The 288,358-nt window shown below is 35.1% G+C and overlaps 12 protein-coding genes, 1 long non-coding RNA gene and 1 pseudogene across 19 annotated transcripts; 11 read left to right on the forward strand and 3 right to left on the reverse strand.

The window, feature by feature from the left end:
- The first annotated feature begins 11,504 nt into the window (after positions 1-11,504).
- LOC130051201 (multidrug resistance-associated protein 1-like) lies at positions 11,505-41,679 on the forward strand. Its single transcript, XM_056152650.1, has 8 exons — positions 11,505-11,691; positions 13,030-13,229; positions 20,242-20,368; positions 20,598-20,699; positions 21,332-21,478; positions 21,634-21,792; positions 23,657-23,823; positions 41,370-41,679. Exons 1-8 carry the CDS (start codon positions 11,539-11,541, stop codon positions 41,482-41,484), a joined length of 1,170 nt encoding a protein of 389 aa, XP_056008625.1. The 5' UTR covers positions 11,505-11,538; the 3' UTR covers positions 41,485-41,679.
- Positions 41,680-47,223: 5,544 nt separating this feature from the next.
- LOC130047407 (multidrug resistance-associated protein 1-like) lies at positions 47,224-88,324 on the forward strand. The gene is given in 27 exon segments (XM_056142341.1): positions 47,224-47,256; positions 47,912-48,088; positions 48,381-48,497; positions 52,625-52,647; positions 59,631-59,849; positions 61,798-61,984; positions 63,194-63,233; positions 63,236-63,513; positions 63,775-63,912; positions 66,709-66,934; positions 67,013-67,076; positions 67,689-67,815; positions 69,126-69,302; positions 71,801-71,968; positions 72,103-72,280; positions 72,714-72,792; positions 75,070-75,223; positions 75,888-76,125; positions 77,024-77,334; positions 81,346-81,545; positions 82,463-82,589; positions 82,798-82,899; positions 84,343-84,489; positions 84,656-84,814; positions 85,302-85,468; positions 85,977-86,171; positions 88,105-88,324. Coding segments are annotated over 27 exon segments (4,146 nt in total). The 3' UTR covers positions 88,220-88,324.
- A 3,927-nt stretch (positions 88,325-92,251) lies between these two features.
- Positions 92,252-135,302, forward strand: LOC125664126 (ATP-binding cassette sub-family C member 3-like). Its single transcript, XM_056152652.1, has 29 exons — positions 92,252-92,352; positions 93,414-93,590; positions 94,055-94,171; positions 95,263-95,391; positions 97,777-97,887; positions 107,396-107,457; positions 108,507-108,641; positions 109,221-109,439; positions 109,933-110,119; positions 111,212-111,532; positions 112,939-113,076; positions 114,851-115,076; positions 115,188-115,251; positions 116,038-116,164; positions 116,450-116,626; positions 118,164-118,331; positions 118,485-118,662; positions 119,078-119,132; positions 121,720-121,873; positions 123,240-123,477; positions 126,538-126,848; positions 128,026-128,225; positions 129,413-129,539; positions 129,970-130,071; positions 130,711-130,857; positions 131,016-131,174; positions 131,464-131,630; positions 131,765-131,959; positions 135,088-135,302. Exons 1-29 carry the CDS (start codon positions 92,320-92,322, stop codon positions 135,200-135,202), a joined length of 4,539 nt encoding a protein of 1,512 aa, XP_056008627.1. The 5' UTR covers positions 92,252-92,319; the 3' UTR covers positions 135,203-135,302.
- A 7,229-nt stretch (positions 135,303-142,531) lies between these two features.
- Positions 142,532-153,172, forward strand: LOC125664119 (mediator of RNA polymerase II transcription subunit 19-like). 2 transcript variants are annotated; one of them, XM_056152653.1, is made up of 8 exons: positions 142,545-142,768; positions 144,813-144,969; positions 145,123-145,222; positions 146,748-146,847; positions 147,371-147,420; positions 147,830-147,848; positions 152,569-152,670; positions 152,966-153,172. In XM_056152653.1, exons 1-8 carry the CDS (start codon positions 142,582-142,584, stop codon positions 152,977-152,979), a joined length of 729 nt encoding a protein of 242 aa, XP_056008628.1. In that variant the 5' UTR covers positions 142,545-142,581; the 3' UTR covers positions 152,980-153,172. The 2 variants fall into 2 exon arrangements, with proteins under 2 accessions (XP_048752622.1, XP_056008628.1); XM_048896665.2 differs by lacking the exons at positions 147,371-147,420; positions 147,830-147,848 and having other exon boundaries at positions 142,532-142,768.
- A 4,092-nt stretch (positions 153,173-157,264) lies between these two features.
- Positions 157,265-164,674, reverse strand: LOC125664118 (60S ribosomal protein L6-like). The gene is made up of 5 exons (XM_048896664.2): positions 164,100-164,674; positions 162,593-162,733; positions 160,529-160,577; positions 158,355-158,539; positions 157,265-157,454 (listed from the first exon to the last, which is right to left on the reverse strand). Exons 1-5 carry the CDS (start codon positions 164,247-164,249, stop codon positions 157,293-157,295), a joined length of 687 nt encoding a protein of 228 aa, XP_048752621.1. The 5' UTR covers positions 164,250-164,674; the 3' UTR covers positions 157,265-157,292.
- On the forward strand, positions 164,670-171,531 carry LOC125664120 (uncharacterized). 3 transcript variants are annotated; one of them, XM_048896668.2, is made up of 9 exons: positions 164,673-164,752; positions 166,686-166,768; positions 166,934-167,004; positions 167,621-167,731; positions 168,279-168,381; positions 170,145-170,205; positions 170,793-170,943; positions 171,094-171,192; positions 171,276-171,531. In XM_048896668.2, the coding sequence occupies exons 1-8, from the start codon at positions 164,737-164,739 to the stop codon at positions 171,155-171,157; spliced, it is 660 nt and encodes a 219-aa protein (XP_048752625.1). In that variant the 5' UTR covers positions 164,673-164,736; the 3' UTR covers positions 171,158-171,192; positions 171,276-171,531. The 3 variants fall into 3 exon arrangements, with proteins under 3 accessions (XP_056008631.1, XP_048752625.1, XP_056008630.1); XM_056152656.1 differs by having other exon boundaries at positions 164,670-164,752; positions 171,094-171,531; XM_056152655.1 differs by having other exon boundaries at positions 170,793-171,531.
- Positions 171,532-174,557: 3,026 nt separating this feature from the next.
- Positions 174,558-180,684, reverse strand: LOC125664115 (uncharacterized). 3 transcript variants are annotated; one of them, XM_048896659.2, is made up of 8 exons: positions 180,502-180,657; positions 180,239-180,358; positions 179,617-179,809; positions 179,269-179,459; positions 178,475-178,592; positions 176,920-177,116; positions 176,371-176,523; positions 174,558-175,322 (listed from the first exon to the last, which is right to left on the reverse strand). In XM_048896659.2, the coding sequence occupies exons 3-8, from the start codon at positions 179,750-179,752 to the stop codon at positions 174,801-174,803; spliced, it is 1,317 nt and encodes a 438-aa protein (XP_048752616.2). In that variant the 5' UTR covers positions 179,753-179,809; positions 180,239-180,358; positions 180,502-180,657; the 3' UTR covers positions 174,558-174,800. The 3 variants fall into 3 exon arrangements, with proteins under 3 accessions (XP_048752616.2, XP_048752615.2, XP_048752617.2); XM_048896658.2 differs by lacking the exon at positions 180,239-180,358 and having other exon boundaries at positions 180,502-180,684; XM_048896660.2 differs by lacking the exons at positions 180,239-180,358; positions 180,502-180,657 and having other exon boundaries at positions 179,702-179,809.
- Positions 178,791-179,442, forward strand: LOC130051202 (uncharacterized). The gene is made up of 2 exons (XR_008799593.1): positions 178,791-178,838; positions 178,869-179,442. It is a non-coding gene; the product is annotated as an uncharacterized LOC130051202 (long non-coding RNA).
- A 159-nt stretch (positions 180,685-180,843) lies between the features above and the next one.
- LOC125653144 (uncharacterized) lies at positions 180,844-193,030 on the forward strand. 2 transcript variants are annotated; one of them, XM_056152657.1, is made up of 9 exons: positions 180,844-180,921; positions 182,206-182,636; positions 184,141-184,366; positions 184,898-185,068; positions 185,326-185,485; positions 185,921-186,051; positions 186,305-186,412; positions 190,874-191,015; positions 191,707-193,030. In XM_056152657.1, the coding sequence occupies exons 2-9, from the start codon at positions 182,404-182,406 to the stop codon at positions 191,835-191,837; spliced, it is 1,302 nt and encodes a 433-aa protein (XP_056008632.1). In that variant the 5' UTR covers positions 180,844-180,921; positions 182,206-182,403; the 3' UTR covers positions 191,838-193,030. The 2 variants fall into 2 exon arrangements, with proteins under 2 accessions (XP_056008632.1, XP_056008633.1); XM_056152658.1 differs by having other exon boundaries at positions 180,878-180,921; positions 181,642-182,636.
- Positions 181,649-182,173, forward strand: LOC125664390 (tRNA-specific adenosine deaminase 2-like). Its single transcript, XM_048897138.1, has one exon. The coding sequence runs from the start codon at positions 181,649-181,651 to the stop codon at positions 182,171-182,173; it is 525 nt and encodes a 174-aa protein (XP_048753095.1).
- Positions 193,031-196,706: 3,676 nt separating the features above from the next.
- On the forward strand, positions 196,707-199,419 carry LOC125664121 (prokineticin-1-like). The gene is made up of 3 exons (XM_048896669.2): positions 196,707-196,868; positions 197,903-198,038; positions 198,935-199,419. The coding sequence occupies exons 1-3, from the start codon at positions 196,812-196,814 to the stop codon at positions 199,054-199,056; spliced, it is 315 nt and encodes a 104-aa protein (XP_048752626.2). The 5' UTR covers positions 196,707-196,811; the 3' UTR covers positions 199,057-199,419.
- A 1,970-nt stretch (positions 199,420-201,389) lies between these two features.
- Positions 201,390-220,736, reverse strand: LOC125664114 (pre-rRNA 2'-O-ribose RNA methyltransferase FTSJ3-like). Its single transcript, XM_056152659.1, has 19 exons — positions 220,540-220,736; positions 220,075-220,227; positions 217,397-217,476; positions 217,145-217,244; positions 216,332-216,644; positions 214,964-215,072; positions 213,880-213,980; positions 213,574-213,648; positions 212,280-212,369; positions 211,732-211,867; positions 210,977-211,179; positions 209,166-209,265; positions 208,374-208,467; positions 207,508-207,783; positions 205,938-206,040; positions 205,041-205,125; positions 204,857-204,949; positions 204,575-204,669; positions 201,390-202,052 (listed from the first exon to the last, which is right to left on the reverse strand). The coding sequence occupies exons 1-19, from the start codon at positions 220,604-220,606 to the stop codon at positions 201,809-201,811; spliced, it is 2,517 nt and encodes an 838-aa protein (XP_056008634.1). The 5' UTR covers positions 220,607-220,736; the 3' UTR covers positions 201,390-201,808.
- A 2,366-nt stretch (positions 220,737-223,102) lies between these two features.
- On the forward strand, positions 223,103-228,686 carry LOC125664113 (carbonyl reductase [NADPH] 1-like). Its single transcript, XM_056152660.1, has 2 exons — positions 223,103-223,247; positions 227,706-228,686. The coding sequence occupies exons 1-2, from the start codon at positions 223,227-223,229 to the stop codon at positions 228,531-228,533; spliced, it is 849 nt and encodes a 282-aa protein (XP_056008635.1). The 5' UTR covers positions 223,103-223,226; the 3' UTR covers positions 228,534-228,686.
- A 17,273-nt stretch (positions 228,687-245,959) lies between these two features.
- Positions 245,960-251,201, forward strand: LOC130047409 (carbonyl reductase [NADPH] 1-like; annotated as a pseudogene).
- Positions 251,202-288,358: the final 37,157 nt, after the last annotated feature.

Below are 288,358 nucleotides of genomic sequence, written 5' to 3' on the forward strand. Positions count from 1 at the left end.
AGATGGATACCGCATATATTGTCAGATGACCAAAAACGGGTACGAGTACAAACCGCAAAGCAATTGCTCAAAATGTTTTCCAAATTCAATCAAAGGCAATTTGCAAACATTGTTACTGGTGACGAAACCTGGGTTCACTATTTCGAACCAGTAAGAAAAATTGGAAACAAAATATGGCTAACTAAACACGGTAGAAAGTCTGTAGTTGCCAAAAGAACCATCAACACAATGAATGTTCTTTATTGCATATTCTTCTCATGTGATGGTATAGCCGCACAAATTCCGGTGCAAAAGTGTTAAAGATCGGTATTACCGAGGTGTTAAACTACAAAAGCTCAAGAAATAATATCATAAACGACACCCTGTGTCAGGATTTCGGCATGTTCGTCTAATTCATGATAATGCTCCATCACATACATTTGCCACACCCACCATACTCCCCAGATCTAGCCCATGCACCTTTTTCCTTTTTCCAAAACTTAAAAAGTTCTTATCTGGTCCTTGTTACAAGTATCGACAAGCCCTTGGATCAGCCATCAGTCAGTGCCGCAGAGGTGTACCTAAATCATAGTGTCGTGACGCATTTCAGAAATGAATTCAGAGATATGTATTTCAAACCGTGGAACATATTTTGAAGGGATGCAATGTTTATTTCACTATCTGAGTCGAATGCTTTTGAGATATCGTACAATACACATTGCATATCGAACATCCCTCGCACAAAACATTGCATGATAGTTAATGATCAAATGTCAATAGACCTACGTTTTTCTGATTTGTTGTTTGTATAACATTCAGTATGATAAAACAAATATTGCATGTAGTTGAGGATAACATAGAAATTTTCACCTGCGAAAACAATTATGAAACGAGGTGTAGCATGCAATATCTATATATCATATCTATTTCAGACACAACTAGGTCAGAGTTCAAAATTGTAACTTTAAAATTAGAAATTCTGCAAAACAAATATCGACATATTTCTTAGAAAAGCTAAAATTAAGATGATTTCCCAAATTCAAAACATTAACTTGAAAACTAAACTGAAACATTTTATTTATATACAGTAAACATTACAGGACATGTATGGCATGTCAAACGTTGCACTATTTGATCTTTTCCATTTGTATTGTATAATTTTCCATTTGTATTGTATAATTTTCCATTTGTATTATATATTTTCCATTTGCATTGTATAATTTTTCATTTGCATTTTATAATTTCCATCTGCATTGTCAATTTTTTAAAATTTGTATTCTATATTTTCTATTCATATTGTATAATTTACCATTTGTATTCTATATTTTCCATTTGTATTATATGATTTTTTCGTTTGCATTCATTTGTATAATTTCCATTTGCATTACAAAAATTTTCATTTGTATTGTATCCGAGGGATTGTTTATTTTGATTTATTACGAAGGATTTCATTCGTTTAGGTCCCACTTATATTTAGCCGTCACAAGCCGTAGGCCGGTGACGTACCACAAATCGACTTAATATGCTCAGCGCACAGTAGCGTAGCAGTGGAGGTTCTTTTACGTGGCAACACCTGTCGCAACACGGGGTGTCTGCTTTTAAGGTCACATTATCAGTGATTCTCACTTCTAAATAGCCATGCGTTTGGGGAAGTATTACATGTAGCTATATTTACGTTAAAGGTTTAATGCAGCCATGACACGAGTAGAACTCGAACATGCGACCTAACGGCTATGTACCAAAGGGTGTAGCCTATCACTGAACTACCGCGACCGGTTCCATATAGGACTAGTTGAACATACATGTATGTAGCTAGCAATGACGAATCTTGCGCCGGGCGAACCCCCCCCCCCCCCTCCCCTTCACAAATATGATATTTTGTTTATTTTGTATAGAAATGTCGAAAAAAGCATGAATGTACCTTTTATTTTATCAGAACGGACTTGTTTCTGGGTACTTCGCCACACCCCCCCCCCCCCACCAACTAGACTTTGCCCTGGACTCACTAGGGGTCTTAGACAGTCCCCACACATCCAGCAGTTTACTGCATCCTTTCGTTCAGATTTATCTAGATCAGCCAGGGACTAGTTTGAATGTGCTGATCACAATAGGCGCATAAAAGCAATTAATTGGGGGTGGGGGTGGGGGTGTTATCCCGCCATTGCATTTAGTAAAAATGTTGTACATTCCTGCGAAACGTGGCTCCTGAACTTGACCTCTTCAACATCTCGCGCATTACCGAATTCTATAAACGATAACTCAAGATTAATCCAATGAATAGTTGTAACAAACTCGATGTTAAACCTAAGGGTCCCCTGAATCTACTGAATTCTGACTAAATTAAATGTGCATGCTTTTCTGAACAGTTCTATAAAATAGATCATGTTGGGGGTGGGGGGCTGGATTCGTCATTGCTAGCAACGACTGCCAAAAGTTTATAGACAAATGGCGGACGTCAATGTCTAAACGTCAACGTAATTACATATTTTCAGTGGCTATGAAATTACAAAGAGAATAAATCTTACCTCAGTATTTTGTTATATATCCCTTTGATCTGATCATTTTCAACATTCTGGAAGGTAGGGATCGATAGAGGTTTCGTATGTAAGTAACGGGTATGTTAATCCAGATGTCATTTATATTTCTCTCCAAGTCAGTGACATTGTTTATATTAGAAAGTCTGCGTTTCAGTTTATTTTTCAACAGAAACCAAATGTTTTCAATTATATTTGCATCAGGTGACTGTGCTGGCCAAAACATACCTGGAATTCTGTTTATTTGTTTATATTCTTGTACAATTCGGGCACGGTGAACCGGGGAATTGTCATCGTTAGTAGGAAAATTTTTCACTACAGCCGGCCACAATTGTTCTTCAAGGATATCAATATATTTATTTGCATTAATGTTGCCATTAACCACCGTTAGTGTGCCATCTCCATTCCAGGTAATGCATCCCCACAACATTAAACTCATAGCAGGTTTCGGTGGTGCGCCGGGGCTGATGCACGCTGGTAACCATTCTTCTCCTGCCTTTCTCCAAATATAAACTCGATTGTTTTGTCCCAAAACAACTTTACATTCATCAGAGAAGATCACTTTCGACCAGTTATAGTCAACAGTCCACCGTCGTTTACCTCTCGCCCATGCCACACGGTTTTTCCTATTTTGTTCCCGAATCCTAATTTTCTTCCTGCATACACGTCGATGGTACTTATTTGTTGACAAATAACGATGAATTGATCTTCCAGATACGGGAACGTGCCTACCTTGATTAAATTGTCCTGTTATGTCTTTTAACGGAATGGTACGGTTAAATTTTACAAGCCGCAATACATGTAGTTGGCGATCGTCTCTAACGTCCATTTTTCTGGGACGTCCCGATTTTTTTAGCATTTCCCGCATTTCCTCGAATTTCACACCGTTTTACAACAGCATACACGGTTTTCCGGTCCATTTTCAATACCCTAGCAGTTTCAGAATAATTTCCCGTTTGTCTGTAACTGTCTACGACAATTTGTTTCACAGCTGTCGATAAACTCTTAGACTTTCCCATAGCTACATTCAGAAGCTTGTATCAGACGATCATCAAATAAATATACCAACATATGACGTCACATATGACGACACAATACCCTGTACTTATATGTGGAATGCATACGGAATCCCACTTCCGTGAAGTTGGAATTTAGATCCGCCATTTTGTCTATAAACTTTTAGCAGGTGGCTGTACATATTTTTAAAAATAACTAGTCCCGCATGGACTTGGTTGCGGTAGCTCGGTGATATATCGCTTGGTTTGTGGGCGGGAGGTCGTGAGTTCGATCCCCTCTCCTGCCATTGTCGCATCAAACCTAAAACATAAACATAGGTAGTGATTGTTCCTTTGCCAAACACTTGACATTTAAAATTGAGAATCACGGGTCTTTCCTATATTACCTTAAAACCAGATATCCTGTGTTGCGGCAGGTGTTGACACGTTAAAGAACCCTCATTGTTACGGCCCTGTGCGCTAAGCACGTCTACATCAGTAAACAATTCTGAAAGCAAAGTTAGATAATGAAATCTATCGTAACAAATCAAAATGAACAATCCCTCCGATGCAATACTAATGAAAAATTATACAATACAAATGAAAAATATAGAATACAAATGAAAAATTATACAATACAAATGAAAATTATACAATACAAATGAAAATTTATGCAATGCAAATGTAAGATATAGAATGCAAATGGAAAATTATACAATACAAATGGAAAATATCAAATATTGCAACGTTTGACATGCCATAGACATGTTAGAATCTAGATATCTGACGTCATTGTAAAGATTGATAAATCCCGCGTTGGTTTTGGCATTGAATTTATCTATATACCTGGCATATCCCACTCTAAGTATTGGTGGATGTACCAGTCAGATTGTTGGTCAAGATAAAACAAATCCTCTTTTTTGAACTTCGTATAAACTCAAAAATGATCTTGAAAAAGTAAAAGTAAGGCTGTTAATGTTTCCCGTCACTGAAGTGGGATTTTCACTGATAATAACTGTTGAAAACAGTACCGCGTTACCGTACTTACAACAGATGCAACGTCACCGCGACATTTAGTATTAAATCCGCAGAGTGTAGGCTTACCTGGATAATATGGACCTAGTGATATGAATCAACTGTGTAAAAATACAAACTTCTGGGTAAGTGTGGAGTTTAAGGACTCGGTCTAAGACTCTAGTGTTTACTTTGCACTGTATGTAATGAATTTACCAACATATTTTCATAGTCGTGCTGTATATACTAATGTATCTACAGAACGCTCCGTGTAGTTTGCAGACAAAAATATTATCATACTTGATCGTAATAATCTATTTTTCCTCTGCTACAACAAATTGACATATTTATAAGTTATTTCCTTTTCAAAAATTGCAAGATTGCATACAAAAATGGAACTGCATGCCCTCAATCTGAAATAAAGATTGGCTGTTTATAATATTTAAAAACCAGTAAACAATATTTCAAATTTGCACACTTTTCGAACCCTGTTGCTATTGTTATCTATTCATAATAGTCGTAACAAGTTATGTAATCAGTCTTCATGCTTTATAAATACAAATGATTAATAGACAAATATATTTCATCTAAAGGTAACACTAGACTTTGATTATTGAAAATCCTTCAAACTCCTCGTTTGGTCCCTTATGCTCTTGTTGCAGGAATGGAGACTGGACTAATACAAGTCGCATAGTCTTAAGTTTAGCTATCTGAACAATTACTATTCAACCGAACTGGAATGAATTATTATCAAAAATATTTAACTAAAATGTATGTAGGGATAGTAGTTCACATTTAGACATTATTGTGTAAGCATGAACATGAACCGGAATTCGACTTGAAAGACTACCTAAGATGGCTACGTCAACGAACAAGGTCATTAAAAACTCTGAGTTTTCGGGTCGTATAGGGTTTTAATGAACATTCAAAGGTATGTTTCGACACAAGTATAGTGGAAAAAATATGTTAAGATTTTTTTTATCTTAACTTTATCAGACGGCAATACAATAATACAACGATGAAAGGTGAAGATAACAAACAGTGATCAATCTCCTAACTCCTATAAGCAATACAAAAGAGATAGTTGGGCAAACTCGGACTTCTGGAGATACCAAAGGTGGGATCAGGTGCCTAGGAGGAGTAAGCACCTCCCGTCAACCAGTCATGCCCGTCATGACCCTTATATCCTGATCAGGTAAACGGAGTTAGTCGTACAGTGTGCCAATAGCATCGTAACAACCTATCATTGGGTTAAATGCTGTCTGACGTGTTTCATACCGATTGTTAGGCCGTTCTTGGCACGCTGATTTTGACGATGGATAACTCCATTTACCTCACATTTCTGGTGTATCCAGGGGTCCGTGTTTGCCCAACTATCTATTTTGTATTGCTTGTAGGAGTTAATAGATTGATCACTGTTCGTTATTTTCACCTTTCATGAAGCACGTCAGACAGCATTTGACCCAATGATGGGTTGTATTTGGCAAACTATATCATTATATCGACCATGGAATTAAAATAAATAAATAAATAAATGAAAACAAATAAATATCAAGCAAAATCGATTCGCATGGCGGACTTACGGAACAAAGCGATAAATGATACCTTAATTGTGTAATTCGTCAGGTCAGCGAATGGTTGCCAAATCTAGCTAGAACTCGAAACACTGAAAAATTACGAATATATAATTTGATAATGAACAAAGTCCTCCGATGGCTGAGGTTCTCGAACTAATTATACCTCATATCAAATGATATATATATATATATATATATATATATATAATTCAATAAAAAAGCAGGAAAATATGCAGTTCCAAAATATATTTAAATCACTAGCGCTTTCTGGATTTTAACATCCATCCTCAGGTGAATACAAATTAATAATGAATACAAAGTTGTTTATCTTAGAGACGTCTATTGTGACGTCATGATAGTCTTTGCGAGGAGGGAATAGATACATGACGTCATGATACTGTATTATGACGTCATGTATCTATTCCCTCCTCGCTAAGACTATCATGATGTCATATATGTCGTATATTTTCCTGCTTTTTTATTGAATTATTTTGACTGTGTGATATCAACTCTTTCTATTTGGATTATATATATATATATATATATATATATATATATATATATATATATATATATATATAAAGCACAGAAATAGCAATGAACTCTTAAATGAACATAACTGCCCTAAGTGAAGAAATGTTTAATATAAAGCACAGAAAATTTCACTTTATTTGGATACCCACCTTTGCCCCTACCAGGGATTGAACTCACAACCTGCGGAGCCAAATCTCCTAGCAGCATGTAACCAGCGCTCTAGAGCGCTAGACCATCTAGGCAAGTCATAAAACTTGCTTTCGTTGACGATGAAATTCTCGCCACGCTGGTTACATGCTGATAGATTTGGTTCTGCAGGTCGTGAGTTCAACCCCGGGTAGGGGCATAAGCATATATATATATATATATATATATATATGTGTGTGTGTATGTGTGTGTGTGTGTGTGTGTGTGTGTGTGTGTGTGTGTGTTAGCGGGGAAAAACTGTGCATTATAAAATTTAGTATAATTTTTCTATATTTATTGTTTATATTTATAAAATCTAAACAATCGATAAAGGTGATGTTTTTGAACAATATCGGATAATACCTGACTCAGATGCACGGACTTGTTCATGGTTAGTGAACACATTTTGTTTATTGAGGTGTTCGTACACACTAGTTTTACTGGCCAATGCTGTTTGGAGTAAAAAATTCAAAAGGTTTGTTTGGACACTATTCGTTAAGGAAAACACTTTAGTTTTGACAAATGTACCCTTCTCTCAAGCCACGACTCAGCGAAAACCGAAATAATCGTGCTGTTGGGATGCTTCAAGCTGGAATGGCACAAAATATCGTAGTAGGACACTTTGGAGTTCATCGGAACACCATCCAGTCATTATGGAGACGTTTCCAACAATCTGGTAACACTCGGGATCGACCACGTTCTGGGCGTCCTCCTGGGACGTCGTGTCGACAGGACAACCACATTAGACTTGTGCACCTGAGAAATCGCTTCCAGACAGCAAGGTTGACTGCTTGTAGCATTCCTATACTTCGACGTATCAGTCCAAGAACTGTGCGTAATCGTCTGCGCTAGCACAACATCAGACCAAGACGTCCAGCGGTGCGCTCAATACTGCTTCAACGTCGTCGTATCGCTAGACTAGCATGACATTATTCAGCACCATGTGATATCCTTCATACAGAGACGGCAAAATCACATCAATCTGCAGCAAGACAACACAAGGCCACATGTTGCACGTGTAGTCAGGGACTTTTTTGATCAACAGAATGTCGATGTCTTGCCTTGGCCAGCTGTTCCCCCGATTTATCGCCGATCAAGCAAGTCTGGGATGAAATGGAACGACGTCAACGCCGTTTACCAAATCAGCCAGCGACATTGTCTGATTTGGGCTAGGCTTTAACCAACATTTGGAATAACATCCCTCAAGCATTTCTGAATACTTTAGTGGCATCAATGAGACGCCGTTGTCAAGCATGAGTGAATGCAAATGGTGGTCACATGCGTTAATAACTTTGTTAATTCAAGTTCGAATACCATTGTCTTTTGAGTGTGCTGAAATTGACGTTAAGATTAATGGATTATGAAATGTTGCAACGAATTCATTTGTTAACAGTATTACAAAAAATGAAATTTGTTCATTGTTATTTTTAATATTTTTCATATATCAAATAATGCACAGTTTCTTTTTCCACTAGTATATATGAAATATCTCAATAGGTGAAGTGGAAGCGGTTTATGACCTACTTCAGAAGCATTGGTCTGGGATACTGCGTCTTGTTGGTGATCTTATTTGGCTTGAGTGAATGCATGACTCTAGTGGGAAATATTTGGCTGAGCAGGTGGACAGATGACCCTGTCATGAAATCAGCCAAAGGAACCACGAATGGCAGCAGCAATGTTTATGAAAAGAATATATATTTCGTTGGAAGTTATTTAGGATTTGGACTAGGGCAAAGTATATTACATTACATTACTGTCTCTAGTTTTCTTCTACTATGTTATGCTATTCATGTTATTGTTTTCGAGGTTCCTTCAGATATGTAGACTAATAGATTCAACATATTTAAATAAGCACACGAAAGGTGAAGATAATGAACAGTGATCAATCTCATAACTCTTATAAGCAATACCAAATAGAGTTGGGAAAACACAGACCCATGGATATACTAGAGATGAGATCAGGTGCCTAGGAGAAGTAAGCATCCCATGTCGACCTGTCACATCCGCACTAAGCACTATATTTTGATCAGATAAGTTATCCTTAGTCAAAATCAGTGTGGCAAGAACGGCCTAACATTCGGTCTGAAACACGTCAGACAGCATTTGACCTAATGATAGGTTACACTGGCAAACAAGATCGTTATAAGGAGCATAGAAGTTGCGATATGCTGACTTTAAACGAGACTGTTGGAACCCCTGCACCATCAACTTGTTTGTCAGTTGCCTGCTTTGATGAGCACACTCTAACGTATCGAATCAGTTGAGATACATAAACACCATATGCATATGATAATGGAATATTGCTACATAAATATGGGAAGTTGACGATGGAGAAGCTGAAATCATCCCGTTGGTCATAACGTTGAGTTGTTATTTTGCCATTTATATTTACTTTCAATAAATTATCTAGGCATAAAGCAAAAGTGGACGACTCTGTGATGTCTTTTATTTCGAGTTCACTGGGATATATCGAATCGACATATGAATGAAAATTATTATTGTCAATAGTCAAAACGTTGTCGATATACATGTATCTAAATGTCGAATTGAGGGCCACGGCAAAAGTAAAGCTATCCAAATCATGTCAAGTTGCTAAAATGACACTTCACAATTTTGTTATTTTGTCACCAAAATCCATCTTGCTCTACTGATGTATTCATTAGTTAAACAAAATTAGGCTATTTAATGCCAAAGTGATGATTTTCCTTTCTAATGTAGCATGATCGTATCAGTCACATGACCCTATATTAATTTATTTCGAAGTCCCTGTAATAAATCGATTCGGGGTCAATGGGAAATGCCACGGCTTTGAAGTAATAAAGTAATTAGCGAGATAAGCAATGTCACATTCCCTTGCACAATGCAAAAATTCCTAACACCATTAATATTTGAGGAAAATGTGAAGTACATAATTGTATAATCAATTACTATACAAATTAGTTTACATTGTTGTTCTTTCTTTAATATATATCAATATCATTGCATATGTCACCAAAACATGAAAATGAAAACATGACAGATAATTAACATAGAGATAAGAGCTACCGCTAAAGACTTATTTAAAGTTGAGAATCAGAATAATGTTGGAGATTTAAAGACATCAAAGTTGTACAATTTCTGATAAACTCTGGTAAAGAGTCCCATAGAGTTGGTGCTGAAGCAATAAAAGATCCTCTAAAATATTCTGGTTTGGCTCCTGTAACAAAAATGAAATTATTAGAGATATATCTTGTATTTCACCTCAATTACAAAACTTAAAAGATAAACAGATTTGGTGTCATGTAATGTAAAACTTAAAACATTCAGATACGCTGGTGTCGTTTGATGTGATGCTTAAATGACTAGAATAATTTGTTGATAGGTAAAATAGATAGAGATTTGGTTTGGCGAATTGTTTGTTTGTTTTACGAAGAGTTTTCGCTCATACTGAGACATCCAGGTTACAATTGATGTTAACACTCATTGAGACACTTTGTTGAGTTGAATTACCCTTGCTGATCTCCTCAGTAGTTTAGAAACCCCGTCAATACTTGTCTTGTTCTTCGCATCATGGTATACTGTGCAACTATAATTTGAATAAGGAAAACATGATATTGTACATTTTGAGTAGTGCTGCCTACATAAAAAGTACTCAAATTCCTTTAGATACCTAGTTTCTGACCAAATGTCTACAAAGACATCCATATGATAAGACTATGTAAGACATTCGTCGATGTAAACACTTAGTGACACATTTGATATTTTCCGTACTTTGTTAAAGTTTAGAGTATTTTTCAAAAAGTGCTCGAGTATGATAGCACAAATCCATAGAAATGTTACCTTTCCCCATGAACAAAGGAAAATACAAATAGAGACATGTTTCTTTTCCAGGATTATTACACAATGAAAAGGTGAAGGTAAAGAACAATGATCCATTTCATAATAATATCAGGAAACAATCCTTATCTTGCACTTGTGCCAAGTCTTTTTAACACGTTTGACTTTCTTATTCTAGCCAAATAATCACAAAATTACACTATATATATAAACTTGGAGAGTTTTCCATTTTGACTACGGATAACTCCGTTTACTTTATCAAGATATAGGACTAATGACGGGTATGACCGGTCGACAGGGGGTGCGTACTCCAAGACTTAAAGACTTTTAGTTTCTAACATGTTTTTCAATCGAATGGTCAAAGGTCAGTGCCCTGGCTATCCTGAACATTTGATAGTGGTAAAAATCTGTATAGGAGTTGTGAGATGAATGACTGTTCGTAATTTTCACCTTTTCAATATTATGACCCCCCCCCCTCGATATGACTACAGACTTGTACGTCGTGACGTATTGTTTCATTGTGGTGTCATCTAGTTTGATGTACACTGCGACATCTCCCTGTATATTACTGATTATTCCCGAAGAGCATTTTATATGATGCAAAAGGAACTCTGCTTTTTCAACAGCTTCAAAGAAATTGAATATAGGGATTACCTTAACTAGCAAACGTTTTATGCTATTCCTTTAGAATAGCAGGTTAATATGTAATACTGTAAATGTAAAGAATAGTTCCCTCTATTTTCAGTAACCTTTATGGTGTTATATGGAATCGTTTGTTTACTAAGAACAATCGATGCATCTCGTACAATACATGCTAACCTGTTGCACACAACTCTGTGCTGCCCAATCAGCTTCTTCGACACAACTCCATCGGGTCGGATCATTAACCGTTTCTCTCAGGATATGGAAGTAGTGGACACCACATTACCGCTTGGTTTGGAGGAACTCCTTTTCAGTATAACATCAATTGTAGGAGTTATGGCTGCCATTACATACAGCTCCTCCTGGTTCCTGCTGGCTGTTATCCCACTCGGCATGATATACTACTTTATAATGGTACTACTGTTTCTAAATACGGCGTATATTTAGGGAAGATGACAATTCTGGTTCGTTGGTTAAAGGAACATTCATTGTTATTTCATATAGAATTAAGACCTCTGTGTCGAAATTTTATGTCCATAGCGTAAACGTTTCATCGTATGCATGAAAGGGGAAGATAAAAAACAGTGATCAATCTCATAACTCCTATAAGCAATACAAAATAGAAAGTTGGGCAAACGCGGACCGCTGGATATACCAGAGGTGGGATCAGGTGCCTAGGAAGAGTAAACATCCCCAGTCGACCGGTCACACCCGCCGTGAGCCCTATATCTTGATCAGGTAAACGGAGTTATCCATAGTCAAAATCAGTGTGCCAAGAACGGCCAAACAATCTGTATGAAACACGTCAGACAGCATTTCACCAAATGTTAGGCTTTATTGGCAAACTAGATCATTATACACCATGGAATTTGTGAAATGCTTACTTTGTTGAAACCCCTGCATTATCAAATTGTTTGTCATTAGCTTGCCTCGATTTAAAAACTGATCATACGCAAACCAAGCTCAGTTCTGCACTGGAAAAGAAGACGTGTAAATTTCTTTAAAATGTAAAAATAGAACCCCTTGGTTTAATCTGACTCAGTCACGCATAGTTTGCTTCCAATTTGGACGGAATCAAACTACTATGAAATTCCCCAAATTATATGATTAAGCTCCATTTCTACATAACCTTTCCTCATCAGGTCATTGAGTAAGTGAACCTGAACAAAGATAGTGACATTCTGAATGAACGTAATTGATGTTGATAACCTTGTAGATGTTTTCTGTGTAAGTCAAGTGTTCAACAAACCTAAGTTAAAACATTTATTGGTGTGTGTATGTATCTTTTCCTTTACGTTTCGATGCCAGAGAACTGAAATCAAAGAAGTTACACATTCAAACTCCACTGTAGGGACATGTCTGAATCGTAATGAAAGTGTTTATCATTAGACGTGAAAGTCGGTGCGAACACTGTCTAAATTTCACTTTTTTCTTAACATGCAGTGTAGCTTTCATATTTGCGGCACATCACCGAAGACTGGTGACGTCTCGATATGGAGGAAATATTCTGCTTTGACACCATCACTAAGCAAACAAAATAACGATCCACAGTTAATATATATGTCATTATATTTTAAAATATACAAAACGCACATCCACTTATTCGTGTAGGCATAAAGTCAAGTCTAGGTCAATATCAGGGGTTGAAATAAGATGCCATATTAAACATTTTTTTACTGAATTAATTTGAGATTTGTATCTATGTGTGAATTTATCTGCAGAAACCATTATCTACTTTTTTATTGCATACAGAGTTTCTATCTGCCAGCATGCAGGCAATTGAGGAGAATAATCTCAATCAATACATCCCCAATCTACAGTTATTTTAGTGAGACCTTGGCTGGTGCTAGTGTTATCAGGGCATTTGACAAGGAGAACCAATTTATGATTGTGATGCAGAAGAAAGTGGATGACTTTCATCGGGCTGACTGGGCTGATATTGCCATCAATGGGTTGAGTATTCGTTTTATTCAATTTTTACTAGTTTTCTTATAACATTTTGAAATATTCCTTCTTACGGAAGATTGCATGACATAAGTCTTTGGACTTTTACCATATCTCTGAGAATAGCACACTCATATAGATACATGTATGTAAAGTGAAAGTATTCACTTATGAAGATAGTTTTATGTTACTTTGCACACTTATATACAAATATCAAAAATCTGTATCAGAAATCAAATCTTTGGAGTTTACACGTAGAAGAAATATAGTATGAAATGCTATAGAATCTCAATATATATGAGGCTCATGGGTTATAGTGCTTTACAATGCAATATACTTGTCCTTTTCATTCATATTATTTACTAGATATTATCCCACTGATCATGAAAGATATCAGATTATAGTAAAACAACATTAATGGAATAGGTATGTTTGCTGATACGTTTTATAAGTCAAGTTATATAATTGTAATTGTAATTAAACGATATACATGTATATAGCATCCTATCAACATTAGTTCTCTAAAGCGCTTTACAAATGTGAGAGAAAAGATAATATCAAATCGATGTGCACATATATGTGAATAAAATTTTCACAGTGTCTGAATTAAAATGCATAATTATCATTATTAATATGTGGCGCCTAATTTAATGATATAATTACCCTCATAACATATAAAATCATTTAAAACAACCCCTAGGAATAATTAAATACATAGAAAGGACATAAGTATAATAACAAACTACAGTTCAAATAGCAACTGAAGGTAGGTTTTTCCATAAAAATGTAACAGCACTTTAAGAGCTGTAATGTAAGGGCACTAAGTATGTAAAAAAATAATAATCACAAATTAAAAGCTAATCTAAAATGATGCGTTTTGAGGTCCGCTTTAAAACTAGAAAGTGAAGTACAATGTTTGAGTTTAAAAGGCAGCCAGTTTCAGAGACTCGATGCGGCCTTATCCAAACGTCGATTCCCATATGTTTTCGTACGTGTCCGAGGTACCTGGAGAAGATGCAGAGATTCGGATCTTAGTGATCGTGTGGGATTATAAACTGCAAGGATATCCTTTATATAAACTGGAGATAGGTTGTTGAGATATTTGAAAGCATGAAGAAGGATCTTATATTGAATTACTGGTATGTATTCAACTGGGAGCCAGTGAAGATCTTAGAACAGGAGTTGAGCGTGCTATTAATCTTGCAGCTGTGTTTTGTGCCCTCTGACGTTTGTTGGTGTGTTGAGAATGAACAACATAAAGGAATGCATTTCCATAATCTAATCTGGATGTAACTAACTAGATTACTAGATTTTTACATGCTTCATCATTCATAAATAGACGGATACAGTCAATTCTGCGAATGTTCACATATGCTGAGCGGGAAAGAGAGATACAGTGTTTTTTCACTGTAAGGGATTTGTCAAAGAATACGCCTAATTTTTTTCAGAAAGACGAATCTCTTACAACACAGTCACCAAATTCAAGATCAAAACTGCTCATATAATTAAAACTGTGTTTTGGTGCAAAACCTACAATTTCAGTTTTATCTTCATTGAGTTTGAGGAGATTGATACTCACCCACATACGTATGTCCGATAAACAAGGTAGAGTCTTTGAGACATATCGGTCGGATTGTCACCAGTTCAACAATGATATATATCTGGGTGTCATCGGCGTATATATGATTCGTCATATCATGAAGTCTGCACACTTCCCCTAAGGGTTTTTGAAAAAATACAATAGATTGTCGGACCCAGGACCGAGCCTTGCGGTACACCACATTCAAGGGGACAAGCATCGGACAACGATGAACCAATGACAACACGTTGATATATATCACTAAAATAGGATTTAATCCATTTCAACGCAGATCCAGTGATACCAAACATGTTGTCCATACGTTGCAATAGGATATTGTGGTCAAAGACATCGAAAGCCGCAGAGAGGTCGAGGAATACAAGGATAGCGCAACTGCTACTGTCAAATGCACATACGATGTCTTTATGTTCCTTCATTAGTGCAGTTTCTGTAGAGTGTTCCGTTCTGTATGCGGACTGAAAATTGTCATGCAGTTGATGCATCTCCAGATAAGATTCTACTCGTTTTACAATAACCTTTTCAAAAATCTTCGAAACGAACAAGAGATTTGACACAGGGCTATTGTTTTTTGAAAATGTCTTTGTCAAGCGCTGGCTTTTTCAGTACCGGTCGAACGGTTGACTACTTAAAGTAACTAAGAAGAATGGATTCCAACAGCGACTTGTTTATGATTGAAGAGATGGATGACAAGAAACTCCCAATGCATTATTTCAATAGATGCGCAGGAACTGGGTCCAATTCACAAGATTTGGCTGCTGGGTTTATATGCAGTTTTCTAATTTCTCCTGTAGTTGCAGGTGCAGATTTCGTGAGGTGTTCACCATCAAATGGAATATCAGAGCAAAAAGGATCTATTGCGTCATTGTCCCAAAAAAAAATAGATTTGCAAACTGATAAATGGATATTGCTTATTTTTCCATGAAAATATTTAACAAAGTTTTCCGATAAATCATTTCCTTCAGAAGATGAAGGTAAAATGGGTTCGGACGTGTTATCCATGAGCCGATTCGTCAGACAATAGAACTTCTTAGAACCACTGTCACACTCGGTTATTTTGTGTGAATAATATTCCTTTTTACACTGAGTCAAGGATTTGCTGTATGTTCGAACTGAGTCCTTATATATTTGATGGTGGATAGTTAAACGTGTCTGTCGCCATGTACGTTCTGTTTTTCGCTTAGTTCGTTTTAGCATATGAAGTTCCTCTGTAAACCACTGCGTATTATGTCTAACGATCGCATTTCTTCCTTGCAATGATGCGTAGTCATTTATCACATCACGGATACTCTTATTGTAAAGGCCACCCATGCCTTCGATTGGAATATCGCTCTTCCTTTTTGATAACTGGGACTAGATGTCCAGGCAAAACTTGTCGGGTTCAATTTTGTGTATTTTGCGAAAAGAAGAAGACTTCCGTCGTTTTGTAGGTTTTTGTACTTTGAGGATGGAATGAATGCCTTTATGATAACAAAATGAAACGCCTTTTGTGTCACATATGAGTTGATTATCAACGGTTGGAGCTAAATTCAGGATTGTGCTGCCATCTCTGGTAATAAATACGTCCAGTATATGTCTGTGTACATTAGAAGGATCAGTTAACCATTTGAAGATGGAAATTCATGTCACCTGTGATAATGGGTTCGCCCGATGAAACAACATGGCGACTTACATAGTGCGACCATTCATTGAACAATTCAGAAAGCTGTTGTGATGTTGGCCGATAGACAATGCATATTAGATATCGACAGGGGGATGTTTACTCCTCCTAAGCACCTGATCCCACCTCTGATCTGTCAGGGGTCCGTGTTTGCCCAACTATCTATTTTGTATTGCTTGTAGGAATTATGAGATTGATCATTATCTTCACCTTTCATATTTCAAGTTGTGTGTAAACACCGTGCATTCCATGTGCTCAAAATTATGGAACGAATCATCTAACTAATTGAGTGGAACTAAGATTTTTTTTGGTAAATGAATGTTACACTACCACCTTAAGGGTTCTTTCTGGGTACGTAGAGTATATCATAACCATCTGGAACGAGTTATCCTATATCACTATGTTGTCTGTGTCACTTCCGAGCCATGTTACAGTTAACGCCAAGGCATCGATGCCGTTTGATATTATGTGATAACAAAGCGCTAGTGATTTATTTTTCACTGATCGGGCATTCAAAGTATATAAACTAATATTTTTTGCAGACTTTGCAGGTTGTCCTAGTTAAACTGAAATAAGGTTTGCATTGTTCACATATTTGCATGATTCACGATAAACAGGATGATGTACCGAAACGATAGAATTTATTGCATTCGTCGAATTATCATGACATAAATTTAACTTTTCCAATCAAGCACATGGGATAGATTCACATGGTTCATCAGTAACTTTAACGGGAGATAAGGGATTGTTGAGTATATCACCCGTGATATAAACCAGACTGTGTGGATATGTCTGATGAACCTTCGACTACCCTTTGTCCCTCTTCTCACACAAGGATTTTTCGTACGACCTGTCACTCCAACGATACTTGGTCTTGTAAAACGCATCGTATGGCAATTATATATCTAGTTGTGTACGAAAATACCTTCAGCGATTTTTCAATACAATGCAAAAACAAAAGAAAGATATTTTGTACTAGTAAATGTCGCAGTAATATACCAGGAGCGACTTATTAATACAATGCAAATACAGGAGAAAGTTAATTTGTACTATTAAAAGTCGCAGTAAAGTCACGTATCAGTGAACATAAGAATTAAAACCATTTACTAAAACTTTCAATTAAAATACAAGGGATTTGAGAGAAAAGTTTCATTTGTTGGCTTTAATAAGTTATTACCTAAAAGCTCAATAAATTTTTAAAATGTAACTGTAGCAATAAATGAGAAATCACGTAAAATCGTCAGAGGTGAAGCTGCCATGTCATAGCGCTAACACATTCCTAAAATCAAGCAGAGTCTGACCTTGAACCCATGGATTTTTCCCTTGATTGTACAACGCTGATTTTAAACTACCCTGGTTGTTTGTAGATTTATGATTTTTTTCAATACGTAGAGAAAATATAACACCCAATTTTCTTAACCATCTTTATATGAAATTCCAATCCCTATTATGATCTTCTCTTGATTAAGGGAAGTAACAATTTTGTATAGCTTCAGAAAACCTTAATCTACACTACTTGAGGTCATTGATATAACATTTTGATTACTGTTGAATCATTTCATTTTGTGAATGCTTAATTTTCGTGGATTTCGTAGGTACTCCTATCCCACAAATTTGAAACCAACGAAAATCGCGGTCTACTTGAATGTACAAGTCATGAGAATGCTTAAATTTCAATTTAACAAATTGCCCCTTTCTGGTACTCACGTTGAAGATAGAATACCAATTTTCCATAAAAGTATTCCTTCATAAATATTTTAAAACTGTACTGTGATCACCTTCAAGTTGACTCATGCTTGACCTCAAACCTACATCACATGTGGATCTTTGCATATTACTGAAGAAATATTTTCCACAGTATAGTATTATGAATAGTCAAACTGATAAACGTGAAACAGAAAACAGCTTACGACAAACATATTAAATGAAAGGTGAAGGTAACGAACACTGATCAATCTCATAACTCCTAAATGGAATCCAAAATAAAGATTTCGGCTAACACGGACCCAGAGATGGGATCAGAAACCTGTGATGAAAAAGCATCCCCTGTCGACCGGTCACACCCGTCGTGGGTCCTATACCTTGATGAAATAAACGGTGGAATCTGTAGGCAAAAGCAGTGTGCCAAGAACGGTCCAACAATCGGTATGAAAACGTCAGACAGCATTGGACCCAATGATAAGTTGCATTGGCAAATAGATAGAATTTACAAAATGCTGACTTGAAACGAGACTGTTGAAGCTCCTGTAACATCGATATATTTGTAAGTAGCCTGCCTCGATTTAAAAACTGATCGTGCGCATAAGAAGCTCTTGTGTATCAAATCAGTTCAGAGATATAAACACCACATGCAGGTGATATTGGAATATTGCTACATAAATATTGCAAGTTGACGATGGAGAAGCTGACATCATCCCGTTTGTCATAGAGTTCAGTTGTTAGGTTGTCGTTAATATTTATTTCCAAGATGGTATCTAAGTATAAAACAGATGTGGAGGACGCTTTGGATCCACATTTGATTTACACCACTTCTGGAATAAGTTGTGGCACAGTACGTTTTGAGTTTCTCCTTGATATTTTCGTGAGGAGCAAAGATAGTGGCGCATGATAAAACATTTACTTGATCTAGCAATGTGTCTTTATAAGGATTTTTGTGAAGTGTAGAAATCCAAAATAGGTACGGTAAGAAATATTCATCTATCCCATTACTGGGATATTAAATGTGTGTAAAACTGAATCAAAATTTTGAAGAATTAACTTATTGCAGTATAAATACGATTACCAAATGTGGAATTAATGTCACATGCATTTAAAATACAGTTGTAATAATGAGTCTTACAAACAAATACAACGTTAAAAGCTTAGATATCATTTAAAGTCAGCATTTCACCAATCATATGGTCGTTATAACGAACTAGATTGCCAATACAACCTCTCAATGGGTAAAATACTGTCTGACATGTTTCATACCAATTGTTCAGCCGTTCTTGACACACGGAATTTGACTACTAATTACTCTGCTTGCTTAATTAAGATATAGGACTTATAGCGGGTTTGACCGGTTGACAGAGGGTGCTACTCTTCCTAAGCACCTGATCCCACCTCTGATATATCTAGCTATCCGTGTATCCCCAACACTCTACTTTGTATTCCTTATATGAATTATGAAATTGATCACTATACGTTATCTTCACCTTTTTATCATATATGTAATAGAACATCCCGAAGTAAAGGATGTCCTTTTCAGGATACAAGAATTACTGTTTCACCAAGGATTTCATTTTAGTGTGTGCAAAAAAGGCAAATCAATAAACACATATAAAGACATAATATATAACCAATTCTAAATTAAAATTCAAAATTTGTAAGTATTTTGACTAAGAATTTTACCCAAAAATTAAATCAAGACATCCTCTAAAATGTCGAAATTAACAAAAACTGTAGAGAATACGGTAAACCAACTTTTATTCGCGGCTACTTTATTTCTCGATTCACCTGTGATAAACTGGTTCGCGACGAGTATTTTCGTGATCGAGCCTTTTCATTACATATGACAGATATTGAAAGACTGTTTCGTTAATCTCGCAAAATTTCCTCGCACGCAAATCAAAGTTGGTTTACAGTATTCCACAATCATAGATATCTAATCATCATTCACTTTCTATATTTAAAAAAAAATGAAAATCATAAAACTAAATAAGGCTATGAAATACTCTTCATTGTTTCCATGATATGTCTTGATGAATTTCATTGACATTAACAGCTGGAGAAGTGTACACGTGAATTTGCTGGGCTGTTTGGTCATTTTAGCGGCCTGCCTGGTTGCAGTAGGTACCAAAGATAGCATTGGTGCCGGAACGGCTGGACTCTCAGTTACCTACTCTCTAAATGTAAGTCAAAGAAAAGTTTTCTCATTTCACTCTTTCATGTGGTGATCTATATGATAAAAAGTTTTGTGAATCAGAGGTAGTTACATGTGTTTCAATATTTACTTGAATAGACTTAAATAAGAAAATTAGACTGTTCATCGTTATGAATTACCATACGTCCCTCTATTAATATGCATGATCTATAGCACTAGACTTTCGATTTACAATTACTGTGTTGCACTTTTGCAAGATAATAATCATGATGAATTGGTTGGTATACGTGCTGACTGTGGTAGAGACTAATGCTGTATCGGTGGAACGGATTGCTGAGTACACAGAGAAAAAATCGGAGGTAAGGGACTATAAAAGATGCCTCATTTACTCTATACTAAATGTACATGATTAACTACGTATTATCATGGACATCCACTAACATTTAGTCATTAACGAATATTTGTTGTATCGTTGTTAGTGGTGTTTGATAAAAACCTATTACATGCAAGTGCAAATTCAAACTTGAGATCAAAACATATACTTATGATAGAAACAACTCGAATCAAAAAATGTATAGATATATAAAATATCTACCATGTTTGTATTGTGCAATGAAAGCACGCAGGAATATTCGGCTTGTAATTCTAAGTTCTCTACATGTAATTCGGTTCTTTTCCTAATCCATGGGTATTAATGATCTCTTTTCTTTTTCAGAAGATTTTGTCTCACTTGAAAATATAGTGTAATTAATGATTTAGGACTCAAAACCTTTATAAGATTTTCACGATTTCCATTATTTGATAACTTTAAAGATAATCTCTCCTTAAAGTCTCGTAAAATTTCCAATTCGCAGAAAAAGCAGTATATGTTGTCATATGACCTCCTTATGGGTTAGAAAAGGGCAAATACTGGCACAACTCTGAAAGAATCATCGATATCTGACATACTCATTTATATGTTTTTGCGCTCAAAAAAATCTTTTTGCTTTAGGCTGATCTAATTAATATTGATCACCGACCTTCCGAAAACTGGCCAGGTCAAGGTCAGGTCACTCTGTCCTCTTACTCTACAAGATACAGATCCCAGCTAGACTTGGTACTGAGAAATATCAATGTTACCGTCAAACCAGGAGAAAAGGTAAAATAAATGGTCATTTAAAAACTCAGCTGGCAAAATTATTTAAATCGTGAGATTACTAATTTAGCATTGTTGCACGGTTCTTAGATATTTGTTTTCACATAAACATTACGTGCTATTCTTTGATTTTGAGAAATGTTACCATTTGGGTTTAGGTTGGCATTGTGGGGAGAACAGGGGCAGGTAAATCTTCCTTGACTCTGTCTCTGTTCCGCTTGATAGAACCAGTCTCTGGGGACATTGAGATTGATGGAGAAAGGTTAACAGATCTTGGTCTTCATGATTGTAGGTCTAACCTGACTATTTTACCCCAGGTATGTATGTATATAGAATTTATAAGACCGATTAGTATTGGTCATTGTGATTAAGGAAAACGTATCGGTAGCAATGATATCGGGTGTTGAAATCTGAAATATCGCATAGAAATGGAATTGTAAATCATATAGTTCCAAAACTATATCTGAAGAATTGTATAACAAACCACATTAATATTATTAACCGTATGGTCCTAACAATACATCTGAAGAGAAATAACAATTTCATGAATTTGTATTTGTATTTGATCTACACTAAGTGGCCAAAAGTATTGCAACAAACATGGCCGACGTCATTGCTTGATCAGTTGAGTAGGCATATTTCGAAACCAATTATAACAATAAATAATTATTGTACTTACTTTTGTTTGTTAGTATTTAGTGGCATAACCTTTCTGTATTATCACTTGGCGTAATCTTGTCGGAATTGATGCATACAGGCTTTGTATATATACTTGAGATAGGCCATTCCATATCCTGGTCACTGTAGCAATTAAGTCTTGTTTACTTTTGATCTGATCTATCTCTCGATTGAGTTTAATTTTAATGCAACGCCAGACATTTTCTATAATGTTCAGATCTGGGGATTGTGCGGGCCAAGTAAATTTCTGAATTCCATTTTCCTGTTTCCATGCAGATGTCTGTCTTGACGAATGGGGGGTAGCATTGTCATCTTGGAATATAAAAGGTCTATTTCCAAAAACTTTTGCAACTACTGGCCAAAGATGAGTATCAAGTAATTCTGTATACTTGAGTGAGTTCAAATTACCATCAACAGGCACGATTATACCAATTCCATCGTAAGTTATACATCCCCAAAACATGAAACTTACTTTGACTGGCGATTTACGCTGATTCATGCAGTATGGTTTCCACTTTTCCGAGGCCTTTCTCCATAAACTAACAGAGTTATTCTGTCCAATTACCACCTGTGTTTCATCAGAAAATATAACTTTCTGCCACTGTTCATTTATCCAGTGTCTCTTATTTCTACACCACAAAATTCGCCGTTGTCGATTCACTTTACTGATGGTCAGAGTCTTCTGAATTTTCCCCCTTCTATAGCCTTCCTGTTTTAATCTACGGCGAACAGTTCTATTTGATACTTTTACAGACACTGTGTTGTTAAAAGATGTTGTAATATCACGTAGATATTGTCTCCTATTCGTTTTTACCAGTCTGAAAATTTTACGATCGCCCCTGTCATCAGTCAGTCTTGGCCTGCCACTTCTCCGGTTGTTTTTTACACTTCCCGATTCATTAAATTTCTTTAAAATTCTCCCAACAGTACTTCGATGTATTCCTATTGTTTCGCTGATTTTGTTGTTATTCAATCCCCTTAAGTTTAAATCTACGATTAATTCTTTAACATCTGATGATAACTCTTGTTTTTTCTTTGACATTATTTACATTCGTTACAATACCGGAAATCGTCTGCTGTTCCGTAATTATTCACGGTTCCTCTCAACAATCATACCCACGTAAATGTTTACCCAGGATTTTATGTTCCAACACGTTATCTATCCTAATTAAAATAGAATATAAATACCGAGACGACGTTTACGGAGACGACGTCGGCCATGTTTGTTGCAATACTTTTGGCCATTCAGTGTAGAAGAATAAATAAGGAATTGTAGTGTGTTGATATCGCTAAATTCGTAATATTATTGCACCTACGAAGAACCCCAGATCAACCTCAGAGGTGAAATGAAATCATGAATTGACTTTCTTAACATGTTGTAATTGTGTAAAATCAATATCCATAATTTTATACTGGATATATGAGTGAACATTAATAAGAAAATAATGAGAAACAGAGGGGGAACTGGTACACATTTGTTTTAGGTTTGAGTATATTTGTTAGGACCCTGTGTTGTTTTCTGGTACCCTGAGGATGAACGTTGACCCTATGGATGAGTACACGGATGAAGAGATCTGGAATGCCTTAGATCATGCTCATCTGAAATCATACGTTCAATCTCTCTCTACTGGTTTAGACTCAGAGTGCGGGGAAAGGGGAGAAAATCTCAGGTACTATGATGTTTTGTTTTTTCTGCCCTGTTATTGTTTAATAAGAGATCTGTTGATACTGAACTGAAAACGGAAACTGCCATTCACCTACGTGTAAAAGTGCTCGAAAAGGGGAGGACAATAAATAAGATTGTCGGTATCCCACAACTTAAGAAAAACCTTATACATCATTCCAGAAATATCTCTTAAAATGTTATTGCATTTTCAGTGTGGGTCAAAAGCAGTTAGTTTGTTTGGTAAGGTCTGTACTTAGTAAAACAAAGATTTTAATTCTGGATGAAGCAACGGCAGCTGTTGATTTGGAGACAGATGATCTGATACAGAGGACAATACGCGAGGAGTTCCGAGAATGCACAGTGCTGACCATTGCACACAGACTTAACACAGTGATGGACTATGACAGATATACAATATAATTAACACAGTGATGGACTATGACAGGTATACAATATAATTAACACAGTGACAGGTATACAATATAATTAACACAGTGACAGGTATACAATATAATTAACACAGTGACAGATATACAATATAATAAACACAGTGATGAACTATGACAGGTATACAATATAATTAACACAGTGACAGGTACATGTATACAATATAATTAACACAGTGATGAACTATGACAGGTATACAATATAATTAACACAGTGATGAACTATGACAGGTATACAATATAATTAACACAGTGATGGACTATGACAGGTATACAATATAATTAACACAGTGATGGACTATGACAGGTATACAATATAATTAACACAGTGATGGACTATGACAGGTATACAATATAATTAACACAGTGATGGACTATGACAGGTATACAATATAATTAACACAGTGATGGATTATGACAGGTATACAATATAATTAACACAGAGAAGGACTATGACAGGTATACAATATAATTAACACAGTGATGGACTATGACAGATATACAATATAATTAACACAGTGATGGACTATGACATGTATACAATATACTTAACACAGTGATGGACTATGACAGATATACAATATAATTAACACAGTGATGGACTATGACAGGTATACAATATAATTAACACAGTGACAGGTATACAATATAATTAACACAGTGACAGGTATACAATATAATTAACACAGTGATGGACTATGACAGGTATACAATATAATTAACACAGTGATGGACTATGACAGGTATACAATATAATTAACACAGTGATGAACTATGACATATATACAATATAATTAACACAGTGATGAACTATGACAAGTATACAATATAATTAACACAGTTACAGGTACATGTATACAATATAATTAACACAGTGACAGGTATACAATATAATTAACACAGTGATGGACTATGACAGGTATACAATATAATTAACACAATGATGAACTATGACAGATATACAATATAATTAACACAGTGATGGACTATGACAGGTATACACTATAATTAACACAGTGATGAACTATGACATATATACAATATAATTAACACAGTGATGGACTATGACAGGTATACAATATAATTAACACAGTGATGGACTATGACATGTATACAATATAATTAACACAGTGACAGGTATACAATATAATTAATACAGTGATGGACTATGACAGGTATACAATATAATTAACACAGTGATGGACTATGACATGTATACAATATAATTAACACAGTGATGGACTATGACAGGTATACAATATAATTAACACAGTGATGAACTATGACAGGTATACAATATAATTAACACAGTGATGGACTATGACAGGTATACAATATAATTAACACAGTGATGGACTATGACAGGTATACAATATAATTAACACAGTGATGAACTATGACATGTATACAATATAATTAACACAGTGACAGGTACATGTATACAATATAATTAACACAGTGATGGACTATGACAGGTATACAATATAATTAACACAGTGATGAACTATGACAGGTATACAATATAATTAACACAGTGATGAACTATGACAGATATACAATATAATTAACACAGTGATGGACTATGACAGGTATACAATATAATTAACACAGTGACAGGTATACAATATAATTAACACAGTGACAGGTATACAATATAATTAACACAGTGATGGACTATGACAGGTATACAATATAATTAACACAGTGATGGACTATGACATGTATACAATATAATTAACACAGTGACAGGTATACAATATAATTAACACAGTGATGGACTATGACAGGTATACAATATAATTAACACAGTGATGGACTATGACATGTATACAATATAATTAACACAGTGATGGACTATGACAGATATACAATATAATTAACACAGTGATGGACTATGACAGGTATACAATATAATTAACACAGTGACAGGTACATGTATACAATATAATTAACACAGTGATGGACTATGACAGATATACAATATAATTAACACAGTGATGGACTATGACAGGTATACAATATAATTAACACAGTGATGAACTATGACAGGTATACAATATAATTAACACAGTGATGGACTATGACAGGTATACAATATAATTAACACAGTGATGAACTATGACAGGTATACAATATAATTAACACAGTGATGAACTATGACATGTATACAATATAATTAACACAGTGACAGGTACATGTATACAATATAATTAACACAGTGACAGGTACATGTATACAATATAATTAACACAGTGATGGACTATAACAGGTATACAATATAATTAACACAGTGATGGACTATGACAGGTATACAATATAATTAACACAGTGATGGACTATGACAGATATACAATATAATTAACACAGTGACAGGTACATGTATACAATATAATTAACACAGTGACAGGTACATGTATACAACATAATTAACACAGTGATGGACTATGACAGATATACAATATAATTAACACAGTGATGGACTATGACAGATATACAATATAATTAACACAGTGACAGGTACATGTATACAATATAATTAACACAGTGACAGGTACATGTATACAATATAATTAACACAGTGATGGACTATGACAGATATACAATATAATTAACACAGTGATGAACTATGACATGTATACAATATAATTAACACAGTGACAGGTACAGATATACAATATAATTAACACAGTGATAGACTATGACAGGTATACAATATAATTAACACAGTGATGAACTATGACAGATATACAATATAATTAACACAGTGATGGACTATGACAGGTATACAATATAATTAACACAGTGATGGACTATGACAGGTATACAATATAATTAACACAGTGATGGACTATGACAGGTATACAACATAATTAACACAGTGACAGGTATACAATATAATTAACACAGTGATGGACTATGACAGATATACAATATAATTAACACAGTGATGGACTATGACAGGTATACAATATAATTAACACAGTCATGGACTATGACAGGTATACAATATAATTAACACAGTGATGGACTATGACATGTATACAATATAATTAACACAGTGATGGACTATGACAGGTATACAATATAATTAACACAGTGATGGACTATGACAGGTATACAATATAATTAACACAGTGACAGGTATACAATATAATTAACACAGTGATGAACTATGACAGATATACAATATAATTAACACAGTGATGGACTATGACAGGTATACAATATAATTAACACAGTGACAGGTACATGTATACAATATAATTAACACAGTGATGGACTATGACAGATATACAATATAATTAACACAGTGATGGACTATGACAGGTATACAATATAATTAACACAGTGATGAACTATGACAGGTATACAATATAATTAACACAGTGATGGACTATGACAGGTATACAATATAATTAACACAGTGATGGACTATGACAGGTATACAATATAATTAACACAGTGACAGGTATACAATATAATTAACACAGTGATGAACTATGACAGATATACAATATAATTAACACAGTGATGGACTATGACAGGTATACAATATAATTAACACAGTGACAGGTACATGTATACAATATAATTAACACAGTGATGGACTATGACAGATATACAATATAATTAACACAGTGATGGACTATGACAGATATACAATATAATTAACACAGTGATGGACTATGACAGGTATACAATATAATTAACACAGTGATGAACTATGACAGGTATACAATATAATTAACACAGTGATGGACTATGACAGGTATACAATATAATTAACACAGTGATGAACTATGACAGGTATACAATATAATTAACACAGTGATGAACTATGACATGTATACAATATAATTAACACAGTGACAGGTACATGTATACAATATAATTAACACAGTGACAGGTACATGTATACAATATAATTAACACAGTGACAGGTACATGTATACAATATAATTAACACAGTGATGGACTATAACAGGTATACAATATAATTAACACAGTGATGGACTATGACAGGTATACAATATAATTAACACAGTGATGGACTATGACAGATATACAATATAATTAACACAGTGACAGGTACATGTATACAATATAATTAACACAGTGACAGGTACATGTATACAATATAATTAACACAGTGATGGACTATGACAGATATACAATATAATTAACACAGTGACAGGTACATGTATACAATATAATTAACACAGTGACAGGTACATGTATACAATATAATTAACACAGTGATGGACTATGACAGATATACAATATAATTAACACAGTGATGAACTATGACATGTATACAATATAATTAACACAGTGACAGGTACAGATATACAATATAATTAACACAGTGACAGGTACATGTATACAATATAATTAACACAGTGACAGGTACATGTATACAATATAATTAACACAGTGATGGACTATAACAGGTATACAATATAATTAACACAGTGATGGACTATGACAGGTATACAATATAATTAACACAGTGATGAACTATGACAGGTATACAATATAATTAACACAGTGATGGACTATGACAGGTATACAATATAATTAACACAGTGATGAACTATGACAGGTATACAATATAATTAACACAGTGATGAACTATGACATGTATACAATATAATTAACACAGTGACAGGTACATGTATACAATATAATTAACACAGTGACAGGTACATGTATACAATATAATTAACACAGTGATGGACTATAACAGGTATACAATATAATTAACACAGTGATGGACTATGACAGGTATACAATATAATTAACACAGTGATGGACTATGACAGATATACAATATAATTAACACAGTGACAGGTACATGTATACAATATAATTAACACAGTGACAGGTACATGTATACAACATAATTAACACAGTGATGGACTATGACAGATATACAATATAATTAACACAGTGATGGACTATGACAGATATACAATATAATTAACACAGTGACAGGTACATGTATACAATATAATTAACACAGTGACAGGTACATGTATACAATATAATTAACACAGTGATGGACTATGACAGATATACAATATAATTAACACAGTGATGAACTATGACATGTATACAATATAATTAACACAGTGACAGGTACAGATATACAATATAATTAACACAGTGATAGACTATGACAGGTATACAATATAATTAACACAGTGATGAACTATGACAGATATACAATATAATTAACACAGTGATGGACTATGACAGGTATACAATATAATTAACACAGTGATGGACTATGACAGGTATACAATATAATTAACACAGTGATGGACTATGACAGGTATACAATATAATTAACACAGTGACAGGTATACAATATAATTAACACAGTGATGGACTATGACAGATATACAATATAATTAACACAGTGATGGACTATGACAGGTATACAATATAATTAACACAGTCATGGACTATGACAGGTATACAATATAATTAACACAGTGATGGACTATGACATGTATACAATATAATTAACACAGTGATGGACTATGACAGGTATACAATATAATTAACACAGTGATGGACTATGACAGGTATACAATATAATTAACACAGTGACAGGTATACAATATAATTAACACAGTGATGAACTATGACAGATATACAATATAATTAACACAGTGATGGACTATGACAGGTATACAATATAATTAACACAGTGACAGGTACATGTATACAATATAATTAACACAGTGATGGACTATGACAGATATACAATATAATTAACACAGTGATAGACTATGACAGGTATACAATATAATTAACACAGTGATGAACTATGACAGGTATACAATATAATTAACACAGTGATGGACTATGACAGGTATACAATATAATTAACACAGTGATGGACTATGACAGGTATACAATATAATTAACACAGTGACAGGTATACAATATAATTAACACAGTGATGAACTATGACAGATATACAATATAATTAACACAGTGATGGACTATGACAGGTATACAATATAATTAACACAGTGACAGGTACATGTATACAATATAATTAACACAGTGATGGACTATGACAGATATACAATATAATTAACACAGTGATGGACTATGACAGATATACAATATAATTAACACAGTGATGGACTATGACAGGTATACAATATAATTAACACAGTGATGAACTATGACAGGTATACAATATAATTAACACAGTGATGGACTATGACAGGTATACAATATAATTAACACAGTGATGAACTATGACAGGTATACAATATAATTAACACAGTGATGAACTATGACATGTATACAATATAATTAACACAGTGACAGGTACATGTATACAATATAATTAACACAGTGACAGGTACATGTATACAATATAATTAACACAGTGACAGGTACATGTATACAATATAATTAACACAGTGATGGACTATAACAGGTATACAATATAATTAACACAGTGATGGACTATGACAGGTATACAATATAATTAACACAGTGATGGACTATGACAGATATACAATATAATTAACACAGTGACAGGTACATGTATACAATATAATTAACACAGTGACAGGTACATGTATACAATATAATTAACACAGTGATGGACTATGACAGATATACAATATAATTAACACAGTGACAGGTACATGTATACAATATAATTAACACAGTGACAGGTACATGTAGACAATATAATTAACACAGTGATGGACTATGACAGATATACAATATAATTAACACAGTGATGAACTATGACATGTATACAATATAATTAACACAGTGACAGGTACAGATATACAATATAATTAACACAGTGATAGACTATGACAGGTATACAATATAATTAACAGTGATGAACTATGACAGATATACAATATAATTAACACAGTGATGGACTATGACAGGTATACAATATAATTAACACAGTGATGGACTATGACAGGTATACAATATAATTAACACAGTGATGGACTATGACAGGTATACAATATAATTAACACAGTGACAGGTATACAATATAATTAACACAGTGATGGACTATGACAGATATACAATATAATTAACACAGTGATGGACTATGACAGGTATACAATATAATTAACACAGTCATGGACTATGACAGGTATACAATATAATTAACACAGTGATGGACTATGACATGTATACAATATAATTAACACAGTGATGGACTATGACAGGTATACAATATAATTAACACAGTCATGGACTATGACAGGTATACAATATAATTAACACAGTGATGGACTATGACAGGTATACAATATAATTAACACAGTGACAGGTATACAATATAATTAACACAGTGATGAACTATGACAGATATACAATATAATTAACACAGTGATGGACTATGACATGTATACAATATAATTAACACAGTGATGGACTATGACAGGTATACAATATAATTAACACAGTGATGGACTATGACAGGTATACAATATAATTAACACAGTGATGGACTATGACATGTATACAATATAATTAACACAGTGATGGACTATGACAGGTATACAATATAATTAACACAGTGATGGACTATGACAGATATACAATATTATTAACACAGTGATGGACTATGACAGATATACAATATAATTAACACAGTGATGGACTATGACAGGTATACAATATAATTAACACAGTGATGGACTATGACAGGTATACAATATAATTAACACAGTGATGGACTATGACAGGTATACAATATAATTAACACAGTGATGAACTATGACAGGTATACAATATAATTAACACAGTGATGGACTATGACAGGTATACAATATAATTAACACAGTGATGGACTATGACAGGTATACACTATAATTAACACAGTGATGGACTATGACATGTATACAATATAATTAACACAGTGATGGACTATGACAGGTATACAATATAATTAACACAGTGATGAACTATGACAGGTATACAATATAATTAACACAGTGATGGACTATGACAGGTATACAATATAATTAACACAGTGACAGGTATACAATATAATTAACACAGTGACAGGTATACAATATAATTAACACAGTGACAGGTATACAATATAATTAACACAGTGATGAACTATGACAGGTATACAATATAATTAACACAGTGATGGACTATGACAGGTATACAATATAATTAGCACAGTGACAGGTACATGTATACAATATAATTAACACAGTGATGAACTATGACAGGTATACAATATAATTAACACAGTAATGAACTATGACAGATATACAATATAATTAACACAGTGATGGACTATGACAGGTATACAATATAATTAACACAGTGACAGGTATACAATATAATTAACACAGTGACAGGTATACAATATAATTAACACAGTGATGGACTATGACAGGTATACAATATAATTAACACAGTGATGGACTATGACATGTATACAATATAATTAACACAGTGATGGACTATGACAGGTATACAATATAATTAACACAGTGATGAACTATGACAGGTATACAATATAATTAACACAGTGATGAACTATGACAGATATACAATATAATTAACACAGTGATGGACTATGACAGGTATACAATATAATTAACACAGTGATGGACTATGACAGATATACAATATAATTAACACAGTGATGGACTATGACAGGTATACAATATAATTAACACAGTGATGGACTATGACAGGTATACAATATAATTAACACAGTGATGGACTATGACAGATATACAATATAATTAACAGAGTGATGAACTATGACAGGTATACAATATAATTAACACAGTGATGGACTATGACATGTATACAATATAATTAACACATTGATGAACTATGACATGTATACAATATAATTAACACAGTGATGGACTATGACAGGTATACAATATAATTAACACAGTGATGGACTATGACATGTATACAATATAATTAACACAGTGATGGACTATGACATGTATACAATATAATTAACACAGTGATGGACTATGACATGTATACAATATAATTAACACAGTGACAGGTATACAATATAATTAACACAGTGACAGGTATACAATATAATTAACACACTGATGGACTATGACAGGTATACAATATAATTAACACAGTGATGGACTATGACAGGTATACAATATAATTAACACAGTGACAGGTATACAATATAATTAACACAGTGACAGGTATACAATATAATTAACACAGTGATGGACTATGACAGGTATACAATATAATTAACACAGTGACAGGTACATGTATACAATATAATTAACACAGTGATGAACTATGACAGGTATACAATATAATTAACACAGTGATGAACTATGACAGGTATACAATATGATTAACACAGTGATGGACTATGACAGGTATACAATATAATTAACACAGTGATGGACTATGACAGGTATACAATATAATTAACACAGTGATGAACTATGACAGGTATACAATATACTAAACACAGTGATGGACTATGACAGGTATACAATATAATTAACACAGTGAGGAACTATGACAGATATACAATATAATTAACACAGTGATGAACTATGACAGATATACAATATAATTAACACAGTGATGGACTATGACAGGTATACAATATAATTAACACAGTGACAGGTATACAAGATAATTAACACAGTGACAGGTATACAATATAATTAACACAGTGACAGGTATACAATATAATTAACACAGTGATGAACTATGACAGGTATACAATATTATTAACACAGTGATGGACTATGACAGATATACAATATAATTAACACAGTGATGGACTATGACAAGTATACAATATAATTAACACAGTGATGGACTATGACAGGTATACAATATAATTAACACAGTGATGGACTATGACAGGTATACAATATAATTAACACAGTGATGGACTATGACAGGTATACAATATAATTAACACAGTGATGGACTATGACAGGTATACAATATAATTAACACAGTGACAGGTATACAATATAATTAACACAGTGACAGGTATACAATATAATTAACACAGTGACAGGTATACAATATAATTAACACAGTGATGAACTATGACAGGTATACAATATAATTAACACAGTGATGGACTATGACAGGTATACAATATAATTAGCACAGTGACAGGTACATGTATACAATATAATTAACACAGTGATGAACTATGACAGGTATACAATATAATTAACACAGTAATGAACTATGACAGATATACAATATAATTAACACAGTGATGGACTATGACAGGTATACAATATAATTAACACAGTGACAGGTATACAATATAATTAACACAGTGACAGGTATACAATATAATTAACACAGTGATGGACTATGACAGGTATACAATATAATTAACACAGTGATGGACTATGACAGGTATACAATATAATTAACACAGTGATGGACTATGACATGTATACAATATAATTAACACAGTGATGGACTATGACAGGTATACAATATAATTAACACAGTGATGAACTATGACAGGTATACAATATAATTAACATAGTGATGGACTATGACAGGTATACAATATAATTAACACAGTGACAGGTATACAATATAATTAACACAGTGACAGGTATACAATATAATTAACACAGTGACAGGTATACAATATAATTAACACAGTGATGAACTATGACAGGTATACAATATAATTAACACAGTGATGGACTATGACAGGTATACAATATAATTAGCACAGTGACAGGTACATGTATACAATATAATTAACACAGTGATGAACTATGACAGGTATACAATATAATTAACACAGTAATGAACTATGACAGATATACAATATAATTAACACAGTGATGGACTATGACAGGTATACAATATAATTAACACAGTGACAGGTATACAATATAATTAACACAGTGACAGGTATACAATATAATTAACACAGTGATGGACTATGACAGGTATACAATATAATTAACACAGTGATGGACTATGACATGTATACAATATAATTAACACAGTGATGGACTATGACAGGTATACAATATAATTAACACAGTGATGAACTATGACAGGTATACAATATAATTAACACAGTGATGAACTATGACAGATATACAATATAATTAACACAGTGATGGACTATGACAGGTATACAATATAATTAACACAGTGATGGACTATGACAGATATACAATATAATTAACACAGTGATGGACTATGACAGGTATACAATATAATTAACACAGTGATGGACTATGACAGGTATACAATATAATTAACACAGTGATGGACTATGACAGATATACAATATAATTAACAGAGTGATGAACTATGACAGGTATACAATATAATTAACACAGTGATGGACTATGACATGTATACAATATAATTAACACATTGATGAACTATGACAGGTATACAATATAATTAACACAGTGATGGACTATGACAGGTATACAATATAATTAACACAGTGATGGACTATGACATGTATACAATATAATTAACACAGTGATGGACTATGACATGTATAAAATATAATTAACACAGTGATGGACTATGACATGTATACAATATAATTAACACAGTGACAGGTATACAATATAATTAACACAGTGACAGGTATACAATATAATTAACACACTGATGGACTATGACAGGTATACAATATAATTAACACAGTGATGGACTATGACAGGTATACAATATAATTAACACAGTGACAGGTATACAATATAATTAACACAGTGACAGGTATACAATATAATTAACACAGTGATGGACTATGACAGGTATACAATATAATTAACACAGTGTTAGGTACATGTATACAATATAATTAACACAGTGATGAACTATGACAGGTATACAATATAATTAACACAGTGATGAACTATGACAGGTATACAATATAATTAACACAGTGATGGACTATGACAGGTATACAATATAATTAACACAGTGATGGACTATGACAGGTATACAATATAATTAACACAGTGATGAACTATGACAGGTATACAATATACTAAACACAGTGATGGACTATGACAGGTATACAATATAATTAACACAGTGAGGAACTATGACAGATATACAATATAATTAACACAGTGATGAACTATGACAGATATACAATATAATTAACACAGTGATGGACTATGACAGGTATACAATATAATTAACACAGTGACAGGTATACAAGATAATTAACACAGTGACAGGTATACAATATAATTAACACAGTGACAGGTATACAATATAATTAACACAGTGATGAACTATGACAGGTGTACAATATTATTAACACAGTGATGGACTATGACAGATATACAATATAATTAACACAGTGATGGACTATGACAAGTATACAATATAATTAACACAGTGATGGACTATGACAGGTATACAATATAATTAAAACAGTGAGAGACTATGACAGGTATACAATATAATTAACACAGTGATGGACTATGACAGGTATACAATATAATTAACACAGTGATGGACTATGACAGGTATACAATATAATTAACACAGTGACAGGTATACAATATAATTAACACAGTGACAGGTATACAATATAATTAACACAGTGACAGGTATACAATATAATTAACACAGTGATGAACTATGACAGGTATACAATATAATTAACACAGTGATGGACTATGACAGGTATACAATATAATTAGCACAGTGACAGGTACATGTATACAATATAATTAACACAGTGATGAACTATGACAGGTATACAATATAATTAACACAGTAATGAACTATGACAGATATACAATATAATTAACACAGTGATGGACTATGACAGGTATACAATATAATTAACACAGTGACAGGTATACAATATAATTAACACAGTGACAGGTATACAATATAATTAACACAGTGATGGACTATGACAGGTATACAATATAATTAACACAGTGACAGGTACATGTATACAATATAATTAACACAGTGATGAACTATGACAGGTATACAATATAATTAACACAGTGATGAACTATGACAGGTATACAATATAATTAACACAGTGATGGACTATGACAGGTATACAATATAATTAACACAGTGATGGACTATGACAGGTATACAATATAATTAACACAGTGATGAACTATGACAGGTATACAATATACTTAACACAGTGATGAACTATGACAGGTATACAATATAATTAACACAGTGAGGAACTATGACAGATATACAATATAATTAACACAGTGATGAACTATGACAGATATACAATATAATTAACACAGTGATGGACTATGACAGGTATACAATATAATTAACACAGTGACAGGTATACAATATAATTAACACAGTGACAGGTATACAATATAATTAACACAGTGACAGGTATACAATATAATTAACACAGTGATGAACTATGACAGGTATACAATATAATTAACACAGTGATGAACTATGACAGGTATACAATATAATTAACACAGTGATGGACTATGACAGGTATACAATATAATTAACATAGTGATGAACTATGACATGTATACAATATAATTAACACAGTGACAGGTATACAATATAATGAACACAGAGATGGACTATGACAGGTATACAATATAATTAACACAGTGATGGACTATGACAAGTATACAATATAATTAACACAGTGATGGACTATGACAGGTATACAATATAATTAACACAGTGATGGACTATGACAGGTATACAATATATTTAACACAGTGACAGGTACATGTATACAATATAATGAACACAGAGATGGACTATGACAGGTATACAATATAATTAACACAGTGATGGACTATGACAGGTATACAATATAATTAACACAGTGATGGACTATGACAGGTATACAATATACTTAACACAGTGACAGGTATACAATATAATTAACACAGTGATGGACTATGACAGGTATACAATATATTAACACAGTGATGGACTATGAGATGTATACAATATAATTAACACAGTGACAGGTACATGTATACAATATAATGAACACGGAGATGGACTATGACAGGTATACAATATAATTAACACAGTGATGGACTATGACAAGTATACAATATAATTAACACAGTGATGAACTATGACATGTATACAATATAATTAACACAGTGATGAACTATGAGAGGTATACAATATAATTAACACAGTGATGGACTATGACATGTATACAATATAATTAACACAGTGACAGGTACATGTATACAATATAATTAACACAGTGATGAACTATGACAGGTATACAATATAATTAACACAGTGATGGACTATGACAGGTATACAATATAATTAACACAGTGATGAACTATGACAGGTATACAATATAATTAACACAGTGATGGACTATGACATGTATACAATATAATTAACACAGTGATGAACTATGACATGTATACAATATAATTAACACAGTGATGGACTATGACATGTATACAATATAATTAACACAGTGATGAACTATGACAGGTATACAATATAATTAACACAGTGACAGGTACAGGTATACAATATAATTAACACAGTGACAGGTATACAATATAATTAACACAGTGACAGGTATACAATATAATTAACACAGGTACATGTAAACAATATAATTAACACAGTGATGAACTATGACAGGTATACAATATAATTAACACAGTGATGAACTATGACAGGTATACAATATAATTAACACAGTGATGAACTATGACAGGTATACAATATAATTAAGACAGTGATGGACTATGACAGGTATACAATATAATTAACACAGTGATGAACTATGACATGTATACAATATAATTAACACAGTGACAGGTATACAATATAATGAACACAGAGATGGACTATGACAGGTATACAATATAATTAACACAGTGATGGACTATGACAAGTATAGAATATAATTAACACAGTGATGGACTATGACAGGTATACAATATAATTAACACAGTGATGGACTATGACAGGTATACAATATAATTAACACAGTGACAGGTACATGTATACAATATAATGAACACAGAGATGGACTATGACAGGTATACAATATAATTAACACAATGATGGACTATGACAGGTATACAATATAATTAACACAGTGATGGACTATGACAGGTATACAATATACTTAACACAGTGACAGGTATACAATATAATTAACACAGTGATGGACTATGACAGGTATACAATATATTAACACAGTGATGGACTATGACAGGTATACAATATAATTAACACAGTGACAGGTATACAATATAATTAACACAGTGATGGACTATGACATGTATACAATATAATTAACACAGTGATGAACTATGACATGTATACAATATAATTAACACAGTGATGGACTATGACAGGTATAAAATATATTAACACAGTGATGGACTATGACAGGTATACAATATAATTAACACAAAGACAGGTATACAATATAATTAACACAGTGATTGACTATGACAGGTATACAATATAATTAACACAGTGACAGGTATACAATATAATTAACACAGTGATGGACTATGACATGTATACAATATAATTAACACAGTGATGAACTATGACATGTATACAATATAATTAACACAGTGATGGACTATGACATGTATACAATATAACTAACACAGTGATGGACTATGACAGGTATACAATATAATTAACACAGTGATGGACTATGACAGGTATACAATATAATTAACACAGTGATGAACTATGACAGGTATACACTATAATTAACACAGTGATGGACTATGACAGGTATACAATATAATTAACACAGTGATGGACTATGACAGATATACAATATAATTAACACAGTGATGGACTATGACAGATATACAATATAATTAACACAGTGATGGACTATGACAGGTATACAATATAATTAACACAGTGATGGACTATGACATGTATACAATATAATTAACACAGTGATGGACTATGACAGGTATACAATATAATTAACACAGTGATGGACTATGACAGGTATACAATATAATTAACACAGTGACAGGTACATGTATGCAATATAATTAACACAGTGATGGACTATGACAGGTATACAATATAATTAAGACAGTGATGGACTATGACAGGTATACAATATAATTAACACAGTGACCGGTACAGGTATACAATATAATTAACACAGTGACAGGTATACAATATAATTAACACAGTGACAGGTATACAATATAATTAACACAGTGATGGACTATGACAGGTATACAATATAATTAACACAGTGATGGACTATGACAGGTATACAATATAATTAACACAGTGATGAACTATGACAGGTATACAATATAATTAACACAGTGATGGACTATGACAGATATACAACATAATTTAAAGAGAACCCTGATTACTATGGTCACGAGCGCTTAGCTGTTTTTCACCTAGTGACGATTCAATTTCAGTTAGAAAGTTCTCGTCTCGACGGGATATGATACAAAGAACAATAACAACACACATACACACATATATATATACTTGCCTAGATGGTGGAGCGGTCTAGCGCGCTGGTTGCATGCTGCTAGATTTGTTTCCGCAGGTCGTGAGTTCAACCCCGGGTAGGGGCGGAAGTGGGTATCCAAATAAAGTGAAATGTTCTCATATATATATATATATATATATATATATATATATATATATATATATATCATACACACATAACTCCGATAAAGAATACGAAACTAAGAGTTGGGTAAACACGGACTCCTGGGCATACCAGATGTGAATCTGGTGCTAGATGGAGTAAAGGTTTCCCCTTGACCGACCACACCCGCCGTGAGCCCTATATCTTTTTAAGGTAAACGGAATAATCCGTAGTCACAATCAGATTGTAAACAACGGCCTAACAAATTGTATGAAAGGTAAGACAGCATATGGCAACCCAAATCGTTATATAGAGCGCAGAATTTGCGAAACAAAAGATATAAAGAAATTCAGCTCTCCTTCGATGCTGATATCATACTCCATATAAGAAACTCTATTGGGCCGTTGAATAAAATTTTGGCGAAGCTATTTCCTTAATTCAGGAAGTGCTTGTAAAAATACGTTTACATTTCGTTTTCAGGATTATGGTTCTTGACGAAGGAGGTATGCTGGAGTATGACACACCACAGAATCTTCTTGCGGACGACAAAAGCATGTTTCATGAACTTGCCAAAAATGCTGGATTAATTAAATAGGAAAAAAGATATGCAAAAAATACTTGTATCTTTATATTTCTCATGAAATCAACACATTTGTATATTTTGATATTGACGAAGCGAATTATGTTAAAGTAATGTATATTTCTTTGCAATAGTGGGGAAATGTAGCATGTCATTTCTTAATCCAACATGGGAGAAAAGCATCTACATAAAAGTACAATAAATTCAACATTGTTTGTAATCTCGTTTGTAATCTGTTTATGATACTTTCAGGGGGAAATAGTTTCTAGAGAAATAAGTTTATAATTATTTCATCACATCTACAACTCGGACTTTGGTATCTATAACTTAGCATATTGTATAACGTGATCTACAAGTCAGACTTTGCAACATATAGCTTAACGGTATATTACTTGACAATTGACTCGAAGGTGGTTGATCCACTTATTGGACTTGGTATAAGCCACAGTCAACAATTTGATGATTCTTATAAATAATACAAAATTGGGAGTAGGGGAAACACCGACCTATAAGATCAAATAGGGGTTACCAGTTGCCTAGGAGGAGTAAGTATCACATGCTGATTACTTATACTGGCTGTGAGTCCTCTATCATGATCAGGCAAAGGTGTAATCCGTACGCGGGTATGTTAAGGCAGGTCATACTTCATTTATGCACGTAAACTGCATAATTTTAAAAATCTGTCTTACACAGAGAGAGGGAGCTACTAACTCTTAAAAACTATTTTGGTTGTTTACATGAGAACATTTTGTATCATAACAACATGACAAACATGTGCTTCCGTATGACGTCATTGCATGACTGTTATAAATAGATTATGGAAGTACCTTAATAGAAAATGTAAAAGTAGCACATTATCCCAAGATTTAAATATTGGTCTAACTGGCGATAATGACGGTAAAATACCCATAGTATATCAGAATTACTGATAGAATCCTACCACTGTCAATAAGAAATAATTATTGAACATTTAAACACGAAACCATCTAGCCCATGTTTTACATTTTGCATGATGCTATGCAGTTTTCTTTAAACGTTTTCTTAACAGACGATTCTATCAGTAATTGCCGTGAACATTAGTTTATGACCTTTCAAACGGTGTATAAAAAGTCTCTAAAAGTATGCGACCTAATGTGCTACTTTTGCAGTTTTATTTCAGTGTGTGACAGAGGAAAATCGGATCGGCATGCTAAATGGAATGTTTTCTCCGTTAAACAAAATTGTCAATAAATTATATCAACATACTTCTTAATATCAATAAATTCTCAGCGTTCCACATATATATTCCATATATCCCATGTCATATATTTCAAATATTCCACATTTTCTCGATATTTGCATGGCACACATAAACAAATTCCTTGCATGTGTCAACGTCACTCGATGTATAGTCATGACGTCATCAGTTTACTTTCATATCGATCAGACAGAAATTACACAACAACAGTCTAGCATTTCGAATTTCGTTGGATCTTAGTAGCTGCAGAGTTTATTTTTTGCATAAATAAAACTTAAATAAAACACAAAATCGGAATTTAATATATACTTAGTGATATACTTATTTCAATTATGACGTCACATTGTTTCACGGATTTTATCCCAATAAAAATGCTCATAACCTGCCTTAAAGTACCTGCGTAGTCAAAATTAGCATGTAAAGCAATGCTATTATACAAGTCAGACGACATTCGATGCGATGACAGGTTGTATCTCCAAATAACATCATTATAACTGTCATCAATAATTATAACTAAACATTGCGAAATGCTGACTTGAAGACGTTTAAAAACCTTGTATCATCAAATCCTTTGTATGTAACCTGCATCAGATTAAAATTTGATCATATGTAAACATGCGCTCTGGTATGGAATCACACGAGAGACATAAACACCATATGTAGGTTATAATGGATAGAAATCGTAGACGTCTACAGATAGGTAGAGATAGTGGGAAGATGAAGAAGCTGAAGTAATCCCGTCTCTCGTTAAGTCGAGTTGACAGTTTTCCTTTCTCGTCTATGTGCAGTACATTGTCTACACATGAGACAGATGTGAAATAATATGGTGTCTTTTATTTCGATATCACTGCAATATATAAAAAGAGATTTCCTCTTCGCATCTAGAAGCTTCAGTAAATATTTTACATTATATGTATGCAAAAAGTAATCCGCTAATAGAGAAATAGATTTTTAAAACCATATTGTCACCTCTGAATGCAATTATGCATTTATAATGTGTAGGTAACAATGTTTGACACGTGAATAAAATGATACACTGTTAATATATAGCTACCAAAGTCAGACATGGTGATCAATAGATAAATTGCAAAACTACAAATACAAAACTCGGATCTGTGGTTCATATGATACACTGGTAAGCTGTAGACTTGCTGTTTTGTGGAAAATACATAGCAAATAATTTTGTTTCTATTTATTGATTCAAATATATGTTATTAATGGAATTCAGTTGAATAAGGTTAACATGTTATAATCTTCCAGCTAAACAGTTTCAGTATCTATAGTGTAACTTCCTTCCACACGAATGATGCGCTCTAAGCCTTTCTTAAACTTCTGGTCAAACGTTATGTTGTGGTACAACTGGCCATCGCAGATAAAGTGCCTTTGCAGTCCATCTATTGAACTAGCGGTGAGTTCAGAAGAACGCAGCGATCAATAATATCCAAAATGTCCCGGATAAGTTTTAAAATCTGGATTTCGGGCTGCTCATGGTAGTGTCGACTTTGTATGCAAAACAAGTAAAGCTTTTTAAAAAAAGCTTGCCGTCTTTAGCAGCAACTCTATAGAGCGAAGTTTAATTATGTCCCTTGTCTTCATTATTGAATTGAGCTAAAATAAATAATCTCACGGACATCATGCCTACAAAGCTGTGTCCTGACTCCCATTGTAAAAGTTTGCATTTATGAAGGGTATATGTACTGGAAATCAAAATCTCTGTTCCCTGTATTAGCACTGATTAAAGCCTCTATATCAAATGAAACTGAGATTTTCAGTGTGCATATCAAAATATTTATTTTTTAACAAAGTTATGAAACAAAACAAACTAAAAAGATTTTAAATTGCTCAAATTTGCATAAAAATTATTCTTGCATATTGTACAGTACAACTGCTTTAGAAATTAACCAGGATAAAGACCTGAGAATATTGTAATAGTTTTGCCAAAAATTATATCATAAAATACATAGAGTTTGATGGAAAAGATTAATAATTGTAAGGAAAAAAATTTTTCTGAAGGAATAGGATAGTTTTAGAACAGATGTGTTGAAAAAACAAAAACTTTAAGTTTACCTGATACAGACAGGGGTAATTTTAAGCAACATAATATGTAATGAAATGTTACTATTCTATTCTTTCTTAAGATTAGCAAAGTTCTCAAATGCCACTGATAATACAAACAAAAATGGTTGCATTGGAATCATTGATTGTCAATTAAAATTATCCCAAAACACAAGCAATCAAAACAAAAAACGGCGTGTTTTTCTGTATGCAAAAATGAAAACATTGCTGTAAACGAAGTAACCATAGAAATGCTTTGTATTAGTTGCTTTAAAAAAGTAATGTGTCAATTTCATGAATTGCATTTTTCTTTTGTTCGTATTGTCGATTTTTTTAAGATTGAAAATCTTGAAAAATTGTTAAGTCGTACGAAAATTAGAACACCAGAAAATTATCTCCCTTGCCTTGAAGAGCATTTCAACCAATGAAATAATTGAAAATTTTCACTTCGTGCACTTTCTACCAATGCAAAAAGAGAGGAAGTGCAAAGTCCGAAGACTGTAAAACACTTCAACTCTGTATACCGTCTTCCAAGGAAGACGGTAATAATGTTTCACAGGATGAACACAATGTGATCTGATATTGTCATCCATGGAAATTGCCCTTGTTTGAAAGGGTAATAGGTAAAAGTTGCAATACAAAACTTGCAAAAAGAATGCACCTTTCATAATTTTGTGCCTAGCGTTGTCCTTAACTGTGATAAGATTTATTTTACAATCGTAGGAAACAACCTCATACCAGAACTGATTCACCAGCGAACGAAATAGTATTTACAATATTTCGATTAGCATATCGCCATACACACTTTCATGCATGAAAGGTGAAAATAACGAACATCGATCAATTTCATATTTCCTATAAGCAATATAAAATAGAGAGTTGGGCAGACACGGACCCCTGGATATATCAGAGATGGGATCAGGCACCTAGGAGGAGTAAATATCCCCTGTCGATCGGTCACACCTGCCATGAGCCCTTTACCTTGATCAGGTACACGAACTTATCTGTAGTCAAAAACAGTGTTCCAAGATCGGCCTAACAATCGGTATTAAACAAGTCAAACAGCAGTTGACCCAATGATAGGTTGTATTGGCAAACTAGATCGTTATAACGACCAAATAATTTGCGAAATACTGACTTTAAACCAGACTGTTGAAAACCATGTACAATCAAGTCTTTGTATGTGGCCTGTCTAGATTTAAAAACTGATCAAACATGGAACAAGATTTTGTGTATCGAATCAGTTGAAAGATATAAACAACACATACAAGGGATAATGGAATATCGCTACATAGATATCGGAAGTTGATCCTCACAAATAGGCAGGCACATTGCCTTAGAATAAAAAAAATGAAAGTATTTAACATTTGGATGAAAATGTACGCACCTATGTTAAGGTTATCTGATGGTCTAAAAATGACACATTACAAATCAGTTATTACGCATATAATTTAAAGTTTTTTATTGGTCCATTTCCATCTATAATTTTTTTTACAATCAGTTTTTCAAAGTTATTAATTTTCCTAATTAATTTCTTAATTAATTTCCCCTAATTACATGATTGAAAACATTTGCATGTAAAAGAAAATTGTAAGAAGATTATTTAGAATATAAACACGTATAGTGGTACGCCTAAATTACATTTGCAACTCGTAGATAACCCCACGCATATCACAGGGATTCCAACATGATGAATATCACATAAATACAACTGTCTAGATTTAGGACCGAAACAGCAAAAAACAAGAAATTGCTAAGAAGTATTTGATATCTATATTCCTCTTTAACTGAAGACACGACACTGTAGTAATAAAATATACAGCTTTACACCGAAAAGGCTATCGATGATCTCTGACCTCTGAAAGTTTGAACTGGACACGTGACTGTCATGTGATTAGTGCATTAGAAATGGCCGAGTGACAAATGTTTGTAAATACCGATTTAGAATGAAATCATTCTTGTTAAAACAAGTGAAATAACGTATGAAACGTCGTAAAACCTCATAAATACATGTTTGCGATTATTTAACAGCATTTATCGGATATCGGATCAGACAATTTTTAGGCTAGATATAAACGATCCTATGCAAAAAGGTGATTGAATTTTGTAATATGAATTAAAACGTTTCTTGTACATGTTCTAAAGATGCTCATGTAAGTAATGCTTTTATATTACAGGCATTACACATATTTCACTGGCATCACATTATGTCGTTATGACAGACAGACGGACGAACAGACATACGACAGAAAAAAGTGATCAGAATAGCTCAATAGCGTTTACAGCTCGAGTGAGCTAAAACGTAACAGCAAGGCTAATGATGTTTGTGTCACTCACGTGGGATTTTCATTGATAACAATACCTCGTTACTGTACTTTATGATATCCGAAACAGGATGCAGTATCCCCACGGCATAGTATTAACTGCATGTCAGCTTACATGGATAATGTGAAGCTAGTGATATGAATCAACTGTGCAGAAATACAAACTTCTGGGTAAGTGTGGAGTTTAAACTCTCAGAAGTACTTTGTACTTTATTTTGTGAATTTACCCATATTATAATATTCGTGTTGTACATGTATATGATAATATATCTGCACAACTGTTTTTTTTTTTTGTTTTTTTTTTGTTGTTGTTGTTGTTTTTTGTTTTTTGTTTTTTTTTTGTTTTTGTTGGTTTTTTTGTAATTTGCAGAACAATAGAACTATTTAACACTAATGTTTACATTTTGTCAATAAATTACAGCAACATTGTGGAATTTATCATGCCCACAATCTATCTTTCATTGTCAAACATAAGACGTAACTTTGGTCTTAAATAACGGAAATATGAAAAGAAAATATTACTTCACATGTAACATATACCCTCATGTTATGACACTTCCGCTGTCATTTACTTCACATGTAACATATACCCTCATGTTACGACACTTCCGCTGTCATTTGTTCGTTGATCTGTGATGACATGTATCATAGATGTAAATTAAAACATTCAATCTTTTCCCGATTTCATATTCAGATTACTTTCTTAAAGAAAGCTAATAAAGCTAACAAAATTTATGAAGTACAAAATGTGATATTTTATTTACTTATAAAAAATCAATCATCTGGACTGGATCTCCTAATGCTGTTTTTGTGTTCATTGATACAGGACTGGAACCATACCGTGCGTGGGAGCCAGCCATTATTTACTCCATGTTTTCTGTCCACGGTTCCTGTGTGGGTGATACACGGCTGGATATGGATTATCTCCCCTTTCTATATGTATTACCTGTTCAATACGAAGACAAACTCCAACCCTATCAACTGGAGAATCATTCTAAAGACTGTACGTGGGGGAAATACCAGTCTAAATCGTGTTCACTAGACTGAATAGAAGAGTGTGATCATTTTTATTTGTTGCTAGGTTATATATTTTCCTATGTCTCCCTTTTTTCTGTGTGACATTAGCTCCTTTGCCTTAAACAAAAAAAGTTATATGTCATTTCAGGATGATATTTTAGAAGTAAATACTATGCACACTATATCTTAAGATTTTGATATTAAATTCTGTACATGTTTTCTATATTATGTATTGTGCAGTTTAAGTCTTGGTATTTTGCTATCTTTTTTTTTTTTAGATTCTCCAAGCAGTAAACACGGTGCTCCTGATTGTACAGTGGGCTCTGGAGTACACGCCTCAGCATTCTCTCTGGAACGCAGCAGTTTTAGGCTTTACTCTGCAAATCTGTACACAGGTAATAGAAATACCCTTATTGTTTGGAAAGTTTTCTTCTCATTCTCATTATTTATTTTAATCCCAACATGTACTTATTTAGATATTCAAAGACATGCAATTATACGAATAGAACAATTTGATAGCGATTACAAAATTTGATTGACCATATTTTCATGTTGTGGGGACTTTGTTTGTCGGTATTTTTTTTCAAGAAGATATAGATTGATGTACGTGAAATAAAATAGAACATTAATAATAGACTGATAATCGCTCAGCATATATAGTATGATATTGCAAAGTAAACAAGCCTGAGTCTGCATTCATGTGTGTTGTCATTTTCCTTGTATGTAGTCTTGAGAGACTTACATCTTGAGCGTATGATCTTGTAACTGAAACTAACATTCTTTTATATATATTTAGTTGAATATAATCGTCAATACAAAATGTTGTAAATGAAAGGTTTAATTGATAAAATAGTCTACCTATCACAAGTGCAAAATTACAATATTGAATGATAGGTGAAGATAACGAACAGTGATCAATCTCATAACTCCTATAAGTAATACAACATGAATAGGTGGGCAACCACGGACCCCTGGACATACCGGTGGTGGTATCAGCAATAGTATGCGACATTTATTCCCATGGTTTCACTGTTTATATATCTATCACATTTTCCACTACTTAGACTATTTACTCCGTACAATATTGTTGATCTAGTGCTTACAAAACAGGCAGCCTAATGCCTAGTGCAAATAAATTGAGACTGTCCCCTCCCCCATTACTTTTAACAGTGGTTGTACATGAAAAGAATATAAGCTTGAAAGTTATTAATAACAAATATTTCGCCAAGCCTAACTTCAAGTGAAATATTAATATACAACTTCAAGGGCGCCTACCTCAAAATTAAGATTGGCTTCACCCCTCCATATTTCTACAAGAGTTAGGAACATGAATAGCTTTTAATTGCAGTCTTTGCAAAAGAAAAATTCATTGACAGGTTTTTGAGCAGTGCTTCATTTAGTACCTGGACCACCCTGTTTTTGAGTACTAATGTCTACCCAAAATCCTTAAATTTTCCCAATTTCTTATTCTATGGTTATGTTTAAGCATGTCATTATTATATATTTTATATTTTGCATATATTCTAAAGATTATTGTAAAAGATATAGATAAAAATTCCATCAAATTATTTTTTTGAATTGAAAATCGAAATGATCTTTTAAAATTCACAATTTTCGAAAAGGGGGTAATTCAAAGATTATTATTATTTTTGATTTCAAACATTTCGGTTGAGCATCACTGAAGAGACATTATTTATCGAAATGCGCATCTGGTGCATCAAAATTGGTACCGTATAAGTTTTACATCTCCCTTGTATACCTAGAAAGTGACCATGAAATTGCTTGTAGGAGTTATGAGATTGATCACTGTTCGTTATCTTCACCTTGCATGAAAAAAAGAATAAAAAATTTAATGACTAATTATTTTTGGCCACATCATCCCGCATGTCAGTCTTTCTATTGTTTTTCAGTTTTTGGTATGTTACTACATTCTCACGGAGCGGTGGAAAGGTTTTGTTACATCCGGGGTTTTATTTACATATTGGACAGTAGCAATCATCATTAATGTGGTTCCACTTTACAACAAAATTCTTAAACAGGTATGTATATCTTTGGTGCTTTTTTAATGTAAATATATAAAGAATTTCTTGTATCGGACATCATGCAACACTGTCATGTATCGTAAACATGGTCACTTATAGTTTACGTCAGTGTTGTTTAGGATGTCTGGAATTAAAATAGAAAAAGTGAAGATAAATAGTGATAAATCTAACAAGTCCAACAACGAATACAAAATAAAACGTACGGCATACACGGACCCTGGACACACCAGAGGTGAGATTAGGTGAGTAGGAGAAGTAAGCATCCCCTGTCGATCGGTTTCACCCGCCGTGCCCCTCTATTTTGATCAGTAGTCAAATTCGATGTGTAAAGAACGTCCTAACAATTGGTATGTAAAACGTCAAATGACATTCGACATAACAACAACTTGTAGTTACACATAATATCATTATTACAACCATAGAATTTTCCAAATGCTGACTTCGAATGAGGCTGTTGAACTCCCAATTCATTTATTTAGATTATTCATTTCAGTTAGATCTATGTGATAGTATCATGCATCGGTATCGGAAATGACAATAATATACTCGAACTTGAAGTAATGTTGGTCTCAATATCTTAACTATAACTAGATTTTAGCCAATTAAAATGTCTGCTGGGATCATACTGAAGAATGTATACTCTTTCTAGGCACTTGATCCCACTTCTTGTATATCCAGGGGTTCGTTTTTGCACAACTCTCTATTTTGCAGTACCTTTACAGAAAAACGATAATGTATGAACTGTTTACTGAATGTATCGCTGGATATATCCACTGATGTGACTACAATGTATGTACGATATTTATCATAACACATCAATGACTACAAATTGTCTGCTACACTGGATTCTATTGACGTTTATCTACCTACAAAACCAATATCTAGCCCAGGCTACAGCTTAGTAAATACACCGACCGCCACGCTTGTACCGACCCACATTTCCGTAACATGTTATTGTTATAACATGTCAAATGCACCATAAGCATGGCGCTACACGTGTTTCATGCCTAATCCCAATTTCTTCATTTCCTGTAACCCTCTTGTTTATATCCTGAGGTTAATTGTTCCAGAGTACAGGTTCATATCTATAAATAGCACAATTGTGTGCAGCATGTACAGTGTACTTACAATGCATCTGAATTTTGTTACTCGGTTTTAAGCCATTCAAATAGAATTGAAAGGATTTCAATAAAACCCGTTTTAGGGTATGATTTGTTGAAAGTTAGATATCAACATAACGGATAAATCGGCTAATAAACAGAGTATCATCGGCAGTCAAAAAACATTAATTTTGTTAATTCTTTGCTCTGTTTAGATATAGATGACCTTATATACTAACAAACTGACGAGCATTCAGAGACTACAAATCACTAGTAAGATTCTCCAAATCTGATCATGTCCAGATAACAGTTTCCACCAAGACTCCCCAAATATAAGCATTTCCAAAACACAAATCTCCACCAGGCTCCCAAATCTTATTATGTTCAGAGCACTGATCTTTCTCCAAAACTTCACAATTCTAATTTACCAGAACACAAGTCTGATCATGTGTAGAACATAAATCTCAACCAAGACTTTCCAAATCTATTTGTGACAAAAAAAATCTCTACCAAGAATACAAATCTCCGCTCCAATAAAGTTGTCTCTATTCGTCACGAACTATTCTGGATACTGAGTCATCTGTCACTGAAATCTCGTCTGTCACATTGGAATTGTATATCCTTGGGAAGATCTGTTTTGAACTATGGTATATCAAGGATGGAAAGTTTTCATCCGCTTTCAATTAAAAGAACGAACTGATCCTCTAACGAAAATACATGTATATTGTTCATTTAACTTTTAGTAATCTGTATATATGCAGACTGTCTTCAGGAGCGTATAGAAATGTATTCAGAATGTCAAATTAATCAAACAGGTATGTGCATCAAGTAATGCGATCAAATGCGGTCCAAACATTAAACAGTGGAGAGGGATTTTCATTGACTGTTAGTGGCATTGTCCCTATGTTTTCATTCCTATTCCTGTTCTCTCAACATACTCTCAAAGTGGGCGTATTTGTGTCAGGGGCGGTGCAATATATAATATGCACATGATTTAATGCAATTAGATTTTTGTTGAACACAGAAAACATGCTATTTCATGAACTGAATATCAAATGGTCTTATGCAAAGTGAAGATAACGAACAGTGATCAATCTCATAACTCCTACAAGCAATACAAAATAGATAGTTGGGCAAACACGGACCCCTGGACATACCAGAGGTGGGATCAGGTGCCTAGGAGGAGTAAGCATCCCCTGTTGACCGGTCACACCCGCCGTGAGCCCCATATCCTGATCAGGTAAACGGAGTTATCTAAACACAACTTTGCAGATTTTTTGTGTATATTCCAGGAACATATTCGGAGTACATGGCTGTTTACCTCGTTTTGTGCTATGTATGTGGTACTGTGGACACAATGGTTTTTGTCTTGCTTGGCAGATATCCCCATACCTAATGGTGAGGTAAGAACTAATGCATCAACTAAAACAGGAATACCTTAAACTCCACTCCAAGCATGGCGAGATTTCAGGTTAACTAAGGTGCAGAAGTATACAATATACATATTTTACTTTGATGCTGAATGTGGCGATGTAGAGGGAACATGCTGAAGATTTTATTTAAGGTGCAGTGCAAAGTAACGTTAATAGAAGTTCTAGTTGCAGCAAATATACAGGGATGAAAATGTATATTTTGATATTATTAACCGAACAAGTTCATGTTTCTGAACAAGTCCTTTAATTTGATTAGTAACCCAAGCATGGCATCAAAGCAGGTTTTTTTTGTTATCTTAGTGCTTTTCTAAAACAGCGGATCAATGATATATATCTTTTATCGTTTTTCGTGAAGAAAATATGAAGATCGCGAACAGTGATCAATCTCGTAACTCCTATAACGAATAGAAAATAGGGAATTTGGCAAACACGGAACCTGGATATACCAGGTGGCATCAGGTGCCAAGGACGAGTACATATCCCTATTTACCGGCCACACGCCGTGAGACCTATATCTTAATCAGGCAAACAGAGTAAGCCGTACTCAGAACGTGTCAAGAACTGCCTAACATTTGGTATGAAATACGTCAGATAGCATTTTCCCCAAAGATATTCTATTTTGTCATGTGCTTTCGAATGAAGTATTTTTGGTAGTACATGTATGATTTTCTCCATCTATCCAAACAGGATAGGATACACCTTGGCATCTAGACATATTCCAATAGTCGTCTGTGTACAACACACAAAGTATTCCGTACTTCAGCTCAAAACCGCTTTCGACGATGAGGATAATCTCTTTTTCCATATAGTCAATATATATCCCATTGGTATCATACCGGTATCCAGTGAATATATTTTTCATGAAAAGGTGAAAATAAGAAACAGTGATCCATCTCATACGAAATGGCTAATTGATATACGAGTCGTGGGATCAGGTATCTAGGAGATTGATTGAATGAATAATTTTTAACGTCCCTCTCGAGAATATTTCACTCATATGGAGACGTCACCACTGCCGGTGAAAGGCTGCAAATTTTAGGCCTATGTTCGGCGCTTCTGACCATTGCTCAGGGAGGGATCTTTATCGTGTCACAGCTGCTATGACACAGGACCTTGGTTTTTACGGTCTCATCCGAAGGACCGCCCTATTTACTTGCATCTTATGACAAGCAAGGGATACTGAGGATCTATTCTAGCCCGGATCCCCACAGGATATCTAGGAGATAAGTTGTAATGAAGGTTTATAACACTGCTATCGTTTCATGAAAATTCAACGAGTCCAGAATACCAAGGACAGGAAAAGGGAACACAACTAAGTTTCTAGATTAAATCCGATGATAAATGTAGAATAATCCAACATGCTAACAAATGCAATTTTTTATTATGAATTATTTATCAAACAAACACAATAGATCAAAAAGCGAACAAAAATCATATGAAATAGATAAACCTTGCTCTGATCTTTTGTTTCTAATTTTATTGAAGCAAAACTTCAAAATCCTTTTTAGAAATACAACCAATTTTGATATTCTAAGGACAAACTTTCTTTGAAAACTGGGTTGTAGTATTGACTAAACTCCATTTACTGGTATTATTGATTGATTGTTTATTGCTTAACGTCCCTCTTGAGAATATTTCACACATGTAGAGACGGGACCATTGCTGGTGAAGAGCTACAAATTTTAGGCCTATGCTTGTCGCTTACGGTCTTTAAGCAGGGAGGGATCGTTATCGTGCCACACCTGCTGCGACATGGGGCCTCGGTCTTTGTGGTCTCCTCCGAAGGACCGCCCCATTTAATCGCCTATTACGAGAAGCAAGGGGTACTGAGGACCTATTCTGGCCTGGATCCCCACGGGTTTGAGTAGTATGAAGTTAAGGCATGCCGCATACATCTTCATGAATATGTGTAATTCCTGTATGCTGCCAAAATACAAATGCCACAAAGAAAACAAAGCAGTTGCCTGTATATATTACTGTGTATCTACGGTATTCTTAAATGAGTTAAACTTCATAGTTTACATTTTCAACTGAATGACTATTTCATTTGAAAGTCTTTTTTGCCCTGATCATTATGTAGTTCATCCCTAAGTACCCGTGAAGAAACTCTAATAAGATTTTCCTATGTTTTATCAACATTTCTAAGCATATGACCTCTCAAGCATCTATGTTTCAAAATTCAATTTACTAGTGAATGTTTCTAATTAAAAAACGAAACTGTGCAGAACAATATTTTACAATCATGTAATAGCTATAGCTGAAACTTATTAGATGAAAAAAAATCTTAATTAGAAAGGACGTGTTCAGAAAAATGTTGAGTTAGTAAGCCAAACATGATGATATTGCTGATCGAAGGGTAAACGATCAGTGAGCAAAAGCAGAGCTGAGACGAATGATTAAGTAACAAACATTGGATGAGCAGAGAGTAAACATAGGAAATGAAATAAGAGAACGTGTCCTGTCTAATGTTTCAAAAGAGCTTAAATCTGGAATAGACAATATGTATGTTCATTTACCTAAAGATATGTCTTGTAAAACTTGTTAAATTCCTTTGCAGGCGAGTAGTCCTTATTCCACATCTTCCTTTCCGTCCAGAATGCTGTTTTCCTGGATCTTTAGGTAGGTGGTGTAACTCTATTTATAGAAAGTGTTTATACGGGTTGTATCAAATAATCATTTTACCACTATGATAGAAACTTTGATATATGATGTGGATGTGGCACGCGTAACCTATATAAGAGACTGTATGACAAACGGGATGATTTCAGCTTCTCCATCGTCAACGTCCCATATTTATGTAGCAATATTCCATTATCACCTGCATATGGTGTTTATATATCTCAACTGATTCGATATGCAAGAGCTTGTTCTGGGTATAGTCGGTTTTTAAATCGAGGTAAGCTACTGACAAACAAGTTCATGGTACAGGGATTTCAACCGTCTCGATTGAAGTTAGTATTTCGCAAATTCTATGGTCGTTATTACGATCTAGTTCGTCAATACAGCCTCGTATTGGGTCAAATGCTGTCTGACGTGTTTCATATCGATTGTTAAGCCGTTCTTGGCACACTGATTTTGACTGCGGATAACTCCGTTTACCTGATCAGGATATGGGGCTCACGGTGGGTGTGACCGGTCAACAGAGGATGCTTACTCCTCCTAGGCACCTGATCCCACCTCTGGTGTGTCCAGGGGTCCGTGTTTCCCCAACTATCTATTTTGTATTGCTTGGAGGAGTTATGAGATTGATCACTGTTCGTTATCTTCACCTTGCATAAGTATGTCATTTGGACATTATAAATTCATTAAACGTCGATGAAATCCCTTCATTGAGTTGTACTTTTCTATTTCAGTAGAATGTGTGTACACAGTGACATAACAAAGGCATGCTTTAAAAATCATCTCATTGACACATGGACTATGCACTTATAGCATCTAAAAGTAATATAGAATCAAATATACCGGTAGCGATAACTCATTGATTAATAAGTTCGCTTCGTAGTCAAGAATTCGTGAGTTCGAGCCCTGATTCTGCCAGGGCCAGGTCAAACCTAAGACGTAAGCATATGTAGAAATACCTCCTTCGCCAAACATTCGAGATTTACAAGTGAGAGTCAAAGATCTTTCGGGTATGACCTTAAAACTAAGGTACCTTATTACGACATGCGTTAATACGTTAATGAACTCGCTGCTCCTAAGATTCAAACATAAATCTTAATGCATATAGTACTATATAGTACTTGACATACACATGCAGTCATCTCAGTATGATTGAAACATTCTGGAAGAGACGTAAAATACACAAGCAAACTATTCAAATTTATATTAAATGAAAAGGTGACGATAACGACCAGTGATCAATCTCATAATAGTGAGATTAAACACTGTTCCTTATCTTCGCCTTTCCTATAAGGAATACAAAACAGAGAGTTTAGCACAGACTGAACCCAAGATATACCAGAGATTAAATCAGGTGTCTGGGAGGTATAATCATCCCCTGTTGAAAGCCATACCCGTCGTTAGCCCTATATCTTGTTCAGGTAAACGGAGTAATCCGTAGTCAAAATCAGTGTAATGGCCTAATGATAGGTATAAACAGCATTTAACCCAATTGTTATTATTGTTGAAACTCCTGTAAAATCAACTTGTTTCTCAGTAACCTGCCTTGATTTAAAAACCTATCAATACGCAGAACAAGCTCTTGCATATCAAATCAGTTGATATACACAAACACCATATGCTGGCGATAATTGAATTTGACAACTCTTGTCAAACAATATTGTAGGAATCTGTAAAGGAATGGAATTTTTCGTTCATATGTTTTTTCATGTAAAGTGCTTGCGATATATCCAGAGAAATCTATTGTAGAAAGTTGAAAGGTGGTTGATCTTAACCTTTTTCTTGGACCACTGTTAGTATTTTAGGTTTACATGTGTGACTCAATTCTTGCGATGTTTAAAACGTTCCCCCAGGACAATTCGGTTACAAATTCTCAAACAGATCTAGTACACACACATCTTACACTTTGTAAATTCATGTTTGTTTAAACCATATTCAGACACCTAAAAGTGTAATATACTACTCAAAATTTGATAAGGATCGTTAGGTTATATTTGTGTAATTTACCACTAACATAACAAAAGACATAAATTTGACTCAGAAACGTGTTTACTCAGGTTATGAATGAAAATCCATGAACGGCATGAACTTTTATCAATACGGAATGCTTGAAATCTGATAACAACACCAAAAGGCATTTCATTACAAAAGTTAACAGCAAACCAGAGAAAGAATTACACAGTTTTTGGGGATAGTCCATCATTACACTTAGTCGATGAAGTGTCAATACCGGGTATGGCCTCCCCCTTGCATCAATGACGGCTTGACGACGTCGAGCCATGCTGTCAATAAGCACCCGGATGTTTCCAATGGGAAGGTTGTTCCACTCTTCCACGAGGGTGTTTCCGAGCTCTGCCAAAGTCGTGGGATGTACTCTACGGCGTGAAAGGGCAACCTGCAGCATGTTCCTTACATGCTCAATCGGGTTCAAGTCCGGCGAGCGCGCTGTCCAGTCCATACGGACAATTGTCTCCTGCTGAAGGTACTGCTTCACCACCTGGCGCGATGAGGACGGGCGTTATCATCCATCAGGATGAACTCAGGGCCAACAGCACCAGCGTAGACTCTGACGTAAACTTCGAGGATCTCATCCCGGTACCGCACCCCCGTCATTGTTCCTCTCTCCTGGACATGAAGATCTGTTCTTCCATCCCTGCTGATTCCACCCCAGACCATGATGGAACCACCACCATAACGGTCATGTTCACTGATGTTGGTATCATGGAAACGCTCACGTTGTCGTCACCACACTCGGTACCTCCTGTCTGTAAAGTCCAAACAATACCTGGACTCATCGGTGAACAGAACTTGAACCCAATCGTTCTGTGTCCAAGTGACATGATCTTCAACCCAGTCCAATCGCTCCCGCCGGTGTCGAACAATCAGAGGGACTCGAACATTGTGAAGCCGATTCCGTATCGTCTGAGTGGACACATTCACCCCCGAGGCGTTCAGGAGGGCGTTACGTAGGCTGGTTGCTGTCCAGAAGGGATGGTGTCGTGCCTGAAGAGCCACAAAATGGTCTTGGCGTTGGTTTGTCGACCTCTGACGACCACCCCCATGTCGGTGTGCTGCTGTACCAAAACTCTGCTGTCGGTTCCAGGCCCTGTTTACAACGCTCTGACTGACGTTTAGTGCATTTGCAACGTCACGTTGTGAATAGCCAGTCTCAAGCATTCCAATACATCTGCCCAGTTGTTCTGTCGTCAGGCGACGCCTTACACGTTGAGGGGGCATTGTGTTGATAAACACAGTATAAACACTCAAGTGTGTTTGAAATTTTAGAAAGAATCAGACACCGATGCCTGAGTGAAAATCGTGCAATGGTAGCAAAAGCATAAACTGTGATGAGAAACGCATTTCCCATGGCATGAGATGCACGTGCAAGTTTGTTGAAGACATTTTTGATTTCACTTGGACACAATATTGCCAGTTATGCAGTTATTAATTCTTTAAACAGAAAAATATCTATGATCCTTATCAAATTTAGAGTAGTATAAAATGATGTTGTGGTCTTCGCCAATGTTTGTTACATTTCATTCACATTCAGGTTTAAAATTTGTAATAAGTTTTTGATAGGGTTTAATTGACTTTTTTTTTTACTAAAGCAAAATTATTACATGTTGCAAAACAGACTTTTAATGAGAGGCTACAGAAGACCCCTAACGAAGAAGGATATCATTCCTATGGATTCCAGAGACAACGCGGGCTTCTTATTGTCAAAATATCAAAATTATTGGAAAACTTGTGAGAATACTTCTAAGAAAGGGTAAGAAAATTGCATATTAGTATCAATTTGATGCCCTTTGACAAACGTGCCTTATTAATACATGCATAAGTACATGTGTCTTCTACCAAGAATTCATTAAACAATATAGAAGATAAACATAAAGAACTAAAGAATAAGAAACCACAGTCGGCCGTGTGAGGTAACCGAAAGCAGGGTTAGGATTACTCGTAGCCATGTTAATGAAACGTAGGTAATATAATATGAAAGTTGGGGGAGGAAAAAAAAACCTCGGCCGAATATAGCCAGGAAAACCTTGCTCTCTGTAGTAAAAATGTATTTGGATAGTTAAATGGATATAGCGTGGAGGTGAATAGCATTCAATGAACAATGTTTATTAGTGACATTTCCCATTCACCATTTTGGCTACTTTTCATCTGTATCACGCATTGATTAACACTAGCAAACAGAATGATAGCCAAACCAAGAGTAACCAACTGGTGAAAATCTAATCTAGCGTTTTATTTTCCTGTCCGAATACGAAATAGTATTTCTTATAATTCTCTTTGATGAAATGTAAAGCTAAACTACCTTATTTCCTTTAAAGTTGCATCGAAAGAGGAAATGATTTGCCTGTGTTAGATAATGTTGGACAGTCCTTGCTTACGATGAATGATGTTGGAGATAATGTCCATCCTGAATACCATTTTCCCCAGCATTCTCTTTTGAGAACTCTAATCAAAATGTTTGGTCTGGAGTTCTTAATGTTTCATCTACTTGCCATGGCCATTGTTGTCTGTAAAATGATTAACCCTCAGTTACTCAGGTGAGACGTCGCTTTGTGTGACATACATTTTATGCTTGCAATTGAAAATATTTGATATTTGATTCTCTAACTTTTACTCTTGTTTATTTATTGTCATGTTCAAAATGACAAATTACTTATTTGTTGGATATTAATGTTTGTATACAGTATTATTATATACTTTCAATTTCATTTCCTCTTTTTTCTTTAAAAGCTTGCGGGCATATATCACACGATATATGCCCGGAAACATTCCGGCCCACAAACATTACGTCACAAGCAATACACAAGCAAATTACTACGTCGTTAATTTTCAATTTTTTCGTGTTTTTCATCTTTTACTCAGTTAAACCAATAAAGAAATTGATAAAAATAAATTATTGTTAGTTTCTAAATGAAATTGAAAGTACATAATAAAAAGGTTATAGACTTTGTATGGGAAAATATGACGACCTCTTTTTTTGTCGCGGACGGACCTCGCAAGCTCGGTCCGTGTACACGCCAAAAAACTCGGTCGTCATATTTTCCCATATAAAGTCTATAACCTATAATTATTTTCCTAATATTTTGATTCCCCCGCATGGTTTAGTCATGCAGTTAGCATTGCAATGGTAATAACTAGTTCTAATTGTAACGGGGACCGTTACAGATGTTCCCCAAACCTCCCCCAATTAAAAAGTGATGTCCTTGTGAATCTATAGGAAAAAATCATTTTATTTTATCCTTTAATTACATGTAGTACGTTCAATATGGTCATTTCAGTACCAAGAAATGAAAGAAAGCGTTGCACGTGCATACACGCGCATGCGTGTACGATTCCGAATTTTTGTTTATGTCGTTCAACAGGCATTTGTATCATATACCCACAGTATGAATTTCGTAACCTTTCCACCACATATAATGAAGTTATAGCGATTTCAAAATCGTCCAATCAGAATTCAGCACACGTGCATACATGTGCTGAGCAGTAATTCTAACCACAGCAATTTGTAAGGAGTACCAAGACACATCTAAATCCCTAATATCAATAGAATTTGATGAAAAACAAAAACGTTATCGTACTTTAAATATTGAACATTTGAAAAACGTTGCACGCGCATGCACGTGTGCGTTGGCATTTTTTGTTACACCAAAATATAGATACACATATTGTCTACGTATGCTGTGAATATCATCTCATTCGCTTCATAAATAAGATAGTTACAGACGTTTTAGTACTATCCAATCAAAATGAAGCGCACGTGCATGCGCGTGCAAATTGGTAATTTTGACCATGCAAATCAGTTAAGGGTCTCAATATCTACTTATGATATGAATATCAAGCCATTTCAATGAAGAACAAAAAAGTTAGACTGATTCCAAAGTTAGAGTACAAATTTTGTAATGCACGTGCACGCGCATGCGTGCGCGTGCAGACAAAATAAATATCATTTTTGATATCTACAAATGATATACTACCATCATATCTAGCTTTCATATCGATCCCTTTAATATTCTGATTTTCCATTTTTTGTACCAAAATTGCAATGCACGAGCGCGCGCGTGCATGCACGTGAAGACAAAATGACTATCACTATGCACATCTACAAACGCTATACTATCATCCTGGAAAGTTTCATATCGATCCCTTTTGTAGTTTCTGAGAACACTACCGGACAAAAAAGTACCGGAGAAAAAGAATAATAATAATAATAAGAAGAAACAGAGTAAAAACAATATGTTCCCAAACTTTGTTTGGGGAACATAATAATACCATGTCCGTATTATGTAAATAACAGGTAACCATATCTTAAAGCTAAAATGAAGTGAAAACACAAAGTAAAAGGTGCTTATAACCAGGAGGAAATTCAAAGTTGTTTGTAGTATTGCGTAACCGAAGTTTTATGACGTATAGAATTAAACAAAAAATGAACATATCAATTGATATCTCATTTTCATTGGACAATATTTTATGTTTTGTGTATTTCAGATTACTCCTTGATTTTATAGCAGAGCCCCAGGGTGAGAATAATCAGCTGTGGTGGGGATATTTCCTTGCTGTATCTCTGTTTCTCGTATCAGTAACACAATCCATGTGTTTCAGCCATTATTTATACACCTCCATGAACTTGGGCAGAAGAGTCAGCGCTACTCTTATGTCTGCACTGTATAAAAAGGTAGGGGAAATTCACCCACACTCACAAATTGTTCAGCATATAAATCATGTGTTTCAGAGTGTTTTTCTGTAACCACCGAAGCCTTGAATACTGATCCAGAAATAGAATACCTGGATTTATGACAAAATTTACAGTATATTAATCTGAAGTCGGATTGTCTATATATCAGGAGGTTTCTGGACTTCTGTTCCACCCTTACAATTGACGTATTTCCTCACACATTTTGAATATAAGCCACCTTTAATCATATAGACCAGTTACAATTTATACAGTTTCGGAGCAGTAAACCTATAACATCATAGATATCCCCCTTATACTGCTGGATGGTCTTTTCCGCCTCCTTCAAAAAGGACTGACATAATTGGAAATTTCAATATATCAATATTGGGGTTTAGGAAATGTTAAGCTGCATATAGCACACAGGGTAACAGTACATAACATATGCGAGTCATGTCACCAGAATTCAGGAACAAAGGCAATTGTAATCATCAAATTTCTTGCATAGGATAAACAACATATATTGAGAGAGAGAGAGAGAGAGAGAGAGAGAGAGAGAGAGAGAGAGAGAGAGAGAGAGAGAAGTAATATAAAACTCACTAATTAAAACATAATATTAATACAATTTGTGGTTTAAAAAAAACGAATTCCGTCACCTGATTTTACAATAAATTCGTAACCATGTTCACCATACTGTGGCAATTTATTAGATTGTACGTGCCTTACATTCTTAAATTCATTCTCCAGTTTATATGTATCAACATTTTGCCGCGAGTTACGTCCTTTTGCGTGGTCAACCAAAGATCAATCGGTGAAAAACCAAACATTACAAAAAGCAAGACTTTATTACTGTTAGGTTGTCTCACCCTGGGGGGACATTATTGTAGTTTACTGCAATTGATGGGAAAATAAAATTGTCAAAGCTACAGATAAAAATAATATCAACGGCCAACGTAAGGAAATACTATTTTTACCCGAGAAGATTGTGGGCAAGGGACATAACTTGTGCGAAATGTTGATACGTGTATTGAATTTGTATGTTCAAGTCACCAGAGTATGGATCCGTATTTCGTCACCTGATTGGTAAAGTTAGATTAATACAAAAAATATTGCGATTTTCGGAATTTGCGACATCTTTTTATAGTGATTGATTAGAAATTTACAGTAGAATCTGATCACAATGTGTTATGACATCATTTTGATCACATTTAGGTATTGACAATCAGCCATCATTCGAAGCAGTCCTCATCAGTTGAGAAATCTTGAATTTGATGTCAGTTGATACCTCTACTATACGAAATGTTATAATGTCTCTTGGAATATGGTTTGAAAGCCTTCTGGAGATCATACTCTCAATCTACTTTCTGTATGACATCCTTGGCTATGCCACATTTGCAGGATGTGGCGTATTGGTACTGTTGATGCCTATGAATGTATTCCTAAGCTCGAGATTATTTATGGTGATGCAGAAGCACATGAAACTCAAAGACGACCGAATAGATCTCCTATCAGAGGTGATCCACGGTATCAAGGTAAGTGATATCAAGACAACTCTTCAGCAACTTTAACCATTGTCAAAATATCTAAACGATTATCTCACCTTAAGCAATAACGCAGCAGAGCTTTTCTGATCCCAGTATAATCTGCATGTCGATGCAAATACTGGCCTATTTCTCTCCAAATAGTCCATCTCTTTCAATTGCAATTGTAAATTACACGTATTACATCCTATCCATTCCACCATGATAAGAATTACTTCGAGTGCACAAATGATTTAAATAACTTTTTTGCAGGTCTTAAAGCTGTATACCTGGGAAATCGTTTTCAAGGACAAAGTTATTGACAAGAGAAATTTAGAGTTGAGGAAACTCTTTAATCTGAAAGTCTTGGAAAGAATTGTTGAAACCTTTTTCCACATAACGCCCTTTCTGGTATGCAAATATTTGTAATGCTGATTTTTTAACTCACCCGAGCCATAGTGTTAACTTGGGTTTTCTGATCAAAATTTGCTCCCAGTTATCGTAGTCAGCGTTTTGTCATTGAGGTATGTTTCCAACTGATTTAGCCAGATCCAGTTCCCTATACAACACTTGCGATGAAGTAACCTTCGATATAGGAGATCAATGTGAGTTTAAGGGGTTTGATCCTTTGTAATAGGAGATAATTAGGAAAAGCTGAAATTAGACTAGGCTACAGTATTACAAATGTATTTCTAGGAACACTAAACCAGAAAAGGTAAATTATGTAGCTACCAATGATGAAAATGTGGAGTTGCAGGAAAGAAGTCATGTATAATTTGATGGATCTGAATTATTTAATTTTTTACACATCATGTCATTGTGTAAAAATTGCCGTACACTATTATTGTTTTACAAACAATAATGAAAGGAAAGTGCAATATTAATCATATGCACGGATTAAAAAGGAAAATGTGGTAATAATTTTAAGCATGGATTTTTGACGAGAGCTGTTTTCCTTTTCTAAATGTTATAAGTTTGAATAATTATGTATATAATTTGCCATGGTATAGATTTGGATAGGTTAATGAAACAAATCATCGAGTTATTGAATGAAATTTGCTAAATTCCTTAACGTGAGTTATGTTAAACTTGATGTTGATTTTGATCTAATATCATATATTACTACTACATAAAATCATTACTCATACATTACTGTTAAAAAGAGTAACGTGACATCGCTTGAGTCAGACGTGTTCAACGAAGCTCTCGTCGATTTGATCAAAATTATGCATTGCATCTGGATTTAGATATCTTATTTCGTGCTTTTCATGATGTTAATAATTTAAAACTAAATAAATCACGTGGTTTAGATGGCTTATCCAATAAATTATACCGATGCTTCTGGAATCAAATTAAAGACTTATTACATATATATGACACACTAAAATATTTATAAAGATGATAAATTAAGCTAAACACAAAGATTAGCTGTAATTTTTCTAATATTTTGATTTTGACTGCGGATAACTCCGTTTACCTGATCAGGATATGGGGCTCACGGCGGATGTGACCGGTCAACAGGGGATGCTTACTCCTCCTAGGCACCTGATCCCACCTCTGGTGTGTCCAGGGGTCCGTGTTTGCCCAACTATCTATTTTGTATTGCTTGTAGGAGTTATGAGATTGATCAATGTTCGTTATCTTCACCTTGAATTTGATAAAAGGAGATACAAGACTTGAAAAACTATAGTCCAAGAAGCTTAACTAACACTGGCTATAAACTTTTATCATTCATATTTGCAAAGACTTCAAAATGTTTCAAATAATCCATTAAATAAACATCAGTCCGAGTATATCAAAGGTGGATATAATGGAGAGAATGCTACACTAATTCTAGACATTTTAGAACACTGAGAAGAATGAACAGATGAAGGGATTTTGTTTTTTGTAAATTTTGAAAAAAAAAAGCTTTTGACTTTGTCGAATAGAACTTCATGTTCAAAACATTAACAAAATTGAAATTTAAAGAAAAGTGTCTAAATGAGTTAAAATATTGTATACAAACCCAATATTTAGGTTAGAAAAATAGTGGTTGGATGTCTGAAACCTGCAATATGAAACGAGGGATATGACAGGTGTGTACAATTCAAGCAATATAATATCGATTTCTACCTGAACTCCTGGTTATGAAACTAAAAAAAGGAATAAACAAGTATTTGGAATATAAACCTTAATTGGCTGAGGAAGTAAAACTTGATCACCATGTAAATGATCTCACTTTAATTAAAAAATTTAAACAAGCTTTGAAAAAAATTAAAATATTCTGTAAAAATGCAGTATGAAAGGTGAAGATAACGATCAGTGATCAATCTCATAACTCCTATAAGCAATACAAAATAGATAGTTGGGCAAACACGAACCCCTGGATATATCAGAGGTGGATCAGGTGCCTAGGAGGAGTAAGCATCCCCTGTCGACCGGTCACACCCGCCGTGAGCCCTGTATCCTGATCAGGTAAACGGAGTCATCCGTAGTCAAAATCTAAAGTAAATACTTGAAAAGACACAACAAAAGAAAGTTGGGTATAGTAGTAAACAATGAGTCTTTAAGATGTTTAGGAATATACTTAGGATAAGAAATAGTGTTACCGCAAAAATTGGATAGATAAATGTGAAAATATGGAACAACGTTTTGAAATAAGAAAGTTAACAATCATTGAAAAGAAAGAAATCATAAATACTTTAGGTTTTAGTAAATTTATTTACATAGCATCTATATTACCAATTCCAGGAACTGATATTTTCAAACGAATAAACAAAAGCATTTGAACTTTCTGTTGAGTAAACAAGACTGTATAAAAAGTAGGTCATTATTTGCACACTGATTGTGACTACGGATAACTCCATTTACCTGATCAAAATATGGGGCTCACGGCGATAGTGACCGTTCGACAGGGGATGCTTATTCCTTCTAGGCACCTGGTCCCAACTCTGGTATACCCAGGGGTCCGTGTTTTCCCAACTCACCATTCTGTATTCCTTATAGGAGTTATGAGATTCATCAATATTTTTATATTTAATTTTTGTGTTAAGGTTAGCGCTGTCTTTTGCCCATTAATTATTTACATTTATAATTAACACTGAGCTACATTTTGTACCCGTTAAATCATTTACTAGCACAGAAAAGGAAGTAATTGAGTTCCTATAAAGTAATTATGATCTTTCCCAAATTTCAGCTGTGATAAACGTTTATTGTTTTACTTTGTAGGTCATATCTATAGTGTTTCTCACATACATACATATCAGTGATACACCTCTGGATGCCAAGAAAGTATTTGTCTCCCTTTCCCTATTCAACGTATTGAAATACTCCGTTGATGACTTGAATTATTCTGTTCCATATAACTTGAAATTTGTTGTGGCTTTGAAGAGAATCGATACCTTTCTAAACAAAATGGATATCCAGGAGGATAATGTTGAAAGATGTCAACAAGGTAAGATCTCTTCTTAGAAATCAGGAACCATCAGAAGTATATTTCAATATAAAATAACACACTTTTATCACTTCTCAGGGAAAGCAGTTAATATCATCGACGGGGAGTTTGCTTGGGGCATCAACGGCAGTTTATTGAAAGAGTGAGTTTCCACAAATATTTGTTCTTAGTATAAGTGAAAGATGAAGATAATGAACATTGATCAATCTCATAACTTCTATAAGCAATACAAAATAGAGATTTGTGCTAACACGGACCCCTGGATGTATCAGAGGTGGGATCAGGTGTCTAAAGGAATAAGCACCCCCTGTTGACCAGTCACACCCACCGTTAACCCTATATCATGATAAAATGAATCGGTGAAGATTCACTAACATTTGCTTTCAGTGAAAGTTAATTGACGATGCTACCGTTGAGACAGATCTAGAAATTTCTCCAACGAAAGTGTGTTCCATCCCATGCGATTTTTAAGGATTTAATTAAACTAGGAACTAACATTTGGTAATCCAACTGATACTCCATGTTCTCTTTCCAACGAATTTTTTTTTTCAAAATCATATATTCAAGGCGATGGATGATACTTGCGTTTGTTAAACGAAATGCATCGATTAATAATAAGAAGAATTTGAGAAATGCTGACTTTCGACGATACTGTTGTATACAGTGGGTATTACTTTCAGGTATTTTAGTCTATTACATAATTTAAAACATAGTACACATATTTGTTCATTTTGATAATGTTCTATCTATTAAGAGTGAATATAGCGATTCCAGAGGGAGGCCTTGTCGCAGTAGTTGGACAGGTGGGACAAGGGAAATCTTCTTTGTTGTCAGCCATTTTGGGGGAAATGATAAAAATAAAGGGAAAAGTCAGCGTCAAGGTTAGTGCTAATTTCTTTGATAGTAGTACAAGAAAATGAAAGGTGAAGATAACGAACAGTGATCAATCTCATAACTCCTACATGCGATACAAAATAGATAGGTGGGCAAACACGGATCCCTGGGCACACCAGAGGTGGGATCAGGTGCCTAGGAGGAGTAAGCATCCCCTGTTAACCGCTCACATCCGCCGTGAGCCCTATATCTTGATCAGGTAAACGGAGTTATCCGCAGTCAAAATCAGTGTGCCAAGAACGGCTTAAAATCGGAATGAAACACGTCAGACAGCATTTGACTCTATGATAGGTTGTATTGACGAACCTAGATCGTTATAACGACCATAAAATTTGCGAAATGCTGACTTCAATCCCGACTGTAGAAACCCCTGTACCATCAACTTGTTTCTCACTAGCTTACCTCGATTTAAAAACTGGCTATACGCAGAACAAGCACTTGCATATCGAATCAGTTGAGATATATAAACACCATATGCAGGTGATAATGGAATATTGCTATATAAATATGGGAAGTTGACGACGGAGAAGCTGAAATCATCCCGTTGTCATGTAGTTGAATTGTCAGTTTGCCGTTAATGTCTACTTTCAATATAATATCTAAGTATGAAGCAGAAGTGGACAACTCTGTGGTGTCCTTTATTTCGAGCTCATAGGGAAATGCAAATAAACGTTCGTAGACGTACTGTAAAGGGGATATTTTCTTGAGCTTTATTTTCGTTTAATTCAGTACTATCTTTAAATACACCCTAGGTAATTGTTTATCACCGACTTCAATACGAAGTATCCACATGTATTACCCCGTTTAGCTTGTCAAAGCTGATTAGTCAAATGTCACTAATCCCCAAACAAGACCCAGATAGTCTAAGCATAAACTGCCTTTGATAAGGTGTATCTTATCTTGGTCAACATTTAATACACACATATATATCATCATTACAGGTGACAGTATTTATTTCAATACCTAAAATGGAAATTTCAATTAGAGATATAAAACACAATATATTCGAAGAGGGCTGTTCTCGAAATTATAACCATCGCAAAATAGCGGGCGATAAAAATCACGAAATGTAAGCCTCGGAAAATTAAAGTCCTTTACATCAAACCCTTATATATTGAATACCCAATATACTTGTCTAATTCAAGAGCTAACATTTAATAAAAGAAATCATTATAAAGAATGCCTATCACATTAAAGCATTGTATTAATGTTTTTGCATACAAAATTATACGAAAGACAAACTCGATATTTTAATATTAAAAATAGTTCTTTTTTCAACTTTTCATACCTGTAACAGGGTTCCGTTGCGTACGTCCCACAACAAGCTTGGATTCAAAATGCAACAATCCAACAAAACATTCTGTTTGGAAACAAGATGGACGACAAACGCTACCGTGAAGTACTGGAGGCGTGTGCTCTCACTCAGGACCTGAATATTCTGCCTGCAGGAGATCAGACAGAAATAGGAGAAAAGGTTTGTTGAATATTTTAGGTGCCATAAGAAAAACTTGATTAAGGAATATTTCATTAAAACTGTTTACCATCAAGAAATTTTAGAATGTATAAATATCTCCACAACACTGTAGGGATTTGTATGTTCCGTCTTTCCCTGTCCGTCAGTCCTACTATATGAAGTACTGGGATAGAGGTTCCATTCGCTGTCTAGCTGACTAATAAATACAAGCAGATCATGTCCGAATTTAATTATTCTTGATCCACTTTGAGGTTGGACTTTTGCATAAGGTTTGTTTTCCATATATTGCGCAATTATGGTTTGGGATTGTCATATGAAACATGATGTGTAGCTCTCTAATGAAAATAATACAACCTGTTATTTGGTAAAATGTTGTCTGCGTGTTCATAACCAATTGTTAGGTTGTTCGTTACACAATGATTTTAACTACGGATTATTCCATTTATCTAATCAAGAAAAAGGGGTCACGTCGGGTGTGACCGGTCGACAGGGAATGCTTACTTTTCCTAGGTACCTGATCCTACCTCTGGTATGTCCAGGGATCCATGAGCCGTATATGTTGATTAAGTAAACGGTTAGGTGTATGATTGGCCGTGAGTAGTTCTTTGTCAATTTGAAAAACCAGTTTTTCCATGTGATATAACCTTACGTTAACAGACACAGGAAATCCATGGAATTTTGCACCAGCAAAAGTTAATTTCATTTTCCATTGCAAATATGTTCTACATAAAGAAGTGAAGATAACGAATAGTAATCAAACTCATAAATCCTATAAAGAATTAAAAACATAGTAGAAGGGCAAATATACACCTTTGACATACCATAGAGATAGGATCACGTGCCGAGGAGTACATGTAGAGACAAGGGGAAATATATTTCTCCCAAGTGTGTCACACACTTAGTGTAGTCGTCATTTCTTTTTGCATTGGGCATAATAAATAAACTGTAAACACAATTTACTCGGTGCATCAGTTACCAGTAAATAATCATATGTAACTTTCATGTCGATTTCAACGCATAATGTAAGGAAATGTAATAAAACAATTCCCTTTGCGCACCAATCAAACCGGTATAGAAACACATTACCAGGGAACATATTAAAACATTTAGAATCACAACTTACAATCTATGAATAATGATGACTCAGGCGTCCAAACCTGCCAGTTAGTTTTCCTTGTTTTTTGTACCCTGAAAACAGTCTGATCACATCCCATGGAAGTTGTTATTCCGCATGATTTGGACTTTGTGTACAGAATACGTTTACAATCTTTTGAATCAGAATTTGTAGAAATATAACAGGTTGAGTAATGGATAAATAATGAGATGGTGTTGAATAGTTCACAGAAAGCTTCGCCACCGAGGGCCAAAGACCCAAGGTGGGGATGGTTTCTCAAAACTATTCAACATCATCGAGTTATTTATCTTTCTTACGAAACTTTCCCTTAATTTAGCCCCTGTGGATAGAATGAGAGCACACTGCACACAGTCAGTTGACAGATATGGTCTGTTGCATGGAAGACTTCATCTATTTAACAGTACTACTGTCTATAAAAAGGCTCTCACACAAGTTCTTACATCATTTCATGAAAGAAGGGAAATGGATTCAGTTGATGCAATTTTCTTACACAAATAAAATCTAAAGAGGTTAGCTACGATGAGAATATATAGATATTGTTCTCAATGATATTATTTTTAGAATTTAAAATCTAAGAGAAAGTAAAGTACATCGTGTCCAGCAAACTTTGACCTAATAGTGATATATCTGATGAAGAATTGGAAATGGATTTAAACGGAGTTTTAAATGAGTTCAAAGTAGAAAATACTAGTACCTTTTTCGAAAGATAAAAAAGAGAATACTAATAGTCTTTTTGTGATACCTACTTCGATGCATCTTTGCACCTTCTTTCCAGGACCAAAACCCGCTAAAGACAAATGATACACAGATAAGCCCATTAGAAACAACATCCTTTCTAAAGTTGAGATAAGCATACATAAAACGCTAGCTTAGTAAGATTTTATTCTAATTCATTATGAACAATTACAGACACTAGAATGTACGCCGCTAACGGTCAGAACAATTTGTATGTGAAAAAAAAACTGTCGCTGTTCAGATGCAGTTGACAAGTACCAGTGAACAGGACCAAGAAGCGGGTGTCTTTATGCATGTCATTATGTGCATGTAAAGAGTCGAGTTTCAATGAACGTGATATAAGTAATCCCGTGGATATTTCAGCTCAGTGTGTACTGCAAATCAAGAAATGTTATTTCTTTGGAATTTAAAATGTAATAAGAGCTACGTGCATTTTTTTTAGTTTTCTCTTCTTTGGACGTTTTAAAACAACAGTTTAATAGTTATCTATTCAACAATAAACCGTCAACTATTCAACGGTTTAGTCATTGAATAGATAACTATTAAACTATTCAATGACAAAACACAATGGATGACATCCAATTTTTTTTTATAGTGACGTTACATGTATCCCTGTTACATTGTATAGGGAGTCAATCTGAGTGGCGGACAGAAGCAGAGAGTGAGTCTAGCACGTGCAGTTTACAGTGAGAGGGACGTCTATCTCCTTGACGACCCACTGTCAGCAGTTGACTCTCATGTAGGCCGCCATATTTTTGATCAAGTAATTGGACCATCCGGTTTACTGACAGACAAGGTAAGATATCCTTTCGTAGCAGTACTGTAGGGTTTTTCCCCATTTTTTATCAGTCACTGTTGTTTACATTGTAAAGATAAAATATCGAAGATTATTTCAGTAGAATATATATAAACATATGTTTTTGTTCACAGACATGTATTCTAGTTACACATGGAATGCAGTGGTTACCAAAAGTTGATAACATAATCGTCTTAGTCAATGGAAAAATATCAGAATCGGGCACTTATGAAGAATTGATTAATCATGCTAGGTCGTTTGCTGAAGTTTTAGAGACTTATTTGCTGGATACAGATGAAGGGCACGTTGGAGGTGTGAATTCATTTGATGAGTTTCATTCCTCTGTTAAACATTTCTCTTTCATATTTTGTTCAAAATCACAAATTCATTCTCCCTGTTTGTTAGAAACAAGTACACTAGGTCATAACATGTCAGATGATTATCCGCCGTTTTAATGTCGTGATTGTTGGTGCTCGAACTTAGTTTTAAGTTTCCACATGAGGAGAGTTACTTGCTCGTCAATCAGCGTCTTGTTAGGACAAGGTTGTAGGGATAGACATTTTGAAATATGAGCAGTAATCAGAACTTGTAGAAAACTGCATTAATAAGCAAGAACGCCGTATCCAAATATCAGCCATTTCAAATGAATCTTTTGTTATTACATGTAGAAATATTGGTCCCGTTAGAAGATGTATATGAAGCAACCAATTAACATTTTCATCATGAATTAATATCAATTTGAAAGGGGAGGTGACAGTAAAAGCCTTACAACGATTGCCGTCAATGACGTCGAATGCAACAAATGGATCAGCATTTGATATGGGGTATGATATTTTGTATTATTTTACATTGAATTATATGTCTATATTTCGACTACCCTATCTTATTATTCCCTTGTAACGAACATGGGGATGAAATAACGCGACGTGAGTGTACGATACGCTTGTAAAATATAAATATGCCCGGAAGCGTTTCGTGGTGCTCTTATGTAGATTATGATTTTGCCATTTAGTATAAACCGTACAAGGTTTTCTTCAATTAATAGAAACATTATAGGTTATTTCAGCCAGACGTTTAGCTTTTTAAGTAAGGCCAACGAACAAGTGAAAAAATCTCGAGCAACACATCAAACAACATGCAACCAATCGACCAACCAACTAAAACATTCACGATAACATATCTGATGTCATGCGAAGCCCTGCCAAATTTTGGAATCGATTCTAATAGTCTATTGGCTCCAAAATTACCGACAGTTTTTTACTTTTACGTTTCAAGCTCAAAGATTTCAAGATCAAATATTTGACGAATATAGTTGACAAGAAAGTTGTTTTACAGTGCTGTCGACAGGATAAGGAAAAACTGTCCCGTGCACAATTTCTCCAACATTATTATGAAAAACTGAGAAAATGTAAGCTGTTCATGATTACTCCGTTGCTATCATCATATCGTCTTCCGTATCATTTATAAAAGACAAAACTATAAAAGTTAGTGTAGAATATAGTAGGCATTGTTACAATATAATTCCACTGATATGAATGCTAGCTTGCTTTACGTAACGAAACCAAACTTCGCCCTCTAGTGGTAATAGTTGTTATCATGAGCCATTTTCGGATTCTCTCATTAGAGTTTCCATCAATACTTAAGTGTATATTTGAACAAACTATTGAATTTTTTGTGTTATGACTACGATATAAGTGACGGTAATATTGACCTAAACCCGGTGTGTACATGTATGTCTGTCCCTGATAGAATACAAAGCTATTCAACCTAACTCCTAAACCAAGAACCTTCATATTAGGCAGGATATTAGTACCAGTTGTTCAACTTACTACTCATTTTAGCGACATTACAGTACACCTAACTCATACTGTAAGTAGTCAAATTAGATTGATTGATTAAATGTTGTTTAACGTCCCTCTCGAGAATCTTCCACAAATATGGAGGTGTCACCGCTGCTGATGAAGGGTTGCAAAATTTAGGTCTATGCTCGGCGTTTACGACCTTTGAGCAAGGAGGGATCTTTATCGTGCCACACCTGCTGTGACACAGGGCCTCGGTTTTTGCGGTCTCATCCGAAGGACCGTCCCATTTGTCGTCTCTTACGACAAGCAAGGGGTGCTGAGGCCCTATTCTAACCCGGATCCCAATTTCTATCAAGCAGAATAATAACCATATACTATATCATTAATGAAAAAGAAAACTATAAAATTTAGTGTAGAATATAGTATGTATTGTTACAATATATTACCTCTTATATGAATACTAGCTTACTTTAAGGTGTTGACATAATTACGAAACCAAACTATGCTCTCTAGTGGTAACAAATGTTATCGTGGGCCATCGCCGGATTCTTTCTCATTAGAGTTTGTATAAATAGTTGAGTGATACATTGAACAAGACCATTGCATTATCTGTCATATGGGCACGCAATACGTGACAGTGATACTTGACGTAAACCCTGTCTGTCTATCCCTGATAGAGTGCAAAGCTAGACAAACTTACGCCCAGACCAAGAGCCTTTATACTGTAAATGGGAAAATGATTGCGGTGATTTTAATTTTGCTATGTTCGCGGTTAGGGATTTTTCTGCAAATCAAAAAAATCCGCAATCATTTTGCAAGTGTGACACAATACGTTTTGAACAGTTACCAATAATCAAAATAGAATTTGAATTTCGCGAAAATAAAAGCACCGCAATGAAACCAATATGAAAAACCGCGAACGTTTAGCACCTCGAATTAAAACCACTTACAATATTAGGCAGGATATTAGTGCCAGTTGTTGAACTTACTAGTCATTTTAGCGGCATTACAGTACACCTAATTCACCCTGTAAGTAGTCAAATTAGAAATGTTCTACCAAGCAGAATATCAACTATACTAAGTCGATGTGTCTTGTTAAAGCCTCCATTATTGTGATATTTTCCACGAGTGAGACGATGTATAGGAATCAATTTTACAATATACATATTGTGTATCACTAGTCAGGATGATACATTGTGATACAATCGAGAGAAAACTACATTAATTTCTATATGTAATGGGTTCTACACTGTTCTGGCGTACCGCGTATATGTTTGGTTTGCTATCTATTTATTTTAGACAGTCCAAAAATGATCAAAGTACAGAACATCTCCATGTAAAGAGTACTTCAAGCCTTTCTACAGAGAGACTTGCGTCTGTGACTGCAGACAAAGAAGTCATGGGTGTTATTAAGTATAACCTTATCGAAGAGGAAACAACAGAGACTGGAAAGGTACATATCAGAAAATATATGTACTATTATGTGATATATATGTATTATATCTTGGCACACTGATTTTGACTGCGGATAACTCCGTTTACCTGATCAGGATATAGGGCTCACGGCGAGTGTGACCGGTCAACAGGGGATGCTTACTCTTCCCAGACAACTGATCCTAGCTATGGTATATCCAGGGGTCCGTGTTTGCCCAACTCTCTATTTTGTATTGCTTATATATGAGACATTATTTGTCGAAATGCGCATCTGGTGCATCAAAATTGGTACCGTATAAGTTTTACATTATAGGAGTTATGAGATTGATCACCTTTTATGTAGAAGATGTCAAGCTACATTTTTCTAGGAAGAACCTTGAAGGTTAGAATTTGAATTCGAGAAAAATTCGCCACTAGAGTGTATTGATTTGTTGTCATTGACAAAAAAGTCACCAAGAAAAAAATGTGCCAGTTACAGACGAGATTATGATTGTATTTTGACCTCTCGTTTTGTTACACTGCCTTAAAATGGCTGAAATATTGCCAAAACGGCGTAAAACCGTAGTCTTTTTGCTTTTTGTTACTTACAAATGTGATCATGTAACCTCACAAGTACAAATGCAGACTGCAATCAATATCACCTAATTTTGAGTTTTATGTATACATATGAATTGTTTCAATAGGTGAAGTGGAAGCAGTTTATGACCTACTTTAGAACCATTGGTCTGGGATATTGCGTCTTCTTGGTGATCTTGTATAGTCTTAGTGAATGCATGACTCTACTGGGAAACATTTGGCTGAGCAAATGGACAGAGGATCCTGTTATAAAATCGGTCAAAGGAACTAGAAATAGCAGCAGCAATGTTCATGAAAAGAATATCTATTTCATTGGAAGTTATTTGGGATTTGGACTAGGACAAAGTATATTACACTACATTACACTCTCTAGTTTTCTCTTCCTTTTTGATAATATTTGCATTATTGTTTTCGATGTTCCTTCTCATATGTATGCTAATGCATTCAGCATACGACTATGTCTGCTTTTACCACCATTTCCACTTAAGCAGTGCCTTAAATATTTATGAATGTTTAATAGTTCCTAATAAATACTCAAATCAAGTTTATTCAGAAGAAGCAATGGTGAGAGAATTCGAGAGAAAATAAAAAATATCTTAAAAATCACGTATCCGCGATTTTCTCATCATTCGCTCGGGTTTGATGCCATTAAATTGTGACATTAAAATTTACCCAACAGCTAAAATGTCACGACATACTCCTAGACATATATCTTAATTGACTACGATGTCGTAGCCAGTAAAATGATGACAGTCGCTATAATGACGATGAGTTTCTAACATGATATTTTTCAGTCAAGGGATCAGACATCAATGCCCTAGCTTTTCTTAAAATTTCATAGATAAGATACCGATGACATTTATTGATAGGAGTTATGACATGAGTCTCTGCTCGTTAACTTTGCCCTTTTTAATATCATGACTTTTCTCCCGCGATATGGCTAAAGATATCTCAGGGCACATCACATTGGATGACATCACAATTAAACAGTACATCACGGCGTACAATTATTTCTGTACAATACTGATGTTTCTCAACTTTTGAACATTATTTGAAATACGTAAGAAATTATACGTTTTCAAGAGCTTAAACAGCAATATCATTTTCAATAACGGTAGTGAATCTAAAGAAATTGAATTCGGGTATTACATAAACTAGAAAAAAGATTTTTATACTACTCCTTTAGAATAGCAGGTTAATATGTAATAATGTAAATGTAAACAACATTTCCCTCTATTTTCAGTAACCTTTATGGTGTTATATGGAATCGTTTGTTTACTAAGAACAATCCATGCATCTCGTGCAATACATGCTAACCTGTTGCACACAACTGTGCGCTGTCCAATCAGCTTCTTCGACACAACTCCATCGGGTCGGATCATCAACCGTTTCTCTCAGGATATGGAAGTAGTGGACACCACGTTACCGCTTGGATTAGAGAACCTGGTTTTCTGTATCACATCAATAATAGGAGTTATGGCTGCCATTACATACAGCTCCTCCTGGTTCCTGCTGGCTGTTATCCCACTCGGCATGATATACTACTTTATAATGGTACTACTGTTTCTTAATATGGTGTATCTTTAGATAGATGACAATTCGGAGAATATTCATTGTTAGTACATATAGAATTCGGACCTCAGTGTCGAAATTTTATTCCCATAGCTTAAATTTATTTAAGGAATGAATTTACTTCTGGGGCAAGTTATACGAGTATATACACTTTATAATCCGCGAAGCGGAATATAAAAAAGCGTAAATTGACCCAAACCAGGTTATACTCGTATAACTTGCCCCAGAATTAAAGTCATTCCTTATAATTTAATGCAGGAGACAAAGATACTAACCTTCGTTTATCAAAATGTACATAAACTCGGAAAAATACAAGTCAACTGAGCTGCGCAAGGATTCACTTAGCAACAACGACGAAGCGTCTACATGCAGCTATAGAAGGTCACCATCTTAACGCGTTGTCAATGTATCTTAGTTCAACAGAGCGTAGCCTATTTATTAAATGATTGTATCGAAGGTGAAGTTTGTCATGACAGAAAATATGTGTAGACTATGCATGCAATATGGATTTCGCTGCCCTTTAGAGATCGACTTTGAAGTCGCTCATCTCCGACAGATTGCGAAAATACGGGAAATTGCATTGTTTAGGTCTAGATCTACCCAAAGTAAGTCTTCAAATATCAGAAAATGCAATAATTTGCGGCTTTTAACTCTGTGAAAATTTCTACTACATGAAAACTTACCCTTGCATTCAAAGTTGTCACTAATAGTAAATCCAACACAAGAAAATATGTAAGCAAGTGACAAATCGCGATCCACATGTCAATGTGACTGACGTCATGTGGTAAAATGTGACGTATGATTTTTGTTTGTTTGCTTTGTTGAAAGGCAGGTCAGCAATGAAACACCCCCTTTCCCCAGTGAGAAATGTATTTGAAAATAAACAGGGCAATCCTTACTTGGTAAATCATTAATTTGAATATAATATATTTGTTTTAATCTATTTCAAAATTATTCGATCATTATACAGAGAAAGATGATTTACAACAGTGATTAGCGTACAAGTAGATGCTAATTGACAACAAGAAAACAGTATGTGTATCAAACCGAAGTATCTTATTGTACACGTTGACTTTCTATTCCATAGAAGGCTGAAAACAGTGCTACGATGTAAATTTAGAGAGAGAAAAAAAAATAGTTTCGCCTTCTGGTTGTCAAGGGGGCGTGTCCCCATACCAAACCAGGTTATACAAAAATAACCTGCGTTCCTCAATTGGAATTTGATCAATCAGAGACAAGGATACAATAAGAATTAAATTATCATCGGATGTATATAATTCTGCACTGTAAAGGAAGATGTGTAAATTTATTTAAAAGTGTTAAAATGGAACTCTACTTTTCTGAAAAACACGAGACGTCTTATTACATTTGACGTCACTATGTCTATTGGTATAAATGGAGTTGAGATTAAGCTTGTAAAGGAGATGGGTTTAGAAAAGACACATACATGTATATATCATATTGGGAAGTACTAGAGACCCTGAAGCGTGCTACTACACCTCTAAAGCGTTTCGTTTTGTTCCGTGCAAACCGTTCACCGTTCCGTGCAGACCGTTCAGACTTTCGTGCAAATCGTTCACCGTTCCGTGCAAACCATTCACCGTTCCGTTCAGATCGTTCAGCGTTTTGTGCAGACCGTTCAGAGTTCCGTGCAAATCGTTTCGTGCAAAAATCGTTCCGTGCATGATCAAGCCACGCCCAGAGAAACGTGCAGATCGTTCAAACCACGCCCTTAGAAACGTACACACCGTGCACGTCATTTCGGCATAGAATGTAGGACAGGTAAACATTGCTCGGAATTTGACTAATTATTTCAAAATGTCTGTAAGAAAATAAGGAAACTTTCCCACCCTTGGTAGTTTCTAGCAAATGCAGAGACATGTAATATCTCTGCCCTCGTTATTTTTTTTTTTTTTTTTTTTGTATATAGGAATAATTTATTTGTCTTGTTACATTTGTATGATCAAGTTTCTCTTTTTGAATAAAAAATATTTCCCTCAAAATCGTTTATCGGAACTATCTGCATAATGCAAAGACCGACCTGTATATAACTTGTATATTTTTCGCAAATTCCAAGGCCCCTCTTTTTTTTTTTTTTTTTTTACCACAATAGAGGTCAGCTAATCCGGGTATTTGAAATCAACATTCGTACAGAAGGTGTGAAAATCAGCGGGAGCAATTGAAATATGACAAAAGAGGTGTTTTTATCTTTTGTCTCTCAAAAATGAATGCAGTTTTCTATAGGTTTATAACTGAGACAATTTAAATAATAAGCAAAAATGACATTTACCGTGTCGTACATGAGCAATCATTTTAAAATGAATCACTATCATTTCTTTCTCAACCTTCTTTTAATATCTAGAATACTGCAATTATAATGAAACTATTTGAACCAAATATTACCGAAAAAATTACAGCGTGCAGGCCACACCTACCGTTTCGTGCAAACCGTTCACAAAGCGTGCAAGCCACACCTACAAAGTGGTCAGCGTTTCGTGCAAACCGTTCACCGTTCCGTGCAGATGGTTCGGCGTTTCGTGCAAACCGTTCAGCGTTCCGTCCAAGAATAGTTTCGTACCGTTCCGTGCAAGTGGTGTAGTAGTACGCTTCAGGGTCTGTATATACAGCTGGCTGGAATATAACTGTACGCTGTAAAACCGTAATCAATGAATGAAAGGCGAAGATAACGAACAGTGATCAATCTCATAACTCCTCAAAGCAATACAAAATAAAGTGTTGGGCACACACAAACCCTGGACATACCAGAGGTGACATCAGGTGACTAGGAAGAATAAGCATCCCCTGTCGACCGGTCACACCCGCCTTGAGCCCTATATCTTGATCAGGTAAACGGACTTATCCGTAGTGAAAATTAGTATGCCAAGAAGGACCTAACAATCGGTACAAAACACGTTAGACAACATTTGACTCAATGATAGGTTGTAATGACTCAGTCATGCATATCCTGTGTCCAATTTGGGTGAAATCAAACTAGTATGGAATTCCTAAAATGTTGTCGTCATTATGATTATCCCTCATTTTTACATAACTCTAAGTCATAAGGTCATTGAGTATGTGAACCAGAGTAAACATTCTGAATGAACGTAATCAATGTGCATAATCTTGCAGATTTTTCTGTGTAAGTCAAGCATTCAACAAACTTAGGTTTAAAGAATTATTTATATGCGCATGTATCTTTTCCGTTACCTTTCGATGCCAAAGAACTAAAATCAAAGGAAGTTGCACCTTCAAACTCCGCAGTACCTCAATCCGAAGAGCACTGGTTTCGTAGATTATGGTTTAGAGTGAGAACCACAGTAGTGACATTTCTGAACCGTTAGAATGTGTAATGAAAGTTCCTTTGCCATGTGAAAGACAGTGATTGAGATCCATGTTTATATTTCACTTTTTTGTCTGAACCTATATTGGAGGCGTGATTTTGTGGCACTTCACCAAAGACTGGAGACGTATCAATATGCATGAAATATTATGTTTGAACATCATCATTAAGCAAACTAAACAACGATTCACAGTTAATATCTCTAAAATAATTTTATAAGACTGTATGATTGACTGTATATTGTTTAACATCCCACTTGAAAAATTCTCAGTGATATGGAGACGTCACCATTGCCGGTGAAGGGCTTAAAAATTTAGGCCTATGCTCGGCGCTTACGACCATTGAGCAGGGAGGGATTTTTATTGTGCCGCACCTGCTGTTACACAGGGTCTCGGTTTTTGCGGTCTCATACGAAGGACCGCCCCATTTAGTCGCCTTTTACGACAAGCGGGGGTACTGAGGACCTATTCTTCAATATTCATACAATCCATATCCAATCGTTTATGTAGGCATAAGATCAGGTCTAGTTCAGTCTCAGGGGTTGTGAAAAGATGTCATATATAGTAAACAATTTTTACTGAATTAATTTGAGATTTGTTTTTATGTGTGTAATTATCTACTGAAACCATTATCTACTTTTTTATTGCATACAGAGTTTCTACTTGCCATCATCAAGACAACTGAGGAGAATTATTTCAATCAATACATCACCAATCTACAGTTATTTCAGTGAGACCTTGGCTGGTGCTAGTGTTATCAGGGCATTTGACAAGGAGAACCAATTTATGATTGAGATGCAGAAGAAAGTGAATGACTTTCATCAGGCTGACTGGGCTGATATTGCCATCAATGGGTTGTGTATTCGTTTTATTCAACTTTTACAAGTTTTCTTATATCATTTTGAAACATTTCTTCTTACAAAAGATTGGATGATATGCGTTTGTTGGTCATCACACTCGTAACATATCTCTGAGAATAGCACACTCATATAGAAACATGTATGTAAAGTGAGAGTATTCACTCATGAAGATATTACTTTGCGCACGTAATGTAAATATCGAAAGTCTGTATCAGAAATCAAATCTTTGGAGTTTACACGAAGAAGAAATATAGTGCAAATTTGGATATATATGAGGTTCATAGGTCATAACGCTCTACAGAGCAATATATGTGTCCTCTTGATTCGGGTGTGACCGTTCGGTAGGTGATGCTTACTCCTCCAAGGCACCTGATCTCACCTCTGGTACAGTGTATATCCAGGTATCAATGTTTGCCCAACTCTTTATCTTATATTCGTTTTAGAAGTTGTGAGTTTGATCACCTTTCGTTTTCTTCACCTTTTCATTCGTCAGATAACACTCTACTGATCATGAAAGGTATCAGATAACCGTAAAACAACATTAAAAGGAATACATTTATGTACGTTTGATGATAATGTTCAAAATATAACAATTATAACTCCGTTTACCTGATTAAGATAATTATAAGGCTCACGGAGTGAGCGGTCAACAGGGGATGCTTACTCCTCCTAAACACTCCATCCCACCTCTAGTGTGTCCAGGGGTCCGTGTTTGTCCAACTATCTATTTTGTATTGCTTATGGGATTTATGAGATTGATCACTGTTCGTTATATTCACCTTTCATAGAGAGTATTCCACTGTAATTGATATTTAACCATCATTCAAATCCTATATAAAAAAAAAGTAAAAATAAAAGGGCTATGAATTACTCTTTTCTGTTTTCTTGATGAATTTCAATGCTTTAAACAGCTGGAGAAGTGTACACGTAAAGATGCTGGGATGTTTGGTCATTTTAGCGGCCTGTATGATAGTTGTAGGAACCAAAGATAACATTAGTGCCGGAACGGCTGGACTCTCAGTTACCTACTCTCTAAATGTAAGTCAAAGAAAAGTTATCTCATTTCACTCTTTCATGTTGTGATCTATATCATAACAAGTTTTGTGAATCAAAGGTAGTTGTCAATGTTTACTTGGATATACGTAAAGAGAAAGATTAGACTGTACACCGTAATCATTTCCCATTGTATTTCTGTTGTGTATATGCTCTATAGCACTAGACACTTACTGTGTTGCACTTTTGCAAGATAATAATCATGATGAATTGGTTGGTATACGTGCTGACTCTGGTAGAAACTAATGCTGTGTCGGTGGAACGAATAGCTGAGTACACAGACAAAGAATCAGAGGTAAGAGACTCTACAAGGCTACATGATATATTATATACTCTATACTATATGTACATGAACATCATTAATTAACAGCAAGGGAGAAAATGCAACAAAATAGATTGGGGTTCGAACCCGGGTTCCCTGAATCTCTAGTCAAGTGCTTTTTCAACTGAGCCAACTTGGTTGATTCCTCCCTCCTTAAATGTCTTCACAATTGAAGACATCACCTCGGGTTCTTAATCCTCTGGCAGGCATTTTCATCTGTCAGTTCCAGGGGCGGTCTGCGGCACCAAATGTAACAGGGAAAATTTTCAACGGAACAAACTACTAACTGTTCTATCCAGGCCGATCTGCCATGGTACCAAATGCAATATATGGGAGAGGAGAAAATTTGTCAGATGATATAACCACTTAGCTACCAAGGCCGACATCCACGATCCGTATAGCCCTAACTACTACATTCCTCTTTCCTTAATTTGTCTTCACTCTTGAAGACATACAACCCAGATTCTTTATGCTTCTGTCAAAACCTTTACCTGCAAGACCATGGGTTGTCAATGGCACCTAATGTAACAGGAAGGGGAAAAAATGCAACGAACCAGACCAGAATTCGAACCCTGGCCCCCTGAATCTCTAGTCAGGTGCTATACCAGCTGACCTAACTGACCAACGGCAATCGAACCCGTCTGACCGCTACATATGTAATATTATTTGCATCAACTAATATTTAGTCATTAATGATAATTTATTGTATGCAATTCGAAGATAACGAAGAGTGATCAATCTCATAACTCCTATAAGCAATACAAAACAGAGAGTTGGGCCAACACGGATCCCTGGATATACCAGAGTTGGGATCAGGTGTCTAAGATAAGTAAGTATCCCCTGTTGACCAGGGATCACAGGGGATCGGGTCACACCCACCGTGATCCTCACATCTTGATCAGGTACACTGAGTTATCCGTAGTCAAGATCAGTGTACGAAGAACGACCTATCCTTGTTTGTGATTTTCGATAAAACCTTATGACACGCAAGTGCAAAATAGAAACAACTTGAATTCACAAATGTATAATATGTAGAATATCTAAAACGGTATCATTGTGCAACAAAAGCACGAAAGTGATTTCTAAATACCCGGCTTGTAATTCTAGGTTGTCTGATTTGGTTCTTTTGCTAATTAAAGGGCATGAATAACCTCTTTCTTTTTCAATTGATTTTTTTCGCATTTGAATATATATTGTAATAAACGATTTGAGATTAAAAACCTTTATGAAATATTCATTGTCCCCAATATTGGTTACCCTAGGGTCTCGTAAAGTTTTCGCAGGTAAAACAGTATCTTCTGTCATGTGACCTCTCTTTTGTTTAGAAATGGGCAAATTACTAGCACAAGTCTGACAGTATTATCGATATCTTTATGTATGTGTTTTTTTCTGAAATACACATTATTTTTACTTTAGGCTGATCTATTCAATATTGACCACCGACCTTCTGAAGGCTGGCCTTGTCAAGGTCAGGTCACTCTGTCCTCTTACTCCACAAGATACAGATCCCAGCTAGAATTGGTACTGAGAAATATCAATGTCACCGTCAAACCAGGTGAAAAGGTAGAATAAATACTCTTTTGAAGTGGTATTTGTGGGGAAGATGATATACATGTATGTGAGTTTACTGAAACAATTGACCATTGTCGTATAGTATAACAATATTCGTTTTCATGGAGACATACCTTGTCCTTATTTTATTTTGAGGAATGTTACCTTTTGTGTTTAGGTTGGAATTGTGGGAAGAACAGGGGCAGGTAAATCTTCCTTGGCTCTGGCTCTGTTCCGCTTGATAGAACCAGTCTCTGGGGACATTGAGATTGATGAAGAAAGATTAATAGATCTAGGGCTTCATGATTGCAGGTCTAGCCTGACCATTTTACCCCAGGTACGAAGTTTTTATAAATTGTCTATGTAGACTTTTATAAGACCTATTATGATTGGTCCTTTGTGATTTAGGAAAATCGAAAATATCGCGTGAAAATTGAATTGTAAACTATATATTTTCAAAACTAGATCTGAAGAATTGTATATCATAACACATTGTTATCATAAGTTTTATGGTTTCAACAATACATCTGAAGGCAAATAACAATTTGATGAATTTGTTATTGATCTAGGAAAATGAATAAGGATTTGTGGCATGTTGATATCGCTAAATTCGTATTATCATCACACCTACGGAGAACACAATATCGACCTCGGCGTGTGATGAAAGAATGAATGGACTTCATCAACATAATATAATTGTGCAAAAGCAATATCGATAATTCTGTACTGGATATAGAAGTGAAATTTAAAAAAGAAAAGAATAACAGACAGAGAGGGAGCAGTAATGCATCTGTATTATGTTTAAATGCACATATAATTTGAAGGACCCTGTGTTGTTTTCTGGTACCCTGAGGATGAACGTTGACCCTATGGATGAGTACATGGATGAAGAGATCTGGAATGCCTTAGAGCATGCTCATCTGAAGTCATACGTTCAGTCTCTCCCTACTGGTTTAGACTCAGAGTGCGGGGAAAGGGGAGATAATCTCAGGTACCAAACTTTGTCTTGCTATGTAAGTGTAATACATGAAATTCAATATGGAAACAAACCTGAAAAGTCTTTATTCGTGTACAAATGTGATTATACTGCGAATGAGAGAAAATAGATTTTAAGAGGCAACACTTCACAAACCGTGAAAATGTACTCTTGTAAATAATCCCTGGAAACGGAATTCAATATGAAAGGCGAAGATAACGAATATTGATCAATCTCATAACTCCTATAAGCAATACAAAATAGGTAGTTTAGCAAACACGTTCCCTGGACACACCAGAGGTGGGATCAGGTGCCTAGGAGGAGTAAACATCCCCTGTCGACCAGTCACGCCCGCTATCAGTCCTTCATCTTGATCAGGTAAACGGAGTTATCCGTAGTCGAAATCAGTGTGCCAAGAACGGCCTAACAATCGGTATGAAACATGTCAGACAGCATTTCACCCAATGATAGGTTGTATTATATTATTAATATATCATATTATAGTAGTATATTGTATTTCCAGTGTCGGTCAAAAACAACTAGTTTGTTTGGCAAGGTCTCTACTTAGGAAAACAAAAATTCTAATTCTGGATGAAGCAACGGCAGCAGTTGATTTGGAGACAGATGATCTGATACAGAGGACAATACGCGAGGAGTTCCGAGAATGCACAGTGCTGACCATTGCGCACAGACTTAACACAGTGATGGACTATGACAGGTATACAGCAGATACATGTATGATAAATGTATGATACAGTGATTAGTTATTGCAACTATACAACAGACATTAAACATTGATGGGTTATGACAGGTACAGATTTGATGCTAGTTAATAATAACAATAAACATAATAACAAAGTATTTTATTTAAACAGGATAGCACAATTAGTTTAAAAACTAGTTTACATTGTGGTCCTGAAAATATATTCAGACAGCAGTATTATACAGATACAATATAATATAGTATATGAAGGTATGTTTCATACATACATGTACGCTATCTATATATTCAAAACTGAAAATAAATAAATAGATAAATAAAAATAAAACTGAAAATAATCAGAAACAAATCTATATGGTTTTAATTTTTCCGAATGAAAAAAAAAACAATTCTAAGATAAGCGGATTTAAAACTTTCTAATGTTGGGTAATATTTTTAAAATTCTGGAATATTATTCCATACCTGTGAACTGTAAATTGTAAAAGATCTTCTAGTATATTGTGTCTTTGCCCTCTGGATATATAATGAATTACTTTAAACTTAATATGGTAGATATATTGCTAGTTTCATTAACATATTGAAAAACATCTAAATAATCGGGGCCGGGTTAGACCATGTAAAACTTTGAAGACAAGAATCATAGTTCTATATACAAAATAGTCCGACAGAGGCATCCATGTAACTTGCTGCATCATTTCTGTTGTAGGTGTATAAAAATGTCTATTTAAAATCACTCTAACAGCTCGTTTGGATGTCTTAAATAAACTAAGACCAGATTGAGACTCTGATCTACAATGATATAATCAATATGACTCCCCATGTTGACCGATCACACTCGCCGTAAGCATATACAATGTATATTGATCAGATCAAAGGCGAAGATAACGAACAGTGATCAATCCCATAATTCCTTTAAGTAATGCAAAATAGATGGTCGGGCAAACACAGACCCCTGGACACACCAGAGGAGGTGGGATCTGGTGTCTAGGAGGAGTAAGCATCCCCTGTCGACCGGGCGACCGGTCACACCCGCCGTACGCCCTATATCCTGATCAGGCAAACGGAGTTATCTGTAGTCAAAATCAGTGTGCCAAGAACGGAGTAATCCTTAGTCAAAATAAGTGTGTAAACGAGGGCCTAACAATTGGTAAAAGGCGAAGATAACGCAAAGTGATCAATCTCATATCCTATAAGCAATACAAAACAGAGTGTTTGGCAAACACGGACCCTTGGATATACCAGAGGTGGGATTAGGTGCCTAGGAGGAGTATAAAATACTTCAGACAGCATTTGACCCAATGCCTAAGTATCGGTCGCGGTAGCTCAGTAGTTAGATCGTTCGCTTCGTAACCAGAAGAGAGTGAGTTCAAGTTTCACTCGTTTCATTGCCGCCTCAAACCTAGGAAGTAAATCACAGTAGTGATCTAGCAATCACTCCGTCGCTAACACTCAGCATTTAAAAGTGAGAGCTAGGGGTATTTCTCAACAACAGAGACCCCCATGTCATGGTTTGCGTTGGTGCGTTAAAGAACCCCACTGTTAAGTCCCAGAGAACTAATCATATGTCTGAACTCTGGTGTTTCACCTACAGCTAATGACGTCACAATATGGGTGAAAAAAACTATATATATAATATGTCTATCGATTGGACCACCAAAATCACATTGATGGAACCGACTCTCCTGGGAAAGTAGTGATGATTCGCATATATATATATATATATATATATATATATATGTATGTATGTATGTATGTATGTATGTATGTATGTATATATATATATATATATATATATATATATATATATATGGCTATGCTCGCGCTTGTGGTAGTGTCATGTTTTTATCAATATGTGGTCGTACTAATATATGAGTTTGTACTAATATGTGTTTGTACTAATATTGAAATATGTGTGCATTTTGTTTTTCAGGATCATTGTTCTTGAGAAAGGACATGTGCTGGAGTATGATACACCACAGAATCTTTTGGCAGACGACAAAACTCTTTTCTATGAACTGGCCAAACATGCTGGAATAGTTAAATAATATAAAAATTACGTTTTTGTGTTTTGAGCTATCTTGATTTGATATATTTCTTCCTGTTACACGATGATGTCATATGTATGTTTCTTTATAAAGAAATGATGAAAACATGTTTGTTACGGGAGAAACACTTTCCAGCAGGAGAATACTAACTCACCTCTGCCAGTAATCCTATGAAACTTTCACTCAAAGAATACTTTTTGATATAATACTTAACTTTTAAACATTTGGTAAGATCCAAAGAGCGGACTTTGATATGTAAAACTTATACGGTACCAATTTTGATGCACCATATGCGCATTTCGACAAATAAGGTATCTTCAGTGATGCTCAAGCCGAAATTTTGGAAATTCGAAATGACAAAAAACTTGTAAAGAGCTAAAAGGAAAACTAGAGTGCCAAAAAAGTGGAGCCAAATTCGTCCAAGGATCAGAGCTATGCATGAGATAGATATCATCCTTAATTTTGAAATTAATTTCTAAATTTTATCACAGCAATTAAATATACATCCGTATTTCCAAGCTAGTAACGAAATACTTAGCTACTGGACTGTAGATACCCTCCGGGACTAACAGTCCACCAGCAGAGGCCTCGACCCAGGGGTCATAATGTAAAGCTTATACGGTACCAATTTTGATGCACCATATGCGCATTTCGACAAATAATGTCTCTTCAGTGATGTCTATATAGCAGTGTAGGAATATTCACCCAATCCACACATCGGAATGTTATATCTAATGCTAGCAGAGTATCATGTGATGCAGGGCAAGACCAGAACAGTCTTTCACTATACAATGGATACGCCAATGTCAAACATTGTCATTCTGTGCCAGTTTATTCATACCATATTAAAATCAGAGAAAGAGAGAAGCAAACTGTATCGATGACTCGTTTCCAATCCTTGGTTTCTATACGACTTGTAGATAGGAAAATGTCCCGTGCAAATCAGAGAATTAATCATGATTTTGATGTGATTTGTACTCAAACTACTAGTATCAGTTGTTGGGGGTAGGCATCATACAAACACAAAATTTTGATTTCCTAGACCCCTAGACACATCACGAAGCATTCGATCTAATGACAGGTCAATTTGCAAACTAAATAATTATAACAACCATAGAATTTGCAAAATGTTCACTTTAAATGAGATTTGTTGAAACCCCCGATCTTGCGTATCGAATCAGCTGAGAGATATGAAATTCATAATTATACCGTTGATAATTGGATATTTATATATACAAGGTGAAGATAACGAACAGTGATCAATCTCATAACTCCTACAAGCAATGCAAAAGAGGTAGTTGGGCAAACACGGACCCCTGGACACAACAGAGGTGGGATCAGGTGCCTAGGAGGAGTAAGCATCCCCTGTCGACCGGTCACATCCGCCGTGAGCCCTATATCTTGATCAGGTAAATGGAGTTATCCGTAGTCAAAATCAGTGTGCCAAGAACGGCTCAACAATCGGTATGAAACACATCAGACAGCATTTGACCCAATGCGAGGTTGTATTGACGAACTAGATATTCAAGAGCTTGTTCTGCGTATGGTCAGTTTTTAAATCGAGGTAAGCTACTGACAAACAAGTTGATGGTACAGGGGTTTCAACAGTCTCGATTGAAGTCAGCATTTCGCAAATTCTATTGTCGTTATAACGATTTAGTTCGTCAATACAACCTATTATTGGGTCAAATGCTGTCTGACATGTTTCATACCGATTGTTAGGCCGTTCTTGGCACACTGATTTTGACTGCGGATAAATCCGTTTACCTGAACAGGATATAGGGCTCATGGCGGGAGTGACCGGTCGACAGGGGATGCTTACTCCTCCTAGGCACCTGACCCCACCTCTGGTGTGTCCAGGGGTCCGTGCTTACCCAACTATCTATTTTGTATTGCTTGTAGGAGTTATGAGATGATCACTTTCGTTATTTTCACCTTTCATATTGTTACCTCAATATGGGGAAGATTACAATGAAGAAAGAAATCATCTCGTTTGTCAAAAGGTTAATTTGTCATTTTTCATCGATGTTTAATAAAGTATACAAAATACATGGAATACTTTGTGGTATTCATTATTTGAGTTTACTGACATATATCGAATCGACAAATGAAAAGATGAAATTTAATGTCATTTATATATATACATGTATATAGATATTGATATAGATAGATGGATAGATAGATAGATAAATAGATAGATAGATAGATAGATAGATAGATAGATAATTATTGAGTTGCAGGCAATGACCAGATATTTTTTCTTCTCCTGTAGAAGCTTTCGAATACTTTGTGAATCACAAGAAAACGGGTTAGCAATTAAAGATTTATAATTCGTGCCAATATCAGCTCAGACTATTAAACGAAACATCCCATAATGATCTAGAATACTAAACCGAAAACGGGATAAAAATGCATCCCTAAAACACGAGAGGTGGAATCGGGTGTCTAGAAGGATTAAGCACACTTTGTTGACCGGTCACACCTGCCGTATGCTCTATGTATTGATCGCGTGAAAATTTAATCCATAGTCAAAATCAGAATGTGAAGAACGACCTTACGAATTTGTTACGAATTGTTACGAAACGTCAAACAACAATCGACAACAGGCACTGTTTGTAAAATAGACCATGCCAATTGACATAGAATTTGCAAGATATTGACTTTAAACGAGGTTGTTGGAATCATTATAACATCAAATTGTTTTCAGCAGCATGCTTCAATTTAAAAGATTTTGAACATTTGTCATTCTCAGCATACCCTCTCATGTATCGAACCAGTTGAGATATACCCATATGCAGGCGATAATTGAATATTGGTGTCTAATACGGAACTTCCGAGATATCAGCTATTCTGTGATGGAGGTACGTTCAGCGTTCTGTTGAACGCTTGAGTTGGTACAAGATGTATACATATATTTTATACTAGCTATGCAAATACGGATAATAGTAATGAAAGTGTACATTTTGTTTATATCAGCCGTTGGTATACATGAAACTGAACACATCAAAAACAATATTTGTCTGAACCAGGCCATCAAATTAGATATGAAATTATTTTTTTCTCCTCTGCTTGAGTGATATTTTAATCAAAGAAAAATAGTGAATTATCGAATTCGTTTGAGCTATTTTATTATCAAATACTAATAAACTTACTAATATTGCGTGTCCCTGCTGTTTGGGTGGTTGCATAATGTCTGATAATCGGCCTTTATGCAATATATGAAGGCAGCGATATACAATTGTACCCACTGCGTGTGGATGATATTATGGTGTGCGTCTCACTGTGCGTAAGAGTTCCACAAAGGGAAAGAACTATTGGGCAACTCGGGAATTGCGTATAATGGGAACTTATTGTATGCAAGGTGAAGATAACGAACAGTGATCAATCTCATAACTCCTACAAGCAATACAAAATAGATAGTTGGGCAAACACGGACCCCTGGACACACCAGAGGTGGGATCAGGTGCCTAGGAGGAGTAAACATCCCCTGTTGACCGGTCACACCCGCCGTGAGCCCCATATCCTGATCTGGTAAACGATACGTGTTTAAATTTCCAATGTGTAACTTAAAAATGGTGAATTCGTTGAACAAATATCTCCCATTTCTTAGAAACCTTAGTAATACATATAAATTGCAGACATTAAGAAAAATATTCTTAAAAACTATAATTTCATTTGATTTATCGCTTTCATACTTTATTCCGAATGAATTGTGCATTATATACAGTAAACATTATAGGACAATTTATGATATACGACAATTAAATCATTCAATGTTTGTAATGATTCCGTATTCAAATTGTCATTAAATGTATCTACAAATGTATATACCTGATTCATTTATTATTAGATGTACCAGGCAGACTGTTGGACAATATCACGAATTCTCGCTATTACAGTTTACATAAACTCCAGCGAAGACTCAGAAACGTTTATTATGAAAAATATTACGAATGCAGTCACTGACGACAGGTTTTCCGCTAATAGCCGTACCGTGTTACCGTAGTTTCTGACTTTATGTGTTGCATAGCAGGACGAATTGTCCTAGCGATATAGTATAAAATCCGCGGAATAACAGTTTCAGTGAATAAGATGAAACTATGAATCAACTTTGCAAAAGCTCAATATTCTGGGTAAGTGTTGATTCTGAAGATGTCATGCTTTCTGATTGTAGTATTTACATTGGGTTGTATTTTTCCATTGAACTGTATTGTAAGCGCGTTGTTTTTGTCTGATGACATGCGTATTCAACGTACCGTGTAATTAGAACAGGTCGGATGAAAAGTATTAGCATGTAACACCAGTGTTACGTTTTCTCATTGAACATTGTAGAATTCATTATATAGTTTGTACACGTAAGAGATATTAACTGCTTCTATAACGGGAACAGTTGTCTCACTTAATGGTTTTGACTACTTCCGTAACACAGATGAGGGAGGAAAAAAGCGCGTAATTCAATTTCTCTACATATTTTTCTTTGTCACAGTGAATGTTAGAATATATTCTCTCAACGTTATTATGAGACGTAACTTTGGTCTTAGATATCGGGAAATTGAAACTGTCTTTAATTGAAAAAGAAAACGAAATGTCTTGCATCATTTGAACAAAACATGAGTTCGCACATAATACACATGATACATCATGGGATGACTTCAGCTCTATCGCCCATATCCAACATTTATGTAGCAATATTTCGTTATTACCTGTATATGATATTTATATTTACCATATACTTGGTAATGATTATGCAGATTCTGCACAGCGTGATACGGGTGACGTCACAATAGCCGATATCATCGACCGGTCCGAAAATCCTGTCATATTTCATACCGATTTTTAGGCCGTTCTTCGCACGTTGATTTGACTGCGAATTCCACTGTTTACCTGAGTGATATATAGGGTTCACAAAGGTTGTGACTGGTGGATAAGGGATGCTTACTCCTCCTAGACACCTGATCTCATCCCTGGCATGCCCTTGGGTCCGTGTTTGCAAAACCCTTAAGTGGGCATTCCTTATAGGAGTTGTTATATTGATCACTGCTTTTCTCTAAAACAAAAGGCATCATCCTCAGTTGACCAACCGCTGTCACCATGAGCCCTATATCTTGATCAGGTAAACAGATTAATGGAATAGTTGTGCTCTTTCGCATCTTGATCTTTTAAAGTTATGCTGCTTTTGTGTTTATTGAAACAGGACTGGAACCAGACCGTGCGTGAGGGCCAGCCATTATTTACACCCTGCTTTCTGTCCACAGTTCCTGTGTGGGTGATACACGGCTGGATATGGATGGTCTCCCCTTTCTATGTATATTACCTGTTCAATGCGAAAACAAACCCCAACCCTGTCAACTGGAGAATCGTCATAAAGACTGTACGTAAGACTGATTGAATGAATATTGTTTAACGTCCCTCTCGATAATATTTCACTCATATGGAGAGGTCACCATTGCCAGTGAAGGGCTGTAAAATTTAGGCCTATGCTCGGCGCTTATGGCCTTTGAGCAGGGAGGGATCTTTATTGTCCCACACCTGCTGTGACACAGGACCTCGGCTTTTGCGGTCTCATCTGAAGGACCGCCCAATTTAGTCGCCTCATGCGGCAAGCAAGCGGGTACTGAGGACGTAAGAAAATACTCATTCGTCTTCACTGAATATGGTGATGGCTTACATAATATATATTTTTCCTGTATCTAAATTTGTCTCCTTCGCTCTAAAAAATTCCTATAATCTTGACATTTTCAGAACATAATGTTGGAAACCTCTGTCAATGATAATAATTAAAAATAAATATTATGCAAACTAAATTTTAAGATGTTGATATTCATTATGTTCCAGCTTCTCCTAGCAGTGAACACTCTTTTACTGATTGTGCAATGGGTGCTGGAATATACACCTCATCATTCTCTGTGGAATGCAGCAGTTTTAGGCTTTACTCTGCAAATCTGTACACAGGTATATATAAATAAATAAATATATATATATATATATATATATATATATATATATATATATATATATATATATATATATAATTTGAGTGACTTAAATACTGAGTGTATGATCTCATAACTGAAATACACATTCTTTTTTAGTGTGTTCAAATAAATATCTTCTTCAGTAAAACATGTTTTAGATCAAAGGTTTGAGTAGTAGCAAAACGAGTAAAAGATGACAATATTGAATAAATTTCAATAAGAAACTCTTACGTTTGCAAAAATGAATTCAAAATATAATATCTAGTTTAGTTTCATCCTTTGAAAAATTCCATAAACACACACAATGAAAGGATGAATGTAACGAGCAGTGAAAGGAATACGATATAGATAGTTAAGCAAACACCGATCCCTGGATATACAAGTTCAGGTACCTAAGAGGAGTAAACATCCCCTGTTGACGGGTTACAAGATGTTTAATGTGATATAACTAATATTCTATTTTTCCATAATTACAAATTTCATTACAATAGCAGACTATAAATGAACGCAGCTTTGTTCACCTCCATAAAAATATAACTTCAAAGATTTAGAGCAGGACTAAATCTTTCTTTTATTTCATAAAGAGATCGCGTCCAATGCAGTTTCACATAATATGTCTCGAATATTTTCAGTCATTTGAAGTACAAAATATTCAACAGTGACCCAAGTTTTCAATTTATCTCCAATTTAGTTCAAATGACAATTTTGAGATTTTTTTTAAACCCGAAAACATAACTCAGGCTTTAGATACACACCTTTTTCTTACCACACATGTGTACTGAAAAGAGAAACATGCAGTTCTTTCGTTCTTGAGCTCTGAGGTTTCTAGGCGCAAAAGATCGAAAATGATGTAATATTAAGGAATATCTACGCTAGGTTCTTTCTACAATGGTGAATGTGATGGCAAAGAAGCAGTATACTGCGGTTGTTATCCATAATTCCATTTATTTTGTATGTTTCTCTTTTTATTTTAGAAAATGATCACAATTTCCTAGGTACATCCAGTATGCTCGTTATCTATAAGACTATATTACATAAATAAGCAATTCTATTTTTATTACCTTTCAGTTTTTGCTAGGATTCTACATTCACATGGAGCGATGGAAAGGGTTTGTTACATCCGGGGTTTTATTCACATATTGGACCGGTGCAGTTATCATCAACATAGTTTTACTGTACGATAAGATTATTAAACTGGTAAGCATATCATGTGCAATGATTATCAAAATTATTTTGAATTTATTCAAACCAGAACACAATAAGAGGAAATTCTGTTATTAAGATATGTTACAGCAAAGACGTACGTGTCATTCAGGGACTACTTGTAATTCCTGGTTGAAAATACTATATATTACATGTAATTCTTTAAGTTTGCAGAGTCCATACTTAAAAATGATGTTGTTGTAACTAATTTGATACAGCATCGTTATGCACAAAGATCACAGTTGTTTATAGTTTACTATATGCAATCAAAGCAATGTACTTATTTAAAGTTTATATTTTAATGAGATCTATATGATCAGTTCACACACAAGTTCCAAAATGGCAATCATATACTCGCACTTAAAACTATAGTTGACATCAATAATTTAGTTTTTCTCATTTTTCTGTCATCATTTTTGTCCAGAAAAAGTTAATATCATATTAGCCGCAACAACAGTTTTAGAGGGAGAGAGATAGAGAAACAAACATACAAACTAAAAAACGAAGAAACTATGATCTAAGATCTTGATTTATACACTTATATGACTGCAATGCATGATTATTCATGGCAACGCATCAATGAATATCTTCTGTCTGCTGCACTGGATTTTATCGACGTTTGCTTACATCTAAAATCCATATCAAGCATAAAATACACATATCTGCGTACATCGACCGCACGCTCGTAAAGACCTATATTTCTGTAACCCCTTATTGTGATACAAATGTTCAATGCACCATAAGCATGCTTCTAAAATTTCCATTTCAATTTTCCCCTTGAAAGTTATGTTTCATGTCTTCTCGCAAATTGTCCCTCATCTTTACTTTTCTTATCTATGTCCCAAGGTTAATGGTTTCAGAGAACATTTTCAGGTCTACAAATAGCACAACTTTTGGACATCGTTTTATTTTTAATATTACACTGTGTATGAAATTTTCTTCCGTGATTATAGACCGAATTTATCCATTAGTATAATAGAAGATATTTCGAAAAAACCTGTATTGTGATTTGTTAAAAACTGGTAAATAAAATTAATGATCAGCATAATGGATAAAAACAACCGACAACTCGCATCTCTCCCATTAGCAATAATTCATCAACAACTGAAAGAATTCATCCAAAATTCGATACCAAAATTTAAAAATGAAGAACCTATTCTCTAACGTAAATTACACATATATATTGTGGATAAAAAGTGCACCAAAAAGTAATCAATCACATAATTGCTCAAAAGAATACAGACTTAGGAATAGAGTAGAAAAGGATCGCAGGATATATTAGACGCGTCATCTGATTTGTAGGAGCAAACATACCCTGTTGACCGATGACACACGCTGTGAGCCCTGCATCTTGATCAGGTTTAACTTTAAGTAATATGTCATGTATACGTATTGTCCTCTCGCACGATAACACGTCGCCATAATTTCAAATTGTTTAGAGAGATATATGTATCAAGTATTTTCATCAAAGATGGTCCAAACACTAGACTGTCGAGAGAGAAAGAGACAGACATTTTCGTTGATTATAAATGGGAGTTCCCCTTGTATTTTTATTCCAATTCCCGATTTCTCGATGCAATGTTTTCATAATGGATATATTTGTCTTATGGGCGGTGTAATCTATATTATACACATAATTTCATGATATTAGATCTTTATTGAACATAGACAACATCCATTACAACTAGAGCTATGTATATGAACTGAACGACACGAACTGTTATCGACTTGCTCACTCCTGTTTGGCACTTAATCCCACCTCTGGTACATGTATATTCGTGTAAGCATGCAAGGTGAAGATAACGAACAGTGATCAATCTCATAACTCCTACAAGCAATACAAAATAGATAGTTGGGCAAACACGGACCCCTGGACACACCAGAGGTGGGATCAGGTGCCTAGGATGAGTAAGCATCCCCTGTTGACCGGTCACATCCGCTGTGAGCCCTATATCCTGATCAGGTAAACGGAGTTATCAGCAGTCAAAATCAGTGTGCCAAGAACTGCTTAACAATCGGTATGAAACACGTCAGACAGCATTTGCCCCAATGCGAGGTTGTATTGACGAACTAGATCGTTATAACGACCATAGAATTTTCGAAATGCTGACTTCAATCGAGACTGTTGAAATCCCTGTACCATCAACTTGTTTGTCAGTAGCTTACCTCGATTTAAAAACTGACTATATCCAGAACAAGCTCTTGCATATCGAATCATAAGTCTCTATTTTGTATTCCTCATAGGAGTTATGAGAATGATCATTATTCGTTATCTTAACCTTTTGATAAATACTATTTTCAAATGGTATGTGTATTTACCAGGAATATTTTCGGAGTACATGGCTGTTTACCTCTTTCTGTGTTGTGTGTATTTACCAGGAATATGTTCGGAGTACATGGCTGTTTACCTCGTTCTGTGCTATGTATGTGATACTGTGGATGCAGTGGGTTTTATCTTGCTTGACAGAAATTCCTAAACCTAATAATAAGGTAAGACTTAAGACTGATTCTATGTAACTATCAAAATTCAGTGGCCACGGTATGTCACAGATTTTTATGAAACTTTGTGTGTAACAATATTATGATAGATATAAAACAAAAAGGACATGCAAAGGTTTGATTTAGCAACGGTTGCCATGGAAACCGATCCTCTAACAACAGCTGGACAAGATATGCATATGTATGTTATATTTTGAATAATCAAAAATTAAACGCTATTGTTTATAAAAACAACAATTGTAAAAATTATTTTGAGCTAGGTTCTAGCTTTTAGAAATTTTTTTGTATTTATTTAATCCTTGAAAACAATAGAAATAATTATTTTTATGATGTATAAGGGTTTGATATATGTAATTTTTAGAGAGGGATAAAATATATTTGCCCAGTCAGTTGGTGTAAACTCACATGCTAGTAAAATGTATTGAATCTTACTTTAAAAAAGTACAGAAACACATTTGTGGAGAAACCAAAGGTAAACACATAAACCAGTAGTTTCCTCTGGTGCACAAACCAAAATACACCAGAAAGAGTTATTGCCCTTTGTAACACTCTCTGGTATTGGAGATATGAACAGCCTTAATTTGTTTTCAGTATGGCAGGAGGTGGAAATTGAGTTTTTATTCAATTTGTTCTTCAGAAGTTTATCAATATCAGATGCTCTTTGTTCACTTAATTCACTACCACGATCTTTATCTTCAATTGTGCTAAAGGATTCCGGTTTATTTAATGGAATACAAATCCGTTTGATCTTTGCCATAGTCACCGGACTCTAGCATCCAATCGTCTACGTATTCGTAGAAAAAGTAAATGTTGTGGAATTTAACGCTTTATTGCATCACATCCGAATAAAAAAATGACCAGGGAAACAGAAGGCTGACAGACATATTCATAGAAAATATGAAAAAGCCCTGGCTGTTGCCGTCTTGGAACTTGTATTGACGTAAGTATACTATTTGATTTAGAATCCAAATTCTAAAGTAAAGGCTGAATAAAATGTATCAGAAAATTTGGCATTTAGTAAACATATGAGAACCCCAATTTATTTGATACTGCCAGTCAGGATAGTCAGCTATAGTGGTATACATGTAGACTGAACATTGTAAGTAGTCCTGTCATTTACTGCATGGGTGTACAATATAGAATACTAGTTAAGTATGTCCCCAACCTAACATTCACTCAGGGAGTTTCCTATCACATTTACACAGAGTTCAGGATCTGTAAAAATTGGGGAATACTTATAAAATCATGTTTCATGTGGAAATTTTCAAAAGGACTAGGCTTAATTTATGTAATCCTAAGTGATGACCCTCTCTCTCTCTCTCTCTCTCTCTCTCTCTCTCTCTCTCTCTCTCTCTCTGACTGTCAAGTTTACAATAAAAACAAACATGTGAATGCCTGTGTGCATTATAGATAAAGATTGTTAAAATCATATATATTGGTGAGCCAGGCTACTTTCAAGTTTGTTTACCTGTGGTAACCCCCACTAATATGTGATGGTTCTAATCTACAGAAGAAATCACACAAATACTATTATGATTTAAAGTTTTCTCATCTCTGTAATTATGAACTTTAGGACACTTGATTTGGAAAAATTAAATGATGAAAAATTGATGATTTTGAATTGGGTCCTGTAACTGGGCCCTCAAATTTTAATACATGTAGGTCCTGTCAACTGAAGTAAATCAAAAAATATTAAATGTAAATTGTAAATATTCAAATACTTTTGAATTCTTACTTTTTCATCCAATAATCACATATTTTGGCCAAAGTACATGACCACTATTTTATGTAATTAATGTGAGCTTTTCTGTGTTTCAGCTGTATGAGCATCATACTGTGTAAATCACCTAAAAATGGAGTTGACCAAGTTGCTGAATTTGAGGAGGTAAATATTCAGCATTAATACATACACATTGAATACATAATTTTAAATTCAAATTTGAATCCCAGTATCATAAATCCTAAAACAAATTAATAGATGTGGGGAATGTGGTATATTGGGTTTAGTTTCTTGGTTATAGAGCCTGCATGGAAACTGAATTCTCTAGAATAATCACAGGAGACCATCCATTTTTTATGCGACATGATGACTTGAAACGTTTTCATCACAACTTCCTAAAAAAAAATTATTACTTCACTTAATTAGCATACTCAAAAAGACTAGTTGTTTTGTTGTCAATGACGCACATATGTATGTACACATGTGTATGAGCTCAGTATCATTTGTAAAAATGATTAATTCTAATTAGGTCAATGTTGAGAATCACTCAACTGACCTACATGTTGCTATCTGTGTGCGTCAGTCATCATAAGACGTTAATTGAACATTAATATTTTTTTTTGATAACCACCCTTCCAATTCTTTTCAAATTTCTTTTAAGCATCTTTGGGACAAGGGGAATTAACATAGATTGTAAATCTAAGGACTCTGGATTGACGGTACTTTTAAAAATGCTCTATACCAAAATTGAGAATTTTGTTTTAGAACCAGGGTTTGATTTCTTCAATTTTATGCAGAAAACTTTTTCAGATATACACTTCGTTAAATTGTAGAGTTGGGGAAGGGGGGGGGAGTTATAAGTGTATTTGACATTTATTTGTGTCCAAATTATGCAATTAATACTGAGGATTTCAGTAGTAGTCTGTTTTTAAAACAACAGACACCTAGAATTAAGAGCACAATGAAAGCATACATGTGATAGGGGGGGGGGGGGTGACTTCATAATAATGCCTGAAAATTCTTAACAAGTAAATTTTAAAAAAAAATTTACACTAGAGATCTAAGAGATGCCAATTCAAGATAATTAACATGCTTTGTTTATTGGCATCTGGTGTACATTTAGCAACAAGTAGTGTTGTTCATTGTGAAACGATAAATTGATAATGTACATGTATGCGTTGGTTGTACATGTGTTTTAGGCATATCTTATTGAATGTTTTCTTGTGTTTGGTTGTCGAAAATATTGATAGAAATTAATAATGAAGAATTGCTGATATACTAAGGACATCATGATTCTGATCTAAATTGAGGACTAGTTAATATTTACATACTTTGTTACATCATGACCATACATTGCTTGCAAGAAAAACACACATGGGCCACATACATGTAATCAGTGACTAAAACATTTTGTTCAGTTATACTGTTTTCAAGTCATTACACTTAATTCTTAGAAAAATTCCTTACTGGCAATTGATTGCAATCAGAAATTGCAAATTTTCTATTTATTCCTTACTTGACACCATCGAATGACAGTAATGTGATGCGCGCTTCCTGTAATCAGGGGGAAATAACTCGTATAGCATTGTGGAAAATGTAGCTCATTGATTATTCATATACGTTTGAAATATTTTATGGTTATACAAGATTTTTTTACAATAATTATTGAAAAAGACTCGAACACAATTTATGTTCATGTTATGCATAAATCTTATTAAATCATTGACTCCACAAAATATTATGACATCACAGGAGGGTGGAACTACCTTAAATAAAGCTGAATGCTTATGAAGGAAAAACAGAAAGGGGTACCAAAATTGCGAATTTCGAAAACACAGGGTTGTGAATGTGGGTCCAAAAGAGTCATATAGTGTATAACATGGATTGTGTAGCCCTTAGAGCTATAGTGATACTTTGAATTTTTTTAATTTGATTAATACTCAGGTAATCAATAAGGTTTGTGGACATCTTGTTAATTTATGAGTATTAACACTATTAATAGCTCTTCAATACAGCATAAACACATGTATACAAACTGTATCAAAACATAACATCCTTTAGGCCAATTCAACTTAATTAGTAAGATTATCATCCTGGGTCACCAAAAAGTATGGGGCAGACTGTGGGAAGATTTTATTTTTTAATTTTTATTTTCTGAGAAATATATTGATGACAAACGAGTTTTTGTCAACAGAAGTGCATAATTTAATGCCAGATATATAAATCTATGTTATTTCACAGATGATTTTTGAGGGGCGGGTGGGCGGGCATAATAATCTATCAACTAAGTAATTAATTAAGTGGTAAAATTACTATTCTAGCATCATGAATAATCTTGTACATGTAAATTTAGTTTAATCAAATTGAATTAGGTGTGTACTGTATGAAAATGTGAAAAAGAAGATGAACTTTTCAATATTTGTTCAACACATTTTTTAGAACTTGAAGAGCAGAAGATGCATTCCATGACTCTTATGTGATATAGAAGACAAAGAAGAGCTCTTGAGAATGGAAAAAAAACTGCGAGTTTTACAGTCAATAACACACCTCACGACACAAGTCCATCCTGATTCAGTAAACTATTCTTCTAAGGAAACACCATGACTTAGTTAAGATAAAGTTTTGGTGTCAGAAGACTAATGTAACTAAAACAAAATTAACCTGCAAGTGTCTTATGTGAGCCTACTGAATAAGGATTCATTACTGAACAGTTGAAGGAAAATCACTATTATAATGATTTTTAAAAAAAGATGATTGTGTTGTTTGGATAACATTGTGATCCATGTTTGTTGAATAAACAACTTTGCAAAAATGAGTTGTTCTGTGTTAATATTATAAATTTACTAATTACTAGTATGTCAACATAGACTACAGTAACACTGAACAAACTTCAATAAATTTTAAAGTTTCATGCAGTTTCTGCAGTAGAAAGTGACACCTATTGATTTTCTGGTCCAAAGGTCACCAGGTGCAATACAATACTCTGTACAATTGATGTCTGACCAGTTTCTTCAGAACCCTTTGATTGATAATGATATTTCATACAAAGGTTGGTCACTGGTAGTATATGACCCCCATTGATTTTCAGGTCAAAAGATTATAAATGGCAGGGGCCTCCGTGGCCGAGTGGTTGGAGCATTAGCGTTCAAAATGACACGGCCTCAGTCGGCGCGGGTTCGAATCCCGGTCGCGCTGGTATTAAGTGAGAAAGTTTCCCAATTTAGTTTCGGAAGGTCGGTGGTCTCTTCCCAGGTACATTGTATATGGGTTCTCACTTTCACCAATAAACACTGGGCACCACCAGAAAACTGAAAAATTGTTGATTGTGGCGGAAAATATCAATAAATCAATCAATTAAAAATGACTAGGTGCAATATAGCTAGTACTCTATGCAATGGTGTCCCCCCAATATCTTGGGCCTGTTGTTCAATTATGATATTTCATATGTTGGTTGGTTATGAATAGTAGATGACCCTAATGATTTCCAGGTCAAAGGTCAACAAATACAAGGCAGTACAATGAACAATTTATTAGTATCTACCCAATATCTTGAGAAGACTTTTTATAGTTATTGATAATAGTTTACATGACAATACAGTACATGTAATATAGCTCGTTTATGGAAATGATTCCAAAATCTACTTGGTGTTTGGGGAGGGGGGGTCCTACTGGATTACAGTTTACGTTTACATGGGTTTTTTTTAATCACTCTAACTAATTTTTATTAATATGTTAAACTTCTCCATGTTTATTTTTGAAATATCAATTGTTCATTTTAACTGAAAATGGTGTAGGTTGTATTATTTGTCATTAGTATGAATTTTTGGCAAAATGCCCAAATCTACAGTTTTCGTACTACAATAGATCAATTGTACTACATTTCACCATTAATCTTTTTATATAAATTAGGAGTCTTTGATATGGACACCCTTTGATGACAGTTGATTATGCTGTATGTATTTTCCAAATTATCTAAATTCATCAACGAAATCCAACAAAAAATCCCCTTTTGGCAAAATGCCCAAATCTACAGTTTTCGTACTACAGTAGATCTATTGCACTACGTTTCACCATTAATCTTTTTATATATATTAAGAGTCTTTAATATGGACATCCTTTGATGACAGTTGATTATGCTGTATGTATTTTCCAAATTATCTAAATTCATCAACGAAATCCAACAAAAAATCCCCTTTTGGCAAAATGCCCAAATCTACAGTTTTCATGCTACTACAGATCAATTGCACTACGTTTCACCATTAATCTTTTTATATATATTAAGAGTCTTTGATATGGACATCCTTTGATGGCAGTTGATTATTCTGTATGTATTTTCCAAATTATCTAAATTCATCAATGAAATCCAACAAAAAATCACTTTTTGGCAAAGTGCCAAATTATAATACATTGGTGCAGCGGTCAGTAACACACTCTTTACCATAGGTGGATATAGATATCATAAATAAGGAGGAAATTTTATGGGGAATCGAGATTTATGGAGAAAATTAGTTGTCTTTTTCAATTTTTTATATACCACAAGGACAAAACATGGGCAAAACGGGCTGAATTTTGCAGTTCAATTAGCCCTCATAGACTGCTGTCGGTTTCCATGGCAACGGATGGTAGAAATTCGGTGGTGGGGTTGAAATTATGTAAGATGGTGCAAGTAAAGTTAATACTGTGAAAATCAAAGAAATCTGTGACATTGAGTGGCCAGACCCTATCTGATTTCTTTGATTTTTACATAGAATTGACCTCAGCGCAACAAAGAAGAATTAATACTCAACTACGAACATGTCGAAGAGTCCGTGTTTGCCCAACTCGGATGTGACAGGTTGACAGGGAATGCTTACTCCTCCTAGGCACCTGATCCTACCTCTGCTGTGTCTAGGGTCTGTGTTTGTCCAACTCACAATCTTGTATTGCTTGTAGGAGTTATGAGATTGGTCACTGTCCTTATCTTCACCTTTCAATGATAAAATAGGAAAAATGAAAAGGTGAAAACAACGACCAGCGATCAATCTCACAACTTCTATAAGAAATACAAATTTAAGAGTTACAAGAATATGGACCCCAGGATATACCATAGGTGGGATTAGGTTCATAGGAGGAGTAAGCATCCCCTGTCGACCAGTCACACCCGCTGTGGGCCCAATATCTTGATCTGGTCAACGGAAAAATCAGTTGTCAAAATTCAATTTTGAAAATATATCTGCGGTCAATTATATTATATATTTCTATAAAGAATGGGTTTGTGTAACATTTTACCAAGAAATGTCTCTGAAGATTAAACAACTTTTAAAGTAAATGTTTGATAAATCATGGACTTCAATACGAAATACAATCTCTAAGGAATGGAACAGTCATAAAAATTTTGTAATTTTTAAAATAATGGATTATTGGTATTTGATAAACCGTTCAAATGCTAAGATAATTATAAAAAGCACACCATCGATTTGTTGAATATGTAATGTGATTGTTATACACGTCAATAAATCAACAATATATTTACCATTAAATTGTAATGGCATACGATATAAAGCTATATGTATCTGATCACAGTGGTGTTTATGCCTCTCAACTGATTTGAAATGCGAGAACATGTTCTGCATATGATATATTCTAATTGATATGTGCTACTGATAAGCTGATATTACAGGGGTTTCAACAGATTTGTTTAAAGTCAACATTTCGCTTTGTTCATTCTAATGATTTTATTTGCAAATACAGCGTTTCATTCGGTTGAATGTTGTCGCATTTCCTTTATGTCAATGGTTAGACCGTTCTGAACAAATGGATTTCAATTATGGATCACTCTGTTGAGCTGATCAAGACATACATGTAGGGCTTTGGGAGATGTGTTTGGTCAACAGTGGATGTTTACTCGTCGTTTGCGCTTCTGTTTTCTTTGTATGTCTCTATATGCCCTACTCTTAATTTGTATCCTTTACAGGTTTAAAGAAAGGTATCGCTGAAGATAACGAACGCTGATCACTCTCTTAATTCCTATGAGCAATACAAAATAGAGATCTGGGCAAACACGGACCCCTGGGCCCACCAGAGGTGGGATCAGGTGCCTGTGAGGAGTAAGCATCCCCTATCGACCGGTCACACCCGCCGTGAGCCCTATATCTTGATCAAGTAAACGAAGTTATCCGTAGTCAAAATAAGTGTGCCAAGAATGGCCTAACGATCTATGGGAAATACGTCAGACAGTATTTGACCCAATGATAGATTGTATTGGCAAACTAAATCATTGCGAAATACTTACTTTAAACGAGACTGTTGAAACCTCTGTGCCATCAACTTGTTTGTTAGTAGCCTGCCACAATTTAAAAACTAACAGTATGCAGAACAATGGCTTGTATATCAAGTATGTTGAGAAACAGAAGCACCATATACACATGGTAATGGAATATTGGTTTATAAATAGGGGAAGTTAACGACGAAAAAGCTGAAGTCATTCTGTTTGTCATAAAGTTGAGTTGTTGATTTTCGCCATTAACATATATGTTCAATAAAATATCTATGTATGAAGCAAATATAGAAGACTTTGTGGTGTCTTTCATTTCGAATTAACTGGGAAATATCGAATTCACATGTAATGAAAATGATTAGAATTCATAGATAAACCGTCGTCGATGTATCTAAATATCGAGTTGAAGGCCAAAGCTAAAGATATTTTTTTCAAATGGATATTTTGAATAAATTCTGCCTCGTAAGAATATATAAACAGATCAGTAATAAAGGAGCACAATTTCTTCCCATGAGAATTCCAACAAACTTTGGAAAACATGATCTTCAAAGACTACAACAATATCCGCAATGAGGAACTCTAGCATCTTTGTAACATCAACTTCAAAGTACCTGTAGGTAGATTCAGAGTGGTGGGTAATAAATTAATGAATCTCAAGATATGGGTATTTCCTGTTTTCCATTTTCAGTGAAAAAGGAACTTTATATGTTGTCAGAACATCTAGTCTTTAATTTGTCGTGAATAATGGTCGTGTAAAGTGTTGAAAATCATGGTGTTATGTTGTTGATTTGAGAAAAAATTGTGATTTCAAGTTTATTAAAACGATTGTTTTAAGATCTCTTGAAGTTTCTCTTTCAATGCAGTTAATATTTTCGAGAGAAGCAAAATTAGGGCTCACCCTGTAGTAGTAGAACATTTGCTGGATTCACAATGTATCCATGTTTGTATGGGTTTTGTGAAGTTTAGGAATTCAGTATAGGTACGGTAGCTCATATTTAATCGAACCATTGACTTGGATATTAAATGTGTTAATACATCAATCCAACGTGCTTTGGTCTGTTTGCCAGAGCATAAAATGAATGGAAACTACATCTATATGTGTATTTGTAAAGGTATGTCATCTCAAGCATCTATATTGTAGATAGACAATTTGTTAGATAAGAATTTCTAAAAGCAAAACCACACTGTCCAGTGTAATGTTATATAATCATATAACAGTTATATTTGAAAAATTATGTGGTGAAAGTTATGACAATATTTCTTAATGTTAACGTTAATTGAGTTAAACAAGAAGTAATCGTTGATTGAACAGTCAGCTATCAGTGAGCAAACATGAGTTCAGATAAATGAGGGAGGAATGAACGGTAAGTGAACACATGGCGAACCCACAGAACAAGACAATTTTGGGAGCATTTCATGGATTGTCAAAATATTTGGATCGTATTAAATATTTAGAACTGTTACTGAAAACACATATGTTCAAATACGTACACCATGTAAAACATTACTGAAATTTTTCCCAGGAGAGTAGTCCTTATTCCACGTCTTCCTTTCCGTCCAGACTGCTGTTTTCCTGGATCGTGAGGTAGGTGGTGTAAATCTATCAGTAAAGACTGTTGTATATAAAAATAATTTTTACCACATACTAGTATGATAGAAACTTTGGGGTATCCATTAAGTATGCCAATTTCATGTTATTTTTATCGGTAAATGTTCTTATTATCCGCTGCTTTGGGTTGCCCATGATAAGAAAGTGTAGTAAAAATGCCATTACAAAGGTAGCTTTCAAAATTATCTCATTGATATCTAGACCATATAGTTTGTAAGACATGCATTATTGCATATAAAAGTAATATAAATTGAATTTACTGGTCGTCGTAGCTCATTCATTAGAGTGTTTTCATTTCAACATTGAGGCTGCAATTTCGCGCACCAATCGTGCCATGGTCATTGGTAGTTATTGCTCCTTCCAAAACGGATGAAACGTACGGGCATTTCGTACATGAAAAGTGGGGTCCCGTGTCGCGGCACGCGTTGACATGTTAATGGGTTTAATATATACATGTAACATCTGATATTGTGGTACTATATCTACAGATAGCAAGGTTTGAATATCAGTGAAAAATTCTCAAAGGGACGGCGTAAAACAAACAATAGATTCAAATTTATTTTAATGTTATCTCTCGAGCCAAAACTTTCCTGTAGGAATCGTTCAGAATGTTACCGACAGCAACAGAGTGATGTGTTATGCATGCGGATATTCATATACATAGAGTTATCAAGTGGTATATTCAGACGTATTACGGTGCCACTGTAAGTAATCCAAACTTAAATACTGGAGATATCGATTCTAGTGAGTTTTCTTGCCTATTGGCCTCTTGTTTAAACATTCCTTCTAGGACAATACGTTTACAAATTTTCAAAGAGACATTGTATACACACTTCCTCCCACGTGTAATTTCATCTTTAAATTATATGAAAACAACTTAAGGTGCAATATAATTATCCCTGTATTCTTTGCTCATCAGTGTAACATGCTGTTAAATATTTATATTCAAAATGTGTAACATAGTTTTGTTTGAGCTGAATTGATGTTCTTTCACTGACCAAACCTATTTACATGAAACAAAACAGGTTTATGATGAGAGGTTACAGAAGACCCCTAAAGAAGAAGGATATTATGTCTATGGATTCCAGAGACAAAGCGGGCTACTTATTGTCTAAATATCAAAATTATTGGAATGCTTCTATAAGTACTTCAAAGAAATGGTAAGTAATTAACATATTGGTATTTTGATTAGTCTCAATTTTATGTTCTTTGATTATAATTTAATGTGTCTTAGTATACGTACGTGTGTCTTCTACATATAAGTCATTGTATAATAAGAAGCTCACATTTGAAGTTAAAATACGGAGAATGAAAGCGAAACATTTTGGAGGTTGGTAGTATTTGAAGAACAATGTCTATCAATGACATTTCCCATTTCTCATTTTAAGGACTGATCTTCAGTAGTAAGCATTGATCATTATTGAAGCGTAACAGTAAGATGGTCTCTAGGTGACAATTTAGCATAGGACCTTACTTTATTCTCCGATTCGAGATACGATATGAGGTTCATGGAGTGTATCACCGGTCAGCAGGGGATATTTAGTCTTCCTATGTAACTGTTCCCACCTCTGAAAACCTCCTGGGTTCATGTTTACCCTTCCCTTGATTTTTATTCGTTATAAGGCTTATGAATGTGATCACTATTCGTTATCTTCTTTTTTTTTTTTTTTTGTTCGTTGTTTTACCTGTTTTGCTTCATTAATAAAATGCAATGCTAAAATAAATTATTTATCGTAAAGCTGCATCCAAAGAAGAAACGATTTCCCAATGTTAGAGAGTGTTGGACAGTCCCTGCTTGCGATGAATGATGTTGGAGATAGCACCCAACCTGAATACCACCCTTCCAATCATTCCCTATTGAGAACTCTAATCAAAATGTTTGGTCGGGAATTCTTGATGTTCCATCTACTTGCCATGATTACTGTTGTCTGTAAAATGATTAGCCCGCAGTTACTCAGGTGAGACTTCACTGATACATGTAAAAACTTTTTGTTTTTGTTTGATATTTGACTTTGTCACTCATTTTGGAATGTTGAAAATAAATGGTTGTATGAAAGGTGAAGATAACGAACAGTGATCAATCGCATAATTCCTACAAGCAATACAAAACAGAGAGTTGGGCAAACATGGACCCCTAGACACACCAGAGTTGGAATATCATTTCCCCGATGATTCGGCTTTTATCCCCCACTGTTTGAGGCATAAAAGTAACACTGAAACGAAAATAGCTTAAACGTATTATTTATATAACATGTGAATAAAACCATGAATCTAAATTAGGGTGAATACAAAATTCACAATGGTGGATATAGTTCGACGGAAATTCAAAACTTTTTCTAATATTGCTTTAGTGACCTTTTATGGGGTATACAATAAAACTTAAAATATGCACATGTCAAATGCTGTCATCAGTTTTATGGGTGTAATATTTTATATCTTTATGTATTACAGGTTTCTCCTTGAGTTTATAGCAGAACCCCATGGTGAGAAGGGTCAGCTATGGTGGGGATATGTTCTTGCCGTATCATTGTTTGTCGTATCAGCATTACAGTCCATATGTTACAGCCATTACTTATACATGTCCTTAAACTTGGGAAGAAGACTCAGCGCTACTCTTATGTCTGCACTGTATGTAAAGGTACAGAAAGAATTCACATACACTCCAACAATTTCTAGTATACAAATTTTATACTTTAAAGCACTTCCCTATAATCGTCAAACCCTAACATCGTAACCCAGAAAAGGTATCTATGTGATCATACTGTTGCATTCCGTTTCCTGTACAAGTGATATACGAAACTATTAACAGCTATAAAGAAGAAACTCCAAACGTATTGTACCACAACATATGCCAGAAGTGGTGTAAATCAAATGTGGGTTCAAAAACATTCTAAAGAACTTTTAGTAAATTTGAAATCACAAAACATTTCTCAAATAAACAGCATCAAAACGTATGACTTCTCTAAACTTTTTACGACCATTTTCCCAGGATAAATTGAAGACTATACCTTTTGACATCATATACAGTTGCTTCATTTAAAAGGTAATTTGTTAAACACCAATCTGATTAAGTACTCTGAAGTTGATGATAAAAATATACTGGAGTTATTCCTTGTCAATATAATGGTAGTCTTTCGTGAGCAGGTCTTCCAACAATATGTTGGAATTCACATGGGCACAAATTATGCTCCTTTATTAGCTGACCTGTTTATATATTCTTTCGAGTCCGAATTTATTCAACAACTCCTACATGAGAAGATTTTGTTGGGTTTTTTTTTGTTTTTTGTTTTTTTGGCTCTGGCTTTCAACTCGACCTTTAGATATAACACCGAGGCTACTTATTAAAAGTAAACATTTTACAGAGTCTTCAACATTTGCTTCGTATTTGAATATTTTATTGAAAATGGGTGTTGGCTGCAGACTGGCGTTTCGCTTTGTGGCAGGCGGGTTGACTTCGGCTTCTCCGTCGTTGGCTTCCAGTGTTTGTGTGGCGGTGTTCTGTTGTCGCCTGTGTGTGGTGTTTGCGTTTCTTGGTTGGTTCGGTGCGCAGGGGCTTGTTCTGTGTGTTTGTTCAGTTTTATTAAATCGAAGCAGGCTACTGAGAAATAAGTTGATGTTACAGGGGTTCTAATACTCTCGTTTAAAGTTAGCATTTTGCAAATTCTATGGTCGTAATAACAACCTAGTTTTGGACCACAACGTGTGATAACATCATTTGAATTCCATTTAGGTATTGGCAATCAGCCATCATTCGAAGCAGTCTTCATCAGATGGAGAAATTTTGAATTTGATGTCAGTTGATACCTCTACCATAAGAAATGTCATGATGTTCCTTGGAATGTGGTTTGAAAGCATTCTGGAGATCGTACTCTCAATCTACTTTCTGTATGACATCCTTGGCTATGCCACATTTGCAGGGTGTGGTGTATTAGTACTTTTGATGCCTATGAATGTATTCCTCAGCTCGAGACTATTTAAGGTGATGCAGAAGCACATGAAACTCAAAGACGACCGAATAAATCTCTTGTCAGAAGTAATCAACGGTATAAAGGTAATTATTACAAAGATTTTGTTACTGTTCTGTTTTCTGAGATATGATTAGCATTTATATTTTATATACAACGTGACATGAAACTTGTAAACAACTTCAAAACAATGTCAAAATGTTTGGACTTAATTTCACCTGAGACAATAAATTATTTTCGATTTCCTGATCCCAGTAAATTCAATGTTTTGTAGGCATGTCGGTACACCTGCTTAACGTTTTCAAACATTCGACAAATAGTAATATATCTATATTACAAATCGCATTTTCCTCTATGAACCAACCAATTTCAGCACGCGACACAATCCGTTCATTTTGACTATGAACAGATTATGAACTAGCTTAAAGCATGCGATTGAGAGAGCGTAATGATTTGAAAAAATACAACATGTGTTACAAAGATCTTGCAAGTCACACCTCGGATTAAGATTGTGAACTTACGTGGATTATCATCCCAATCTTGTCGTCTCCAAGCTCCAAAATACAGTGCACCGTGCAATGTTGATAAACGACAGGGTGAGACGAAGTATGACGTCGTGTCTATGTGTTGAAATATAAGAAATGAACATCACTTTTGAGTTGTTCATGGTCAATATGAACGAATTTGGATTTGAGGCAAATTCTCTGTGAATCACTACCGCATACTTGATGAATGAAGGAATTGGAGAAATAATATTTTTATTAAAATAACATCTAAAGAGAAGTGGTTAATGAAGGAAAGTCTTCTATCGAATCATTGACCAAATTGTCACATTGTACATAAGCAGAACACTATAATGTAGATTCAGATTTGATCAATATTTCAACCCCTGGTTAAAGATAGTGGCCTCCATGTCATTTACAAATTATGTAAAGTTTACATTTCGTTTGGTAACTTTCATTGTACATAGTGGTTAACTACGACATCAGAATGCACCGATGTGAATTGGTTATTGTTGAAATCACTGTTCAAAATTACTCAAGGTAAAACACTGTTTACAATTGGTTACCACAATGGTTAGGGAAGATATGACTATATAAAATTGCTGTAAGGTATTCTAGGGGAAAATGTCAGAATACTTAAGAGCATGCTTTTTTGATGAAGGAGATATATGTTTTAGAGCTGCACTTTTTTATCAAGTACATTTAGCAAATCGAAGTTAGTCTATGACATTTCTATCAATTATCTTTTACCAAAATTTTAAGGTTATGCATTTGATGATAAACGTCTGTAATAGAGGGTATTACTGTACAATGTGAAAGATAAAAAATATTTAACATTATTCTACCAAAGAGCAAGGATGATATTGAATGCATAAAATGCGTATGTGTACATAGCTTTCTTAAATCATATATATTTCCTTGCCATGATAACTATTACATGTACTTTGACCCCGAAACATATTCAAAACATGACTTTTTCTACTTTGCAGGTCTTAAAGCTGTACGCCTGGGAAATGATTTTCAAAGACAAAATGATAGACAAGAGAAATGCAGAGTTGAGAAAACTCATGAATGTGAAAGTCATCGAACGAATTGTTGAAACATTTTTCCACATCACTCCCTTTCTAGTATGTGAATTTATATCATGCTTAATGTATTTAATTTAACACATCTGAACCGTATTCTCAGTTTAACTTTTCTGATCAAAATGGGATTGCTGTTATCTCAATCAGCATATTGATCTTTCACATTTTCAACTATTTATCCTGATCCTTTCAAACAAGAATGACATTACATTTGCAAATACAACCTACCATTGGGTCAAATGTTGTCTGACGTGTTTCATAGCATTTGTTAGACCGTTCGTTACACACAAATGTTGACTACGGATTTCTACATTTACCTCATCAAGATATAGTGCTCATGGCGAGTGTGACCAGTCGACAAGTGGTACTTACTCATCGTAGGTAGCTGATATCACCTCTGGTATATCCAGGAGTCCGTATTTGTCCAACTCTCTATTTTGTATTGCTATTAGAAGTTTTTAGATTGATCACTGTTCGTTGTCTTCACCTTTTCATACAGGATATTCATTTGTACCTAAGTGTTTAAGCGTTTCTAATGGGAGATAATTAGGCTAGGACATAGCATTTCAGAAAGTATTTCAAGAATCACTAAACCATAAAATGCAAATTATGTAGTAACCGGTTGTGAAAAGGAGATATTTCAACGAAGCTGTCTATGTAGTTAAGGATATGAAGATATTTAAATCTCTCCAGTTTTCTCTTATTTTGTAAAACGTATCTTGCACTATAGAAAAATGAAGATAAAGACGCTTTATACTTATTGTATGTACGGATTTATGTTCCCAGTTGTTTTTATTTTTACTGAAATGTCAGAGGTTGTATTTACAATGATATAGTATACAAATAATCGAATTCTTTAGTGAAGTTAGGTCATTTTCTTAGAAAGAAATATACTAAACTTCATACTTATTTTGATCCAACATCATATATTGATGTATCGATATTAATTAATGATATGAAAAAAGACTTTACGTAATAGAATAGAATTTATTATCCAGTGATATTTTTATTTAAGCCACGACATTGCAAAAATTTTGAACGTGATATCAAGCATTAACTATTCCATTCTCTTTCATATAGGCTTTGTTATTTATTGTTTTTGATCTTAATATGAAAGGCGAAGTTAACGAACAGTGATCAATCTCAAAACTCCTATAAGCAATACAAAACAGAGATTTGGGCAAATACAGACCCCAGGATATACCACAGGTGGATTAGGTGCCTAGGATGAATAAGCATCCCCTGTTGACCGGTCACACCCTCCGTGAGCCCTATATCTTGATCAGGTAAACGGATTTATCCGTAGTCAAAATCAGTGTGCCAAGAACGGCTTACCATTTCGCATGAAACACGTCAGATAGCACTTGACCCAATAATATGCTGTATTGGCAAACTGGATCGTTATAACGATCATAGAATTTACGAAATGCTGATTTTAAACGAGACTGTTGGAACCCCTGCATCATCAACTTGTTTGTCAGTAGCCTACTTTGATTTATAAACTCACCATACGTAGAACAAGCTCTTGCATATCGAATCAGTTGAGAGATGTAAACATAATGTTTCTCCATAAGTCCTGTCCTGTGTACAGTAACCATTTACATATATCATACGTAACGAGCTACGTCTTTATATCAAACTATTGAATAGTTTAGCACAGAAAATAAAGTATACTGGTTACTTTAAAGTAATTTCTCCTCATCTACATATTGCAATCGTGATCTTCATGTAAGTGAAAGATCCTCGAGAAGGACATTAAACAATATACACCCAACCAAACGTGATCAGAGTTTAGTGTGTTGTGCATTTTTTGTAGGTCATGTTTACAGTGCTCCTTACTTACATACTTATAAGTGATACACCTCTGGATGCCAAGACAGTATTTGTCTCCCTTTCTCTATTCAACGTACTGAAGTACTCCGTCGACGACCTGAATTATTTTGTTCGAGATAATTTGAAATTTTTTGTGGCTTTGAAGAGAATAAATACCTTCTTAAATGCAGTGGATATCCAGGAGGATAGTGTTGAAAGATGTCAACAAGGTAAGATCTCTTTTTCAAATCAGGAATAGCAATAATTGTTTTGTTTTGGCTTTTTCGAGTTCTTGGTTTTTTCTTTTTGATATAAAATAACACATTTTTATCATTTTTCAGGAAAAGCAGTTGATATCATCGACGGGGAGTTTGCCTGGGACATCAACAGCAGTTTATTGAAAGAGTGAGTCCCCACTAGTATTTTCTCTCGATATAAGTATAATAAGATGACTAATTAATTTTATATTATCTAACGTTCCTCTCGAGAATTTTCACTTATATGGAGATACAACCATTGCCGGTAAAGGGCCATAAAATTTAGGCGTATGTTCGTCACTTACGGCCTTTTGAGCAGGGAGTGATGTTGAACGTACCACACCTGCCTTGACAAGGGATCTCGGTTCTGTGATCTCATTTGAAGGACTGCCTCATCTAGTTGCCTCTTACGACAAACAAGGGGTACTGAGGACCTTTTCCAACTCGGATCCCATTATGATGAAATGAGAAAGTGCGCTACCATCAGTATTTGTTATCAGTATAAGTATATCAATATAAATGAGTGAGCCCTCAGTAGTTATAACTATGACAGTATCAAGGAACAAGAGCAGAGATGGGAATATGTTTCCTAAATCATGGCTGCTAAAAGAGAAATATTCCCTCACGAAACCCAGTAAATTTTTGGTTTATTGACAAATAGAATGTTTTCTATGGTGTGTGCAGCATTGCAGGAATTACACTGATCGTCACCTGTGTGGTCACAATGTATATTTGTACCGAATTTAAGAATGAATATGAATAAGTCATTGATCGATATAGTCAAACTTATTGATATAAACATAAACTTTCAAAATTTCGATGTGAAAATCTACGCCGGGATTCTTTCTCTGACTTTTTTATTTCTGATTTTTTAAACTTATTACATTCGGTTGTACACGTGAGTCCTTACTGATGTGATGTTCTATCTATTTAGAGTAAATATAGCGATCCCAGAGGGAGGTCTTGTCGCTGTAGTTGGACAGGTGGGACAAGGGAAATCTTCACTGTTGTCAGCCATTTTGGGGGAAATGATCAAAATAAAGGGAAAAGTCTGCGTCAAGGTTAGCGTTTATCCATAAGAGAACTGTCGAACTAGTACAAGAAAATACACGTCTGTAGAAGTAGATCCGCATATATTGATTACCTAATATTTAACGTAACCTAATAAAGAAGATATGGACTCAAGTTTGACAAAGTAAAAGCAGTTGTTCCAACGAGGGATAATCTACTTAGCAGAAAAGCGTCACATAAATGTTTTCAAACAGACTGAAAATAGAATGAAAGATACACTCGATATTTAATATGAAAAAGAAAATCTTTGTTTTCCATATTTTGAAAACTCACAGGGCTCCATTGCGTACGTCCCTCAACAAGCTTGGATTCAAAATGCAACAATCCAAGACAACATTCTGTTTGGAAACAAGATGGACGAGAAACGTTACCATGAAGTTCTGGGGGCGTGTGCTCTCACTCAGGACCTGAATGTACTGCCTGCAGGAGATCAGACAGAAATAGGAGAAAGGGTTTGTTGAATATTTTAAAGACGATTCAAAACTTGATTAATGAACATTTCCTTAAAATCGTTCACCAATAAGAAATTTTGGAGTGCATTAACATCAGCATATTTTAGTCATATACCAAACCTGGAGGGGAATGAAGGTTATCTCTCTGTCCATCAACCTGTCTCGCTTCATTATGGTTTGAGGTCTAGAAATTAAACTTCCTATGTAGCTTGCTAATCCAGTGAACATGGAGATAACAAACAATAATTAATCTCATCAATCCTATAAACAACCGAAAGTCCATAATAGGGCAAACACAGACTCCAGAAAACCCAAGAGGTGTTTGTCACATCAATGAAGTGTCCCAATATACCGTCAAGCAATCATAATGTGTAGACGTAATTTATGTTTAAATTTTTCGGGAAATGTCTAGCTTTCTCTTACATTTTACTTCATTTGAAATAATGTTTTACGAGAATGTACAGTATACCCGTATATATAATGAATACCCACATGCCAGATTCACCTGTTACCCCTAAGTGTTTTGCATACTTAGGTACTTATTATTTCTTTGGCACTGAACATAGGCCATACACTATCAAAACTTAAAAAACAACCCCAATTTGCTTCATTAAGCAATATAATATCACCTATAACTTCCATGTTGATTTCAATACATAATATAAGGAAATGTAATAAAAACACTACCTATTGCGCACCAATCAAACCGGTAAAAAAAAAACACGATGCCAGGGAACAGATTAAATTATTTACAATTACTACTTAAACTTTATTGAGATGCTGAATTTAAGTGTCCATTGATGCTGAGGAGTATTATTCACCAAAGTGGTGTGTACCGAAGGACAAAACAGAAATCAATTCTTTATATTCACAATTTTCCCCAAAGAATATGATAAGAACATTATAAATGAAAAGATAAGAAAGAAAGCCATTGCGTGAATTTGTCATTTATTGAAATAACAAATAACTACCCAATAAAATTGCATATTACATAATCATACATAAAGATGAATTGGCTGGGCTTACATCAGAAAATTGACTAATAACTACGGAATTACTAGATAGTGTTTAAAACAGGCTGACTAGTCACATGACACAAGTAGCCCAGCTAATAAAACACCTATAAATGCTTTTAAAAAACAATAACTATAGCAAAAAGGTTGTGCACAAAACGGCCCACATAAAATTAATCATATAATCGCTTGGTGAGGCATAGTAAAAAGGGGGATTGGTGGTTGTTGAAAATTTACATGCTTGAAACATATCAAAAATTTGCCAAAATGAATTGAATACGTCACAAGTAATCAATTGTTTGATTGTTTAGTGACTTCGTGCAGCAGTCAGTTATAAGAGGCATTGTAGTTGGGAAATGGTAGAATTATTAAACTTTTATAATCTACAGTACATAAAAACGAACTTACAAAATTTAAATATAAAACAACTTATTGTACCAATAAATGTTTATTTACAGACGATATAATTAGAATGCGTATTATGATAATAGTTTGAGTGGTCTTATCCTTGATGCATTATATAGGGAATCAATCTGAGTGGCGGACAGAAGCAGAGAGTGAGTCTAGCCCGCGCAGTTTACAGTGACAGGGACGTCTATCTCCTTGACGACCCATTATCTGCAGTCGACTCTTATGTAGGCAGCCATATTTTTGATGAAGTTATTGGATCATCCGGGTTACTGAAAGACAAGGTAGGTCTCTGTTTCATTCTATTAATGTAGATGCTATACAATACATACGTATACGTTGTGGTTATCGGTAAATGTTGTTTTAATTATCAAGATGAAATATACATGTAAAACAAAATTCCAGTAGAATATCTATCCGTATGTTCTTCTTGACAGACATGCATTATGGTTACACATGGAATACAGTGGTTACCAAAAGTTGATAACATAATCGTCTTCGTCAATGGAAAAATATCAGAATCGGGCACTTATGAAGAATTGATCAATCATGCTGGGTCGTTTGCTGAATTTTTAGAGACTTATTTGATGGATACAGATAAAGGGGACGTTAAAGGTGTCAATTTATTATTTTCATTTCTCTGTCAGGCATTTATTTTTTTATTTTTGTAAAATTTATATATTCGTCCTCCCTATTTGACGGGAACACGTTGTTGTCATAAAACAACAGAATGATTATCCACCATTTGAATGCAGTAATAGTTGAAATTTACACTTCGTCTTAGGTTTCCACGATAGGAGAGGTCTTATTTAGTTTAGGTTATAGAGTTAGGCAGTGTAGAATATGAGCAATAGTCATAACTTGAAGGAACGTAATGCAGGAATCATGGTAACCAAATGCAGGTATGAAGTATTTCAGATGTATCCTCTTGTGTTATTCCCAGCAGATAGGTTACACCTGATAGAAAATGTATATGAAGTAACTAAATAAGATTTATCACTATAGATAAAAATAATATGTATGATTTTAGGAGAGGTAAAAGTAGAGGCCTTACAAGGAACAAATGGATCAATATTTGATTTGAGGTACGAGTTGCTGTAGTATTTTAGATTAATTTTGACTTCCATATCTACATTGTTTTAACAGGTGGGGGATGAAGTACCGCGAGTTGAGTGAGATTCAGATGCTTAACGCAAGTTTATTTAAAATTATATCCAGCAGCGCTTTGTGGAGCTCTCTTGATTATGATTTAGTAATAATAATAATATGTATGAATATATAAAATATTTTTCGATGAAAGGTGAAGATAACGAACAGTGATCAATCTCATAACTCCTACAAGCAATACACAACAGATAGTTGGGCAAACACGGACCCCTGGACACACCAGAGGTGGGATCAGGTGCCTCGGAGGAGTAACTTAGTTATCTGTATTCAAAATCGGTGTGCCAAGAGCGGCCTAACAATCGGTAAAAACAGTAAAATTGTATTCTTGTTTAACTAAACGCTCGACTATTTTCGTAAATTTCAACGAGCGAGAGTCGTGTGGAGATTCATGATAGCAGTTGTGATGTCGTAACTATACTTGCCAAAATTCTGGTAGGTAATCTGATTACCTATTGGCTACAAACGGAAAGTTATATAACAACGAATAGATTGAATTTACATTTCAGACACATATTTTCAAACCCAATGTTTGACAAGTATAGATGACAGAAGACATATACAATACTGCCGACAGGAGACATATACAATACTGCCGACAGGAGACATATGCAATACTGCCGACAGGATATGGAAAGATTGCCTTGTGCACCATCTTTTCTAAAATCATTATGAGACAATGGTTTAGAATATAGACTGATAATGATTTTCTAATGCTATCGTCATATGTTCTTCAGTATTCTTATGAAGACCAAATTATAAATAGAATGTCAAACCATTGCCACATTTTAATACCCCTAGTCTGAATATACGCTTGTTTTAAGACGTTTACATTTACTATACTACGCCCTCTAGTGGTCACAACTGTTATGGTGAGTTTTACCAAACTCTGTCTGGTTAAGAGTTTATGGAAATAGCTGAGCGTCTATTTGAACTAGAGTAGTGAATTCACTGTTTCATGCCCTCGCTATCTATCCGTCTGTCTTAATTCAATTAACTCTTACAGTTTTCAAGAAAGAACTTCTGAATTAAACAGGGTATTAGTACATGTACCGGTATTAAAGACCATAAGACACGATCTTATACAGTATTATATTCTATGAAAAATATGAATATTTGTTATGTCTCTGTGCAAGAGTCAGTCAAAATCTTTTAGATGGCCACAATAATTTTCATCCGACGCCGAAAAAATTCCATCTCTGAAAACTCCATGTCGCTTACTGAGCTTGAAATTTGCACTTTGTAAAATCACAAGTACCCACGAATGAAAACAGCATGATAGCACGAAGTGACTGTGTGTTTGTGAGTCGGTCCACAGATTTAATGTGTCTAAACGGACACTGAATACTTTTTGAACAATGAGTTACGGGTATATTATTCATCATGATATACAACTTGATGTATTCGTACGTGTACATAGGAAATGAGTGACATGATTTGATTGAGACATTGTTAGATGGTTTCTTATTTCTTCATCATCAATGCGGTCAATATGTTGCATTGTCTAGTGACCCAAATACCAATGAAATAACGCAGAGAAAGTGGTTATGCATGCAAAGGAAGACTCACTACATATGTATTTACAAGGTTCACCACCTATCACCCTTTAAATTAATACACGCATTTCAACATTCCATTGTAAAACGGTTTGTCTTAAAGTCAGTATTTCACAAATTCGATGTTCGTTATAGTGATTTACAAATACAAGCTTAACCGGGTTGAATGTTGTTTAACGTTTATCATACCAATTGTTAGGCTGTTTTTTACACATTGATTTTGACTGCGGGTTATTCCGTTTACCTGATCAAGATATAGGGCTCACATTGATTGTCGGTTAATTTTTTAAGAGATGCGTGTTTTGATAATAAAACCATTTCGCCGAATATTCTGAACCCATATTCGTAAAACGTTCGAATCATTGAGAAAAAGTACATAGAGTCATATTTCTGTGACCTTATAATTACTGCGACAAATTACTGATTTTCTCACGAATGACGGCTGTTAAACTTACAATTCAAGTTTAAAATAATCTTAAATAAGTAATCAAATCAAAAGCTTTCTATCAAGCAGGCTGTATCAAGGTATAGACATCATGTTTGGTGTTACCAGTCAACAGGGGATGCTTACTCCTCCTACGAACACGACCCACCTCTGGTATAGCCAAGGGACCGTGTTTGTCATTATTTTAATTTTATATTTATAAGATTGAATAATGCTTGTTATCTTCACTTGTTCATATTAATCATACCATAAGACGATTTGCATTGTTCTTAGATTTTCTTAACATTTTCCGATACAGTGACAGGATACAGTTAAACTCATTTACCATACACATATTGTGTATCATTGGTCATGACAATGCATTGGGGTAGCATTGGGGTAGCATTAATACCTCTTCGAGAGTCGAGACAAAACCCCATTAATACATACATGTAATGTTTTCTATACTCTTCTCTGGCCTGCTGCAAGGTCATTGCCTATGTCTTATTTGTTACCTATTTATTTTAGACAGTCTTTAAATGATCTAAGTAAGAGACATCTCCATGTAACGAGCAGTACAAGCCTTTCTACTGAAACACTTGAATCTGTGATGGCGGACAAAGTCAACAAAGATGATATCAAACATACGCTTATTGAAGAGGAGACATCAGAGACTGGAAAGGTACATGTCAGAACATATATCTATCATTATGCACTATATATGTATTATTTTAATGAATACAACTTGCTGCCTCTGTAGAGGAAGTGACGATTAGAAGGTGGTGATAGTGGAACTGAACTATAACAATTTAATCTTTTTAACACAGTAGGTTAATTTGAAATTATAGTATAAGAGACGAGCAAATTGACAGATAACTATCTGTTCATGGAATGCAAACAAAATATTGATGTGATACTGACACGTTGGCGAGGGTCGGAAACTTAGAACCTGTAAAACAAAAACCCCACAAAAACCATTACAAAGATACATTACTGGATCCAGTAAATATTCCACCAAGTCCCTATGTTTACTACTCATCATTAACAGCTGTGAAGGAAAACCTCAAACGTACTGTGCCACAACAATTGCCAGAAGTAGTGTAATGTAAACCTTATATGGTACCAATTTTGATGCACCAGATGCGCATTTAGACAAATAATGTCTCTTCAGTGATGTTCAACCGCAATTTTTGAATTCCAAAATAATAAACTTGTAAGAGCTAATTTAGGGGGAAACAGAGTGCCAAAAAATGAGGTCAAATTCGTCTAAGGATAAGAGCTATGCATGAGGGAGATAATCTTTAAGTTTGAAATGAATTTCTAAATTTTATCACAGCAATTAAATATGCATCCGTATTTTCAAGCTAGTAACGAAGTACTTAGCTACTGGGCTGTAGAGAACTTCGGATGTAAATGTAAATGAAATGTGGATTCTAAAAAATTGTGAACGACTTTTAGTAAATTTGAATTCACCACACTTTTCTCAAATCAACAGCATCAAAAATGCTACTTTTCAACACTTTACACAACCATTCCGCAGGATAAATTAAACAATAGATGTTTGACACCATAGACAGGTGCCTCTTCAAAAAATGAAAAAGGAAATATTCATATCTAGTCCATCCAAAAAATTACTTTGTTAAGCGACACTTCCACATCCCAATACTCTGAAGTTGAAATACAAAACTATGCTGGTGTTCCACATTGACAATATCTTCGCAGTCTATGGTGATCAGGTCTTCGAACAGTCTGTCGGAATTCCCATGGGCACGAATTATGCTCCTGTGTTAGCTAACCTCTGAAACAGAATTTATTAAAAAATGTCTACATGAGAAGAAAATACATCTTGCTCTGACCTTCAACATAGCTTTGATTTCTCATTTCGTTGACGAAAAATGTCAGTGGAAATTTACAATGTCGGTTATAAACGATATTATAATTGTTTTACCTCTTTTTGTTATTAAAGTAAAATTACATATGTTTATGAAAACTGAAATTATTGTAAGCTAGTTCTACGTTTGATATACATATTTGAAATGACTCAATAGGTGAAGTGGAAGCAGTTTATGACCTACTTTAGGACCATTGGTGTGGGATACTGCGTCTTGTTGGTGACCTTATTTGGCCTGAGTGAATGTATGACTCTCTTGGGAAACATTTGGCTGAGCAGGTGGACAGACGACCCTGTTATGACATCAGCCAAAACAAATACGAATGGCAGCAGCAGTCTTCATAAAAGGAATATTCATTTCATCGGGTGTTATTTGGGATTTGGACTAGGACAAAGTATATTGCATCATTGTTTTCGAGGTTGTCCCTAATATTGAAGCTACCAGATTCAAATTAATGGAAAAAACATTTAAGATTATACATTTATCTTGCAAACTAATAACTCAACACCGATAAAGTTACCCGATTTATGTATATGCATTGCACAAATCTGTTATTTGCCGCTAAAATCCACATCGCTTTCCAGATGATATTCGATCTTCCTTCTAGTGTTTCATGATCTTATTACATTTGAAACACCTTCACCATTTATTTTTCACAAATATAGACTCTGAAGTACCTCGGTGCAGCAGCGAAAACAGCCGAGTAGTTACGATTGGATCGTATCAGTCACTCGACTACGTTCCAAAGCTCTTGTACAAAATCGCTTCGGCGCGAGTGGAAAGTACCTTGGTATTCAAATATAAAGTAATTATGAAGCTAAATATTTGTCACGTTTACTTGGAAAATGCTGGGGACGTTTGGAATTTATCAACATTGTTAATATTCGAACATTATCAAAATTTGCTCTGATACCATAGGTAGTGAAGCAAAGGCCGTCACTCTTATGACGTTGAGTTTTGGACATAATTTATTTAATTAGATAGGTTACATGAGGAATATATTTTGGTTCCAGTTGACAAAACTTGTAACAACACTGTATTCGTTTGTAAGGCTCATTATTACAACTGTATCTTAAACGAACTTGGCATTACTTCCACCTTTGGTAATCGTACCTCTACTCCAACTGCCCTTTCAAAAGACGAAATTTTTCAAAACCATGCTTCAGCTTTAGACACATTTAATATGTAATATAATGGGTCGGATGGATATGAGTTACCGTACCTATATTGGATTCCTAAACTTCATAAAACCCTTACAAAGATACATTGCTGGATCCAGTAAATATTATACCAAGCCAGTTATCTTTGCTCCTCACGAAAATATTAACAGCTGTTGAGGAGAAACTTCAAACGCACTGTGTGATTACATATGCCAGAAAAGGTGTTAATAAAATGTGGATTCTAAAAATTTCTAAAGAAATTTTAGTAAATTTGATATCGTGAAACTTTTCTCAAATCAACAACATCAAAATGTATGATATACCAACTCTTTACACGACCATTCCTCACGATCAATTAAGACTAGACTTATAACATCATAAACAGTTGCTTCTTCAACAAAAATGGAAAACGCAAATATTCCAGTGATCAGTCATCCAAAAAAATACTTTGTTAAACGCTACTCTGATTCCACGCACAAGTACTCTGAAGTTGAAATTTTAAAAATGCTGACGTTCCAAATTGACAATATCTTCGTGGTCTTTGGTGATCAGGACTTCCAACACTCTGTTGGAATCCCCATGGGCACGAATCGTGCTCCTTTGTTAGCTGGCCTGTTTTTATAATCCTATGAAGCAGAATTTATTCAAAAACTTATACGAGAGAAGAAAAAATATCTTACTATGGCCTTCAATTCGACATTTAAATATATCGACGATGTATTATCTATTAAGAATAATAATTTTCATTCATATGTCGATTCAAGATATCCCAGTGAACTCAAAATAAAAGAAACCACAGAGTCGTCCACTTCTGCTTCATACGTAGATATTTTATTGAAAGTAGATATTAACAGCAAACTAACAACTCAACTTTATACAAACGGGATGATTTCAACATCTCCATCGTCAACGTCCAATATTTAAGGTATTCAATGTATAATGACCATATTTCGTATCTAATAAATGGATGGTGGAATTTTTGTAACCGTGGTATCATTTTGAAGGGTTCATCAAATAAAAATAATCCACCATTGGAATTTTCAAAATTTTGTTTACTGCTTGATTTATTTCACCTAGAATTTAACATTGAAGTATATGGGAAAAACATGTTTTATTACAATATTTTAAAAAGAATTTATATTTCTATACAAATCTCTTGGTAGAAAGTTACATACACTTTCTCGTAATGAAAATATGAAATAAAATTAATGATTGACCACACACATTTTTAGAAAATTAGATTTTTCTTATTTTTACAAAGGGCAGACAACTCTTCTAAAAAGTGTTAAGTGCAAAAATGTCTGCTTCTAATCATTTACCAGTCATGTGAATTTCATCTGCTTCACTTTCATCATTATTTAACGATAAACATTTATGTTGATTTAAATCCTTCAAAATTGTTCATTATCCTTTCATTATACTTGGAATACCTTAAGTAGCAATATTCCATTATCAGCTGCATATGGTGTTTACATCTCTCAACTGATTCGATACACAAGAGCTTGTTCTTATATGGTCAGTTTTTAAATCGAAGCAGGCTACTGGCAAACAAGTTGATGGTGCAGGGGTTCCAACAGTCTCGTTTAAAATCAGAATTTCGCAAATTCTATGGTCGCTATGGCGGTCTGGTTTGCCAATACAACCTATCATTGAGTCAAATGTTGTCTGAAATGTTTCATGCTGATTGTTAGGCCGTTCTTGGCACACTGATTTTGACTACGAATGACTCCGTTTACCTGATCAAGATATAGGGCTCACGGCGAGTGTGACCGGTCGACAGGGGGTGATTGCTCCTCCTAGGCACATGATCCCACCTCTGGTATATGTTTGCCCAACTCTCTATTTTGTATTGCTAATAGAAGTTATCAGATTGATCAATGTTGGTTTATCTTCACCTTTCATTTCAATCACAGGATCATTGGCTTGATAAACCTTGAAATATGATACTTGATAGCAATATCAAATAACAAAATATTCTACCGTTTTCACCGCGATGCAACTTTGTACATCGTGATTTACTGTTTCATTGTGACTTTCTATAGTGTGAGGTGCATGGAAATACATTTCTTTGTTGCACTGTGATATTTCGTGGAGAGCATTATCTAAGCTGTGAAAGTAACGCTAATTTTTCAACGGTTTAAACAACTCGTTCAATTCAATAACGGTAGATCATATAAAGAAATTGAATATATTCCTTAAATAAACTTCACAAAAATACGTTCAATACTTTTCCTTCGTAATAGCAAATATGTAATAGTAAATTCAATTAAAGAGATGTTTCCCTCTATTTGCAGTAATTTCTATGGTGCTATATGGAATTTTATGTGTACTAAGAACAATCGGTGCATCTCGCGCACTGCATGCTAACCTGTTGCACACAACTGTGCGCTGTCCAATCAGCGTCTTCGACACAACTCCATCGGGTCGGATCATTAACCGTTTCTCTCAGGATATGGAAGTAGTGGACACCATGCTACCACTTAATTTAGAGAACCTGATTTTCTGTATCATATCAACACTAGGAGTTCTGGCAGCCATTACATACAGTGTTCACTGGTTTCTGCTTGTAGTCATCCCACTCGGCGTAATATACTACCTTATCATGGTATTACTGTTGTGAATGCAGTGTATCTTTTCAAAAGATGATACTCTTAATACTTACATGATTTTTGGCCAAGACAATAATCACAGTTTACTATGCATTCAGACCTACCGATATTTTATTCCGATAATACTGTACGAAATCATTATTGAATGTCTATGTATTTGAATTTTATAGAAAACCTTAAAAAGTTGTTTTAAGAAGTGTCAAAATCACACTCCTCATTGCTGAAAACACAAACCATTAATCCTACCTTTGACCTTTGTGCGTGTATTGCGGTTCGCGAGTTAATTTGTCCAAACAGTCTCAGTATGGGTTCGCTCTGATCTGTAAGGCATATTCTGTTACCACGGACATAGGCACCCAAACATCATTGTTTAAAATCTATACCCATTTCTACATAATTCTACTTCATATGGTTAAGGAGAGATTTTACCTGAGCAGACATGGTGACATCGTGAATGACGTAACTATCGTGAATAATGTTTTAACTTCAGTGTTAGACCAACATGAAAGAAACGTAGGTAAACATATATATATGATTATATATCCGATTACTGAGACTCTATTTCAATTTTGGAGATATATATATATATATATATATATATATATATATATATATATATATACACATGTATATATATTCGATAGCAAACAACTGAAATCAAGGAAGTTGCACATTCAAACCGCACTAGTGCCTCAATATGACCGGTCGACAGGGGATGCTTACTCCTAGGCACAGGACCCCACCTTCGGTATGTCCATGGGTCCATGTGTGTCCAACTCTTTATTCTGTATTCCTTGAAGGAGTTATGAGATTGATCACTGTTCGTTATATTTGCCTTTCATATGAGGTTTTAGAGTTCGAACCCCATTAAAGACATATCCGAATCGTTAGATTTGGTTGTGACTGTTCCTGTGCGAAATGTGCATCATTAAAAGAGAAAGTCAGTGATACGTAATTCTGTCTAGATTCACTATGCCTATAGTTGTCTGAACCAAATGTAGGGGTCATGGTCAAAGCATAAGGTCAGGTCTAGGTCAAACTCAGAGGTCAAGATAGGATGTCGTGATCAGCCATTTCTTCGTTGTATTCATTTTAGATTTGTATATCTGTGCGTATATATCTACAGACCTAGCATTTAGTGATATTCTTTTTCTTTTTTTTTTCTATTGGCAGAGTTTCCACTTACCATCTTCACGGCAACTGAGAAGAATTATTTCAACTAACAGATCCCCCATCTACAGTTATTTCAGCGAAACTCTGGCTGGCGCTAGTGTTATCAGAGCATTTGGCAAGGAGAACCAGTTTATGATTGAGATGCAGAGGAGAATAAATGACTTCCATCAGGCTGACTGGCTCGATATTGCCATCACTAGGTCGAGTATTCGTTTAATTTTTTTTTCAAGTTTTTTCTAACCTTTCGTAATATTCCTTTATACAGAAAATTGTATGATACGAGTTTGGTGGTTCTTTGGACTTAAACACCCCTCCTTGAAGAACATACTTGTAATCATAAATACATGTATTTGAAATGAGAGCAACCGTTTAAAATGAGCATTTCATTCAATTGAGAAGAGCAATAATTCAATTAATGCGCACATGGTATATTACCAAAATTTATATTTGCAATGTTTTTACCTTTTTTATATTTGATATTATCACCTGCAGATGGTGTTTATATATCTCAACTGATTCGATATGCAAGAGCTTGCTCTGCGTATAGTCAGTTTTTAAATCGAGGTAAGCTACGGACAAACAATTTGATGGTACAGAGGTTTTAACAGTCTCGATTGAAGTCAGCATTTCGCAAATTCTATGGTCGTTATAACTATCTATTTCGTCAATACAACCTATCATTGGGTCAAATGTTGTCTAACATGTTTCATACCAATTGTTAAGCCATTCTTGGCACACTGATTTTGACAACGGATAACTCTGTTTACCTGATCAGGATATAGGGCTCACGGCGGGTATGACCGGTAGACAAGGGATGCTTACTCCTCCTAGGCACCTGATCCCACCTCTGGTCTGTCAAGGGTTCCGTGTTTGCCCAACTATCTATTTTGCATTGTTTATAAGAGTTATGAGATTGATCACTGTTCGTTATCTTCACCTTTCATTTTACACATTTTAATGATAGCCATTTCATCATAAACATGATTCAGATTTTACTAATTGGGAGAGCTGAATCAACATAAACTCAAATAATTGAAGATATCTTTAATTGAATTGATGAGATCGAGCAATCATTGATTTGATGTACACATTAAATTCAAGTGATGAGAGCTAAAAATGTTTTGATGCGCACATCAATTAAATTATTGCTCTTATCAATTGAAATGATGCGCCCATCAATGTAGTGAAATTATTTCTCACAAAATTTAATTTGCAGCTCGGTATGAATTATTTGATGATCTCTTTAATTCAATTGAATATACATTGTATATTAAAAGTTTTTATCATACTTTTTTTAAGGAATTGATGCACCAATTTTTTTTTAAAAGGCACTATAATACCCTTCGTAATTTTTTTATGATTTGATGAATTTCAATACTTTCAACAGTTGGAGAAGTTTATACATAGAAATGCTGGGCTGTTTGGTCATTTTGGCGACCTGTATAATAGCGGTAGGAACCAAAGACAGCATTAGTCCGGGAATAGCTGGACTCTCCGTTTCCTACTCCCTAACTGTAAGTCACAGAACAGTAGACATATTTTCTCTTGATATCAAGCGTTTTGATTCGATAATAGTCAGAGTTAGATTGATCGTCTTTATGTTGGTTGGTTGTCTGTTGTTAAAAGTCCCGCTCGGGAATTTTTCTCTCATATGAAGACGTCACCATTGCCGGTGATTTAATTAGGCCTATGCTCGGTGTTTATGGCTTTTGAGTATTCTCTTTATAGTAGTGGGCAGGCATATAGGATATGCCTGTCCACTCCTCTAAAGAGAATAGACCTTTGAGCAGAAAGGGATCTTTAACGTTCCACGCCTGCTGTGACAAGAGGCCTCGGTTTTTGCAGTCTCATCATCTTCGTAAATTTCTATGTCCTTTTATTGAATGCATTGGCATTATAGCTCATTAATTTTTATTTACAATTACTGTGTTGAATTTTTGCTAGATAATTCTCTCGATGAACTGGTTTGTGTACGTGTTCACGCTAGTAGAGACGAGTGCTGTATCGGTGGAGCGGATAGCTGAGTACACAGAGAAAGAATCGGAGGTGACAGATCAGGCAATTTGTCCTGTACTTGATATCATTCTACATGATTCATCACATACTCTGTAACAACATCATTAATTATGTAATATTATCTAAGTTCGCTAATATTGTAATTAAACCTTGGTTGTTTCATTGTTTGTGTGCTTGGTGAAAGTTCTGTGATACGCAAGTGTTAATTTCAATTCAATATCAAGACGTGTAAAAGAAAGAACTTGACATAAAAACATGTATCATTGTAACGAGTAAATGTCTAATTTGGTTGTATTATGGGGAATGGAAAGCATAGAAATATTTTCTTCTGAATAATCGGCTTTGTCGGAATTTTTTTTATGTGATTCTAGGTTTAATTATTCATTTCTTTTGCGGTATTGATAACCCTTTTCTCTTCCAGACAATCTTGTTTTGCTTAAATGCATAGTGAAATAGCAGATTTAGAATTCTAAGCCTCACGATTCCCCTATATTGGACAACATAGAAACAAGATAATTATGGCGTTAAGCCTCGTGCAGTTTTAAATTCGCAGGAAAAGCAGCATCACCTTCTCCTTTGATCTCTGTTTGACTTTGAGAAAGGACAATAATTCGAATAGCTGTGATAGTATTGTCGGTATCGCCTAACATATTCCCGCATATGTTTCAGAATGATCTAATTAATGTTGACCACCGACCTTCTGAAGACTGGCCAGGTCAAGGCCAGGTCACTCTGTCCTCTTACTCCACAAGATACAGATCCCAGCTAGACTTGGTACTGAGAAATATCAATGTCACCATCAAACCAGGAGAAAAGGTATGTTCGTTTAAGAAATAGCATACAATTGATTAAATGATAACATTATATAGTGAGTTTCATAAAACGATTGACATTTGTCATGTAGGACATTGATATTTTTTCCACAGAAACATTGCAGTTCTTTGATTTTGAGAAATGTTACCATTTGTGTTTAGGTTGGCATTGTTGGGAGAACAGGAGCAGGTAAATCTTCCTTGGCTCTGGCTCTGTTCCGCTTGATAGAACCAGTCTCTGGGAACATTGAGATTGATGGGGAAAGGTTAACAGATCTTGGTCTTCATGATTGTAGGTCTAAGCTCACTATTTTACCACAGGTAGTGCATTTTGATTAATCTGTAAAATCTTAGACCAATCTTTTTTTCATTGTAATTCTGGAAAGTCGGTTGATTGAAGTGATATAAAGTTCTTGATTATTATCTTCGTTTGATATTGGGTTCTTGTTTGGTGTGCAAAAAGTGGTGGATTGACTTCTTCAATGTGACATAATTGTCTAAAAGCAATATAAATAATCTTGAAATGGAATTATCATTGATTTTTTATAATGATTATGAGAGAGAGAATTGTGAAACAAATATCTGGTCTGAATACATCTCTCATTGGAAGGACCCTGTGTTGTTTTCCGGTACCCTGAGAATGAACGTCGACCCTATGGACGAGTACACGGATGAAGAGATCTGGAATGCCTTAGAGCATGCTCATCTGAAGTCATACGTTCTGTCTCTCTCTACTGGTTTAGACTCAGAGTGCGGGGAAAGTGGAGAAAATCTCAGGTAACGAAATTTTATTTTGCTCTGTGATTGTTTTACATGCAATTCATGGCGAATGCAGTGGAAACACTGCACAACATTTGGAACTATTCTAAATCAAGGACAAAATAAATCTCTAGAAAATTATTACATTTCAGTGTCGGTCAAAAACAGCTAGTTTGTTTGGCAAGGTCTCTACTTAGGAAAACAAAAATTTTAATTCTGGATGAAGCAACGGCAGCTGTTGATTTGGAGACAGATGATCTGATACAGAGGACAATACGCGAGGAGTTCCGAGAGTGTACAGTGCTGACCATTGCGCACAGACTTAACACAGTGATGGACTATGACAGGTATACAACATAATTAACAGTGATTATGACAAGTATAAAGCATAATTAACATATTGATGATCTATGACAGGTGTACAACTCAATTTTTCATGCTTATTAACACTAGTTTTATATGGAGCGCCAAATTAACGTAACCTCAAATAATCTAATTATTCTACAGACAGCAACAATTCAATAAAAGAGGTCATTTTTGAATGGTGGATACGTTGATAGTTGCTCTCTGTAAAAGAATTATACTGCATCAATTGAATTATATGATATTAATTCAATTGAAGAGAGGAGCAATTCTATTATTGCATATATCAATTGAATTGATGCGCGCTATACAATTCAATTGTATAGAGCAATAATTCAATTATTGCAAGCATTATTACGCACAAAAATTGAACCGATGCGCACATCAAATCAATTATTTCTCTCATTAATTGAAGAATCAAGCACTAAGCATTAATTGAATTAATGCTCTCTTTAATTGAATTGTAGCGCGCATCAATTCAATAGTCGATATCATCAATTCATTTGAAGAAAGCAAACAATTCAATTATAGTGATCATTAATTCAGCAGAATGATTAATGCTATCATCAATTGAATTAATGCTCGCAATAATTAAAAATTGAAGATATCATTAATCATTTGAAGAGATCTTTAATTGAATTGTTGTGCGCATCAAATGAATACAATGATATCTTCAAATAATTAATAATAATAATAATATCCTTTATTTATACAGGATTGCACAATTAGTTGTATAATCTAGTTTACATTGTGGTCCTGTCTATAACATATATACATATCAAGAACATAATATATCACAAAGCATGGAAATATCACAATTTATATACATACAGATAAGAACTAAATGAAAAGATACACTAAACACACGAGTATCATTGAGGGTCAAAATAATGTTTTAGATAGGCTGATTTAAAAGATGTGGTAGTTGTGCATTTTCTTATAAAATCTGGTAACGAATTCCATAAAATTGCTGCTGAAATGATAAAAGATCTTCTAAGATATTCTGTTTTGGCTCTTGTAACATAAATAAAATTTGTAGAGCTCTGTCTTGTATTTCTTGTGTTCACCTCATTCACAAATCTAAAAACATGTAAATACTCTGAAGTCATATGATGTAAAACTTTAAACATAAGAATAATTTTTCGATAAATAAAATAGTCAATCAAAGGCATCCATCTCAAATTTGATAGCATGCAAGAAGTTGACACTGAATGAGGTACTTTGATATGTAAAATGATCCTTGCTGTCCTCTTTTGTAATTTAAAAAGCATATCAATATTTGTCTTGTTCTTTGTATCCTGCCATACTGTACAACAATAATTAAAATGAAGAAAAACAATAGTATTGTAAATTTTGAGTAGTGCCTCCTTTGACATAAAAGTACTCAATCTCCTTAAAACACCTAGTTTCTGACTATGTTTTTTTTTTTTTTTTTACATAAGGCATCTGTGTGATAAGACCACGTAAGACATTCATCGATGTAAACACCTAAACGTTTGGCACATTTGACATTTTCTATAAAAATTTCACCAACATTAATACAAAGGTTTCTACATTTCGATAATTTCTGTGATGTTCCTATTAAAATACATTGTGTTTTCTTTAAATTTATTGTCAATTTGTTCTTATGCATCCATTCCATTGAATTTATAAGATCATCCTTTAATTCTTTTTCATTTACATCTAAAGAATTATTAGAAACATCTTGCGTGTTATCATCTGCATATATATTGAATGTAGAGTGCTTGAGACATGTTGGGTAGTCATTTACAAACAGAATAAAAAACAGGGGACCCAATATAGAACCCTGAGGGACTCCGATTGTAAGATCTTTATCCTTTGAGATGGTCCCTTTCCATTTGACATATTGCGATCTTTCATATAGATAAGAATGAAACCATTTAAAAGTTTTTTCACAGATATCATAAGATAAAAGTTTGTGCATCAATACATCATGATCAACTGTGTCAAATGCTTTAAGATATATATATATATATATATATATATATATATATATATATATATATATTAAAGATATCTTCATATATTAAAGATATCTTCAATTATCTGTGTTTATGTTAATTTGGCGCTGCATATTTTAACCCTCATTACAGATTACAGAGAGGTTTGATCACTGGAATTCAAGAGCTCAAAATTGAAAAGTACTTATACCAATAAAATGGGAGTACATGTACATTGTCCTCCATAGTTTTATCGATAAGTGTATTTCAATGCATGTACATGACGTAGATACTGAAATAAAAGTTCCCATTCTTAAGTCTTTGCAAATTGATTGATTGAATGTTATTTATCGTCCCTCTCGAGAATCTTTCACTCATATGGAGACGTCACCATTGCCGGTGAAGGGCTGCAAAATTTAAGTTTATGCTCGGCGCTTACGCCTTTGAGCAGGGAGGGATCTTTATCGTGCCACACCTGCTGTGGGCCGGGACCTCGGTTTTTGCGGTCTCATCCGAAGGACCGCCCCATTTAGTCGTCTCTTACGACAAGCAAGGGGTACTGAGGACCTATTCTAACCCGGATCCCCACGGGATCTTTGCAAAATAATTACATAGAAATTGGTATTTTATATAACGTGAACTTCAAAATTTTCTAATTTAGATCTTGTCGTTTTAGGTCAGTGGTAGAACTAAGCCTATTTTGTTACTGGTGGTCAATGTAACATATATAGCGATCATGTTACAAAAGCCACTTAGTTTCATTATCTTGTAATAGGGATGAGGTTGGGTGATTCGTCTTCCGGTCGCTAAGTCTGACCTGAATCGTTAGAATACAAGTATAGCGATTGCTGTTAAGCGCTAAGCACTCGCTGAAATTTCGAATAGCGTCTTGAAAACCATGGTACCTTGTAACAGTAGGCGTTGACAGTACCCTGATTGCTAAATGGGCCAGAGATTCTGGTCTGTAGGTTTAAGATGCGGCACGTTACCCTGAGGTGGTGATATTTCGGTACGATAGACTCTTGCCAAGACGCAAATGTTTAGATATATTAATGTACCATATAAACATAAGCAAAGCATTCAAAGAGCAACATCACTGCGCAGTTATGTTATGTCATTACCACTTATATCATTTCTATTCTATCTTTAAGGATTATGGTTCTCGACAAAGGATGTGTGCTGGAGTATGATACACCACAGAATCTTCTTGCAGACGACAAAAGCATGTTTCATGAACTTGCCAAAAATGCAGAAATTATCAAATAAGTTTTAGGCCATGCAGTTTTTCAACCATCAATTTTTCTTTTATATTTACATAGTCAAATGTATTCTTCGGGGTTTTTTTAAATGATTTTTTTTTTATTTTTGGGGTTTTGGGTTTTTTTTTTTTTTATTTTTTTTTTGTGTGGGATATTATGAAAGCACATTGAGCTATTTTCGTAGGTGAAATAATAATAAACGTGAAACGTTCGAGTTATAACGCAAATATTGCGCGTTCTTAAATACAAAACGTTTACGTGAAATGTTACTAGGCACTGCATTTCCATATGGATGCAATGATAATGTATATGATGTGGGAAATTTGACTGGTCCACAAGGAAATAACGTTAATGTGATGGGACTCTTTCCCAATACCCAAAGACGAAAACGCAGTCACGGACATCGTTCATATAAAAGACCAAGTATAAATGATATCAGGTTTGATTCACTTTTGCCTCACGTCAGCAGACAATTGGGTCCACATCATATTCGTACAAAACTTTACTCTATTCCATTGAGGGTTTTACATACGTTATTTGAAGAAGCTATGGCTAGTCTATACTTGGAATTTTCAACACCTGAATATAGACTTAACTCTATGATTATGGATGTTGCCTACCACAGGCTCTATAAACCAGCACGGACCATGGATGATATTCCTTCCAAATCATGCCGTCAGTTCCTTAAGCTCAAATTTACAAACAAAGGAATAGATACCGTCAACATAAGCAACATTCTTCGTCATAAAAGGGTTCAGTCGTGTATTCAAACTTATTTCAAGTTCAAGTCTACACCCTGTATTTCCTATAGCTATACTTCTACTGTTGCATCCAAACTTTTTAATTATAAACAAACTTTGCAGTGCTTAGATATAGACCATCTTATACGTAATCCACCAACATGTTCTTGTTCTTCATCTTCTTTCAACTACAGTCCAGCTGGACATGTCATTACTGGTGATGTTGATATAGTTGAAAATGAGGACCTCAAATCACTTATTCTTAAAGGTCCTAAATACAGAGAACCTCGGTCTTTTAATTTGCGACAGAACTTCATCTCTATTATGAGTTCTGTCGAAGATTATGCCAGACGACGGGCTAAATATGAAAAACAAGAACTTGATACATTGTCAGAATGGGTTAAAAGCATAAGAGGGATATTAAAATCCCGCATTAGACACATGAAAACAAAAGTACGTACCATCTATCCTTCTGTGTTTAGTAAACCAGAAGTGGTAAAAGAATTAGATAGGTTACATGAGGAATATGTTTTGGTTCCAGCTGACAAAGCTAGTAACAACATTGTCTTTGTTTGTAAGGCTCATTATTACAACTGTATTTTAAACGAACTTGGCATTAATTCCACTTTTGGTAATCATACTTATACTCTAACTGCCCTTTCAAAAGACGAAATTCTTCAAAACCATGCTTCAGTTTTAGACACATTTAATATTCCAGTCAATGGGTCGAATGAATATGAGTTACCGTAACTATACTGGATTCCTAAACTACATAAAAACCCTTACAAACAAAGATACATTGCTGGATCCAGTAAGTGCTCTACCAAGCCCCTATCTTTGCTCCTCACGAAAATGTTAACAGCTGTGAAGGAGAAACTTCAAACTTACTGTGCGACTACATATGCCAGAAGTGGTGTTAATCAAATGTGGATTCTAAAAAATTCTAAAGAACTTTTAGTAAACTTGAAATCACAGAATTTTTCCTAAATCAATAGCATTAAAACCTATGACTTTTCAACACTATACACGACCATTCCTCACGATAAATTAAAGACTACACTTTTTGACATCATAGACAGTTGCTTCTTCAACAAAAACGGAAAACGGAAATATTCATATCTAGTGATCAGTCATTCAAAAACTTACTTTGTTAAACACCACTCTTATTCCACGCACAAGTACTCTGAAGTTGAAATAAAAAATATACTAGAGTTCCTCATTGACAATATCTTCGTGGTCTTTGGTGATCAGGTCTTCCAACAGTCTGTTGGAATTCCCATGGGCACGAATTGTGCTCCTTTGTTAGCTGACCTGTTTTTATATTCATATGAAGCAGAATTTATTCAAAAACTTCTACGTGAGAAGAAAAAATCTCTCGCTGTGACCTTCAATTCGACTTTTAGATATATCGATGACGTTTTGTCTGTTAACAATGATAGCTTTCATTCATATGTCGATTTGATAGGACACCACAGAGTCGTCCACTGCTGCTTCATACTTAGATATTTTGTTGAAAGTAGACATTAACGGCAAACTAACAACTCAACTGTATGACAAACGGGATGATTTCAGCTTCTCCATCGTCAACTTCCCACATTTATGTAGGAATATTCCATTATCACCTGCATATGGTGTTTATATATCTCAACTGATTCGATATGCAAGAGCTTGTTCTGGGTATAGTCAGTTTTTAAATCGAGGTAAGCTACTGACAAACAAGTTGATGGTACAGGGATTTCAACAGTCTCGATTGAAGTCAGCATTTCGAAAATTCTATGGTCGTTTTAACGATCTAGTTCGTCAATACAACCTCGCATTGGGTCAAATGCTGTCTGACGTGTTTCATACCGATTGTTAAGCCGTTCTTGGCACACTGATTTTGACTGCGGATAACTCTGTTTACCTGATCAGGATATGGGGCTCATGGCGGGTGTGACCGGTCAACAGGGGATGCTTACTCCTCCTAGGCACCTGATCCCACCTCTGGTGTGTCCAGGGGTCCGTGTTTGCCCAACTATCTATTTTGTATTGCTTATAGGAGTTATGAGATTGATCACTGTTCGTTATCTTCACCTTGCATGTAGCAGATATCCCAATTTATCGATTGAATGCGCTCAATATTGATAAGGTAGCATGAGATAATGTGTTCATTACGATGTAGTAGAATAACGATAGGCATGTTCAGATGTACTTTGTATTTGTGATTATACTTATCTCTTGATATGATTTGACTGCTTTGTGTAAGCAGATCATCTTGTTAGCTCACCTGAGCTAAAAGCTCAAGTGAGCTATTCTGATCACCCGTATTCCGGCGTCCGTCCGTCTGTAAACTTTTAACATTTTTGACTTCTCAAAAACCACTGGGCCAATTTCAACCACAGTTGGCACAAAACATCCTTAGCTAAAGGGAATTCTAAATTGTTAAAATAAAGGGCCAGGCCACCTTCCAAGGGGAGATAATCAAGAAAAGGTAAAAATTGAGTAGGGTAATTAAAAAATCTTCTTTTCAAGAACCACTGAGCCAGAAAAGCTGAGATTTATATAAAAGCTTTCTGATATAGTGCATATTCTAAATTGTTAAAATCATGCCCCCCTGTGGTAGGATGGGGCCACAATAGGGGATCAAAGTTTTGCATACAAATATATAGGGAAAATCTTTAAAAAATTTCTTCTCAAGAACCATTGGACCAAAGAAGTTCACATTTACATGAAAGCTTTCTGACATAGTGTAGATTCAAGTTTGCAAAAACCATGGCCTCCAGGGGTAGGTTTGGGGCCATAATAGGGACTACGGTTTTACATGCAAATATATATGAAAAGTCTTCTGATATGGACCAAGGTGACTCAGGTGAGCGATGTGGCCTATGGGCCTCTTGTTGACCTTTGATTCCATCGTATTTAAATCAAGGAACATATTTGTGTTATTGATTGTTACATAGGAGAGGTCTTTCTAGTAGGGAAGTCAATTTTACTCGGATAGCCTAGTCGAATACTCAGAGGCTTTAGTCGAGTACTCGGTACACCGGACTGACACGGTACACGTGTACCTAGGTCATCAGTACATGTCACCACTTTTCCACCATGAGATCTTTTAAAACGTGTCCAAGCGATGGATTTTGGAGGCATGTTTACAGACCGACTTCCAAACTCAAATGATTTATTTGAACAAGAACGAATCAAAATCGGGTTGACTTTACCTTTACATGAATTTTACTCACAAAAGCACTGAACCGTTTAGAATTTATTAACATTAATGGAAAAAAACTATTTTTAACGAATACTCGACTATGAAAAATTCAGTCGATGATTGGCTTGACCGAGCGATAGTCAGTGGTGGATTTATGGGGGGGGAGGGATTTGCCCCTTAGACCTCCATTAGGGATTTCCCCTGGACACACCGGGGTCTCAACGCGACCCCCAGACCCCCCCTACCTCATAAAGTGGTGCCCGTCCCCTAACCGCAATTCTTGGATCTACCCCTAATAGTCGAGTACTCGTTGACATGCCTACTTTCTAGACAATAAAATATGTTCAAAGCAAACCAAAAGCATATCAAATGACTAAGTTATAAAACTGAGTTACAAAGATTGCTGTGAGAGTTTCCCCCAAGGGACATAACTTTTGAAAAGTAGATTCATCTATTATCGGAAGAAAATGAATTAGATCACCAAGTGCTCTCTAGAAATCTTCAGACGGGTCTTTTTTATACGTCCGTCATTATGGCGCTGCCTGTACGGCTGGCTGGCTGGTTGGCTGTCCGTCCGTCCTGGGTCATGTTTTCCGGACTTTTTTCCGTAACGGATGCATGTACAACTTTGAAATTTGGTCACAATATCTCTCTCAAGAATTGTAAGAGTGAGTTTGCATTCTAGCTGGGTTGGTCCATCATTGACCTATTTTAGGACTATAAGTAGGTCTAACAGTTTCCGGACATTTTTTCGTTACAGATACAGATATTGTCCTGAAATTTACACATAAGATTCCTTTCAGAGGACAACAAGTTCAGTTTGTATTTTAGCTGGATTGGTCCGTCCGTGCGTGACCTACATTAAGACTAAATGTAGGTCAAACAGTTTTCCGGACTTTTTTCATTATGGATGCAGATATTGTCTAGATATTTAGTCAAGGGCTTTCTCTTGGAGGAATAAAAGTTTGGTTTAAATTGCATTTCAGCTGGATTGGTCCATCCTTGACCCACTTTTAAACTAAAAATAGGTCAAACAGTTTTCCGGGCTTTCTTCATTATGGATACAGATACTGCCCTGAAATTTAGTCAAAGGCTTCCTCTTGCAAGAATACAAATTCAGTTTGCATTTCAGCTGGATTGGTCCATCTTTGACCCACTTTTTAGAAGAAAAAAAGGTCAAATAGTTTTCCGGGCCTTTTTCCACTACGAATACAGATATTGCCCTGATATTTAGTCAAAGGCTTCCTTTCGGAGTAATGTAAGTTCAGTTTGCATTTCAGATGGATTGGCGCACTATGGCCTACAGTACTTTAGGGGTAGAAGTAGGTCAAACAGTTTTCCAGATGATTTTTTTGGTATGGTCACAGGTATTGCTCTGAAATTTAGTCACAACCTCCCTTTCAGATAAATACATAATCATTTCACATTTCAACTTAATTGGTGCACCATGACCTACTTTAGGGCTAAAAGTAGATCGAATTGTTTCCTGAACTTTTTATCATCATAGATAGATATTGCACCGACATTTTGTCACAACCTCACTCTCAGAGAAATGCATAATCAGATCACATGTCAGATGGATTGGTGCACCATGACCCACATTAAGGCTTTTCTATTCAGAATGTGTGTTGTATCAATTCAGCATGCACAATATTTTCACTGTCCGACGGGCGTATATCGTACCGTCTGCGGTACTCTTGTTTCAGGTTATCAAGTCAATCAATAGAAAATGTAGACTAAGCATTGTTTACTCAATAGCATAATATAAATTGGTTGATAATTCAAACCCTGTGAAATCTTAAGGCTTGGTTTCAATGGACGAAAAAAATTGTATCCCCGTATTGAATATGTCGTATATTTGGTATTAATCAAATACAATGATGAATTCTACTTTGCATTCAATAAAACGTCGATAGCATATATTTGCCAAACATTATGAATGTTGCGTGTGTAAGATGTAGATGTATTAGTGTGTGTACCTAGTTCTTTACTTATAAAATTTTAATGCATAAAACTCAATCTTCGTTCATTGTACCAATCACGGGTTCCTGTTTTACACAATCATACATATAGAATATTTCGCGTTATAATGCGAAAGTTATGCGTTTATTCGCGAAAATTTCGCGTTTATTAAAATGTTCGCTTTTATTTGGGAATGGTTTCCGTTATAACTCTGGGAAAAATCTGCTACGAAAATGAGTTCAACTGACTTTCGTATATAATACATACATTTTCTTTTTTGGAATTTGTGAGATATGTACACAATATGATGTGAACAATTTGATAAGCAAACATTAGGGATGCTTCAACAATGACTGAAGATGACTCCCTCTGTGATAAAAATACTGACAATATTATAATTGTTGATGCTCTCTGTGTGGAAATGAGGGTATCGCTACTTCATGCTCATCGAAAGATTGGAACCTGAGGGATGGTGATGCAGACATCTTGGAAGAAGAAAAACACGTTACTAGAATCTTTTGAAAATCAAAGAGAAAAACTGCAAGAAAACCATATGTCACAGAGATTTTCTTTTTGTTTTAATAAATGCTCATTAGAAACGGTCTCCTCTAGGACTATTTTGAGGAGTATGTTATTTGTGATGAAAGGCGGTCATATTATTGAGATGGCCTGTTGGAATGAAATGTCAGTCAAAGTTCTGAAAGCTGAATTATATACGAAAGGGACACGGACTCCAGTCTCAAAGCTAGACCTAGTTACTCATGCACCGTGGATTTGGTATTCAGCTGTTGAGAATTTCTTGTTATATCATGCTTATGGCACGCCAAATTCACAAAAATGAGCTAAACATAGTTTCACAGTCGATAAACTAGGTTAGTGAAGATGTTGCCGGTGCGCTTTGGCTAACCAGAAATTATTCTCTTTAAAGAAGTCGAGAGGCATAGCGATGAAGGCTATGCCTCTCGACTTCTCTAAAGAGAATAACCAGAAATGTGTGTCAGAAAATCCGACAGCAAAAATAACGGCGAAACCTGCATTGTAGAATAGAATAGAATATTTATTCAGCATTACTAGGTTGCATATTGACAATATTACATGATATACATTTATTTTGTTGTCTTTTCGACTTTTCGTTATTTCGAGGCGAAAAGTCGCTAATTATCGTTTTGTCGACTTTTCGCCTTGAACAGTTGAAAAGACGACAAAACGCTAAACGAAAAAGACGACAAATTATTGACTATGAGTAGGCCTATGTCAATGTTTCTACATTGACATAGGTATTGAATTTTCATCACAATACTGATTGAAAATGTGCTCCACAACAAGTGTGCTATATGGGAAGGGCAGATGGGAAGTAAAGTAAAACAATATCATTGATGTTGTCACAAACACAGTACAGGGGTGATTTACTGGTATACTCCACGAAATAAGATTGAGTACGAGCTAATATATGCAACTGTGGAACGAGTTAACAAAAGTAATCAAAATGGAGGCAAGATGAACGAGCCGATCCGACGTCCAGAGCAAGTGTCGCCAAAATCAAGCCCCCGAGGGTCCCGATCACCGGCGTACCCCCGCCCTGACTCTTCGGGGACTCTGAAAACAACAATAAGTCTGGGAAGAGGAGTACCATCAGTTATTCATTCCGGTCCATTTTATCTTGTGAAAGACATTGGACCAACACGTATGTCAATATAGCATTTAAATCTATCATTATAACATTCTGTCTGCCTTATTAGTTTATATTATTAAGATAATATAATGTAAAATTTTAGTTTTATCAGTATATCTAATTTTACTCATATAAGAATAAACTTACGGGAAAATATGGGGGAAAAAACTTGCTTTCTAAAATTCGAAATTTCGTTTTAAAAGGTCATCTAAACAAAAATGTAAACATTGAAAACTATTTCTTCGCAAAGAGCTCACATTTAGATCTATACAATTATCAACCATATTTTTGTGCTATTTGATACCACATGGTGTACGATTTTGTATACATGTATGCAGTGATTTTTCAATGGGGTCCTGTGGCTTTCAACAGGTTGGGAACACTTCCCCTATAGCGAGATATTCTCGCTAAAACGCGATTATCCTTCTCTAGCGAGAATAAATATATCCCGTACAACCAAGAAAAACACCCGTGGAGTACATCTCTTCGTGTTTCACTCGAAAAAAAGAAAAAGTGCTAAAATGTCCGATACTTCTGCAAATATATTAATCAAAACAAAAACACTCACGATGTGTATTGGATTTCAGACTGCTTCCCTCTTACGCAGCAACTTTGATATGCAATTTCATGACTATGTTGTCAATTTCATAGAAACAATTCGCATCATGTTGAATGCGTGTCGCACTTATTCAGCGTTGCACAGGATTTGCCATTATTTTCAATAAAGACGCCAAAAACACCTGGTTTATGGTAATGTTTATTTCTCGCTAAAGAGGGATTATCGCGTTTTAGCGAGAATATCTCGCTATAGGGGAAGTGTTCCCAACCTGTTCAAATGGGATACATTGTTCACGGTGCAACACGAGTTATTTCCCCCTGAATACAGGGGGCGCACAACACGATAGGGTCCTCAAGCGATTGCATCATTAATATAAGGGATAGATAGAAAATTTACTATTTCTGAATGTTATCAAGTGCCAGTTAAGGAATTTTGTAGAAATTAAGTGTAATTACTGACAAACAATATGACTGTACAAAATTCTTAGTCATTTATTATATTTATGTGTCCCGTATGTGATTTTTCGCAATCCACGGTATCTCAGATATGATCAGAGTAACAAGGATGAGCAATTCTTCATTATTACTTTTTATCAATACATGTATTATCGACGACCAAAAAACTATAATGAATATGTCAGAATTACATGTGCAACCAACGCATGCAATCATTAACTTGTAATCCCTTCACACTGCGGACAAAAATATGTACTACATTAATTGATCCATCAATTTTTCTGTTGACATCTTTTTTCTAACTTACGCGAGTGAAATTTAATGTTTGTGTAAATCAACTTAACCGAAGTACACACAAAAAAATCGTCAAGCGGGCAGCAATGAAGAGAGTGGAAGGAGGGCTGCCCTATTTTTTTCGACGATTTACTTTTTCTGTGATCCTTAGTCATTACATGCGAAGTTTGTTTTTTTAACAAGCAAAGTTTGATCTATAGGTTGCCCCTTTTTTATATAAAAGTATTGAATTATAGTGGAACTATAGAATTTAAGGGACAAAAGAATTGAATTTCAGGACTAACCTCGCCGGATCTTAACAACCCCCCCCCCCCCCCCCCCCCCCCCCTCTTTCTGTGCTGCACCTTTGTTCACAGTTTTGTGTGTGGAACATACCACATTGAAAAATATTTGATATATTCACACAAATATAGTAGAAGTTCTCCATTATCTCATACTTCTCGTGAAACTAACAAAACAAAAAGTTTCTGGTTCTGCTTCGTTTGAGTTACTTGAAATAATTTATTTTTGCGAATGTATTTAATGCATGTTTGAAAGCAGAATTTTTTTTTTTAAAAATGGGGCTCTTAAAAGCAGTCTTTGCTAAAGACAACAAACTGCCTGGCTTGAATTGTTTTGGTTAGTCTAATTAATTTCATTTTATGTAGCATGATATACCATTAGATAATGATGTATTGTTGCAAGTCTTCTCAAATTGTAATTCAAAAAACTTTCACATTTACTGAATTTACTTTTCTTTTTGGAGCAGATCCATCAATTATCACGGGAAGTAACAACCTCATGATTCACTATGGACTCCAGAACTCGTTCAGCAAGTTCTGTAAGAAGGAGGGGAAAGAGGAACTCAGTGCATTTCTGCCGAACCTCCCAGGGTATATAGACACTCCAGGAATGCAGGATAACAGGTAACATCAAACATTTTAAATTTTAGATGGAATTTAGTGTGAAAAGCAAAGTTTGATATTTAGAAATGGTATTATTTAGATTTTGTGACGACTGATGATATACATAAAGAACACTGCTACAAAAATGTCATAAAAGGTTTTTAAATGTTTCAGTTCTTTGAGGTCCTTAATAGAAAACCCACCAAAGACCAGTAAGGAATTGGTGCCTTTATTAGGATCTTCACTGCAGGGATTCCGGTTACACCCCGGACCAGTAAGAGAGAGAGAGAGAGAGATTTTGTTTTGAAAGAAAAAGTATCTAAAGATCTAAAGAGATACACATGTGTTTGTTTAGATGACCTAGAAAAGTTTTACCTGATCCAAATACACCAAATGAGCTTCTACGATCTCTAGAAATCTCTGTTTAATTGTGTATTTTTTTGCTTCTATTCAATCAGAAACAACAAAATAGTTTTTGTTCAGATGAGACATGTTAGATGGCAAAATGTATGACTGCTTAGTAATGGGTATGTTCAAATGAAGAGTCTGGCATCCATGCTTCCGGTCCATGACTGGAATCAGTGTCGGGTGGGGGTTTTTTTTTGGGGGGGGGGGGGGGGGTATTTTGGTCTTTAGACAGGGTAGTTTTCAGACTGTAACTGATTCAGAAGTCAATTTCCATCCAGAACATTATATGCAAACTCTTTGTGAGACAAAGGCGTGCTCAATGGTCACACAGAGACCCTAAACTTATGAATATAATTTCTTTACACTTACAATTGAATTGCTGGGGTGGCTTGGTATCAGTGACCTCAACCTCATCTTAAGGGAAAGGAGACTCTGCTGGTATGGCCATGTTGTCAGATTCAGCAGTGCAGTCAAGTACGCTCTAAACATACAAGTTCCTGGTAGACTTAGAGTTGGTCGGCCAATGCTATCATGGAGAGAGCTGATGGAGAAAGATCGAAGAAAATGGAAGCTTTCTACTGCCGACCCTCATGACCAGAAAAAATGGAGATCTGAGGTGAGATCTGCCATGAGTGCAGCCAGCCAGATACGTGGAAGGGGGTCGACTAGTGTGGACAATACCCATACATCTGCACGTAAATAAAAATAAACCAACAACGAACAACCTATAAACTTGAAGCTTCACAGAAAGAATCCCAATTTCATGAAGAAATGCTTGGTTCAATTGGAAGGTCAATCATACAGGAATACGACTTTGAAAGTCACAAAATACCATACAGAGTCTATGAAAGATTTTTCCATATTGATTTAGGGTCAAAAGTTCAAAGGACAAGCTCGCAGTACACTGACTTAATAGCATGATTTTAATCCTATTTTTGTTATTAAAGTCATTGAATTTCACACTGACTGCCCTCAAGACAAAAATGTTTTCCATTGATTTTAGGGAGAAAATAACAAATTATAGGAAAATAGCTTTTTTTTTCGCACATGGATTGCATCTGGACCCAGAGGTAGATATGTGATAGGCACCATACCATGTAAGAGTAGAGGTATGAAAGTGGGGTCAACTGTGCACAATTTCAATTAATATGTCTATGTTTGAATTTGACTTGCAGTGGGTGAGTGCCATTAGTTCTAGTAAAACAGCTGTTTAGTATTTGTCCAATTATTGTCTTTTGCTTTATTTGAGGCCACAATAAGGCATCCGAAGTTCATTCGTCAGTAAGAGCAAGCTGACACAGGTGAACATTGTGGTTCATAGGCATTGTTATAGGGTTTAAAAGCTATGAATATAATATCATTTATATTGATGATGCACAATCATTTTTCAGCTTCCTGAACAATATAGATTTATGAGCCATATGCCCAAAAAGAAACACAAATTAAAGAAAAGACGGGAAGAAAAGCCGGGAAATATGCCGGATACACAAGGTGAGACTGAATCATCTAAAGAGAATGAAACCATTGAATAGATCATATTTATCCCCTCACAACATAGTTGTGCAGAAAAAAGTGTGTTATTGGTTCATTCATATGATCAAGCATTTGTGCATTGTACATTTGAATTCATGTAAATGTTCAATCTAAAGTCACATTTTCATTTTTAACCAAATGCTCATTTCTATTTTGCATTATGATCTGGTGCCTTTTTGTCAAGAAATGGAAATTTCTTATTTTCTTTTGGTCATTGATTGTGATTTCAAGAGTAAATTTGATCAGATTTCAGTGATGCTTGCGTGGATGCTTTCTTTTAGAACAAGAGGCCTGCAGGTCTTATCGGTCACTTGAGTTAAAAGTATTACTAGCACCAAGGGCTACAAAATTTATAATAATTTTCTTGTTCTGCATATGTAAAATAATTTTTGATATTCAACAGCAGAACACCCCCAAATTTTACCTGTATCCTGATCAATTGTAAGTCTTCTGTCAATTAAACATTTAACAATGACCTCAGGTGGAGTGACATCTGTAGAAACTGTGGTCTGGAGCTACCCCAGAGAGGTGTTTTGATAACAATAACAGTCAGTACCTACCAGCATTCTTTAGATCTCAAGGAAGCCATCTGGTAGTTTGACCTGTCCACAATTGCTATTTTCTCCTAATTAATTTTTTTAAGTCCCCTGAACAATGCAATTTTAATATAACTGCATTTTTTTTCCTCCTCTATATACATGCATTATAAGTTACAATAAAAAATCAAGTGATAATTTGCACATTAATTTCTGAAATTTATGATAGCTCTATATTTATAAAAGAAATTATTCATTGAGCCAATGACTGAGAGAAAGAGAGAAAGAGGGGGTGGGTTTGTCAGCTACAGTTAGGGATACAACCATTATACAAACACTAAGACCAAAGAAACTCTGCAGATGGCCAAGAGACATATCCTGTGTATATCAAAAGTATAGACAACACCCTGATCTCTCAGCCAGGTAAATAACAATGACCATAAATGAGCTCTGTCCACATCCAGTGATCCGTGAAGAAACCATATGGTATTTTGTGGGGAGGGGGGTCTTTAAGCCTTAGAGTCAAAATCCCAGGGTTGCATAGTTCACAAATTTCGTACCTCCCTTCTGTTTTTGCTACATATCCATTTAGTTTTTATATAGTATCAGCAAAATTGAAGACATCTTTCAAATGATAAAGACATTTAAGGAGGAATAACACATCATCGTTATGGCTGACTTCATTTTGAAACATGAATGAAAATATAAATATCAGTAATATTTGTACATTCCTTTTAAATTTGATTGCCTAGGTGGATAGTGTCAGATGCTGATCTTGGGGTTCAAATTTAGCAGATTACTTTCTACTAAAATTACATTTCTTAACTAAACAAGGTAAATTTGAAAGTTTACAATTTCAAAATATTATTTTTGGCCCCACCCAGGTACCAAAACCCCATACCCCTGTTGAAATTATGGTAAAGGGCTACCTGCTCCTTATAATATCCATTTAGTTTCAACTTAGTATCAACTAGTTCTAATTGTAACGGGGACCGTTACAGATGTTCCCCAAACCTCCCCCAATTAAAAAGTGATGTCCTTGTGAATCTATAGGAAAAAATCATTTTATTTTAGCCTTTAATTACATGTAGTACGTTCAATATGGTCATTTCAGTACCAAGAAATGAAAGAAAGCGTTGCACGTGCATACACGCACACGCGTGTATGATTCCGAATTTTTGTTGATGTCGTTCAACAGGCATTTGTATCATATACCCACAGTATGAATTTCATAACGTTTCCACCAAATATAAGGAAGTTATAGCGATTTTAAAATCGTCCAATCAGAAATCAGCACACGTGCATGCACGTGATGAGCAGTAATTCTAACCACAGCAATTTGTAAGGAGTACCAAGATACATCTAAACCCCTAATATGAATAGAATTTGATGAAAAACAAAAACGTTATCGTCCTTTAAAAATTGAACATTTAAAAACCGTTGCACGCGCATGCGCGTGGGCATTTTTTGTTACACCAACATATAGATACACATATTGTCTACATATGCTGTGAATATCATCTCATTCGCTTCATAAATAAGATAGTTACAAACGTTTTAGCATTATCCAATCAAAATGAAGTGCATGCGCGTGCAAATTGGTAATTTTGACTATGTAAATCAGTTAAGGGTCTCAATATCTACCTATGATATGAATTTCAAGCCATTTCAATGAACAACAAAAAAGTTAGACTGATTCCAAAGTTAGCGTACAAATTTTGTAATGCGCGTGCACGCGCATGCGTGCGCGTGCTGGCAAAATAACTATTATTTTTCATATGTACAAATGATATACTATCATCCTATTTAGGTTTTATATCGCTTCCTTCAATATTCTGATTTTCCATTTTTTGTACCAAAATTGCAATGCACGTGCGCGCGCGTGCATGCACGTGCAAACAAAATGACTATCACTATGCACATCTACAAAAGCTATACTATCATCCTGGAAAGTTTCATATCGATCCCTTTTGTAGTTTCTGAGAACACTACCGGACAAAAAAGTACCGGAGAAAAAGAATAATAACTAGACACGATCTCGTTGCGAGCAACGAGTAGGTCTTCCGTCCGATTTGTTGATGCACTCGGAGTTAAAAAAAAAAAAAAAAGACAAATGAGTCCCAATTTAGTTTCCGACTTTAAGACACTTTAGATATAATCAATTTTTCATATCATAAGCTTCTGAAGCAAAGTTGCGGTGAAATTCGACTCTCCAGGCGAGCCATAAGGCCCGTGGGCCTATTTCTTGATGTCATTTGTTAGCCCTCTATAGACTCAACAACTTTAGTTCTATATGTCTTTACAAAATATTTACCTGTAAAAAGTTATTGAGATCGACCGATATCGACAAAAAATCGACTCTACAGGCGAGCCATTAGGACCATAGGCCTATTTCTTGATATCAATCGATAGATCTCGATAAACTGAACAACTTTTGTTCAATATGTCCTTACAAAATATTTACCAGTTACAAGTTTTTGAAATCGACTGATATCGACAAAAATCGACTCTACAGGCGAGCCATGAGGCCCACAGACCCAATTTTTGATATTGATCGATAGGTTATGACACATTGAACAACTTTTGTTCAATAATGCTTTTCAAAAAATATGTCGTTTTAAAGATATGAGGCGTCAAATATTTACGATTTTGGCCCTTAAAATCTCTAATTACGTAACATATGACCTACTTTTTGATTTGATAAGATCAAGCTCGTTGAGATGAACATTTCCGCTTCTACAACTTATTATAAAATATTAATACTTTCTGAGATATTCTCAAAAACATTTGGACCCTTCTGAACCCCTAATTTAAAGGGCCAGCCCGTTTTGCTTGATATCGTAAGAAAGGCCTTGTCATTTTAAACATTTTTTGCTCAACAAGTATTTAGAAATTCTTTACCGTTCTCGAGTTATCTCTACAAGAAATATTTAGGGGCCAAACTGTAGCTCCCTAACGGGGCCACATAGGGAAAAAACGAAATGTACATATTGTTTAGATTATCATTCTGAACAACTTTTGTTCAATAATGCTTTTCAAAATATTTGTCGTTTTCAAGATATGAGGCGTCAATTATTTATGATTTTGGCCCTTAAAATCCCTTATTACGTAACATATGACCTACTTTTTGATTTGATAAGAACAAGCTCGTTTAGATGAACATTTCCGCTTCAATGACTTATTACAAAATATTAATAGTTTCTGAGATCTTCTCATAAACCTTTGGACCCTTCTGGGCCCCTAATTTTAAGGGTCAGCCCCTTTTGCTTGATATCGTAAGAAAGGTCATGACATTTCAAACATTTTTTGTTCAACAAGTATTTAGAAATTCTTTACCGTTCTCGAGTTATTTCTAGAAGTAATTTTTAGGGGCCAAACTGTAGCTCCCTAACGGGGCCACATAGGGTAAAAACGAAATATGCATATTGTTCAGATCATCATTCTGAACAACTTTTGTTCTTTATTGCTTTTCAAAATATTTGTCGTTTTCGAGATACAAGGGGTAAAAAATTTATGGTTTTGGCCCTTAAAATCCCTTATTACGTAACATATGACCTAAATTTTTATATGAATAGATTTGGATTGTTGAGATGAACATTTTTTGTTCTTTGACTTATACCAAAATATTAACGATTTTTGAGATATTTGATCTAGACTTTGAGCCCTTCTAGATCCCTAATTTAAGGGGCTAGCCCCTAAATCTTGATATTTTCGAAAAGATCTCGTAAATGTGCACAACTTTTGTTCTACGTGTCTTAACAAAATATTTGCAAGAAAAAAGATATTGGAGATCAAAGGTCAAAACTCGCCGAAATCGGCGAAAAATTTTGGCATCCATTTTTTCAGGTCCAGGCGAGCGTTTAGGCAAATCGCCTCCGGTAAAATCGAATCCCCCACAAATCTTCTAAAATGTTTACTCTATCTTGTGTAGAAATTTCAAGACTCTAGCTTCAAAACTAACGGAGGAGATGCGTGGACAACAAGACCCTTCAAAAAGTCACTAAAAGAGAGATAACTCCTGAACGGAAGTGACGTCAAGCACGAAATTTTGCAAGCAAAGTCTCGTCACCAAAAGACACCTTTCCTGAAAATTTCGTGAAAATCGATCGAGAAATGGCTGAGAAAAACGCGTGTACTACCAAGGAAAATAATAATAATAATAATAATGAAGAAGAAGAACGCGAACAATAATAGTAAGGTCTTCCGCAGGAGACGGAAGACCTTAATAATAATAATAATGAAGAAGAAGAACGCGAACAATAATAGTAAGGTCTTCCGCAGGAGACGGAAGACCTTAATAATAAGAAGAAACAGAGTAAAAACAATATGTTCCCAAACTTTGTTTGGGGAACATAATAACATTAAAGATGTTATTTATCATAATGAATGTTATTTATTATAATAGATGTTTTACAAATATTAAATCACTATATGTTAAGTTTGGCCCTTCCCTCAAGTCAGAATCTTTACCCCCAGGGTCATGAAATTTACGACTTTGGTAGAGACTGTCCTATTTTACATGGCTATGCATTCAGTTGTCTTACAGATGTGCTGTTGTACAGAAAAAGAATTATCACAATTGGTAAATTTTTGCCCCACCCTTATAGCCCTATGGGTGCAGGGGTCCTAAAATTTAAAAATTATGTTTCCCTTGTCTTATAGACACTTCATACCAAATTTGGAAAGAACTGGAAGGGTAGTTATTAAGAAAAATTTAATATTCAATTGTTGATGCACAGCAGACGACAACAGAAGCAGCCCAATAACAATAAGTCACCTGACTAACTGAAGTGACCTAAAATTCTGGTTGCTTTGGACATTCAGAATTCAGATCAAAGGTGGAGAGTTTCAAGTGTCCGTCCTTAAGTAGAATGATTCTTTATCATCAAGATACAGTCTACTCCACTTATATTGAAGTCATTAATACTGAACTGTCTGTTATATTTAACTTTAAATAAGGATAAAATGAACAATTCAGGTATGTCCCCAGAATTTCAATATATCCGGAGTAGACTGTAGCTGGCAGCTAGTAGCTAACTTTCCTTTGTATAAATAGCCAGTTAGACTGTAAAATGTAAAAGATGATTTGCCTTGATAATAAATGTAGAGTATCATATATAAATGCAGAGTATTATATTCACAGATAATTCTCCCGAAGTGAAAACCAAGAAAGTTAAAACAGAAGAGAACCTTAAAAAGAAGAAGAAGAAGAAAAATAAAAAGAAAGCAAAAGAAAAAGATGATGGTAAGTCATTCTTAATGAACTGAAAGTTTTCTCTGTTTTTGTTTAATTCAAAAATGAATTTGATTTTTGAAATACATACAGTTGAACTTTGGTATCTCAGACACCGATATCTTGAATATCATGGATACGTTAAAGTGATTCGGAAGTCCCAATTATTAATTCTGTAAGTATTTTAACCTCAATATCTTGAATCCTAGGATGTCTCGGAGGTTTTTCTTGGTGCCATTGAGTTGGAGATAACGAGGTTTGACTGTATATATAATTCATATCTGAATCATTAACAATTTCCTTTCAGATGGCCAGTCCTGAAGGTCCTCAATATAGTGAATAACTGGGTATTGTGAATAAACTATGGCAGCAGCAGTGTTCTTTGTATATTTTGGTTACAGTCAGACAGAACCACTTTCTACTTGTACATCGAGTGTGTGCAGAGTATGCATGGGTGAATGAAGACAATGGCAATGAATTTACTTGAATGTAAGAATAAAATGTGTGAATTGTTTTATGGTGTTTTTTTTTTTTTATATAATTTAATCACATAATATCACTGAATATCGAGCTCCAGGCAGACCAAAGATGGTGTGGGAAGATTTAGTAAATTGAGACCTAGAGTCCACAGGGTTGGATAATGTCAATTCACAGGATCACCAAGTATGGAAACAATTAAGACTTCGATCTTGACAGGACAACCAGGCCTCACCCTAGCAAAAGGATTAATAAAAGGCCTGGATAATCAAAATGAATGACAATGACATTTTGATTTATATGATTTCATTGTGTGACAATTTCAATCCCCTCAATGTAAGAATTAAGAGTAGATGTTGACAGGATTTTTTGCTGTCCAGAAAAAGCCAAACATTTGACAAATGAATTGACAGACCAAGGGAGGTTTGGTTACATATATTCTTGGAAAGTTACACTTTTGCTCATTTAGAGTATCTACACGTAACTTGCGTCTTGAGATGAGGTGCATATATTGACCAGAAAAAATTTGACCTTCATAATCCACATCATTTTACGTTAGTATTTAATATCACAAAATGAATCTTGGGCAACAATTCGCAAGAACTTGAATTTGTGAGTAGTTTGTGCATATATTGCTGTAACATAAAAATACAAGAGGCGCGTGGGCCACATCGCTCACCTTAGCCCTGTCATCATTCAGCTGTTGTGATTTTTTTTATCAATCTTTATTCCCATGAAAGTTTTGACCCCATATTGTGGCCCTTAAGGATCATAACTCAAAATGAATTCACATAACACAGAGATGCCTCAATACCAACATGACTAACAGGACCTTGCTGTTCTGGATAGGATTATAGTATGATATGGAAGACCTCGCCATAAGAAGTCTGTATACAAAACATGAAAGCTCCATCTGCAAAAGCAGATACAAGTTTATTCAAATCATAGACCCTGGGGGTAGGGTGGGGCTACAATAGCGGATCAAAGTTTTACATGTGAACATAAAGGGAAAATCTTCTCTAGAACCAGTGGGTCAGAAAAGTTGAAATTTTCATGAAAGCTTCAAGACATGCATGCTGCAGATTTAAGTTTGTCAAACACTATTTTAGGTACGGCTTTCAAATTTTGTATAGAGATTGCGACACAATGGCGTTTGATCTTTTGACCTACTTTAAGAACAAGAGGCCCATGGGCCACATCGCTCACCTGAGTCACCTTGGTCCATATCAGAAAACTTTCCATATATATTTGCATGTAAAACCTTAGTCTTTATTATGGCCCCAACCTACCCCTGGAGGCCATGGTTTTTGCAAACTTGAATCTACACTATGTCAGAAAACTTACATGTAAATGTGAACTTCTTTGACCCAATGGTTCTTGAGAAGGTTTTTCCTATATATTTGTATGTAAAATTTTGATCCCCCCCCCCCTTGTGGCCCCATCCTACCCCCAGGGGCCATGATTTGAACAAACTTGAATCTGCACGATGTCAGAAAGCTTTCATGTAAATATCAGCTTTTCTGGCTCAGTGGTTCTTGGGAAGAAGATTTTTAAAGATTGTCCCTAATATGTATTTGTATGTAAAACTTTGATCCCCTATTGTGGCCCCATCCAAACCCCGGGGAACATGATTTTAACAAACCCGAATCTGCACTATATAAGAAAGCTTTCATATAAATCTCAGCTTTTCTGGCTCAGTGGTTCTTGAGAAGAAGATTTTTCCTATTTATTTGTATGTAAAACTTTGATCCCCTATTGTGGTCCCATCCGAACCCTGGGGGCCAGGATTTTAACAATTTAGAATCTGCACTATATCAGGAAGCTTTCATATAAATCTCAGCTTTTCTGGTTCAGTGGTTCTTGAGAAGAAGATTTTTAAAGATTTTTCCTATATATTTGTATGTAAAACTTTGATCCCCTATTGTGGCCCCATCCAACCCCCGGGGGCCATGATTTTAACAATTTAGAATCTGCACTACCTAATAAAGCTTATCTCTAAATTTCATCTTTTCTGGCCAAGTGGTTCTTGAGATGTTTTAATGACCCTACTCTATTTTTACCTTTTCTTGATTATCTCTGGCCCTTTATTTTAACAGTTTAGAATTCCCTTTACCTAAGGATGCTTTGTGCCAACTTTGGTTGAAATTGGCCCAGTGGTTTTTGAAAAGAAGTCAAAAATGTTAAAAGTTTACAGACAGACGGACGGATGCCAGAATACGGGTGATCAGAAAAGCTCACTAAAAATCTGAACCCATTATCATTTAATATCCCCATAATTATTTAAAGGGACTCGTTCACGATTTTCCCCAAAAATTTCTTTTTCACTTTTAATTATCAAAATATACTATCCAATGCCTGTAAGCGGTACCAGATAGCCTCAACCGTCTAATGTGTTTAAAACAGTTCACATAAAAATCAAAGTTATACATTTTCACAGAAGCTCATTTAAGAGAGTTTATTATTTGTTTTATAAACAAAGATTGCAGTATGTTATTGTTTACGGAATTTTCAAAACAAATGGATATCGATCTAAGTTCATTATATCTTTCACATTTCAAGCATTTTTGGAGTAAATGTGTCGTCTAAAACTTGTGACTATGCAAAATTAAGATGCTTTATATTACAAAATCAATATTTCACTTGCTTGTTTGTATATATAAAAAGACTCGAGTCTTTGTTTACATAACATAGATTTAAGGATAAAATATTTTTTATTCTTGCATTCAGTAGGTCAAAATTTTGGCTGTCGATATTAAATGAGTTGTATTTTTCATATTTACCATCAAAAATGAAAAATCTATCAAAAATCATGAACCAGTCCCTTTAAGGTAGGGCTTTCATATTTTGTACAATTAGATTCTTTATGGCAAGACCTTTTTATACTTTGGTGTTGACCTTGAACAACGGCAGGGCTCAGGTGATCAATGGGCCTCGTTTATCTATGGTGTCCATACAATTTTTCCAGAATGAAAACCAACTGTACATACCCTGCAATTGAATACTACTTTGGAAAATGATATTGCCTTGATTATCTTTCACTTGTTGGATTACGTCTTTATATTAGGGCCGCTAGTTCTTTTAAACAAAAACATCATCATTTTTCTCGAGTCATTCTCACAGGTATATTTAGAAATTAATTTCCTTTAAGAAAATAAGCAGCACGAGTGTAAACTGCAACACTTCATACTGGAATGCTTTCCAGGAAGTTTCGACACACTTCATGAAGTGCGCCCACAAGAAGCATCTCAGTTTATGCCCGAATGTATTTTCATTGTTTATTTTCATTCGCACTATATTTGTCATAATTTGACATATCAAAGACAAAATCATTGGATAGTAAGTGCTTGGTTGTACATTGTACAAGAATCTTCTTGTTTTGTTTTTTTCAATATTTGCAATGGAGATAAGTATCTCGTACATCCTGGCACATTAAGTTTGCTTTTTGTTAGATGGTATGCCATCCTTTACCATAGGTCATTTTCCCCCAAGACAAGATCACTTAGGATGACCTGCTTCACAGCTGTGTTACACAGGCATTGTACAACGGAGCACGAGTCTGGCAGTACAATGACCTGCATCGTGTTGGGATCACCCCAGTGCAGTAATAATCACCTTCACATTGATGTGTATCGGCGCAAGTATCATGTCTGTGAGGAAAACTTTCTCCAGTAGCATCAAGTGCAAAGCAACATGCTCCTCCTATGAAGGGGGAATCAATATCCCATTTACAAAGGGTACTAGAGACCCTATCAGTTACCCTGTATATGAACGGTAAAGAACATGGTGTACCAGGAAGGTAAGATTTAATCCAATAATACAGCGTGTATCTGGCTATTCTGGCCCACTGGTAATACTGGATTTTTATACTATAGGAGAATGCATCAAATACATGTATTAAAGCTCCAAAATTTCCATTTACTCCAATCATAATTGCATGCTATGAAAATCTGAAGGACCAATATTTCAGACTTTTCTGAAAAATTAACAAAATATTCTCCACACCAAAATTACCTGACATATGGCAAATTTGCCAAACGGTCATAAAAAACATTCTCATACATTACAATTCTATCTTCCAGATTCTCAGATTTACTTCTGAACTTCAGGATAAATATCACAAAACAGAGACTTCCTGTCAGTACTTTTATTTATAACATTTAAAAGACCATCTTATGAGGGTACTGTCGGTTTCCAAGTGAAAACATGGAACCAAGGTAACCAAACAATAATTTCTTCTCGGGGTTTTTACGGATTACATCCAGAATTTGTTTGTCAACAGCGACCTGGTCTTCTTTCCTTTCATCACTGACAGTGTACACCTAATGAACAAAACAAAGGAAATTATTATCATCACTGACAGTGTACACCTAATGAACAAAAGCAAAACAAAGGAAATTATTATCATTTTCAATTCTGATTACTGATTTAAAGGATCAATTCTGGGTAACAAAAGAAAATACCTATTATTATATAGGGGAGAACAATTATATGAAAAAAGCCACATTGTTATATCAAAATTTCATTGCCTTTTTTTTTTAGTCGTATATACGTTTGAATTTTTCAAATCAATCATTCTACATTTTGAACCTTAAATATATTATTTCCGATGCTGAAATTGATTCTGGCCCTGAAGTCCTTCAGGGCAGACCTGTCCCTAAATGAAATGAAGATATTTTAATAGGTTGCAATCTTGAGCAGAATTTACAAAAGGATTTTTTTTATAGGATCACCTCTGCCCTGGGGTTCAAATTCACGCAAAACCTTTTACACCATTATTTTCAAGTGTCTTTTTAACATCTAATACATTAACGAAAGGGGAGATCCTATATTCGGTGTTTAATAATAAGACACCTGAAAATATTAGTGTGAATAAAACACTTCTATGATTACGATTGGCAATAACTTATATGTGGTACTTAGAATGTAGACTGGCAAGCCATTGGGTAATGAATAGTAAGTCTACATGAATAGGCAGTCCAACATAAAGGAAAATATTACATGTCCCACTGGCATGTGACTTGTGAACTACTACATGCCTCTCTGTAACTTTACCAAGTCCAACACAATGGACTCCAAGGTTATTTCGAAGATTGGGATGAACAGTACAAAACTGTACACAACATTAATTTTTCTAAAATGTCTTCAAGATTTGTTACACACAAAATGTTCTTTTTTATTAGAATAAAAATATAGCAGATGTTCTTTTTTTAACCACCTACCTCTTTTTTGGTGTCAAAGATTTCTCCCTCTGTGTGTCGGGGCTTCTTGAGCTGTTTACGGTTGAAGTATTTATCATTCAGGCGTTCTGGCAGCTTCACACCACTAATGTCCAGCTTGGTTTTTGTGGCAATAGTGTAGATTTGGTTGATTCTTCTGAGAGGGCAACCATTCAGATGGAATGGACCTGAAAGCAGACGTATGGACATTAACATTACGACACCAATGAAAACCACTGTATAGTATTGTTAAGGAGGTTTAACAGATCAGTGAGATCACCATAATGATTGACCTCTGTTCAAAACACAAATGGAGAAATCTGTCACATAGATAAAACCACCATAGATAGCAGTGGCGGATCCAGGATTTTCGGGGGGGGGGGGGGGGGGGGGGGGGGGGGGGGGGGCACATGTGGAAGTCAAGTATTAGGCAAAATACTCAGCCATTTTGGGTCCCAATTCTGTAGTTTGCATTGTAAATGTGTGGCTAAATAGGGATGGGGGTCAGGGTCATCCCCCCCAGACTTTCTATCAAAATGCATTATTTCACTAAATAAGGTAAATTTTTGAAGTTTTCAATTTCAAAATATTGCACATATCCTCCAAGTTCCATTCAGTGTTAATCCTCTTTAACATTGGTTCTGTGACAGTGCGTGAGCATGAATACAGGGTTTGAAATTAACTCCTGTCTGCAAGTCCGGGTCTAGAAAAACTGTCGGATTAGTCAATTCCGGATATCAATCTTGAATTGGTTAAGATTTTATCAAATTTGTCCGAGTCTCTTAGATGTTTGAACTTATGGTCGATTATCTGCATGGTTACAGTGACATGCTGACCTTCCAAATTAAGTCTCGTGCAACCAGATGCTCGGTTGTCTCCATAAATCTCCAACGGGCAGAGAGTCTGGTAAAGACTCACGATAACGTTTGTAACATCAGAATGAGGCTTACTGAAATATTGGTATTCAATTTAATTTCATTGGTTGATTCAGCACACTTCCAAAGTAATGACTGCCGAAGAAATTTGTAATAGATTGGGATTGCCATTTAAGCTTAAGTTAATTTAAGGATTTACAACTAGAGTGTTTAAAAGCTGTTGGAAAAGGAAAGGATTTATTTGTTGTTCTACCTATGGGATATGGCAAAACTGTTTTGTATTCAATTTTACCAAAATTACTTAAGGAGGCAAAAGTTAAAGTACAATTTCTACCCAACAACGATTGCAGTTTTTCTATTGTACATGAAGTAATGATTTCCCCATTAGTATCACTAATGAAGGATCAACTAATTAACATCAAATCACCGTATATGTCGGAGAAAATCAAATGGAAAGTAAATTAGCACTCCCTAGCGGTAACAGTTATTATCATGAATCTTACCAGACTCTCTGTTCGTCAGAGATTTGCAGAGAAAGTCGAGCATCTGGTTGAACGAGACTACTTCCAAACACTTGAACGTTTATAAAATGGGTTATTACACAAGTAACTCGGAGGTTACTGTATGCTTATGAAGATCGTGAAAGCAAAATAAAGTATGGTTTCTTTTTCTACTGTAGGTGTCAGAAACGGAAGTGTTTGGTTTGATTGAATACTATCGAATAAAATGAATTGATGAGATCATTTGATATGATATACTGGACAGACTAGTGAAATGCTTTGTGGACTAGTGAACATCAATAGACATTAGTCCGTACAGACTTGTGCTTGAAAAAAATTAATTTCAAACCCTGTGAATCCATCCCTGGGATCTTGAAGCAGACTTTGATTTGCATAGAAGTAAAAAATTCAGTATTTTTTAAGATATTTGTATGATGTAAAACTGATATTTAAAACTGTATATCAATCTCTGCAAGATTTCCTCTAATTTCAGTTTTCTACAATTGAAGGAAAATTCTACCTGTGAAAAGGAAAACATTAATTTTTATTTCTTTTGGTCAAAAGGGGAAAGGTACCTTTTACCAGTAGGAAAAAGAACTTTGATAAATCCCTAAATATCTATCTATATCTATATATATAATCCTGAACTTAAATCCCCACTACACTTGTCACAAGTTGTGTACAGACATAATTTATCACAACCGCATTCAGAGAAGTCCCAGCTTCAAAGTAAAGTTTGCCTGCTTACATTTGCTTGTCGCTGTAATTTGTTCTCTTCAAACCTTGATAAATCTACACTTACCTGTCACCAAAAGTAACCCAGAATCCAACTGTTTCAAGAAGACAACTCTCTGCAATGAAAAATTAGAAAAAATCATCAATCATAATGAAAAATGTGTACTCTACACAGGGCTAATTTCACCCCATGTTTTCTTTTCACCCTTCTCCCTTTGCAAAGGATTTCACTCCCATTTTTAAATTTACTGTAACACAGCTGCGTTAAAAGATAGACAAAACAGAAAACGGTTATGCCTGATCACGGAGAGAAATAAAACCCCGATCACTGACACAGAGAAATAAAACCCCGATCACTGACACGGAGAGAAATAAAACCCCGATCACTGACACGGAGAGAAATAAAACCCCGATCACTGACACAGAGAGAAATAAAACCCCAATCACTGACACAGAGAAATAAAACCCCGATCACTGACACGGAGAGAAATAAAACCCCGATCACTGACACGGAGAAAAATAAAACCCCGATCACCGACACGGAGAGAAATAAAACCCCGAACACTGACATGGAGAGAAATAAAACCCCGATCGATCACTGACACAGAGAAAATTAAATCGGGGCAAGTATTTCCAGGTATACAGGGTTTTATCCAGCATTTAGTTATTACTACCCATTTTATATTTAAGGGGAATTTTTGAGAACGTAGTCATGAGTTTCCAGGGGATGGGGTTGGGGAACATCCATGGAATATAATATCCACAGATTATAACAGCCATATAAAGTGATTGATTACTCATTTTATCTATATTGTAAGTCTGACAATTATAGAAAATGACTTAGAATTTAAAAAATTTATTTTTGGTGAAAATTCTTATACAATTTCGTGAAGTTTCTACAAATGAAGAGGATTTTTTTATCTGTGGAAGGGGAAATATCCATTTGTTGCCAAGGGGGAAATGTACATTTTACCGGTAGTAAAAACAACCTAGATAAATCCCTGACAGTATATCATGATGAAAGAGAGCTAAAAAGTTCTCCTTTCTACCCTGTATTATTCTGGTCATACTTTAAAAAAAAAGATTTATTCAACAAAATTTAACAAGTCTACTAGGGCTGAAAATCGATACTGTTGAATATAAGCACTCAATTCAATGTTCGATTCATTGCCCCAATTTTCTATTCGATTCGCTGTTTAAAATCGGGTTTGATGAAACACATGGGGTTTGACGTGTACTTATGATTTTTACATGCACAAGGGACAAAATGGCGTCCGATAACTGTCAAACTGTTGTTATCCTCGAGTCTGATAAAAACAATAATGAACTTAATCAAGTTAAAACTACAGAGTCAACAGGCATCTTACCGTTCGGCATTTTGGAAACAGTTTACTTTTGAAATTGTGACTGAATCTTTGTAAGAAAATTTTTCCTCATAGTTATCATTGGTTTCTTTGTTTTGAAAATATTGAATTATGGCATAAGTATTGCAATACTTATCGTATCGTTTCACCCCTAAAGTCTACACATATTTGAAATTTCACAATCCCTCTTTCCATTTTCTTTACTAGTCTTTCAATTCAAAACATGTCAATGATCATCTGCATATGAAGCTATCTTTATCATCACATCAACCAGTACTTCAAGTTCTATTGCTGTGTAGGACTGTATAGCAATCTCCTGACAGTGAAAGTTCCTATTGTCTGTTTTCTTTATAAATCATTAGATCTACAGGTATGGTACAGTAGCTGTACACAGCCACACACCTACAAGTAGTTTGATTAGAGTTGGGCACCACAGAAAAAAAGGTACTTTGGTATACCAGATTTAATCTTGAAAGTATTATGATTCAATTTTTCTCGTTTTTTTTTTTTTTTTTTTTTTTTACAAAAAGTTGTGATTCATTGTATATGATGAACAGTAAAATGGTTTATTGAATGTTAAATTTATTTAATTCATTCAGTAAAAATAAAAAAGGAAAACATTTACAGTTACAGATCTTTTAAATACCCCCCCCCCCCCAAAAAAAAACCTTCAAATAACTACCTTATTTCTGAAAAGCATGTTATTAGAACCATGCTATTAAAAAAAATTTGACCCTAACACTGCAATTACTTGATGAAGAATTTACCTTTCCCTTGTGACGACCAGCCACCAGGATAAGGACGGTGCCAGGGGTTATCGAGCTCCTTACACTGTGCTTGTGCTTGGAAAAGGCAGTCTTCCTGGATCTCAGCTTTCTGGGTTTGTCTTCAGTTGGGTAATAGCGAGACTAAAAGGAGAAAAAAATATGAAAATCTGTTTTGCATGGAAATCAAACCCTTTGAAGTGAACATAATGATAATAAAAATAAACATAAATCTTTCTTAAGTGTGAACAAAAAAATGTGAGACAGGTTCACTTCAGACGGACAGGGGAACAAACATAACTATTTCAATTGGCACTTTATAAATGTCTCATTGTAGATCAACATTCAGGTTATATCAAATTCACCTGAAAGCCCCATTTCTGTTTGCATCACTTTATTCTGGACTTTGGATTTGGGTTTGGGTATTTCCGTTTGGGTCAACATAGTTAAATTTCAAGATTTTTGAATATACAAGTTAAAATCAAAGACGTTTATTGTAGTTTGCTACAACAATTACTCGCTGACATGGACTCATGACAACAGAAACTCAAGCAGTCACTTCTACCAGGGTTCAAAATTACCTCATGTCCATAAGTCTGAGACTAGTAAAAATCATGCTGGACTAGTAAACTCTTTATCGCACTAGTCCATGATCATGATATCAATCTTAAATTGGTTAAGTTTTTAGCAAATTTGTCTAAGCCTCTTACATGTTTGGTTTGATAAAATACTATTGAATAAAATGAATTTATAGGATCATTTTATATGATATACTGGACAGACTAGTGAAATTCTTTGTGGACTAGTGAACATCAATAGTGACTAATCCGTACAGACTAGTGCTTGAAAAACTTTATCTTTGAACCCTGTTTACTAATCTTTTCCATTCAATGCTTTCAGTATGTTTGGTGTTTGATGTTGATCCAGCCTGTGGCATATTTTAAATCTGTCTGACATCTCTTACATGTGGTCATTGTTTTGTCCATAATGCCATTATTGGACAATAAATTAAAATACAACTGCACTTTAGATGTTGACACCATATTATTTAAAGTAAATGGATTTCTAATAATGATTCTATCATTGAAACAGGACCCGAAAAAAAAATCCTGAATCAGACCCAAACAACAGAACCTGCAGTTTTCAGTTATTTGGGGTATCCAATGAAATGGGTGATTTTTTTTTTTTTCCATTGGGGACAGGATTTCCGCCTTACATAGAGCAGTGGGAAATCCATGGATGCTGATGGAAAATGAAAAGGGAGATAACATAATAAATATGCACATCATGTAGTAGAATTTTAAAGAGAGGAGTGCAAGGATTTCGAAAAGTGAAGCTTTTATACTCCCATTTAGGAAGAATTATACAGGTTATACATCAGTATATACAGTAATCTTTGCTAATAAGCATCTAGCCATGTATGAAAATATTGAAGTTGGCCTGCTCTATTTCCAATCAAAGTAAACATATATATTATATATGGCAAGAAAGTAAACTACGTTTAAATCACCGTTCTAGTTTTCTTGACAAGTCTTGAACCACCATTTTTGTCTCCACCGATGGTCTTCTTGACCATACGGGTTTCAGTCTGTTTCTTGGCTGCTGGTTTGGCAGCGGCTGCCTTAGGCTTGGCTGCTTTAGTCTCGGCTTTCGGTCCCATCTGAACAGAATATACACATGGAATCAATGACTGCCATTTCTCGATTTTCTTAAGTTTAACATTGCGCTGTCTTTCATGAAATGTGCAGTAATCATATCTACAAAGCCCTATCACCACTTGAAAATCTCCTAAACATTATATTAATATTACAGACAAGCTGCGAATGATAGTGCATTACTACACCTAATGTCAAAAGTAGAACCCCAGGAACCCACGTTTGTTTTTATTTACATTTTTCAACAAATCCCAATAAAATACGGATGAATTAAAGATGGCCTATCGTAAAACATAACTTTGTCATTTTGTTTTTATTTGTAAAGTATTTTGATAGTGTACGATTACACGGATTTACAGTGGATTTTCCCCATTAGTATCAACAATCTCATACACTCACATCGACGGCCGGAAGTAAAAGAGAGCACACATGTTGATGACGTACAACGCAAGAGTACGACTTCCTGTTTAGAAGAAACCTAAAAACAAAGCAATGATGCCACTGGCAGGTGCATATTTTCAGTTTTATTTGTCATTTAATTTCTGAAACTTTTGAGCCCTAGAATTAACCGATTATGTTCAGTTGACATAGTCTGTATCGTAGCAGCATTTGTATGGTTGAACCACGGGTCTGTAGGTAGCCCTAGCCAGCGCTAGCGCTAACCTATTCTCAGGTCCAGTCCAAAGACTATTTCTACCTACGCAGCTATTAATAGCTACCTAGGTGTTTAAACCTAATTAAATTAGCTACTTCTAAGTACTTTTACCTGTTTTTGAAATTATAAATGAATAATATTTAAGACGCATCTTTTAAACAGGTCCGTTCATAGTTGTTTTATGTATCGTGTTGTGCATGTGCACACAGGAGTCTTCAGTTTTATCAATGAAGTAGAAATATATGAGAAATGGGCATAAATACTACCGCTGAGCTTCGCGAGCTCGCTACGCTCGCGAAGCTCAGCGGTAGTATTTATGCCCATTTCTCATATATTTCTACTTCATTGATAAAATTGCAGACTCCTGTGATGTGCACGGCAAAATTCGGAGTGTAAATTTGAATACTTTACACGTGGGTGGAGAATGCAGAGGAAATGCATGAAACCCAATGAAATTTGCCCCAATAACCTTTATTGTAAAAATGCATGAAGGTAAACTTCAAAATTAATACAGATTTGTAAGAAATTCTAGATATTTTATCATGTAGCTTTAATCCTTGTGTGTTCCTTGTATTTCCATTTCACACTTGACCTTGATGTAGGGAGAGGGCTTAAATAGCTATGCCTACTGCCTGATTCCATTCATTTTGTGAATCCCAATAAAATACGGATGAATTAATGGCCTATCGTAAAACATAACTTTGTCATTTTGTTTTTATTTGTAAAGTATTTTGATAGTTCAATAAATTTGATCCTAAGCTCCTAGAAAATGGAACTGGGTGCTGTTATGGATGCAAATTTGTAAGGTAAGAAAGTAATCATTTTTTGTCCAATATTTTTGTGGTATTCATCATCAGTAAGTGAATCAAGAAATTTGGTACACACCATATTGCGCCGTTCCTGCGTTTGGCCACGAAATTTAAGTAAAGGAAAAAGTAGGTAAAAATAGCTACCTGAAGTAGGTTTAAGTACCTACGTAGCTATAAGTAGCTATGTAAGTAGAAATAGTCTTTGGACTGGACCTGGAGAAGTCGAGAGGCATAGCCTTCATCGACTGGATTTACGTAATAGACAAGTTGTTTTCAAACATTTAACAGTAATGCACAAAACTGTCACAAGGAAATCAACATTTACTTACTTTGAATCCATTTTCAACATGTCCCCTGTCCCGGGATTACGTTAACTGGTCTTGGGAGAAGCTGTCACAATAGGGGACCAGTTAAGAAATGGCTGACGTAATTAGAGTTGTGATTTAAACCCGGAACGGGACATGTTGAAAATGGATTAAAAGCTTGTAAGTGTTGATTTCCTTGTACAACTTAGCAAACGTGAAATCAAGAAAATTAATGATTTTGAATATGATAAAAACCTGGACAGACACCCATTTACATTAGTCCAATCATTGAGGGATTTTGATAAGTATGAAAAACACATGCTCTAACCCAATTCCATAATTTATTGGCCCCAGACCATAGGGCCATCAATTATTTCAAGTCCTAATAACATTGTTTTAAGAGGCCAGCGACAATTTATTAAGGTAGTGCATCGGATCTTCATAAGTTAAGGGTTATTAATTTGTCACTTAGCACTAGTGCGAGGTAACAAATCAATAACCCTTGACTTGTGAAGATGTATCTAGCGCTGATGAACATTAACAAATGTTGAAAATGAAACAGGTACAGACATAAAATTGACTCATTTATTGATATGATGAAGGTATATAATTCACAATATTACCATGCTTACTCGAATTACCTGTGTTCAGTTGTTTGTATCCTTCTTTCAGATGGACATATTGCGGGGGAGCACCAGATTGACTATAAACAGAAATATAAAACATTAAAAAAGAAGCTGAAACTATTGGTTTATGTAAGTAATATATGTTCATGTATAGTTTGTGCAATAATGTGTACTATGTTTATATATCATTTATTATATAAATACATGATATATTGACTATTAAATACAAAGCAAATCACCTGTAGAAATACTAATGTTGCACAATTTAATTAGTAGATTTTTCTTTTTCATCAGGAACAAGAATGCTTTCTGGAAGAATTAAGAAAGGCTCAAAGAAAATTATTAAAGGTTTCTCGAGACAAAAGGTATTGTTTATCATTCTGAAATATACAAATTCCTACATTATGATATATTTATTATAATGTTTAGATAAATGGCCAAAAAAAAAAAAAATGAAAATCGTTTTCATTGTACATGTGTAAAAATGTCAGAAAGAAACCTGTTGATGGTATGTATTAGCTGCAGAACTGTAGCTTTCTGTAGGAGGAATCTGGACAGACCGATTTACCCCGATTCTTCTCAGAGACCTACAGTTCTGTAGCTTTCTGTGGGAGGAATCTGGACAGACCGATTTTTCCTGATTCTTCTCAGAGACCTACAGTTCTGCAGCTAGACATGTACATTTTCATTTCATTTTATTCAGGTTTGAAATATTACAGGATGTCATGAAAATATATAGATAAAAAGATTGAAAACTATCACATAATCTCAACACTATGCAGTTTAACAAAATTTAAATACATATTCATGTAAAGTGATATGACATATAGATCATATTAACTACCTAAGGAGTAGCCCTTAAAAGTTTATAGTAGTTTATTTCCAAAGGGTCCTTATGCTGTAAATAGGATAATAACAAATGCAAGGAACATATCGGCAGGGTACTTGTAAAAATATTGCATGTATTATTTTTCTGGGCAGCTTTCTTTTGGATCGCCTCTTACAGTATGAAAAAGTCGAGGACTCGTCAGGAGATTCTGATGTTACCGCCTCCAGTGACAGTGAAGCAGACGTACACACGTCTGGTAAAAAGTAAGACATGCTTTACCAAAGCCATGTAAATAATAGGATTAAAATATTCAGTATTATCTAATGATTCATTGTTACACTTGGTGATATCACCAGTCTGATTAAAATAAAACGTCTCACTTCACTCGATATACGGACAATCCCTATGTTGGAGCGACTATGATATCACAGGAGTCAGAAGTTTTATCAATTAAATTTAAATAAAAATCCTGGAAAGAATTATTCACCGTCTTCTATTAAAAAAACTAGAATACAGTGGATTATTTTTTTCCAGATTTTTATTTTAAATCAATTCGTAAAACTTCAGACTTCTATGGTGATGTACAGCTGAAAATTCTAAAGGCGAAAAAAAAAACCACTCACAATTTGAACTTGTATTAGCTCTGACATTGGAATTGTAATCTTGAGATATTTTCTTTTGCGTTTTGATCTGTGAAAAGTTTCAACCAAACTTAGCACAATACATTTAGGAGTGTCATAAAGGGGTTCAAGAGATGCTTTGTCCTGTTACAGTTGAATTCCCTTTTTGTAATAATTGACGTGATTTTAGGAGGAAGATGACCTTGAGTCCAGGCCAGGCCCAGTTACCATTTGGATCAGAAGCCTCAACTATATTTGGAAATATTGGCATGGCGAGTTTATTTCAAGTTGCAGTAAGTTATATTTGTGTTAAAGTGTTCACAAACATACCTTCAGGTTACAACAAACATGTCTGTACTGAGACTTAGTCTGTCAGACAAAAATAGAAAAGCACATTTCAAAAACATTTCTTTTTTCAAACAATATGTGATGTTCTTGACCATTAACATTTTCTGTTATGGTTAATGTTAGAGAGTTCTTTAACAAGTAAGTCCATTGGTAGTGAATTTGACCTTGACAATGAACTCCAGCTAGTCCTTTTATTTCCATTTGTTAGAAAGATGCCAGCGTTCTGACCATTATGCCTATTGTTTTCCCACCAACAGAAACATAGAAACATGTATGTACTATTTAGATATGGTACCATACTGGTGCATGTTTGTCCTTATCTACAAGATTTAAGCCATATTTTTCCTTAGATTTTTATCAAAATGTGGGAATGCTACTTTGCACAAAGACCTGGAACCCTATTAATTATCAAAGTCAATTGGGAGAAATCACTATTAATCTAACTTTCACTTTTTTAGATTAGATTTAGATTTAAAGGAGAAAGTTAGAATGAAATCAAAATTGAGATTGTACAAGTTCAAGAAAGCCTGGAATTAAAATGTTTATTTTCTACTCTGTTTTATTTGTCCGTTTTTAGATGGGACGTAATACGGCACCGCAATATCTGTATAACCATCTGTCTGTTTAGAGTTTTCTGTTTCTATTTTCATTTGTTTGGTATATTTATATCAAGCTGAAACTTGCTGTGTAGCTTGTATGGATCACTGTACGTCATGTTGCAAGTTTAATCCATCCATTTCGACCTCTTTTGCATGAGTCTTATTTTACAGAATGGGTATTGAAGATTTGCGTGTGGCAGGGATTTTGATTTTTTGGGGGGAGGGGGTGCAGGTTGTTGAACTTTGTGAAGATGGGCATAGTGCAAGGATTTTGATTCTCAAAACTTTTTTTAATTTTCTTTGATATTTGTAAAAAAAAAAATTAGAGGCTCAAGTTGAGCTTAGTCAATTTTGGGGAAATAGTTTACACACAGAGCTGTTTTTTGGTCTATTTATCTCCTGTCACAGTTTTTATGCTGGGGCCTTTTATTCATAAGATGCAAAAGAAAGTATGTTGCAGCTTGTTGATGGCTGACACTACCTTAAGTAAAATTCTATACCTCATGACTTAGACATGTTACATGTATCTACCATTTCCAGTACTCCTTTTGTTCTTTTAAGTCTCGATTTGTTTTATGTCTAAAATATTTTAATTATACGTATTTGCATAAACCCAAAGGTTCCAAACTGTTGGTTTTCAATTACTGTAAAATTTACACTAGATACACGGTCATGTAATAAGCTGTAATTTTACTGTAAAAGTGGGCAAATTTACACTAGATACACGGTCACGTAATAAGCGGTCACGTAAAAATCGCGTGAATTCCTCCCCCCGCCCTCCCCCTTTCGCTGTGTATAATTATGTATATTTGATATAATTTGTATTATATTCAGTTTATACCGCTTATTTTTTTTTTCACACATAATGTTATAAGTGGTAAAATGCGTACTTAACCACCGGCATAAATAAACACTTTTACAGTATATAAGGTCAAGGACAATATCATATTTTGAAATCCAAGTTCCCATCCTTATTTCTGACTTTGTACATGAATATATATAAATAAATAAGAAATTCTAATTTAGTTGGACTTGCTATAGGATTAATAGATTAGAACTAAATGGTGCATGTACATATGCCTTAAATGTATCATGCCTTTCTGCTACAGGGATCTTCAAATGCAGAGCCTGCCAAAAAACGTTCTAGACCCTCTGCAAGGAAATCAAAAGGTATGCAAGAGAACTTTGTCTTCTAGCTATCTGAAGAGTATTTAAAGATTTTTTATTCATTATCTTGTAAAGACCTTCTTACCCTTTCTCGTTTGATGTTCGTGTAATTCTTCCACATAAAACATGTACCATCAAGTTTTGCGAAGACATCATAAAAATCAAGTATAAGCTTTTCTGACTTAAAAACTTGTATTTATATAAACTTGTACTTAAAAAATTGTATTACATTTTTAATTTTTTATGAGTGTCACTTACTCTTGAGTGTATGTACCACCAACTAATATCTATATTATCATATTCAGTCACACACAATATAAAAGGCAGCAAAATGGGGAAATATATAGGATTACACTTTATCCTCTGAAATTCCACCAAAATGGACATTTAAATTACAGGGCCTATTCATTAAAAAGGGTAGGCAAGTCTAAAATTGCAATTGAATGATGACTGCAAGCCTCCATGGTATGAATATCAGTTGATAAAGAGTTAATGACACATACATATAGGAAACAGAATAGATTCAGTTTATCCAAAATGATGAAGTCAAAAGTCTTAAACATGAAAAATGATCTTGATTTCCAACACAGCAAAGTCAAAGCTAGAGAAAGCGGAGAGTCACATGACAAGAGAGGAGCTGGAACGACATCTCGAGTCCAGGCAACACTCCTTTAAAATAGAGAAAGCACCTGCCATGTTACCCATGGAGATATTTAGTAACGATAACTCCAATCCCGACAGGTTTGGTTTCATTTTGCGTAGGATTTACATATCATGGTTACATATTTTATATGCGATTACATATTATGATTAGAAATTCAATGTATTTTGGTTGATATTGAGATCTATGAAATTACATTGTAAATAAACTTGATGCTCTCGCTGTTTCAGTGAAACAGCCAATGACACCAACAAAGAAGATTACGATTCAGATCTGGTTATTGATGCGAGCTGAAAGTTTACAGGATTACGATTCAGATCTGGTTATTGATGTGAGCTGACAGTTTACAGGATTACGATTCAGATCTGGTTATTGATGCGAGCCGACAGTTTACAAGATTTAAAGACTATTATGTTTTAAGTTGTGAGCAAGACATAAAGACTGTGAATCGCTTGTTGCTGGACAAGATTTACGGACTCTATATTTTGAAGATGTACAAATTGCGTATTGTATATGGACCACTATGTGGGATATTACATGTATAAATGTATAAGAAAGGTGTGTACATTTTTCCCTTGTGCATTGTCAAACCTAAGTGTTTAAAACTTGCATGCTTATATTTTGATGTACAAGTAAAATATTGGAGAAATACATATTTCACAAAGAAATGTATTTATGACTCATTTATCCACACATTATGATAGATCTTCAGGTCATTTCAACCGAATTCATTGTTTTATTTTTTGTGACCATGAAGGAAAACGGGAGACTGAGTTATCAAAATTGTGAAAAATGAGGTTAATTCAATGTTTCTGCTAGAACGTTAGAAATAATTCAGGAAGTCGTTTGGCGATTATTTTGTTTCAGCTGCGTTTACAGTTAGTTTTGATTGCGAAATTTTTATTTGCATACATACTGTAAGTTAAGTCTATATAATAATTTTAAAGATCACTGTGAAATAGCACCTCAATATATCATTAATAAATAGAGGTCAGATGGGTTGTAAGTGCCTGTGAATGAGCAAATCAAGAAAACTCTAACAATATGTCTAATGGAGGCCACTGGTGAAAGATTAACTCGGAATAACATGGACAGATAATATTTGTATAAACTGGATAAGTAATATGGATCGTAAGTACAGGTGATATCTTACAAAAGCCCATAAAAGAAAACTCTTTGATAAACTCAAAAGAAAAGCGCAGTAACACAAATATAAGGCATTATAATGAGGACAAAAGGTGTGATAGAGAGAATCTAAGGCATTGTAATGAGAACAAAAGATGTGATAGAGAGAATCTAAGGCATTGTAATGAGGACAAAAGGTGTGATAGAGAGAATCTAAGGCATTGTAATGAGAACAAAAGGTGTGATAGAGAGAATCTAAGGCATTGTAATGAGGACAAAAGGTGTGATAGAGAGAATCTAAGGCATTGTAATGAGGATGAAAGGTGTGATAGAGAGAATCTAAGGCATTGTAATGAGGACAAAAGGTGTGATATAGAGAATCTAAGGCATTGTAATGAGAATCAAAGGTGTAATAGAGAGAATCAAAGGCATTATGAGAACAAGGCATGATATAGAGAATTAAAGGCATTATAATGAGAAGGAAAGGCATAATAATGAGAACAAAAGGTGTAGTAGAGAGAATCTCATGTGCAGATAACTTCAAGTTGATTAAAAGCATATCAAGGTGTAATGAGAAATAATAACGCAAGGTTATATGGTGTTATTCATGACGCGCTAATCAGAAGCGTAACCATGTATATCGAATCGGAGGCAGTGTAATATTGAACACAAATTTGAGGTATTATATCACAATGAGAAAAGGCTATTTAAAATCACACCATATATAGAGGCACAAAAAAGTTTAAAAACAATTAACTTCTTTACAAGTTTCTTAATGTAATCATTTTTTAAAAGGGCATTAACTGTAAATTTAATTGTCACCAAAACTTGAATTCAATGAAAATTGCACTATAATTATATATTTCAGTAAAAGTAGTTGTATTTAATTATTTCATAAACACTTTTTAATCTCAAAGCAGACACATGAATATGAAATTTTGGTGATTAAATAATTATTGGCTTGCATGCCAATAATTCTTCCTTATTTCTTTACATTAAGTGTTATCTAATGCAGTTTTATTAGCTGGTTTCTCTTGTTTTGGTACAAAATAAATGTTTCATTGATCATTAATATACATTCCTATTTAAATTGGGGAAAATTAATGGTTGCCATCACTTTCACAGCTAATGCCCCATTTCTGTAATACTATATATAGTACTCTAATACTCTTACATAATACGTAGAGATTACCTCCCTTAAAACATTTCTTATTTTAAAATATCAAAGTTTTAAAGTATTAATATTAGCTCTAAATCTGAAAATTTTATTTTGTTGTAAAAATGTGCTGTTATGATACATGTAGTTTTTTTATTAGCTCAAGTGAGCTTTTCTGATCACCTGTAGTCTGTCTGTCTGTAAACTTTCACATTTTCTACTTCTTCTCCAGAACCACTGGTCCAATTTCAACCAAAGTTGGCACAAAGTATCCTTGTGTGAAGAGGATTCAAGTTTGTTAAAATGAAAGGCCAAGCCCCTTTCCAAAGGGAGGTAATAATGAAATCAATCAAATACTATATGAACACGGGCAATTATCGTCCATGTTTGACCTCAGTATAATTTATTCATGCATAAATTTTATCAATATGTCAGTCTTTGTTGCGTATTTCAACGTTAAGTCAATGTTTACATATACTCGCTCTGCTTAACCGCTTCGATCTCAAAGGGATTTTCTGGAATGTGCCTAATCACGTGAGATACGCTAAATATAGCTATTTTAGATCCGAACGATCAACTTCGCATCATTCGTAGGCTCTAGGTTTATCCATACTAGCCCGTAAAAAACAGGGTGGAACCTCGTCCCACTTTTCCTGTAGAAATAAAAATAAAACATGACGCGCCACCTAGCGAGCGTGGTTGTTGCTACTCTTAATTAAACTTCACAGTGACTTAACTAACCCTCTACCCAAGCAGTATCAGCAGACAAAGTTTGATGATTCTTAGGTCTCGTGTAAGCCAGACATGAAAAACCTAACAGACAAACACAATCATCATACCATAATGCTTTGTATATTCCATAAAAAAAATCCTGGTAAATCTTTTTCTATGTTGATGCCAATTAACATAAAACGGTTTCTATTTTATTTTTATATTTCTTTTTCCTCTGATAAAACTTCCTTGACTTAAATAATCACATAATGGTGTTTGTCCATGCCATCACCATTACAATATCCAAAGGTAATATATGGTGTTAATACTGAATAGTGATCTACAAATCTTCCACCACTATCACCATTACAATCATTGATTTATTGCAATAATAATGCCTCTCTTCCGCAACACTGCAGAATACAATAATTCCGTCAACATTTTAATAGTTAGAATTCCATCGTAAGTTCAACAACAAAATTTTCAGCACTTTGTGTCTTACAAAATTTTTTTTTGTGAAAGTGGAACTCTGAACAGCTTGCACCATGAAACATTTCTTCCTATTGCCACATACATGTAGATGCTACTTGAGCCAATAGGGTAAAAATTGGCCAAGTACAACCTGAGAAATTGGAAATGTTCAAATTTTAATCCAAGATGGATGATATCCAAACAGGAACAACAAACAATACTAAAATTATAAATGTTGCACTTCTGTTTACTTTCAGAATTTTGCAGAAATAAAGTGAAATAATTTAAATAATACATTCAATTTCTATAACTAAACAACAAAGTACTTCTAATATCCTTTTGTTGAATATAAATTAATCTTTAACAAAAATACTGAAAAAACTAATTCAGAATAATCATCATGCACATTTCCTGTTTTCTGAAAAATCTTGAGTCATAGCACTGCATGGTTCTACATCACTGTACACACAGTGCCTAATCAGTCTTAAACCGTTTAGGAGAGGGTTCACTTTCACTTCCCCCTTCTACATTACTACATTCATCCTCTGGGGGATTTAAGTGATGAGTGACTTGAAAGTTTCCAGCACTGTCTATGATGCACACTACATTTCCTGAATGATCGGAGTTCTCAGCTAATTTCATGGAATCTTCGTTTTCTTGAGCACTAGTATCCGACGAGTCAGGTTCTTCTTCCCCTGGTTCGGTGGAATTGTCAAAATTTTGGGTAACAGTGAACAACTGGGCGTTCGGCACCATGGTTGTCTTTTTATGCTCGGTGTGATTGTCAGAGACTGAAGCAGCATCAGGGGATGTGAGTGTTTCTACTTTGTATTCCCGTTTTATACACAATAGTTGTTGATACAGTAGATCCCGGTGTTGGCTTTCGAGCTGTTTCACTAGGTTTTCTGTATTCTTATCTAGTGGCACACTAATCTGTTCTATCAATTCTTGTTCTCTTTGTTTACATTTCTGTAGCTTCTCTTTTAAATCTTTAATCTACATTGACAAATAAGTTATCAGATCAAATTAGACTGAAAGATTTCAATGTACAGTAAAACTCTGATGTAGCGAATTTCTGCGGACATTCTATAAAAATTTGCTATAAGCGTAATTCGATATAAGCGTAATTCGCTATACATTTATAGCAAATTCAAAATTCAAATATAACAAATTCGTTATGAAATTGATTTGTCGTACATGTATATCAGTTGTATAAGAAAGCAACAATCGATATACTAGCATTTGCATTGTCTATAAGAGAAAATAAGCCGATATATTTTCGAGAAGAAATATTTCTATACAAGAAATATACACACTGATTTACATATGATAATCTATCTTGATGGAATATTAAGTATCAAAAGAAAAATGTGAACAAAATTATGTGCAATACATACTAACAGTCCATCACAGTGTCATTTACTTGTTGCTTTACACAAATAAAGTAGTGTTTGATAAAACTTCAAATTTTATTAACAAGAATAGTAAACAATATCAACAATATATTTGCTAAACGTATGTGTAATTATTTTTTTGTGTTAACAACCTCTTTTGAAAAAATTCAAACAGAAATTTCGTGATAGTTATGGGATCTTTGTAAGGAAAGCGATTGTTAAAATCACAACGAATTTAAAACAAAAAAAATTATTATAAAAGGTGATTTTTACATTCATTTTTAATTCACGGGGAATAAGAATTTACTATGTTATATCCGTAAATTCGCTATATCCGTGTTCGTTATAAATGCAGATTTTTATATAGAATATATAAAGAATTTGCCAGGGCAATCGATTTCATTTTGCTATAGCCGTAACATTGCTATATCCGTGATCGCTATATTAGAGTTTTACTGTATCACTCCACAGCTAAGACAAGTTACGAAAATGAACACAAGAAGAGGATGACATATAATGTATTAATGTAATACAATGCTTGCTTCAGTCACTTTAGATTCAAATATTTAAAAATGAATTTTAAAATAATACTTTAGAAATTTCACCTCTTTTTGTACGTTCTCTGCGTCTTAAAAAATTTGACCCCTCACCTCTGTCTGTAGGTTCTCTATGACTATCTTCAGTTGGGTTTCCGTTTGAACTTTGCCCTCGTGTAACTTTTCATATTTCTGTTGCAATTCTTCCATCTGGTTGTCGGAATTCTGATGGACAGCATGTTCCTTTTCTTCCTCAATGCCTACATCCTAATCGATCAACAAAATTTATATCAATTCCTAAACAAGCAACAAAATTTACATCAATTCCTAAACAAGCAACAAACATTACGCCTATTACATAAATTCATGCATGTGTTTCAGAAATACTTGTAGTTTACAAAGAATGGTATTACTTTTTAAGCATCACAGGATTTGAACACATGACTGCCCCACTTCATAGTCTAGTAAAGTTTTTATTCAAAATGGTTATCAATTTCTTAATTAAATCATATATATAAATACAACATAGAGCCTCTTTCTGAATTATTCCTTTAATCATGCTGGAAAATCTTATCCTTGACCACCATGTATCCCTTGATAACTCTGACACCTACATTTGATATTTATAACCATGTGATAAGATGACTGTACACAGTAGCAGACCTGACTAGAGATAATCTGGGTGGTGTATGAGCTGCCATCCTCTGATTCACCCTGGTCCTCCTGTATAATCATAATGTGAGTTTGTGAGTTGTCTGTAGAATCCACCGTTTCATTGGCTGCCACAGACACATGCATTGTTCCGTCAGAAGGCTTTCCATTGGTCAGACTGATTTGTGTTGTTTGAGGGTTCAGAAGGGCTGAACAAGAGTAATGAGACATTATAAATACAAAAGAATTACAATTTATGACACAACTTTAATATTTTTGATAACTTAACAATATCACTGTTGACAATGTCCAAATGATTGAATCTGGTACAGAACTGAAGAATTTCCATCACTACTTCATAAATCCACGTATGGGTGCATCTAAAATGCTCCTCCAGCCATGCAGTTAAAGGTTCCACATGCATGCTTTTATGCATACATATTCTTCAACTAAATGTATTCTATGATTTTATCTATTTTCAGATTTTACTCATTATTACATTTTGTATCTAATGCTTTCTTTTTGTACTTCATTCTAAGGCATGTACCTGTATAATTATGACAGTAACACAGTAAGGCTATCAACAGAGGCTCTAACTTATACATGTTCATTGTTGTAGAACTTATCTGTAATTAATTAAATGTTGAGCAATGCTTTAACTTGTACATAATGTAGGAGTTAGTACATCTATAATTAACTGAATGTTGAACAATGCTCCAACTTGAACGTACTGTAGGAGTTAGTATATCTATAATTAATTAAATGTTGAGCAATGCTTTAACTTGAATGTACTGTAGGAGTTAGTATATCTATAATTAATTAAATGTTGAGCAATGCTTTAACTTGAATGTACTGTAGGAGTTAGTATATCTATAATTAATTAAATGTTGAGCAATGCTTTAACTTGAATGTACTGTAGGAGTTAGTATATCTATAATTAATTGAATGTTGAGCAATGCTTTAACTTGAATGTACTGTAGGAGTTAGTATATCTATAATTAATTGAATGTTGAGCAATGCTTTAACTTGAATGTACTGTAGGAGTTAGTATATCTATAATTAATTGAATGTTGAGCAATGCTTTAACTTGAACGTAATGTATGAGTTAATATACCTATAATTAACTGAATGTTAACCAAGTCTCTTACATGTTGTAGGAGTTAGTTTGATAGGCAACCAAATACAGTATGTAATGAGGATTCTCACTGGATGCTGATGACATTTCCGCCTTTGTGGCAATTGGTTAATTTTTCATGCAAATTTGACCTCTGACGAGACCCTCAACTAACATGTTGTTAGATGTTTGTGTAGTGGGTATGTGAGCAGATCCAACATCAAATTATAATTAGATTGAGGAGTATATCTATAATTAATATGTTGAATGGTGATACAGTACATTAATGAGGCTCTTACTAATTTGTATATAGTATAGGAGTATATCTATAATTAATTAAATGGTGACACGGTAGGAATGTTAATGAGCCTCTTACTTGTACGTGTTGTAGGAGAGTATCTAAAATTAATCAAATGCTTTCACTTCGACTTGTGTAAATATTATCCTACTTACACTTGTAGCCTGTTTCAGCCAAACTAGTGGACATAACCGCCTGGGTAAGCACGGGATGGATGGACAATTCTGTTGGTTCCATGGAGTCATCTTGGTAAGAACATGGATTGTTAATCTCCTAAGTTAAAAATACACATATAAAACACAAGTGTATAGAGGTTTCTTTACTGGTAATGATGATATACATGTATGATAACATTACTTATTTACAACATTCATTATGACAATGAAATAATGTTTTATTAATATCAGTCATTGAAAATCACAAAAGACCCATTCAAACTCAAAAAGTTTGAAAGGCTTATAAACAGCCTTACAGGTTAAAATGAGATCATAAACAGCCTTACAGGTTAAAATGAGACAGGTTAAAATGAGATCATAAACAGCCTTACAGGTTAAAATGAGATCATAAACAGCCTTACAGGTTAAAATGAGATCAGCTCCAGCATCATCTTTTTTCTCTTAAATTTTTCTTTTACCATATTTTATATATCTTATCCCATAAATATTGAAAACAATTTAATTTATTTATTTTTGTATAAAGTAAAATCCTCCCTGCGAGATTTCAGCACCATGTTTCATTCTAATGCAACAATTTTGTTATCTGCATTTTGATTGGCTACTGCACTGAGGTTTGAGCCAGTTAAACGAACATTTATGAGATGGAAAGATTTCCATTGTGACATGTGATAACAAATGAGGAGAGTTATTCAATAATCAATGTACCTTATTTTATATACTGGGACAATTTAGTGTTTTGTCAATGAAGAAATTGACATAAATTTGAAACCTGCCTGAGCAATTTGGATTTGAAATGTTGTTTGTGGATTTCTGAAGTGGGTCTTGTAATGTTTAATGGCTTCGTCTCTTCTATTGAAGCCATTTCGACATTTGTAGCAATGCCAGTGAGCACCCTTGAATTTCTTTTCTCCTTTGATGATACCAATAATATCGCAATGATCACAGCATCTTAATATTTTCAGCCCTGCATATCAAAACATAAAACATTATAAACATATCTCAAAACTTCGTAACATGACCTTAAATTTTGTTTCATCCGTAAATGTAGGAAATTCCAATATTAATTCGGTAATATTAAACAGTTCCTTTTACTTTATTCCATTAAAAAAATGTTTACACACCTGCAAAATCTATTCCTTTATCAACATGTTTAACACGAAAATGGGCTTTTAATATGACTGGGTCATGATAGAAATCTCTCTTTACACATAAAGGGCAGTGCATGTGAACCGAGTTATCAGGACATCTGTGGTCCATGCATCTCACAGGGTTATAGTTGTTTTCTGTGCCTTTGACTCTTACACTTGGGTGAGTCTAAAAGTAAAAGATGAAAACAAGAAACTATATTACAGATCACAACATAATAAAAGCTATTATATTTGGTGCATACAATATTTCGCAGAAATTTAGATTTTGCTAGTTTAGCTAGTAATGCTTTCGCCAGCATACTTTTCATGCCAAACTGCTAAGCTTCATGCAGTATGCTGGCGTAAAATGTCACACTTCATTCCCTCATGTATTTTTAAAAAAAATTCAATTTATTTCTTAAATGTATTGTAAAATTGTGATATATTGTACATGTATCAAACAGCATTATGTCATTGTGTGCTAAAAATAAAGTTATAAAGAAATGCAAACTAAAGGTTTCGGGTTTTTTAAATATGGAAACATAAATTGTATCATAAAGTATGTAGCTAAATCAAGCGATTGTGCCTGACACATCAATCACGGTATAATACGTACATATGATCATGGTATCCTATCCAGAGGAATTTCCGAAATATAAATAGGCGTATCCTTATGACGTTATAAGGGACCTTTTCTGTTACTAAACATGTCGAAATGCAGGGTGTTTTCTCAAATCTATGCAAGATACATGTATTATTATTTTAGATTTGAAGAGCGTTTTATGAACATGAATACGGGACTAAACTAGCGATTGTTTTCATTTTCAAGTCATGAACAAAGTGACTCCATGTTTGTAAACTTCCTATATTGAGACTTACGACAAAGGTGTTCATTGCGAATCACGTTCCCTCTCACGATGAATTAAAAACAAGATATTCACATATCCATGTTTGTGAAAGGGTGCATTTGATATTCCCTCGGCCTTTCTGTGTGTGCAACGTCAGAAGTTCTGCTTATGCAGAAAAATTTGTGACGTCAAAATTTTGGTGATAAAATTAAACAAGTCGTACAATTATCAATTTGCTTATCAACCAATTTCGTATTTTTATATTTGAAAATCTTTAATGTTGTCCTTCAAGAACACAAAAATACTGATAAAATACTTGTATACATAAAATGCATACTATTTCAAAAACATACGACACATATACCGTACATCTTATTAAAAGTTGTTAAGACCGATCCCGACGGAAAAAGAAAAGAAGCAAACCGACTTGACCTTGTTGCAACATCTACAGGTATTGAGCGTTATTAAGGTGCTATGTAATTGCAATAAGTCTTTACATCATGCACTGCATTGACTTTATTTTCATCATATAAAGATACAGAACCTATAATGAAGGTTCAATCTCGGCCTAGTAACATGAGAAAACATCTGTCTGATATGTATAATTTTGAGCAGACATGTCATTCGAAATTTTAAGAAAGATCGCATGAAAAGGTACTGGAATCGTTCTTTTATTTTATTGCATGTCTCTTATTTTTAAAGGCCAAAAACATAGATGCTTGGGTCATATATGATGCATGTAATGTTTCTTATTTCACTTGGAATTATTTTTAGGTAGGGTAGGTAGAATCTAGATATAAATTTTGAATATGAATACACATAGATAGTATGTAAATGATAACTATTTATAAGTTTTATGTTTATTCATTTATTAAGATCCAAGCACCTGTGGCAAAAAATATAAATTTTGATGTTTCTTCTTACATCTAAGTTCAAGTATTAGGGTAGATTGGTAGGAAATGTTCACCTTTTTCTCTCTCAAACTACACACATATTCTAATCACAATCTTCATTTAAGTTGCAGATATTATTAACATACCAAATGGTCAACATTAACGATCATTTGACTAGTATTCTATTGTTTTCGTTTAATGATTATTTTCAAAATCACACCAGCAGCCAATCATATATTTTAAAAAAGAAGCACATGTTTGTATTTTTGATTTTCAAGGTAGATAATGGATGATGCTCAGCAAAACTGGATGGTAAAATCCTTTAACTTTGCTGAAGAGGCTTTAGAAGCTGGTGAGGTTCCGGTGGGGTGTATAATGGTGTATAATGATGAAATCATAGCCGTAGGAAGAAATGAAGTGAATGAAACAAAAAATGCTACTCGTCATGCTGAAATAGTAGCCATTGACCAAGTGTTGAAGTGGAGCAAAGCTCATGAGATACACTCTGCAGATGTATTTCATAAGACTGTTTTGTATGTTACTGTAGAACCATGCATTATGTGTGCAGGTGCCCTGAGACAAGTGGGGATTCCCCTGGTTATATTTGGATGTTATAATGACAGGTTCGGTGGCTGTGGATCTATTCTGTCTGTGCACGATGCCAACATCACCAGTCTAGGTCCTTCTTTTCAGTCCGTGGGTGGCATAATGAAAGACAGAGCTGTTGAGTTGCTAAAGAAGTTTTATCAAGGAGAGAATCCCAATGCTCCTGAGGAAAAAAGAAAGTCAAAGAAAGAGGAATCCAACTAAAGCATCTCACAGATATTTTATTCTTTTTACAGATGACTGTGGTACAGTAGTGCTATGTGAGCTATGTGATTCCAAAGTAATATATCATGAACATGTATATATGAACATTGAAGACATTAAGATGATTAATGGACTTGTATCCTCCAATTTGCTGTACTACATAACAGTTTCATGTTAAGGAAGAACTGTCTCAAGAGGATCATACAAAGAAATTGACTCCAATCCAAGACATGATTAAGTTTACAAGAAAGTGTTTCCACATAAAGACGAGTTTATTTCATAGAAATTTAACCACCCAGACAGGTCGTAAGAAACTGGTGATTCTGGGAACAGGTTGGGGAGGTTACAGTTTGCTCAGGAATATTGACAAGAAGGTGTTTGATGTGGTGGTGATAAGCCCTAGGAACTACTTTCTGTTTACACCTTTACTTGCCAGTACAACAGTGGGAACACTAGAATTCAGGTAATCTTGTGACTAACAGATATATAAAGCCAAAAGTAATAGTTAGTGTGTTTCCGCTAACAATTAAACAGACAAAATTAGGGTAGGTAGGAAGAAAATAGATTTATTTCTCAAACTTTCTGATCACAATGTCCTCGTTGTTAGATTAACATATTGATTATGGCCATGTTTTTCATTATCTTTTTATTTGATTATCTTCTGAGTAAGTACAACTGTCAACTCCAAAGCAATTTAATCAATAATGTCTTGAAGAATTTGTTTAAACAATTTGTAAGGTGTATGATTTAGGGTCCATTGAGTTGTACAGGAAACACAATTTTTATTAAAGGCCTAATGGACATGATGGACAATTTCATATGATAGGAGTTCCAAAGAGTGGAAAATAATATTTGTATTTTTCTTTGGTTATAATGAATATCAATGTAACATTATTACTGGGGTAGGTAAATGTTTCAATTGTTTGCCTCTATTGCAGGGTTCGAAATTAACTTTTTCAAGCACTAGTCCGTACGGACTATTAACTGTTGATGTTCACTAGTCAGCAAAGCATTTCACTAGTCCATCCAGTATATAATAAAATGATCTTCATTTTATTCAATAGTATTTAATCAAATCAAATACATCACAGTTGCAAACAATTCAATTTCTGACACCTATAGAAGAAAAAGAGACCACCATATTTTATTTCGCATTCAAGATCTTCAGAAGCATACAATATTAACCTCCGAGTTAATCCTTTTATAAATGTCCATAAGTGCGTTCGAGATCGACGTTCTTGTTGTTTTGGTGCTCAGATCTTAAAGTCACAAGAGTTGGAAATTTTATCAATAAAGTAAAAAAAATTCACTCGGTTGCCCAAATCATGAGCTATAGTGTTATGAACTACTGTGTTAGAGTCACGAATGTCGAGAAAATGTGCGCACAAACGTGCATGTTCTCAGACCACACTACTTGCAATTCTTGCACCTAGAACACATTCTCGTGATGTGTACTCGGCGTTCGGAATCGGCAGGAATTTGACAATTTGTGCACGTTCGTAGAACGGCGGTCTCGAACACACTCCATGTGCTAGGAAGATCAGGCTGTCATAGTCATGCAAACACTTGACCATGCAGGTAATCAACCATAAGTTCAAACATCTAAGATACTCCGACAAATGTTGCTAAAAATCTTTACCAATTCAAGATTGAATTCTGGATTTTCACTAGTCCGTACGGACTAGTACTATAGAGAGTTCACTAGTCCGACACGTTTTTTACTAGTCTCGGACTTACGGACATGAGTTAATTTCGAACCCTGTATTGCAAAGTAGACAGTCTAGCTGACACACAAGGATCAATTTGCTACTCATTGTGTCTGTCTTTCTATCTGTTTTGTGGTCTGTATATCTTTGGAAAGGTGCATCAGATAGATAAATAATTCATACTGAAACCAGCTGTACTTTAATATGGTAACTCCTGTAAGTAAAATATGAAAACACTTATAGATTTTTGATAATATTTAGGTCTATCATTGAACCAGTCAGAAATGTTCGCTTTCGTCAGACGGCAGACTTCCATTTGTCTTATGCAACCAAAGTGGACAGAGACAATAAAGTTCTCCACTGCGAAAGTGTGCTGCAGCCAGGACTTGGATACACGCTGAATTACGACAAACTCGTGCTCGCAGTAGGGGCTCGCAGCAATACATTTAATGTTCCAGGTGTTGAGGAACATGCATTTTTTCTCAAGGTATGGAATTTGTGACCATTGTAAAATTCCATCACATTATTTCTCATGTTTCTCAGATTCATGAGTGCCATGCAAGTGCTAATAATGCAACTGTTAATTGTCATACTTTTTCAACGTACATTGTATGAATGGTGTTCAGGGCCTTAGAAGTATTAAAGGGATCTTTAATGATTATGTGCGAACACTTACCATGACATGGGACCTCAGGTTTTAAGAACTCAATTCAAAAGACATTATTTGATACACAGGAGCTTGATCTCATTTTAAAAAAAAGGGCCTCTATGTATAATATACAGGATTCTTGAATATATTTTGATATGTTGATACGGAGAGGACTTATATAGGCAGTGCCTGCTGTTCAATCCTATCATGAATTCTCATAATAAAATACTGTTTAAATTAGATATTTTGATATCATTTACTGATTGACAAAACGTGTTTATGGATGAGGCATTTGAATTGCACAAGTTGTTATGTTATCATATTGTAAACTGATACACATGTATTAACTACTGTTTCATCAATTAACAGGACATACCTGATGCAAGGAAAATAAGGAATCGGATTATACAAAATATTGAACTTTCCCTTCACCCAGGCTTAGATGAAAATGAAAGGAAGCGGTTGCTGAACTTTGTAATTGTGGGAGGTGGTCCGACAGGGGTGGAGTTTGGTGCAGAACTGTATGACTGGATCGAGCAGGTAAATGGAACATACAGAAAAATACGGAACTAAATTACTGAATCAAGCAGGTAAATGGAACATACAGAAAAATAGGGAACTAAATTACCAGTTCGAACAGATAAATACATTGTATGTAAATGGAAGGTCCAGAAAAATACAGAACTTTAAAAGTGTATTTCTGACCTTGGTAATTAAAAATGTGCATTGCATGTTAACAAATAGTAAAGAAAACAATATTTCATTTATTTATGATTGTGATGCAACATTTGTGACAGGATGTTGCCAGAGTTTACCACCAGAGGAAGGACCAAGTACATGTGACCTTGGTAGAGTCCAATCAGATTTTGTCGTCTTTTGATGAGCGTCTGAGGCATTTTGCTGAGAAGAAAATTAAAGAAAGGGATCGATTTAAACTCGTCAAATCCTCTGTTACAAGTATGTTCTGTTTAATAAAACAATTCTTGAAACATTAACCATCGGGACTCTACAAGGAAAGGATTTTTGTAAGAGTCAGTGACAACAAACTGGGTGAAGCTTAATGACTTTCTTTTAATATACAGGAGTGACATCATACTATGTGAAGCTCAATGGGGCCTCAGTTTTTGTGGTCTCATCCAAAGGACCATCCCATTTAGTTGACCTTCTATGACAAACAAGGGTTACTGAGGACCTATTCTTACCTGGAGTAGCGACCTCATACTATGTGAAGTTTTATGATGTAGGGATGACATTAACTGTATGAAATTAATAAACATGTTCTTGATTTCAGTGTATTAAATCATCAAATGTATTGTTGGAAGTGCACAAGACTATTATTGTAGGGATGACGTCAGACTGTGTGAGACTTAATGACCTTGTTTTATGTTGTAGGGGTGACGTCCGACTGTGTGAAGTTAAGTAATGGGGAAGATTTACCATGTGGATTAGTTGTATGGAGCACAGGCTTATCACCTACACAGTTTGTCAAGTCACTAGATGTACAGAAAAACAAGAGTGGACAGGTATTTCCCAGTTTTGTGAATTAACAAAGCAGACCTTAGAACCAGTTTACATGTGAAATATGATGAACCCAATGCAGACCAAAGTTACATAAATGCACACAAAGTCCTACAGAATCATTCAGATGAATTACTGAAACCACTATCAATGTAAACGAAATAGATTATTTGATATTTGTGGAGTTAAGCAATCAAGCCTTTGGTTTGCGATTATTGGTACATGTATGTACATTAGGAATGCCCTTTTTTAATGCAGATTCTAACAGATAAATATCTACATGTTATTGGCGACACCACAGACAGTGTGTATGCTCTTGGTGACTGTGCAGACATCAAAGACAACTCACTTCCTTGTATAGCACAGGTAGGAAAAATTCACTTCCTTGTATAGCACAGGTAGAAAATAATCTCACTCTCCTATATAGCACAGGTAGAAAAAAAAACCACTTCCATATATAGAACAGGTAGGAAAAATTAATGTCCATGTATAGTACAGGTAAAAAAAAAAAAACCTCCCTTCCCTGTAAAGCACTAGTAGAAAAAACCTTACTTCCCTGTATAGCGCAGGTAGAAAAAACCTCACTTCCTTGTATAGTACAAACTTTAAAAAAAATCTTACTTCCCAATATAGCAGGTAGAAAAAATTAACCTCCCTGTATAGTACAGGTAGAAAAATCCTCACTTCCCTGAATAGTGCTGGTAGAAAAAAAACTTCACTTCCTTGTATAGTACAGGTAAAAAGAAACCTCACTTCTCTATACAGCACAGGTAGATAAAATTAACTTCTATGTATAGTCAGATAGACAAAAGAACCTACTTCCTTGTACATGTATAACACAGGTAGAAAAAAACCTCATTTCCCTGTATAGCACAGGTAGAAAAAAACTCAAATCCCTTTGTAACACAGGTAGGAAATTTTTACTTCCATGTATAGTACAGGTAGTAAAAACCTCACTTCCTGTATAACACAGGTAGTAAAAAGCCTCACTTCGTTGCATAGCATAGGTAGGAAAGACCTCACTTCCCTGTATATCTCATTTCTCTGTATAGCAACTGCCGCAGTGGTCTAGAGGTAGATCGTTCATCCCACACTTGGAAGCTCCGGGTTAGAATCCCGGCCGCGACAGACCCAAGTTGTTAAAATAGGTATTGACAGTTCCATCGCCAAATGCTCGGCATTGGGTGTGGATATCACAGGTCCTCGGAGATGACCTTAAAAACGGATGTCCCGCGTCACAGTGGGTGTGGCACGCTAAAGAACCCTCACTGCTCGATGGCTGTAAGTGCTGAGCATAGACCTGAATTTTAAGTCCTTCAACGGTCTTGGTGCCGTCCCCATATGAGTGAAAAATTCACAAGAGGGACGTTAAACAAGACACATTCAATCAATCAATCCCAGTATAGCACAGGTAGAAAGAAGCCTCAATTTCCTATATAGCACAGGTATAGGAAAAAGACCCACTTCTCTGTAAAGCAGAGATGGGAAATAGACAACTTACTTCTATATATGGCACATACAGTGAAACTCATTTCTAGTACATTGCAAAGACATTCCACTACATTGTATATCTCAATACATTGTACAACATAGGTAGTCTACTTCCTTGTACATCTATATATTGTACACTGTGTTAAAAAAAAAATGAAGCACCTTGCTATAGTTAAACTGTTCAACTGATCCCAGGGTTGGCAAAAAAGTGGTCAATATGAGTATTGACTGGGCCAGTGGCCAATACTGGTTAAAACCGGTCAATACTGGTTAATACTGGTCGATTGAAAATTATTTGGTCATTATAGTCTGTGTTATTTATTTTAAATGTTTAAGTGATCATTATGGTAAATACTGTAATTCATAACATGCACTATCAGTTTATAATATACTTATAAGTCATAATATTAAATAAATAATGTACAAATGACTCGGTTGAATTGGGGAAGATGTAAAAGTTTCTGTTCAAATTCCTTAGTTTAACAAACTACCTATAAGTATTGTTTCATCAATCTTCATTTTAACTGTTGAATAAACATTTGAGGGGGTGGGTTGGTGATGTTTTCATAACAATAACAGGCACACTGGTCATCACTGGTCCTAGCCTATGCTTATTAACACCTATCCACTCTCCTTCCTGTGCTCAGGTAATGTCTAGCTACCTTTTATTCTTAATCTGCCCAGGTACATGTATTTTAGAGGTCTGTCTCCAATCATCAAGCTATGTTATAGAACTGTGACCCTCTGGTAGGTACTGAAGATATTGCGGTCAGTTTCAGCAAACCAAATATATTAAACTTATGAAATTACATTTGATTATCTAATGAAAAATATTAGTCAACAATTGATCCATATAATGAAAAGACTTAATTTATCTTTATCTTTGCAAGAAATGTACAAAAATAGGAAAATGGGCAGTTTAAATCACAATTGACCATTATTGACCAGTATTGACCACTTGGGGAGTATTGACTGGGACGGTTAAAACCACTGGTTAAAACAGGGCGGTTTTAACCGCCAAACCCTGAGTCTGATCCCATTAAAGAAATTTTTAACCCATGTGATTATAATATTACAAAATGTTTGTATAACTATTTAGATAGAGGCTTTATGCAGAGAAAATAAGTTTATGGACTTTAAAGAACTGTATGAATATGTCTTACATGCTATAGTCATTGTGTCATATATTTTTATGCCCCCCTTTGAAAAAGAGGGGGCATATTGTTTTGCAACTGTCGGTCGATCGGTCGGTCTGTAGACCACATGTTGTCCGCTCAATATCTTGAGAACCTTTCACTTGATGATAATGATATTTCATATGTGGGTTGGTTATGAGTAGAAAATGACCCCTATTGTTTTTCATGTCAAAAGGTCAAGGGTCAATCTACTCTCGACAGGAATATAATGTCCACTCAATATCTTGAGAACCCTTTGCTTCAAAAACATCAAACTTAGCACACTGGTACATCCTAAGGAGTAGATGACTCCTATTGATTTTGAGGTCATATGGTCAAAGGTCAAGGGTCAAACTGGGCATAGGAATATACTGACCATTCAATTTCTAGAGAACCCTTTGCTTGACAGACATCAAACTTGGTACACCAGAACATCTTCAGGAGAAGATGACCCCTATTGATTTTGAGGTCACATGGTCAAAGGTCAAGGGTCAAACAGGACATTAGAATATACTGTCCACTCAATATCTTGAGAACCCTTTGCTTGACAGACATCAAACTTGGTATACTGGTACATCTTCAGGAGAAGATGACCCCTATTGATTTTGAGGTCACATGGTCAAACGTCAAGGGACTTAATAATATAATATGGACTTAATAATATAATGTCCGTTCAATATCTTGAGAACCCTTTGCTTGACAGACATCAAACTTAGTACACTGGTATATCTTCAGGAGAAGATGACTCCTATTGATTTTGAGGTCACATGATCAAAGGTCAAGGGTCAAACTAGACATGGAAATATACTGTCCGCTCAATATCTTGAGAACCCTTTGCTTGACAGACATCAGACTTGGTACACTGGTACGTCTTCAGGAGAAGATGACCCCTATTGATTTTGAGGTCAAAGGTCAAGGGTAAAACTGGACATAGGAATATACTGTCTGCTCAATATCTTGAGAACCCTTTGCTTGACAGACATCAAACTTGGTACACTGGTACGTCTTCAGGAGAAGATGACCCCTATTGATTTTGAGGTCACATGGTCAAAGGTCAAGGGTCAAACAGGACATAGGAATATACTGTCCGTTCAATATCTTGAGAACCCTTTGCTTGACAGACATCAAACTTGGTACACTGGTACATCTTCAAGAGAAGATGATCCCTATTGATTTTGATGTCACATGTTTTAAGGTCAAGGGTCAACCTGGACATTGGAATATACTGTCCACTCAATATCTTGAGAACCCTTTGCTTGACAGACATCAAACTTAGTACAGTGGTGTATATTCAGGAGGAGATGATTCCTATTGATTTTGAGGTCACATGGTCAAAGGTCAAACTGAACATAGTAATATACTGTCCACTCAATATCTTGATAACCCTTTTGCTTGACGGACATCAAACTTAGTACACTGGTACATCTTCAGGAGAAGATGACCCATATTGATTTTGAGGTCAAAAGTCAATTGTTGAACTGGACATAGTCATATATTGTCTCCTATATTTTAAGAATTATTTGCTTGATTGACACCAAACTTGGTACACTGGTACAGCATAAGGAGTAGATGACCCCTATTGATATTTAGGTCACATGGTCAATTCACTCTTGACATAGGAAGATATTGTCTGCTCAGTATTTTGAATTGATGATACATATGTACTACTATCAATTAAATGATGTGTGTGTATAACCCTTTTCAATTTTGCACCATGGGGGGCATATGTGTTTTACAAACATCTCTTGTTTTCTCTTCTTTTCCTTTTGTTATCTGTCATTTGTTTTGTTATTTTGACTGCATGCCAACATGATGATGTCAATAGATAAATAGAAATTGTTTAACTCCAGCAGCTTGTCTACTGTATGTCGCATTCTAGTGATGCAACTTAGTGATTCATCTTACATTCTAGTGATGCAACTTAGTGATTCATCTTACATTCTAATGATGCAACTTAGTGATACATCTTACATTCTAATGATGCAACTTAGTGATACATCTTACATTCTAGTGATGCAACTTAGTGATACATCTTACATTCTAAAATGATATGTTACCAGTGTATGATAATCTCCAGTCTACTGGAGCTCTGTACAGGCGAATCTGTTTAAAGAATCAGACCTGATGAGAAAGATTGATTTATAATTAATTATAATTACAGGTGGCTGAAAGACAGGGAGAATATGTAGCAAATCTTCTGTGCGGAAAAGCAGATAAGGAGTTCACTTTTCAAAGCAAGGGGATGTTAGCATACGTAGGGCATTACCAAGGTGTTTCCGATATTCCAAACATGAAAATGCAGGGTAAGACTCCATGTTATGAGAATTGGTTCCCATAGCAACATAATCGCTTTAATGAGAAGATTGTTATTGATAAAAGTGAGTTAAAAAATGGTAGTTATTTCTATGGGCTAGTAGGTCTTTGGCAGGGCTTAAAATTTTTACAAGCAGTCAGCCCTGCATTACAAGTTAATTTTAGAGCAAGTTTCAAACACTGAATTGTAGGATAATGACCGTTCAGCCCAGTCATGAATTGGTGCTATCATTGTTGCTCTAAAACATATTTTATAAAGTTTACACCTGATAAATTAAAATTCGTGAGAAAGTTTGCTGTTTTCAATGCATGTTTCTTGGGTCACATTGGTCTCTTATTTCATGGTTAAGCATCATTTCATGTATGTAGTTCAATAACATATTAAACATTATTGGGTCATCTCAGTATACTCATGGGCTTATTATTTCATCTCAGTATACTCATAGGCTTATTATTTCATCTCAGTATACTCATGGGCTTATTATTTCATCTCAGTATACTCATGGGCTTATTATTTCATCTCAGTATACTCATGGGCTTATTATTTCATGCTTGGGCATTTTTTCATGTTCTTAGCTTGGATTATCTAACATGTTAGACTTTACTTTCTGCTTTAATAATGTTTAACCCATTACTTCCTGGTTTCTTTCATAAGGATAATTTTTTTTAATTATGTTTTAGGGATTACTTCCTGGTTCCTGTGGAGGTCGGCCTATCTGACAAAGCTGGGAAGCTGGCGACTGAGAATGCAGGTTCCCATGGATTGGACCAAAGCAATCCTGTTCGGCAGGGATATCTCCAGATTTGATTGAGAGACTTTTTCTCTTGATAATAGGAAAACTGTTCTGTTGGAGCCCATAACAATTGTATACCTGTAGTTCATCACATTGCAGCCCCTAACAATTGTATACTGTAGTTCATCACATTGCAGCCCCTAACAATTGTATATATATAGTTCATCACATTGCAGCCCCTAACAATTGTATACTGTAGTTCATCACATTGCAGCCCCTAACAATTGTATACTGTAGTTCATCACATTGCAGCCCCTAACAATTGTATACTGTAGTTCATCTCATTGCAGCCCCTAACAATTGTATATATATAGTTCATCACATTGCAGCCCCTAACAATTGTATACTGTAGTTCATCACATTGCAGCCTGGACAATTGTATACCTGTAGTTCATCACATCGCAGCCCCTAACAATTGTATATATATAGTTCATGATGTACTATTTCTTAACATGATGTTAAGAACAGAATTATTTTGTGATAGTAGATTGTTATTACAGATTTTATTGCTGCTAAAGCTAATATCTTTGGTGACTGTTTTTCACTTGCAATCATTCTTATTCTTGCATTTGGCAAATAGTTTATTAGATCCTCGTATTATCGTACTTAATTCAGTGATGTGATTACAAAAAACTCCCAAAATCTCCTTATGAATTTGTATGAAATGGAAGTTTTGTACATTTCTGATTGATCTGTGTTCTGGAGATGCTGGGTGATTTTTTTTTTGTGTGTGTGTGTATCTATTGCCTTTAAATGTCTGAATTTGATATGACTGTACGGTAACCATATATTTAATGTTGTCTTTTCTCCTGATTTCACAGTCATGTCATCTTTATACAATCAGTAATGTCTTATGTTGATGGAGTCCTCAATAGACATAGCTGTTGATTACAAAGTTTCCTCTTTGAGAAATTGGTGACCGTCCATATTGCTTTCAAGAGTATGTTGATGTAATTTAAATATAATTATCTTAGTTCAGTCCCAGTAAGGAATACATTTATGTCTGTTGATGATTTGTTGTTACATTAGTTAGTATTCATTATTATGCTATATATGAGGCAACATGTATCCACACACTTTCAAATTTATATACAATATACCTATATTTCATGGAAGATGATGCTAATTTATATTTTCAGAACATGATTTTCTTATTTACACTACACATAATTCATGAAAATTTCAATAAATGCAATTGTCATAAATATTCATTGAGAGTTTTTTTTTCTTCTTCCAAATAACAGAAGTCAGTCCAAAACTTTGTGGAAAGGTATTATGTTGGGTTATAAAGTGGGAGTGTTTTCTTTCATAATATTGACTGTACATAACCAACTTAAATGTGAGTCAGAAAGGGAGCGTTTTCTCATCTGCTCATAAGATAGGGAAAAAATCTCTTATACATGTAATCAAGACTAATATGCAAACATTATATCCAAGTTTTAAACGTTCATGACTCTGATCAGTGACGTGCATGACTGAGCAGTGACGTGCATGACTCTGAGCAGTGATGTGCATGACTCTGAGCAGTGACGTGCATGACTGAGCAGTGACGTGCATGACTCCAAACAGTGGTAGAAGAATTATTGCGCACATTAATTGGTGATAAGCATTCACTATTCTGCTTGGTCTTGTGGCAATGTTCATTTGTTTAATAATCTTTCTCCACTTTATACATAGTAATATAAAAATATTTATTCCTGTACATGTTGTATATGCAGTATTCTGTATTTTCCAACCTCCTCTCTGTAATGGAGAATAAAGCATTGATTGATTGCTAAATTGATGAGCGCAATGATTGAAGTAATGCTCTTTTTCATTGAATAATGACATTTAATTAATTCAATTGGATGATGGAGATAAGTATTGCATATTAGATGCGTTTCAAGTTATGTAAAACCGCTCATTACCAACCTTGATGTTTCGTGAAGATTCCGTGTATCACGCACAAGCCTTGTGTTACTTTTTGCCAGCAGTGATATAAAATGCATGCTTTATTGGACAACATGGCTCATACATGTATATTATTATATATATTTTTCTTTTACTCCTATGGTAATTATTGTCGATACTACGGATCCATCACGAATTATTTTTCGATTAAAACCATGCATAATGTAACAGAATCCTTTACCAATCTCGATGGGATGTTGTGTTGGGACTCCCTCCCCTCTGGATCCTCGCGTGTATACCAAAACCTCATCTTCACAAACTCGAAAGAATAAATTAAACAGAATGCAGCACTTTATATTACCATCTTTGTAAATGAACGATTATTTGATTTTGAAAATAAATGATGAAAACGAAAATCAAATCAGTGAAATTAATACAATTTGCTGTATGGAATATAATTTATTCCCATGTTTTCATAATTTAAAGTCCAAAAGAGTGAGGACTATTTGATATAGAAATAATATCTTTATCATTTCAACTTTTGAACATCATAGAAAATTTACGAGACCCCCCCCCCTTTTTTTTTACTACAGGAATTCCATACTTGTACAACATAACTAATCCAAATAATATAAATCAACTCATGCATCTAGGGTTTTCCCTTGTTTATATATATATATATATATATTTTTTTTTTTTTGTATCAAGTGTCCATAACGGGACACTCCCTGCCGTCCGAACCCGTCATGATTTGATCATCCCTTGGAAAACGCGTAAATTTGTTTTGATTTGAATATATTTTGGACTAACCAATATGTTTATTATTTCATATATGCGTCGTTAATTTGTACTCTAACAAAAAAAAAAAACGTCAATCATTTACTGCCGGAGGGCAATCCCACTGTATAACAAGAGTACAACAAAATTAAATTTTTTAATATAGAGCTGTCATTGCTTTAAAAGAGACAACATATCTTCATTACGCTACGAATCAGTTCACCAGGTACTCAATAAGATAATCATCTATTTTTCTCAAAGATGAATATTTAAGGTATCAATGTACAATGTATAACGACCATATTTTATATCTAATAAACGGATGGTGGGATTTTTGTAATCATGGTATTATTTTGAAAGGTTCATCAAATAGAAATAATCCACCATAGGAATGTTTCAGGACTTTGATTACAGCTTAATTTATTTCAATTATAGAATTTTACGATGGAGTCTATGGGAGGAGCATGTTATATATATATATATATATATATATATATATATATATATATATATATAAAAGATTCAAAAGAAATTGTATTGTCATACAAATCTCTTGGCATAAAGTTACATATACTTTCTCTTTATGAAGGCATAAAATAAAAGTAATAATTTACCGCACACATTTTTAGAAAATTAGATTTTTCTTATTTTACGAAGGGCAGATAACTTTTCCAAAAAGTTCCAAGTGCAAAAAGGTCGTGAATTTCATCTATTTATCATTTCACTTTCATCATTACTTAGCACTAGACATTTATCATTCAAAGGTGTTCATTACTCTTTCGTTATACATTGAATACCTTAAATAATGATAAAGAATTCTAAGGTAAGAAAATCATATTTTGGTACCAAAAAAAACATCCTTACATCGAAAACTCGAAAGTATTTTATTATATCATTAATCAGTTTTTATATCAAACGACGAAAATAAATAATTGATTCCAAACAAGAGGCCCATGGGCCACAACGCTCACTTCAATCACCTTGGGCCTGCTGCTCATCATTAGAATGCTTGCATATTAATGACTAATCGATATCATTGCCAGTGGTTGTTTATAAGAACATTTTCAAAGATTGCTTATTTTCCAATGCCAAAGTTTGATCACCTAGCGAAGCTTCACCTTGACTCGTATTGGGTCCCATCCTACTTCCACAGTCATGATTTAAACAAACATGAATCTGCGTTACCGAGGGATGCTTGCATATTAATATGAGTAAGTATAGCCCTGTTGTTCTCGAGAGGAAGATGTTTCTTTTAAATCTTTACATAAAACTTTGATCCCGTATTGTGCATGTGGGCCTCGCCCCATCCCGGGGCTATGATTTGAACAAACCTAAATCTGCACTGCCTAACAATGTTAGCAAATTGATAACTAATCATGGCCCTGCTATTTTAAAGAAATCTTTTTTTAAACAGATTTTGTCCTATATATTCTATGTAAAATTTTGATCCCCTATTGCTACCCCGCCCTACCACCAGGAGCTAAGATTTGCACAACCTTGAATCTGCACTGCATAAGGATGCTCGCATGTTGATATGACTTATCATGGCCTTGATAGTCAAAACCATTTTCTTGAAATCAAATATTAATTCCTTATCAAAAGCGCATTATTTTTTCTAAAAACGTTTTCCAATTTCAGAAAATAACTTGATTTATACAGAAGATGAAGGAGAAATACGACATCGTCATAATGGCTGACACATGTTTTTGAATATGAATGATAAAACTATCGAATATGAATAACAACTTTTCGAATATGAATGATATGCTTTAGAATATAAATTACAAGTTTTCGAATATGAATAACAAGATTAGTATAATAGTGCAACGTTTTACACGCCATATCTGACTTCTTTTAAAACATGAATGAAAATATAATTAGTATTAGCAATATTTGTATATTTCTTTTAAATTTGATTACCTAGCAGGGTAACTTAGTCGGTTAATGACTGCTGATTTGTAGATCGCGGATTCGAGTCCAGCAGGGTTTTTCATTTTTTTTTGTGGTCAGATTACTTCCTACTAAAACCTTATTTTTTTATTTAATAAAGTAAATTTGAAACTTTTCATTTTCAAAATATTGTGCATATCTTCCAATGTTCATCCATATTAAATTTCTCTGGGATGTCATTCCTCCTTAAGAAAATGACGCATATTCATTTATGCAGGTAATTAAATTAACATGAAATAAATGTTGTGTAAAATCATGTAGAAATGTATGTCAGAGTACTTTAAATAATCAACAAAGATAGCAAACAGGATATGAAAGTTATGTACAGGTGAACATACAAATTATCATTCGACTTGTCGAGCTAGAAGAGGGATAATGAATGTTAGGGCCTGTGCTTTGCTTTTACTACTGGCGATTCTGGAGCTGAAACAGGTAAAGTGTGTTACATATAATTGGCGGCTCTTTTAAAGGAGAGAGAGAGAAAGACAGAGACAGAGAGGGGGAGAGAGATAACAACTTAATTTATTTAATGATCTCTTTAATTGAATGGCTGCTCTCTTTACAAGAATATTGATGCCGCATTCATTCCTCATACAAAAGCGTTGTAATTAAATTAAACTGAATTAAAGAGATCCTCAAACAATCTCTACCCGTCGTCGGATACCCACGGGTGACCTCGTTTTTTACTCAGACGAGATCACCCGTGGGTATCCGACGATGTTTATACCGAGCTCTAAATACCAAGCAATAATTCCATCACATCGATGCGCACATTAATTGAATTGGTGAGAGCAATAATTGAATTGATGCGCACACAAAATCAATTATTGCTCTCATCAATTTAATTAATTCGCGCATCAAATGAATTGTTGCTCTTGTCACATGAATCAATGCGCGTATCAAATTAATTATTGCTTTCATCAATTGAATTGATGCGATCGAAGAGCGCACAATAATTGAATTGATAACATCTTCAAATAATTAAAGATGTCTTCAATTATTTGAGTTTATGGTACTTTGGCGCTTCATTAAAAATCGGCACTTACATTTCCATACACGTGACCACATAATGTGAAAGGGTTGGAATCTTCTGCGGACATTCCTGTCCCTATTGATATTCTCCGTTTGTATTTCTCTCCCAGACATTGTGTGTGTGTGTGTGTGAGAGAGAGAGAGAGAGAGAGAGAGAGAGAGAGAGAGAGAGAGATTGTTTACGCCAAATATATTGAAATTCAGAGGACCGACCTGAATTGTTCATAATATCCAAAGGTCAATATAACCGAATTTGAACTACAAAAAAGGAAGAAAAACAAGAATTTGAACTACATAAAGATGTTACTGGGGATTTATTTTTACTTTGATATAACAGGTTGTTCAATATAACTACTTCGGTATAAGTGGACTAGACTTCACATTAGAATTCATGATTTTTTAAAAACATAATTAACCTATTTTCTGTCTCATAGTGCTCCGGCATATGCTGTAACAATGATGGCGATTGTCCGGCATACCACTGTTGTGAGTCCCAAAGGAGAGGAAGACGATCAGTAGGGTGCTCTGTCAGCAGTGGAATATGTACACCCTTCGGTGCTCAGCAGCAACGTAAGTCTACATCCCAATATCCACCAGTTTACATCCACAATTCTACATCAATCATCCACACTTCTACATCCAACATCCACAATCCTACATTCATCATCCACAATTCTACACCCATCGTCCACACTTCTACATCCACCATTCATAATTCTACATCCATCATCCACAATTATACATACACCATCCAAAATTCTACATCCAACATCCACAATTCTACATCCTTCATCCACAATTCTACATCCAACATCCACAAGTCTACATCCTACATCCGCAAGTCAACATCCATCATCCACAATCCTACATCCCTCATCCACAATTCTACATCCTCCACCTATTAAGTCAAAACACAGGCACTTGTTTCTGTAAATGACTTATGACCTCTGTATACTAATAACAACATTGTTGTTATTAGTATACAGAGGTCATAAGTCATTTACAGAAACAAGTGCCTGTGAGTCAAAACCCAATATCTTCATCCATCATTTACATTAAACAAATACACAGCCAATTGACAATTTAGACTTTAAACAGTGTCCCTGGGTCTGGTGAACCCACACAGCCTACAGAAAACTTGGTGAATCTACAGACTGGGTATTGTCATGGAAAACACACAAACATAACTACATATTTCTATCTGGTTCAACAGACCAAGCTCAACAGATTAAAGTAACCGCTTGACACCATTTCCTTAGGACAACGGGTTTAAAGTAACCGCTTGACACCATTTCCTTAGGACAACGGGTTTAAAGTAAACGCTTGACACCATTTCCTTAGGACAACGGGTTTAAAGTAAACGCTTGACACCATTTCCTTAGGACAACGGGTTTAAAGTACACACATGACATCATTTCTACAGGGCATATTGGGTTTTAAGTAATCGCTGGATACCGTTTTTACAGGTTGCCATGTTGGACACAGATTCACGTGTCCCTGTCTCCCAGGATTAACTTGTGTGGGTACAGGAGTTACCGAGATTCCACAGGGAGAGATTGGAGTTTGTCAAAGGTCAAGATACGGATAAAATATCCCGGTAATTAATACAAAGGATGGAGTTTATTATAGTTAAAATTTAATGCTGCCATACAAAATGTTTCAGACGTCGAAAAAATGTACATTAGACATACAGCAGGTGCCTTTATTTGTACATGTAACATTCAAATAATATTTCAAATGCTTTGGTTTGTTTTCACCAAGATTGAAAGCGATTCTTTAAATTTTTACTAATTTGTGTACTGTACATCTTGAAAATTTCATTTTCACATGGTTGATGTCAATTTATCTGTAAGAATTTTCGAGCACAGCTGACATTGTTCTAATAAACAAGGAAACTGACACAATAAATTTTCACGTTTGTAATTTAAAAATGATGTAAAATAAATCGGGATCTACAGTATTTAAAAAGATAGTAAAGCTCATTTTGGTGAAAACAATTCTACAGTACTTAAGCGATATTTAGATCCAGACATACAGCACTTAACCAGGGGCAGATCCAGGAATTGCGGTTACGGGGGCGCCATTTTATGAGACAGGGGGTCTGACCCCCAGTGGATCCAGGGCGAATCCCTGGTGGGGCCCCGGGGGCGAAGTCCCCGGATTTCACAAATTTTATAGGGCTTGAAATGTCTCCTATTTAAGTCATTTGTACTATTTCTATCATTTTTAATAAAGTGAAAATAGTAAAATAACGCAAATTCTAAGAGGTTTTTTTTTTGTTCGAAAAAATTAAGTTCTCCCAATAAAGTAATGCAAGAAATCAAAAGATTTTGTCAATCAATTCTCAGGGAGTGAAAAAAATTATTGCTTCTTTAATCTTGTAGTACATTTTTCTAAACAAGATTTATCTTAAATTTTAAGGGGGGGGGGGGGGGGCTGAAATCAAATCCGCCACTGTTAACGATATGAAAATCCAGACCTACAGTACAAGTAAATTTGAAAATTTTCAACTTCAAAATATTGTTGTACAATCCTCCACTTTTCATCCATATCAAATTTCTCTAGTGTAGCATACCTCCTTAAACAGTTAAAGCATTTGATTTCATCCACTATCGTTAAAATGATAATCTCCCTTGGACACGGTTTTGTGTCGAGGGCCTGTCCCGAGACACAAGATTATTCCAATTTCACCTCAGATCAAAGGGATACGTCTGACTAAAAATTCTAACTTCAGTAATAAACTCCGGAGACTGAGACATATTTGTATAGTCCTAATCTTTGCACTTCGCGCGCTTTCTTGACAAATGGTCGGAAAGAAAACGATGGCGTCGAAAGTTTTGATATGAAGTTCATCGCCTATAGATAGAGGAGCAAGGACGTATTACACAGATTCATTATATTAGATCACGTGTAAAACACAAAAGGGTAGTTAGAAATGCACAGACAGTCACGTGGTCAGAACTAGGTCGTTCCAGAGAGAAAGAGTACTGCACGACCCAGGTGCTTATTTTATGAAGTTCGCAAGCTATACTACCTACTAGTCCTATATAATTATATAGTGTAGCTTGCGAAGTTTATGAAACAAGCGACTGTGATGCAAGAAGACAGACAGTCTTTTCAAACTATTTTCATTTATATCTTTAAAAACGAGGTTTATTTGCATGCACATTTGTATCATTTAAGGTGAAGATAATGAACAGTGATAAATCTCATAATTCCTATAAGGAATACAAAATAAAGAGTTGGGCAAACATGAACCTCTGGACACACCAGAGGCAAGATCTGCCTAGGAGGAGTAAGCATCCCCTGTCGACTGGTCACACCTGCTGAGAGCCCTATCTTTTGATCAGGTAAACGGAGTAACCAGTAGTCAAAAGCAGTGTGCCAATAACAGCCTAACAAACAGTATGAAACATGTTAGACAACACTTGCAAAGTAAATCTTTATAACGGACATAGAATTTGCAAAATGCTGACTTTAAATGAGACTGTTGAAACCCCTGTAACATCAACTTGTTTGTCTATAGCCTGAGAAAGTTTCCCAGTTTACTTTCGGAAGGTCGGTGGCCTCTTCCCAGGTACATTGTATCTGGGTTCTCTCTTCCACTAATAAAAACTGGGCACCACCAGATAACTGAAAAATTTTTGAGTGTGGCGGAAAACATAATCAATCAATCAATCGATTTGAAAATGATCAAACGCAAAACAAGCTCTTGTGTATTTAAATCAGTTGAGAGATATAAACACTATATGCAGGTGACAATGGAATATTGCTACATAAATATGGGAAGTTGACGATGGAGAAGCATAAATTATCCCGTTTGTCATACAGTAGAGTTGGTAGTTTGCCATTTCTATTCATTTTCAATAAAATATCTAAGTATGAAGCAGATGTGGAGGATTCATTTCATTCAAAGAACACTGTAGTACTGATAATTTTATTAACATCTAACTGGAGCACATACATGTGTACCTTTTTAAGGTGCTTGCCTCGCAATCAATTCCAGTGACCAGTACTTAAAGACATTTAACACATGTACACGTATTGGGGTTTCATTGCCAAGTGCCCAGCATTAAAAACGAAAGTCTTTCCTATATAAACCCAACACGGATGGTGTTGGCACTTTAATACAGATCCCTCTCTGTTATGATCTTGTGTCCGTGTGTGCAATTCAGCGGACAAAATTTCTAAGGCATTATTTCACGTATACAGTTGATCTCGATACGAGTGAAAATACTTTGAATGGGATGTAGAGCAATAAAAAAAATAAGCCTTCCAGTTCATGTATCCATTAAATATTGTGTGGAAAATTCAATTTGTTTAACAAGTACAACAGAAAACTATCTTTTATTTTTGCCCATTCTTTTGCCTCCTTTAGTTTTCCCTTTCTTTCCTTTTCCTTTTCCTCTGACGTGAGTGGATTTTTTGTCTTTAGCATGGTCCTTCTTCATACGAGGATCCACTACCTTGAAGAGTCCCTGCACTCCGTGAGGACGTCTCACCCTCTTCCCAGTCCCCTTCTTTGCCACCACATAAGTGATCTCTTTCTTCTTTTGGGACAATAAGCCTGCCTTCTTGTAAATCCTGTAATATAGTACATTTGACAATGTGTCATGAAGCAGTAGGACTTTTAGAAGAGCCAACACTTACACAAGAGGCCCATGGACCACAATGCTTGCCTGAGTTTCTTGGTCTTGTTTTATTTCAAAAAGATTTTTTACCCTCTTTATTAAAAAAAAAATTAAAAAATTTGACCCTATATTATGATCCCACCCTAGCCCCAGCGAGTGATGGTTTTAGCAAACATGAATCCACACACCTGAATGGATGCTTCATTATCAATATCACTGACATGACCTTGTCATTCTGGAGATTTTTTTTTTTAAAGATTTACCCCCTATATTCATGTACTCTTCTAGTTCCAGACTAACCCCCAGCATCCATAATTTGAAAAGGTACATGATGCCCCTGTGAGAAGGTTAAAAGGTACATGATGCCCCTGTGAGAAGGTTAAGAGGTACATGATGCCCCTGTGAGAAGGTTAAAAGGTACATGATGCCCCTGTGAGAAGGTTAACAGGTACATGATACCCCTGTGAGAAGGTTAAAAGGTACATGATACCCCTGTGAGAAGGTTAAAAGGTACATGATGCCCCTGTGAGAAGGTTATATAGGGTGTTGTATAAGGGCCATGGTTTGATCAAATATGAATCCACACTACATTGGAAAGCTTTCATATTAATATGACTAATCATGACCACTGGTTCTTAAGAAAAGGGTTTATAAAGATTTTGTTTATACATTGTTTAGATATTTGCATGTAAAGTTTGATCCCCTCTCATGTCTACTGCTACCATGACTGAGAATCAGCACTAACTGAGGATGATTTGCATGTTTTTGAGAAGAAAATTTAAATTCTCAGTTTCCCACACAAAACTTTGAATATGCATTGTGGCCCAGACCTACCCTATGAGCATTGATTTGAACAAACTTGAATCTGCACTACCTGAGAATGTTTGCATACTATGATGGATCATGTGTACTGTTTCTTTTAAAAATAAGATATTTGATTTATCCTATATATTCTTGTGTAAATCTTTGATTCCCTGTTGTGGCCACATCCTATCCCATGGGGCCATAATTTGAAATTTTAGAATCTAAACTCATTAATGGGACTGGTTCACAATTTTTCAAAAATTTTCCCTTCATTTATTGATGATAAACATCTAAAATATATCGTAAATCTGGATATTTTTGCGTCAATTTACTTTTGAGAATTTGAGTAAAAAGCCTATATATTTATTTTTGTGTTTCTTATTTTTGCAGATTTATGTAAAAACATTAAAAAACGTGTGAAACATTATTTTTGAGAAAAATATTTTTGCGAATCCAAATGAATCGCAAAATCGCTAAAAATTAATCGACAGCAAAAATAACCAGATTTACGGTAACATATTTAATGTTGACAGCCAAAATTTTGACCGTCTGAATGCAAGAATAAGAGCAATATTTTACCCTTTAAATCTGTGTTATGTAAACAAAGACATAAGTCTTTTCATGTTTACAAACCAGTGAAAAATTTAACTTTTAGATGACACATTTTACCTAAAGAATACTTGTAATGTGATAGATATAATAAACTTAATAGATCGATATCCATTTCTTTTGAAAACTTTGTAAACAATAACATTCCACAATCTTTGTTTAAAAAACAAATAATAAACTCTTTAAAATGAGCTTCTGTGATAATGTATAACCTAAATTGTTTTGGTGAAACCTTTTAAACACATTAGACAGTAGATCTTGAAGATTAAAAGTGAGCAAGATGTATTTGTGAAACACAAATGCCCCCGATAATGGCCAATTCCGAAGATGGCCAAGGTCACAAGGACAAATATCATCTTGGTACCAGTAGAAAGATCTTGTCACAAGAAATGCTCATGTACAATATGAAAGCTCTAATATTTACCATTTAGAAGTTATGACCAATGTCAATCTTTTAAAAAGTAGGTCAAATGTCATGGTCAAAAGGTTTAGTACCAACGGAAAAGTCTTGTCACAAGAAATATTCATGTGAAATATCAAAGCTCTATCACTTACTGTTCAAAAGTTATTTGCAAGGTTAAAGTTTTCAAAAAGTAGGTCAAACTCCAAGGTCAAGGTCACAGGGTCAAAAATGTTGGTACCCACGGAAAGGTCTTGTCACAAGGAATACTCATTTTAATTATCAAAGCTCTATCACTTAATGTTCAAAAGATATTAGCAAGGTTAAAGTTTCAGACAGAATTACAGACAGGACAAAAACAATATGACCCCCAACATCTTATTCTTAAAAGAAACAGTACACATGATCTCGGCAGCATAAAACAAAATTTGGGGGGGGGGGGGGGGGGGGGGGGGGAAATCGAGAATCAGTCCCTATAAGGAAGCTATCCATTTTCTCTTTTCCTGTGCAGTGGTTCTTGAGAAGATTTTTAAAAGATGCCACCATTTCTAAAAGATGATGAGATGACAGTGATCCCGAAATGTCCTGATACAGGTGGCCCCAATAGAAGCTTGGATTACGTAGAAAGCTGATAACATTGATAGTTGTCAATAAAAACCTACTGTTTGATCTGCATCCATTTATCTCGGTCTGCAACATCGGCTGTATCAGAAATTGCCTCAGCTTTTTTTCGTACTCGTTCCAATTTTTTTATATCCTGAAAGAAATGAAGAAATAATTTACAAATTCCTTAACTGAATATGCATAGCAAAGATGAGATCAGCTGTTTGTATCCGACGATGGACAAATCCTTAATGGAAGGTAATTTCAGTACACTATTATTCCATTTACCTGCAGAATTAAATGAATTAATGAAAACAAGAAATAAAAATACAATTCTGTACCTTTCGTTTCTTTCTGGCCTTTGCCTCTGCGATCTTCTTAATGGGCCGTGCATTGAGAGCCTTCATTTTCATTTTATATTCTTCAATTTCTCCCTGTGTCAATATGAAAGGTAAATCGTGGTTTAAATACTAATAGAGAGCCCTCTCATGATCAGAGACATTAATATAATGAATCGTCAGTTACCTTGGTGACTGGGAGTTGAACTCGCAAGTGTTTTGATTCATCTTTAACGAACCAGTCGGGAAGATTATCATCATTAAACATGTATCTGCAAAAATCAAACAGTGAGAGGTTATGACTTCATTTGTTGTACAATTTTCTCCCCTCTAAAATCCCAAATACTCAAGAAAAAAATGGTTTTGAGACCAAAAATGTTGGTCCCAAGTTCTTCTAGGAGATGGAAATGATTGTTTTGCCATTATTTGAAACTACTCGTCAATCTGACACTCATATCAAAACTGAAGCTTTAATATTTCACATCATAATAGGAGCTTATGGATACCATTATTCATAAATGACAATAAATGCTTAAAATACAGTGTTTGGGCATTGACAAACTCCCACAAATGTTATGTATTATGAATTAGTGGGGCAAGGCATTATGCCACATGTAATTAAGCTTCCTGAACCACACAAAAAAAAAAGAGGCAGCATAGGTAGGAACTATTTATTCATGGTCTGAGTTTTCTCCTCGGTTTACACATATGGTATGTCACACCACAATATCCTTGACCCAGGCGCACAATGGAAAAGTAAAATTTCATCATATCAGATCTGAAGACAATTTCATTCTCCATGATCTTTGACTCTCTTTTCTTTTCTTTTTTTTGTTTCTCTTTAACATTTTTTCTAACCAATCTGGTTTTAGACAAACAAATAGAAATTTCTACATTTAAGGTTTTTACCCCCCCCCCCCCCCCCCCCCCAAGCACTTACACACATACTTTAAATCACATATTTGAATTTATTTATTTTTACATCGTAAAGAAAGGCTGAAACTGAAACTGACAGGTCTTTGTTTGGTAGTACGAGTACGAGATATTTTTTATGGCTGGTGGATTAAGAATTTCATGAACTCACCTGTGGTAGCCACCTTCCACTATCTCTCTCTTCCGTTTCCTGGACTCAACTATTTGAGAACCAATAGCCATCCCTATAGCATCTAGTTTGGGCAGATTCTCATCTAAACAACAAATCAATACTCAATGACTGGGTACATTCTCATCTAAACAACAAATCAATACTCAAAGACTGGACAGATTCTCATCTAAACAACAAATCAATACTCAATGACTGGGTACATTCTCATCTAAACAACAAATCAATATTCAATGACTGGACAGATTCTCATCTAAATAACAAATCAATACTCAATGACTGGACAGATTCTCATCTAAACAACAAATCAATACTCAATGACTGGACAGATTCTCATCTAAACAACAAATCAATACTCAATGACTGGGTACATTCTCATCTAAACAACAAATCAATACTCAATTACTGGACAGATTCTCATCTAAACAACAAATCAATATTCAATGACTGGACAGATTCTCATCTAAACAACAAATCAATACTCAATGACTGGACAGATTCTCATCTAAACAACACATCAATATTCAATGACTGGACAGATTCTCATCTAAACAACAAATCAATACTCAATGACTAGACAGATTCTCATCTAAACAACAAATCAATACTCAATGACTGGGTACATTCTCACCTAAACAGCAAATCAATACTCAATGACTGGACAGATTCTCATCTAAACAACAAATCAATACTCAATGACTAGACAGATTCTCATCTAAACAACAAATCAATACTAAATGACTGGGCAGATTCTCATCTAAACAACAAATCAATATTCAATGACTGGACAGATTCTCATCTAAACAACAAATCAATATTCAATGACTGGACAGATTCTCATCTAAACAACAAATCAATATTCAATGACTGGACAGATTCTCATCTAAACAACAAATCAATATTCAATGACTGGACAGATTCTCATCTAAACAACAAATCAATACTCAATGACTGGACAGATTCTCATCTAAACAACAAATCAATACTCAATGACTGGGCAGATTCTCATCTAAACAACAAATCAATATTCAATGACTGGACAGATTCTCATCTAAATAACAAATCAATACTCAATGACTGGACAGATTCTCATCTAAACAACACATCAATATTCAATGACTAGACAGATTCTCATCTAAACAACAAATCAATACTCAATGACTGGACAGATTCTCATCTAAACAACAAATCAATATTCAATGACTGGACAGATTCTCATCTAAACAACAAATCAATACTCAATGACTGGGCAGATTCTCATCTAAACAACAAATCAATACTCAATGACTGGACAGATTCTCATATACACAATGAATCAATACTAAATGCCTGTCCAGTCACTTCTTCATTAATTGACTATCTGCACAAGGTAATTTTAATTTGTAGCCTTACGAAACACAAACAAAATAATACTAATGATAGAAAACCAATAAAAAAAAGTTTCTTTGTTGCAAGACATTCCTATTTAATAAAAATAAAATAAAAGTTAAATTTTTGTGAATGAAATGTACAGCATTCTTTACTAATATGTTTCATAAGTTTTGTTACAAACCTTTTGGAACAACTTCAAACCCTGCTTTCTTTGATGATTTGTCTATTTGACTAGTATTCTTTTTACTTCTCATTTCATTTATGTCATAGTCACTATCACTATCATCATCATCATCATCACTATCATCATCATCGTCGTCGTCATCATCTTCATCATCATCACCATCATCTTTTAAACCACCCTCAATGCCACTTGAATCACCTCGACTTAATTTTCTGTCACTCATTTCAAGGTCAGATTCATAACTGTCTTCCGACAATCCACTGTCAAGGTCATCTGTGATAGAATAAAGATGTTTTTAAATTCTGTTATGACTACATAACTGCAGAGACACCACTCACAAACACTTGAAGTTACACATGATTCTATAGTTCTGTAGAGCACAATATGGCTCAATATGTCTGGATGGTCACAATATGTTTGAATAATTTCTGAAGGACTTCATTTTAAATAAATTATCTAGAGTTGGGTATTGACAGTGAAAACCATATTGCCATATATTGTAATATCTAACTTTGAATATTACAATTTTTTGTAGGAATGAATAATTCGAGTTTTCTGATTGGCTGATATTTAACTCTTGAATAAATAATATTCAGGTTGATTACGTTTGTGTCATTTTGTATTTACGTAGAATAGAAACTCAATTGGGTACTACATGTATATTTCATATTGAAATGATCTAACCATACCTCATTTCAAAATATACATGAAATAGAATACCAGTATTCGATATTCATACATGTACATATTGTTGAGCATTTTATTACAATATATGTAAATGTATCTATATATTTTAATATTTTGCATCCCAATCATTATGGAAATTTAAAGCAAGAAAATCATTTCAAAACCGAGCGACTGACCCAAGATTTTTCCTCCCTTCTTCTTGTAGCTGGCTGCCATTGATTGAAGTTCCATGTCTTCATCTTCATCACCTTCAATGTCTGCAAATGATGCCTGCAGAGAAAATGGATAATTAGGAGAAGTAATCCCCCCCTACCACTTTTTTAACCACCACCACCACAATAAAGTTATGACTCAACTTATTTCATTCAAACAATAGAATTATACAGATTAATATCCATACAGTCTGTAGCTACATACAAGTATTGTTACAGACACTTTTAGAATCATCCCATTGTATACCATATATAGTGGGGTTTTTTCTGCGGGGTGATAAAGTTGGCTTATTTTAGAGGTTAGATAGCTTTCCGCCAAAATTTCACTCACCATATATGCACCCAATTGTGACTTCAGAATTTGTAAGAGAGATAACGCTTCCTTGTCCGCCAAAATTTATTTCGCTAAAATTATTAGCATACCTTTGAGCCAGCAAATCACAAAATTTTAGACTCGCAGAAAAAACCACTATACGGTAAATCAAGATACAAACGTAATAGGAATTTCACCCTTCTGTTTATTACCTTACTGAACCACGCCTTGGATCGGTTTATTACCTTACTGAACCACGCCTTGGATCGGTTTATTACCTTACTGAACCACGCCTTGGATCCGTTTATTACCTTACTGAACCACGCCTTGGATCGGTTTATTACCTTACTGAACCACGCCTTGGATCGGTTTATTACCTTACTGAACCATGCCTTGGATCCGTTTATTACCTTACTGAACCACGCCTTGGATAAGTTTATTACCTTACTGAACCACGCCTTGGATCGGTTCTTCATCATGGTGTGTTTGTCCTGTAGACTGACAACTAGGGGATTTTCCTCCTCCTCCTCCTCTTCAAATTCTCTAAAACAGAATTCAAGCCCTTGTCATATTCGTTTTCATGATGACTCTTTCATTTGAAACTCTTTTCCAGCAGAGGTTTCTAAATTTCTTTCATTATCTTGATACTGATATTAAGAAAGAAATTTATACTTATAATCATTAGGGGTGAAACGATGCATTGCGATGTGGCCGAATCGCGATGTAGTGGTCTCGATTCGATGTTCGATTTATTCGCGGTCTGTTTCGGTTCGATACGGTTCTAAAATCATAGCACACATTGCTCTTGATAACACGGTTTCTGATTAGCCAATGGAATTGAAAATTGCCCAATTAACATATGAGTAAACTTTGCTGTATCAAAATGGACGCAGTTGAGTTGAAAAATGCACCCCCAATGTATAAATCCTGGGTATGGTGACAGTTTGGCTATAGGACAAGTGATAAGAGTGTTGCTCTATGTTAAACATTTTTACATTATGTAGAATTTATTTGCAGAGAGCAATAAATACAACAAAACATAAGAAAATCTTAGCATTATAAAGAATTTGGTATATGCTATTGTATCGAATCGAAAATCATCGAATCGAGACTAAAGTATCGAAAATCGAATCGCATCGAGAAGGTACTGTATCGTTTCAAAAGTGAGCGCAGTGAGCCAGTGCAAAGTGCTCGCTTGTACAGCAAGCTCTAATGACTAAACACTGTGGAAAAGCCTGAACTGGAACTGCCATTCATCCAGATTTTTTTGGTCACAATCGCAGAAGTCCCTCATTAAAAATGGCAGAGATCTCGCAAAGTCACATCTTGATCTGAGATTACGAACTTATGTTGATTATTTACACAATACAGTGTGACATATTAGGCCTAATGTATAATGAAATGCAATACTGTGGCAAGACGATAGATGATTGAGACCACCACAGTCTCCGTTTTGACATAATACACCTGAGGCAGTGGCGGATCTTAATTAGTGTGCTGGACTCAATCTTGACATTTATCCGGTGACAGAGAAATTCATTATTGTACACATGTCTAGGAAAACATTTGACATCAAATGATCGTGATCAACTTGATCAATTTTAAGCTTATAAATGGATCATTACAAAAATGAAAAAAGGAGGGGGTCAAACATGTATAAATTTATATATCGTTACGAGTATGCTGAAATGTTTCACCATTGTATTGTATGTCATTGCTACTTGGGAATTATTAAAGAAATTTTCATGATTATCACCGCCTTGCCATTGAATAGAGATTTTTTATGATCGTTATTATCATATTGTATGATTTTAGTATCCTACAGATTTTCCCCATTTCCTTAAATCAGATATCTTAATTCCATTGGTAAAGGTTACATATATGTCAGGCATGCATATGCTGTACAGGGTGGGGGGTGGGGGTGTCAAGGGATCCAATCCCCATCACCTAGGAGGTAAATAGTAAATATATTTGCCTATTTGTATGCACTTCCAATTGTAAATTACTACATGTTAGTCCATTTTTAATTGAATCCTTAAAATTGCATGGAGTGGAACCCATTTCCATGGAGAAAATTTCTGAATCTGCTGATATACATGTGCTAACTCTAACGGTAGCTCTGTCAACATATCATTATCTGATCATATGATTATATCATAATTATAACAACTACAGCATTTCTTAGCAATCTTATAACTGGTGATGTTTCTCTGTGAGTGAAAATTCTGGAATGGAATATGGAGATGCTACTTACAAGTCATCGTTTGCTGGGTCATAAAGGAACTCTGGCTCCTCCTCGCCTTCCTCATCCGAATATGGGTCAAGGTCATCTAAGTGATCTTTGCTATCTCTGTCATATGACCTCATTCTCCTAATGACCTTATCTACCTCTTCATCCTCTTCCATTGCCATTTCATCTGCCTCCTGCGAGTCTCCTTTCTCCACACTGTCCAGTTGCTGTGTGTAATGAATTAACATCTCCTAGTTACTCAGAAGACTGTCACTATCATATTTATAAAAGGATTTGCAGTAAATGCATATCTGAAAACTTTCAAGATTACAGCCTGATATCAAATTATGCCGACATCTGTGAATATGAACCTGATCTGTCACTATTCACATAGGCTGCGGTACATTTTTTTTTTTTCTATTTTAGGCTTTGCACATTTTTGACAACAGAACTATCTCTTCATCAAAAGTTTTACATGCCATTATCAAGATGTAAAGCAGTGCACAAAACAGCCTTTCTTAAGACATAACCCATAACAAAATATTAATCAAATAAATTCTTAAGTTATGATTATTTTCTTGTATACCCCCCATTTATTTAAAAATCCAAATCAATTTTAGAATTTTGTCCTTAATCCTGTATTGAAATATTAGGTCTACCACCATTTTCTGACTTTAACATAGAAATCAAAGTACATTAAGATTTGTTCTCCAATTCAACTAGGATACTTTTTACAGCACTTTATTCTTTTTTGATAATGTAAATCATTGGGCACTCACGGATTTGCTTTTGATTTTGTTTAAGTTGAAGAGGGACACATCGTCAGAGAAGTCGTGTCTGTCGCCTGGAATGACCATCTTCATATCCATTTTATGCCGCAGTTTGGTCTTCTCTCGTCTTACTTTCTTCAATTTCCTGTTAAATTGAACACTTGCATGAATTAAGTGAACTGTGAAGGAGCGTTGTATATGTAAATACATGTGTTCACTCATGCTGTGCTTTATCACTAATCAGTGAGCAATGACGGGTTTCTGGTCCGTTTTCTCGAGTATTTGAGAAGAAGAAAACACGTATATAATCTGATCATTGCCTCATCTTTTGAAAACCTTTTTCACCTATACGTTGTGTCACCTTTTGAAAACTTTTTTCACCTAGACTTTGCCTCACCTTTTGAGGGCCTTTATTACAGGTTTGGACTTTGCCTCACCTTTTGAGGGCTTTTATTACAGGTTTGGACTTTGCCTCACCTTTTGAGGGCCTTTATTACAGGTTTAGACTTTGCCTCACCTTTTGAGGGCCTTTATTACAGGTTTAGACTTTGCCTCACCTTTTGAGGGCCTTACGTTCCTCCTCTTTGAGCTCTGCCAGTTTCTCATCAAGTTGTGCCTCTTCATCCTCGCTGTCTTCTTCTACACTCCTGTAACAGAAGAATATCAAAAAAGTAAGATCATTAAGAAAATATCCTTCATTGATATAAAATACAGGAACCACAGGAGACAACTAAAAGTACACTACCATAAGGCCAATTCAACTTAATTGATAGATTATCATCCCCGCCCGCCCCTCAAAAATTGGCCTGCCCCAAATTTTTTGATTTTGCGAAACTTGAGATTTCCGGAAAATTTTCATGTCTGACTCCGGTTTTTATGCTTCTTGTCTACATTTCCGGTATCCATCTGGCATTGACAAAAACTGGTTTGTCATTAATATTTTTCTAAGAAAATAGAATTAAAAAATAAAATCCTTCCACCCACCCCATACTTTTTACTGACCCTGGATGATAATCTACTAATTAAGTTGAATTGGCCCAATAATTATTTATATCGCTCTACCAGAATTGATCTTGTTCTCACTAGATATTCATTACAGCTATTGTTTATTTCAAATGAATTTATTCACAAAATCTGATCATAATAACAATTTTTGCTATTTGACAAAACGGATTTAGACATGTAAATATAACACTATATGTAACTTCTTATGAAAATAAAGCGGCACATTTAACACAAAACTGGTCCCTTTGCACACCTGTGATTATTGTAACTACATAGTTTTTAGGAACCAGTTTCTGTAAGCAACATAAGTGCATGCTATCTATAATTTTTGTCTATGCTCTTCATGTCCTTTGTACTTTTGTGAGTATCTCTACAAGGCAAGGTTTCTATCATTTAATCCTAACTATCTATAGTACCAATGCTTTTGCCTTCAATATCTTTACAAATTGAAATGATAACCATTTCCTCATGAATGTGAACAATGTGCACATGAATCTTGGTAAAGATAGTTTGACTATGTTAAAGGCTGGGAATTTCGACAGAAATGAAAATAAAATGTTAATATAAAATCATTAAATTTCATTTTTGATAATACATGTACATGAGGGTATGAACAGCAATGTTTCACACCCAAATATTTTTTGTCAGCGCTAACACACTTCAGTGAACAAAATACAGTTTCAGAATTTAATACTGATCTGAAAGTATTAAGAATTTTCTAGAGTATGCTAACACCCTTTTCCAGTCTGCAGTTTGAAGTCTGTAGCAGCACCTTTATGGTGTTGATGAATTTCTCTCAATATATGTACTGTATATGAAAGGCAGAAACAATTAAACAAATCTTACTGTTTGTCTGCTACTGGGGCCTGTTCCTCACAAACAATGTCCTTCATTATTTTCTTTCTCCAACTGATGATATTTCTGGTGGGGGGAAAAAAAAGGGATAAGTATCACTTATGATCATTTTTAAATTTTCCACATTTATGCATTTAATGATTTGTCTCTGTACAGAAGATGATACTGTTGCATTGTATAAAATCTTTATCCCCCCCCCCCAGTAACAATGCCCTTAGTTTGCCAAGAGATAGACAGGTTAACCTTACTGGATTTCTCTTTTGCCCAGTACTTTAATATCTTTCAGACAGTCCTTACCGGATTTCTCTTTTGCCCAGTACTTTAATATCTTTCAGACATTCCTTCAGTTCTGTTGTGGTCTCTTTATGGTTGGCTATTTCAGGAAGATCAACAACTATCTGAATTGTAACAAATGAGAATCCATTAACTCTGTATATCTCTCACTGTCATAACTGCTACTCATTCAGAAAAGTCTATTCACATATCAAGTACCAAATCTTACAGACACTGGCTCTCGACATTTTAAATATCTATGAGAAACAAGATGTGTTTGTGAAACACAAATGCCCCCGATAATGGCCAATTCCGAAGATGGCCAAGGTCACAAGAGCAAATATCGTGATACCAGTAGAAAGATCTTGTCAAAAGTGCTCATGCACAATATGAAAGCTCTAATATTTACCATTTAGAAGTTATGACCAATGTAAAAAAATAATCAAAAGTAGGTCAAATGTCAAGGTCAAAAGGTTCAATACCAACGGAAAGGTCTTGTAACAAGGAATACTCATGTTAAATATCAAAGCTCTATCACTTATTGTTCAAAAGTTATTAGTAAGGTTAAAGTTTTCAAAAAATAGGTCAAACTCCAAGGTCAAAGTCACGGGGTAAAAAATGTTGGTACCCACGGAATGGTCTGGTCACAAGGAATACTCATGTGAAATATCTAAGCTCTATCACTTATTGCTCAAAAGTTATTGGCAAGGTTAAAGTTTTCAAAAAGAAGGTCAAACTCCAAGGTCAAGGTCACAGGGTCAAAAATATTGGTACCCACGGAAAGGTCTGGTCACAAGGAATACTCATGTGAAATATCAAAGGTCTATCACGTATTGTTCAAAAGTTATTAGCAAGGTTAAAGTTTCAGACAAGACAAAAACAATATGCCCCCCGATCTTCGATCTCAGGGGCATAAAAAAACAATATGCCCCCTGATCTTCGATCTTGGGGGCATAAAAATTGTCTTCCTGTGAGCAAACTATTCAGTTTGTTTACAGGAAGACATTGTTTTTATAATTGATATTTACATCATGGATCTGACGTTAATTCCATTGTTGTTTATATCCAGTTTACACCAAAATATTTCTTTCAAATGTCTGAGACTGACCTCATTGCTTTGTGCCAGTAGATCAAGGTAGTTATCGCTTTGGACAAATTCTGACGCCTTCAGGCTGTGGAACAGGGTGTAGTCCCCAGTAGGGTAGCCCTCTCTCTGTCTGATAGTCAAACAATTCGTTAGATAAATAAACGAGACTGAGAAATAGGCTGATAGTCTGGCACATTATGCACTGAATGAGTACTGTAGATTCCTAAATATACCCGTTGGAAATATTATTGTATAATTTCACGTGAGAGACATCACACACAGAATGAAATTACTCGCTTTTAGTTTTCTGTTGCTAAAATACAAGTAAGAACTCTTGATTAACAGACGACACGCGAATTCATGTTCACGCAATTTGACGTATACAAGTCATTTTGCCACATTAAGTACTCATGTAAAATAAGGATTCTACAGTAATTATTTTAAAGGATCTAAAATTTAGTGCGGAGCTCAGTCTATGCGAAAGACATCGGACCGTCGGACCTGACCGATGTGCAATGCCTCAGGTCCGATGTGTCATTTTTTACACTGGACTGGAATGTCCGATGTCTCAGTATTCGGTTTTAAGCTTTATTATTTTGACGCGGAGTCAATTAAATGTTTGTTATAAGTAAAAAATATCCCACAAATCCAAATACGTAAATGAATGTGATTAAACCGCATGGACCGTCTAAAGTATTATGCGGGAGGGATCCCTGGTATAGTATTACTAGTATAATAAATAAGATTTCCTTGGTTTTGCATTTTCACGTGTTTCTCTCTTTTACATTAGGTTTTTCGGTCTGACAAAATTTGGTTCGGTCCGGTGTGTTCATTGATTACACAGGACCGAATGTCCTGTGTGGTCCAAAAAACTTTCGTATAGACTGGGAGCTGATTCACTATTCAATGTTATCATGATTTAACGCTACTTTTCTATACATGTATGAGAATAGATAAATAGAGAACTTCATATTCTAGCACAGCTATTTAATGCTCTTGCTTCATCACCAAAAGCCATTAAAATTTCCCAGCATTAGGTACACATACAGTATGTTATCCCTCGCACCCTTAGGCTTTTGTATATAGGAAACAGTAAATAAACTATAATGAGAACCGATTTTGTATAAAGAGAAATTAAAACCTAATTTCACTTTGTCAGACTGTTTATCATAATGATGACAGATATTTACATATATTCAAAAGTACATGAAAATTATCAGAAATTACTGACCATCCTATCGTATCTTTAGAAATATTTTTAAGTTAAAGTTATAAAAAGTATAAATCTTACAAAATCGAGTTCATTTCTATTTCTTCCTTACAAAAGGGACATTTACAGATCACTTTACATTGTGCTCATTGATCCATGAATAAGAAATCTCTGATCACCTTCGTTTTTTCTCCGGATGAATGAGGTTAATGCCTGGTTTGGGTTCATCCTCTACATCCTTAAATACATACTTTGGATCCAGAAATTTGGGGTCGATTTTATCTGGAGCCAAAAATTTCTCACAGACAACAAATATTTCTGCGGATTCATTACGAGAAGCTTGCGGTTTTGTGGCATGGACGTGTTTGAACAACTGCTGGAACACCCACAGTAAGGAATAGTAGTCTTTGGAACGAAACACTTTTGTCACAAACCATCCTCCTTTCTTCAGAAATTCAACTGCGAGCTTCAAAGCTTGTAAAGCTAGTTGTGCTGTAAAAAACACAAGTAAATGATAAAATGTATACAATCCTTATAAAAATACACAAGTAAATGATAAAATGTATACAATCCTTATAAAAATACACAAGTAAATTTAATGATAAAATGTATACAATCCTTATAAAAATACACAAGTAGATGATCAAATGTATACAATCCCTATAAAAATACACAAGTAAATGATCAAATGTATACAATCCCTATAAAAATACACAAGTAAATGATCAAATGTATACAATCCCTATAAAAATAAGTTCGAGTCTAGCAGGGTTTTAATTTTATTTCAGATTGTTTTCTGCTAAAACAACATTTTTTTGACAAAATAAAGTAAATTTGAAAGTTTCCAATTTCAAAATATTGTTGTACATATCCTCCACTTTTCATCTAAATCAAATTTCTTTGGTGTAGCATACCTCCTTTAATAACTAAACACAAAAAACAAAAACAAAAAAACACTTGCAAGTTCAGGGAAAGAGCCATAAGATTTTTACCTTGCTGAAATGCATCATGTAACCAGTTTTTGCCGACGTTGGGAGCTCCATCATTCAGTACAGCATCTGCTTTCCATGTGTGCAGCTCTTTTTTCAAGTCCTGAAAATAATGGTCAAACATTGTCAACAGAGTTCAAATATGTCAAGGAACTGAAAGATAACCATTTACTTCTGTAGACATCCAAAATTAACAGAAGATAACCATTTACTCCTGTAGACATCCAAAATTAACAGCAGAAAAATACACCTCACCTGTCTGCATTTGTCCGTGGTGATGTCATCCACCAATGTTTTCACTTTTGAAATTGGACGAATTGGAACCAAGTCCACACCTGTGTATCATGAAGCATGTTTCAGGTTACTGCATGACATGAAGCTAAGAAGTCAATGAAATCCTGAGCACTAGGAATCAGTTCTGATGTTGGCATGTGATGTCAATGAAATACAAAGCTCTACGATTTGCAGTTCTGACATCGGCATGTGACGGCACAGAAAGAGGGGAGAGAACTGATTGTATTCCCATGAATACATACTTCCCCAAACATTACCCATTAATTAAAAAAGCTAGCATTAAAAATTAGAAAATCACTTACATTTATTCTATAAATTGATTTTTTTCCCTTTCATGGATTTACATAGTATTCAACAAATGTACTGATTTTATATCTAATTCGGTATATTCCGTTAGTCCTTTGTTTCACTCATCTGAAGATGACCTTAGTGCTAGATAATCAGACATATAGCATCCTCCTGATTTACACGGGGGATTCCCACTAACAAGATCAGCCTCCCACAGAGCCCATTATTCCCACCCAGCCTAAGCATATTTGTCCCTCTAAATTTCTCTTTTTGTTAATTTCTCTGATTTTTCCACCACTTTGGCTTTCATTTTTAGTTTACATCATTGTATAATTGTCACTCAAAACTACATGTACAACACTGTCTATACTTAAAAGTGCCATCAACATTTTGGGGGTAACCAAGGGCAAGTAAATTTAATTACAATCATTGGATGTCCATCTTTAAATTACAGGGGATGAGGATCAAAATATATGATATGTTGGGAAACCAGAACCCCTTAATCATATTATAGTTTAGAAATCTGAATCAAAATGACAGGAAATATCTTGGGGATACGAGGTGAATACTTTAAAACATTAATAAGCTTTGAAAATAAATTTCAGTGTATAGCTATTGAGTGAAGAGGGTGTCTATATGAAATGCTGATTTTTCTCATCAGACTATTTCTGCCAAACAATCCCCCATCAATATCTAAAGTAGAATCACTGAGCTCCAATGCATGGATTCAACTGGACTCACCCATTTGGGAAAAGCCCATCTGTAAATTTTGTACCACCAACTATACTGTTGGGTATGGTGGATTATTTATGAGACATGCAGACACATTTTTCTCATTACTGATTACAATTTTTTTTTTCATATTCATGGCAAGACTTGCTTTTGAAATATGGAGAAAAAAACCCACTTAATTTGTTAACACTCAGTGATTTTTTTATACAAATTTTTCTGCAGGAGTTGGGAAGAGGGAGTGGGGGTAGGTGAGGTTGAGAAATGTTGTCACTAGTGATTAAGCAATAGTCGCCCACCATCGAAAAATTGTCACTAGATTGCTACCATAGCAATCGATAGCTGAAATCTAACATCAATAGGTGCCAGTTTTAACCTCTGTTGTATTTTCTTATTTCTGGAACAGGTGATAACTCTAAAATCAAATAGTGTACAATGGCCTCTGATCGGATTCGATAATAGATTGTAAATTTCTTTGATTCTCGAACACTAGCACATGAAATCTCCCATTAGATGAAAGTGAAAAGCATCTAAAGTTTCACATGTATGCATATGATCATGCGAGTAAAGTTATTTGTACAAGAGCATAATTACCATTCCCATGATTACTGATATTAGAGGGCGAAGCCCTCTCACGGCCCGAAGGGCCATGAGAGCGGAGCTCTCCCTATAGGTAACACGTATATACTGTACATGTTTAAAAGGAAAATATAGGAAAACAATGAAAAATTAAACCATACCTATGGAACTTGAAAATTTTGGTACTAATGGCGTTGATTCGAATACTATCGCGTGGACATGTATTTCTCCATTTAGAATCTTGTCTACCCTACTTCACGTCGTTCTGAGATGTTACAAAAATTCATAAAAGCATGTAAATCTTATTTTCTTAATCATATATAATCACTCCACTATTAATGCCATGTTTGTTGTGGTTCAGATGCTATGTTTGTAAATTTGCTAAAATATGATGCTGAATATGACGTCAAAATGTACTGTTTACATCAGTTGCGTTATATTTCCCGATATACAGCGATTTTTTTCTACCCACTGGTACTTGTACCGGTACCCATTCAATTGGGAAAAATAGCGTCAAAATCGAACAAATTGGGAATTTTCTACCAATGTATCAGCAAATGATTTCAACTAAAAGAAAAGAAAAAAGAGAACAAAACAAGAAGTAGTCATCTCTTTACAAACTTTTTATGGTAATATTTGCTGTTGTGAGACATAAAGAATCGTCGTACTCGTAGGCTCGTTTTAGAATCTTCATAGCTCTACAAAACACGCGCACTGCCATGATCTGTACTTTCGATTTAATACCGGAAGTGAACATTTTAGTTAACTTGTACAACGTTTCAGACTAAGTAAATATTACGATGTCAGCGGTCTATTTTTCGGCAAGTAAATTAGGAATTTTTAGTCTCAAAATTGGGAAAAATCAATGGCTTTTGGCATTGGTACCGTTTATCGGTACCAGTTATATAAGGAAAAAAATCGCTGAGATACTAATACCAAAACTTCTTTGCTTCGCCCTCAAACACGGTCACGCCGTAAAACATATTACAATATAATTATGATCATATGATCTAGGCATGTTGCTCCCTTCTTCACTTGCTCACCCAGAATAATACTGGATACTGGAGTATTCTCTGCGACCACCTGCAGCCATCCTCCTGGAGCAGCACAAAGATCTATCACCACGCGTGCCCTCTGTAGAAACTCAAACTTTCTGTTCAACTGGATCAATTTAAATGCTGATCTTGCTCTGTAACCTAAAAGTATGCGGCACAAATACAATTAGTCAATGTAGTCTAAAGTATGCGGTACAAATACAATTAGCCAATGTAGCCTAATTTAAAAATATGAGGCACAAATACAATTAGTCAATGTAGCCTAAATTATGAGGCACAAATACGATTAGTCGATGTAGCCTACAGTATGAGGCACATGTGCCTCCCATTGGTTTTAAAATTTCTCTATATCATAAAAATGTTAAGATCCATAACCACGGTACAGATGTACATGTATGGTGATCTCGTTTTGTGGCGAAATCTGTACACCAAGATTATTAAGAATAACATTACCTGTCTCTTTGGCAAGATGATAGAATTTATCCTTTCTTGACTTTCCTGTCTTTGATTTCCTTCCCATGACTAATTTCCGACAAAAGCCACCGTATTTAACGAGAATATGTGCCTGCGGTCCTGATCATGGCAGTTGGCACATGTGGACCTGTTTTCTTTAAAAACTTCCGGAAAACATAAAATTCGAACGAGAAGAGGTCAATATCCGGAAAACCGTACTTTTCATTTTGTTGAGAAATCCGATTTCTGGAATTTTAAAAAAATCATCAAAAATTACATATCCCAAAACATATTTATGTATATGGCATGTATTCTGTTTTAAGTCTGAATAAGATATCTGATAAATTTTATAAGATATCTCATATAGATCAGTTTATTAGATATCTGTCATAGAATATATAAGATATATCATAAACTTTATAAGGTGTCTTGCATATTGAACAATATATCTTATAAAGTTTATGAGATATCTTATAAAAACAAGAAGATATGTTATAAATATAATATTATATAATTATATAGTATGTAAGATCTTATAAGGAAGGAAAAAAAACATGCATATCTCACATCTTTTATAACATATAAGATATATCATAAACTTTAGAAGATGCCTTATAAATTTTATTAGATATCTTAACAAAATTATGAGATATGAGAGGAACAAATGTAATCAAAGTACTGAAAGTACTAATGGGAGTTGATTTTATGTAGATTTGCACCAGATACTTCTGGGATTGAGAATTATTCCAAACTAATAATCAAAAAAATAGAGAAGTACACTCAAAAGTCATAAACTTATGTTGTGTCTCTATAACAATCAACGCGCAATTATTTATGTCTACATATGTATGAAAGGTGAAGATAACGAAAAGTGATCAATCTCATAACTCCTATAAAAACACTGGTAAGTTAAAACCTTGTCTAGATTGTATTTTACTATTCCAACATATTGTGTACTCTTAAAATTGCTCATTTTTTGTCAAATATGTCACTACAATGATATTCTAGCACAAGAACATGTTTAAAAAAAACTCCACACATAACTCAAATTGCTAATTTTAAATTTTTTTTCTACAAATCATCTTAAAGATTGACATGACTTTTTAAATCGAGACAGGCTACTGACAAACAAATTTAATTCTGCAATAATGAATTCTGGAATTCGTTATTTCAACCCAATTTTCAGGCAATACTGTCTGAAGAATTCAGAATATTCGGTGATTCAAATTGGATAAACATTTATAAATGTAAAATTAAAGATTTGAAAGACAAACTGATAGCGGAATTCAGTTATAAGTTATTGAATAACATATTATGTAATAATGCATATATTAGCAAATGGAAAACAGATGTAAAGAATGAATGTACACATTGTAAGCAAGTTGAGACTACAAAACATTTGATTTACGAGTGTGATAATGTTTTAAATATATGGAACACTGTTAGCAGTTATCTATCCTTCAAAGTTCAATGGAAACACATTGTTGTTGGATTTTTTCTAGAACAAAATGATAAAACCAAATCCTTAAATTTACTTATTACTTATATAGCCTACATAATATACAAACATAAATGTTATGTAGATTAGATTCTTTAAGTGAAACGACTTTTAATATGTATAATCATGTTAAAAAATCATTATGTTTCTATACATCAGTATTGAAGTATATAAATGCAAAAGAGTATAATTTTTTTGAACATCTTTGTAAATTAATGTAACTTGACTGCTGTTATTCTACTGTTGATATATCTTCAGCAACGTTGTACATGTATATGATATTTTTATGACTTCGAAAAAAAAAAAAAAAAAAGACATGACTTTTTAAATCGAGACAGGCTACTGACAAACAAATTTAATTCTGCAATAATGAATTCGTGCCGGGAAAGTGCCGTTTTATCTGTTGTTAATTGAGTTGTACAAGGAAGCACAGAACATTCCATTGGTTGCCCGACTTCTTTCAGAGGGAAAGATGGAGAGAATTAACAGAAAGCGAACAAACAGACTTAACGGGAAGTTATTCAAGACTCTCTTCAGAAATGAGATGTGAAGCCCTCATTGTGTACCAGGGGCTCTTCATTATCTCCTCCTAATTAGCACCTAGTCACGGAATAGGGAGAAGGATAGGGGTGTTGTTGTTTTTACAATTTACACATTCAATGGAGGGCCCATTTAAATTACTTTGTTATACACCCCAAAAGAATTATCCGAAGTTTGTATATAATAGCAAATTAATGTATAATATAAAATTCAGATTGAAATAAGATAATGCATTATCAAATCAATTATAAATCAAATTAATATAAAACTAAATTATTATCTTGGTGCCTAAACGTCTTAATAATAAAGTGCCGAAACGTCCTAGTGCCGAAAAGTCCTGCACCCGTTTTGATAGATCCTAAATTGGCTTCCGTACTCACCGCTGTAGAAAGTCTCATTCCACTCTTACTAATACTTTTATCTTATGATTTCGCTGTTTAATTTCACAATTCTTATTCCATGTACATGTATACATTTAATATATCTATTTAATAGTCATAATTCTAAATGAAATTACAGATGCATTAAAACGTTATCTGCACGGCGAGGAAAGAAATACAGGTCCAAACTGAGTTCCGTAGATGGGAATATCTAGGACGCTTGAGGAATAGTGGTCATCATTTGCATTGACGTACACAAAATATTCAGCATGACAACAAAAGTTGCAGTGGTAAGTCGATATCAATCACCGATATCATATAAATTATGTTGATCTCTATACAACCATAGACTTCTTGCCGGTGTATTATTAATTAAGTGACCCCATTGTAAAACGATCTCAAGATTCATTTCTCAAAATCGGTCGTTGAAAATTGATCACCGTTAAATTTCATTATTTTGATCAGTAATGAGGTAATTGTTTTAACGGTTACTTTTATAAATATAAAGAAACAATTTGTATGTTTCGTTTAAACTATATTTATTGAATGAAACCATAGGCGTAGCTTGGGTTCGAATATTACCGAGGCAGGGGGTCTGGGGGGCTGTGCCCCCCAGAAGCTATCGACATTTTAACACCGTAAAAAGTGTTGTTTTTTTTTTTACCGAGGCAGCTGCCTCGGTTGCCTCAATGGAAGCTACGCCACTGGAAACATTGCATGAAACATACAAACAGGTGCAAAATGAAACAGGATTCGGAAACAAGTGCTAGCACTTATATAAATCCGTCTCCTATTTTACATTGATAAATCAGAATCGTGTTGCTCTAAACATAAACATATATTATGCGATTCGTCATTTACATGCACATACAAAATAATGATAAAACAATGGTGATGATAATATGTGATGGGGTTGTGTGAATATTTCAACATCATTTAGAACATATATATTTATGTAGCAATATTCCGACATTATCACCTGCATATGGTGTTTACATGTATATATCTCAACTGAATCGATATGCAAGAGCTTGTTCTGCGTATAGTCAGTTTTTAAATCGAGGTAAGCTACTGACAAACAAGTTGATGATACAGGGGTTTCAACAGTCTCGATTGAAGTCAGCATTTCGCAAATTCTATGGTCGTTATAACGATCTAGTTCGTCAATACAACCCATCATTAGGTCAAATGCTGTCTGACGTGTTTCATACCGATTGTTAAACCGTTCTTGGCACACTGATTTTGACTGCGGATAACTCCGTTTACCTGATCAGGATATAGGGCTCATGGCGGGTGTGACCGGTCAACAGGGGATGCTTACTCCTCCTAGACACCTGATCCCACCTCTGGTGTGTCCAGGGGTCCGTGTTTGCCCAACTATCTATTTTGTATCGCTTATAGGAGTTATGAGATTGATCACTGTTCGTTATTTTCACCTTGCATACAAAAGGCAAATATTAGAATGCAAGCGAAAGTATTGCTGATATATCAAGTTTTATAGGGTACAGCAAATCTTTACATCTGAATAAATTGATGTACTGATTGAAATATAGTTATGTTTTCAGATACTGATAAGTGTGAATTTCCAAAAAGCAGAGTATTTGTGTTAATGTTACACAATTGTGTTAGATTTAAAAGATACCTGGCCCTGAGTTTATGGTACAATGGGCATTCTAAGAGATAATGTTTGCTGTCTTCTACTTCACCACATAAGCATAAAGGACTGCCGACAACATTTTTTGTGATTAAATGATACTTTAATGAACTGGAATTCATGTAGACGTGCATGTAAAATCTGAGCTTGTCGTGAACCTATGAGGAAGTATGGGGGAGGGGATTTTTAAAATATTTATGTTCAAATGCCTTTTGAGATTTGATATTGAGGGGTTGTTTTTCACATCGTCAGGAAGACTATTCCACAGAGAGATACTACTGGGCAGAAATGGATTTTTGTATTGCGTGGTTTTACATTTGGTTTGTAATATATTGTCAGCTTGTCTTGTGTTATGCGAGTGGGATTCATATATTTTGGGAGGAACAAGATTACATAAGTACATGTACTCGGGAGTTAGGCCGTGGACCATTTTATAAAATTGGATAATTTTATATTTTTTCCTTCTGCTTTCAAGCGGTTCCCAACCCAATTCGTTATAAAGATTAAATATAATTTGTAAGTTTTGTACCCCCAGTTATGATTCTGGCTGCTTCTTGATTAAGATATTCGATTTTATGATCAAGTTCAGTAGAAATACTATCCCATATTACGTCAGTATATTCAAGATTAGGTCTGATAAAATAAATATAAAAAAAACCTTCTCTAATGATTTCCTATCTAATATGTGACAAATTTTCCGTAGCTTGACCATGACTCATTTTGGGAAAATGTAACGCCTAGATGCTTATGACATTCAACATTTTTAATGACAATTGTTGAAGAATAAGTCCGGACGAGTAGTTTGTGTACGTTTGTTGCTTATTATTAATGATTCTGTTTTAGAGGGATTTAAGTTAACGAGCCATTTCCTAGACCACAAAATTAATGTTACATTTTATGTCAAGGACAATGTCATTAATGTAAATGAGAAATAGTAGAGGTCCTAAAACTGAACCTTGTGGAACTCCAGCACTAATTTAAATTTTAACCCATTTAGATGTTTAGATTTTTCAATATTTAAATCGATGTTGACAAATTTCCCGAGTTTTATATGTTTTCACCACCAGCGCATACAAAATACCCAAATATAACGAGGAAAGCGAGTATGAAATCGGCAATATTGCGAGTAAAATAATGTTTATATGGATCGCTGTCTACAAACTGTTTGGTGATGTTATTCCTTTATACATCTGTAATTGGTGCTGTTTTTCTAATAAACAGTGCAATCATTATTTATTTTTGGATTAGACAAATTATAACACTTTACATTGTTGACTACTAGGCCAAGCTACTGTCACGGGTGCATTTCGGAAAGAAAGAAAAGGGAAAAAACCCACACAAATCAATAAAAATAATCAAATTTAAAGTGGAAATCACGTTATTTTAATTTGATAAAGCAATCTTATTATTATTTTTCAATATGTGATCAGCATGTCGTTAAGAAGTGGGAGCACGGCGTTATACTGACGCACTCTTGAAAGATTTTACGAGTTCAATGAGGAAATAATTTCATAATTCAATTCAAAGTTAGGAAATACAATATTCTATTACTTATACTAGTAATTCAAAGTTCAATTATTTTGTATCATTAAAATTTTTATAAATCTACCAGTTGGTAGAAACTGAGAACACAAGTTACATTGTATATATGTTGTTACATGTACAAGGTGAAGGTCAGTTGATCCGAGTATATTGAATTTGAAGACCAAAACAGAATGTATGCTGTAGGCCTACCAATTCTTATAACTTCGATATATCCATTTTTTCGCAGTTTATCAGGGTCTCTGTCCAAGCGGTTTTTGAAAATGTGACTGGGTGTTTGTTTTTAAGGTAAAGTTCTTGCTCCAACAAAAAATATCCACGTCTTTCTTCTCGTACCTTCCTTCGATAAATTGAAAAATACTCAGTCTAAATCCTTTCTAGCGACAACTAGTACACACGAGCACGGCACAAAACATCTTAATGCAATATTATTTACAAGCCGTTAACGTGATAATTGTTTTTTTTGTCGATTAAATCTAATCTGTTTATGAAATGTTTATAATCTGTTCTCAAACCCGAGGGCGCATATGACGTCACACATAATGGCGCGTAAAATAGCGAAAATAAATATGTGTATCGAAAGATTTGAATTTCATCGCTTTCAAACTCGAAAACTAGGTAAAATATTTCATTTAAAACAAATTTAAAGTAGTTTTAGGCATGAAAAGAATTAATTTTGCTGAAAAAATGAGAAAGTTTAGAAACATGCGTCGTGTCCTTTAAGTTTGAAATTTTAGTGTGTGTGGGGGGTGGGGGGGGGGTGGGGTGTGTGTGTGTGTGGGGGGGGGGGGGGCTGCGCCCCACTATAAATCCGCCACTGACGTATTAAAGCTGATGCTTATGTACATGCTTATGAACAAAGCTTTTAATGTCCCCCCCCCTAAATTAAAAAACAAAAAAACAACAACAACAACAAAAAACAAACAAAAAAACAACACGCCACACTTTGGTGTAGCTAGAGATCAAATAGGTAAGCTTGCGCTGCTTAGACGTCACTTTCTCTCTGCCACGTATCCTGCCACGATCTGTATACGTAATCCCGACAAGCCAATACGTCAGGCTGGTATTAGCTCCGTGCAATGAAAGGTCTAATCATTATCCCAAAGCCCGTTATTGGCAGGAGAAATGGAATTCTTTTACTATAACATCGAAATTCCTGTTTAAATATTATTTTCATCGATATCTACTCGAAAAGAAATGTTTATGTTCAGTACAGAGTCTCATATGCGAAACTTTATAATTGAATTCAAACCACATTGTTACCATATTCTTCCTGGTGTCATTATAATTGTCATTCGGTATAATACTGTCCTCAGATATGATAAAGGATCAAATCGAAAACAGAATATTAACAGTTTGAGTCACACCATTTTGATGCTAATCAGAGGAAGCCAACCTGTGTTTAGCCTAGGTCACGCAAGCCATTTGACTTCCCAACGTTTGTCTCGTAGAACACTGCATTGACAAACGTGTAGGTGACCTAGACTAACCTGTGTTATATATTCACATATTATGACTCTCTACTATATCTACTGTTCTTGTTATGTTCTAGGTAACTGGTTCCAACAAAGGAATAGGGTATGCTATTGTAAGAGGCCTGTGCAAGCAATTCCAAGGTGATGTTTTTTTGACAGCAAGAAATGAAGAACTTGGTAAAAAGGCGGTCCAGAGCTTAAATGATGAGGGCCTTAACCCTAAATTCCACCAACTTGATATCAATGATCAAACCAGCATCGAAGTGTTTAGAGACTTCATCCAGAATACGTATGGAGGCTTAGATGTTCTAGTAAATAATGCAGGAATCACATATAAACTAGGATCAACTGCCCCTATCAGTGAGCAGGCTGAAGTCACGATGAAAACAAATTACTTTGGAACTGTCGCTATATCAGATGCATTTTTCCCGCTTCTGAGACCGCATGCTAGAGTGGTCAATGTATCTAGTATGACAAGCAGCTATGCCATCAGGAAATGTAGTCCCGAAATGCAAGCTAAATTTCTGAATCCTAACATAACAAGAGAGGAACTGACGATATTACTTAACGCTTTCGTACAGGCGGCAAAGACGGGGGATCATGAAAAGGAAGGCTATTCGGATAGCTCTTACGGAATGTCAAAAATCGGAATTACGGTGCTCTCTCAAATCCAAAATCGTCAGCTTTCTACTGACCCCAGAGAAGACATCATCGTCAATGCTTGCTGTCCAGGATATGTGGACACTGATTTGACCTCTCACAAAGGTACAAAAACCATCGACGAAGGCGCTGACACGCCCATTTATTTGTCTCTTCTTCCAGAAGGGACCAAAAGCCCCGCTGGTGACTTTGTTGCAGGCAAACAAGTACATAAATGGGATGAGTATACCTACAAAGTAGATTAAATAGTGCTCAACGTGTGCAACATTTACGTCATCATGACGTCAGTGACATTGTCTGTGCAGTATACAGGGATACTACATTACTGTCTTTCTGATAGTATATAAGTTATGTTACTTGTAATTAATTGTACTAGAAGAATAAATGGATACATACTAGTTTATTGATTGATGCTGCATTGTGTCAGAATCCGACAGAAACTGGTTTTGGGCTTTTATGTACTGAGGTTCTCTACAGTGTATACTTAATGAAATACATTGTAAGTACATTGTACTCCAGTACATATATTGACTTTAATACTAGTCATACACTGTAGGTAATTTAAACTAAAATGAGGAAAAAACACTATCGTAATTACAGTAATGATAAAATGTTCACAACTTTAGTCCATATAATGAAATAGTGGAGATAACCAAAAGTCATCGACCTCACAAATCCAATAAAGAATACAAAGTCCCCGTGCCTCAGTGGTAGAGCGTTCACTTCGTAACCAGAATGTTATGAGTTCGAGTCCCGTTCGAGCCATGGTCGCGTCAAACTTGCGACGTAAAGTTACATGTAGGTAGTGATTGCTCCTTGGCTAAACACTCGGCATTTAGAATTGAGAATCACTGGTCTTTCAGATATTTTTAAAACGGTGGAACCATTTCGGGGCAGGTGTTGGCATGTTAAAAACTCCAATGTTACACTTCAGAGCACTAGACATAGGACTAAATTTGTGGTACTTCACCTACAACTAGTGGCCTGTCATTTCTGAACGTTTGTCAGTCCTTTAACGCCACTTGAAAGGTGAGAATAACGAACAGTGATCAACCTCATAACTCCTATAAGGAATACAAATTGGAGATTTGGCCAAACACGGACCCCTGGATATACCAGAGGTGGGATCAGGTTCCTCGGAGGAGTAAGCATCCCCTGTCGACCGGTCACACCCGCCGTGAGTCCTATATCTTGATCAAGTAAACGGAATAATCCGTAGTCAAAATCAATGTGCCAAGAACGGTCTAACAATCGGTGTGAAATACGTCAGCATTTAACCCGCCATTAGGTTTTATTGGTAAACTAGATTATCATAATGAACATAGAATTTGCGGTGCGTGGTGTTTAACATAGTAAGTTTTTAGATGACTGATCACTAGATATGAAAATTTCCTTTTTGCTATTTTTGTTGAAGAAGCAACTTTATATGATATTAGAAAGTATAGTCTTCAATTTATCGTGAGGAATGGTCGTATAAAATGTTGAAAAGTCATAGATTTTGATGTTGTTGACTCGAGAAAGTTTTACATTTTCAATTTTATTAAAAGTTCTTTGTTTGAAGTTTCTCCTTCACAACTGATGATATTTTCGTGAAGAGCAAAGAAAGGGTTTCCTCGATCCAGCAATGTATCTTTCCTTGTTAGGGTTTTTTGTGTTTAGGAATCCAGTATAGGTACAGTAAAGCATCCATCCCATTGACTGGGATATTCAATGTGTGTAAAACTGAAGCATTTCATATCTTGAAGGTAGAGTTGTAGTATGGTATAGTATTCATAATTTTGCCCTTAAATTGTCGCACTGGACAAAAAGTACCATTATAAACACATTCACAATACTGAGTTTCAAATTTTGAAATTATGAACGACGTTCATTTTGTCTTTGGTCAACTATTCTGCATGATGGATTCCAATTACATTATTAAAATCATTTTCTAATTTTCAATACGGAGAGGGATCATTTATGTTACACAAGAAACATTTGATTTGAGCTCCAAATGACTGCCTAATAATCACGTTTTATTTACTGTATACAATATCAATATCAATAAATATAAAATAACTAATGCACGCAATTGCTCAAAAATTGTTCTTAAATTCATTTGAATTAAAGATATCGTTCATTTATTTCATGTGCGCAGAAATTCAAACCTGCATTTAAAAAGTCCCTCCTCTACGCAATATTATTTAATTGTAATTTCCCGCTTTTGCGCGAGATTTTAACTAGTGCATTATAAAATGAGTTTGATGAAATTTAATATCCGGTGTCTAATAACTACGATGGGCTGTTGGCAAAATGTAAACATTTTGTTTTATGTCATCAGATGTGAAGATAGAGTGAATACTTTTTATTCCCTACGTTAGTGCGTTTTTGTGAAATGATGATGACCAGAACAGAATGCAAATGCTTTAGCTGACCTTAGCCTCTACATAACCATTTCTCGTAGGTTACACACAGTCTCTGTCAAACTGCTTTTATGATAATGCATGGACAAAGGCGACTGTCTTTTAAAGGCAAAGTTCTTACACCGACAAAACATTAACCAAGTTTATTCTCTCTCACCCTCCTTCGAAAAATTGAAGAAAAAAAATAATCAGTCGACATTCCTTCCTTTGATAGATAGTACACTCTTCCGCTGCACAAAACATCATTATACAATGTTTAAAGATCTACTAGCCGTTAACGTGCTAATTGACCTGTCTGACGCCTGAATTTAATCCGTTTACAAAATGATTAACAACTGTTTCATACGTCACTGGTAATCTAAGCATTTCATTTAATTAAAACACACTTAAAGTTACTTTTGGCATGCAAAGAATTGATTTTGCTACACCAAAATAATTAAAAGTCTACCATGACAAAACTTGTGCTCTTGTAATAGCTGACATGTTTTTATCTTCTTAATGAGGCAAATATTTTCAAATGCGTCTATACGAGAAGAAAACGTTGCTCTTGTCTTCAACTCAACTTTTACTCCGTTTATCTGATTAAGTTACAGGCCTTTCGGTGGATGTGACCGGTCAATAAGGACGGCTTACCTATCCTACGCATCTCATCCCAATTCTGGTGTGTCCAGGTGTCCATGCATTTCTATTCTTAATTTTGTATTCTTTATGGAAACTATGAGATTAATCGCTGTTGGTTATCTTCACTTATAAGCTCACCTGAGCTTAAAGCTCAAGTGAGTTTTTCTGATCACCCCTTGTCCGTCGTCCGTCTGTCTGTAAACTTTCTCCATTTTCGATTTCTTCTCCTGAACCGATGAGCCAATTTCAACCACACTAGGCAACACGTATTCTTAGGCGATAGGAAGTTTAGTCTCTTTAGATAAAGGACAACGCCCTTCTCCAAGAGGAGATAATCAGGTAAATGCAAAGATAGTGTGAGGTCATTTAAAAACCTTCTCAAGAACCACTTGATCAGGAATGTTGAAATTTATATGGCAGCATTCTAACATAATGCAGATTCAAGTTTGTGCATAACATGGTCCCCGGTGGTAGAATGGGGTCATAATAGGGAATCAAAGTTTTACATGCGAGTATATAGGGAACATCTTTAAAAATCGTCTTCTCCGGAAGAACTGGGCCAGGAAAGTTGAATTTAACGAAACAGCTTTCTGACAAAGTGCAGAATCATGTTTGTTAAAACATGGGCCCGTCGGCAGTATGGGGCTACAATAGGGGATCAAAGTTTTACATGCGAGTATATAGGGGGAATCTTTAAAAACAATTCTGCTCAAGAGGCACTGGGGCAGAAGAGTTCAAATCTATATGAAAGCTTACCGACGAAGCGGCGATTTAAGTTTGATCGAATCCTGGCCCCCGGGAGTAGGGTGGGAACACAATAGGGGTCAAAGTTTTACATGCGCGTATATATATAGGCATAATCTTTAAAAAAAATTCTTCTCCAAAAACCACTAGGCTATAAAAGTTTAATTTTTTATGAAAGCTTCCTGATATAAAGTAAATCCAAATTTCTCGTGAACTAATTAAGGTAGGGCTGTCATATTTTGTATATAGGTTCTTTATGACATGACTTTATTATTTTGTGAAGTTTGACCTTGACCTTAGAGTTGGACTTACTTTTTGAATGACTGACCTATTCAATATCTCCTGAACTATTCAAGGTAGATTTTTCATATTTTGTGCATATATTTCTGATGGTAAGACCTTTTTATCTCATACTATGTCGTATGACCTTTGACCTTTAGATCTGGCCTAATTCTAGGAAAAGGTAACCTGTTAGATATCTTCAGAACTATTGTAGGTGGTTCTTTCTTTTTGACAGTTCTTTAGAATTTTTTAGAATCTACATTAGATTTACACCACTTCTGGCATATGAAGTGGCACAGTAAGTTTGAAGTTTCTCCTTTACAACTGTTAAAATTGTCGTAAGGAGCAAAGATAGGGGCTTGGTAGAGAACTTACTGGATTCAGCAATGAATCTTTATTTGTAAGGGTTTTAATGTAGTTGAGGAGTCCAGTATAGGTATGGTAACTCATATTCATTCGACCCATTCACTGGGATATTAGATATTCATACCGATTATTAAGCCGTTCTTGGCACACTGATTTTGACTGCGGATAACTCCGTTTACCTGATCAGGATATGGGGCTCACGGCAGGTGTGACCGGTCAACAGGGGATGCTTACTCCTCCTAGGCACCTGATCCCACCTCTGGTGTGTCCAGGGGTCCGTGTTTGCCCAACTATCTATTTTGTGTTGCTTGTAGGAGTTATGAGATTGATCACTGTTAGTTATCTTCACCTTGCATGTGTCTAAAACTGAAGCATGGTTTTGAAGATTTTCATCTTTTGAAATGGTAGTTGGAGTATAAGTACGATTACCAAAAGTGAAATTAATGCTAAGTTTGTTTGAAATACAATTGTAGGCTTACAAACAAAAACAATTTTGTTACAAGCTTTGTCAGCTGGAACCAAAACATATTCCTCATGTAACCTATCCAATTCTTTTATCACTTCTGGTTTACTAAACACAGAAGGATAGATGGTATGTACTTTTGTTTTCATAAGTCTAATGCGGGATTTTAGTATTCCTCTAATACCTCTAATCCATTCTGACAATGTATCAAGTTCCTCATTTTCATATTTAGCCCATCGTCTGTCATAATCTTGGACATAATTCATAATAGAGATGAAGTTCTGCCGACAATTGAAAGACTGTATTAAGGACCTTTTAGAATAAGTGATTTGAGGTCCTCATTTTCAACTATATCTACATCACCAGTAATGACATGTCCAGCTGGACTATAGTTGAAAGAAGATGAAGAACAAGAACACGTAGTTGGATTAAGTATAATATTGTCTATATCTAGGTACTGCAAAGTTTGTTTATAATCAAAAAGTTTGGATGCAATAGTAGAAGTATATTTGTAGGAAATACAGGGTGTAGACTTGAACTTGAAATAAGTTGGAATACACGACTGAACTCTTTTATGATGAAGATTGTTGCTCGTGTTTGTAGCAGTATAAATTGATAAGAATTTATTTTATTTTTAGCGTAAATAAAATATGCAAGTTGCAAAACATAAACTTTTATTGGATTCTATAATGGTTTTCCATATTTTTCTATTAAGATCTCTAGTAATGTAATTATGAACTTAATGGCTTTCCTTATGATTAAACCATGCGTGCAGTTGTTGTTAATGGTTTTTGAGTTATGTTGGATTTGTAGATAGTCAGTTGTATTCACTAGCAGAATGTTGAAGGGTGGTTTTCTTTGCATATCTTTTGACATCTTTTATCTGACTTGAGGTAAGAACATGAATCTTAACATATTTCAAAGTTAGTGTGAATGTGTTAATGAATGAAAGGAATGAAATTATGTACTTTATTTCATATCAGTCTTTAGTGATCAGGTCTTCCAACAATCTGTTGGAATTCCCATGGGCACGAATTGTGCTCCTTTGTTAGTTGACTTGTTTCTATATTCATATGAAGCAGAATTTATTAAAAAAAACTTCTACGTGAGAAGAAAAAATCTCTTGATGTGGCCTTCAATTCGACATTTAGATATACCGACGACGTTTTCTCTATCAACAATAATAACTTTTATTCATATGTCGATTCGATTTATCCCTGTGATCTCGAAATAAAATACACCACAGAGTCATCCACTTCTGCTTCATACTTAGATATTTTATTGAAAGTAGGCATTAACGGCAAACTGACAACTCAGCTATATGAAAAATGGGATGATGTCAACTTCTCTATCGTCAACTTCCCATATTTATGTAGCAATAGTCCATTATCACCTGCATATGATGTTTATATCTCTCAACTGATTCGATAAACATGTACAAGAGCTTGTTCTGTGTATAGTCATTTTTTTTTAAAATCGAGGCAAGCTACTGACAAATAAGTTGATGGTATAGGGGTTTCAACAGTCTCGATTGAAATCAGCAATTCGCACATTTTATGGTCGTTATAACGATCTAGTTCGTCAATACAACCTATCATTGGGTCAAATGTCGTCTGACGTGTTTCATACCGAATGTTAGGCCGTTCCTGGCACACTGAGTTTGACTACCTCCGTTTACCTGATCAATATATAGGGGTCACAGCGGGTGTGACCGGTCAACAGGGGATGCTTACTCCTCCTAGGCACCTGACCCCACCTCTGATGTGTCCAGGGGTCCGTGTTTGCCCAACTGTCTATTTTGTATTGCTTATAGGAGTTATGGAATTTATCAGTTTTTTACCTTCACCTTTCATTTAACAAAGGAGTAAAATAGAATTAATATTTTATAGAGGTTCCTTGAAAATCAGTTATCTTCATAATTTTGATATTTTGGCTCTGGTACCATATATTTGGTATGATCATTGGTTTTTTTTAATGTATTTCTGTGATGTCTAGTGTATTTGTCATATACTTTCTTTTGTGTGTGTCAAATGTGTACTTTACCTTATAGTTTGCATAAATTTTTTAAATGATAAGATTTATCCTATTTCAAAGCACTATGGGTAAAAAACCTCATTTTGAGATTTAAATGCATTTTATTAATTTTCTTAAAATTTCACACAAATTAATGGTTCAGTAAGTTTGTGTTCATTGTATTGAAATTATTTTCCTGGTATTTGCATGTTTTATGATGTTTACATATATGTACTCCTCTCAGGCACCTGATCCCACCTCTGGTGTGTCCAGGGGTCCTTGTTTGCCCAACTGTCTATTTTGTATTGCTTATAGGAGTTATAAGATTGATCACTGTTCGTTATCTTCACCTTTCATGTGACGTGTGCTTGTTATGTTTCAGAGCTGCTATTTACATGTCAGAAATAGACTTATTTCTTCAATAAAATTCATAACCCGTCACGGATGATCTGTGTGGTCATTAGAACGGGTTTGCAACCCCGTAACATGTTGATGGCATCTATTCCATTGTTTTTAAATTTGAGATTAATGAACTGGCGGCATGATTTGGAAGGAATATCATCCATGACCCGTGGTGGTTTAGAGAGCCTGTGATTGGCAACATCCATAATCATAGAGTTCAGTCTATATTCAGCTGTTGAAACATCCAAGTATAGATTAGCTGTGGCTTCTTCAAATAACGTATGTAAAACTCTCAATGGAACAGAGTAAAGTTTGTTATGAATATGATGTGGACCTAATTGTCTGTTGTCGTAAGGTAAAAATGAATCAAACGTGGCATCATTTATGATTGGTCTTTTATCACCTGCATATGGTATTTTTATCTCTCAACTGATTCGATACGCAAGAGAGTGCTATTTTTTTAAATCGAGGCAAGCTACTGACAAGTAAGTTGATGGTATAGGGGTTTCAACAATCTCGACTGAAGTCAGCATTTCGCAAATTTTATGGTCGTTATAACGATCTAGTTCGTCAATACAAACTATCATTGGGTCAAATGCCGTCTGACGTGTTTCATAGCGATTGTTAGGCCGTTATTGACACACTGATGTTGACTACGGATAACTCCGTTTACCTGATCAGGATATAGGGGTCACGGCAGGTGTGACCGGTCTACAGGGGATGCTTACTCCTCCTAGGCACCTGATCCCACCTCTGGTGTGTCCAGGGGTCCGTGTTTGCCCAACTGTCTATTTTGTATTGCTTGTGGGAGTTATGAGATTGATCACTGTTCGTTGTCTTCACCTTTCATATGTACGATGTCCATGGCTGCGTTTCCGTCTTTGAGTATTGGGAAAGAATCCCATCACTTTCACGTTAGTTCCTTGTGGACTAGTCAGATTTCCCACTTCATATACATTTTCATTGTATCCATATGGAAATGCAGTATCTAGGGTCCTGATCCAGTGATGTTTTCGTTGTCTACGAAAAGGGGTACTTAATGTTGGATTGTTTGTGTGAGGGTACTTTTTTTCCAAAATCCTTACCTTCATGGACAAGATGGAGTGGTCCGGGGAATTGAAATGCTTGTAAAGGAGTTGGTTACCACCATTATTTATTTGAAATATGTGCCCCGATATTCTTTGTTAAGTGAACCCTTATTTCTCCCACATAAATTAAGTCACATAGGTTACCCCCAATAGCGTAGACAACATTAGAAGATTTACACGTCAAATTATCAAACATGTTGGTAAAGAAACTACGTCCGGTGAGGTTATTACTAAATTAATTCCTAGTTATCAAATATATCACAGTTTTACATTTTTTTTACAGAACATTTGAGATCAGGCACATGGGATCTGAAAAGGAATCATCAAATATGATATGTCTTTAAGGAACATGACAGTCTATTTGGTATATCCAGTGAATTCGAAATAAAAGTCACGACTGAGTCCAATGTTAGTTTTCTTCATCTTAGTGAACTCGAAATAAAAATGCATCATATGGTCTTTAATATCTGCTTCATAATTGGATATTCTATTGAACATAGATGTTAACAGCAAACTAACAACTCAAAATTACGACAACTATATATGCAGCAATTTTTCATAATAACGTGCATATGGCTGTTTTTATCCGTCAATTGATGCAATACGCGGGAGTATGTTCTGGATACGATCAATATTTCAAACGAGGGGTATAACTGACAAATTAATTGATCTTACAATGTTTTCAACAATCTCGATTAAAGTCTCCGGTGGGGATCCGGGTTAGAATAGGTCCTCACTATCCCTTTGTTTGTCGCAAGAGGTGACTAAATGGAACGGTCCTTAGGACGAGACCGCAAAAACCGAGGTCCCGTATCATAGCAGGTGTGGCACGACAAAGATCCCTCCCTACTCAATTGCCATAAACGCCGAACATAGGCCTAAATTTTGCAGCCCTTTACCGGCAGTGGTGACGTCTCCAAAGTATTGAAATATTCTGAAGAGGGACGTTAAACAATATTCAATCAATCATCAATCGATTTTAGTAAGAATTTTTCCAAATTCATCAGGTCGAATGCTGCCTGATGTGTTTTATACCACTTATTGACCATTCATTGCATACTGTGTTTAACTGCTGAATGTTCCGTTTACCTGATCAGGATCCTTTGTTAGCTGGCCTGTTTTTATATTCTTAGGAAGCAGAATTTATTCAAAAGCTTCTACATGAGAAGGAAAATCTCTTGTTGTGACTAAAAAAAACATTTAGATATATCGACGACCTTTTGTCTATAATCAATAATCATTTTCATACATATATCGATTCGATATATCACTGTGAACTCGAAAGAAAAGACACCCGGAATCCTCCACTTCTGCTTCGTACTTAGATATTTTATTGAAAATGGATATTAACGGTAAACTCACAACTCAACTTTATGACAAACGGGATGATTTCAGCTTCTCCATTGTCAACTTCAAATGCTGTTTGACGTGTTTCATACCGATTGTTTGGCCGTTCTTGGCACACTGATATTGACTACAGAATACTCCATTGAGGGATTTATTCAGATCAAGACATAGGGCTCACAGCGGATGTGACCGGTCAACAAGGAATGCTTACTCCTCCAAGACACCTGATACCACCTCTGGTATATCCAGCGGTCCGTGTTTGCCCAACTATATTGTATTCCTTATAGGAGTTATGAGATTGATCACTGTTCATTATCTTCACCTTTCATATTAGATAAATGTTGTACACACAGTCAATGCATGTATTTATCGTGGATATAGTGTCTTTTATCATAAAAAGTGAGCAATGTCATGAAATCCACAAGAATCAAAATTTTATGTCACTCGTTAATCAGTTTCTGTTTTGAGTTATAGCGTCGTTTTAAATGGTAATATGAATTGTGGACCTGATATGTCCGTAAAAGATGGTACACTGAAGCACATAATATTTATTTATACATTGATTTTGACTGTGGTTTACTCCGTTTACCAGGACCCAGTTGCACGAAGGTTAGTTAACTTTAACTGACAGTTAACTTCAAGTTAACGCTATATAAATGTTCTAGTTAATTGCAAGTCAACTGTCAGTTAAAAGTTGCGACTGGGTCCTGGTCGAGATGCAGTGCTTACAGTGGTTGTGTCTGTTCGTTAGGGGATGCTTACTCCTCCTTGGCACCTGATCCAACCTCTGGTATATCCAGGGGTCCGTATTTGCCCAATTCTTAATTTTGTATTCCCTATAGAAGCTATGAGATTGATCACTGTCCGTTATCTTTACATTTTAAGGACTATATGAACTCGATGTAATGCCACCATTGATTATGTTCTCAATTTTGTTTTTCAACATTTACACACTGGTACACATGCAATAGAGATGATTTCTGTTGACCAAATCCACGAGCTGTTATTGAATCGTTTGGCTGGTACTATCTGCTGTACTGGTCGACAACCTACCTTAGACGGAGTTCAGAAAGGCTCTCCATTGAAATGATGACATGATGCAGGAGACAAGGTGCAAGTGCAGTATTTTCATATATCCCTAGACGCGTATAGTTTTGATATGAAGGAATGAATTATTTTGTAAATGTTTAACATTTGCCATGTAAATATAAGAGCATCTATTTTTCATACAAAATAGATGCATTTATTTTACGAGAAATACTCGCATTTAATTCCGGTGCGGGATATTGGGGCCCAATGAATAAGTACAAATGTGTATCACATCGGGATCGTCCTCCTTTCTGATGCTGACTTCAACCAGAGCAGTCGAAGAAATAATTTGAGAAGTATTTTTTGTGATAGGCATTGTATTATGGCATCTGTTGAAAAAATTTAGTGCGATCGATATTATATAACTAATTATCTATTAATCGCATTACGATTTTTAGAATATTAGGCAATCAATATTTACGGATGGTTGTAGATAATCTTATTAGAAGTCATATGTCGGTATGATTGTACCGCATGCACAGTAACGTGGTTTCATGAAATCAACTGACTTTTTATTGTTCAGGTATATTCATCTGTTAAAAAAATACCTAGTTGGGCTGGAACTGGTAATTCATAGATCCGCAGCCATACATTATTATATTTCTACCTTCCAAAAAATTTATAATTTCGCTTGCTTATTTCTTTTGAAATATTTGGAGGTGAGTGATTTTTATTAAAATAATTTCATGTGTCGCCTGCTTTGATATAGTAGATAACTCCCATGGATCATGTTTTCTCTCATATCTACGTATGTAAGATACAGATATTCTATGAAAGAAAGGTATGTAAGATATTTCTATCTTTCATATCACGTGACGTTTATCTTACATATCCCGTGACGTCATAATCAATACACAACTAGCTTGCAACTTACCTCGCCTCGATTGACGAACACTAGCGTCTGCAAAACTCTTGTACAAAAAATGACAGATTGTAATGTCCCTGATAATCTCCAGGTGTATGTGACCGGACACAAAAATACACATTCCTTGAACAATTACTGCACACTCAACAACAGTCACAAATTCCTCATACACCTATGTCATCCGGTGCATTATGCCCGTTCACAGAAACCCAGCCCACACGGTCTATTACGTCTAGGCCTACCTCCACATTCACTCTGTCAACGTCTACTGTCCGTGTCTCAGGTGAAATAAGTGCGTTCAATGTCCATGAAACTCGAGTCCTTGCACGCGTGAAAAACGAAAGTCTAGCCATGCCCATATTCACCAACAAAAACCACTTGGAATTCCTCTTCACACACTCGTCATTAAATAACTGCTCAATTAATATCAATATCAATGCTCCTCTAAGAAAAAGAAAAAAAAAACGTGCAGTTGTGAATGCATATTCTGATTAGGTCTGTCAAAATGTTTCGCGCTGATGACTGTCGAGTTACGTCACGCACCCTGATTATTGATTTATTCAAAGAGGAATAACTCTAATACAATTCACTTATACACTCGTCGGCCGATTTTTTGTCAGCAACATAGTTGCCAAAATGAAGTTCGTAGAATTCGATTCTGATGTTATTTTTAATGTAGAGCGAAAAATTAATTGATTGAAAAATTCTCAAAATGGCGTCGCTAGGCACAAGGAAAACGGAAAACTCTAGAAATATGAGAGAAAAATACTCTCTTATGAGTTGTCATGAAATATTAAGGTGATTCCACCCTCGGGGTTGCAAAAAAGCGGTAAAACCCTCGGCAAAGCCTCGGGTTTCACAGCTTTTTTGCAACCCTCGGGTGGAATCACCTTATATTTCATGGCTACTCATAAGAGAGTCTTATAATCCCACATCCGCCTGTTGAGTCATATTTTGATAATAAAAACAGACTCTCACAGGCAAGACATGCAGAATCTCGGCTTTTCACCATATTAACAGGCGCCTAGATCGCCTTTCATATTGGGGATAGAAAAGGAAGTTTAATAATCTTTATTACTAAACTTTCAACCCCCCGTCCAAAGTTTCCATTGATATAAGGGGGGGGGGGGGTCGTCCTCCACTACATGGATTCAAGTCAATTGAAATATTGCATATTAACTGAATGCTGTTTTTATTTCGAGTGATTGAGATCCCTCCATCTCTAAACACAGCTGGGTATAAGCATAGAGGATAAGATGAGCGTTGCATCAGAGCTGTGGCTAGACCAATTACAGGAACAGGATCAAAATATGACATGCCTGATTGTGACATTTGGTCATCACTCTTGGGACAAGCAACAGTGTTCCATACCAAGGGTGCAGTCTGGTGTTTCTGGATGGTCAACAGGTACAAGTTGCATATACAATTGCATATTCATATAAAGTAGTTTCCATCCTGACGATACTAGTGTATTCTTAACTTTATCATTGTCTAGCAAATTCCAATGTGTCTCGAATTCAAGTACATTGTGCATTGCTCTTGTTGTTGAGATTCTTTGCTGATATTGATATAGTTAAAGTGAGAAAGGGGAGTTGAAAATTGTTTTATTTACTGTACATAGCTTTCCTTGAAATCTCATCCTGAGTTAGTTTTGGTGGTTGTTTATATACATGCATGATGTTCAAGTGGGTGCTGCTGGGGTAATATGGTGCTATGGGTTGGAAGATGCATCATGAGCAGTTCAGTCTCGGATGTTTATATTGTCACATTGTCAATGAATCCACAATCTGTTATTGTTTATGTACTCTTCAACAACCCACTGACACAATATTGGTCATGGGTTTTAATTACAGTTACCATATCATGCATGTGATCTATCAGATTTGGCATTATATAGACACAAGTGCAGTGGAGAGCTTCCACATATTGTGGTCTCCAAAATTATTTTTTTTTTAAAAAATTGTCAATGTATTTGGGGCCCATCATAGCTGTCTTGCTATTTTGAACACCCAACATCGATTCAGCTCATTTCCTTCAAGATTTGTAATGGGCGTTCTCTTGAATTTATGTTTACTGGTCCCAGTCTAGTTTACATACCGTTATCCACATTTTACAAGTTGGAATGGTTGATATATTACCAAATTAGGACAGAGGACTCTAAGGCAAGCTGGCTGTCGAAGCGTTTTTTAATTGATTTGGATTAATTTAGGAGTCTGGTTATTAATTTTTTCAATATGTTTTTGCTATGTTGATAAATGCATCCCAATGGGTTGCATAAGTAGTCCTAAATCTGGCAACTTTTTTACATCAATGTTGAACAAAGTATAAGGCTAGCTTGGACACTTTTGATCATTACCTGGATGATCTAATTCTTGTCGATAGGTGGAATTCAGGTAGTGCCACTCTGATGAGTTGGATTGAATGGCAAGTTTGAGTGAATTAAGCGTAAGATCGCGGGTTTTTAATTGATGCAGTGGTATTACCATTTGCGTCCATATAACCCAAGATATTGTAGTTGATATAGTTTAATTTCAATGGGTAGGAGAAAAGTCCTATTTAAGAAGTCCTTAGTTGGGACCAATCTCCCTTGCAAATCATTTAGATCAAGCAGATTGGTTGATTGTGTCTTGTTTGGCGTCCCTCTCGAGAGTTCTGCAGGGGGGCGGGGGGCGGGGGGCTTTGAATTTGGGCCTGTTCTCGGCTCTTGCGGCCATTGAGCAATGGGGGTTCTTTGGCGTGCCACGCCTGCTGTGACGCGGGACATCAGGTTTTTTGTTTAGATTGTATCCGGGGACCTATCCTATGGCTGTCGCGCCTAATGCCGAACGTTCGGTGATGTAGCTGTTAATGCCTATTTTTGGTGACTAGGGTCTATCGCGGCCGGGGTTCGGGCCTCTGACCTCCCGCATGTGGGACGAGCGCTCTACCTTTAGACCACCATGGCGGTCAGATCAAGCATACATTCCTTAGGAGAGGGTATGACCCTATGTGCGGGGTCCGTGAACCACATTATCATAGTAGAAGTCTAGTATCAAAGGATCAGATCATGTGGTTAGTGTTTTTACAGTCTTGAATTTGTCAGGGACACTGCTGGATCAAATGTCTGATCTAGGATGTGGGGCCTTTTTTCTGGGATGTATGTTTCTTCCATTGCCTAAATATTGGATAATCATGATGTTATGTAGAAGTTGAACATTACCTTTTTCAAGATATTATCCATAGTGGTGACAGCAGTTATGGTATCTTGTTAATGCAAAACTTATACGGTACCAATTTTGATGCACCAGATGCGCATTTCGACAAATAATGTCTCTTCAGTGATGCTCAACCGAAATGTTTGAAATCCGAAATAACTATGAAGTTTTAGATCTAAATATAGCCAAAAACAGTGTGTCAAACAAGTGGAGCCAAATTCGTCCAAGGATAAGAGCTATGCATGAGGGAGATAATCCTTAATTTTGAAATGAATTCCTAAATTTTATAACAGCAATTAAATATACATCCGTATTTTCAAGCTAGTAACGAAGTACTTAGCTACTGGGCTGTAGAGACCCTCGGGGACTAACAGTCCACCAGCAGAGGCCTCGACCCAGGGGTCATAATGAAAAACTTATACGGTACCAATTTTGATGCACCAGATGCGCATTTCGACAAATAATGTCTCTTCAGTGATGCTCAACCGAAATGTTTGAAATCCGAAATAACTATGAAGTTTTAGATCTAAATATAGCCAAAAACAGTGTGTCAAACAAGTGGAGCCAAATTCGTCCAAGGATAAGAGCTATGCATGAGGTTAATATCTTTCATTGGTTAGTGTTTAGTAATAGAGCTAGAATTCTAAGAAGGTATTAGAATTGGGGACACATTTTGTGTTGAAATTTCTATTAAATATTGTCATCTCCGGTGTTCGACACTAAATACAGAGTACGATTCTCAATTTGCAGGAGGCAGTCAATTTCATTCATAGACTATGAAATAAAAATATCTCAGTTGCTAGAAATTGAATAAAACAGGTCTCAGTTCAATTTAAAAATATAGTACATAGTCTGGTTATCTCGCATCTGCTGATCTGGGCGACGTAGTAAACCATGTTGTACAGTTGGTAGCTTACTTGTAAAGTTAAAGTTGCTCTTATTGGGTAGCCAGAGTTCATGACTATTGGTTTCTAGTAAATGCAAAATGAGGATGATGTGCTTTGTTATCTTGACAAGATCCTTAAAGGTTCATGAAGCCCATATTTTAGATGTTTAGTGTCCTACTGGAGTGTGCTTAAATGCCTATGAAACCCCATGATGAAACGGGGCGATGAAAGTCTAAAATCATGCCTTGTATGGAGTATATTGAAGGTCCATTAACTGTCCAAATATATAGGGAAAACTAAGAAAGGATTGTATTTTGTGTGGCTTTGCAGTCTTCACGAAAACCCAGTGGTCCGAAGACCGAGGCCAGTGAATTTTATGGTTGGGTCAGTGAAAATTAAAAATCCGGAAGTCCGATGGACTTGTAGACTTTTTGTAAATCACATTAGATATGATGTTGGATTTAGATATTCTAAACGTCTTATTTGCTTAAATTTACCATCAAAATAAAAATAAATCAAAAAATAGCACATAAAGTAAGTGTTTGGACATCGTAGTTTGTTTATTTCGTAAAAAACGATAACTATAATTGTAATTGTCAAGATAACTTGTACGTTGATCGCGTGAATATTAAACGAACAACTTGTTGAAACAACAAAAATGGCCGCGTTCTGTATCGCACCGCACACCGGCAATTGCTGCTTTATTGCATGGTCCAATTAAAATGAACTTCGTCAATTGCAGTTATCTCTGATTTTATGCAATTTCTATAGTTTGTAGAATTAATCAATCGTTTACATTTCATGTTGGTAGAGAAGGCTACTTCCTAAGGTGCACTCGGGCTGTTTGTGAAAAAAATACGTGAATTTGTAGTTAGCACATGTGGACCTGTTTTTCTTTAAAAACTTCCGGAAAACATAAAATTCGAACGAGAAGAGGTCAATATCCGGAAAACCGTACTTTTCATTTTGTTGAAAAATCCGATTTCTGGAATTTTAAAAAAATCATCAAAAATTACATATCCCAAAACATATTTATGTATATGGCACGTCATATTCTGTGTTAAGTCTGAATAAGATATCTGATAAATTTTATAAGATATCTCATATAGATCTAGTTTATTAGATATCTCATAGAATATATAAGATATATTATAAACTATATAAGATATATCATAAACTTTATAAGGTATCTTGCATATTAAACAATACATCTTATAAAGTTTATGAGATATCTTATAAAAACAAGAAGATATGTTATAAATATATATTATATATATAGTATGTAAGATCTTATAAGGAAGGAAAAAACCATTTCTCACATCTTTTATAACATATAAGACATATCATAAACTTTAGAAGATGTCTTATAACTTTTATTAGATATCTTAACAAAATTATGAGCTATGAGAGGAACAAATGTAATCAAAGTACTGAAAGTACTAATGGGAGTTGATTTTATGTAGATTTGCACCAGATGCTTCTGGGATTGAGAATTACTCCAAACTAATAATTAAAAAAATAGAGAAGTACACTCAAAAGTCATAAACTTATGTTGTGTCTCTATAACAATAATTCTGGAATTCGTTATTTCAATTTAAGAAATATTTTTGATATTTTCCTAAATGGGCTTCCGTACTCACCGCTGTAGAAAGTCTCATTCCGCTCTTACTAATACTTTATCTTATGATTTCGCTGTTTAATTTCACAATTCTTATTCCATGTACATATATACATTTAATATATCTATTTAATAGTCATAATTCTAAATGAAATTACAGATGCATTAAAACGTTATCTGCACGGCGAGGAAAGAAATACAGGTCCAAACTGAGTTCCGTAGATGGGAATATCTAGGACGCTTGAACATTAGTGGTCATCATTTGCATTGACGTACACAAAATATTCAGCATGGCAACAAAGGTTGCAGTGGTAAGTCGATATCAATCACCGATATCATATAAATTATTTTGCTCCCCATACAACCATAGACCTCTTGCCGGTGTATTATTAATTAAGTGACCCCATTGTAAAACGATCTCAAGATTCATTTCTCAAAATCGGTCGTTGAAAATTGATCACCGTTAAATTTCATTATTTTGATCAGTAATGAGGTAATTGTTTTAACGGTTACTTTTATAAATATAAAGAAACAATTTGTATGTTTGGTTTAAACTATATTTATTGAATGAAACATTGCATGAAACATACAAACAGGTGCAAAATGAAACAGGATTCGGAAACAAGTGCTAGCACTTATATAAATCCGTCTCCTATTTTACATTGATAAATCAGAATCGTGTTGCTCTAAACATAAACATATATTATGCGATTCGTCATTTACATGCACATACAAAATAATGATAAAACAATGGTGATGATAATATGTGATGGGGTTGTGTGAATATTTCAACATCATTTAGAACATATATATTTATGTAGCAATATTCCGACATTATCACCTGCATATGGTGTTTACATGTATATATCTCAACTGAATCGATATGCAAGAGCTTGTTCTGCGTATAGTCAGTTTTTAAATCGAGGTAAGCTACTGACAAACAAGTTGATGATACAGGGGTTTCAACAGTCTCGATTGAAGTCAGCATTTCGCAAATTCTATGATCGTTATAACGATCTAGTTCGTCAATACAACCCATGACGTGTTTCATACCGATTGTTAAACCGTTCTTGGCACACTGATTTTGACTGCGGATAACTCCGTTTACCTGATCAGGATATAGGGCTCATGGCGGGTGTGACCGGTCAACAGGGGGTGCTTACTCCTCCTAGGCACCTGATCCCACCTCTGGTGTGTCCAGGGGTCCGTGTTTGCCCAACTATCTATTTTGTATCGCTTATAGGAGTTATGAGATTGATCACTGTTCGTTATTTTCTCCTTGCATACAAAAGGCAAATATTAGAATGCAAGCGAAAGTATTGCTGATATATCAGGTTTTATAGGGTACAGCAAATCTTTACATTTGAATAAATTGATGTACTGATTGAAATATAGTTATGTTTTCAGATACTGATAAGTGTGAATTTCCAAAAAGCAGAGTATTTGTGTTAATGTTACACACTTGTGTTAGATTTAAAACATACCTGGCCCTGAGTTGATGGTACAATGGCCATTCTAAGAGTTAATGTTTGCTGTCTTCTACTTCACCACATAAGCATAAAGGACTGCCGACAACATTTTTTGTGATTAAATGATACTTTAATGAACTGGAATTCATGTAGACGTGCATGTAAAATCTGAGCTTGTCGTGAACCTATGAGGAAGTATGGGGGAGGGGATTTTTTAAAATATTTATGTTCAAATGCCTTTTGAGATTTGATATTGAGGGGTTGTTTTTCGCATCGTCAGGAAGACTATTCCACAGAGAGATACTACTGGGCAGAAATGAATTTTTGTATTGCGTGGTTTTACATTTGGTTTGTAATATATTGTCAGCTTGTCTTGTGTTATGCGAGTGGGATTCATATATTTTGGGAGGAACAAGATTACATAAGTACATGTACTCGGGAGTTAGGCCGTGGACCATTTTATAAAATTGGATAATTATATATTTTTTCCTTCTGCTTTCAAGCGGTTCCCAACCCAATTCGTTATAAAGATTAAATATAATTTGTAAGTTTTGTACCCCCGGTTATGATTCTGGCTGCTTCTTGATTAAGATGTTCGATTTTATGATCAAGTTCAGTAGAAATACTATCCCATATTACGTCAGTATATTCAAGATTAGGTCTGATAAAATAAATATAAAAAAAAACCTTCTCTAATGATTTCCTATCTAATATGTGACAAATTTTCCGTAGCTTGACCATGACTCATTTTGGGAAAATGTAACGCCTAGATGCTTATGACATTCAACATTTTTAATGACACAATTGTTGAAGAATAAGTCCGGATGAGTAGTTTGTGTACGTTTGTTGCTTATTATTAATGATTCTGTTTTAGAGGGATTTAAGTTAACGAGCCATTTCCTAGACCACAAAATTAATGTTACATTTTATGTCAAGGACAATGTCATTAATGTAAATGAGAAATAGTAGAGGTCCTAAAACTGAACCTTGTGGAACTCCAGCACTAATTTAAATTTTAACCCATTTAGATGTTTAGATTTTTCAATATTTAAATCGATGTTGACAAATTTCCCGAGTTTTATATGTTTTCACCACCAGCGCATACAAAATACCCAAATATAACGAGGAAAGCGAGTATGAAATCGGCAATATTGCGAGTAAAATAATGTTTATATGGATCGCTATCTACAAACTGTTTGGTGATGTTATTCCTTTATACATCTGTAATTGGTGCTGTTTTTCTAATAAACAGTGCAATCATTATTTATTTTTGGATTAGACAAATTATAACACTTTACATTGTTGACTACTAGGCCAAGCTACTGTCACGGGTGCATTTCGGAAAGAAAGAAAAGGGAAAAAACCCACACAAATCAATAAAAATAATCAAATTTAAAGTGGAAATCACGTTATTTTAATTTGATAAAGCAATCTTATTATTATTTTTCAATATGTGATCAGCATGTCGTTAAGAAGTGGGAGCACGGCGTTATACTGACGCACTCTTGAAAGATTTTACGAGTTCAATGAGGAAATAATTTCATAATTCAATTCAAAGTTAGGAAATACAATATTCTATTACTTATACTAGTAATTCAAAGTTCAATTATTTTGTATCATTAAATTTTTTATAAATCTACCAGTTGGTAGAAACTGAGAACACAAGTTACATTGTATATATGTTGTTACATGTACAAGGTGAAGGTCAGTTGATCCGAGTATATTGAATTTGAAGACCAAAACAGAATGTATGCTGTAGGCCTACCAATTCTTATAACTTCGATATATCCATTTTTTCGCAGTTTATCAGGGTCTCTGTCCAAGCGGTTTTTGAAAATGTGACTGGGTGTTTGTTTTTAAGGTAAAGTTCTTGCTCCAACAAAAAATATCCACGTCTTTCTTCTCGTACCTTCCTTCGATAAATTGAAAAATACTCAGTCTAAATCCTTTCTAGCGACAACTAGTACACACGAGCACGGCACAAAACATCTTAATGCAATATTATTTACAAGCCGTTAACGTGATAATTGTTTTTTTTGTCGATTAAATCTAATCTGTTTATGAAATGTTTATAATCTGTTCTCAAACCCGAGGGCGCATATGACGTCACACATAATGGCGCGTAAAATAGCGAAAATAAATATGTGTATCGAAAGATTTGAATTTCATCGCTTTCAAACTCGAAAACTAGGTAAAATATTTCATTTAAAACAAATTTAAAGTAGTTTTAGGCATGAAAAGAATTAATTTTGCTGAAAAAATGAGAAACTTTAGAAACATGCGTCGTGTCCTTTAAGTTTGAAATTTTAGTGAGTGTGTGGGGTGGTGGGGGGGGGGGGGGCTGCGCCCCACTATAAATCCGCCACTGACGTATTAAAGCTGATGCTTATGTACATGCTTATGAACAAAGCTTTTAATGTCCCCCCCCCCCTAAATTAAAAAACAAAACAAAAAAAAAAACAAACACGCCACACTTTGGTGTAGCTAGAGATCAAATAGGTAAGCTTGCGCTGCTTAGACGTCACTTTCTCTCTGCCACGTATCCTGCCACGATCTGTATACGTAATCCCGACAAGCCAATACGTCAGGCTGGTATTAGCTCCGTGCAATGAAAGGTCTAATCATTATCCCAAAGCCCGTTATTGGCAGGAGAAATGGAATTCTTTTACTATAACATCGAAATTCCTGTTTACATATTATTTTCATCGATATCTACTCGAAAAGAAATGTTTATGTTCAGTACATAGTCTCATATGCGAAACTTTATAATTGAATTCAAACCACATTGTTACCATATTCTTCCTGGTGTCATTATAATTGTCATTCGGTATAATACTGTCCTCAGATATGATAAAGGATCAAATCGAAAACAGAATATTAACAGTTTGAGTCACACCATTTTGATGCTAATCAGAGGAAGCCAACCTGTGTTTAGCCTAGGTCACACAAGCCGTTTGACTTCCCAACGTTTGTCTCGTAGAACACTGCATTGACAAACGTGTAGGTGACCTAGACTAACCTGTGTTATATATTCACGTATTATGACTCTCTACTATATCTACTGTTCTTGTTCTGTTCTAGGTAACTGGTTCCAACAAAGGAATAGGGTATGCTATTGTAAGAGGCCTGTGCAAGCAATTCCAAGGTGATGTTTTTTTGACAGCAAGAAATGAAGAACTTGGTAAAAAGGCGGTCCAGAGCTTAAATGATGAGGGCCTTAACCCTAAATTCCACCAACTTGATATCAATGATCAAACCAGCATCGAAGTGTTTAGAGACTTCATCCAGAATACGTATGGAGGCTTAGATGTTCTAGTAAATAATGCAGGAATCACACATAAACTAGGATCAACTGCCCCTATCAGTGAGCAGGCTGAAGTTACGATGAAAACAAATTACTTTGGAACTGTCGTTATATCAGATGCATTTTTCCCGCTTCTGAGACCGCATGCTAGAGTGGTCAATGTATCTAGTATGACAAGCAGCTATGCCATCAGGAAATGTAGTCCCGAAATGCAAGCTAAATTTCTGAATCCTAACATAACAAGAGAGGAACTGACGATATTACTTAACGCTTTCGTACAGGCGGCAAAGACGGGTGATCATGAAAAGGAAGGCTATTCGGATAGCTCTTACGGAATGTCAAAAATCGGAATTACGGTGCTCTCATAAAATCCAAAATCGTCAGCTTTCTACTGACCCCAGAGAAGACATCATCGTCAATGCTTGCTGTCCAGGATATGTGGACACTGATTTGACCTCTCACAAAGGTACAAAAACCATCGACGAAGGCGCTGACACGCCCATTTATTTGTCTCTTCTTCCAGAAGGGACCAAAAGCCCCGCTGGTGACTTTGTTGCAGGCAAACAAGTACATAAATGGGATGAGTATACCTACAAAGTAGATTAAATAGTGCTCAACGTGTGCAACATTTACGTCATCATGACGTCAGTGACATTGTCTGTGCAGTATACAGGGATACTACATTACTGTCTTTGTGATAGTATATAACAGAACGTTACTTGTAATTGATTGTACTAGAAGAATAAATGGATACATACTAGTTTATTGATTGATGCTGCATTGTGTCAGAATCCGACAGAAACTGGTTTTGGGCTTTTATGTACTGAGGTTCTCTACAGTGTATGCTTAATGAAATACATTGTAGGTACATTGTACTCCAGTACATATATTGACTTTTAAAATACCAGTCATACACTGTAGGTAATTTAAACTAAAATGAGGAAAAAACACTATCGTAATTACAGTAATGATAAAATGTTCACAACTTTAGTCCATATAATGAAATAGAGGAGATAACCAAAAGTCATCAACCTCACAAATCCAATAAAGAATACAAAATTCCGGTGCCTCAGTGGTAGAGCGTTCACTTCGTAACCAGAATGTTATGAGTTCGAGTCCCGTTCGAGCCATGGTCACGTCCATCTTGCGACGTAAAGTTACATGCATTGTAGGTAGTGATTGCTCCTTGGTTAAACACTCGGCATTTAGAATTGAGAATCACTGGTTTTTCAGACATTTTAAAAACGGTGGAACCATTTCGCGGCAGGTGTTTGGCATGTTAAAAACTCCAATGTTACACTTCAGAGCACTAGACATAGGACTAAATTTGTGGTACTTCACCTACAACTAGTGGCCTGTCATTTCTGAACGTTTGTCAGTCCTTTAACGCCACTTGAAAAGTGAGAATAACGAACAGTGATCATCCTAATAACTCCTATAAGGAATACAAATTGGAAATTTGGCCAAACACGGACCCCTGGATATACCAGAGGTGGGATCAGGTTCCTCGGAGGAGTAAGCATCCCCTGTCGACCGGTCACACCCGCCGTGAGTCCTATATCTTGATCAAGTAAACGGAATAATCCGTAGTCAAAATCAATGTGCCAAGAACGGTCTAATAATCGGTGTGAAATACATCAGCATTTAACCCACCATTAGGTTTTGTTGGTAAACTAGATTATCATAATGAACATAGAATTTGCGCTGCGTGGTGTTTAACACAGCAAGTTTTTGGATGACTGATCACTAGATATGAAAATTTCCTTTTTGCTATTTTTGTTGAAGAAGCAACTTTATATGTTATTAGAAAGTCTAGTCTTCAATTTATCGTGAGGAATGGTCGTATAAAATGTTGAAAAGTCATAGATTGTGGTGTTGTTGACTCGAGAAAAGTTTTACATTTTCAATTTTATTAAAAGTTCTTTAAAATGTTTTAGAATCCACATTTCATTTACACCACTTCTGTCATAGGTTGTGGCACAATACGTTTGAAGTTTCTCCATCACAACTGATGATATTTTCGTGAAGAGGAAAGAAAGGGTTTCCTCAATCCAGCAATGTATATTTCCTTGTTAGGGTTTTTTGTGTTTAGGAATCCAGAATAGGTACAGTAAATCATCCATCCCATTGATTGGGATATTCAATGTTTGTAAAACTGAAGCATGAGTTTGAAGAATTTCATCTCTTGACGGTAGAGTTGGAGTATAGTATAGTATTCATAATTTTGCCCTTAAATTGTCGCACTGGACAAAAAGTTCCATTATAAACACATTCATAATACTGAGTTTCAAATTTTGTCTTTGGTCAACTATTCTGTATGACGGATTCCAATTACATTATTAAAATCATTTTCTAATTTTCAATACGGAGAGGGATCATTTATGTTACAAAAGGAACATTTAATTTGAGCTCCAAATGACTTCCTAATAATCACGTTTTATTTACTGTATACAATATCAATAAATATAAAATAACTAATGCACGCAATTGCTCAAAAATTGTTCTTAAATTCATTTGAATCAAAGATATCGTTCATTTATTTTATGTGCGCAGAAATTCAATTATTTAATTGTAATTTCCCGCTTTTGCGCGAGATTTTAACTAGTGCATTATAAAATGAGTTTGATGAAATTTAATATTCGGTGTCTAATAACTACGATGGGCTGTTGGCAAAATATAAACATTTTGTTTTATGTCATCAGATGTGAAGATAGAGCGAATACTTTTTATTCCCTACGTTAGTGCGTTTTTGTGAAATGATGATGACCAGAACAGAATGCAAATGCTTTAGCTGACCTTAGCCTCTACATAACCATTTCTCGTAGGTTACACACAGTCTCTGTCAAACTGCTTTTATGATACTGCATGGACAAAGGCGACTGTCTTTTAAAGACAAAGTTCTTGCACCGACAAAACATTAACCAAATTTTTTCTCTCTCACCTTCCTTCGAAAAATTGGAAAAACAAATAATCAGTCGACATCCCTTCCTTTGATAGATAGTACACTCTTCCGCTGCACAAAATATCATTATACAATGTTTAAAGATCTACTAGGAGTTAACGTGCTAATTGACCTGTCTGACGCCTGAATTTAATCCGTTTACAAAATGGTTAACAACTGTTTCATACGTCACTGGTAATCTAAGCATTTCATTTAATTAAAACACACTTAAAGTTACTTTTGGCATGTAAAGAATTGATTTTGATACACCAAAATAATTAAAAGTCTACAATGACAAAACTTGTGCTCTTTTAATAGCTGACATGTTTTTGTCTTCTTAATCTACTCGAGAAGAAAAAGTTGCTCTTGTCTTCAACTCAACTTTTACTCCGTTTATCTGATTAAGTTACAGGCCTTTCGGCGGATGTGAACGGTCAATAGGGACTGCTTACCTATCCTACGCACCTCATCCCATTTCTGGTGTGTCCAGGTGTCCATGCGTTTCTATTCTTAATTTTGTATTCTTTATAGGCAACTATGAGATTAAAGCTCAAGTGAGTTTTTCTGATCACCCCTTGTCCGTCGTCCGTCTGTCTGTAAACTTTCTCCATTTTCGATTTCTTCTCCTGAACCGATGAGCCAATTTCAACCACACTAGGCAACAAGTATTCTTAGGCGATAGGAATTTTAGTCTCTTTAGATAAAGAACAACGCCCTTCACCAAGGGGAGATAATCACGTAAATGCAAAGACAGTGTGAGGTCATTTAAAAACCTTCTCAAGAACCACTTGACCAGGAATGTTGAAATTTATATGGCAGCATTCTAACATAATGCAGATTCAAGTTTGTGCATAACATGGTCCCCGGTGGTAGAATGGGGTCATAATAGGGAATCAAAGTTTTACATGCGAGTATATAGGGAACATCTTTAAAAATCGTCTTCTCCAGAAGAACTGGGCCAGGAAAGTTGAATTTAACGAAACAGCTTTCTGACAAAGTGCAGAATCATGTTTGTTAAAACATGGGCCCGTCGGCAGTATGGGGCTACAATAGGGGATCAAAGTTTTACATGCGAGTATATAGGGGGAATCTTTAAAAACAATTCTGCTCAAGAGGCACTGGGGCAGAAGAGTTCAAATCTATATGAAAGCTTACCGATGAAGCGGCGATTTAAGTTTGATCGCATCCTGGCCCCCGGGAGTAGGGTGGGAACACAATAGGGGTCAAAGTTTTACATGCGCGTATATATCTAGGCATAATCTTTAAAAAAAATTCTTCTCCAAAAACCACTAGGCTATAAAAGTTTAATTTTTTATGAAAGCTTCCTGATATAAAGTAAATCCAAATTTCTCGTGAACTAATTAAGGTAGGGCTGTCATATTTTGTATATAGGTTCTTTATGACATGACTTTATTATTTTGTGAAGTTTGACCTTGACCTTAGAGTTGGACTTATTTTTTGAATGACTGACCTATTCAATATCTCCTGAACTATTCAAGGTAGATTTTTCATATTTTGTGCATATATTTCTGATGGTAAGACCTTTTTATCTCATACTATGTCGTATGCCCTTTGACCTTTAGATCTGACCTAATTCTAGGAAAAGGTAACCTGTTAGATATCTTCAGAACTATTGTAGGTGGTTCTTTCTTTTTGAAAGTTCTTTAGAATTTTTTAGAATCTACATTAGATTTACACCACTTCTGGCATATGAAGTGGCACAGTAAGTTTGAAGTTTCTCCTTTACAACTGTTAAAATTGTCGTAAGGAGCAAAGATAGGGGCTTGGTAGAGAACTTACTGGATTCAGCAATGAATCTTTATTTGTAAGGGTTTTAATGTAGTTGAGGAGTCCAGTATAGGTATGGTAACTCATATTCATTCGACCTATTCACTGGGATATTAGATATTCATACCTATTGTTAAACCGTTCTTGGCACACTGATTTTGACTGCGGATAACTCCGTTTACCTGATCAGGATATGGGGCTCACGGCGGGTGTGACCGGTCAACAGGGGATGCTTACTCCTACTAGGCACCTGATCCCACCTCTGGTGTGTCCAGGGGTCCGTGTTTGCCCAACTATCTATTTTGTATTGCTTGTAGGAGTTATGAGATTGATCACTGTTAGTCATCTTCACCTTGCATGTGTCTAAAACTGAAGTATGGTTTTGAAGATTTTCATCTTTTGAAAGGGTAGTTGGAGTATAAGTACGATTACCAAAAGTGAAATTAATGCTAAGTTTGTTTGAAATACAATTGTAGGCTTACAAACAAAAACAATTTTGTTACAAGCTTTGTCAGCTGGAACCAAAACATATTCCTCATGTAACCTATCCAATTCTTTTATCACTTCTGGTTTACTAAACACAGAAGGATAGATGGTATGTACTTTTGTTTTCATAAGTCTAATGCGGGATTTTAGTATTCCTCTAATACCTCTAATCCATTCTGACAATGTATCAAGTTCCTCATTTTCATATTTAGCCCATCATCTGTCATAATCTTGGACATAATTCATAATAGAGATGAAGTTCTGCCGCCAATAGAAAGACTGTATTAAGGACCTTTTAGATTAAGTGATTTGAGGTCCTCATTTTCAACTACATCAACATCACCAGTAATGACAGGTCCAGCTGGACTATAGTTGAAAGAAGATGAAGAACAAGAACACGTAGTTGGGTTAAGTATAATATTGTCTATATCTAGGTACTGCAAAGTTTGTTTATAATCAAAAAGTTTGGATGCAATAGTAGAAATATATTTGTAGGAAATACAGGGTGTAGACTTGAACTTGAAATAAGTTGGAATACACGACTGAACTCTTTTATGATGAAGATTGTTGTTCGTGTTTGTAGCAGTATAAATTGATAAGAATTTATTTTATTTTTAGCGTAAATAAAATATGCAAGTTGCAAAACATAAACTTTTATTGGATTCTATAATGGTTTTCCATATTTTTCTATTAAGATCTCTAGTAATGTAATTATGAACTTAATGGCTTTCCTTATGATTAAACCATGCATGCAGTTGTTGTTAATGGTTTTTGAGTTGTGTTTGATTTGTAGATAGTCAGTTGTATTCACTAGCAGAATGTTGAAGGGTGGTTTTCTTTGCATATCTTTTGACATCTTTTATCTGACTTGAGGTAAGAAAATGAATCTTAACATATTTCAAAGTTAGTGTAAATGTGTTAATGAATGAAAGGAATGAAATTATGTACTTTATTTTATATCAGTCTTTGGTGATCAGGTCATCCAACAATCTGTTGGAATTCCCATGGGCACGAATTGTGCTCCTTTGTTAGCTGACTTGTTTCTATATTCATATGAAGCAGAATTTATTCAAAAACTTCTACGTGAGAAGAAAAAATCTCTTGATGTGGCCTTCAATTCGACATTTAGATATCCCGACGACGTTTTGTCTATCAACAATAATAACTTTATTCATATGTCGATTCGATTTATCCCTGTGATCTCGAAATAAAATACACCACAGAGTCGTCCACTTCTGCTTCATACTTAGATATTTTATTGAAAGTAGGCATTAACGGCAAACTGACAACTCAGCTATATGAAAAATGGGATGATGTCAACTTCTCTATCGTCAACTTCCCATATTTATGTAGCAATAGTCCATTATCACCTGCATATGATGTTTATATCTCTCAACTGATTCGATAAACATGTACAAGAGCTTGTTCTGTGTATAGTCATTTTTTTTAAATCGAGGCACGATACTGACAAATAAGTTGATGGTATAGGGGTTTCAACAGTCTCGATTAAAATCAGCAATTCGCAAATTCTATGGTCGTTATAACGATCTAGTTCGTCAATACAACCTATCATTGGGTCAAATGTCGTCTGACGTGTTTCATACCGAATGTTAGGCCGTTCCTGGCACACTGAGTTTGACTACCTCCGTTTACCTGATCAATAAATAGGGGTCACAGCGGGTGTGACCGGTCGACAGGGGATGCTTATTCCTCCTAGGCACCTGACCCCACCTCTGATGTGTCCAGGGGTCCGTGTTTGCCCAACTGTCTATTTTGTATTGCTTATAGGAGTTATGAAATTTATCAGTTTTTTACCTTCACCTTTCATTTAAAGAGACACTACAGCTCATTTTGCGCAAAAATCAGGAAATGACAATTTTCCCAGCGCTTTCTCAATTTTTGTTGCATTGTTGAAAGTATGAACTTTACGAAAATAACACTTATCTAAAGTTAAAAATTATCGTTTTAACGTAAAAATTAATACTTTTTGATGGCCTATACAAAAAATATCGAGTCTCCTCCTTTTAGTCTTCAGACGCATGCGCATAGACAGTAAACAGTGCAGCATGTCGTCCAGTGAGAGAAAGTGTAGTTGATAGATTTAGCATTTTGACAGATTCTGTGAGAAAAGAGGTAAAAATAGAATGAGATAAAACTCATGCGTGAAATAAAATTTACCTAGGGATCAGTATGACCGTTGGAAAACAGAGAGCTCGGAGAAACGCATGTAACTCAGTGGCGGATCTAGGATTTCCGAAGAGGGGTATGAAAGTCAAAGATTAGCCAAAGTAATCGGCCATTCGGGTACAAAATTTTGATTTTCATTCACAATCTGTGGCATAAAAAGGGAGGGGGGATACTGGCTCCCTAAATCTGCCATTGAGACTAACTGCGAAGACAATACGTTTAAAAGTAAGTACGTGCTATTTTTATCTGAACACGAGACATGTTAGTTGTAAAAACATCGGTCAATGGGAACATGGAAGGGTTTCTGTTGAAATAATTATTTATAATTAGTTATTATAAGGAGCAGGGAATAATCTTATGTACTTGAAAGGTGAGTGTGGACCCCCTTGAAGAGGAATTTAGATAATTTCCTACACAACACCTTTGCTGTTATTCAAAACCACGTGATGTAAATAAGCATTCAAAAGTCCGAGTCAGCATGAAGAAACCTTTGAATTCCGGACGATCTTCAACGCGCAGTTGAGAGTAAATTGATGCATCCCAAATGTTCAAAATTGTCAATATCGATGTGAATTTTATCATTTTATCAATATATGGTTTAAAAAACACTTCATTAAAATGTGGAAAATGAGATGTAGTGTCTCTTTAACAAAGGAGTAAAATAGACTTAATATTTTATAGAGGTTCCTTGAAAATCAGTTATCTTCATAATTTTGATATTTTGGCTCTGGTACCATATATTTGGTATGATCATTGGTTTTTTTTATGTATTTCTGTGATGTCTAGTGTATTTGTCATATACTTTCTTTTGTGTATGTCAAATGTGTACTTTACCTTATAGTTTGCATAATTTTTTTAAATGATAAGATTTATCCTATTTCAAAGCACTATGGGTAAAAAACCTCATTTTGAGATTTAAATGCATTTTATTAATTTTCTTAAAATTTCACACAAATTAATGGTTCAGTAAGTTTGTGTTCATTGTATTGCAATTATTTTCCTGGTATTTGCATGTTTTATGATATTTACATATATGTACTCCTCCCAGGCACCTGATCCCACCTCTGGTGTGTTCAGGAGTCCTTGTTTGCCCAACTGTCTATTTTGTATTGCTTATAGGAGTTATAAGATTGATCACTGTTCGTTATCTTCACCTTTCATGTGACGTGTGCTTGTTATGTTTCAGAGCTGCTATTTACATGTCAGAAATAGACTTATTTCTTCAATAAAATTCATAACCCGTCACGGATGGTCTGTGTGGTCATTAGAACCGGTTTGCAACCCCGTAACATGTTGACGGCATCTATTCCATTGTTTTTAAATTTGAGATTAATGAACTGGCGGCATGATTTGGAAGGAATATCATCCAGGACCCGTGGTGGTTTAGAGAGCCTGTGATTGGCAACATCCATAATCATAGAGTTCAGTCTATATTCAGCTGTTGAAACATCCAAGTATAGACTAGCTGTGGCTTCCTCAAATAACGTATGTAAAACTCTCAATGGAACAGAGTAAAGTTTGTTATGAATATGATGTGGACCTAATTGTCCGTTGTCGTAAGGTAAAAATGAATCAAACGTGGCATCATTTATGATTGGTCTTTTATTAACTGCATATGGTATTTTTATCTCTCAACTGATTCGATACGCAAGAGCTTGTTCTGCGTACAGTATAGAGTAATTTTTTTAGATCGAGGCAAGCTACTGACAAATAAGTTGATGGTATAGGGGTTTCAACAATCTCGACTGAAGTCAGCATTTCGCAAATTTTATGGTCGTTATAACGATCTAGTTCGTCAATACAAACTATCATTGGGTCAAATGCCGTCTGACGTGTTTCATAGCGATTGGTAGACCGTTCTTGGCACACTGATGTTGACTACGGATAACTCCGTTTACCTGATCAGGATATAGGGGTCACGGCAGGTGTGACCGGTCTACAGGGGATGCTTACTCCTCCTAGGCACCTGATCCCACCTCTGGTGTGTCCAGGGGTCCGTGTTTGCCCAACTGTCTATTTTGTATTGCTTGTGGGAGTTATGAGATTGATCGCTGTTCGTTATCTTCACCTTTCATATGTACGATGTCCATGGCTGCGTTTCCGTCTTTGAGTATTGGGAAAGAATCCCATCACTTTCACGTTAGTTCCTTGTGGACTAGTCAGATTTCCCACTTCATATACATTTTCATTGCATCCATATGGAAATGCAGTATCTAGGGTCCTGATTCAGTGATGTTAATGTTGGATTGTTTGTGTGAGGGTAATTTTTTTTCCAAAATACTTACCTTCATGGACAAGATGGAGTGGTCCGGGGAATTGAAATGCTTGTAAAGGAGTTGGTTACCACCATTATTTATTTGAAATATGTACCCCGATATTCTTTGTTAAGTGAACCCTTATTTCTCCCACATAAATTAAGTCACATAGGTTACCCCCAATAGCGTAGACAACATTAGAAGATTTACACGTCAAATTATCAAACATTTTGGTAAAGAAACTACGTCCGGTGAGGTTATTACTAAATTAATTCCTAGTTATCAAATATATCACAGTTTTACATTTTTTTTACAGAACATTTGAAATCAGGCACATGGGATCTGAAAAGGAATAATCAAACATGATATGTCTTTAAGGAACATGACAGTCTATTTGGTATATCCAGTGAATTCGAAATAAAAGTCACGACTGAGTCCAATGTTAGTTTTCTTCATCTTAGTGAACTCGAAATAAAAATGCATCATATGGTCTTTAATATCTGCTTCATAATTGGATATTCTATTGAACATAGATGTTAACAGCAAACTAACAACTCAAAATTACGACAACTATCTAATCAGCAATTTTTCATAATAACGTGCATATGGCTGTTTTTATCCGTCAATTGATGCAATACGCGGGGGTATGTTCTGGATACGATCAATATTTCAAACGAGGGATATAACTGACAAATTAATTGATCTTACAATGGATTAAATTCTCCGGTGGGGATCCGGGTTAGAATAGGTCCTCACTATCCCTTTGTTTGTCGCAAGAGGTGACTAAATGGAACGGTCCTTAGGACGAGAACGCAAAAACCGAGGTCCCGTGTCACAGCAGGTGTGGCACGACAAAGATCCCTCCCTGCTCAATGGCCATAAACACCGAACATAGGCCTACATTTTGCAGCCCTTTACCGGCAGTGGTGACGTTTCCATATTATTGAAATATTCTCAAGAGGGATGTTAAACAATATTCAATCAATCATCAATCGATTATAGTAAGAATTTTTCCAAATTCATCAGGTCGAATGCTGCCTGATGTGTTTTATACCACTTATTGACCATTCATTGCATACTGTGTTTGACTGTTGAATGTTCTGTTTATCTGATCAGGATCCTTTGTTAGCTGGTCTGTTTTTATATTCTTAGGAAGCAGAATTTATTCAAAAGCTTCTACATGAGAAGGAAAATCTCTTGTTGTGACTAAAAAAACATTTAGATATATCGACGACCTTTTATCTATGATCAATAATCATTTTCATACATATATCGATTCGATATATCATTGTGAACTCGAAATAAAAGACACCCCGGAATCCTCCACTTCTGCTTCGTACTTAGATATTTTATTGAAAATGGATATTAACGGTAAACTCACAACTCAACTTTATGACAAACGGGATGATTTCAGCTTCTCCACTGTCAACTTCAAATGCTGTTTGACGTGTTTCATACCGATTGTTTGGCCGTTCTTGGCACACTGATATTGACTACAGAATACTCCATTTAGATCAAGACATAGGGCTCACAGCGGATGTGACCGGTCAACAAGGAATGCTTACTCCTCCAAGACACCTGATCCCACCTCTGGTATATCCAGCGGTCCGTGTTTGCCCAACTATTTTGTATTCCTTATAGGAGTTATGAGATTGATCACTGTTCGTTATCTTCACCTTTCATATTAGATAAATGTTGTACACACAGTCAATGCATGTATTTATCATGAATATAGTGTCTTGTATCATAAAAACTGAGCAATGTCATAAAATCCACAAGAATCAAAATTTGATGGCACTCGTTGATTAGTTTCTGTTTTGAGTTATAGCGTCGTTTTAATTGGTAATATGAATTGTGGACCTGGTATGTCCGTAAAAGATGGTACACTGAAGCACATAATATTCATTTATACATTGATTTTGACTGTGGTTTACTCCGTTTACTAGGACCCAGTTGCACGAAGGTTAGTTAACTTTAACTGACAGTTAACTTCAAGTTAACGCTATATAAATGTTCTAGTTAATTGCAAGTCAACTGTCAGTTAAAAGTTGCGACTGGGTCCTGGTCGAGATGCAGTGCTTACAGTGGTTGTGTCCGGTCGTTAGGGGATGCTTACTCCTCCTTGGCACCTGATCCAACCTCTGGTATATCCAGGGGTCCGTATTTGCCCAATTCTTAATTTTGTATTCCCTATAGGAGTTATGAGATTGATCACTGTCCATTATCTTTACATTTTAAGGACTATATGAACTCGATGAAATGCCACCATTGATTATGTTCTCAGTTTTGTTTTTCAACATTTACACACTGGTACACATGCAATAGAGATGATTTCTGTTGACCAAATCCACGAGCTATTATGGAATCGTTCTGCTGTACTGGTCGACAACCTACCTTAGACGGAGTTCAGAAAGGTTCTCCATTGAAATGATGACATGATGCAGGAGACAAGGTGCAAGTGCAGTATTTTCATATATCCCCAGACGCGTATAGTTTTGATATGAAGGAATGAATTATTTTGTAAATGTTTATCATTTGCCATGTAAATATAAATCCATTATATAAGTTTCATGTACTGTCTTCAATAATACCACTGAATCTGATTACCAACAAAAATTTTCGTTATGTCTTCAAGACCATGTCTAGTAAAGCCAAAAATGAAGATACGCGCGTGAAATTGGGCATTGTGCGAAGTTCGTCCTCTTCGTCCCTTACGGAACATAGGGCTGAAACAGTCATCCTCCATCTAACTTTGTTCTGAGCAATTTGTTTGGCTTCTCTCCAGGTGGTTCCAATATTATCTAGTTCTTTCAGCCTTGTTCTTCTCCAGCTGTGTGTTGGTCTCACTCGTCTCCTGCCTGTGGATTCCAGTCCAACGCCTGTTTTGTTATGTTGTTCACAGGTTGTTTCAAAGTATGTCGAATCCACTGCCAAGATCGTTTTTTAATTTGTTCATTCACTGGGTCTTGCTTTGTTTGAATATAGAGGTTCTTGTTACTAATGGTTCGAGGCCACCATATTCTACACATATAACGAAGACATTTATTGACAAACACCTGGATTTTGTGTTGGAGTCCATTGGTAAGTCTCCAGGTTTCAGATCCATAGAGTAGAACAGATTTTACGTTTTGTGCACTACAGTCAAATATCAGTTCAGTTAGCAAGCTTATCATTTTAGGAATTGATATGATTTTAAATATGATTTTAAATAAATATCACATTACTAAAACAAATATACGTATTGTGAAATACTAATTGCGCGCGTGTGTTTTATCTTCGTTATGGATTTGAATCGATAATACAAAATATAGAGTTATACGATGAACTGTGCGCTTCACACGCAAGTCTTCTCTAACGCGAAGAAAAGATTTTGACGTCAGCATAGGTTGAAACGACTGCTCTTTAACATTATCAGCAGTTTAAAAGTGTACTTTAACCAGGGTATTTAGAAACTATTATTTTGCCAAATTTATGATAATACTTAACGTTTGATTGATTTGTGGTATCAATATTTTTCTATGATAACGGCGATTTTTATTTCTTACATCCTTTTGAATTTTGTTATCCGTAAAACTGAACAATATTCAGGTCTGGAGGTTAAAAAACGTTTACCGTACTCATACTCAAACTCAGCCATGTTTGTTTTGAGTACAACTTTGAGCAAGCTTTGAAACATGCTAAAAAAATCTTTAGCATGTACTCTACTCGAATGTGAGCGTGATTTTATAAATGTTTCATAACCTTCATTTTTGAGTATGAGTACGATTTAGAGCACTAAGTTTAAGTTTGAGTATGAAAACGTGCTCAGAAAAGTTTTATAACCCCCAGGCCGGCAGTTGTACAACGGAAAACATGCATTTTCATACACATTGCCGAGGCATATTTCCCCCGTTAGATTGTCCTATTGGTTAACCGAATTAAAGCAAAGAATCTTCAATACCTGACACAAGATTTTGTTTTTGGAAATGCATGTACATTGCGATATCTTTGATATTTTCATGGCAGTGTCACTTCTGAATACCAGTACATATTACCTTCTTCGGACTGTATTTAAAAAGAAAAAAAAAATTAGAATTTTTTTTAAAATGAAAGACCAAATATTTTGAAGTTTTCTGAACTTTTGTCAAGCCAAAATATGAAAAGATTGAGAACTGTTTGTGTATTTTGTTTCACATATTTTTGAGACTGTCTTTTCCTCGTAATTGCTCTTTTGCGATCTCTCAAATCCATCATATACTATATACCTTTTTGTAATACATGTACGTACATAATGCATTGTTTCATATTATTTGAACAGCTGACCATTTTCTTGCATTTATTATATTTATTTCTTGTACTTCATGTACCATTTAACCCATGGCTTGACTGATAAATTGAATTGAATAAAATACTCTTTCCATCACAACATCTTTTGATTATCACTTACGTGTGGTATTGTGCGTTTTTAACACATTTAACATATGCGATAATTAGAAAACAGAAAGATATACTCCCGTGTAGACGTTGGTTTGATCAACATCACGTGATTATCTATCAAGTAGCTTTCATAATAAGTACGAGTAACGTGTCAGACACACACGTGTATCATCGTTTTTTAAAGGAAGGGGTGCAGGCGGAAGGATTCCAAAATGGTTTCCCAAAGTTCTTTTTTTTTTTCAAATCGCGGTGGGAAGTGTTTTATCAAGACTGTTTCAAAATTTCTTTTCACCGGAAATTCATATCATTAAAACGCGGGGGGGGGGGGGGTTGCCTCCTCCTTTTCTAAATCTTTTTTTAATAATCAATGCTCATACTTCGCTAAATACGATGCTCCCTCGATATATTGCCCCTGTTATTATGCCATCCCCTCTTATTACCACTGATTTCCACACAAAAATGGTACTATAGGTTTTACTCTCCATTATGATACCAATTTCCTCATTCCATCGGTAATCATAACTGTACTTTGAGAGCGATGCGATGAAGTGTGACAGGCTTTTAAATGTATTCAGGTGGTCAGTTTAATTGCTTATAGGAGTTAGGAGATTCCTTACTGTTCGTTATATTCACCTTCCTTATGATTGCTGAGTCAAACTTAAGGTTATCTAAACGTTTATGGAATTGAATTTCTTTTGATTTCTTCATGGATTTGTCAATAATGGGGAATTCGTTATACTGCCACCACCATTCGTCTTGAACAAAATTTGGTATTATATCGGGGGAGTACTTAGTTAGTAATCTTACTTTCATCTTATTCACTACTACTCTCATAAAAAGTGGGAGGGGGGTAGTCACCCAATATCTTTTACTTGCACTACAAAATAAATAATGCCAATTGTCCAAATATCATAAATGGGGATAGGCTCCCCTGCCCCCATCCCTGATGCTACGTGTCTGCTTGTGACAGTGTAGTGAAGTTCCATCGTTATCAAGAGCAAGTTTATTATTTTAAATTTGTTGAGTGGTCATGCGTTCAACCTCGCTGGTCACGCGGTGCTATAAGGTTTGGTTCCTCTGGTTGTGAATACAACGCCGGCCTGGGACTGAAGTGGGTAGATATCTAATGTGGGAATTTCACTTTTCTTTATATCTAATATTTCTCTCCACATAGGACTACGGATTACTCCGTTTACCTACTCAATATATAAGGCTCATGGCGGGTGTGACCGGTCGACAGTGGATGCTTACTCCCTCTAGGCACCTGATCCCACCTCTTGTATATCCAGGGGTCTGTGTTTGCCCAACTCTATATTTCGTATTCCTTATAAGAGTTATGAGATTGATCACTGTTCGATATATTTACCTTTCATATTAGTTAAAGCTATGCCGTATTCATTGGATATTACCATAGTAATAAGATAAGAACCATGCGTTTTATATCAAACTATATATTAATAAGTTAGCTATGGAAATTCCGCTATTTACCCAATCGGATTAAAAAGTAATCAAGCTTATTTCCTGTTTAATCATATATTCTTCGAGGCGGATGACCTGCAGGCTGTTGGTGGGACATATTCAACGATAAATGACAGACAGAAAACAGGGTAGAGGGAATCACTTGGAGCAGTGGAAGGGGAGTTAAATTTCATGTTTATTCAGTGCAACTGCATATTGTAAACGAAATACTCATCTCCTCATCTCCTATAATAATATTGTAAACATCGAACAAAATACTGTTTAATACGGCACATATACCTTTAAAAGTGACTTGTATGCAACGTTATAGCTGCCTTAAGGTCAATTTGACAATGTCTGATATTCATTCACCAATCAAGGGCTTTCTGGGGACATATGCAACACACACACACACACACACACACACACACACACACACACACACACACACACACACACACACACATATATATATATATATATATATATATATGCATTGCTGGATCCAGTAATTGCTCTACCAAGCCCCTATCTTTGCTCAAAATTGTCAAAGGACTCACCATCTGTTTGTTTCCTTTGATTAACGCGAAATCTTGCAGCTCGCTTGTTTTTCCGAGGTGTTACGTAATCCTCTAACTTTTTCGGGATTATTTCCGGATTGTCTTGTTCGCCTTCATCCCATGTAAGTGTTTTGTAGACTTCCCAGCCGTGTTTCCCTAGCCACATTCCGAGCCAACCCGCCTTGTCCTTTTTATCTGCTTTGCACAAGGGACCTTTGTATACAAACTCCACATGTTGCCTGAATCTGAGGTATTCGTTGTAGATATCGGGGCTGTCCCAGTCCATCGACAGTTACTCGAACATAAGAACAGGCATGGTTTACTTCTGACACTATGTGCTATACGACTAAACAAGATCGATGCATAACATAGCCTAATACACTACAACGAACAGTGATCAATCTCATAACTCCTATAAGCAATAAAAAATAGAGAGTTGGGCAAACACGGACCTTCATATAACGTATTAGCAACAATTGAAACAATATTATTGTTATCATGTATAGGGCATTGCATATCCAACTTATTCAAAATATAATGAATGCTAGTGATCCAACTGGTTTTGTTATTATATAATAAATTGTTTTCATGTGCAGTATTTCTTAATAAGGAAGTTACCGTACTTTGAAATTGAAAATTCTTTGTAAATATTTAAAACAGCTTTTTATGACATCAATATACATTGGGAATCGACTAAGTTCACCAACAATAGCTTGATTTGAGGCTTTTTATGCACACCACAAATATGTTTTGAATATTTAATGTGCATTTTTTCCACCGTACATTTTGTTAAAGTTTTCCCATGCAATAATTGGGGCGTTTTACAAAACATGTATCTGTATTTATTGTTTCTCAGATTTCACACGCATAAAGCAGTACAGGTTTTACAGTATTATCATATAAGTGTATCAGGGTATGTATTTTAGGTTTAATATTTCTAAAACATTTAACTAATTTAAAATATACCTTTAAGGCTCTTTTGTAGAGACCAAACTGGTAATTTGTGAATGAGCCCGATGAGGGGAAAAAAAATTCCTAGATATTCATATGATGACATTTATTCAATAATCTGACTTTTATACGAATAAATTTCAACTGATTTTTTTTACCACTTTTGCAAATTTTAATAATATTTGTGTTTTTATACCCCCGAGATCGAAGATCGAGGGCATATTGTTTTTGTCTTGTCTGTCATTCTGTTTGAAACCTTAACCTTACTAATAACTTTTGAACAGTAAGTTCTAGAGCTTTGATATTTCGCATGAGTATTCCTTATGATAGACCTTTCCGTGACCTTGGCATTTGACGTACTTTTAAAAAAAATTGACATTGGTCATAACTTCTAAATGGTAAATATTAGAGCTTTCATATTGCACATGAGCATTTCTTGGACAAGATTTTTCTACTGGTACCAAGATATTTGTCCTTGTGACCCTGACCATCTTTGGAATTGGCCATTATCGAGGGCATTTGTGTTTTACAAACACATCTTGTTGACATTGAAAGACAGGCAACATTTTTCACAGAAGCATTTAAGATTATTTATACACTGTCGAAGTCGTCTTTCATTTCTAGAGATTAACACCAAATCAAATGCTGAATGGTAAAATTAAAACGAATATGGGTTGCTCTACAATAATTAAATACAATTACACAACTCGTCGTTCAAATTGTAGCACCCTCCGCATTGAATCATTTACGTTTTATGAAAACTTAGGCTGTCAGACTCTCAACCAAAAGGTCATGGGTTCGAGTCCTGGCCGCGGCAGGGCCGACGTTGTGTCCTTGGGAAAGGCACTTTACACGGATTTCCTCACTCCACCCAAGTGTAAAAGGAGTACCTGGCTATAGACAGTGAAAGATATTGTTAGAATATTAGTGATCTAGTGCCTGTAACGGCAGCTTGCACTGTATGCTTCCCAGGAAGCTGAGAAAGTTCTCGATTGATATCAGGTCTGCCGGGGTAATAATGTATTGTAAAGCGCTTTGAGCAGCATACGCTGCAAAAGCGCTATATAAAAACCAATTATTATCATTATTATTAAAACTTTCCGAGAGAGTCAATTAAACTTTCCAAATAAAAGTCACAGTGCACTGAGCTTGTATTTCTTTATTGCGAAAGACATACATCTTATAGCATTATAACAAAATTGAACATGGATAATAATTACAAATCTGAAAATAAACGGCCAATTCTTACAAAGACATCTAGCAGATGTAAATACAATAGTATATTTCGATTCATACAGCATGTTGCTATGTAGATTTGAATAAAATGATCCTTCAATCTTTGTTGTATTATTGGCAAACAAACATGGCTATTTAAGTTACTTTGATCATGCCACATATAGCTACGTCCCAAACAATCAAGTTGTTCCTTGATAAAACTAGCCCAGTTACAACTCTTATGCTTTGTATTTTCACAGATATTGTATAAACATTCATATGTAGCATTAAGTACACAATTTTTAGACTGAAATAGTTTAAACCAAAACTTGAACATTCTCAAAATACGAACATGATACAATGGTAAACACCCTGTTTCAAAATATACCATTGTTGTATTATTGTTCTTACGAACACCAAGTGCAAATGTTAGAAAAAATCCAGGTGAATCTTTTCCATGTCAGATCCTTTATGTAATCCCCACACTTCACACCCGTAATTCAAAATACTACAGACATAAGTATCGAAAAGGGGAGAAAAAGGTGCAATGATTTAAATACAAGTCTTTTATGGCTGATTTAAGGGAAATAATGCTTTGCGACCTTGTGATGCTACATGTAACTGTTTCTGTGTGACCAAACCTTTACCATTAAAATTAAATAAAAAGTAAACAAATTGATCTAATTTTTCTATACTTTCACCTTTACACATTTCTAAATAAAACAATATTAGTTTTTGATACATTAACAACTAAACCCCATTCATCTGTATAAATTTGCAGCATATTTGACATATTTTGTAATTCCATAACTCATTTTGCAAGCAACACTATATCATCAGCATACATCAAAATGTAAAGATTTAATAGCTGTAAATCAGTCAGATGATTACCTTTTTTGATAAATTCAATTTCAAGGTCATTCACATACAATAAAAAAAAAAACCAGTGGAGACAACACTTTTCCTTGTAATAGACCAATGTGGTTTTCAAAAAATTGTAAAATGTGACCAGATAATTTTACACAAGTTCTAATCCTACCATACATGGAGCGAACAATGGAGGAATATCTTTTAATTTGAACACGGGGCTGAATTTGGCCCCAAACGCACCGAATTCAAATTTACATTTCCAATGATTTTGTCCTTGATATCTTTAAAAATTCTTTGTACAGTCGATATGACAAATCTTCTAAAGAAGGGACCTAGGACTACCAAGTACACAGTAACTTGTATAATTCAGAACATCCCAGCATCGGACTTGACCTATGTAAAAACACGTATTTTACGCAATATTTCACACATTTTGTTTTTTTACAATTCGGTGAAAAAAAAGATAACTTTTTTATCATCTTTCAAAAATAGTAACGAAAGAAGCCCCCATTGGTTAGAAATAAAAAAGCATCACAAAAGGCTCCTCCATCTCCACTTTAAAAACTGATAGAAACATAAGATGGTCCTCTACCGTCAATTAAAAAACTGTTATAAACAGAAGATGGTCCTTTACCTTCAATTTAAAAACTGATAGAAACATAAAATGGTCCTCTACCTTTAATTAAAAAAAAGTTGCACAAGAGGCCCCTCCATCTCCAATCTAAAGAATAAGTTACGTAAGAGGATTATCGACGTTCAATTCAATACCGTGGTTACATTGGAATGTTATGTTTTGTATATACTATTGAGTAAATTAGAAATTTGTGTTTAAGGCACTCGACACAGAATGTTTTGATTTGTTTTCCTTTATTTCTTCGTTCCTGAATTAGCCACAATGTTAACATAATGAGACATTATTCAAATGAATATTATAATACACAGAATATATTTTGATTTTTGTTCAAAACTTTCTTCAATTGTTACTGTTAATACTTTTTAATTGTAGTGACTCGGTAGTTGTCGAAGCCTATCTGTCGTGGATAGTTGATTGATTGATTGGGGTTTTATGCCGTTTTGGCAATATTTCAGCGGTTAACTAATTGAATTATGTTTGGTTGTGAGTGTTTGAGTTTCCCTGACGGCCCCCAGTGAGCCTTCTCTTTTACGAACATCAGGGAAACGATCTTTTGCGTGCCAAGGGAGTTGTGATCCTTGACACTGGACACCCTTTAACGTCCCATCCGACGTGGATAAGAGCGTCGCTTATACTAGTAAATTGGCCGCATCGAACCAAAGACATAAAATAGACAAGGTTGAGCATCACTGAAGAGACATTATTTGTCGAAATGCGCATCTGGTGCATCCAAATTGGTACCGTATAAGTTTTACATTATGACCCCTGGGTCGAGGCCTCTGCTGGTGGACTGTTAGTCCCCGAGGGTTTCTACAGCCCAGTAGCTAAGTACTTCGTTACTAGCTTGAAAATACGGATGTATATTTAATTGCTGTTACAAAATTTAGAAATTCATTTCAAAATTAAGGATTATCTCCCTCATGCATAGCTCTTATCCTTGGACGAATTTGGCTCCACTTTTTTGGCACGCTGTTTTTGGCTATATTTAGCTCTAAAACTTCATAGTTATTTCGGATTTCAAAGATTTCGGTTGAGCATCACTGAAGAGACATTATTTGTCGAAATTCGCATCTGGTGCATCAAAATTGGTACCGTATAAGTTTTACATAAAGAACCCTTTTCCATGAGCACAATATATAGGTCTAAATTTGTGACAGTTCCTCTACAAATCGATATGAGTGAAACATTCTCAAAGGGATGTAAAAAAGAAAATAAATGTCTTGCCTACTATAAATTTCAATAAAGATACTAAACTATATAGGTATATCAATTATTGTATGAAGAACTAAATATTGTTACAGATGAAAAGTAGATGTTCTGAATTTCGAAAGGAATATCTTTTTTCGATTCTCAATTTTTACACAGCATCAAATATAGATAGTGACCATTCCCTTAGAAATCACCCGGCGGTGATAGTCATGGGTCTTTACGGAGAATCCGTGACAGGGTAGGCGTCGAAACACTGATACGGACTTCAGCGCCCTGCATTGCAGAACTTCTTCAGCAGCTCGTGGCTTATACGAGTAAATAATTCAAATTCCAGTGTGTTTTATTTCTTGATAAAAACACCTACCTTGGATCCGCTCCAGTGATATCATGTCGCTTTGTTTAGTGATGTAATATCAAAGACCTTATTTCAATCAGGTTACTTTCAACTAGTCATGGACACCTATAAATTCTATGCTTTGGCATTAATAAACACATTCTATCTCAGTGCATTTTATTTCTTGATAACTAACCCCGACCTTTCAACTCAATGCAAGGTGAAGATAACGAACAGTGATCAATCTCATGAGTTTTAAAAATCAGATGTTTGATCCGCCTCAGTAATAATACCCGTGTTGCTTTGTGTAGCGGCATAATATTATCGGACCTTATAAAAAATCTTAATTAAATCAAATTGCTTTCAATTAGACATGGAAGCCTATAAAGATTGGATATATCTCTCAACTGATTCGATACGCAAGAGCTTGTTCTTCGTACATTCAGTTCTTATTTTAAATCGGTTCAGGCTACTAACAAAGAAGTTGATGTTACAGGGGTTATGACAGTCTCGTTTAAAGTCGGCATTTCGCAAATTCTATGGTTGGTACAATGATCTAGTTTGCCCTAGTATAACCTACCATTGGGTCAAACTCTGCTTGAAGTGTTTCATACCGATTGTTAGGCCATTCTAGGCACACTGATTTTGACAACGGATTACTTCGTTTATCTGATCAAGACATAGGACTCACAGCTGGTGTCCGATCGCCAGGGGATGTTTACTCCTCTTAGGCACCTGTTCCCACCTCTTGCTTCTCCAGAGGTCCGTGTTTGCCCAACTCTTTATTTTGTATTCCTTGTAGGAGTTATGAGATTGATTACTGTTCGTTATCTTCACCTTTCATACATTCTTTTAGCTTATAGATGCATTAATCGAAATAAAAAGAAATGTGTGTTTTATAAACATGTTCTTTATTCAGATGAAGTACATCAGACTAACAGGACTACACCGCACAATATTGGCGAAATGCATTTTCGCATGTTTCTTAATGCAAATGAAATATACATATACTTAGTCATAGGATGTAACATTATCCAATGATATTTACATTTCCAATTGTTTTCTCTGTAATAGTCAGTTGATATCCATCTTAGTGTTTCTCAATATACATGTACTACATCAATATGTAAAGTTTTTACTGGCATGCAAATCAGCAACTTGTCATGACGCCAGTGGGTGGGAACTATGAACATTGAATGTCATAATATGCATTTCTATTCAGCAGTATATTGATATGTCGATTTTATATTTTTAAAGTTCTCATAAATATCAATATAAGGGATCACTGCCAAGTTTGTAGGATATGCAAGGTGATTGAATACAATAAAAAAAACCGTGATAATTTGCTTAAAGCGATATTCATGATCCTTTTTCTCCGTGATTGCAAGTGACAGTATTTACAGTATACAGTAGTACTGTATTTCATTAGTTTCCACTAAATGGAACATTACTATGTAAAATTTATTACATCTTCGTTGGAATTATATAAAATGATTCTTGTCACTCCAGACCCGGTGGAAATAACAAGACGTAGCGGATAACTACTTAAAATGGCACACATTTAGAGTAAATTTTATGAACATCTGAAAACCTGTCGGAGGAATTCTCTGAAAGCATCTTTTACTTCAGGTATTTTCCAGCAATATATCAATGGGTTGACTAGAGAATTGAGACAGCACAAGCCTGCTGCAATGATCATGTATACAAATGGTAGATCAGGAAAAACGAGAGACAGTATCAGAGGGCCTGATAAAAAGATCCAGAAAGCCATCAATATCCCAACCATGACAACGGTATTCATGATCTTTCTTCTCCGAAGGGCTGCTATCTGTGCGTATTGAGTAATAATTCGCGGTTGTGTTTGAACAAATTCCTTCGCCACCGGGACAAATCCAACACAAGGAGGTCGTGTTGAAGAAAAATCCACGTCTTGATGTACCCATGCTATCCTCGGTTCTCTGCAGTGTACAGGTCTATCTCGAACGTTTACTGGACTTTTTTTCTGAAGACGAGAAGTCCTTTGCGTTAAACATTCTGCACGGTTTTGCGGAACTATTTTTGTATTCATCTTAACCACATTTCGAATGGTAATACAGTAAACAATGACAGTCAAAACCAGAAACAACACTGAAGACTTTATGAATACATTAAAAACAGCATAATGTCGACTGTATGCATAAGCTGTGTTACATACGCCGTGTAATTCATGTACGTTTCCTTCAGGAGGCGATATCAGTCCCACAGTGAACACCAAAATGACCAGCCAGCTCAACATACAGACAAAGTACTTCCGTTTCTTCTGAAATAAACGATTGTTCCACGTTGTCTTGCAGATAACGAAATACCGGTGCAAGCTGATCAAAAAGGTTTGAAAAAGAGATAAGAATATGCCGTTGGTTAATGATGTAATCTGAAAAGCACATAAGACTGGGGAGTTCATGCACCTGGCATTTAGCATCCTGATTGCGTAAATGATGAAACCAAGACCTACTAGAATATGACAAAGGGACAGGAGCAGCACCAGGAATTGGTAAGGATTTTGTCTCAGGTTTTTCTTTGAGAGTAAAATTAGCAAAATCGAACCGTTTAAAAGAACGGAAAGAATTCCGACGAGAAGAACGGTAAATACAAACGTTTTGGGATGGTTGAGACCGGCATCTAACGAACAGTTCACGCAGTGGAACATGTTGCAAACTGGAATTTGTCCTCAATGAAAAGTCTGAAGTTTTCTAATCTGGAAATGAAATTTAAAGACAAAACTAGAACAATATTAATGTTAAATTGCTATGTCACAATAAGTAAACATGGCTAACTATTTGCCCACTGGTATACATAATGAAGGGTGACGAAAACGAACAGTGATCAATCTCCTGTAACTGATAGAGAATAATACATCAATCCAAGTGTCTGCCAAAGTACCGATGGCCAGAAAGTTAATCGTGGTCGAATTAATGTAAGTTTGCCAATATTTCATTTATGAAAATGTGAATATAGCAAAGAGTCACCAATCTCAAAACTATGCATTAAAATGAGCAAAACAAATAGAAACATGAAATGTTTCAGAGAAAGTAAAAAAAATAGAAAAAGTTCAAAATACATGTTTCAAGGGCTAGGTGCGGCATTCCATATCTTTAGACCCAGTTTCTTTACAATTCATCAATTTCTATGCTGAAATACTTAGAAATCTTGTTTTGAAGTCAATCATGCATTCTTCAATATAATTGATGCATGCGAATTCAAATAATTGCTACATGTATGTGTATTGAATAAGAGAAATAGGGGAATTTACTTTATTGTATAAATTCTAAAAATTAACAACACCACTAAACAAATGTATGGGTAGTGATTATGAATGACGTTTTATCTTTAACAATATTAACTTTCATTCATATGTCGATTCGAAATAAAAGACACCACAGAGTCGTCCACTTCTGTTTTATACTTAGATAATTTATTCAAAGTAGACATTAACGGCAAACTAACAACTTAACTTTATGACAAACGGAACTATTTCAGCTTTTCCATCGTCAACTTTCCATATTTATGTAGCAATATTCCATTATAATTCGCAAATTCTATGGTCGTTATAACCATATACGAGTTTGGCAATACAACCTATTTGATTGGGTTAAATGGTGTCTGACGTGTTTCATACCGATTGTTAGACTGTTCTTGGCACACTGAACTTGACTACGGATATATCCGTTTACCTGATCAAGATATAGAACACACGGCGGGTGTGACCGGTCGACAAGGGATGCTTACTCCTCCTAGGCACCTGATCTCACCTCTGGTGTGTCCAGGGGTCCGTGTTTGCCCAATTATTTATTTTGTATTACTTATATCAAATTGCTGTTATAAAATTTAGAAATTCATTTCAAAATTAAGGATTATCTCCCTCATGCATAGCTCTTATCCTTAGACGAATTTGACTCCACTTTTTTTTTGGCACGCTGTTTTTGGCTATAATAGCTCTAAAACGTCATTGTTATTTGGGATTTCAAACATGTCGGCTGAGCATCACTGAAGAGGCATTATTTGTCGAAATGCGCATCTGGTGCATCCAAATTGGTACCGTATAAGTTTTACATTATGACCCCTGGGTCGAGGCCTCTGCTGGTGGACGGTTAGTCCCCGAGGGTCTCTACAGCCCAGCAGCTAAGTACTTCGTTACTAGCTTGAAAATACGGATGTATATTTAATTGCTGTTATAAAATCTAGAAATTCATTTCAAAATTAAGGATTATCTCCCTCATGCATAGCTCTTATCCTTAGACGAATTTGACTCCACTTTTTTTTGGCACGCTGTTTTTGGCTATAATAGCTCTAAAACGTCATTGTTATTTGGGATTTCAAACATGTCGGCTGAGCATCACTGAAGAGACATTATTTGTCGAAATGCGCATCTGGTGCATCCAAATTGGTACTGTATAAGTTTTACATTATAGGAGTTATGAGATTGATTATTATTCTTTATCTTCACCTTGCCCGACTCTTTATGTTGTACTCCTTAGAAGAGAAATGAGATTGATCACTGTTCATTATCTTCCCTTTTCATATAACTGATGAACAAGGGAAGGTAATGTACAGTGGTCACTCTCGTAAATTTCGTAAAAATCGATAATACAAATTCAAGAGAATGGTAAACACGGACCCCGGACACACCAGAGGTGGGATCAGGTGTCCAGGAGAAGTAAGAATCCCCCGTTAACCGGTCACACCCTCCGTGAGCCCTATATCCTGATACGGTTGTTCGTGTGTATGTTTACGTCTTGATCAGAGAGACGGAGTAATCCGTAGTCAAAATCAGTGTGTAAAAACAGCCTAACCATTACTGTAAAACTGTCCTAGTAAAACTCAATATTTGAAAGCTTTCAAGAAATAACAAATATTCTTTTATTTCTTAAGAGGTCATGTGCTATACAGGTTCACATAGCTTGTACGTGTATCATATATTTACAACTATTTGGGGTACACCACATCAGAAGTGACACAAATCCTCAATTCTACGATCAAATGTTGAATTTTGTGAACGTTTTTCTTTCAGCTTTGGACAAACAGCATGCTTCATTAATAATTTTATTAAAAAGTATACTGAACAGATAAAGGACCAGGACCATGAAGGGTCAAAATCGGGCCTGTGAAACGTCCAAAATTAAAGGGGTAAAATGACAGAATTTGTCAAAGTCTCCTCTCGATGTTTCTGAGAAGACAACTGTGTGAAATATAGCCATTTATGTAAACTACATGTACAATTGTTATAGGTCATGTTAATTTTATGCTGTCATAGGTTTTACGCCATTTTCATAGAAAGGAGACCAACTGAGATGTATTGGGATTCTTGTACTAAATACACTTAATTTTGAAAAATTGACATGGATGTCGATTTTGGTGGACAAATAGGGCTCTTATCATCTATAGTCCTTTGTGGCACTTAATCTATAGGTTGTGGCCTCTCAATAAGTGAAAGTAGAGAAAAACTCTAAACAAACAACATTAGTAGTCAGTATCCAGTTGTTCCAGTCTATGAAGAAAATTAGGCAGTATATATCATATAACAGATTTATGTTTGGAAAACAAATGGATATTACTGTACTTTGATGAATTTTGGATGATCATATTCATCATAGATAACCAATAAACTTACTAAATGTAAAATTTCCAAAGTCTTGGATTGCATTGCAATACTATTAGTACTAAAAAATTATTTATCGGAAAGAAAATCTGTATTTACCTGAGATGAATACCGATAATTTCCGTTCAAAGTCACCCATTTGCGCTCAGAGCAATTACTCCATAGTCAGGTTATGCACCGCAGACACATGCTTTTATGCAATCAAATTCGTTTAACCAGAGGCGTGCGATAGATGTTAATATGCTCATCATAATTCAACTTATTTTTCAGCCAATCAAATGCATAGAATTGATTCATCATGGTGAAGAATCGTACAGAGGAACGCCCATATGAATTAAACATTTTTAACTATTTGAAAAATATAAGTGAGTTTGGAAAAAAAAGAACAAATAGATATTGATTCATGTAAGGAAAACATTAATACAAAAACAATGCAATAACACTTAGTGCAAGCTGTGGCTTTGTTATTCAGAATTTCTGAATTATGATTTCCACTGTCCTTTTAAGTACATGTACCGTTCTGGATAAAAAATTTTTTATGTCTTTAAAGAATTTTGTTGTTGGTACTGTCAAAACAAGTCGTCATCTGGTATATTAAATTCTTATATAAAGTGTTTTCATCATCATTTGGCGCGTCGTTATCTTTTTTAACACAGGAGGGGAGAGAGAGAGTGTGTTCCTTATTTTCTTCAGCATTGGAAAATTATCCCGATGATATTTTCATACCCGTGCCTTCTAAAGAAAGTTTGGGTATGTTGTTGTTTCCCTAGTCCGTCCGTCTGACACACTTTTTTCTTCCTCAAACTCCTCTATAATTCTAAGGAATAGCGAATTAAGTCTTTATGAATTTGATAGGTGGTGTCCTTTAGATGTGCAATAAGGCTTTGGAACTTTCATTTTTACCATTGGGACCATATGGGGATCAAAAATGATATTTTTCAAAAACAACTCTTATACCCAGAACTCCTGTTACATTTTATGCAGTAGCAAATCATCTTTATGGAAACTAATTGGCGATGTCCTGTAGATGTATATAGTTTCGGGATTTTCATTTCCCCCCTGAGGCCCAAATAGGGGTCTAAAACGACGTTTTCCTACAAACCCCTGGTTCACAGAACGCCTCTTATATTTCATGCAGTAGTCAAATCATCTTTTGGAAAATAATTGGTGGTCTAAATTTCTTGCTAATAAAAATGTACGTGGACTTTCTATTAACTCCTGTATTCCAAGGACTGTTGAAAATCAATTTTTACTTGATTTAAAACTTTTTTTATTTTAGTCTATGTCGACGATACAATTATCATTTCAGAGTCTGCACACAGCTTGCAACATGCTCTTAATGAGTTCCATTCATATTGTATTCAATGGAAATTAAATGTCAACGTTGATAAAACAAAGTATTTGGTTTTCTCAAAAGGTCCATCTTAAAAATAATGTAATTTACTTTAAAAGCCAAGTACAGTGATTTTCCTGAAACTTGTCTGTCGTACACTTATGAATTAATTTCCATGGCAATTTTGAAAATCACTTTACACGACTAACACACCGCTATCAAACTTTTACCTGAGCGATCGATAATTGTGTTGTAACGTGAGTCATCGCCCGTAGCTTATGACGTCATCTGAGACAACTTTCGATTGCATTGATAGGCTTTTATAGTGTTTACATAGAAAAGTCCTACATTTATTGTACAATGCGCTGCTTTGAACTGCAATGTGAAATGGGGACAGCGATTACGTATTTTTCTCTTCCCAAAAGACCCTAAATCGAAGAATTTGGACACTGAAACTGCAAAGAGGCACTGAGATTTGTGACCAGCCACGAGGATCAGTGAGCGCCACTTTAGCGAGGATCAGGTTGTTACACCCCAAATCGTCGCTCCATCCCAATTTGTCGTCCGGCATCCCAAATCGTCGCCGGGGCGACGATTTGGGACAATATTGCACTATCGTTAGGTGCGACGATTTGGGATGTACTATGGTACACCCCAAATCGTCGTCCTAAATCATTGTCCGCTAATATTTTATTGACTTTTTAGGATAAATTACACAGAAGTTATTTTGTTGTATCCCCTCTTATATGGGGATAAATAGGTTTCACTTGGTCCGTCTGTCTGTCTGTCCGCACCCATATCTCTGGTGTTTGTCAACGTATTGGGCTGCAAATTTGTATGTAGATTACAAGTGACCTTCTGACATGCATCCCAAAAATGAGAATTCTGGAATGAGCTTAAAGCGCCGCGAGTTGTGCACAATTTTCAGCAAAACTGCAATATCTCTGGTGTTTGTGAACCGATGTGTGGGTTACATGTGTTCCTGGCATGTGCTTCCCGTAACATGAAATATCTTGATCGCGAGCTCAAAGCACCGCGAGCTTTAATCATAGCGAACTATTTTCGACTGTCACTCTGGTGTTTGTAAACCGATTGAGCTAAGATTTTGTAGGTAGGTTATATGGGACTACGCACATAGGTTTCAATTATTTAAAGATATGTTTAATTTTTAATTATTGCGTGCTTTAAATGAATCAAATAAGTCTGTATTATCAATTAATGAGAGCAATATTGAGTTACTGTTCTCTTACCGGTATATTGAATTAACGATATCATTTGTCTTAATAAGAGCGCGATTATTACAAGATCATCGTTTGAATCCCTCTCTCTCTCTCTCTCTCTCTCTCTCTCTCTCTCTCTCTCTCTCATCCCATACACTCGTACAGTGTTGTATATGCAAATTATCTATGCACAAACAATTTATGTACCTAAATGATTTCGTGATTTATAAATCTGCAATACTCTGACCAGTAAATCATACGGTATAACGATTCATGCACAATACAGGGTAAATATTCTACTCTGATACTTCCCCTAATTGAAGATAGCTGATCGGCACGGGCTAAGTGTGTTGCAGTCTGTACAATGGACAATGTTGTTTACTGTTGGAATACAAATGGAGTGTATCGTTTTGTTCCATAGATTATGCTAATAAAGGGAGTTTTCTACTACTTTGAGTATTTTTGACAAGTGTACACGTACATCTGCGGTCCTTTACAGATATTACAAGTAGACCCAGGTAAATAGTCGTCCGCATTCTATGCTTTTTCATGGCGAGCATACATGACCATGTCTTCTTTATACGTACAGTAGCATTTATGTATTTGCATTTTGCTTGAAGTAAGTGTGAATGGTATAGATTTTATACCCTTTGCTTATTCCATTTCATCAATAGATAATAGCTGAAATATTTCTCCTCGTTTTGGTATAGTTTTGACATATTTATTGCAAATGTACGCACATTCACGCAAAGAAAAGGCATTCTATATTTATTTATCCAAAGCTTTTAGAATTATTTACTACTGTACGATGTTTATTGTAATTTTGAGCACTGCGTGGTGTTTCAAAACGTGATTTAATTTCCTCTTGATGTCCTATAAATTAGTATCGAAGATGTACGTGTTACTTGTCGAAGCTACCCGCACAGGTAAATCGAAGACACTGATGTGAAGTGAAGCGTAGCAAAACTCGTCCCCTTATATACCAAGCGAACCCTGATATATATAACAATAGCATATCCAACTAATATGGCGGATTAGCAGAGAAATATGGCGGACATATAGAATTATACTTTATTTATTAATTCATGTCAGCTTTAAGGAAGTATGCTACACCAGAGAAATTTTATATGGATGAAAAGTGGAGGATATGTACAATAATATTATGAAATTGAAAACTTTCAAATTTACTTTCTTTAGTCAAAAAACAGTTTTATTTGAAAGCAATCTGAGAAAAATTTAACACCCCTGCTGGACTCGAACACGCGATCTACAGTTCAGCAGTCGACATTCTAACCTACTGAGCTACTCAGCTAGTCGAATTTTTTTTTTAATGAATAGACAAATATTGCTGATATTCATGTTATAAAAGGAAGTTAGCCATTATGACGATGTAGAGTACATCCTTAAGTGTCGAGCATAGGCCTAAATTTTGCAGCCCTTCACAGGCAACAGTGACGTCTCCTTATGAGTGAAATATTCTGGAGAGGGACGTTAAACAATATGCAATAAATCAATACATCCAAACAGAACACCGATTCTTTAAAATTTTAAAAATTAATTAACTAGAAATTTTGTATAAAAATTAAGTATTTTCGCCAATAATTTGAAAATTTCATCTTCAACCTCCCACTTTTTAAAGTTCCATTTTAACTTATTATAACGAGTTAGTACTTCGTTATACCGAGATAGTATTTATGAAAATGTTAAGGGTCTGCTCATTCCAAAATTTAAGCATAGCAATTATAAATTGTCAAAATCTACAAAATTTAAGTTAATAAAATGTTTGACTTACACACGATGATTTTATGATGACTGCATGAATTACGTAACAATTTTATTCGTCGTAAAGATGAAAAGGAATTGTTTATTTCTAGCAAGCAAATGAATAGGTGACGACACGTTTTTTGATGCAACAAAAATACATGTACTGATTTTCCATTATCAAGAATAAGTCTAGATTTGATCGTTTTGATATATCACAATGGTTTGATAAAATGTTCGAGCTAATTCAATATTTGAGTAACACATCAGCCAGCCTAGATGCAGATGATTTTATCGATTTATCACAGAATATAAATATATTTGTGCTACCAATGCAAGCATGTCCATGTATAACTAGTTGGTTTCTCCCTTTTTAGCTCACCTGAGCTGAAAGCTCAAGTCAGTTTTTCTGATCACTTTTTGCCTCCCTCTGTCTGTCAGTCAGTACAAAATATTTGAAATACATTTGCAACTTCCTCTCCAGAACCGGCGGGCCAATTCTAACCAAACTTGGCACAAAGCATGCTTGGGTAGAGGGCTTTCCAGTTTGCTCAAATGAAGGGACAGGCCCCTTCAAAGGGGATATAATCACAAAAATGCTAAATTGAATGGGGTCATTTAAAAATATTATCAAGAACCATTGGACCAGGGGCAAATGTTGAAAAATCTTCTCAAGAAACACTGAGTCAGAAAAGTATATATCATTAAATGATATGAATATATACAAGTCGCCGTTTTATACGTTTTAATTTTCACCCACTAATATTTCGCTTAGTATTTTTTTTTTATCACACGAAGGTGCACGGTGGCACAAAGGAGGCACAGAAGTCAGATCTCCGTGGACTTAAATGTCTACCTCGCTCAGAAAATTAAGACTTCAGAGGTGCCGACAATTTTCAAGGTCCACCGTGTTTTATTTTTAAAAAAATAGTTTGAAAACTCCATTTTTGTAATTAGTTACTATGATAACTCAAGTTTAATCAAAATTATACAGTTGTCTCTCTCTTTTTTTTATCCTCAATTATATCAATTTTAATGGAAGTTGATACAAATAGATATATATATGCAACTTGAAAATATAAACTCGTCTTTGAGATAGACGGTAAAACAATACTGTTTGCTGTGGTCCTTTCACTGCAAGGAATTTTAATTTTTGATCACGATTTTTCAATTACAAATGTATGTCCAATACAGCGGGGGAAAAATTGTAGTGTTATGTAGTGGGAAGGGGGGGGGGGGGGGGCAATATATCACAAATTTAAACATCGTGATAGAAAATATACAAGTTCCTAGTATTTTAACAGTTGTGATTTACAATCAGAATAAGCCCAAAAAATATATATTAACCTATGCGTCCATTATTTGTGTATTACACTGTGATTCTCATAACGTCAACATCATGACGTTATATAGCTTTTCTGTTGAAAAACAACACAAAGTTTAAACGACTGTAAAACGAAAACTAGAAAAGATATTGTTATAAAATAAATTGTTCTATGACCTATAAATCCTAGAGCATCAACTGTGAAAGTCTCATTTATTTTGGTGAAAGGGCCAATTTTAGTACTTTGTGGCTCTAGTCCTTTAAAATAGTAATTTAATTTTTAAAAATGTACCTTCACTGTCTATCTTTAAAGAATTACCATACTGATTTGATAACTTACTTAAATTGTTTACATGTTGGAGTTTGCTATTCGAAACAATTCATCTTAATTACCCTTAACTTATGACGTCCGTTCTGTATTAACTTTCCACGTTTATATGTTTGAAGCAGATATAGAGTGGACAGTGTCACTAAATGGATTTTAATTATCTCTAAGTAGAAACCTCAACATGTTTGTAAATCGGGATTATTTCTTGTATATAGATATATCAAGATATTGATATATATCCGTATGCAGACTTCCCCGCAGACGTTCACACCTTTATGAAACGCCCAAATTCTCGACATCCCGTACACAAACACCTGTACGTGTTAGTCGCACATTGTTTCACAGCACGAGCAGCACGAGTTCACCAAGAGAAGGATCATTTGACTTTGAAAATGAACAAACGAATATCACATGGTATAAATTGGCATTGATTTCAATTTGTTAAATAGCATGAATTATATCAGCTCAAAGAAATGTGGACCATAAAATGACAAGTAAAAGCATTGGTTTATTTGTGCGATTATTTTAAAAGATTGACATTTATATTAGTGCACCACATGTATTTTAATGTATAATTTTCATTGTAATTAAGAATATTAGATGATTTAGATCCGCTGTCTACATGTTTACAGGTAGTGTAGAAATATCAAAAAGTGTACAGTTGACAACGCGATTGAAATAAGAATGCGGACAATTTTTTGTTTATTCAGTGACTCACGAACTTACCCGTCTTCTGAATGAAAGTTATAGAACATACTATTTTTTTTATATCAGTTATAACACCCGAAAACGGGGGCAAAAATCATCTTCGCTTGCCATGGGTTTTGGGTCGATTCTGCTCTTCGTGGGCTGAACACATTTTGCTATCGAAGATGGAAATTTTCTTTAAAATGCCTAGATTGTCCGCTTGCATAAACATGTATTACGGTGGTAAAAAAAAGTCTAGTAAATCCAATGAAGTTGTAGTAATATAGATTTTATATTTATTTCATTTTTGACTGAGAGGGCGTTAGATAGCTAGGCACGTAACATCGGTTTAAAAAAGGGAGGGGGGGGGGGGCAGTCCTAACTCGCGCCAACCGAATAATTTAACATGGAAAAAAGAGAAATTAAATATATCAGAATGAAGTGGAATGGTTAATTAATAAGAATAATATTGTACATTTAAGATTTGATTAAACTTCCCGTACCTGTATACAATTACTGGTGCTCTCTCTCTCTCTCTCTCTCTCTCTCTCTCTCTCTCTCTCTCTCTCTCTCTCAGTTATAGATTCAGTACTGTTGTATAGCGTGTATGAATAGAAGCAACTAAAATGCAAATCGTCAAATAATGTTGTCTATATATATTTGTGTGTGAACTAATTGCATTTGAAACCGATATTTTAAACCATCCTTACAGTAGACTTGGATGGGTCCATGTGGCGATCTATCCACTGCACACTTAAAGAAATTGAATTTGGGAGGGGGATTGGGACAGTTTGAGTAGATGAAAACCACCACCGCCACCACACACATGTACACAATTTAAGGTTTTGAAGATTAGACAATTTAAGCACAATTTCCTGTTGCTATTGTAGGCTGGATTATTAAATTAAGATATATTTATTGGCACAACACATGTCCAGTTTATTAATTGGCAAAACATATATAATATAGCATTCAGTCCGTCTGTCATAATTTAATTTGACTTGTATCACGCAATTTGATTTGTTGAGCACGCTGAAAAAAATATTTGTTTATATTGTTTAAATGTAACTTGGCATTGGGACACACCTCCTTGACAACCAAGACGACACTATTTTTCCTTTTCTAATTTTACATTGGACAATGGAACACTGATACGTTGATAGGCCTTCGAACTAGGCCATGAAATTGAAAATCAACGGAATCAAACATGCACAATTTATAAATGCTGTACTGTCTTACCCCCCCCCCCCCCCCCAAACAAAAAACAAAACGCACAGTCTTTGTTTACAAGTAAAGTTTCATAAAAATAGAAAATAAAAAACTCATGATATGTACAACGATATCATATGTGAAATCAAAACAAAACAAAACCAGTATATCGAGTATTTTCATATGGGGGTTACTTGATCCACCTATCGAAGCATAAAATGCGTCATGAATATCTTACAACAGATGACGTCATGTCTCATCGATAACATGTGGATCGCTATCTATGAATTGCTTACATAATTTACTGTCGGATTTAACTGGCGGCAATGCTGCATGCTATGGTAAGTCATGTTGTAGTTTAAATCTGTTATTTTGAATTCCTTTTTGCCTGACCAGGTCATGCTAATATTCAGCCCGAATCTTGGATGTACTGTAAATCAAAGAAGGACTTGCTCCCAATGTACGTAAAGTTAGGTTAAATAAAACAGTTATTTCGAATGTTGACAGTCTAAAGCTGCGTAGTAACACTTTTGTAAAATAAATAGAGCAAAAATTATTCGATATGATATCAGTACTATACAAGAATACTTGCGTGAAGCCTGAATATTTTCCGATATCCCAAAGTGAAAGAAGACGCCGCGCCATGTTCATTTCAGTCACTAGGCCTAACAGTTTCGGTAACTGTCGTTTCGTTCAATGATAATGTTTATGATAATAATGTAAAACTACCAAAATTGTACACAGTTTTTAAGCAACGATGCAATGAAGATGTATTGTGAACGACTTTAAAAGATGAAAACAACTAGGTATTGAAAATGAACATCTATAGTAAAAGGGCAAAACAAGCTGCAACCGAAAACTATTATTAGGTGAGGGAATTTCCCTTGCTTTAAAAATAAACACCGAACTAAAATGACCTATGTACATATACATGACACGAAATAAAAAACGTAGTTTCCTTCTCCATAAGATACTTAAACCAGCCATATTTTCTGTAAAATTCAAGTTTACCACCACTAGCGCATTATAACCGTAATATTTTTCAGCAATCCGGAATATCGTTTTTTTTAAAAATAAAAATAGTGCTCATAGCTCGCCCTAAAATATTTTTGCATTTATGGTCAATTGAAAAGGTGTATATTATAAAAATACTTTAAATATTTTGGGCGAGATGAAACCAGTATGACAAAACCTTTACAAAATAACCAGTTTTTGGTGGAAAATGACAGAAATACGGTACCATATCCGGTTCTAGTATGTATACAGCTTTAGTTGTGCTCCTATTTTTAAAATCTAACATGTTTTTTTAAGCCCCGGATTCTGATACATATTTATAACACCAATACTCCTATTCAACACTTACTTTCATTTTTATATATCTTAAGGGCCATAATATGGGGTTTGTGGCTCTGGTCCTTTGAAAATTTTCAACTTCAAAATATTGTTGTACATATCCTCCACTTTTCATCTACATCAAAATTCCCTGGTGTAGCATACCTACTCAAACCTATTGTTGAATAACATCTTACAGATCAATATATACAGTAATGGCAAAGTGATATCCGTGAGTTGTCTAAGGGTCAGATAATCGGTATCTTCAATTGAGAATTTGGATTTGAAAAATATCTAAATGCACTACCCCAAAAGCTAGAACAATGTATATCAGACACAGACTCCCAGTTGACACTGGAAGATGGTGTGACATTCCAAAACATGAGATAATTTTCCATATCTGTAACAAGGGTCAAATAGCTGATGAATATCATTATACTCTCGAATGTCAGTACTTTTTTTTTTTTTTTTTTTTGAAAAATGGCGGAAAAAATATCTGTAGAAAAATATTGTTATAAACCAAACTGTTACATATTTTCTGAATTATTGCCAACTGCTAACTCCAATGTAGTTATCAATTTGTGTAGTTTCGTATCTAGAATATACATTCACCCTATTTAATTCAGTTCCCCTCTGTATCTATTAGTTATCAGTTATACGCTTTCTCCTGCGGATGATGTCATTACATATGCCATGTTCAAACGATTTTTATGAAAAACAATGTACAATTACAGATTAGTGTGATTGTTATCACGTGAAGGAAAGGTAAAGATAACGATCAATTATCAATTTCATAACTGCTATAAAGAATACAAAATTAAGAGTTGGGCAAACACGGAGCCCTGGACATACCAGAGGTGGGATCAGGGGCCAAGGATTAAGTATTCTTTGTTGACCGGTCACATTCGCCGTGAGTTGTTTATCTTGACCAGGAAAACGGAGTAATCTGTAGTAAAATCAGTATCTAAAGAACGGTCTAACAATTGGTATGATGGACGTCAGACAGCAGGCTGTATTTGCAAATAAGATCATTATAACAACCAAAATGCTGATCTCAGACAACTGTTGAAACCCTTGTAACATCAATTAATTTGTCAGTAGCTTTCCTTGATTTGATTGATTGTCTTGTTTAACGTCTCTTTCGAGAATTTTTCACTCATATGGCGACGTCACCAAGACCGGTGAAGGGTTCAAATTTAGGGTGTTGCTCGGCGCTTACGGCCATTGACCAGTGAGGGCTCTTTAGCGTGTCACACCTACTGTGACACGGGACATCCGTTTTTAAGGTCATCTCCGAGAACCCGTGACATTCATATCTGATGCCGAGCGTTTGGCGATGGGACTGTCACTACCTGTTTTAACGACTTAGGTCTGTCGTGGTCGGGGTTCGAACTCCAGCCTTCTGCATGCGGTGCGAACGCTTGAAAATTGATCATACGCAGAACATGCTCTTGCATATCGAATCAGTTGAGAGACATAAACAGGTGATAATGAAATATTGTTACGTGAATATGGGAAGTTGGTGATGGAGAATGATCAAATTTTGACATTTTTCTTAGAAAGATGGTTTCCTTTACCCAACGCTGGAATTTGAATGTAAATATAAGAAATAAATTTCATGTTTTAAAGTACATGAGGGTATGAACTGTGACTTATTAAAGATTACGATCGGTGAAGAAATGGAAGCGATTGAAACCGATTTGAAGATATTTGATCTCGAGTCTTTGAAAAATGAAAAAGAAAAGATACTTAATCGTCATAGTTTAAAATTCAAACAAAAACA

The sequence above is a fragment of the Ostrea edulis genome, chromosome 1, assembly GCF_947568905.1.
Source record: "Ostrea edulis chromosome 1, xbOstEdul1.1, whole genome shotgun sequence".
Taxonomy (NCBI): domain Eukaryota; kingdom Metazoa; phylum Mollusca; class Bivalvia; order Ostreida; family Ostreidae; genus Ostrea; species Ostrea edulis.

What these genes read in the sequence shown, in the direction of transcription:
- LOC130051201 (XM_056152650.1), top strand. Translation starts at nt 11,539, where the DNA reads ATGGAAGTAGTGGACACCACATTACCGCTTGGTTTGGAGGAACTCCTT. An exon ending in TGATATACTACTTTATAATG is followed by an intron (nt 11,692 to 13,029) that starts GTACTACTGTTT and finishes TATTGCATACAG; the next exon opens with AGTTTCTATCTGCCAGCATG. An exon ending in GAAAGGGGAGAAAATCTCAG is followed by an intron (nt 23,824 to 41,369) that starts GTACTATGATGT and finishes TTTCGTTTTCAG; the next exon opens with GATTATGGTTCTTGACGAAG.
- LOC125664126 (XM_056152652.1), top strand. Translation starts at nt 92,320, where the DNA reads ATGAATCAACTTTGCAAAAGCTCAATATTCTGG. An exon ending in ATAAGTACTTCAAAGAAATG is followed by an intron (nt 108,642 to 109,220) that starts GTAAGTAATTAA and finishes TTTATCGTAAAG; the next exon opens with CTGCATCCAAAGAAGAAACG. An exon ending in TCCACATCACTCCCTTTCTA is followed by an intron (nt 113,077 to 114,850) that starts GTATGTGAATTT and finishes CATTTTTTGTAG; the next exon opens with GTCATGTTTACAGTGCTCCT.
- LOC125664119 (XM_056152653.1), top strand. Translation starts at nt 142,582, where the DNA reads ATGAACGAGCCGATCCGACGTCCAGAGCAAGTGTCGCCAAAATCAAGC. An exon ending in GAAAGACATTGGACCAACAC is followed by an intron (nt 142,769 to 144,812) that starts GTATGTCAATAT and finishes TTTTTGGAGCAG; the next exon opens with ATCCATCAATTATCACGGGA. An exon ending in CCAGGAATGCAGGATAACAG is followed by an intron (nt 144,970 to 145,122) that starts GTAACATCAAAC and finishes TAAATGTTTCAG; the next exon opens with TTCTTTGAGGTCCTTAATAG.
- LOC125664118 (XM_048896664.2), bottom strand. Translation starts at nt 164,249, where the DNA reads ATGGGACCGAAAGCCGAGACTAAAGCAGCCAAGCCTAAGGCAGCCGCT. An exon ending in TTGTCAAGAAAACTAGAACG is followed by an intron (nt 162,734 to 164,099) that starts GTGATTTAAACG and finishes TTCTCCTTTTAG; the next exon opens with TCTCGCTATTACCCAACTGA. An exon ending in TCTTTGACACCAAAAAAGAG is followed by an intron (nt 157,455 to 158,354) that starts GTAGGTGGTTAA and finishes TTTGTTCATTAG; the next exon opens with GTGTACACTGTCAGTGATGA.
- LOC125664120 (XM_056152655.1), top strand. An exon ending in AAGGTTTCTCGAGACAAAAG is followed by an intron (nt 167,005 to 167,620) that starts GTATTGTTTATC and finishes TTTTCTGGGCAG; the next exon opens with CTTTCTTTTGGATCGCCTCT. An exon ending in CGAGTTTATTTCAAGTTGCA is followed by an intron (nt 168,382 to 170,144) that starts GTAAGTTATATT and finishes TTTCTGCTACAG; the next exon opens with GGATCTTCAAATGCAGAGCC.
- LOC125664115 (XM_048896658.2), bottom strand. An exon ending in GGCTGAAACAGGCTACAAGT is followed by an intron (nt 177,117 to 178,474) that starts GTAAGTAGGATA and finishes ACTCTTGTTCAG; the next exon opens with CCCTTCTGAACCCTCAAACA. An exon ending in CCCAGATTATCTCTAGTCAG is followed by an intron (nt 176,524 to 176,919) that starts GTCTGCTACTGT and finishes TTGATCGATTAG; the next exon opens with GATGTAGGCATTGAGGAAGA.
- LOC125664390 (XM_048897138.1), top strand. Translation starts at nt 181,649, where the DNA reads ATGGATGATGCTCAGCAAAACTGGATGGTAAAATCCTTTAACTTTGCT.
- LOC125653144 (XM_056152657.1), top strand. Translation starts at nt 182,404, where the DNA reads ATGATTAAGTTTACAAGAAAGTGTTTCCACATAAAGACGAGTTTATTT. An exon ending in AACATGCATTTTTTCTCAAG is followed by an intron (nt 184,367 to 184,897) that starts GTATGGAATTTG and finishes ATCAATTAACAG; the next exon opens with GACATACCTGATGCAAGGAA. An exon ending in CGTCAAATCCTCTGTTACAA is followed by an intron (nt 185,486 to 185,920) that starts GTATGTTCTGTT and finishes TTTATGTTGTAG; the next exon opens with GGGTGACGTCCGACTGTGTG.
- LOC125664121 (XM_048896669.2), top strand. Translation starts at nt 196,812, where the DNA reads ATGAATGTTAGGGCCTGTGCTTTGCTTTTACTACTGGCGATTCTGGAG. An exon ending in CGATTCTGGAGCTGAAACAG is followed by an intron (nt 196,869 to 197,902) that starts GTAAAGTGTGTT and finishes TCTGTCTCATAG; the next exon opens with TGCTCCGGCATATGCTGTAA. An exon ending in CTTCGGTGCTCAGCAGCAAC is followed by an intron (nt 198,039 to 198,934) that starts GTAAGTCTACAT and finishes CCGTTTTTACAG; the next exon opens with GTTGCCATGTTGGACACAGA.
- LOC125664114 (XM_056152659.1), bottom strand. Translation starts at nt 220,606, where the DNA reads ATGGGAAGGAAATCAAAGACAGGAAAGTCAAGAAAGGATAAATTCTAT. An exon ending in CATCCGGAGAAAAAACGAAG is followed by an intron (nt 215,073 to 216,331) that starts GTGATCAGAGAT and finishes TTTGACTATCAG; the next exon opens with ACAGAGAGAGGGCTACCCTA. An exon ending in TTCAACTCCCAGTCACCAAG is followed by an intron (nt 204,950 to 205,040) that starts GTAACTGACGAT and finishes ATATTGACACAG; the next exon opens with GGAGAAATTGAAGAATATAA.
- LOC125664113 (XM_056152660.1), top strand. Translation starts at nt 223,227, where the DNA reads ATGACAACAAAAGTTGCAGTG. An exon ending in TGACAACAAAAGTTGCAGTG is followed by an intron (nt 223,248 to 227,705) that starts GTAAGTCGATAT and finishes GTTATGTTCTAG; the next exon opens with GTAACTGGTTCCAACAAAGG.